Below are 244,999 nucleotides of genomic sequence, written 5' to 3'. Positions count from 1 at the left end.
GGCTCACACCTGTAATTCCAGCACTTTGAGAGGCCAAGGCAAGAGGATCGCTTGAGCTCAGGAATTTCAGATAAACCTGGGAAACATGGTAAAACCCTGTCCGCCTGTAGTCTCAGCTACTTGGGAGGCTGAGGTGGGAGAGTCATTTAAGCCCAGGAGGTTGAGGCTGCAGTGAGCCATGATTGTGCCATTGCACTCCAGCCTGGGTGACAGAGTGAGACACTGTCTCAAAAAAAAGAAAAAAAAAAAAAGAAGACCGGGCACTGTGGCTCACACCTGTAATCCCAGCACTCTGGGAGGCCGAGGCAGGCAGATCACGAGATTAGGAGGTCGAGATCATCATGGTCAACATGGTGAAACCCCGTCTCTACTAAAAATACAAAAATTAGCTGGGCATGGTGGCGCACTCCTGTAATCCCAGCTACTTGGGAGGTTGAGGCAGGAGAACTGCTTGAACCCGGAAGGCGGAGGTTGCAGTGAGCCGGGATCGAGCCACTGCACTCCAGCCTGGGTGACAGAGTGAGACTCTGTCTCAAAAAAAAACAAAAAAAACCCTCATGTTAGTTTAATTTTCATTTCTTTGATGACTCGTTATTTTTCCAAATATTCACTAGTGTTTTTATTTCATCTATTAGAAATGATATATTCATGTCCTACTGACTTCCAAGGCAAAGACAGAAAGTTGTTTGGCCAGCAACTATGAAAGTTGTTGTTTGAATGGAGTCATCATAACCTACAAAAAAGGTGAAATAACAAAGGTAAGATTTTTACTTAGCATTGTTTGTTCCTACAGAAAGAATGCTGGAGCTGATAATTATGAGAATTTATCCTTCCATCCCTTATAACCTAAGAATATTCATTATTTTCCAAGATCTGCACTGAGCCTGTAAACCAAAATGTATCTGAGACAGGTCTCAATCAATTTACAAGTTTATTTTGCCAAAATCAAGGACGCTCACCTGGGAGATAGGCCTGTGCCTTTTTCCAAAGGTGATTTTGAGGGATTTGTTTTGTTTGTTTGTTTGTTTGTTTGTCTGTTTTTGAGACAGAGTCTCACTCTGTTGCCCAGGGTGGAGTGCAGTGGTACAATCTTGGCTCACTGCAACCTCCGCCTCCCAGATTCAAGCAATTCTCATGCCTCAGCTTCCCAAGTAGCTGGGATTAGCAGGCATGTGCCACCACTCCTGGTTAATTTTCATATTTTTAGTAGAGACAGGGTTTCACCATGTTAGCCAGGTTGGTCTCCAACTCCTGACCTCAGGTGATCCGCCTACCTCAGCCTCCCAAAGTGCTAGGATTACAGGTGTGAACCACCGTGCCCAGTCAGAAGGATTTAATATTTTATTTATTTATTTATTTATTTATTTATTTATTTATTTATTTATTTGAGATGGAATCTTGCCCTATCACCCAGGCTGGAGTGCAGTGGCACAATCTTGGCTTACTACAACCTCCGCCTCCTGGGTTCAAGTCATTCTCCTGGCTCAGCCGCACCCGTAGCTGGGATTACAGGTGCACACCACCATGCCCAGCTAATTTTTGTTGTTTTTAGCAGAGACGAGGTTTCACTATGTTGGCCACGCTGGTCTTGAATTCCTGACCTCGTGATCCGCCTGCCTCAGCCTCCCAAAGTGCTGGGGTTACAGGCGTGAGCCACCACGCCCGGCCAGGATTTAATATTTAAAACGGAAAAGCAGGCTGGACGGGAAAGAAGGAGAGTATGCTCACATTACTGAATTCACATGTTGCAAGAGACAAAGAGCAGGTAGAGGAATAGTCAATTATGTATTACTCTCGTGCTTACCATAAGATAAGGTGGACATAGAGTAGTTAGCTGCAGCCAGTCCTGCTTAGGAATGAAAGGAAAGGCAACTTCTTGCATGACTCAGCTTTCAGCTTCATTTTTTTTTCTTTTGGCAGAATGAATTGGGGTCCCAAGTTTTTATTTTCCTTTCACAAGCCTCTGAATAAACAAAGTTCCTGCCCACATGGCATTCGATTGCTAAACAATTATAATCACATGAATACATACACATATACATATATATTTTATATATATTATATATATATTTAATACATATGGCTGGGTGCAGTGGCTCACACCTGTAATCCTAGCACTTCGGGAGGCTGAGTTGGGTAGATTGCTTGAGCCAAGGAGTTCAAGACCAGTCTGGTCAACATGGTGAGATCCCATCTCTACCAAAAATACAAAATACAAAAATTAGCTGGTCATGGTGGTGTGCACCTACCTGTAGCCCCAGCTACTTAGAAGACTGAGATGAGAGGGCTGCTTGAGCCTGGGAGGCAGAGGTTGCAGTGAGGCAAGATAGTGCCACTGCACTCCAGCCTAGGAGACAAAGCAAGACCCTGTCTCAAAAAATGAACAAACAAAATACATACATATAGACAGAGAAAAAGAGGGAGAATTTTATAATGATATGCATGAGGAATATATAGGGGAGAGGCTAAAAATAGGCCTAACTTACTAGTGAATATATTCAGGAGGTAGGACTGTGATTGTTTTTAAGTGATCGAGGGAAAATGGTGTACTGATTTTAAAATGGAAAACTCAACTTATTTTTTAAAAATTAAAACTCTGACAATTAAGAGGGAGGATTAATTGAAATCACAATGGCTGCTCAGGCAAGTTTATAAATCTCAAACTGCAATGACTCAATAAGCATTAATTGCTTATGATAATATTGATTTAAGAGTTATTTTTTCCTTAATTAGAAAACACATGGAAAGGACAAAGTGCTCTTGGGAGAAGCAGAAAGAGAATTTCACTTTGAGAAACCTATTTGGAGAAAGTTCCTCATCTCTGGCTTAGACTTTAAAATTAGTTAATAGTGTAATTAGGATTAGTTGTAGTAATAGTGGTATTGGTATGGTAGTTAGCGTTTAAATGGCACACAGAATACCCAGACCACCTTCCCCCAAGTGCCACTAAACTTACTCTTCTAATCAAACTTCTGCTCAAGGGATGTCTTCTTCCTCTCTTGGAAAGCTGTGTTCCTTACCTCAGAAACAGCCTCCATAAACCTGCCCTTAAGAGAATCCTTGGCCAGGTGCAGTGACTCACGCTTGTAATCCCAGCACTTTGGGAGGCCAAGGTGGGTGGATCTCTTGAGGTCAGGAGTTTGAGAGCTGCCTGGTCATCATGGTGAAACTCTGTCTCTACCAAAAAATAAAAATAAAAAATAAACTAGCCAGGCATGGTCGTGTGTGCCTGTAATCTCAACTACTTGAGAGGCTGAAGCAGGAGAATCACTTGAACCTTGGAGGCAGAGGTTGCAGTGAGCTGAGATTGTCCCACTGCACTCCAGCCTGGGCAACAGAGCAAGACACCATCTCGAGAAAAAAAAAAAAGAGAGAGAGAATCCTTAAGACACACCTTCTTTGATGCCCTCCTGAGAAATGTCAAGAGTAGCCAATATAGTCACCCCAATCAGCTGTGGTGTCTGGGCCTCTAGTGTTTTAAGGTTCTAGACAACTCAGCCCCTCCCAGGAGACGCTGATTTACTTTTCTCAAGATGCATTAAGACTCATCAGAACAATATCTGAAAAATCCCTTTTCAAAGAGATGCAGGCAGCCTTCCAGCCCCATGATGTTAATACACAGGGTTAGGCAGCCTGGCAAGTGCATTGTGGCCCCCACTGAAGGATCATCTGGTTTCCATAGCAACAGTCCTTCCTTTCCACGGAGGATTCTATCATCTGTCCTGCCCACTCAGGCTTTCTAGAATGAATTGATTTTTGTGACTATAGGTGTTTGTCCTTGATCCTGCAAAGAGAAAAGACATATTCATTTAAAACAAACACCCCACCCCACCCCGCAACTGATTGCAGCTAGAATACTGCATTGCATCAGCCAGTCTTCCTTTCATTTTAAAATTCCATGTCCTTTCTCCATTTTGCTCTGTTCTCTAGCTTTATCCATCATTTTAGAAAACAGGTTTCTCTGACAGAAAACAAACAGATGGCAACTCCATCATCCTAAAACTGGCTGTGACAGGGCTGTAAAATCAAGTGTCCATGGGGCTCCCAGAAAGCCTAGGCTTGCATGGCATGTGTGGCTGACCTGTGAGTTACAATTGGAGGGGCAAGAAAAGGCTTTCTATACACAGATGGCTCCCCATACAGTGTCAGTCTCTGAAGTGTTGCCTTTTGAGGTTTGTTTTCTTAGGTTAGTTAGGAGAATACTGACTGCTGTCCTGTCAGTATTCTCCTAAATTGCCACTACTCCTGGGAAGGGTAATACATTAGGTTACTAATACTGAAAGAACTTGAGAAAGAGGGGAGGGGGTGCAGCAGGAAGGGAATAAAAGGGGCTCTGAAGACCGCCTTTGTGTGCTTCACAGTGACACCTTCTGCAAGAGGGGAAGTTCAGGTCTTCATCTCTCTCTGTCTCTCTCTCTCTCTCTCTCTCACACACACACACACACACACACACACTCTGCAGGATGCCTTCTGACAGTTACAATGCAGTGGTGAATTCACCAAACAGGTCTGTTCCCTGAAACACCTACATACAATCCTGCTGGAAGACCTTTGAAACAACTCTGCAGTGACTAAAAACTCTGTACCCAGCACCACTTGTTTGACCCTACAGTTTCCACAGACTAAAGGTAGTTTTCCTTTGGTTAATATGAAAACACCAAATAGATTGCTTTGTTAAATAAAGTGAATTACAGTGAATCTGTTCACTTTTATGTTTCATATTGCCCTCACTCCACAAATCACAGAAGATATTTATTTTTCCCCCAGTTAAATTCTGTTACCACAACCATTACAAACAAACGTCTATATAACCAAAATGTTGTTCAGCCCATTCTGATGGAGCACATATTAAGTGATGTTTAATGGGATATAATTTGAACATAAAATTATATGAGTGCACTGTTTTCAAGTCTTTGAATCAGGCCTCCACCTATAGATGTTGGTTACCTATCAGGGAGCAACAGGTGATATTAAGGGTCACTTTGTAAAAGACAGGAATCTCATCCCTGTAATTGACAGGAAACTGACCATATTCATCAGGGTTCTCCAGAGAAACAGAACTAACAGAATGTATATACATATAGGAAGAAATTTAGTTCGAGGAATTGACTCGTGTGTGATCGTGGAGACTTGGGGAACCCAAAATCTGATGGGAGAAGCTGGCATGCTGGAGGCCCAGGGAAGAGTTACAGTTCTAGTTCACAGGTAACCTGCTAGAGAATTCCTTCTTGTTCTGGATGAGTTTGGCTTTTTGTCTATTCAGGCTTTCAAGTGATTGGATGAGACCCACCTACATTATGGAGGGCAACGTTCTTTACTCAGAGTCTACAGATTTAAATGTAAATCTCATCCAAAAACACCCTCACAGAAACATCCAGAATAATATTTGATCAAGTATCTGGGCAACATGGCCAAGCCAAGTTGATACAAAATTAACCATCACACTGGATCACAAGGGCTAACTGATTTTGGTCAAACCCTGCCCTTGCCCCTATGCCCCACTCTTTTTCATTCTGGGTCCTGCTATTTTCATTTTATCATGTCTTCATCTTCTCCCCCGACCTTTGAGGTACCTTTCCTTTCTGACCCTATCCCTAGTCTCACCTCCTACCTCCCACTCAAAGCCCTTCCTTCCTTAAAAAATGATGTTAGTCATTACACTTTAGAATTTAAATTAATCATTCTGTTAACCGTCTTACTAACTTTCTCACTGTAAAAGAAAAGCATATTAAAAGAATTTCAGGGATCGATGAAGAGCTAAGGGAGATATTTTTTTAGGAAGAGAAAGTGACTAACTCACAGAAATCAAGACAAAGGGGGACAGTCAGATTTTGCAGACGACAGAAAGCAGGTGAACTCTAGAGATCTAGAAAACTAGCAAATGGTCTCTTCAGGGTGTCATCATTGCAATAAATGAGCTCTAGCTATTTCTGTCATTATTCCTCAGGGTACTCAAGATTACAATTACTTAGGGGAGAGAGAGCATCTGATTGATTGAACTTGGGTTCTGTACTCACTCCTGGGCCAGGGGGAGACAGGGTTCCTGGTCTGACAATCCTTCCAAGGCCACATGAACTGGAAGAGCTGTTACCAGAAAAGGGCAGAGTGAATCTGGGGCAGCAAAAACATGTGTTGCTTATCGACTATCGCTGCAAGGATTACTCAGAGGGTGATGCAGAATCAGCACCCCTCTATTTCTAAGATGACCTTGAATGTCAGAGCAAGGCACAAACAGGATGCAGAGACATGTGGAGTATCTGGAGCAATGTCTTACAATCCTTCCCCTCCTGCTGGATGCGAAGGACCTTAAGGACAGGAGCTATGTTTGCCTGCAATTTATTTGGCAGGCCCTGCAGGGCTGTGCAAATGATTCTATTTAATTTTTAATACTTGTGAGAAGGCACAGAGGGCTTTGAGAGGGCACAGAGGGCCTCTTATAATGGGTAGATATGCACGTTAGCTGATACACTGGAAATTTTCCAGCAGGCATATCCTTCCAAGATGATAAATATTCCTCCTTGTTGGAGAAATTGAAGACATTTGTACTTGCAGTCTAGCTTACCTAGTAAAACAAGACAAATTAACCAGTGATATGGAGAAACACGTTTGCATTATTTTCCAACCTTGAAAATAATGTCAGATTATTGGACCGAGAGCCAATGTCATTTTCTCGATCTGGTAATTATTTATTAAAATCTCTTTGATTTCTAGGTTCAAATTCAAGGTGCCAAAAGAAAAAGAAAAAAAAAAAAAAAAAAAAAGGATGGAAACTAGGCCAGGCGTGGTGGCTCACCTCTGTAATCCCAGCAGTTTGGGAGGACAAGGCAGGTGGATCACCTGAGGTCAAGAGTTCGAGACCAGCCTGGACAACATGGCAAAACCCTGTCTCTACTAAAAATACAAAAATTAGCTGGGCGTGGTGGTGGGCATCTGTCATACCAGCGACTTGGGAGGCTAAGACAGGAGAATCACTGGAACCTGGGAGGTGGAGTTTGCAGTGAGCTGAGCTCACGCCATTGCACTCCAGCCTGGGTAACAGAGTGAGATTGCATCTCAAAAACAAACAAACAAAAAAAACAAATAAGGAAACTGGGCTCAGGGATATGAAGGTACACAGGTGACGGGCAGATAGGGACAAAGAGAACCTAACCCTCTGGACTTCCCAAGCCATTCTAATATTTGTTTTTGTACGTTAGTAACTTCTGCAAGTTAGTAGATCAGAACTCAACTAGTTTCCTGTATTTCCTGATAACCTCTCTGACCCACCCATGATTTAGCTAACATCTGATTTGGTCAAGGAAGCAACTTGGTCCTCAGGTTCAGTGTGAGACTTCATGAAATTGACGTGAAATTTTTTTTTTTTTTTGACACAGGGTCTTGCTCTGTTGCCCAGCATGGAGTGCAGTGGCACAGTCTCGGCTTACTGCAACCTCCGCCTCCCGGGTTCAAGCGATTCTCCCACCTCAGCCTCCTAAGTAGCTGGGATTACAGGCACCCGCCACCACACCCGGCTAATTTCTGTATTTTTAGTAGAGATGGGGTTTCACCATATTGGCCAGGCTGGTCTGGAACTCCTGACCTTAGGTGATCCGCCCGCCTTGGCCTCCCAAAGTGCTTGGATTACAGGCATGAGCCACCCCGCCTGGCTGGCGTTAACTTTTTCTTCTGTCCCTAGTTCATCTTCAGGTCACTGTCTGATTTTATTAGTTCTCAAATTTAAATCACTATGCATGCTCAGCTCTTCTAGTTATTTCCCTTCTTTTCTCATGCTGGGGGGAAAAAAAACCCGATTTATTCTAATTAACTGTGAGAAATGAAAGAGAACAAATCCTATCATTCCCTATTGTCTTGCGCAAATATGAAGAGAGAGATGATAGTGGGGTAAATAAAAGCAAAAGGGAATCCATTCGGCAGAATCTGTCTCCTCCCAGGCTGCTTGAAGTTAGATATTCTGAGATTCCAGTGGAGGAATGGTATGGTGAAAACATCGAGGTTCAACAAGGCTGAAATTTAGGTTATATTTTATTCAGATTCTACCATGTATAGTGTCTAAGATGAAACAACGCTGGGGAATGAAAAGGTTGTCGAAGATACAAGTTGCCTTTATTAAAGACAAATATTTAATAAAAATAATCACAATTCGCTTTCAAATCTGAAGAAAATACTGAGTTTTCCAGGCTACACATAAATAAAACTGCCAACGATGACAATTCCAGCAACTAGGAAAACAAGTACGCCTACAAAGAAAAGTGAGAAAATTCATGGAGAATTTGAACTCAGAACCAACTCCTCGGAGCTGATATTTTCTGGGGGAAGCCAGGGAACGCGCCGGGTTTCCTCAACCGCAAGGCCATGTTTAAGAGAGTCTGGAGGCCAGGTGCGGTGGCTCACGCCTGTAATCCCAGCACGTGGGGAGGCCAAGGCGGGCGGATCACGAGGTCAGGAAATCGAGACCATCCTGGCTAACACGGTGAAACCCCGTCTCCACTAAAAAATACAAAAAATTAGCCAGGCGTGGTGGCGGGCCCCTGTGGTCCCAGCTACTTGGGAGGCTGAGGCAGGAGAATGGCGTGAACCCGGGAGGCGGAGCTTGCAGTGAGCCGAGATGGCGCCACTGCACTCCAGCCTGGGCGACACAGCGAGACTCCGTCTAAAAAAAAAAACCAAAAAACAGAGAGTCTGGAAGCACAGAGCAAAATGGACATTCGAGGGCGAACAACTGCTGGCAAAGGGATAAGTGATCCGAAGCATTAAAGCCCTTGCGACAAATTCCGGCGCGAACGGCCAGGGGACACGAGACTCGCAGGAACAGCCCTCGAGCGAGCCGCGGACGGACGCGCACGCTGGAAACACGGTCACCTGCCACCGCCTAGCAGCTCCAGCCAAAATGGCGCCGCCGCTCTGCCCGCCCCGCGCGCGCGCCCTGTGGAGCGAGGACTCCGGGGACGCGCGCGTCCTCACCGCGGCTGCACGCCTGCGCGAGGGCGGGCGGCGGGGGCGCGCGCACGGCGGGGGCGGGCTTTGCCGAACGCAGAGCTGCAGCCGCCTAGCCGGACGTGTCTGCGAAGATGGCGGGCCGGGTGAGTGCCGGTCTGGGAGCCCAGGCTCGAGGCAGGGGCGCCGGGCTCGCGGGCACTCCGGGGTCCAGGAGGCCCCAGGGGAGTGGGAGTGAATCCGAGCAATGGGGCGCGAGGCCAGAGCGGGACTCGAGGGTAGCAGGGGAGCGGTGGCAGAGGATTAGCCCTCCTCAACAACTCCACCCCCCTCGAGGGGAGATGACCCCCTCGTTACCCGCGTCTGCTGCGCCTCAGGTCGTCCTCTCCCATTCCTTGGGGCTTGTTTCCCTTGTCCTCCACATAGCCGCAGGGTCGCGGTCGCCGAAGCCCCTTCTGACTGGCTCTGGGGGTCTTTCCGCACCCCCTTGCGAGGGCTTATTAGGGGGCGCCGGAGTAAGTGCCGGGAGCACGTCTACTGCATTCGGGGCGAGCGGTGTAGGAAGGATCATCAGGAACCCATGTCTGGCTCTTCACAAATTAAAGGTCGTTGGGAAAGAGGAGGGGGTGCCAATGACTTTTAGTGTTAGAGCCCTGCCATCTGGGGGACCTGTCAACTGTCAGGTCAGGCGGGAATTTGCTTTAGCTTGGAGTGAGGATGGATTTGGGCTGTCATGTTTTGTTTTTATGGATGACAGTCGCTTTCAATGCAGCAGGATATGCTGTAGTTTCAGGGTTTTAAATTTACTTCCTCCTTTAGGCTTTAGGGTTGCTGGGTAGGATGGATTTGGCGAGGAGAGATAGAGCTGCTTGAGTGCTGTATTGCAGTCTGCCTTGAGCTAAAAGCTCTAAAGGGATGAGTCCTGCCCAGAGATTACACTGGTTATAAACCTGAGGACATTAACTGCGTCACTGGGGGCGAAAGATGTGCTTGACTGATCTCTTTGTACCAGAATTTTTGAATAAGTTTGCATAGATTTATGCATATATGCAAAAGCCCTATCTAAAGGGACTTGTAGGTCATGAGATTCTAGAGTCAGAAGGGATCTTAAAGGTCATTTAGTTTGGCTTCTTTCTCTTCCTTTTCCCCGTGGTCTCTCCTTTTAAGGCTAGTCCTTCTACCAATACTTCAGACCCTATCTGTATATTCATCTACTCCTTCTTAATCAAGCTTCTTTATCTTAAAACAAACCCTTCCCCCACCCCCACAGCTGTCACCTTTTCCCTTCCCACTTTACAGCAGGAAATTTGATAGAGTTGTCTATATTTATTGTCTTCCATTTGCTTACCACCTACTCACCTCTCAACCTACTGCAGTCTGATTTCTGTCCCATCATCCCACTGAAACCTGTCCCTCAACTTAATTGAACTTTTCAATCCTTATTTGATGTCTCAGCAGCTTTTGACGTTGTTGACCATGGCCTCCTCGATGGAAAGCACTCTTTACATGTGTTCTTGGATGCCTAGCTCCTGGTTTGACTCAGACCTCTCTTTTGCGGACTCACTCTCCTCTACTTTGTTATTCATTGCTGGTATTTCTGCTCAGGCAATCTCTTCTAAGCCCATAGCTACAACTGTCTATATGGCAGTGATTCTCAATATTTTACCCCCAGTCCAGACTTGCCCTTTAAGTTTCAGGTTAATACGTCCAACAGCTTATTAAAATCAAGGCCCCTGAAACTCAGCTTTTTCAATTCCGAACCTAGGATCTTAGCCCACCTAACTTGTGTAGATGCTCCTCAACTTAACGATGGAGTTACCTTCTGATAAACCCATTGTAAGCTGAAAGTATCAGAAGTTGAAAATGCATTTAATACACCCCATCTACCGAATATCATAGCTTAGCCTAGCCTACCTTCCTTACACATCCCCAGAACACTTACATTAGCCTACAGTAGGGCAAAATCATCTAACATAAACCTATATTATAAAATGTTGAATACCTCATGTCATTTATTGCTGTGCTGATAGTGAAAAACAGAATGGTTGTGTAGGTCCTCAAAGTACAGTTTCTGTTGAATGCCTCTCACCTTTGCACTATTGTAAAGTTGAAAAATGTTAAGTGAAACCATTGTAAGTCAGGGACTGTCTGTACCTATTCAGTGAGATAGGAATATCTCACTGAATGATACCGTCATCCACCCAGTTATATAGGCTGGGAATCTGGGGGAGGGAGAGGGTGGGTAACCCTTGATATCTCTCCTCTGCCCTATCCATGTCCTCTGCCCTATACAAAGGTAAAATTTGGTAAAATTTGTCAGTTCTGCTCCTGCCCCCCATAAAGGTGTTTAATTAGGGTCTAAAGACTCTGGTTTGGGAGAATGATTGCTTTAAACTAGATCCAAATCACCCACTGGACTAGCTGGATTGGTCACATGGGTTCTGTCATTTTAACCCAAAAATCTCCTGTCTGTTCACCTTTCCACATCTTCATTTTTACCTCGTTTTCCCAGACTACCACCATTTCTGGTCTGGACTACTGCAGGAAGCTTCCAAGTAGTTTTTTTTGTTTTGTTTTGTTTTGTTTTGTTGTTTTTTTGGTTTTATTTTTGGGACGGAGTTTCGCTCTTGTCACCCAGCGTGGAGTGCAATGGCGCGATCTCGGCTCACTGCAACTTCCGTCTCCCAGGTTCAAGCCATTTTCCTACCTCAGCCTCCTGAGTAACTGGGATTACAGGTGCCCGCCATGACACCCGGCTAATTTTTGTGTTTTTAGTAGAGATGGGGTTTTACCATGTTGGCCAGACTGGTCTCAAACTCCTGACCTCAGGTGATCCACCTGCCTCGGCCTCCCAGAGTGCTGGGATTACAGGCCTGAGCCACCGTGCCCGGCCTCCCAAGTAGTCTTCTTAGAGCGTATGGCCCACCTCCGGTTCATTCTGGACACTGACATTGATTGTTCCTTCCCATGCCCATTACTACTTAAACCCCTCCTCAGCAGCATCCCATTACTTTTTAGAGAAAACCAAATCCTTAATGAGGCCTTCAAGACTCTTTGTGGTTCTGCTCCTGCTTCTTTCCACTCTCTCTCTTTCTTAACTCTCTGTCCTCAGGTTATATGGTAAATGAGCCTTTCAATTCCTTCAGCCTGTAGTTTCTTTTACCGCAAGGTCTTTGCAAGTGGTGTTTCCTTTCTTTGTAACGTTCTTTGCCACGACCATTTACCTCCTACTCAGACATCATTTAGCTACTCAAGGAAGGCCTATTCTGACCCCACATTGTAAGTAAGGATCCTTTGTTATATACCCTTGAAGAACTGTATTCCTCTCCTTAGAGATTTTTTTTGTTGTTGTTACTTTGAGTGTATGTTATTATTTGCTTCTACTACTTCACCTCAGTGAAAAGCAGAGAACATATAAGTTATTTAGTCATTAGCAACTGCACTTTGTGTACCTTCTGGGACTTAGGTACTCAATACATTTTTGTTGAAAATGAATCAATCTCTGAACACTCTGGTGATAGATGGTGTATTACCCTAAAGCTTGCCAGTAATGTCATACAGCTATGTTACGTCTTTGTTATCTGGAGTTCCATGTAACTTTTACACGTAGTTACTATTTCTGCTGTTTAAAGCTATATGGAAGGTGTAAACACAATTTTCCATGTAATAGCTACTCGAGCTATTCGTTTACTTGAATACAGGTTACATATCTCCTCAGATTTTCTATTTTACAAGTTAAACATCCCCCAATTCCTAGCATATTTCATATTCCAAACGCTTAATCATTTAGACTACCTTCCTCTGGAAGTAACCTAATGTTACTGTTTTGTCAACCTTTCTTCTAAAATGTGCCCAGAGTGGAACACAGTGATCAGAGAAGAATGTACTTGAGCTATTATTCTCTTGAGATGGACACTACCATTATTCATGCCAGATAAAATTGTATTAGCGTTTTTTCTACAGTAAATCACGTTCTTGGCTCATAACTGAGCTTGTACTTAATGAAAACTCATGTTCTTTTAAAATCAGCTCCCTAGCTCCATTCTAGGTTTGGAGCCGTTTTACTGAACCTAATTCAAGACCTTATCCTTTTACAATTCATTTTTTTAGGTCATTGCCTGTCTGCTATTTGTTGAGGTAATCTGGATTCTTAGTTTTTCTCGTGTTAGGAAACATAATAGCTGTCTCTTTCAGTTTGGTTAGCTCTGTAGGTTTAATAATCGTGACTTCTGTTTCTACATTTGAGTTATTGGTAAAGGATAGAATAAGACAGGGTCAGAAATAAACCTTGAGCATATGCTGCCAGTGACCTGTCTCTAGACTGATACCCATTAATACACTTGGGTACTGTTGCTTAAGTACAGATATATCTCATTTAATCCCAACAAAACAACCCTGCAAAGTAGGTAGTATTATCTTTGTTTTTTGCAGAGAGAAAGAGAGAGAGAGATTTAGTAACTTGCCAAGTTCACATAGCCAGCAAGAAGCAGGGTCAGGATTTGAACTCAGATCAGCCTGGTACTGTTACCTAGTTCACCAACTTAGTTGCAAGAATGTAATGAAGACTAAGTTTACCTCACCTAGAACTTTTTGGACATAATAATGTTCAGAAACTATCTTCTACCTTTTGGAAAATCTGAACAACTTTGGCCCATCTGATTGTCTATCATTTCTTCTGATAGCCTTTATTTTCTAGTAATTACTGAGTGATGTTTAGCAAATATAGTTCACCTTGTTGCAATACTTTTATTTGTGCATATTTATGGAGTACATGAAAAATTTTTTACATGTGTATAATGTGTAGTGATCAAGTCAGGGTACATGAGTCCAATATATTAAGTATAGTCATCTACTCAGCTTTCAAACATTGAATTTATTCCTCCTATCACTGGATTTTTTTTTTTTTTTTTTTTGAGATGGAGTCTCGCTCCATCGCCCAAGGCTGGAGTGCAGTGGCGTGATCTTGGCTCACTGCAACCTCTGCCTCCCAGGTTCAAGTGATTTTTTTGGTCCCATATGAATGACATTGGTATTTTGATAGGGATTTCATTGAATCTGTAGATTGCTTTGGCAATATGGTCATTTTAATGATATTAATTCTTTCCACAAGCATAGGATTTTTTTTATTTTCTTTCATTAGTGTTTTGTAGTTTTCCTTGTAGAGATCTTTCACTTCCTTAGTTAAATGTATTCCTAGGTTTTTGGTAGTTATTGTAAATGGGATTGCCTTCTTAATTTCTTTCTTGGCTAGATCATTATTGGTGTATAGAAATGCTACTGATTTAAAGGTTTTCTAAACCTACAGATATATAATCAGCAAAGACACAATTTGACTTGCTCTTGTCCAGTTTGGATGCCTTTCATTTCTTTCTCTTGTCTGATTGTTCTGGCTAGGATTTCCAGTACTGTGGTGAATAGGAGTGGTGAAAATGGGCATCCCTGCCTCATTCCAGCTTTTAGAAGAAAGATTTCACCTTTCCTCATTCAGTATGCATTAGCTCTGGGTTTGTTATATATAGACTTTATTATTTTGAGATGTATTCCTTCTATGCCTAATTTGTTGAGAGTTTTTTTAATCATGAAGGGGTGTTGAATTTTATCAGATTTTTGTTGTTGTTGTTGTTGTTGCAATACTCTTTTTTTTAAATTTTTTTGAGACGGAGTCTTGCTCTGTTGCCCAGGCTGTAGTGCAGTGGCGTGATATCTCGGCTCGCTGCAACCTCCACCCACTGGGTTCAAGCAATTCTCCTGCCTTAGCGTCCCTAGTAGCTGAGATTACAGGCCAGCGCTACCACACCCGGCTAATTTTTTTGTTTTTAGTAGAGACGGGGTTTCGCTATGTTGGCCAGGCTGGTCTCGAACTTCTGACCTCAAGTGATTTGCCTGCCTCGACCTCCCACAGTGCTGGGATTACAGGCGTGAGGCACTGTGCCCGGCTGTTGGGATACTCTTAATGGATTTTATATTTCCTTTTTGTGGGGGACAGTTTATTTTGAATTCTTGCACTTTTGATTTGGTTAATTTTGGTATTCTGACATCATCTTGTAAGTGGGATTTATATTCACTATGTAATTGAGGTTTTTTTTTGTTATATCACTGTTGCTATTGATAGCACTAGTAACTTGTATGTCTTGCTCTCTCCTTTCTCTGACCGATGAAGCACCGTATATAGTATATCTGGGAAACTGGCTGAAGAATAAAATGTGTGATGTTACTCAGTGTACATTTATAGGTCATCAGAAGATACCACTACCTTCCCACTACTGGAAAAGAAAAAGAGAAAAGTTTTCCACAGTGCCTGAACTGTTTTGTATGCTTATCTTTTAAAATTGCCAGAAATCTCACTTACTGGAGATTCAGCAGTCCCTTTCTGAAAATATACATACTTTAATGCAAATAAAACCAGTGGATCTCTTTCTTCATAAGTCCTTAAACCCAGTCGAGGTAATCTGTTTTGTAGAGATGGGAGTAAGATAATGTGAAATAGGAACCAACGAGAGAGAACTTTCTTAGGAGTTGAAAGGGGTATGGAAAGATGTTAGAGGTAAAATTTATTGAATCCAGTGTTTTGACTAGGGCAGGCCAGAATATTCAGTATCAGTATCAATATCAGAAGCTTTTGTAGCCTTTGTTTAGAAACCTAGTCATTTGTAACATTTTGTGGGTGAATGACATAGTTACCAAATAAACTTTCAGATGAAACTTTGGAACTCAGGCTGTAAATTGGGGATAGCTCATGTGCAGTACCACAAATCAAAACAAATACTATAAAGTGTTTGGTAATCCATTTCCTAAATGAAAGTTTGACTCTCCAAAGTATATCAGCTTTCTGCAGTCTTATATGCAGTAGTTACTGGTTTTGTATATCGCTTTAGTGGATATTTTCAAAAGTATCTTCAAATGCAATGAATTTTAGGAAACAAAGCAGTTCTTTAAAGCAGCATTAGATAAACCCAGAGAAATTTATGTATAGGATGATTCTTTTTTCAAGTATTTAAGTTAAGGTGCAGAAGTATAAGGTAAAGTATATTAACCATTGAAAATTCTGGAAGTGGCGGAAGAGTGAACCCTTGCAAATACCTGCATTGGGCAGTACACTAAGAACTTGCTGTAATGCTTTTTAAAGCATCTGTCCTCTGACTGTAGTATTTTAAGTGAAAATGGCTCAGTGAGATACTCTTTCATATTTTAGTACTGATACCCTTAATATTGCTCTGAGAGCTACCTACTGACTTCAGTTTCCTAGTGATTTAAACTTCTAATTTCCAACTTTTTTTTTATAGTGAAAACGAAATATTTCTTGTGTAGATGTAACCATTTCTGGAAGCCCTAAGTATTTTTGTATGAGTATAATTCATACACACTTTTAAGAGATTTCAATCATGACAAAAAGTACAGTGAATAATGTATATCCATGTGATTACCACTGAGGTTTAAGAAATGTTAACATATTATGATACCTGCTTCAGATATTTATCTTTTAAAAAATAGAACATTACAACCAGGCGCGGTGGCACACGCCTGTAATCCCAGCACTTTGGGAGACTGAGGCGGGTGGATCACTTGAAGCCAGGAGTTCAAGGCCAGCCTGGACAACATAGCAAAACCCCATCTCCACTAAAAATACAAAAATTAGTGGGCACGGTGGCACATGCCTGTAGTCTCAGCTACTCAGGAGGCTGAGGCACGAGAATCAGCTTGAACCCAAGAGGTGGAGGTTGCAGTGAGTTGAAATCATGCCACTGCACTCCAGCCTGGGCAACAGAGCGAGACTGTTTGTTTGTTTGTTTGTTTAAAGACACTTTTAACCTACCAGTATTGATTTTTGACCTACATTTTTCCTCTTATATTTTATTAGGGCAGCCACAAAGAGCACTTCAATAAAATTCAGCTCAATAACTTTAGGAACCTGATCTCCTTTTCTTTGACTTTAAGCTGAAAGTGTTAATTTCTCACAACTTGTGCCTTGTAGATTTGAAACCAAATGAATTAGCATCAGCTGTTTATGAGTAATGCAGGGTATTTTGGTCTTTTGCTAAATTCAGAAAGAACTGCTAAAGTGCTGATAGATTTGCACTAGCCATATAGATCTTTGGTGGAGGAAGAAATGGGAAAATTATTAATTTCAGGTAAGAAATAAGTTAGTCATTTTTGAAATGCAAGATTCATTTCTTTTTAAAATCACCACATAATAAAGACTTTTAGGGCTGCATTGGTGGGTTTTTTAAAAAGTTGTAAAGTGTTTTCAGTGTTGTGTGCTGATAAACATTTTTGTAGTTGGTTTGACAAGCAATGAAACTAGCAATTATCACTAATTCTGAGTCTTCCAATGAACCTCTGTGTCAAATTTTTAAATTTGATTATCCTGCCTATTTTTCTCCTAGAGAATAATATTGATACAATATTGTGGGATGATAGCAGACAGTTCCCATTGCTGAGAATAGAGCCTGGTATGGGGATATTATGATTCCTGAATGATTGAACAAGACATTTGTTTCTGAACATCTTAGTAAATTGTCACTTCTGACAATGTCTGTAGTTTGAATTTTGATATTCTCTGCCAAGCTATTGAATACTCTAAATAGTGTTGTTTATTGTGTTATTTAAATAATTAGTATTATAGATCTAGCTTTAAACAGCTGCTGCACTGCAGTCCTTTTTCACAAATCTTTCGATAAATCTACTTATCAATCACCAAATTAACTTAAGTATAAGTTAAATGATGAGATGGACCAAGAGTGTTATTGAAATCTCATTTCCACACGTTTCTTCTCTTCTTTTGTAGAAGGTAGTGAAATGAACCTGTCAGTGTGCCTGTTTTATGAAGTTTATTTCTGTTAGTACAGTGATTGTGATGGTGGGTTCTGCAGACCAGCAAATTAGCATTATCTGAGAACTTGTTAGAAAAGCAATTTCTCAGTTCCCACTTCAGGTTGACTAATTTAGAAACCCTGGGGTAGGGCTTAGCATTCTCTATCAATAAATTCTCCAGGTGATTCTGATGTATGTTAAAGTTGAGAAGCATTCACTGAGTATTTTGAGCTCTCCAATTTAGTTCCTTATAAATTGTTGAAGGTATTTTTTCCAGATTTCTTTCCAAATGTATACTCAACCTTGTTATTGATAGGTTTCAAGGTTATCGTCTTCTTCCCATTAATACCTTCATCTATATCCAATTTTCAAACTTTTAAGAAAGCATAGCTATTTTCCTGCAGTATGGTTAATTAGGTACCCTGACTGACCTTCCCAAATAAACAATTTAAAATTCTAGATAAATTTTTTTTGGAGGGGGGACAGGGTCTTGCTCTGTCACACAGACCAGAGCGCAGTAGTGTGAACATGGCTGACTGCAACCTCAACCTGTTGGACTCAAGCAATCCTCCCACCTCAGTCTCCCGAGTAGCTGGGGCCACGGGTGCACACCACCATGTCCAGCAAATTTTTTTATTTTTTGTGGAGATGGGGTCTTGCCATGTTGCCCAGACTGGTCTAACTCCTGGGCTCGAGCAGTTCTTCCACCTGGGCCTCCCAAAGTGCTGGGATTACAGGTGTGAGCAGCTGTGCCTGGCAGATAAAATATTTTTTAAGTAAAAACCTTACATGCATGGAGATAGCTGGCTGAAAAGGAAGGAATAATCAGGCCAAAAACTATGTGAAGGTGAAAACCCAGAAATATAAGCCAAGTACTTTTGCCTTGAGGACATGATTTGCAAATGGCTTTACTTGGAAAACCTAGTTAACTTGTGCTTGTGCCTCAAGAAGCCCAGAGAACAGAATATAAAAGTTGGTAGTTTTCTGGTAGAACGTCCTACCTCTACCGGTAAAGATGGTACCCCAAGGGGCTATACATCATAATAAATGAGAACTAGTAATAAACTTACCTTGTCTAAGGATCAGAAAGGAAAATTTCCTGCCTCAAACTTTTGTGGTGATGGGAAGGGTACAGAAATTCCCTGAGAAGTTTTACCCACAAGCTGACCTTCATGCAGGTTTGAATCCTGATTTTATATTACCTGGATGGTATGAAAATCTTAAGCCAGTAATTAAATATAAAAGTGGTACAAGAGTGACGATGCCTTAAAATGCCTAAGAATGTCTAAAAAGCAGCAAATACAAAGCTTCTTGGGAGAACCCATCTTGATCTTAGGATTTAGAAAATTCCTAAACATAAAGCTGTAAGAAATACGATCTCACATTCACAAAATGCAGAAAGAAATAAGATGCAATGAATGAGAGCAAGCAGAAACAATGAAGAGCAGAATCAGAACCTGCAAAGACTTCACATATTGCAATTAGCAGACACAGATTATAAATACATGTATTTAATATGCTTACAGAAAAAAAAATTTAAATAGGAATAAGGAGCAAGTATACAAAAATGACCAGTGTACAAATTTAATAACAGATTAGACATAGCTAAAGAAAGATTTAGTAAAGTGGATCTGAAAAAATTGCAGTATAGAGGCAAGAAAATGAAAAGTAATAAAAGAGTTAAGAGAATACGGAAGGTAGAGTAAGGAGGTTCAGTCTAGTCAGAATTCCAGGGCCAGGGGAGCAGGGGCATGGAAAAGAATGAAGCAAAGGCAGTATTTGAAGAGATAATGACAGAGAACTGATGAAAAACAACCTACAAATTTAGGAAGCTAAAATATCCTAGAAAGGATAAAAAGAAGAGAAATTCACACCTAAACATTTTTTAAAGAAACTGCATAATACCATAGAGAGGTCTTAAAAGCTGTCAGAGAAAAAAGATATTACCTTCAGGTATTTGGGCTGTCAGCTAATTTCCTGTCTATAATAGTGAAAGCCATAAGACAGGGAATAATATTTTCCATATGCTTAGAGAAAATAATTGTCAACCAAGAATTGTATATCTTGTGAAGAATGGGGGCAAAATTAGACACTTTAAAACAGACAAATACTGAACGTTGTAACCGTCAAACCTTCCCTACTAGTAGAAATTCGGATCAATTTCCTGAAGGCTAAAATAAAAAAGTGACCACTGATGTAAAGTCTGAGATTTAAGAAGGATTGAAGAGTAAAGATAATGATAAATTTGTGGATATATTGAAATAAATGTTGGCTTGGCTTTATAAAATGATGTATGTGGAGATTTTAAAAATAGAACTAAATAGGCTGGGTATGGTGGCTCATGCCTGTAATCCCAGCTCTTTGGGAGGCCGAGGCGGGCGGATCACCTGAGGTCATGAGTTTGAGATCAGCCTGACCAACATGGAGAAACGCCGTGTCTACTAAAAATAAAATAAGAAAAAAATTAGCCAGGCATGGTGGCACATGCCTGTGATCCCAGCAACTTGGGAGTCTCAGGCAGGAGAATCGCTTGAACCCGGGAAGCAGAGGTTGCGGTGAGCTGAGATCACGCCTTTGCACTCCAGCCTGGGCAACAAGAGCGAAATTCCATCTCAAAAAAAAGAAAAACTAAATATTTTATAACAATGGCATCTAAATCAAAAGACTGGTTAAAGTGTTTTATGATCTTTATACTGTTGAAGAGAAAGGTAAAGCTATTCAATTAACTTTAGATTTTGATAAGTGTGTGTATTAGTATTTTCAGAGTAACTACTAAAATAATATAAATATTAGGAATAATTTATAGCGGAAAAACAATTTTTAAAAGGCAAGGAAGAAGTGAAAAACATAGAAAAGGTCAGATAAAGAGGAAGCAAAAATAAAAATGTAAAAATCAAATCAAATATATGGTGGACTAAATACATCATTCAGACAAAGAATGTCAGATTGGATTATTTAAAAACAAGCAGGCTGGGTGCAGTGGCTCATGCCTGTAAACCCAGCACTTTGAGAGCCTGAGACAGGTGGATCACTTGAGATCAGGAGTTCGAGACCAGCCTGGCCAACATGGTGAAACCCTGCCTCTGCTAAGAATACAAAAATTAACTGGGTGTTGTGGTGCTCACCTGTAATGCCAGCTACTTGGGAAGCTGAGGCAGGAGAATCACTTGAACCCAGGATGCGGAGGTTGCAGTAAGCCAAGATCATGCCACTGTACTCCAGCCTGGGCAACAGAGTGAGATTCTGTCTCAAAAAGTAAATAAATAAAAACAAGCAAAAAAACCTTACTGAAACAACATAAAATCTAGCTATAATTTTCAAGAGAGAGAGAGCTAATACATATGAATGTAGAAAGATAGAAAGCAAAAGGATGGAAAAAGTCTATCAGGCAAATTCTAACCAAAAGGGAGGTAAACTAGCTATATTAGCATGAGACAATATGATCTTTCAAACAAGAGATAGCTAGAGATAGGTCCCTCGACAATGAGAAAAGCTTTATTTATCCATAAAGGTAAAAACAATTCCAAACTTGTGTGAACCTAATAATTGCCTCAATGTACAAAGAACAAAATGACATAATTGTAAGATGAAATAGACAAATCTACCATGGTGAGGAGTTTCAAAACTCTGTCAGTAATTGAAAAATTAAAAAGACAAAATGGTTACAGCTGAAAATTAAATTAAAAATTCAGTTTCTCAGTTGCAATAGCCACTTTTAAAGTGCTTACTAGTGACATGTGACAATGGCTGCTATATGGCCGCTGTATTGGACAGCATAGAAAGTACTTTTGCACTGCATTAATTTAGAAGACTTAATATAATTAACAATGTTAATAATTGAGGAGTATTGAACACCACATCCAAGGTGCTGATATCTTTATAATATCTGATCATAATGTAGGCAAGGTGGAAATTAATGACAAGAAAAGGCAGAAACATTGGAGACAGGTAAAGATTTCTTTTTTTTTTGAGACGGAGTCTCGCTCTGTCGCCCAGGCTGAAGTGCAGTGGCCGGATCTCAGCTCACTGCAAGCTCCGCCTCCCGGGTTTACGCCATTCTCCTGCTTCAGCCTCCCAAGTAGCTGGGACTACAGGCGCCCGTTACCTCGCCCGGCTAGTTTTTTGGTATTTTTTAGTAGAGACGGGGTTTCACCGTGTTAGCCAGGATGGTCTCGATCTCCTGACTTCGTGATCCACCCGTCTCAGCCTCCCAAAGTGCTGGGATTACAGGCTTGAGCCATCACACCCGGCCAAGATTTCTTAAACAGAATACAAAAAGCGCTAGATACAAAGGAAAAAAATTGATTAATTGGATTTCATCAAAAGACACCGTCTTAGTCTGCTCAGGCTGCCATAACACAATGCTGTAGACTTGGTGGCTTAAACAAGAGAAATGTATTTTCTCACAGTTCCGGAAACTGGAAGTTTGAGACCAGGGTGCCAGTATGACTGTGTTTTGGTGACCACTGTCTTTGTGGCTTGCACACAGGCTTCTTGCCATGTGTCTGTGCGGCAGATAGACAGCAAGATCTCACCATCTCTCTTCCTTTTCTTATAAAGCCACAGTCCTGTCAGATTAGGGCCCTTCGCTTGTGACCTAATTTAACCTCAATTACCTCCTAAAGTCCCTATCTCCAAAATAGTTGGGGTGGGGGAAGCGCCTCAACTAATAAATTTTGGTGGGGGCAGTGGGGAGTGCACATCTCACTCCATAGTAGACGCCACTGAGGAGAAAGAAGAGAATGGGAGAAGGTATTTGAAATACATATATTTGACAGCCGGGCGCAGTGGCTCACGCCTATAATCCCAGCACTTTGGGAGGCTGAGGCAGGCAGATCATGAGGTTAGGAGATCCAGACCATCCTGGCTAACACGGTGAAACCCTGTCTCTACTAAAAATACAAAAAATTAGCCAGGCGTGGGGTCAGGCGCCTGTAGTCCCAGCTACTCAGGAGGTTGAGGCAGGAGAATGGCGTGAACCTGGGAGGCGGAGCTTGCAGTGAGCCGAGATCGCTCCACTGCACTCCAGCCTGGGCGACAGAGCAAGATTCTGTCTCAAAAAAGAAAAAAGAAATACATGTATTTGACTAGGACTTGTACCTGGAATATATAAAGAACTACAAATCAAGAATAAAAAGAAAGGACAGAAAGCCAATGGAAAAATGAACAAAGGATTCAAACAGGCATTTCACAAAGAACTTACCTGTAACATATGTTAAATGCTCAACCTCATTAGTCATCAGATAAACACAAGTTAAAACCTCAGGGAAATGTTATTCCACACCCACCAGAAAGTTAAATTAAGAACACATTGTCATGACAATTCTGGGTTTGATTTTGTTTTGTTTTGTTTTTTTGAGATGGAGTCTTGCTCTGTTGCCCAGGCTGGAGTGTAGTGGTGCGATCCTGGCTCACTGCAACCTCTGCCTTCTGAGTTCAAGTGATTCTCCTGCCTCAGCCTCCCGAATAGGTGGAATTATGGGCACCTGCCACCACGCCCAGCTAATTTTTGTATTTTAGTAGAGATGGGGTTTTGCCATGTTGGCCAGGCTGGTCTCGAACTCCTGATCTCAAGCGATCCACCTGCGTCGGCCTCCCAAAGTGCTGGGATTACAGGTGTAAGCCTCCGCGCCTGGCCTGTCATGGCAATTCTAAGTGATGATGAGGATGTGCAGCAGCTGGAGCTGATGAAAATACATGAGCACAACCTCTTTGGAAAACTAAAAGAATTCCCTAAAACTGAGAGTAGGCAGGATGCCGTGACCCAGCACTTACACTCCTGGGGGTGGGAGGAGTGAATATATTTCTATTCATGATTTCTATCTCTGATGACAGAAATTAAGCTAGTGGGTATCTGCGGTTGAGTAGAAGGATAATGACTAGGAGCGGGCAGTATGGGATGCTGGTAATGTCCTCTTCACCTAACTGTTGGTTACCCTGGGTGTGTTCACTTTGTAGAAATTCATTGAGCCAAACACATACAATGTATGCACTTTTCTGTATATATGTTTTTCTTCAATAAAAACTTGATTTAAATAATGTTCTTTTTCTTAAACTGGGTAGCAGGTTTATGGTGTTTTATGTGTTACCTATATTTTATACATATTTTATTCCTGTTCAGTGTTCAAAAAAATATAAAAAGTGGTAACTGCTTTGTTGTTAATTTGAGCATCTCCTGCACCTAGCACAGTGCCTGGGACATTATAAATATTTATCAAATATTTGTTCTATGGAACAGAAGTAGGCTAGTAATTTCTTTTTGCTTTCTAACAGCTGATTTTTGACTCAATTATTTGTAAATATGATTTCTACTCAGTTATTTCTAAATAATATGTAAATACTGTGTTTATATTTATTAGCAAGCTGAATTTGTTAAATGAGAAACCTCTCAATATTAAGGACACATCATAAATTATTAGCATGCTGTGTTATAGTGACTAAAAGTAGCATCAACAATTTAGATAAGTATAGTGTGGCCTTATGGATGTAAGTCAATACATCATGCAGCATTGAAGATGTGCAGTTTAGTAGACCTTCTAATAATCTCGGGTGTCTCACTGTTTCTTTTTTCTTTTTCTTTTTTTTTTTTTTTTGAGATAGGTATCACTTTGTCACCCAGTCTAGAGTGCAGTAGCATGATCAGGGCTCACTGTAGCCTTGACCTCCTGGGCTCGAACCTCTCACCTTAGCCCCCTTAATAACTGGGATTACTGGTTTGTGCCACCAAGCCAGGCTAATTTTCTTTTCTTTTCTTTTTTGTTTTTCTTTTCTTTTCTTTCTTTTTTGTAGAGTTTGGGTCTCACTATGTTGCCCAGGCTGGTCTTGAACTCCTGGCCTCAAATGGTTCTCCCTCCTTGGCCTCCCAAAGTGTTGAGATTATAGTTTTGAGCCACCGCACCCAGCCTTACTGTTTTTTTCAGTTGTTTCTGAACAACTGGAATCTCAGCTATCTTTTTCCATTAAATCCCGTGTTCATTCCTCCGTACCATGCTGCTGCTTGCCCGTTTTTGCATTTCTCCTTTCTGCTTTCGTGAACATCCTGAGTCGTACTGGGCTGGCATTCGCTTGTTGGGACAGGGGAGAGGCTCTAGGCCTTGGATCCTTGTTCTGATTCCTTCTCCAAAGAGTTTTCCCTTTTTCTTCCCCTTTCAAAACAACATAAGTGCAAAAGCTTTGTCAGGATGTCAGGAATTTAAAAAGCTTCAGAAACATTTTGATTCATTTAACATTACTCTGAAACTTTTTAGAGTAAGAGTACCAAGTTACTGAATAAGACAATCTTGAAATTAAATGATATTTTACAGTTTTGAAAACACCTTCACAGATCTTTTCTTATTAGATTCTCAGAGCAACCTTATGAGTTGGCACTGTCAAAATTCAGTTCAACAAACAAAATCCAACTAACAGAAAAATTCACAGCTAACATCATATTTAATGGTTGAAGACTGAAAGCTTTCCCCCTTAAGATCAAAACAAGACAAAGATGCTCTCGCCACTCCTATTCAACACTCTATTGGCGGTTCTAGGTGGGGCAGTTAGGCAGGAAAAAGAAAATACATTTATATCAGAAAGAAATAAAACTGTATTTACAGATGACATGATCTTATATGTAGAAAAATCCTACAGAATTTACCAAAAACAAAATTGGAACTAATAAATGAATTCAGCAAAATTGCAAGATACAAGATTATTATCTAATAATCAGTTGCATTCCTATATGCTAGCTATGGATAATCTGAAAATGAAATAGAAAAAAATCTATAATAACATCAGAAAGAATAAAATACTTATGAATAAAGTTAACCAAAGAAGTGTAAGGTTTGTACACTAAAAAACAGAAAACATGTTGAAGGAAAGTAGAGAGCTAAATAAATTGAAAGACGTCCTGTGTTCATGGCTTGGAAGACTTAATATTGTTAAGATGGCAATGCTACCCAGATTTATCTACAAATTTAATGCAATCCCTGTCACAGTTCAACTGCCTTTTTCCCGAAAATAGACAACCTGATCTTATAATTTGTATGGAATTGTAGAGCCATATTTGCCACAACAATCTTGAAAAAAAGAGAACAAAATTGTAGGACTCATACTTCCTGATTTCAAAACTTACTGCAAAACTACAGTAATCCAGATGGCATGTCACTGGCATGAGGAGAGTCATGTAAACCAATGGAATACAATTTAGAGTCCAGAAATAAACCCATACATTTATGGTCAGTTGATTTTGACCAGGGTGCCAAGATCATTAACTGGGGAAAGAATAATCTTTTCAACAAATGTTGCTGGGGCAACTGGATGTCTACATGTAAAAAAATGAATTTGGATCCCTGCCTCACATCACATACGAAAATTAACTCAGAATGGATCAAAGACCTAAACCTGTTAAGTTCTTAGAAGGAAACATAGGTGAAAGTCTGTATGACCTTGGATTAAATGGTGATTTTTGAAGATATAAAACAAAAACACAAGCAGTGAAAGAAAAACGTAGATAAACTGGACTTCGTTAAAAACTTTCATGCATCAAAGGACACTGTAGAATGAAGACAACTCACAGAATGGGGGAAAATATTTGCAAATTATATCTCTGATAAGTATACATATTTTATATATATTGTTTATATCCCGAATATACAAAGAACCCTTTCAACTCAACAAAGATAAGACAGTGCAATTTAAAAATGGGCAAAGCATTTGAATAGAATAGACATTTCTCCAGAGAAGATGTACAAATGACTTAGAAGCACATGACAAGATCTTCAACATCATAGTCTGTAGGGAATTACAAATCAAAACCACAGTGAGAGATAACACTTTACATCCTCTAGGATGGTCATACTATTTTTTTTTTTAAGACAGTAACAAGTTTTGGTAAGGAAGTAGAGAAACTAGAGCCTTCATTGCTGATGGAAATGTAAAATGATGCAGTTACTGCACAAAAGTTTTGCAGTTCCTCAAAAAAACTAAACATAGAATGACTCAGCAATTCTACTCCTGGGTATAGACCCAAGAGAATTGAAAACATATGTTCATACATTAACTTGTACATACATTAACAAGTGGCATTATTTATTCATAGTTGCCAAAAAGTGGAAGCAACCCAAATGTCCATCAGCGGATGAAATGATAAATAAAATGTGGCATATCCATACAATGAAATCTTATCCAGCCATAAAAAGGAATGCAGAAGCCAGGTGCAGTAGCTCTCAAGCGTAATCCTATTGCTTTAGGAGGTCACAATGGGAGGATTGCTTAAGGCCAGGAGTTCAAGACCGGCCTGGGCAACATAGACCCAGTCTCTACAAAATAAATAAATAAAAATAATGAAATAACTATCACATGCTACAACATGAACCTTGAAAACATTATGCTAAGTGAAAATCCAGTCACAAAGATGACAAATTGTGTGATTCTGCTTACATGAAATGTCCACAATAAGCAAATTCATAGAGACAAAGTAGATTAGTGGTTGAGAAGGAATGAAAGAAGGGATGAATTGAGACTAACTGCAAGTAGGGACAGAGTTTCTTTTTGGGGTGATGGGACTGTTCTGGAAGTAGATAGTGGTTATGGTTGTACAACATAGTGAATATACTAAAAACCATTCAAAGGCTGAGTGCAGTGGCTCATGCCTGTAATCCCAACACTTTGGGAGACCCAGGTGGGAAGATTGCTTGAGGCCAGGAAGTCAAGACCAGCCTGGGCAACACAGCAAGACTCTGTTTCTAAAAAAAAAAAGAAAAAAATTTAATTACCTGAGTATGGTGGTGTGTGTCTGTAGTCCCAGCTACTTTGGAGGCTGAGGTGGGAAGATCACTTGAGCCTAGGAATTCGAGGTTACAGTGAGCTGTGATTGTGCCACTGGGCTCCAGCCTGAGTGATAGAGCATGACCCTGTCTCTCAAAACAAAACCCTCCAAAAAACAAAAACCACCCAAATATACGTTTTAAATGATTAATTTTATATTATATGAAATATATCAGCCGGGCGCAGTGGCTCACGCCTGTAATCCCAGCACTTTGGGAGGCCGAGGTGGGCGGATCATGAGGTCAGGAGATTGAGACCATGCTGGCTAATATGGTGAAACCCCGTCTCTACTAAAAAATACAAAAAATTAGCCAGGGCGTGGTGGCACATGCCTGTAGTCTCAGCTACTTGGGAGGTTGATGCAGGAGAATTGCTTGAATCTGGGAGGCGGAGGTTACAGTAAGCCAAGATCGCGCCACTGCACTCCAGCCTGGGCAACAGAGTGAGACTCTGTCTTTAAAAAAAAATTATATATATATATATGTGTGTGTGTGTGTGTGTGTGTGTGTGTGTGTCAAAAATGGCAGTGAGAACTCCATTAACATTTATTGTATAATCCCTGAGTGGTGCAGGAGAATCAGAGCTTAGAATCTTGTGAGGAAGGCATGGTACTTAAATAAGTCTAATGTAAGGCAGCTTGTAATAAGTAGTACAAAGACAGCTGAAAAAGCACAAAGGAGATATTCAATCTTACTAGGAACCAGGGAGTTTCATAAACTTGGCTTTGCAAGGTGGGAAAGATTTTCACAGGTGGAAGGGGTTTGAAATAGGGAATTCAGTCAAAAGGAATAGTGTGAGTGAAGGAATGGAGTTTGGAATGTGAGGTACATGGGGTTGGGGTGGGGTGTTGAGGTAGAGGACGCAGAAAAATAAAGATGAATCTTGCATAGGTGACTGTGAGTAGCATACTAAGGAGTTTGGGCTTTATTACTTAGGAATCACATTTTTAGTCTCAGGTCATGTCTGCTGGCAGAGGGAAGGCTGAGTTGGAGGAGAACAAAAGTTAGAACCAGGAACACCGGTTATTACCATTGCAGTTTTTTAGGAGAGGTGATATAGCTGAACTAGGTTATGGTTGTGAGACTGGAAGGGAGGCACATCCGAGTGAGTGCAGTAGACTGAGTAGACTCTTGGTTGTTTATGTGTGCATTCCGGGGATAGGCAGTGAAGGGAAGAATGACCCTGAAATCTTGAATTTAATGACTTGATAATGATGATATTAACAGAAGAGGAACACAGCAAGACAAACAAATGAAAAAGTGAATACTGAGAAGGAGGTACCACTGTATTTGGCATTTAGTCATTGGTGATTTTGAAGACAGCAATTACAGTAAAGTGGCTGCTGGAAAGGATTTCAGAGAATGGTTGAAGAAGATAGCCATAGGATGAGAACATGGAAGGCAAGGAAGGAGACTTGAAAGGTTTGGTAATAAAGAGAAGAAAGAAAAGGTTGCTAATTTGAGGTGAGTTAAAAGAATTAGAGAGGCCGGGCGCGGTGGCTCAAGCCTGTAATCCCAGCACTTTGGGAGGCCGAGGCGGGTGGATCACGAGGTCAGGAGATCGAGACTATCCTGGCTAACATGGTGAAACCCCGTCTCTACTAAAAATACAAAAAAAAAAAAAAACTAGCCGGGCGTGGTGGCGGGCGCCTGTAGTCTCAGCTACTTGGGAGGCTGAGGCGGGAGAATGGCGTGAACCCGGGAGGCGGAGCTTGCAGTGAGCCGAGATCACGCCACTGCACTCCAGCCTGGGAGACACAGCGAGACTCCGTCTCAAAAAAAAAAAAAAAAAAAAAGAATTAGAGAGTAGAATTAAAATAGAATTATGGGATTTTTACTTTTTTAGTGACCCGTGAGAGGCTTACTGGCAGTGTGCCAAGATTCAAGAGAGCAAAGATTGGGCAGGGTGGTAGTGATGGGATAGCCGGGCGTGGTAGCTTACGCCTGTAATTCCAGCATTTTGGGAGGCTGAGGTGGGCGGATCACTTGAGGTCAGGAATTCGAGACCAGCCTGGCCAACATGGTGAAACCTGTCTCTACAAAAAATACAAAAATTAGCCGGGTGTGGTGGCGGTTGCCTGTAATCCCAGCTACTTTGGAGGCTGAGGCAGGTGAATTGTTTGAACCTGGGAGGTGGAGGTTGCAGTGTGCCAAGATCGAGCCACTGCACTAACTCCAGCGTGGGTGACAGAGTGAGACTCCATCTCAAAGAAAAAGACAGGGGAGGGAGCCTTCTGCCTCTTTAAACATTTGAGATGCATGTCCTGAGATGCTTCTGTGAAGTTAAGAATATTAATTTTTTGATACGAATCTGACAAAACTAGACATCAAAATATGCCATATATGGTAATTAAAACAATGTAATACTAGTACAGAAATCAGATAGTTAATGAAGTAAAACAACCAACCTAGAAATAGAAGCAGATATACCTGAAAACTTCACATACGAGATTTAAAATCAGTGTGGAAAGCTGGAAATCACCCATAGTTTCATTTTACAGTCAGTTGTTTTTCACGTTTTGGTGTGTTTCCATTTAGTTGGTTTGCTATACTTTAAAAAAAAATGATGCTGTAGGCTGAGCGTGGTGGCTAACACTTGTAGTCTCAGCACTTTCGGAGGCTGAAGCAGGCGGATCACATGAGGTCAGGAGTTCGGAACCAGCCTGGCTAACCTGATGAAACCCCATCTCTACAAAAATTACAAAAATTAGCCTGGCGTGGTGGCGCTTGCCTGTAGTCTCAGCTACTCGGGAGACTGAGGTGGGAAGATGGCTTGAGCAAGGGAAGCAATGGTTGCAGTGAGCTGAGATGGCGCCCCTGCACTTCAGCCTGGGTGATAGAGCCAGACCTTGCCTCACACACATACACCAAAAAAAACTGTAAAGTAAAATTTCTATATACAATTCTGTGATATGAACCCTACGTCAGTGTGTTACGAGAATTTTGATCCTTATATGATATATATAATCAAGTGCAGGTATGTTGTAGTTTACAGAACCATTACTTTGAAACAGGACCTTTAGGTTGCTCCTAATTCATCACTGTTAAAATAATGCTGTAGGGAACAAATTATACATAAAAGTTTTCTATATTTGAAATGATTTTTGTGAGACAAACTTTATTTATTGTAAAAACAGTTCCAGCAGTTCAGAATTGTGAAGAGTGAAGGTGTTTCCTTCACATCTTCTTGTCTTTCTCCTTGGTGGTAACCACTGTTAACAGTTTAGTGTGTGTCTTTTTAAGTTTAGTTTTTATTTTTTTGTAGAGACAGGGTCCTGCTTTGTTGCCCAGGCTGGGGTGCTGTGGTGTGATCATAGCTCACTGCAACCTCATACTCCTGGGCTCAAGCAATCCTCGCACTTCAGCCTCCCAAATAGTTGGGACTACCGGCATGTGCCACCATGCCCGGCTAATTTATATACCTTTTGTAGAGACAGGGTCTCACCATGTTGCCCAGGCTGGTCTGGAACTCCTGGACTCAAGCGATGCCCCTGCCTTGGCCTCCCAAAGTGTTGGGATTACAGGCATGAGCCACTGCACCTGGACTAGTTTCTTTTGAATTTCTGAGTAGTATTCAATTGTATGGCTCTCCTATAATTTCTTCATTCATCTTTTGGTAGACATTTGTGTTGTTTCCATTTTTAGGCTATTATGAGTACAGCTGTTGTGAACATTTGTGTGCGTGTCTTTGTGTGGATGTATTTTCATTTCTTTCAACTAAAAACCTAGGGGTGCACTTGTTGGGTCACATTAACTTTGTAGAAACTGTGTTGCATCTTTGCCAGTATTGAATGTTGTCAGCCTTTTATATTTTTCTTTGCATGCTTTTCCCCCCAAAAGACCCAAATGGGAATTGTTTTTCTTTTCATTAGAAACTTGTAAAGGAATTCTAAAGTTCTAAGGGATGCCAGGCAGGAGGTTCATCTACGTGAACAGTTATTAGTTTGAGAGAGAGAATGTCAAGGATATCCCTAAAGGCTCTTCAAGAGATAACTATAGGACATGTAAGTTTAACTTATTTCTACCCCATCACTTCTAGTCCCACATGACTTCAGAATTTTAAGAGAAGTTATTGTTATAGGAATATGTAGCACAGAGGGATTCCATAGGCCTGAAGATTAGTACTGATGGCCTTCCTTGCGCTATTCTAGGCCAGTACTATCCGATGAAACTTTCTGCAGTGATCTAGCCGCGTGTGGCTCTTGAAACGTAGGGCTAGTGCAACTGAAGAATTGAATTTAACTAAATTAATTTTAATAGTGAAATATGTGTAGTGATTTCTTTGCTGAACAGTGTAGTTCTGAAATGTTATTTTTCAGGAAAGATCCTCTAACAAGAAATAGTTGAGTGAGACATGTTAGCTGAGCTGGCCCTGGGGCAGGTTTGTGTTTTCAGTCCTTCCCTTTCCTGTGACAGAAGTGAAACCAAAGCCTAGAGCACCACAGAGGAAGAACCAGTGGATTCATAAGGGTGACAGTTCAGGTAGAGGAAGCTCTTTTGTTCAGATGCCACACTCTTTATTTTTCTTTCTGTTTATTTTGCCCTATTAAATTATTTGGTAAAGAGTAAAGCCTACTTTAATCCAGTTTTTTAAGTGGACCTTTGGACGAAAGTATGTGATTTAAATTCCAAAACTGTGCAGTGTTGTCCAGAAGAGTCCTGATTAAATCCCCCCAGTTTCTTTGATGAAGATAAGCGAATAATCTTTCTGCACATGAAAGGCTTTCAAGTAAGTAATGATGTAATTACCTCACTAAAGTTTCCATTAAAGTTTTGTTGAAATTTTCATTCTTTATAGTAGCAATGAGTTTATAAGTTTTGACATTTTAAGTTGTTATAATGAAGACATTTCTATACCCTTCAGACGCTAAATGTTCTAATAACTCAACATATAAAATGCCTATCAGTTTTATATTTTCATTTCTTTTTTTTTTTTTTTTTGAACAGTCTCGCTCTGTCACCCAGGCTGGAGTGCAGTGGCACAATCTCAGCTCACTGCAACCTCCGCCTCCTGGGTTCAAGCAATTCTCCTGCCTTAGCCTCCCGAATAGCTGGGACTACAGGCACACACTGCCATGCCCGGCTAATTTTTTGTATTTTAGTAGACATGGGGTTTCACTGTGTTACCCATGCTGGTCTTGAACTCCTGAGCTCAGACAGTCCTCCTACCTTGGCCTCCCAAAGTGCTGAGATTATAGGCGTGAGCCACCATGCCTGGCCTTTACTTTCATTTCTTCACAGCTGCATGACTATAGTGGTTGGCTTTCATTATTGTTTCCTAGGGGCAAGGTCAGTGTTAGAAAAATTGTGGAATTTTCCGTTGACATTGCTGTGGTGAGTAGACAGCTACTATTTATAGAGACTTATACTTTGTTGAAAAAATGAGATGCCCTGCTTGGCTTACCATAAAAACACAGATGCTTCTGGATTCCAGTAGGGAGGCCTTTTGTTCACAGCATCTGTTTTGGTTGGCCAGCCAGATGACTTCTGTGGATTTTTTCACTCCTTTTGAAGGACACTTGACAAATAAACAAGTTTATAAATGAGTTAGCATTTTATAAATTTATTTTATTACTTTAGCTATATAGTTCTGTGAAATATTTTGAACTATTAGGTCATTTTAGCTCAATTTTCTCACTTCCTAAATAACCTTGAGACGATCAGTCCTTTGTTAATTGTTTATTCTGCAGTTGAGACAGGTTTGTATTGATCTATAAATTTTTGTGTTCAACAAACGTTTAATAAGTACTCACTGTGTACTAGGCCCTGTACTAACACTGGGAACTACAGATGTGAGCAAGATATAGTCTCAGTCTTTGAGAAGTTTAGTGTCTTATATGCAATGCAAACATGTAGACAGATGATAAAAATGTAGTTGAGTGTTTCCATTTGAAGTTTATTTCATCAGTTTAATGGGGAGGGGCAGGTGTCTAGGAATGCCTTCCAGAAAAAGTAATGTCTAAGTGGAGAATTGTAGAGTGAGTGGGAGTTGTCCAGGGACGGAGCAGGGGTTAGCAGGGGAGATTATATAAAAGAAAGAAGCTTGCAGGTGAAAACGACCCTGGGAAAGTGGAAACTGAAAAAGTTCAGTACATTTCTGTCAGATGGCTGATCAAGCTGTGACTTTGGGCAAAATGCTGTCAACATTTGTTGAACACAGAAATGCTGTCTCTTTCACAAAGCAGACTTGTGACCTAGACTTTATTCATCTCGTGCTCAATTAGTGATTTCCAAACATTTATCATGAATTTCATAACTAAAAAATGTTTTGATTATGTACCCTCATGTATTGATTATATGACAATATTTATTTATAGATGATACGTAGTACTCAAAGTTATGTACATAGTAGAACATGTATAAAAAAAAGGATGAGCTAAAGATGACAGGTACAATATTCTCATAGTATTAATTTTACTAAAAATACAGAAAGTAGGCCAGGTGTAGTGGCTCACGCCTGTAATCCCAGCACTTTGGGAGGCTGAGGCAGGCAGATCACTTGAGTTCAGGAGTTTGAGACAAGCCTGACCAATATAGCGAAACCCTGTCTCTACTAAAAAAATACAAAAAATTAGCCCGGATGTGGTGGCACGTGCCGGTAGTCCCAGCTACTTGGGAGGGTGAGGCAGGAGAATTGCTTGAACCCGTGAGGCAGAGGTTACAGTGAGCCAAGATCATGCCACTGCACTCCAGCCTGGGTGACAGAGCAAGACTCCATCTAAAAAAAAACAAAAAACAAAGAAACCCAGAAAGTAAAGTGGTACATCATTATTCTTTAAAATCTTTGTTTAATATTATGTGATACAGCTGCTCAGAGGGCTGTTTCTAAAATCAGTTTATTTTGATACTTTAATGGCAGTCAAAGCCTGGAACAAAACGGAGGAATTTGGCTGTACTTTCTAAATCATATTCTTTTTTCTCCAGACTTTTTCACCATTTATAGAAGTGCTTTATTGAAATGTGGCTGGTAAATTTCCATCTATTAGTTTTTCTTGCAGATTAATAAAAATATATTATACTTTTATTGTGCTAATAAATGGGTTCCAAAAGTCACTGTAAGTCTTCATTTGGAAGATATTTTAAAAAGTTGTAGAATATTCTGTTTCTGACTTTATAAAGCATGAAGATATGAGATTTTGGTATCTTTAATTTTTAGATTATATATATTGTTTCAACTGCAGAATCACTTAGCAATGGAAATGTTTCCAAATATCCAATTTTGAAATGCTCTATTAGGAAAGAATTTTTCTCTCTCTCTCTCTCTTTTTTTTTTTTAGAGACGAAGTCCAGCTCTTATCCCCCAGGCTGGAGTGCAATGACGCCATCTGGGCTCACTGCAACCTCTGCCTCCTGGGTTCAAGCAATTCTCCTGCCTCAGTCTCCTGAGTAGCTGGGATTACAGGTGTGCATCACCATGCCTGGCTAATTTTTGTATTTAAAGTACAGACGGGGTTTCACCATGTTGGCCAGGCTGGTCTCGAACTCCTGACCTTAGGTGATCTGCCCGCCTCAGCCTCCCAAAGTGCTGGGATTACAGGTGTGAGCCACTGCGCCCGGCCGATTTTTTTCTCTTTTTCTTTTTTCTGGAAAAGCTGAAAAGAATTTTGACATGTCGCTAAATATTTTTATTTTGTAGGGGCAGAATGAGTTTTTTTGTTTTTTAATATCTTCTTGGTAGCATACTACTTATAACCTCTTCAGAAATATTTAGCAAGTTTGGAACTCTAATCTTTTTATTTTTAAAAAATTGTGTAACTCATCTACATTTAACAAATCTTTTAAGTACGTTTCTTGTGGTGACTAGTGAATCTGTATGGATTTAAAAACAAAAAAAAGATTATGAGGCCAAGGCAGGTGGATCACTTGAGGCCAGGAGTTTGAGACCAACCTGGCCAACATGGTGAAACCCCATCTCTACTAAAAATACAAAAATTAGACGTGGTGGTGTACAACTGTAGTCCCAGCTACTCTGAGCTGAGATTGCGCCACTGCACTCCATTCTGGGTGATAGAGCAAGACTCTGTCTCAAAAAAAAAAAAATCGGTGTCTACTTCCTATCTCCCAGAGTAGAGTAGAGGAAGATTTCTATATTGATACAATTAACCTCAGTGACATCTGAGGTACCTTGTTTTAACTTAATTACAGCAATAGTTTACCTGTGAATGAAGCCGTTAAAGGCTTTTGTATCAGATGCTATCACTGTAACTTTATTCTGAGAATAATAATAATAATTATTATTATTATTTGAAATGGAGTCTCACTCTGTCGCCCAGGCTGGAGTGCAGTGGCACGATCTCGGCTCACTGCAAGCTCCGCCTCCTGGGTTCACACCATTCTCCTGCTTCAGCTTCCCGAGTAGCTGGGACTGCAGGCGCCCGCCACCACACCTGGCTAATTTTTTTGTATTTTTAGTGGAGACTAGGTTTCACCGTGTTAGCCAGGATGGTCTCAATCTCCTGACCTCGTGATCCACCCGCCTCAGCCTCCCAAAGTGCTGGGATTACAGGCGTGAGCCACCCCGCCCGGCCAGAATTCTTTTTTAAAATTCCAGTCAAAGCAGTCATTTCATCAGTGGTTACAGTTTTCCTGTAAAATACCTTGTTTCATTTACAGTTAAGAATACCTCCCTTTTAATACATTGTTCCTTGGTATCTTACAAAATTGTATTTCTTGTATATTTCATAATTACCCAACAAATACAAGATGAAAGAATCATCTATATTTTTATCCAATTGTATAGCAAACCCCACACACTGTATTTTGTCCTGATATCTTCAAGTCTTTAGGGTTTTCTAAGAGCTTTTGACTATACTTACCAATAAAAGAATACATTTAGTTTGTCACCATTTTTATTTCTGTGTATAATTTCATCTATGGTCCATGGCTTTTCTTAGGGAAACAGCAGTTTCGACACTAACTTTCATACAGTTTTGTGAAGTGTCACATTAAATAGCCTGTGATTTTAGACATAGGTGGAAAAATTATAGACGTTTAACTCTTGCTGTGAACACTTAAAAGCCTGGTGGATTACGAGGACTTTGTTCGTGCCATCAGATTATATCTTAAGGTAGAGTGGACACGTAGAGTGAGGTTCATCTTTAATAAAAATGGGCTGGGCGCGGTGGCTCATGCCTATCATCTCAGCACTTTTGGGAGACCGAGGCAGGTGGTTAACCAGGTCAGGAGATTGAGACCATCCTGGCTAACATGGTGAAACCCCATCTCTACTAAAAATACAAAAAAATTAGCCGGGTGTGGTGGCGGGCGCCTGTAGTCCCACCTACTCTGGCGGCTGAGGCAGGAGAATGGCGTGAACCCAGAAGGCGGAGCTTGCAGTGAGCCGAGATCGCACCACTGCACTCCAGCCTGGGTGACCGAGTGAGATTCCATCTCAAAAAAATTAAAATACATACATACATACATACATACATACATGGTATGGCTGGATGCGGTGGCTCACGCCTGTAATCCTAGCACTTTGGGAGGCTGAGGCTGGCGGATTGCCTGAGCTCTGGAGTTTGAGACCAGCCTGGGCGACGCGATGAAACCCCCATCTCTACTGAAAATACAAAAATTACTTGGGCGTGGTACGCCTGTAACCCAGCTACTTGGGATGCTGAGGCACGAGAATCACTGGAACCTGGGAGGCAGAGGTTGTGGTGAGCTGAGATCCGCCACTGCACTCCAGTCTGGGCAGCAGAGAGAGACTGTGTCAAAAAACAAAACAAAACAAAAATAAATAAGAAATGGTGTAAAGTCAATATAAATACAAGTGCTAATATTTTATTTTTACACCCCAAAGGATTATCGTATAATACAAACACCCTTCAAGTACACATATCCCACTTTAGAGACTACTGCCCTAAACAACAGGGATAATGATATTGAAACTGGCCTTTTAGTTAAAATAAAACAAAGCCAAAAATAATTCACTTTCCTCTATAAACTTATATCTGGGAGACAAATTTAAGAATAATCAGCTTGGCCGGGCACGGTGGCTTACGCCTGTGATCCCAGCACTTTGGGAATCCAAGGTGGGTGGATCGTGAGGTCAGGAGATCAAGACCACCCTGACTCTACTGAAAATACAAAAAATTAGCCAGGCATGGTGGCAGGCGCCTGTAGTCCCAGCTACTCAGGAGGCTGAGGCAGGAGAATGGCGTGAACCCGGGAGGTGGAACTTGCAGTGAGCCGAGATTGTGCCACTGCACTCCAGCCTGGGTGACAGAGCAAGACTCCATCTCAAAAAAAAAAAAAAAAAAAAATCAGCTTTGGCTTGAGGTTTGGAGAATGAACACTTCTATGACTACCTGTCATAGCTCACTAGGAAACCCTAGTGAACCATGGAAGGGTTATTGGTTAAATATATTGTATAAAGGAACATTTTGCTAGTTGCTGTTGACCAAAAAGGCTGTTTTTAAAAAAATATATAGTCTGTAATTATTTTTGTTGAAAGATATTTGGAAGATGGTTTTTCTCAATCTATAGGAGATACAGTTTGTAGCCACCTGGGATCTCTTATAAAAAGATACTTTTTCATAGTATACTTTTTATAATATACATAAAATTTCATAATATACTTTTGATAATATATATAAAATTTGATACATAAGTTTATCAAATTTATTGAATTTACTTTAGTGCATTTTTATTAGTCAAGATTCTTTGGAAGACATGGAAAACTAATTCAAAAAAGCTTGAGCAAAAAAAAGTGTGTTGGCTCGTAACTAATATTCAGGACTGGTCTCCAGAACTTGGTTGCCAGGTCTGTGTTTCCAGGTTGTCTGTTAGCTTGTCTGTGTCTCTGTGATAGTTTTACCATTTTACAGTGGAAAGTCTTTCTCCGTGGGGTGCTCTGACTTGCAGAAGAATGCCTTTGGTCTAGTGCCAGCATATATAAAATCCTGTGGGTGGGATAGAGTAGACATAGTTGCATGTGTGCTGACTGGCAGTCTCACAAAACCACATGGAATGGGGAAGGAACAGTTTCCCAAAGGAAGGGTTTGCTCTTACTTCAGAGGAAGGGATGCTGGGAGTCAAAAACGATAGATGTTTGTTATAGCAATGAGAGTGATAAAGAAGAGAGGACAGAAAGGCATAAAGTATTCTTTAAGGGAATAGAACATGACTTAATTTGATTTTCCTAATCATTGATTCTTACAGAGCATGCAAGCAGCAAGATGTCCTACAGATGAATTATCTTTAACCAATTGTGCAGTTGTGAATGAAAAGGATTTCCAGTCTGGCCAGTGAGTATCTGACTTTGTTTTCTTTTAACCTGCTAAGTGGCATTTCGGAAACTTCCAGAGAGTCATTTTTAGGAAACGTTGGAAAATATTTTTTTTTAATTTTTCTTGCTGAGTTGGAAAATGGAGAAGATGATGAAAAATTGTGTATTTGAATCATTACTGTGTCAAACTTTGATAAATACTGTATAATGTTTTTAAAATCACATACAGTTTTTATGTATAAAACTTTAGTTTTCATCGGTTGTCTTAGGAGAGCTAAACATACTGGTTGTATGAATCATATATAGCAGAGTTGTTAGATGTTTGATTTTGGCCAACTCAGATTGTTTGAGTTTTCCTTGCTCTACCAATTACAAACTGGGTGACCATTTCTGTACCTCTATGTCCTGATCTGTATAATGGAGATGATCTCTTCTTCAAGGTAGCTATGAAGAGTAAGTTACATAAATAAAGCGCTTAGGACAGTGCCCAACATGTTAACAAGCCCTTAGTAAATATTAGCTGTTATGGTTATTATTACCATGGTAATCCAAGAGACATGAACATTGGAAGATGGGCTGGGTGTGGTGGCTCATGCCTGTAATCCTAGTACTTTGGGAGGCCAAGGTGGGCTGATTGCCTAAGCTCAGGAATTTGGGACCAACCTGGCCAACATGGTGAAACCCCATGTCTACTAAAAATAAAAATTAGCCAGGCATGGTGGTGTGCGCCTGTACTCCCAGTTTCTTAGCAGGCTGAGGCATGAGAATCACTTGAACCCAGGAGGCAGAGACTGTAGTGAGCTGAGATGGCACCACTGCACTCCAGCCTGGGTGACACAGTGAAACTCTGTATCAAAAAAAAAGGAAAGACAAAATTGGAAGATGCAAAGCTAATGTAGAATCCTTAAAGGCATTTTGCATTGTAATTTATTTTAACTGATTCATATCACCCCACTGCCAGGACTTCTAAAGACCCTGCTGCAAGTTCAGTGCCATCCATATGCTTCTGAGATTGGTATACATAAGAAGATGAAGGGGCTGTAGGGAAATAAGAGGCAAGGTGGTAGGGTTTTAACTGAGCATTTTTCTTAAAATGTTGTCTGTGAAATACATGAGTTTCACAGAGTTAGAAATGCTAATCATCTTTGGTTTCCAGCTTCAGAGTAAGAGGCTGTACTATATGGTGATATTAACATTGTTACCAGTGCTAAACATTCTGTGATGCTAAATTGAGCACAGGACTTTCAACAGATAAACTGAAGTGTAGATAATCAATGTGAGAATTTGTAGAATTCTTTTACATATGTTAAATGTTCACTGTGCTCATGGTGGGGTTACTCAAAATGTAGTTGATACAAGGAACGTGTGTTCTAGTGGCAAGAAAATATGTATAGAAACATTAGCCATTGATGTGAAAAATTACAGCATTCTAAGAAGATAATTTTTAAAAAGATAGTGAGCTAGGCATGTTGGGGCATGCCTGTAGTCCCAACTACTTTAGAGACTGAGGCAGGAGAATCCCTTGAGCCCAGGAGTTTGAGGCCCGCCTGGGCAACATAGCAAGACCGCATCTATTAAAAAAAAAAAAAAAAAGATACTGCTGGTGTATAACAGGATTTGAAGCTTCTGTCTTACACATAGTACTTTCTAGTTACCTGGTATAGGAGATTATCATGAGAGGACTATTTTTTTTTTTAAACAGGTAATTTCTGAACAGGGAATTAGCACAAAATTTTTTAAAACAGTAAATATTGATGTCTACATGAAAGCTGATGTATTTGGGAATTTTTTTAATCTTTTTTTTTATTTTGTAGGTTGTTTTAGCCTGTTGACAGAGTCTGCAAATAAATTTAATAAGTAGTCTAAAAACTAACCTTTTTTGATTGCTATATCCTAGCTCTTTTATCTTTGGCTCTCCTTATTTTATTAGGATGTGAAGTAATTCTCAGGAGAGGAAATTCATCTAGTTTTTACTTGATATCAAGGACTCTAAATCACTGGCTTCAGTTTTATGTAAACTGGAAATGTAATGAAGTTGGTATTTTGGATGGTATTTTGGCTGGATTCTACTTGATGAGTGTTTGACCCAAGGTGCTCCTTATATCTGGAACACATTTGGGATTGCTGATAGTTTTGGAAACTAAATTTGTGGTTCTGTTTCTTCAAGACACAGATAATGTAGTTTCCACCTGATACTCATTAAATATCAGTTTGAAAAGAAATACATTTTGAAATTATGTTCTTCATTTCCTTCAAAGTGGAGTACTAACGACGTTTCTGTCCTGTCCTTTAGGCATGTGATTGTGAGGACCTCTCCCAATCACAGGTACACATTTACACTGAAGACACATCCATCAGTGGTTCCAGGGAGCATTGCATTTAGTTTACCTCAGGTAATTCAGATGTTAATTTATTCTCTTCTGTTTTTGAAAGTTATAGAATATAAATAGTCCGTTCATTTTAAGCAAGCATCATCCTATTACTGTATTGATTCATACTGAAGAAAAACATCTAAGTTTTTTTTTTTTTTTTTTTTTTTTTTTTTTTGAGACGGAGTCTCGCTTTGTAGCCTGGGCTGGAGTGCAGTGGCCGGATCTCAGCTCGCTGCAAGCTCCGCCTCCCAGGTTTATGCCATTCTCCTGGCTCAGCCTCCCGAGTAGCTGGGACTACAGGCGCCCGCCACCTCGCCCGGCTAGTTTTTTGTATTTTTTAGTAGAGACGGGGTTTCACGGTGTTCGCCAGGATGGTCTCGATCTCCTGACCTCGTGATCCACCTGTCTCGGCCTCCCAAAGTGCTGGGATTACAGGCTTGAGCCACCGCGCCCGGCCAAACATCTAAGTATTATATAAGGAATTTAAAGATACAGTCTTTTCTTTTTTTTTAAGACAGGGTCTCGTTCTGTCACCCAGGCTGGAGTGGCATGATCACTGCTCCTCATCTCAAGCAATTCTCATACCTCAGTCTCCCAAGTAGCTGAGACTACAGGCTTGTACCACTGTGCCTGACTAATTTTAAAATTGTTTGTAGAGATGGGTCTTAACTGTGTTCCCCAAGCTAGTCTTTAACTCTTAGGCTCAAGTTATCCTCCCACCTTGGCCTCCCAAAGTGCTGGGATTATAGGGTGTGAATCATCACGCCCAACCTAAAGACAGATTCTTAACTGCCAATTTTTGCTATGGCTGCCTTCTTTTGCCTTGATTTTTTTCCCTAATTTTTAAAGATTTTGCAGTAGAATCAGTCAGCTATCACATAAAGGGTCAAGTTATTTTAATGTTAACCCCCAGGGTAACATAAAAGATAAAAAACATTTTATTTGTAAAATTGACATCTAAGAATAGTGATTTTATAATGTGATGGCGTTATACTAAAGAATTTGAAAAGAGTCTCAAATTACAACATAAGTTGCTAGGCTCCCATAGCAACTGGATGGGTTGTGATTACAGTTACAACTGTTGGTGGATTCTCTGGAATCCAGAGGATTAGATTGCTTAGCGCTGCCCCAGGCACATCATACAGAATATAAAGCACCACAAATACTAGTCTGTACCTTCTTCTCCCTTATCATTTTACTCAGGCTGCTGACTGACCCCAGTCCTAAGTAATGTAAATGCAATCCCTACCTCCTCCTAGTATGCTAATGAGCATTGGTAGACTTCCCTGAAGGTTTAGAGAAAGAGATCAAACACTCATTTAAGAACTATTAGGCTGGTTGCAATGACTCATGCTGGTAATCCCAGCACTTTGGGAGGCCAAAGCTGGTGGATCACTTGAGTCCAGCAGTTCAAGACCATGTGGGCAACATGGCGAAACCCCGTCTCTACTAAAAGTACAAAAATTATCTGGGCGTGGTGGTGCCTGCCTGTAGTCCTAATTTCTTGTGGGGCTGAGGCAGGAGGATCACTTGAGCCTGGGAAATCGAGGCTGCAGTGAGGTGAGATACTGCCACTGCACTCTAGCCTAGGTGACAAAGTGAGACCCTGTTTAAAAAAGAAAACAAACAAACAAAATAATTATTAGATGGGCCAGGTGCCTCACACTTATAATCCTAGTGCTTTGGGAGGTGGAGGAGGATCGCTTGAGACCAAGAATTCCAGACCAGTATAGCGAGACCCTTGTCCCCCACACTGTCTCTACAAAAAAAAATTTTTAATTAGCTGGGCATGGTGTCACATGCCTGTAGTCCAGGCTACTTGGGAAGCTGAGGTTAGGAGGATCACTTGAGCCCAGGAAGTCGAGGCTGTAGTGAGCTATGATTGTGCCACCATGCCCCAGCCTGGGCTACAGAGTGAGATTCTGTCTCTTTAAAAAGAGGAAAAAAAGGAACTATTGAAGATCTCTTGAAGCCCTCAAAAATTACAGGAAATTTTCACTTACTATTCCACCTGTCTGTCTGATACCTCTTCATTATCCAGACCACTTTCACATTTATTTCTAAAGATTAAAAATTTGGGATATTCCAGGGTTCGTCAGCTTTTACAGTGTTCCATTTGGGATTCTGATTGTTAGAAATAGCTTGAGACGTGGCCATTTCTCCTTGTCTCTGTTTTATTTAAATAAAAAAAAAAATTTCCCCCAACATTTACTATAGGCCAGGTTCTATTCTCAGTACTTTGGCATGTGTTAGCTTTTTTAATTCTCCAAACAACCTTATAAAATAGCTACTGTTGTTATCCCTAAGGACTGCTGTATCAGTCCATTTTCATACTGCTATGAAGAAATACCGGAGACTGGGTAATTTATAAAGATAAACAAGATTTCATGGACTCATTGTTCCACATGGCTGTGGAGGCCTCACAATCATGGTGGAAGGCGAAGGAGGAGCAAAGTCATGTCTTACATGGTGGCAGACAAGAGAGCGTGTGCAGGGGAACTGCCCTTTATAAAACCGTCAGATCTCGTGAGAGTTATTCACTGTCATGCAGACAGCATGGGAAAACCCACGCCCATGATTCAGTTACCTCCCACTGGGTCTCTCCCATGACACATGGGGATTATGGGAACTAAAGATGAAATTTAGGTGGGGACACAGCCAAACCATATCAGCTGTCTTTGGGATTGAAGTACAGAACCTAAATGTGGCTTCCTTTTGACTTAAAGTCTAAGCTTAACGAGCATGGTGCTAAATTTCAGGTTGGCTGGAAGTGGGGTGGGGTTTTACAGAAGAGGTCTTCTGGGGGAGGTGAAGGGCAGAGAGGAGGGAAACAGGATGTGGTAAGAAAGCTGCAAGGGAGAGCACTTGTTGCACGTATTCACAGTGCAGCATCTTCTAAATTACCCACTACAGAGTCTGCAGTGTTCGGATGAGCAGGCGAACTGTTGATTTTCAACCAAAAATTGTTTTTCTCATTGTTCTTTGGAGTGTTATCAGTAATTACTAATTTTGAATCTATACCAAGCAAGCCCCAAATTCCTGCCTAAACACAATCTGGCCTGCCTTCATACTTCTTGCCATGATAAACAGTAGGGATTTGGGAAAGCCTAAAATCTAGCTGTAAATGTCTAAAAATCTTCTGGCTAGTATACAAAGAGTAGCTATGACTATCTAATGATTTCAGTCCCTGATTGGGTTTCAAAATAGATTTTCTGACCAGTTTTAATTGAGTCTTCATGAATCAAATGAATCTTCCTTTTTGAGATACTGTAACAAACAGTAAAACTAACTGCAGCAGTACATTTAAAACACTGAAGTGTGATCTGATACAGTGAAGACCTTCTGTAGCATCATATTGTGCAAAGGAGCATCCTTCTCAGTGGTGCCAGCTTTACTGCAAAAGGCAAGCTTTGCATGTTTTGGAACAGATGTTCAGATATAAACTATAGCACATGCATTACTTTCCTGGGGTAAGTAACAGAGAACCATTGCTGGTGGCTTAAAACAACAGAGATTTATTCTCACCATTCTGGAGGCTGGAAGTCTGAAATCAAGCTGTCAGTAGAGCTATTCCCTCTCTGAAGGCTCTAGGGAAGAATCTGTTCTGTACTTAGCTTCTGGTGTTGCCGGCAATCCTTTGGTATTCCTTGGCCTGTAGCTGCATCATTTCAGTTTCTGCCTCTGCTATCACATGATGGTGTTCTGTCTATGTGTCTTTGTCTCTTTCTTCTTAGAAGGACACCAGTCATATTGGCTTAGGGTTCACCCTAATTCATTATGGCCTCATGTTAACTTGATTACATTTGCAGAGATCGTATTTTTAAATAAAGTCACATCCACAGGTGTTAGGGGCTAAGACTTCAACATACTTTGGAGGGGGAGAGCACAGTTCAACCATAATAGCATACCATGTTTTGATCTTTGAATGTGTTCTGAAAATTCATTAAAATTGCTCTTTTTTTCTTGTCTACTTTTGATTGCTTTGGTTTTAAGTATCTTTTTTTTCTCTTTTACTTTACAGAGAAAATGGGCTGGGCTTTCTATTGGGCAAGAAATAGAAGGTAGGTATATTTTTTAGCCACCTGATAAAGATTTTTTATATTATTTTCTCACAGATATTGAGAGCTGTACAATTTTTTATTACTAGTGATCAGACCTTAAACATTCATTGTATCAGAATACTGGTTAGATGTATGAGAATGGAAGTAAATAGTTATGGTACCTCTCTTCCTATATCTTTTATGAAGTGTGTGATAAGGTCATCATAGTTCAAGGCAAGGAAAGCAATTTATGACTTCCAGTTTGGGGGGTGGCGGGGTGGAAAGACTAAGCTGCTAATAGATAATAAGCCAAAGAGCTAATAAGCAAAAACTGGCATTGTGTCTTAGGCAATGTGGCAAAGTTAAGAAATGGAGTATGAGTCGTCTTTAGTCAGATGATTTTATGTCAACTTCATGGATACAGTAGGGGAAGGAAAGAAAACGCAAGTGTAAATTAAACCAGCTTTTCTTCTGCTTGTCTTTAAAACTTAAAAAATTATAGAAAGGTTGCAAAAATAATGCGAAGAATTTCTGTATACTACCTTTACCCAGCTTTACCAGTTGTCATATTTTCTTTATCTTTCTGGCTCCCTGTCTTCCTCTCTGGGTCTCTGTCTCTCTCTGTACACACACACACACACACACACACACACACACACACTTCTTTTATCCTACTTGTTTAGGAACCTGACAACTTATCATTTTTTCTAAGTTAGATGGAATTTAAACATTGGGGCTATTTTATTTTATTTTATTTTTGAGATGGAGACTCGCTCTGTTACCAGGCTGGAGTGCAGTGGCGCAATCTCAGCTCACTGCAACCTCCGCCTGCAGGGTTCCAGCAATTCTCCTGCCTCAGCCTTGCAAGCAGCTGGGACTACAGGCACGCGCCACCACACCTGGCTAATTTTTGTATTTTTAGTAGAGATGGGGTTTCACCATGTTGGCCAGGATGGTCTCAATCTCTTGATCTCGGGATCCGCCTGCCTCAGCCTCCCGAAATGCTGGGATTACAGGCATGAGCCACTGCACCCGGCTAACATTGGAGTTATTTTTAGTTGGCTTTTTCTCTGTGGAAGTATGAACACTTGTTAAATTTAATGAGAAAATGGGGTAGTATGTAACGTAGGTTTCTAATTTTCATAAATTTTCTAAATATGAGGCTAAGAGTACTTAAAACTTTGAATCTAGATATTTCCTATTGTGACAAGATACAGAAATTCAAGGTTATAAATTTTGATGAGTTGAGAAATGTGTTTTGTGGTTTAAGTTGTAAAAGCATTCTTCTGCTAACAGAAATGCTTATCTTGATTGTAAAGTCAGATCTTTAAAGAAGTGGCTCAAACAGACTTAATAAGCAAAATTGTAAAACCCAGTAATCAGGTGGGAGTAAAGTGGAGTAAGCTTGAGGGAAGGTAGAGTTTTGGGGCCCAAGTGATGTGGATGATGTGGCCATAAAGGTAGAAAACTGGTTCGGTTTAAGTAGACATGTAGACCAAGATGGGATAGGAGGTGTGGTTTGAAGGAGGAGTGCTCAAGCATTCTGGAATGGGAGTTCCGTAAGGTGAAACATTTTAGTCAAGTCAAGTGATTTTAGTCTGAGGGAATCTTCTGGAGGAATCATTTAGTCTGTCTTCTTTCCATCTGGCAGTGCCATATTTTAAGTGTTACAGGCTAATGTTTTGACTACTATATATACATCTATCATTGTAAAGTCCAAGTTTATTCAAAGAATTGGATAAACTTATTTTTTGCTTATAAAATCTTTATTAGTCTTTTATATTAAATTATTATTAGCCATAAAATAAGAAAACATTCTCAATCTTCTGCTTTGATCCTGGATGAAATCTTCAGGACTCAAGAGTCCCTGACTCAAGAGTCCCTTTGGGACTGACCATGGTGCTGACTTGGCGCTGCCTGGGATACTGTCCATGGTGCTGCCCATAGCACTTGAAATTGTAACAGCTTGGTCTTTTCTATTTGGGAACATTGGCCTTAAACTAAAATGCATTTGAAAACTACAGTCAGCACATTACTACAGTCAGTAGTAATTATATATTTATATATTTATTTATTTATTTTTGAGATGGAATCTTGCTCTGTCGCTGAGGCTGGGGTGCAGTGGCATGATCTCAGTTCACTGCAACCTTCTCCCCAGTTCAAGCAGTTCTCCTGCCTCAGCCTCCCAAGTAGCTGGGATTAGAGGCATGTGCCACCACACCTGGCTAATTCTTGTATTTTTAGTAGAGAAGGGGTTTTGCCATGTTGGCCAGGCTGGTCTCAAACTCCTGACCTCAAATGATCCACCCACTGGATTATAGGTGTGAGCCACCGCGCCTGGCCAATATTTTAAATACACTGATTCAAATTTCTCAGTATGGAGATGACATGAATATATGTATACACACACATATGTATGCATTATGACATTATGATATTGTTTTGGTATCTTTAATGCACAAAATGGTATTATACTATACAAACCTTTCTGCTGTAGACTTGTCACTCAATATTACGTTTCCAAGGGCCATCCATCTTTTTTTGAGATGGAGATTTGCTCTTGTTGCCCAGGCTGAAGTGCAATGGTATGATCTCGACTCACTACAGCCTCTCCTCCCAGGTTCAAGCGATTCTCCTGCCTCAGCCACCTGAGTAGCTGGGACTTACAGGCATGCACCACCACTCTGGCAAATACTTTCTATTTTTAGTAGAGATGGAGTTTCACCATGTTGACCAGGCTGGTCTCGAACTCCTGGCCTCTGGTGATCCACCCACCTCAGCCTCCCAAAGTACTGGGATTACAGGTGTGAGCCACCACGCCTGGCCAGGCCATCCATCTTTATTAAGTATACATAAAGTTTTTTTTTTTTTTTTTTTTGACAGGGTCTCACTTGGCTGGAGTGCAGTGATGCAGTCATGGCTCACTGCAGCCTCAGTACCTGGCTAATTTTTTTATTTTGTGTAGAGACAGGGTCTCACTGTGTTGCCCAGTCTGGTCTCTAAATTCTGGACTTAAGTGATCCTCCCGCCGTAGCCTCCCAAAGTTCTGGGATTACAGATGTGAGCCACCGTGCCTGGCCAAGTTTTAATTTTAATAAAAATTGCTGTATAGTATTCTACATTATGAATATACAAACATTTTTCAATGTTTAAGTACTATAAATAATGCTGCAGTGAACCTCCCTGTAGATGTTTAGACAAATGTTCTAGCATCTTTCTGGGACAAACACCTAGAAATGGAATTGCTGAATCAATATATTCATTTTTACATTAAGATTTCAACCTACAAATATTTTCACTACATGAGGGAAATAACTAAGCTCTCTTGCCTATCAAAGTTACTCAGCATATAGCCTGTACTTTATAGGAAATGTTAAGAAGGAGCAAGCCATCCAGAATTGGAGACAGGAGAGTGTTCTGAAACTTTTAGCCAAAATTTGAACTTATTTGATCTTCGGTGTGTTTTATGTTCCTTCCTCAGGCTTTGTTATTTTGCTTTTGAAGTAGTTAAAATATGTTTATGTCCCCCCTTTAAATACAGAAATCTGATTATACAAACAATTTCATTTAAATAGTTTACAGAAAATCAGCCGTTTGCAGTGACTCACGCCTGTAATCCCAGCACTTTGGGAGGCCAGGGCGGGCGGATCACGAGGTCAGGAGATCGAGACCATCCTAGCCAACATAGTGAAACCCTGTCTCTACTAAAAATACAAGAATTAGCTGGGCATGGTGGCATGCGCCTGTAATCCCAGCTACTTGGGAAGCTGAGGCATGAGAATCACTTGAACTCAGGAGGTGGAGGTTGCAGTGAGTTGAGATTGTGCCATTGCACTTCAGCCTGGGTGACAGAGCAAGACTCTGTTTCAAACATAAAATAAGAGTTTACAGAAAATCCTTGTATATAACTCAAGTGGCTAGAATATAAGAAATAAGTTTAGAACAGAATTTAGAGTATGAAATGACCATAAAGACTTATCTAGTTCAGTATTGATTTATAGATGTGACAAATCAAGGCACAGAGAACTTAAATTATTTACTTGGATTCTTCTGATTGCTAGCAGAATCTGTTGAAACATACATACTCAAAGTCCCTTTGAGGAGAGCAGCTTTGTTTGTAATTCACTAGAATCTTTGCAACAGACATTTAATACTGCACAGTGACTTTTTTTGCTTACCCCTTGCCATTTGACCTCAGTAGCTCACAAAAGTTCCATGCCTGTTGTTCAAAGCAAGTGTGAAAAAAGTCTTTTTTATTACCTGCTTTTGTGGTGAGAACTGCAGAAGCTCACTTACCCCATGTGACTTGGACTGGTAGTTAAGTGAAAAGTTGGTTAAAGGCCTTTTCTTGGAGGTTTGGTCCATGGATTGGAGTGCTGTATTATCTTTTGTGCATACACTTCACCCGTAATTTCCAGGTGGATTTCTTTGAAATGGCTGGAGAACTTAGACTTTGTAGAGCATCCGAGAGTGCCAAAACCTCTTGGATTTTTGTAGAGTTCACTCCCAACCTTTTCTGATTTTAATGCTCATACCTAGTTAGCAGTATTTTTTTTCTAGAAGAAACTCTTCATTTAAAAAAATTTCCCAAAGCTTTCAACTTAGATTTATAATATCTATTCTAGAATGTCAAAGTCATTGTAATAACAGTTCAACAACCAGACCTTCAGAAGTTTTTATACTATTTAATTATATATCATAATTAACTGTAACAAGCGTAACTAGCACAGACAGATTCCAGAATGAACTTGGCTGACCCATGATGTGTAGCAGCTCCGTCTACAAGCTCTGAGCATTAGGCAAACCATAGGCTGATGGGTATATATTGGAGGGATAAAAGTTGGTCAGCTTTCTGATGAGTCAGCTCAGTGGAAGTTGCTTAAGAGAGCTGCTACTGTATCCTTAAGGGGACACTGGCAAATTTTAGGACAATTATCTTCAGGGAACCTAAAGGGAAAATAAATGTGTGTGTGTGTGTGTGTGTGTGTGTGTGTGTGTGTGTGTGTGTGTGTGTGTGTCAAGCCTTATTGAAGAGTAGCGATAGACTCTTTCTTACGGCACATAATCAAGTTGCCCTATTTGGGGAAACTCAAATGCAAAAATCCTCTTGAACTTTTCTGGGTAGCTTACTCTACTCTTTCCTAATAGTACCACTACAGTATATAGCACTGTAATATATTTTGCTTTAAAAGGTTGTTTATAAACTGGCATTTATAAGTATACTTTTGAGCTGATTTAAGAATCAAGTCTTTTTCCTAGGGAAATGCTTCTTTGTAATTATCTGTAACTAGCAAAATTTGTTTTAACACATATTTTTCTAAAAATATGATACGTAAACTCTGTTGTAGTTGTACAATTCAAGGTTTTTGGTTGAACAGTTATTACATGATATAAAATCATGTGTAACACTTTAATATTTAAATTTATTACACTGTAACCTAAAAGTCATTTTAGAACTTTTTATGTGGCTTGAACAGGAATTTTCTTACCCAAGGCTTTGTATGTGTGGTTTATTGCCTCCTTCATTATTAGCATGGAGACCATGGGTTTTCTGTTATTGTTGTTTCATTTAAACAGTTCATGAATATATTAAGCACCTGAAAGAAACTATGAGATGCTGTTAATATGAAGAGGAGTTAAAAACCTGGTCCTTGCCCTTATCTACATGCCACGCATGTGGAACTTATTATAGTTCCCTAGATGTAGCAGGTGCTCAGGCAACATTTTGTAGTAGTAAAAAAGAAATAAAAAAATGTCAAAGTCTAACTTGCTCTAGAGCAAATTCCCCTAGTAAACATTGTTTTTCAAGCTTCTTTTTTTGCCTTGCATCCTACTTTCCTAGGCCAGAGGAATTCGTCCACATTCCACCTTAGCTGTTTTCTTGTGTCAAACAAAAATCTTATTTGGAAATAGCATGTTATGGCACCTGTGTCAGGGCATGCCATACTGTACTGCATTGAATGAGGAGAAAGATGCGGAGGCCATGTAGGGAGGATTGTGATCCTAACGAGAGTGGGATGAGGGATAACAACAGACTGCGTTCAGTATTTCTTTTGTTGTTGTTGTTGTTGTTGTTGTTGAGACGGAGTCTCGCTCTGTCACCCAGGCTGGAGTGCAGTGGCGTGATCTCGGCTCACTGCAAGCTCCGCCTCCTGGGTTCACGCCATTCTCCTGCCTCAGCCTCCCGAGTAGCTGGGACTACAGGCGCCCACCACCACGCCCGGCTAATTTTTTTGTATTTTTAGTAGAGAGAGGGTTTCACCATGTTAGCCACGATGGTCTCGATCTCCTGATCTCATGATCCGCCTTCCCAAAGTGCTGGGATTACAGGCGTGAGCCACCATGCCCGGCCTGCCATTCAATATTTCTAATTCATTCAGATGGGGAAGAAAATCTCTAGTGGTTATTATTTTTTAAATCTGTACCTGTGTGTCCCTCCGGTGAAGGCCGTTTAAGTCCCATTTTTGGTGAAGTAGTTTTATTATGATTCATTTATGTGAAACTTTTAGTTACTAGAAACACAACAGGTATTTGGTACTCCTGTGATTTTTTTAAAAATGCTTCTTTTTTTCCCCTAGTCTCCTTGTATACATTTGACAAAGCCAAACAGTGTATTGGCACAATGACCATCGAGATTGATTTCCTGCAGAAAAAAAGCATTGATTCCAACCCTTATGACACTGACAAGATGGCAGCAGAATTTATTCAGCAATTCAACAACCAGGCCTTCTCAGTGGGACAACAGGTAGTTTTAAATTTTCTTCCATTCCTTTAACTTTATAGGTATTCTAATTTCTGCAGTTGTCCAAAATTAATTCTACCTTTTAAAAAGTGAGAGGAGCTTTGCGTATCAACTGGTATATCCAAGGTGAGTGATAAAAAGTGAGGGAAATGTATTTACTGAACTTCAAGGAGTCTGTTCAGAAAAATTCTAAAGTAGCTTTTAGATTATAATGTCATGTATAATTACAGCAGCTTTTCCCTCAGCAAATTTGGGAACCCTGCAGACATATATATCTGAAATTTCTTTTTATATCATAGGACATTTGTTTTGCCTCTGAAATGTCTGTCTCTTTCACTAATATAGTTCTGTAGAAAACATAGCTCTTGGCCAGACATAGTGGCTCACGACTGGAATCCCAACACTTTGGGAGACTGAGGTGGGAGGATCACTTGAGCCCAGGAGCTCAAGACCAGCTTGGGCAACATAGTGAGACCCTGTCTCTACAAAAATTTTTTACAAAAATAGCTGGGTGTAGTGGTCTCAGCTACTCAAGAGGCTGAGGTGGGAGGATTGCTTGAGTCTGGGAGGTTGAGGCTGCAGTGAGCCATGATTGTGCGATGGCACTCCAGCCTAGGTGACAGATCGAGACCTTGTCTCAAAAAAAAAAAAAAGTTCTTATTTTGGTTATGGGCTTATTTGAGAATCTTAAGAAAATTGAATTCCTGCTAGGTAGGAAAAGAATATAGTGCATTATTTTAAAAAGAGTACTAGAATTGGAATGAACCTCAAGAGATTACCTTATCTAACTCCACATTTACAAATGAGGAATTTTATTTTTTTATTTTTTAAAATTTATTTATTCATTTATTTTTTGAGATAGTGTGTTACCCTGTCACCCAGGCTGGAGTGCAGTGGCGCCATCTCAGCTCACTGCAACCTCTGTTTCCTGGTTCAAGTGATTTTCCTGCCTCTGCCTTGTGAGTAGCTGGGATAACAGGTGTGCGCCACCACGCCCAGCAAATATATGTATTTTTTGAGACAGAGTTTTGCTCTTGTTGCCCAGGCTGGAGTGCAATGGCGTGATCTCGGCTCACTGCAACCTCTGCCACCTGGGTTTAAGTGATTCTCCTGTCTCAGCCTCCCGAGTAGCTGGGATTACAGGCATGCACCACCACACCTGGCTAATTTTGTTCTTTTAGTAGAGATGGGGTTTCATCATGTTAGTCAGGCTGGTCTCAAACTCCTGACCTCAGGTGATCCACCCGCTTTGACCTCCCAAAGTGCTGGGATTACAGGCATAAGCCACCATGCCTGGCCTTTTTTTTTTTTATTTTTTTTTATTTTTAGTAGAGATAGAGTTTTGCCATGTTGGCCAGGCTGGTTTCAAACTCCTGACCTCAAGTGATCCTCCCACCTTGGCCTCCCAAAGTGCTGGGATTACAGGTGTGAGCCACCACACCTGGCCAAATGAGGAATTTAAGATCTAAAGAAGGTAAATGGTATGCCCATGGCTACACAGCTAAGGAACATAGTTGAGATAAGAATTAATAAACACATATTTGATAGTACCTAGTACTAGCCACTGTTTTAGACACTGCAGATCGGCAGTGAACAAAATAGATGTAAACCCTACTGTCATAGAACTTACTTTCTAGTTGAGGAAAACAGAAACTAAGACAGGAATACCATGTACAGTTAAGTCTCTGATGATAGTAGACCAGGACACTTCACCAGAGAGCCATTGCAGTACTGTTGTGTATTGGATGACTAAAATTGTGCTCAGATTGCCTAGCTAAAATTGATGGTTTTTACCTTTGTTTTTAGCTTTAGTATCCTAATGGAAAATGTTTAGGAGAATGTTTAATAGGAAATGCTTTGGTATTTATAATAATTTAAAACTCAGTAGCATGTAGAAGTCGGTAAATCCGTGAACGAGAATCTTTCATAATTCAGAGAAGAAGTAAATATCTTACTCCAGATCACTGTCCTTACTGTTTCTTCTCATTTGTGGTATCTGGTAGTATAGCAGGATTGACGGACAGCCCAACCTGTAATATTTACCGCTATACCCCAGCACATAGAAGAAGACCAGACTTTTAGAAGGGACTCAGCAAATATTTGGTGAATGAGTAATTGAGCACTCAGAAGCTGTCTCTGCACTTGTAGGGCAAGCATTTTGTGCTGGTGATAGGAAAGCATGAATTGCAGAGTCACAGACCCAGGTTTGACTCCTGGTGTTCTCATTTACTGTGACTCTGAGCCTTGTTGCGTAGCCTCTTTCTGTATCTCAGCTTCCTCACTAGTAAAACGGAGTCATAGTTTCTGCTTCCAAGAGTGTTTGTGAATATTATATAACTGCCTGTAGCATTTGAATTAAATACTAAGATACTTTATTCTTTGTTAGAAATAGTAAATGTGGTACTCTTGAATTACTTTAGGTGGCACTCTGACATTTAAATTAGATATTTTTTATCCACATGAAATAAATTTTAAACTTGAGTTTTGTAGTCATTTTGTAAACACTGATCGTAAGTGCTAATTCCGTTTTCTTCATTGGCTATGAGTGTGCTTGAGGAGCAGATTGGAGAGGAGTATATAAGAGAAAACTGGTTTTCTGCATTTGAAAAACATTGGTGATGATCTAAGAAACCATTATATTATGAAGTGATTTTTCTCCCCTTAACTCTTTTCTACATAGCTTGTCTTTAGCTTCAATGAAAAGCTTTTTGGCTTACTGGTGAAGGATATTGAAGCCATGGATCCTAGCATCCTGAAGGGAGAGCCTGCAACAGGGAAAAGGCAGAAGGTAGGTTTTATTTCTGATCATCTTTACTAGATCATCCTATAATGTAATTTGTGCAGATTGATTATAATTTTCCTATCTGTTGCTTAGTGATTTTTTTCATATTGTGTACCCTTTTGAGATAGTAGGGGGGAAATTGCTTTCATAGCCAGCATTGTTATTAAAATATAACTTAAAATGTACTTATTTGCAGACCTAATAGTAATGTAAAATGTAGACATATATGTACATATAATTTGCATGAATGCAGATATTTATTGTAAATAGTAAGAAACGCATTATTGGAAAGATACAGGCATGGAAATGAGGCATATAAGAATTGTAGAAGAAAGTTATGAGTAAAGTAAAAGTAGCTCAGATGATAGTCTGGAAGGTTTGCTTTGCCCAGAGAGACCTCATTTCCCCCTCACTTTTGGCCTTGCTTTGAGAAGTCCGAAAGTTTACTATTAGACACCTAATTATTGTCTTTCTATACAGATTGAAGTAGGATTGGTTGTTGGAAACAGTCAAGTTGCATTTGAAAAAGCAGAAAATTCATCGCTCAATCTTATTGGTAAGATTTACAGTTTTTAGAAGATTTGAAATGAAGTGGGCCTGTTTCTATATGTAACTCAACTACAGTGATTTCCAAATGGGGAAAGGAAGGAGGAGCATCTGTCTTGAGAGAGTTTATCACAGAAGCATGGGATATTTCCTGTAGGTCAGGTTTGCTGATGAAAAAGTTTAAAACATTCATCTGGATCAGCTTTGTCCAATAGAAACAGAATGTGAGCCACATGGGTAATTTTTAATTTCCTAGAAATAGCACTAAAATAAGAAACAAATTAATTTTTTAACTTTTAATTTTGAGATAATTTTAGGCTTACAGAAAATTTGCAGAAATAGCTTAGAGAATTTCTGTATGCCCTTTACCAGCTTATACCCTGATGTTAATGTCTTATTTGACATTATCAAAAATACAGTGGTAAGAAATGAATATGGTTTCATTTCCGCTAACTAAATTACAGATTTTATTGAGATTTCACCAGTTTTTCCATTGTGTCCTTTTCTGTTCCAAGATCCAGTTTAGGATCCCATATTGCATTTAGTTGTTCTGTGTTTTGAGTTTTCTTCAGTCACTGACAGTTCCTCAGACTTTGTCTTTTATGACTTTGAGAACTGGTCAGTTATTTTGTAGAACACCCCTCACTTGGTTTTGTGTTAAATGAGATAGCATCATCATTTCTTTTAGTGATTCAGTGATGAATGTGCAGGTCAAGTCTTCCCAGCAGATTCATGGTTCAGTCCTACTCTTGTACTGTAGCCCAACTTTTGTCATATTAAAACAATGCAGCTTGTTCTCTGAGAATAGTAACTCACCAGAATAAAGTGCCATTAACTGGGCAGTAATTCTTATTTTTGGTTGATTTAACTATGTTGATATCTACCCCACTAGAGAGGAGAGGGTTTTCATTGGTTACACACCATCATGTCTAGGGTCACTTAAGAGTCTTCGAGTGTGTGGCCTTTATTTCCTGGTCTGCACATTACCATTCCCCCTTACGGTTTTTTGTTAATATAAAATATTTTATTTATAAAATATGGTTAGGCACTCGAAAACAATTTACACGCTCTAAAGTTTGTTTCTGTTTTCATAGTTTTGTAATTTGCTTTTTTGTAGTTTTGTAATTTGCTTATTTTGTTTCAAACATCTTAAATACACATCTATAACATGATTTTTAATGCCTGTATGTCATTTTATGGATGTAGGATGTATTTTCCTATTATTTATCTAGTACATTTATGAAGTGATTTCTTTGTATTTTATTTTTGTGTACCTTTTATTAAGCTATCCCAAGGAAGCTGCGTAACTTTGATACAAAATAGGTATTTCTAAATAATCCGTGGGAAAAAATTGTGTAATTGGCATGCAGTAAATTTTGCCCACAAGAGGGCAGTAGAGTGTAAGAAAAAATATTTTCAATCACTTTCCAAAGGAAATATTAAGACCTCAAATCTCTAACCATAGAATTATCATCTAGTACAAACTTTTTAAAAGTGTTACTTTATTTTTAATTGACAAATAATAATTGTATATATTTATAGGGTACAATTTAATGTTTTAATACATGTATACATTGTAGAATTATCAAATCAGGCTAATTAACATATCACCTCAAATATTTAGCATTTCTTAGGATAAACTTTAATGTGACATTTTCTTCCCTGGTTTTATAAAAACTATATTATTACTTTACTTTTTGTTTATAATAGAGCATACTAAGGTACTTAATTTATTCTTTGTTTGAAATAGTAAATGTGGTTCTCTTAAGTTACTTTAGGTGGCACTCTGACATTTAAGTTAGATAATTTTTGTCCTGTGAGAGAATTTTTAAACATGAGTTTTGTAATCACTGAAGTCTTTAGGATGATTTCAGACTTTTGTGTGCAAGTGAAGAGAAAGCAAGGAAGACATCAAACTTGTTTAGTGCATCTCGTTAGGCTGAGGGATTATATATATGCCCAATTACCTGTATAAGCATAATCTGGATAAATATATGTATTTTAAAATACACTTGAGTTAGGAGACTTCAGTGACTGCAAAATTTCAGTTGCATTTCTGCCAGCTAGTGTTGTCTTCTTCAGATATGCACATGGTGTTTCTTCTGATCAACCAAGTTAGTTAATTTGGTTAGATTGAAGGTTAATAAAACCAAATTTTGTGGACTGATAGAAATAGACTATAGCATAAGTTTAGCTAGTCATTTTGACAGCGTGTTACCATATATGGAGATCAGACAAAGTAGATAGCATAGCAAAACTTACCTTTCTGTCTGTAAAATCAGCTAAGATTATATTGTTCATTTTTGTATATGTAATGGTAGCTTTTCTTTACTCATTTAGGATGTTCAGGGAGTTCTGTCTTTTTAAACTTAGTGATAAAGTCCTTGTTTCACATTATATAATATTCGTTTGACATAGGCAAAGCTAAAACCAAGGAAAATCGCCAATCAATTATCAATCCTGACTGGAACTTTGAAAAGATGGGAATAGGAGGTCTAGACAAGGAATTTTCCGATATTTTCCGACGAGCATTTGCTTCCCGAGTATTTCCTCCAGAGATTGTGGAGCAGATGGGTAAGTTTAAAAAGGAAAATGTTATAAAGTCTTGTATTATTAAAAAAATTAATGCAATGAAGAATCTCTTTTCAATAGTTTTGAAATTATTTTTCAGACCCATGAAAGTATTTTTGTCTTTTTCTTTAAAAATGAACAGATAAATTTTCTGAAAAACTTTTGTAATACTAAAACTTTTAAAATTACATTTTAATTTTATGGGGAAATCATTGAAGTAAGACTTGTGGTGGCTCCATTTTGTTATTTATTTATTGAAAAATGCTTTTCTATGGGGCATATTTAGAAATTTCCCCTGACAGTAGTAATACTAGTAGTGACCCCATTTTGTTTATTTATTTCTGTAAGAATGTTTTTCTATAGGGCATGTTTAGAAAGTTCACCTGACTCTAAAGATCACTATGGGTCAGATTTACCCTGCTGAATAATAATGATCTATTAGATTGTGTGTATTGTTCTAACATTAGCTGGCGTTCCTTTTTATTGTGCTGTCACATTACCCAGTTAGTACATCTTCATACCTAATAAATGGATGCCTGGCATGTTTTTAAATTAAATAAGTTTGATCCAAAAAGACAAATGCAGGTTATACATTGGAGTTTCTATATTGCATACAAAGAAGTGCACTGTTCATTTATCACTTTCTTCTTGAAGATTGATTTAATTTATCTGTGTGAAGTGACTTTATTTGCCCAGTGGAAATGCTGTCATGAGTGTTTTCATATCCATATCATTTGTTGGATTGGAATGTGAGCAACAGAATATCTGAGAAAGGAATGTATAACATACCAGCTTCTGGCAGACTATTAGTGTAAAAATAGCATCCAAAAAAAAAAAAGTGGAATATGAATATATTACTCCCCTCATCCCCATCATTCTTTATCTTTAAATTGCTACTGGAAGATAAAAGTGCATTTATTATGGTGGGGATAAGAACTGCTTTCTAGGCACTAAGTGCTTGGATTGTATTAGCCTTCTATTGTTGGTAGCCTTTCTGCCTGGTCAGTCACTCTGATAAATTACAGGCACGGCACACACCTGTTCACTGGGTAAAGGTCGAGTTTGGAATTGGATTAAGAGAAAATGACAGAGACCCTCATCACCTGAGTTTTATACACCTTGAAATGGCAATAGCATACTTTTTATCTCAAAGATACAAAGGCCATGTCCATTAAAAGCAGAATTTTAATTGGGAAAATATTTTAAAATGTGGTAGTTCACTATCTTGTTAATTTGTATTTTTTCATCAAGACATGAAAATATTGTTAAGTGTATTTTGGGTAAAAGCAGGGATAAAGAGATGATTCCAAATGTTCTAAGTTATTCTTGTAGAATGTTTTTACTAGTTTTCAGAACTGAGATCTAGTGCAGAAAGAGTCTAATGATTCTGTTTCTTTGAACATTTATACTGTGTAGCCAACAAGTAGAAAAATAACTGCATTGATAGTGAGCCATCTCTTTTAATTATAAATGTTTTCTCACCGTTTGGAAGCTAGTGAAGATACAGTTATTCAGATACTAGTTTGCTATTTGTGAATTATCTAGATCCTGCACTTGAAGCTACGCGCAACGTCAGTATGCGTTGGGTAGATAATGCGTAAAGGAATTGGACTCACATTGGTCAGTTTGTGACCTTGCCAGCTGTTGGAGAGTTTTAAATTAAATCAGAACAGATTTGGAATTTATTAGTGAATTTCATCTGTTTCTGATATCCGTATTGAAATGAATTGAATTACAGTAGTGTGCTTTTTGTTGTTTTTGATGTGCTTTTTGACTAAGCACTATGGTTTTGAATTTTGTGAGTGCCGCTGTCCAGAACCTTTTTTATGGATTTATTTTTCTAATATTTTTACACTAATCAGACAAAAAATGAGTTCTATCCTTTTAGAAAAGTAATTTTTTTTCTCTTTATGGCTTTTTGCCATCAGGAAGCATGTGTTATCAATTTCATTCAAAAGACAAACTAGTATAAAGCTGCCCTGGCTTTTGAGCTGAATTGAAAAACTTATTTTCTTTATTCTGAATAAAGTTTCTGGGTATCTTAAAAAAAAAAAAAAAGTAAAGCTCCCTCTTTTTTTTTTTTTTTTTAAATGGTTAAATGGCTGAGAAATAATTCTCTTGTAATGCATGTATCATTCCCTGTCTTCCAATAGAGGCTTCTATTTTCCTTTGAATTTTGGGGGAATTATATAGTAAAATCCTTTCTTGCACTCCAATTACAGTATGGTTATAAGGCTCTCATTAGACTTTGGTAAAGGTACATAAATAAAAATGGTTACATTTTGACAGAATATAAATAAAATTATACAAATTCTTTTTATGCGTATTCTGTGTTTTTTTAACATGTCAGATGGGAACAAATTGATTTTTTCCCCTTTTTGTTAACTAAATAGACAGATCTATATGGTTCAGAGATTCAACTGGACACTGAGTATGACTGGTTAAATCAGTTCTAATTTTTAAAAAAGATTAGGAAAGAATAATTTATGTAGGTTATGGGGCTTTCATGTTTCAAGCAGAAAACTTTACTTTTGGCTTAAGACCAAATTATTGTCTTTCCATGGAGTCTAAAGTTATGTCTACTTTGTAAACAGGAATCTTAACTAATGGACTTTTTGACTATATATCAATTTTCAAATTTACAAAGTGATAAATTTAGAATATTCTCTTCTGTCATTATGTTCATTAGACTGATAATTATGCTTCTAGATAACAGAGTTCTTTCTTTTTGTTTATAAAACTTCATGTTGCCTTTTCAAAATTGAAAATATAGTTTAACTACGAGCAGAATGTTGCTGATGAGATATAGGAGGACTAAAGAACTTAACCAGAGGCACACAATTATGCAGTAAAATTAAGGAACTGATGAGGTAATATACATGAAAATAACTGTCATGGAGTTTCCAATCTGTTAGTTTCTCTCTTGAAAGTCTTTCAAATAGATAGTGTATACCTTTCTGCTTTTGTACTTTTGTTATATTTTTGTAGAATTAAAATCAAGGAAACCCTTAAAGTAGAAAGGAAGTCACATAAAGCTCTCTAGACTGAGGGATAAAGGAAAAGGGATTATTTAGGGGAATATCAATTTAGACTTTTGTTTTTGTTACTGTTTTAATCAGAGTAACTGTTGAGTTTCCCCCTTGTCTGAAGTAGTTGAGCTCACCCAAACCCAAGTGGGGCAGCCCTTCCTTGGAAGTATATGAGAGCAACCAGCAAAGAAAACTAAACCTATACCTTGCACTTAGTAAATACCAAATAGGTATTTAGTTAGAATGCCCTCCAACCCCCCACGAAACAGATTTTTAATTAAGAATTACCTTAAATCCATAACTTTATGGGCTAATAGAAGCCGCATTTGAGTCCCAGGGTAGAGATGTGAACATCAAAGCTGGTATCTGGAAGTATGGGTGAATAAATTCAACAGCTGATTGCTGTCTTTCAGCATATTCAGGTGTTAACTGAATAGATACTAAATACTCGTGTTCGGACATTTACCACACTTATTCCCCTGTATGCAGTTTTGTGGACAGTGTTCAGGATAAATAAATGATCGATTACCTCAGTTCTCACTGTAGCTTTTTTGTTAGCAAAGATAGAGTTTCTGCAAAGAAACTTCATTTTTCAGCATCCCTGGCATGGGATTCTCTCTAAATTATAAATGTCAAAGCAAAAAAACACATCGTTTTCAGTGAACAGTGGAATGATTGTTAAAGAATTAGTCAGCGTCTCTTAATGTAATCCTGGGAATAGGTTCACATCTACCCAAGGAAAGACCTAGAAGGAAAAGGATGTAAAAAGGGAAGACCTCAGTCTCACACTGTCTTTCAGTGGATCTGTGGGGTGTAGATGTTCAGGCCACCTAGTGGGGAGGAAAGCCACTTGTTATGGTCTTGTGCCCCCATTCTTTGAAACTGACACTGTGTTCTTTTTGGTCTCCTTTCCCCAGTGTCTCCCTCTGTAAGCCCATTTTCAATAGTATTTTTAAGGTTTCTTTTGAAATTCAAGAGAAAAGCAACTCTTTTCTGATATCGTAAGTGAAATTGCAGTTACTCTATGAAATAGAACTGCTGAGAAGATAAGGAACCTTTCGATCACACAGACATCTTTCACATGCTAAAAACAGTGCAAATAAAACATAGTGGAAGAAAGGGCACTAAGGTTTTGTGCATGCCATATTTGGGAGAGAGGGAGTTCTTGCTAAGATTAACATAAACACTGACACTCTTAAAATGCATTTTCACACCCCCACTCATGAGGAGAGATTGCATTTTAAATGGGGGTTAAGACATCTAGCCGAACTCCAGGGCTCTGTAAAAGGAACCCTAAGGCTAAAGAGCTTATCTGAAATTTGAAAAAAAGAAAAAAAAAAAATGAAGCTTTCTGACATTCATCTTTTTTTCTTGTATTAGTCATAACTTGCTTTTCAGCTATATTTTAGGTTTTGAATGCCAACCTGACATCTGTTCAAGTCTGCCTGTAATTTATTAGCAGAGGAAAAGACAGCAGTTGCTCACTAGTTAGAGATGCAAAATTTCTCCCTTCCTGTTCTCCACTAAGTATTTATAGATGATACCTGGATGTGAGGAATGTAATAATTTACTAAAAACTTCAGGTCAGGAAATTTATAAAGATTTTTTTTTGATTGGAAGAATAAAATGGCTTAAGACCATGTAATTTCCGAAATCTCTAGAGCAGGATTGAGAGACAAAGCATATACCCTAAAAAATACTTTAGCTAACTTTCTATAAATTGTAGTTTTTTTAACCTTGAATTAATTTTTCCATTGGTTTTCAATTTTTTAGTTAAATGTATATTTGAACAGTAGTTGTGCTTATATCTGAAAGTCAAACTATATGTAAATTCACCTGGCATTTGCATTTATAGGCAGACTTTCAGAAACAAATCTTTTGGAGAGGCAGTGCTGTCTACAGAGTCGCCAAATGGATTAGATTTCCTGGCAACTACAGTTGAGTTACTTACAGATCAACAGTTGGGTCACTGCAAAGTTGAGGTCTGAGTGTTAACCTGAGTGCCCACCGGTAAGAAACTGGTTAGAGCCAATCTTAAAATGTTATAGCTCCAAATGTAGAGACATGTTTGTGTTAATAAAAAAAATATAAAAGCAAATGCATTCTAAAAATCTCTAAGGACACACATTACATTGAAAAAAATGTTTACGGCTGAATGTGGTGGCTCACACCTGTAATCCTAGCGCGTTGGGAGGCTGAGATGGGAGGATCACTTGAGCTCAGGAGTTCAAGACCAGTCTGGGCAGCATAGTGAGACCTTGTCTCATTTATTTTTTTTTTAATTTAAAAATTTAATTAAAAAAATTTTTTTAAGTGTTTACTTCCGTGGAAGGGAAGCTATGATGGGGAATACAGGGAAAGTTTTGTTGTTTTACTCGATTTTACCTTTATGTCTGAATCTTTTATTATGATATTGTATTTCTAATGTGTGGTTTTAAAAGCCAACAAACAAAAGATAATATCACAGTATGTTTCTTGGGGTGGCTCTACTGTCAGCACGGAAAGTCAGCAGCAAGCAGGTACATCCTTCCCCCTTCATGAAGTTTTCTCTGGAGGAGGAGAGTGCAGGGTAAAAGGCCCGGATTCCAAGGGCTTTGCTGGCAGCCCCTTAGAGGGTAGGCAGAACACCTATCCTATTTGGTCAAGAAGAGAAAAACAGTTTCTCCATATATAACAAACTGCTTTCCCCCAGAATATTCTGCATTATAGTAATGGTGTAAGTAGTCTGCCCTTCAAACATGAGAACATTTGCATCCAGGCCTTTAGGCAGCCAAGACAGCATTAAAGAAGAAAGAGTGGGAGCAGAGTGAGCTGAGGGAGAGCAGAGCTTCTGACATTTGAGGAACTGGGCGTGAATTTGTTTTCAGCCTTCAAAAACCATTCTCTTGAGGAATCTAATTCACGTGACCCTGGAAGTGAAAAGGTTGGTGTTTTCTCCTGCTTTACTCCCATACGTAGGTTGGTGATTATAATGAGGGTGTTGGCTAATACTAGCCAGACTCTGTTCTATGTGCTTTATTTATTATTGTGTTTATTAATCCTCACAACAACCTTCAGAAGTAGACACTGTATTGTCTCCGTATTATAGAGCAGGAATCTGTGTCTCAAAAAGGTGAAGTAACGGGGCCAAGACGCACAGCTAGTAAGTGGTAGAGTCAGATTTGAACCCAGGCAGTGGAGTCCCAGACTTCATTTCCTTAACCATTACATATTATTCTCCCACGAAAGCCCATCGTGTAAAACCATTTAAATGGGCTTTCTAGCTTCACTTTTTGGGGGGCCTTTGAAGCAATCATTGAGGCAGCCTTTGTTCTAGCCACGGGCCAGCCATGGCACCATTAAGATTTTGGGCTGGATAATTATTTGGTCTGGGGACTGGGTGTCCTTTGCATTGTAAATAACTAACTTTTCTAGTAATCTGATGTGTTCAAATTGTCATGAGCTCAAGAGACATGAAGATTTGGTGGTGGGCTGTAATGCTTAATACCTCAATGCCACTTTTTTCATGTGTTTTTTGCCACGTGTTGTAGCAGAATACAGGAAGGAAGGAACTGGTATGGGTGTGTCAGAGAAGTTGTCTTAAACTGTCAATCTGGAGATGGAACATAAATATTAAAATTAAATAATCATTTAAAAATTAAGCAATATAACAAGTGATATCAAAGGCCAATATTTGATTAAGTGCCAGATGAGCAGTACAGTTGATAAGCCCTATAGGAATTGAAAGAGAATCACATCAAGAAGACTTCATGGAAGAGGCAGAGCTTGAGTAAGGCCTTACATGCTGAGCGGTTTTGGATAGGAGGAGAGAAGAAGATGGTTGTCCATATCCTGGGAAGAGTGACAGACTAAACACAGTATAGACTTCATGACTTAGACCAGTCTAGCAGAGCTGTTGTTTGGAAGAAACAGGAAATAAGATTAAAAAGTTCATTTGGGGTTGGGTTGTGGAAATCTGTGAGGAGATGAGGACTCTTTTAAGTACTGTCCCTGTTTAACCTTCCAGACTCAGGTGCTTCTCCTGTGTTTCCCTGTACCTTGTATATACTTAGATCCAGCTGTGTTCTTAATGTAATTATTCATTTGCATTAGACTCCTGAGGCAGAGTTTCTCAACCTTGGCACTATTGACATTTTAGGCTGGATAATTCTTTGTTGTAGGGCGCCTGACCTGTGCATCATAGGATGTTAAGTGGCATCTCTGGCCTCTGCTTGATGTCAGTACTTCCTTTCCTCACCACTCCGAGCCCCAATGATGATTTTAAAAAATGTGATGAAACTGTCCTGTGTTGAGAACCATTGCTCAAAGGCCTTTGAAGGCACAACTGTAATGTCTTCTTATCCATGTATTATCAACATCAGGGGTGTTGGGATGTAGGTTGCAGGTCATTGTTGGACCATGAACCACTGTTACCAGTCCACAATAAGATAAATATTGGAAATTAAGAGTAAGCAATTGAAATGTTTATAGCAATTTGACATTACCACAATTTTTTAAAAATTATATTTTACAAAAATGTTGGTCTGCAATGGATTGGAAATTTAAAAGGAAAAAAAAAATACAACTGGACCTTAGCATAAATAGTTTGAGAAGCACTGGCCTATGTAAATATTTGCAAAATGAATGAAATTTTTGAACAAATGCCTTGGAGAAGAGGTGAGGCGAGTAGTCTTAGAGACTAGTGGACTATTGCTGTCCAGTGCGTGGTACTTAGAATCTGGATTGGGGTGAAGGCAGCAGGAATGGAATAGGAAGAAAATACATGAAAAAATTGCAGACATGAAACTGGCAGAATTTGGCGATAGTTATTGCGGGTGACAGAATTGGAGGTGAGACTCACATCTTGTGAGAAAATGTTGGAAATAAGGAAATCAGGAGAACGTAGTTTTGGGAAAGTAGAGAATATCATTGCACATATTTTCAGTATCGTGAAAGAAAACTGGAAGCTGAACTGAAGAGAGGAAGAATTACTGGCATTTCAATTTATTGAAGCCTAGCTTCAATCAGTCTGCACATGTTTAGGAAACACACTGTTGACCACTCTTGCTTGAAATACCCTCTTTACTTGGCTGTTCTCACTCCAAGCGTTTCTGGTTTTCCTTTTTTATCTCTCTGGCTGTCCCTTTTCAACCTCTTTTGTGTCCCTTAAAATGTTGGGATTCCTCAGAAGTCTGTCTTTGACCTATTATTTTTCTCTAATTATTCTCCCCCAAATTGATCACATCTGTTTCATAGCTTCAATTAGTATCTTTATGCTGCTAACTCTCAAATACGCATATGCCACCTCTGTCTCAGTTGAGAACTCTGGATTTGTACCAGCATAACGTGTTGAGTATTTCATGATCACATAGTTAGCTTGAAATTAAACACATTCAGTTGCCCCTCAGTCCTCTCTAAACATGCATCTATATCTGTGTTTTCTATCTCTGACAATACTCTAGCCAAAAATCTGAACACCTTTAACTCCTCTCTTTCCCTCACCCCCCACTTCCAGTAAGCCACAGAATAGACCATCAGTTCTGCAATCGCCTCAATCTATCTCAAATCCCTCCAGTTCTCTCTACCTCCCCCTGCCACTCTTCCTTCAGGACACCATTATCTCTTGCCTGAATTGCTCCATAAGCCCTCAGCCTTGCCCTTCTCTAATCCATTCTCCACACTGTAACTGGAGTGATTTTTATAAAAAGGCAAGTCTGATCCTGTCACTGCACTGGTTCAAACTCTTTAGCAGCCCGCCTTAACTCCTTACATGGTTTACAAGCCCTGTGTGATCTGGCCCCTGCCAAACTTTCCTGCCTCGCCTCTCAGCCTGTGCCCTTCCCCCGTACTCTGGGTTCCAGCTAGCCTGTGCTATTTTCAGTTCTTCTAATTTGCCATGCTACTTTCTCTTACCTCTATATCCTAGGGATCCTAGGGTTATTTTTTTTTTCCCCAACCATCTTTTCATCCAATTCCTGTTCACTCTTCAGGCCAAAGCTTTGATCTCACTGTTTCTAGAATGAGTAGGCTTTAGTCTTCCTCCTGTGTGTTCCAATAGCTCCATATTATTTTATGCATTATTACATAATGCATATTATTATATTTGTATGCTTATTTGTATGTAATAAGCATATTATAATTGCTTATTACATGTCTGTATTCCAAATTCTCCCTCCATGTCCCTGCCCTCACAAACATGATATACTTTTAGTAAAGAATAGGCCTTGTGGCCGGGCACGGTGGCTCAAGCCTGTAATCCCAGCACTTTGGGAGGCCGAGACGGGCGGATCACTAGGTCAGGAGATCGAGACCATCCTGGCTAACACGGTGAAACCCCGTGTCTACTAAAAAAATACAAAAAACTAGCCGGGCGAGGTGGCAGGCGCCTGTAGTCCCAGCTACTCAGGAGGCTGAGACAGGAGAATGGCCCGAACCCGGGAGGCGGAGCTTGCAGTGAGCTGAGATCCGGCCACTGCACTCCAGCCTGGGCGACAGAGCGAGACTCCGTCTCAAAAAAAAAAAAAAAAAAAAAAGAATAGGCCTTGTTTATTTTGGTCACTGATGTATTTTCTCCTCCCGGCATGGTGTCTGGCTTGTAAGTTTTCAGGAAATGAATAAATGCCAGGAACTTGATTAATCTTGTTTAATTAAATAGCACACTTAGTTTGACCCAAGCCCTGCCCTCATGACGCTTACAGTCTATTTGGGAATAACACTGTATTTGCACATCCTAAAGCGGTACTATGTAAAACATAAGGCACATTGTGAACCAGATTAGCAAAGTAGGCCACATGGAGAAGCAGCAGATGCATTTAAAGAGCAAGACTGAACCATGTCTTTTAAAAGTCAAAGCAGATATGATGTTTATAATTCATTACTAAATCCATGTAAATCCTCTTAGATTCTGAGTTTAGGAAAGACCTCTTGGATTGGTCCCAAATGGAACTAGGCTCCAGAAATAAGAAGGGGAAGAGTATTTTTTTGGGTACTTGTGAGCTACCATTTGCTTCATTGGGAACTGCCATTCTTATGTAAGGGCACTGTAATAGGAGTATTCACATTTAAGGGCATCAGGTCAATATTGTGTCTGTGTGAGTTTGTGTGCACTTGAATGCACGCGTGTATTTTCTATTTTTAAGTAGAAACACATTATAAAAATAATGCGTCCTCATAAAACAGCACAGATAGAGTAAAAAATGAAATCTCCCTTCATTCTACCCACTCCAGTTTTACTCCCTCTCTTAGAGGTAGTCACTGTGAAGAGATTGGTATGAATCTTTCAAACCCTTTCCTAAGTATTTATATAATAATGTATAATCAATTCATTCATTCATTTATTGAGATAGGATCTTGCTCTGTTGCCCAGGCTGGAGTGCAGTGGTGCAATCATACCCCATTGCAGCCTCGCACTCCTGGGCTCAAGCAGTCCTCCTACCTCAGCCTGCCAAGTAGTGGGGACTACACCCAGCTAATTTGTGTGTGTGTGTGTGTGTGCGCGCGTGTGTAGAATAGGGGTCTCACTATTATCCAGGCTGTTCTCGAACTCCTGGCCTCAAGCAATCCTCCCTCCTCAGCCTCCCAAAATGCTGGGATAATAGGCATCAGACACAGTGCTTGAGTTTGTTTTTTGTTTTTTTTTTTTTCCAACCTAATAGTGTGTCTTGGGTTTTTTTTCTGTGATAAAACACACAGATAACATTTTATTTTTTAAAAAGTTAAATAGTATTAGCAAATCTGCATCCACACAAGTCCTGTCATGGTAAGTTAGTATCTCTTCCTCAGCAGGAAGAAGGCTCCTAGGCATACACCAGAACAAGGTTGGCGTTGCGTCTCCTGTCTACTCATTTGTATGGCCCTAGGCCTCTCAATGCAGCAGGGCCCTGGGCACTAAGCTTCCTGAGCCTTGGTACCCTTGCCTGAAAAAGTATTTATTGGTAGGTAACATTAATGTGTGTATAAGTTTTCTAACACAGTACCTGGCTGACTGTCAAACACTCCATGGATGATAGTTATTTGGTATGATTATATTGCCAAGAGGCACTTTTGGAGCTCTGTAAAAGGTAGAAATTTATAACCCAATCCTTTTAATCTAATGTGAAGATGTGTTTTCTTCTTATCTTAAATTTTGTTGCTGTTGAAAATAGTTGACACCTGAGATTTTCCTCCTATGCTGTTTTATAATTACCCATTTTGAACAGTGTTTGTTGATAAGGTAGTCAAGGGGACACTTAGAAGTATTTTTTCTTTATTTGTGAAGTCATACTTTGGCTGATTTATATTTACTTTTTATCACATTCCATCGGAGAGGAGCTGATAAATTTCTATCACCTCTATAAATCTTGTCAGTTCCTTATATGTGATACACTAACTTGGAAAAACCGCAGCTGTCTTGATAGACACAATAGAGAATGGGATGTCAGAGGAAGGGAAGAATTAGAATCTTAATAATAATACTAGTAAAAAGCTACCCAGGACTTAAAAGTTACTATTTGAGAGTACTTCTGCCATGATTCAAATAAGACTAGCCTTAGAATTCCATATGATTTGTTACTTGGAGCAGTCTACCTTTAATATGTTTAGTATGTTCATACTTTTTAAAAAAAAGAACCTGCAAGAAACTTGGGCTTCACTTTTTTGCTTTTTAAAGAATTAACATAGTGTTATTTCAGGTTTGTAAAGGAAGTTACAGAAGACAGCAGTAAATCCCTTCCATGTACCATTTTACTCGTAGTGCAAAATTAGACATTGAAAATTATTATGGGTACTGTATTAGATATTCAAAGATTTATTTGTGGCTTTGACTTCTTCACCAACACCTCTGGCTTTAATACAGTATCTTTTACTGTATTACCAGAGCAAGTACCGGTTTGAATCCTTTTCTTACAAATCCTATTTTTACTTGAGTGACTGCAAACTTATAAAGATGTACACGTCTGTAGCTTGAATGTCTGTGCTATTTGCTCAGGTATTTGCTTGAATTTATCCTCGATGATATGAGTTTTTTAAAGTGCTTTGGTTTTAAAATATATCTAGAAACCCATCATGAGGGAGAAATCTTAGCAAGACTTAAGCACCTTTTCGTAATGACTAGTTACTGTAGGATAAACCTATAAAATAGTATGCTGCTAATCCACACATTAGATATATCCAGTCAAATTTCAAATATACATAGGAGAATTATTTACATTGAAGGTTATTAGTGCATTCCAGGGACATTTCCATGTTGGTTCACAACTACCCCTTTGCCTTACACTTTCCTGTGTTACTATTCTTCTCTTTCTGTAAAACTTCTCTTTGTTGTTACTTTTTACTTTTGTATCTGTTACCTGATTACTTTGGCTTCCTCTGTGACTATTGAGGGAGCCAATTGTGGCTGTGATCAGCCTAGAGAAAGGGAGATAGGGAAGACTCACTTAAATGAGTTACAAATTCTCTGTGGTCTGATCTTTATCTGGCTATTGCAGTATGACCATAGGTGATACTAAATGAAATAGAACTCAGCTTTTCAAAATTTGGATTTGTCTTATAAGTAGTAATGGCTCCAGGTGGGAGACTGTGTCAGCCCAAGGATAGGCAGATAATAGTTTATTGCCACAGTCAAAAGATTGAACCCTTTTTTTTTTCATGTTATCTAGAAATGAATCTTTTTTTTTTTAAAAAAAGGAATGAGTTGAACTTATAATATTTTAGCAACGCATAAAAGAATTTGAAGAAAAAGATCATTTGGAAGGAGAGACAAAACAGACTGAAAGACATTGTTTAAATTTGTGACTTTTATTATCTTACTTGAATGCTATTTTTGCCCCTCTTGCTATTATTAAACCCTTTGCTTTCTGTTTTCAGTTGCTCCTGTCAAGGCATGAATTTTTCTTAGGATGATTGTCATCTATTTCATATTATCTAGTATTCCTCTCTATTATGAGCAAATCAAAAGTAGACAGTGTATCTGTAGATATAGATTTAAATGCACTAAGGTAACTATATATTTGTATCAGAGACCTAAGGAATAATCTAGTGTAACATTTACCAAATTTACTTAAACTTAACATACTTACATAAAGACAGACCTGTTTATGTTTCCAAGGAACACCAGTTTGAGAAATGCTGATCTTACCTGTGTCATTCTTATTTTGTAGATGAGGACGTTGGGACCTCAGAAGAATAAGGCAACTTACTTAGGCTAAAGTCACTACTTGTCTCCTGGGGCTGGAATCCAGGTTGCCTAGTCTGGTGCCCTTTAGGCTTCATGATTCAGCCCCTTAAAAAATTTTGATTTATTGTTGGGCTTTTAAATTCTGGATTTCATAACTTGGATATGAAACTATACTTCCCAGTCTCCAAAATAAGCTTCACTGTTTTCTGGAGCGTGAATTAGATTCAGAAAGCCCCTTACTGCCTTTAAATTATTGCAGCCTCCCCAGTGGGCCCCAGGGATCCAGGAAAAATATCTTCGTTTTTCACCTGGTCATCTCCACAGCTTTTAGAGGGACTCTTAGACCTATGTTTATGAAAAAAACTTTTATTAGTTCTTATAGTCGTAGTAATGCATGTTTATTATAGAAAATTTCAAAAGTGTAGATGAATAAAAAGAAGAAAACAATCAGTGAAAAAAAAAAACCCTGAAAAAGTGCCATTAATATTCTGGAATATATCATCCAGCTAGTTTTTGCTGTATATACGTAGAGCCAAAAAAAAAAAAAAAGAGCGTTTTGTTGTTTTATAACTGGTTTTCTCCCCACTCAGTGAGTTAACAGTTTTTCTTAAATATTCTTCTATAACATTATTTTGTAGAATGATAATGCTGTGGTTTATTTCATCAATCCCCTCTAGTTAGACATGTAAATTGTATTCAGTTTTTTACTGTTATATACTATGTATAACAAGCACCTTAGAAACTAAATATTTCTACACATTCATATTTCTTTAAGATAAATTCCTGGAAGTAGAATTGCTGAATCAAAAAGCATTCACAAGTGTAAACGTTTTTGACATGCACTGCCAAATTTAGACTTCCTTTTTGAAAAGTCAAATGTTAGGGAGATCAAAGCGATCACTAAGCAGGTACTCTGGAAGAGAAATAGAAATATAAAAAATATAATGGTTTCATGAGAAACTAATAGACAAGGTTTCAAGAGACGTGGAGTCTAGTTTTGGATTTGTCATTGAATGACTGTGACTTTTGGGTCTTAGTTTCCTCATTATAAAAATGGGAAGATAGACTAGAAATAGAAACGTGTTCAGAATAGTCACCTTATGAGTGTTGTTTCAGTGAAATATAAAGGTCTGTACATAGGTTCTGCAGGGAAGATGCCATGTATCTGCTTCAAGTTTCAGCTTGATTACCTTTGGAAGATCTGTCACACTTACATCCTCCTAGAAGAAGTAATTGTTTTACTTTTTGGCTTCTCATAGCCCTTTTTAAATGTTGGTTCTGTATAGTTGTATCTTTGATTTTTAATATTGAGCTGTTTGTAACAGAGGTTATCTTACTCATCTCCTGAAAGAACTTGGCTTAGCGTAGTTCTTAGGTATATAATAGAGACTCAGTACATATTTGTGGAAGTTGAGAGTGATACCTGGTTCCAGTATGTAACAGCAGAGCCTAGCCTTCTCCTGTTGAGCATTGTTTGTTCTCACTTTGAAGAGCTCACCACATTTCTTCAGTTTGTTTGTTTTTGTTTTTGTTTTGGCGGGGTGGGGTCTTTCCTATTCAGTAACACAGTGGTTCTCAGTCTTTGGTGTGTATCAGAATTTTTTTTTTTTTTAGAGTTTTGCTCTGTTACCCAGGCTGGAGTGCAGTGGTGCGATCTTGGCTGTCTGCAACCTCTGCCTCCTGGGGTCAAGCAATTCTTGTGCCTCAGCCTCCCGAGTAGTTGGTATTACAGGCACACGCCACCATGCCTAGCTAATTTTTATATTTTTAGTAGAGACAGGGTTTCACCATGTTAGCCAAGCTGGTCTTGAACTCCTGACCTCAAGTGATCCACCCACCTCGGCCTCCCAAAGTGCTGGTATTACAGGCGTGAGCCACTGCGCCCGGCCCAGAATTTTTAATGTTAAAAAAATACAGATTTCCAGGCTGTCTCTCAAGTACACTGAATTTGAGTGTCAGGCACAAAGCCGAGACACAGCACTGTCAATAGCTGAGCTCTCTTGGGGTTTTAGTTTTGTCAGGCAAATTGATATTCAAGTTCCAGGTCTGCCACTTACCAGATGTGTCTTCCCCTTGCCAGGGGAAGGTCACTTTACCACTGTAAGCCTCAGTACCTCTTCCCTAAAAAGAGGGTAAAAATAATACCCTAGTTCATAGTTTTAAAATCGATTACATAAGAGAACATATTAAAACATGTAGTACAGCCCTTCCCATATCTGCAATTCTGGCCTTGATCTGTAACTTCTTGGATCTTATATTCATTTTTTATTTATTTGTTTCTTTTTAATATAACATTTATATTTTTCAACCTTTAGAGGTTAATATGTTCATTATAGAAAACTGAAAAACACAATAGGCAAGTAACTAAAAAATCATCCATAGCAGAAACAATTTATATTCTGATGTATCTTTCCAGTCCTTGTGTGTGTATACATATATACATAGCTGAGTATACCTTTTTACATGGTTACACTTATATATGTGCCATGCTTTCTTGCATATCATGAGTACTTAAGTATCAAAATACTCAGGGCTTTGGGACTCAGACGTTGGTAAATACTCATGATACATTTTCTTATCTTTTGTGGGGACAAAAATATCTTAAAAGACAAAATGGCAACAGATCTCTGGAAATGCATATTGGCAGGTTTATAGTTAAATACTGTGTTCACTTAATGCCCAATATAAAATGAGACACAAAGCAGTCAAGTAAGTATAATGCTTCTTAGACAGTTCAGTATGAGATCTGCACTGTATTAGCAGAAGTGATGTTTCTACTTAATTATTTAACAATTCATGTCATATTCACAAAGTATACCAAGAAAAAAGCATACATATTCAGTGATTATAATCAGATCATAAATATGGACTTATCTATATATATATATCTCTTCCCTTACCTTTCTGCCCCTTCCTTAGCAATCCAGTACGTACTGATGTATACAGCTCATAGGTGGTTTAACATTGCCATTTCCAAGATGCTTTTTTTCTAATGAAATTAATTTACTAATTAGTTAATTTACTAGCTCTACTTTTATGCATTGTCACCTCATAACGTCTAGAAAGTAAGGACTGATAAAACACAAGCACTTTACTAAAAAATCACTTCTAGAACTGTGGCTACACTATGAAACTATCTTTTAGATACGAACATACTTGCAAAGATCCTTCCTTTTGCCTTTCTTCTTCCTTCTCCAGCTCAATGAATAAGTACAGAAATGTGTATAGCTCTACGAGATGGGTTAACAAGTCACTCCCAGACAATGAGCCTTCCTGAAAACTCTAACAAAAGGACATTTATCAAAGAATCATTTTACTGCTTCAACTTTCAGCATACTTTGGGCACCTCTCAGCATTAGGGCCTTGTTTGTCCTTTACATACACAACAATACTAAGTACATGCACTTGCAGAACAACAAGTAGATAATCTGCATTTACCTCAAAACACACTGGCACAGAACTCTTCCCTGTCACTTCCTGTCTCTCCCACCTCCTTTACCACCCAGTGAGCAAACAATATGTAGCTCAAAGAGATAAAGTTTAACAGTTCCATTCTAAAGACAGTCATTCCTGTTAATTGACATAAACTTATTTAAAATATGTTATTTTGTGAAGACTACATGTTTCAAATGTCTACTGTGTAATGCTAGCATTGATTAAATTGTGTGCATATAACAAAGGCTATAATCTGAAAGTATCTTCTAAATATGAACATTATAGCCAAGTACACTTCCCCTTCTCACTTCCTTCTTATCATTATCAGCCCAGTGGACAACATCAGCATTCCAAAAGTTGTTTTTAGAAGATAGTCTTACCTATGAAGTTTTCGGGCATACAAGAAAAGTATGTAAGATGTTTTAGTTCATCATCTCTTCTTTTGTCAAACATTAGCAACCTCTTTATCATCTAGACAACAAGATGTAAAATTAGAACTTGCTTATCCATTGTACAGATAACCCTCAATGGGTTATGTCTCAGCAAACCCATCATAAGTTGAAAATATCCTAAGTTGAGAGTGCATTTTTGACTTAAAATATTTTCAGTTGACTATGGGTTTATCTTGTTGTAACTGATTGTAAATCGAAGAGCATTACCAAATGCATATTGCTTTTATACCATCAGAAAGTAAAATAAATTGTTAAGTCAAACCAGTCTAAGTTGGGGACCATGTGTATACACTGTGTGCACAGTAAAGTAAAATAAAATGCACAAACATGCAGGTGATCTTGCCTAACTACAAACACATGGCATAGAACCCTTTATTCCTTCCTACACTTCCTTTGCCTTCCTCCTCCCTCAGTCCACAAGCACAGATCTGTAAAAGGAGGAGGTCTAATAATCCCATTTCCGAAAGACAGTATTTCGTTAAATTTATTAATTTCTTTTATCCAAGCATTTAGTGGTCATTTTTAGATGACCTTTACCATATATCTTCAGATGCTTTCACCATCCCCCATAAGAATTTTTACTGAAATGAATTCTTGAAATGTTTAAAACTTTGTTACATTCTTTCTTGTTCCACAAGTAGTTATCCCTTCCCAGTTACCTTTCTTTTTTAGGTCTGTGGAGTCATGATTCATCTGTCCCCCTTTTTCTTTGTTTTTCATGCATTTGTCAAATTTATTATTGAATACTCCTAAATTTTTTTCTGCTTTTTAAAAATCATTTGCTTTTTTCTTTTTCATTGCTTTAGTCAGTTACCCTTGCACTACAGCAGTAACCTGTTTATTATTTTCCTTGCCTTTACTCTTCTTCTTTTCCATCCTGGAATATTTATTTAAAAGCTTACTCTACAAAACTACCAGATTCTATCAGAGAAAATCAAAGGAATCACAGAATCTCAGTATTGCAAGGCATCTTAGCCATCTAGCTCACATACCTGTTTTTTATTTGAATCTCTTCTACATTTCTTTTTATTTATTATTATTACTGAGATGGAGTCTCACTCTGTTGCCCAGGCTGGAGTGCAGTGGTGCGATCTTGGCTCACCGCAACCTCTGCCCCCCTGGTTCAAGAGATTCTCCTGCCTCAGCCTCCCAAGTAGCTGGGATTACAGGCATGCGCCACCACGCCCAGCTAATTTTGTATTTTTAATAGAGACGAGGTTTCACCATGTTGCCCAGGCTGGTCTCGAACTCCTGATGTCAGGTGATCCACCCGCCTCGGCCTCCCAAAGTGCTGGGATTACTCATGCCTGGCCCTTTTCTATATTTCTGCTGAGTAACCTCTGCCAGATTCCTTAGGCTAAGCTTAAGTTCATCCAGTGACAGGAATCTCACTCTCTCCTAAGGCTACATTCGTCTTTTGGACAACTATAGGTTTAAGTTTAGTCTTCCTTATGTTAAGGTAAGATGCATTTGCTTTTATCTTCTCCTACAAGCTCTGGTTCTTCCCCTGAAACTACACAGAACGAGCATGATCCTACTTCTTTATGAAAACTCTATAGGTATGAAGAAAGCTATTGTCCAGACCTCCCTGCAGATTCCTCTTTTCTCTAAGCTAATTCTCCTAAGCTTGGTTGGTTTTTTCCAGCCAGTCTTTTTAGCCCTTTACCATCCTATTCATGTTTTCTGTGAACTTTAACATTTGTGTATATTAACGTTAAGCCGTGAAACCTAGAATTTAGTGGAGTACTGCAAATGTGGTCTCTGTTGTAAAATAGATCAGAACTATTTATTCTTTATTTAAAACATTCATCTTTTAATGTAGGCCGAAATTGTGCTAACATTTTTGACATCCACATTCTATCTTAATGCTTATTTAATTTATTAATGAATGAAATTTCAAGTCATCTCTCACAAAACTGTATCTCCCCTAGCTGTACTCAAGTACGGAAAACATCTATTCTTGATAACTTTTATCTTGTTAGAATAGCTCTTTTCTATAGCTACAACTTGTCAGTGTGTCATTATCAGCTTATGATTTAATTGAGGCTATAGAACATATGCACTAAAATAAGCTAAGAACTCTTAGAAAACAATGTAATGTAGTGTCAGTTGTAACTGTGAATGATATTTTTCAAAGTATGTCCTCTGGCCTACGTTAGAGTTACCTAGGGCCCTTGTTAAATATTAAGTTTCACTCCAGACTTAATTAATTCAAATTTCTAGGAGTGATGTCTGGAAATCTGCATTTTAACAAGCTCCATTGGACACTGGTGCATATTAAAGTTTGACAGCTGCTACTCTAAGTACTGAAGGATTGAACCCAAAGATATGATCAGAATTAGGTGGCATTAATAAAGGAGGTGATTTCTGGGGACAGAAGAACATGAACTGTTAAGAATAAGTAGAAATTCCAGGTGTAGGTAAAGAAGAAATAGTCTGCTAGGGAAGATATTTGCTAGGCTGAAGTAGGGGCCCAATAGAACAGCACAGAAAAGGAGTTAAAAGCTATAAGGGACAGAAGGAAAAAAACAAAGAATGGAAAAACTATAAAATTCTGAAACCGGTAAGCATACATGCTGCCAGTTGGCAGCAATGCAGACCTGCTATAGAAGAAGCATGATCTTTGTCATCAAGAATTCATGAAATACCAGGCAACACCCTATGAGGGAGTGTAAAAGGGTGGGGGTGTCAGCAAAGATTAGTTTGGAGCATTGCTACGCACATCTCATCTTTAGTTCTAGGCTATCTAATAAGAAAATCTATATTAAATCTAAGTTGACTGATTTGGATATAGACCAGTCAGATGGTAGACAGCTTGCACAACTGCTTGGTGCTCAGGAAATAGGCTGTTTTCACTATCATAGCAAAACTCAGAGTGCTCTTGGCATTTTGAAGTTGGTGTCAACAGCAAGTCTCTACCAGACAGAACAGTGCCGCGAAAATGGATGGTCAAAGACCTGACTGCCCAGATGGTATCAGGAGTAGTAGTCTTGGTCTTAAGTATTTCCATTTCTTAATGATTTGTTAAGTGCACAGATAAACAAATGTAGATGATAACCTATTTTAGATGTTGATTGACAGTCTTTTTTTTTTTTTTTTTTTTTTTTTGAGACGGAGTCTCGCTCTGTCGCTGAGGCTGGAGTGCAGTGGCCGGATCTCGGCTCACTGCAAGCTCCGCCTTCCAGGTTTACGCCATTCTCCTGCCTCAGCCTCCCGAGTAGCTGGGACTACAGGCACCCGCCACCTCGCCCGGCTAGTTTTTTGTATTTTTTTTAGTAGAGACGGGGTTTCACCGTGTTAGCCAGGATGGTCTCGATCTCCTGACCTCGTGATCCGCCTGTCTCGGCCTCCCAAAGTGCTGGGATTACAGGCTTGAGCCACCACGCCCGGCCGATTGACAGTCTTAAGGCCGGGCATAGTGGCTCACACCTCTAATCCCAGCACTTTGGAGGTCAAGGAGGCTGATCACTTGAGCCCAGGAGTTTGAGACCAGCCTGGGCAACATGGTGAAACCCCATCTCTACAAAAAATACAAACTTAGCTGGGCATGGTGGCGTGCACCTGTGATCCCAGCTACTCGGGAGGCTGAGGCGGCAGAATGGCTTGAGCCTGGGAAGTGGAGATTGCAGCGAGCCGAGATAGTGCCACTGTCCTCCAGAGCCTGGGCAACAGAGTGAGACCCTGTCTCAAAAAAAAAAAAAAAAGGTTTTTGAAGCAAACAAAAGGCCCTCCTATATAATGAGTTGATGAAAGTCATGCTCTTAGATTAAATAATCGTATTGTACTACTGAAATGGTAAGTCAAGTAGAACTAAGAAAATACTCATGACTCTAGTTCCAATTTACAATTTTCAACAGAACCATAAGAGAAGTGGAAATTATGGAAACTTAAATGATCAAATATTAATTTGTGGGCAGGCACAGTGGTTCACGCCTGTAATCCCAGCACTTTGGGAGGCTGAGACGGGTGGATCATCTGAGGTCAGGAGTTCAAGACTAGTCTGGCCAACATGGTGAAACCCCATCTCTACTAAAAATACAAAAATTAGCTGGGCGTGGTGGCACGCACCTGTAATCCCAGCTACTCAGGAGGCTCAGGCAGGAGAATTGCTAGAACCTGGGAGATAGAGGTTTCAGTGAGCCGAGATTACGCCATTGCACTCCAGCCTGAGCAAGACTCTATCTCAAAATGATAATAATAATAATAATTGTGATTATATTTAAAAGATCAAATATTAATTTGTGATTATATTTTCTACAAGGGCATGCACTATTTAAAATTGAGCACTCAAATCTGGTTTGCACAACTGCACAGAGAAGCTTGTAAGACTATCGAATATGTCCTGACTTGCCACTAGTCTTTTTTTTTTTTTTTTTAAATTTATTTATTATTATTATACTTTAAGTTGTAGGGTACATGTGCATAACGTGCAGGTTTGTTACATATGTATACTTGTGCCATGTTGGTGTGCTGCACCCATCAACTCGTCATTTACATCAGTTATAACTCCCAATGCAATCCCTCCCCCCTCCCCATGATAGGCCCCGGTGTGTGATGTTCCCCTTCCTGAGTCCAAGTGATCTCATTGTTCAGTTCCCACCTATGAGTGAGAACATGCGGTGTTTGGTTTTCTGTTCTTGTGATAGTTTGCTAAGAATGATGGTTTCCAGCTGCATCCATGTCCCTACAAAGGACACAAACTCATCCTTTTTTATGGCTGCATAGTATTCCATGGTGTATATGTGCCACATTTTCTTAATCCAATCTGTCACTGATGGACATTTGGGTTGGCCACTAGTCTTTTGATAGCCTCCCTCTTTGGCAAACATGGCTAATCTGTCTGCATTTGTACTGGAAGCCACTTGGGATTCCTCTTTAAACATCAGTCATTGTTCAAAACCCACTTCACACTTCTTTCTCTCTTTATAGATCATGTTGCCCCCAAAATGAACTAAACACTCTTAATGCTAATTTGACAGAGACCACTTCTAATTTATTATCATCCTGCTTACTCTTGTATAAAATTAGTGTTTGCTATAGTTTTTTCTCCCTTTGAATACCTCAAAGCTGACTTAACAGTTTTTCCTCAACGCAGCTTACCTCTGATAACATCCAGAAAAAATGAAGAAAATGTACTGCTTTGTAAAATAGAAGAGCTTAACAAGTACAAATTTGTCACTTTTTTCAGATGTTTCGAAAGACTGTAAACAGTAAACATTGCTGTTTATTTCTCGTGTTTCAGAAGTAAGGCTATGTATTTTTATTGAGCTTTTACAATTTATGTATAAGATATAAGTATTTTTATGAATCATTTTCATCAGTGGGGCTAGATATACCTATCATAGTGGATACAGCCCTATTCTGACTTTTAGATCAGAAATCACTTTCAGCTATTTGTAGCACACAACTTAAAGCCTACTGAAGTTCTCCCCACCAAAATTTGTACTATTATAATCACTGGATGTCAACACCTGTGGCTCAAACAGTATCCAAATTTTGTATATTGTTGGAGGATTGCTGATTTAACTGAGAGTTGTAGCTAGAAATAAGGTAAGAAAGAATATATGGGTAATACTAATCCACCTCAAACTAAGAGGCAAAGGATGGAGGATGGGCTATGTTAATCTAGCATTGCCAAAACACTTTTGGATGAAGTACCCAGAAATAGCCCCAGTTCCTTTCACTAAAATCAGCTCATCCCAGGTGAATGCCCACAGAACAGGGTGTGTGCTCCCCAAGAAAGGGCAGCGACCGCTTTCCAATGTCTGGCAGTTAGGGACGATGAGAGTAGTTGCAATTGGGGAGATAAAGGGGAACTTTGGAAAATAAATATACTTATCATGATAGAGGAGGCGGGAGAAAAGGTCAAGGGCTGTACACATGTGGAACTGATAATCATGGTAGTTTGGCTTCTATGGATGGGTACATGTTGACCCTTAAGTGAGCTTAGAAAGCTTGAGAAATCAGTGTGAATGAACTGTTTGAGGCATAAGAAAGGAAGGCAGGATTTAAAAACTTTTTTTTAATTTTGTGCAAATTTATGGGATACATGAGAATTTTTTACATGTATATAATATGTAGTGATCAAGTCATGGTATTCAAGGGACCTGTCACCCAAGTACAATATATTCTTATTAAATATAGTTATCCTACCCTGCTATCAAACATTGAATTTATTCCTCCTATCTTACTGTACGTTTGTACCTTTAGCCTACTTCTCCTTAGCCTCCCCTCCTTCCCAGTCACCCTCCCCAGTCTCTGTTGTCTACTTTGCCACTCTCTACCTCCATGTGTTCAAATTTTTTACCTCCTACATATAAGTGAGAACATCTGATTTTTGTATTTTTGTGTCTGGCTTATTTCATGTAAGATAATGACCTCCACTTCCATCCATGTAGCTGCAAATAACATGATTTCATTGTTTTTATGGATGAATCATATTCCATTGTGTAGAAGCAGGCGAGATTGACTCTGATAGTCGTCTAGCTAGAAGAGAGGCTATAGCTACAAATAATCTTGACTTACCAAAACACTAGTAATGTTTGTGAAACTGCTATAGTCCAACTCATTTACTACTATGTTAATTTGGAGCTTGAAGTTCATCAATGGAATGGGTACTATAATTTGCAAAGTTCAAGTGACAATTATGGTAGATAAAGTTTTAAGGAGCAGATGGTCACAATTTTCAGTCACAGAAGTAAATTGGTAAGTAAAATAGTCATTTATTTGGAAGTTTTTTGGTTACCTAATTGTGATCTAATTGTCACCAGTTGGGAGTCTAATTCCATTTCATCACTCATCTGTAGCAAGGTGAGAGAAATAAGCTATTATTAATTAATAGCCAATATTTATGAGCTCTTACTATCCACCATAACATATGCTAAGTGCTTTATGTGCATGATAATTATAATAACTTTCTGAGGTAGTTACTATTATTATTTCCAGCTAGTTAGTGGAAGAACCAGGATTTGAATCCAGGCAAACTGACTGCAGAGCCCTCACTTTTAACACTACGCATAAAACTGAGTTTATTTAACACAAAACACTGTCCTTTAGTCTGAGATTGTGTCTGTTCTGCCTTTCAGTATTAAAATGTACTTTTTATATTAAATGGTGGTGATAGACGATGTCAGGTTTGATTTTCTTTTTCTTTTTTTTAAGAAATCTTTACCTTGCAAAACTAAAACTAAAACAACCCAATGACAGCACTGCTCTCCAGTTTAAAAAAAAAAAAAAAAAGTTCTTTTGCTATTTGTGAAATCTAAGTTTGAGAACCACTGACTAGAAAAGTGGGACTCTTAGCAAATTTTAAAGCTCTTTAGAGACTTTTCACCTGATTTATTTTCTGATTTCAACCTCCTTGTTTTCATTAACTTTTCCCTTAAGTCCACCTCAGCCACTCACTCTTCGGTTATACACAAGACTTTGTTTGCATTTCCTAGCATTTCTCCTGTTCCCAACTCCAGCAACTTGGACCCCACTGGAACCTCCAGTATAATTTACTCTATCACTTCCCAATCTTTTTGTCCTCTCTTTCCTCTTTCCCCAGTTTAACCTCCATGGTCTATCACATATATCCTCTTTGCATACACCCTTAGCAGCCTTGCTCCTTGTCTTCTGTATGGGTCAAAGTCCCAAGTGTTTCTCACCTACCTGCCTACTCTATGCCAGTACTCTCGCTGTTAAGCATGACTTTAGAAAAACACCAAACCATGGTGTCTGATCTCATTTTAAATTTATGAACCAAATCTCAAGTGAACCCTCAGTATTTCTTGGAACAGGTATTCCTGGTATTCCGTCTATATTTCCCTAGTTCAATCCATTTATTCTCCTATTCTCTGAGATGACTAGTTCTTCTTCTCTATTCAGCTCAACCCCCAAGCACCACTTCTTCCATCCTTATCAGCAGCTGATGACCTGGAATCTTTATTTCATGGAGAAAATAGAGGCAAACAGAAGAGAACTTCTTCATCTTCCTCATCTTCCCACCACAAGATGTATCATTGGTTGAATGAGAGAAAGACTATGATGTCCTAGAACTTCAGTTACTCCTATATTCAATATAATTAGCAACTTAAATTACAAAACCATATATATAAATCGATTTTTGGCCATTTGAGATTATGCTCTTTACTACCACCTTCTTTTCTCTTATTATAACCAAGAGTTGTTACTACGTTTGTGCCTCATCCAAATAAAAAGTAGGTATTTTTTAGAAAATGATTAACAGGAGCAATTAGTAAAACAAGCAGTAAAATACCCGGATACAGGAAATTGAGCCAGGCTTGCTGGCATGCGCTTGTCCCAGCTACCCAGGAGGCTGAGTTGGAAGCCCGGGAGTTCTAGGTTATAGTGAGCTGTGTCACACCACTGAACTCCAGCTTCAGTGACAGAGCGAAACCCTGTCTCTAAAAAAGTACTTGGACATAGGATATTAAGAGAAGAAATGCTTTGGAACTGTGTTTGCTTATACCCTTAGCCCACCTTAGTTCTTACTTAAGTTATAGACGAAGAAGAAAAGATGGGAATCACTTAGAAATGAGATTAAGGCCTCAAACTTTGTGGAAAAGGGAGGAAAAAAATGTTGAAAACAGTCATGTGATAGTTTTTACCTTATACTTTTGCTGGGAAAATTAGATAATAGAGTTGAGCTATAAACATGTTGACTGCACATTACATTCATTTAATCCTTTTATTTACCTCATATTGCTAACCTTTAAAATTCAGATTTGAAAAAAAGAGATTGGTGAAACCAAAAGGTCAACATTTATGTGCCAGCTTAGATGAAATTGTATTTATAGAACTGAGTAAGAATCTATACCCTACCTAATACTGTGAATTGCTTATGTAAATACAATAAAGGATGGTCCCTTGATGACCTGAATCTCATATGCTGAGTTCACTTATGTAACAGCATTCGTCTGCTCAGACACATTTTCCCAACTTCCCATGTACTTTCCAAACCTTTACCATGTTTCCCAGTATCCTCTCTTCATCCCTCATTTTGTTGATGATCTAGGTCCTGCTTCACATAGTCAACAGAACCCAACAGAAATAACCTCAGCTTTCTTCTTCCTCTTCCCTTTATTTAACTGTTCTCAGAAGGAGAGGTGTCTTTACAAGCTCCCCGTCTCCATTCCTCCCCTGTTGCCAAAGTTCCTGAAAGTGTGGTCTCCATACCTGCTTACACTACTTAGTTTTCTTCTGAGTGAAAGGAAGGGACCTCAACCCTAAATGCTCTGACCCTGATTGAAGACCCTGTGGCCTGGATCGGCATGTATTTCCTGAATTCTAAACCTAGTGGTCTCTTTCCAGGCCTCATCCTCTATCGCTGCAGCATTTATCTCTGTTGTCACATTCTTCTGCTTAAAACTTTTCACAGCTTTTCATGTACCCAGGGCAGGCATTCAAAAATATTGAAGCAGTAGTTTTGATGTCTTTTCTGAGCTTTCACCAGGATTTTTAATGGGCGTTACTGCCTAAATCTCAAATGCCTTATAGCCAAAACCAAGTAATGATTTCCTGTGCTCTCCAAACTGATTCCTCTTCCTCTTGCTATTTCTTGGTATCGCTGAGGTTACCATCATTTTATCCATGTACCCATGCTAGATGCCTTAACGTCATCCTTGACTCCTCTTCATTCTCTGGTTTCCATTCGGTGTGTAAGCTTTGATGAGTATTTCCCGCATCTTCTTTTCTTTTCCTACTATTTCCTGTGACTCTTGCCTCTTTCTGTTTATTGTCTTTTGTCTGGATTATTTCAGTAATACGTTCAGGAGTTTCTAATTTGGATTCCATGGATGGACCTCAAAGGATTAAAGAACACTCTCAAATTTGTATGCAAATTTTTTGTACATATGCATTTTCCTGGGGAGATCCATTAGTCTGTTCTATGGGAAAGAGAGGAATAGAATGAAAGACAATGACAATTTAAATCAGGTCCACTGATTTCTCTTTCTATACCTGCCCTTTGCTATTTAGGTCACTAACCTAGGGCACTTATCTCTGAGTAGTGAGATGGCATGTAAGACATTGAGAATAAAGCAGCAGCATTAGTCAGTCCAGCTGGGTAGTCAGTTCAGCAGCCAGAGATCAGAGGCTCCTCAATATCAGATCCAGGCTTTAATATCCCAGAGAAGCTCAGAAGAAAGCTGGGGTGTCAGCAGGAGCAGAGGGTGTCCTCCTGAGGCCCCTGGACCCATTTGTTCCTGTGCTTCCAAAGGACTTAGAGGGGTATGAAAACTTAACTGGCAAGAATCCAAAGTCAGCTAGTGAGTTGGAGTCCCCAGAAAAAAGTTCAGAACATTCCCCCAGCTAGCCCTCCTCTCCTTTGCCTGTTTGGTCTCTAGTTCTTTCTCCACTCTACCAACAGAGTTAGCTTTTAAACACATACCTCCTGGTGCGCCTTCCATGGTTATCACTTACACCTGAGGGTGATTACATAAATCACCCAAAAATGTGGGGTTTTAACCACCTATGAAACAGGTTAAAAACTCATGGTCATGGTTTCAAGGCCTGCCAGTTAGGACTCTGCCAGCCTCGTCTTCAGCCACTGCCCGCTCCTCCCCTCCAAGGCTCTGGCTACAGCAGGTTACTACTGGCTGTTTCGAGAGAACAGCGTCTGTGTCCGTACCCCTATGCCTTTGATCATGCTGGTCTCTCTCTTTGGGGTGGCATTTCCTCTCCATTGCCTGTGAACCTCCTACTCATTCTTCCAGGCCCACATTAGATGTTAGCTCTTCCCCTGAGTCCATTCTTAATTTTCTGCCATCACTCTGGCAGAATCAGTATCTCTTGGCTAGAGTCCAAAAACATTTCATACATATCTCTGATAATGTCATATTATATTGTAGATAGCCTATTTTTATTTCTGTCTTTCCTACTAAGCCAGGAATGCCCTACAGGTAGGGACTGTCTTTTGCATGTTTGTATCCCTAACACCTACCTTTGCATCTAGTCTAAACATGAGCTTAGTACCCTTTTGTTGAATGGAATTAGTTATAAAGAGTTTTTATGACTCATTTAAAATTAGAGACCAATGCTTATTTAATAAGTCAGAATAGTCTGTAATAATAATAGTAATAATAAAGTCCCATTTCCACCGCTTATTCAAGTAACAGCTTCCTTTGTGGAAGTAGATTTTGAAAGACTTTACATGTCAGTGTATATTTTTGATGTGCTTATTTGAGATCCTAAAAGAATTATAGTTCTAATGCAGACTAGAGCTTCTATGACATTCCTGTTGATGTTATATTAAATATATTCTATCATTTCACATATCTATATTATATATTTAATAAGTTGCATGGATATGCATTCTGTCTCTTTTTCTTTTAACCTTCATGGTATATTTTGTGAATTATTTTATAATATCTGAGTAAATTTAGTTCAAAACACATTAATTTGAGCATTTTCCTTGTACAGAAGCATAGTTGCAAAGTTAAGATTCTTGTCTTTATGTTATTTTGTTTTGTTAAATTTGCAAAGTCTCAGTCATTGCAAATGTGTTTTTTTTTAGGTATTTAAATTAGCTCAGCTCTGAAAGTAAGCACAGTCCATAAATTAAGAGCTTCAAATAATTTTTAAAAATCATCTTCTGTCCTTCATATTCTTTCAGTTTTGTAGGAAAAGAATCATCAGTTTACTTATTCAACCTTTCCTGAAGTCCATAGTAGGTGCTGGGCATTATGCTGGGTGAATGAAATCGTACTTGGACTTGAATAGTTTACAGTCTTGATAGCGAATGAGCCATGTAAACAGAGAATTGCAATATAAAAACTTGGAGGAGAGGAAGGAAGACTACTTTGAGAACCGAGATTAGGTTGAGAATGGATGAGTCTGCTGATCAATTTATAGATAAAGAAGCAGAGAGGTGAAGTGTTTTTTTTCTTTTTTTTATATGTGAAGTAGGAACCTAGGGTATCTCTAAGAATTCATAGCAGGGGGTAGCTCTTGAGAAGAACGTGAAGATCTGGATAATTAATAAGGAGAATTAGAGATGAGCTAACAAAGACAAGTAAAGAGTGGCATGCACAACTGAGAAAGCAGTGAGCATAGGACTGAAACTGGATAGCATGAAATTCTGGAGATAACTGTCAGTAGCACAGAGGTGTAATTTTCTCCAGCTGTGCTCTGTGGCCAACGTGTAGTGCAATAAAACCATATTGTATTCAGGGACTGTGGGGTGGTTATAACATAAATTTACAAAGGCCAAATAGTTAAAAGTCCTTCAAAGAAAGCATAGCTTACTAGGGAAGGCAGTATGGTTAAGAGGAAGTTTATAAACTTGGAGAAAATGTAGACGTCAAGAAGTTGGAGATCAGAAGGCTAGTGCTTTGTAGGTACTCAGAAAATCTTCATTTTCTCCTTTCTGGATGTCCTCTCTCTATGCATGTTTCACCACCACCACCTGCCTCAGCTATGGTTTATACATATGAATAGTTTCAAATCATAATGGTAACAGTTGGCTCAGAGGGCAAGATTAGGAGCCAGACTTCTACGTCCTCATCCAGTGTGTCCCTGTAACTTAGATACTGGTAGTGCTTGGTGGTATTGGCCTCTAGGAGAAGCTCAAGACTTCTCCTGTTATCTCCCTACCACTCATACTTGAAGGGTGAGTCAAAGGCCAAAAGCATTTTATTGGGCAGTGATTCTTAGGGAAGGGATTTACTCTGTGGTGCGAAGGGTTAAGACTGTAAGCCATCAAGTGTTTCCCCTCCCTCTCCATGCTCAACCAAAGGCACAGATCTTATTACTTTCAAGGATTTAAAAAGGAGTCTTTTCTCGGCATAAAGAAAGAAGTAAAGACCAATTCTGACAGCCCAAAGGGTCTTCCTCCTCAGAATCTAAAATTTCTAATAGAGTTGTTTGCATCTTGTGATTTTATGTGAGTCATCAAATGTATTGTGCTTTTTTTCTTAAAGATATACTTTTTAATGCTTCTATTTCAAATAAGGACAAACCATTTTCCATAGAGACACACTATATTGCATTTTCAGAAATTTCCCTTTTTACCCATACTTAGGAGGTGACACTGAAATCTAATAATTTATTATTTAACAGAGTGCTTTTTTGGGTATAGTATAAAGATATATAATTTTAATAACTTTTGGGGTACAAGTGGTTTTTGGTTACATGGATGAATTATATAGTAGTGAAGTCTGGTATTTTAGTGCATCTCATTGTCCAAGTAGTGTACATTGTACCCAATATTAGGTTTTTATTCCTCACTCCCCTCTCACTTTCCCCACTTCTGAGTCTCCAAAGTCCATTACTCTGTATGCCTTTGTGTACCCATAATTTAGCTCCCTCTTATAAGTGAAAACGTACGGTATTTGATTTTCCATTCTTGAGTTACTTCGCTTAGAAAAATGGCCTCTAGCTCCATCCATGTTGTAGCAAAAGATATTATTTTGTTCTTTTTAATGGCTGAATAGTATTCCATGGTGTGTGTGTGTGTGTGTGTGTACACATATATGATATATAATAATAAATTATATATAATTTATCATTATACATAAAACGAGGCAGATGTTTTATTTTTGTAGGGACAGGGTCAACAATGTGTTTCCCAGGCTGGTTTCATGCTTCTGGGCTCAAGTGAGCCACCATACCCAGCCAAAAATAAGTAATATTTTCAGAGTAAGAAGTATTTGTCCAAAATGGTAGCATGAATGTGCTCTCCCAGAGACCTTTAACTGGCAGCATTGCCCCTCAAGCATTCGCAGTTGGGGGAATTGTTGCTGGATTTTTGGTTGTATATTCTTGTTCATGGCTTATGGACATTAACATATGTAAATGGCATCACTGTGTTTTTCCTAAAGTGCATATGAAGCAGGAAGAAAACTTTGCTTTAGAGTCTTACTTGGATTCTAGTTAGCTGATATAAGACTGTTTTCTTTTCCTTTTCAGGTTGTAAACATGTTAAAGGCATCCTGTTATATGGACCCCCAGGTTGTGGTAAGACTCTCTTGGCTCGACAGATTGGCAAGATGTTGAATGCAAGAGAGCCCAAAGTGGTCAATGGGCCAGAAATCCTTAACAAATATGTGGGAGAATCAGAGGCTAACATTCGCAAACTTTTTGCTGATGCTGAAGAGGAGCAAAGGAGGGTAATGTGAACATCGTCGCTATATGATGAATGAGACCCAGAGTTATGGAGGCAAACTTGTTACTTTGATTTATATTTTGAAGCAACTTACAGATAAATTTACCTAGTACCTAGGTTATATATGGCACTGCACCAGGGACTGTGGGAGATTTACATGATGAGCAGATGTTGTTACCCACATATTCCTATAAACAAAGGTAGGTGATTGTGTAAGCCAGAGGTTTTGCAAAAACAGGTCATGAATATATTTTCAGGTGACGCTTGTATTCCATATTGCTTCCAGAGACTTGTGCTCATTTATCCTTTGGAAGAAAAGAGGAAATTAAATCCATAAATAGACTTACGGAATCGTATTGTGTAAGGTTCGCATGCAGAAAGCTATCTTACTTAATGCTGAATCTTGCTCAGTTATGGAGTGACAGGATTGAGTTGTCAGAGCTCAGAGGAAAGCTTGATTTGAGTCTCAGAAATGAAATTATTTAAAAATTAAACTAGAGTTTACTAATTCTGTTAGTTTTACATGTTAACTTGACTAGGACATAAAGTGCCTAAATATTTGGTAAAACATTTTGGTTGTGTCTGTGAGGATGTTTCTGGATGAAATTAGCATTTGAGTTGATAGACTAAATAAAGCAGATTGCCCTCCCTAATGTGGGCAGGCCCCATTCAATCAGTTTAAGGCCTGAACAGAACAAAAATGCTTACTTTCCTGCAAGTAAGAGGGAATTTCGACTTGCCTGGTTGCCCTGAGTTGGGACATTGGTTTGGATGCAAACTGAACCATCAGCTCTTGCTGGCTTGGAGGCCTTTGGACTGAAACTAAATAATGCGTGTTAGTTCTTCTGGGTCTCCAGATTGCTGACTCCAGATCTTGGGACTTGTCAGCCTCTGAAATTGTAGATTTTTCCCAGGGAATTGGCTAAAACGATTATGTAGGCTGACATGTATATGTGGGTGTGTATGCATACATACATATTCATAGAGATTTATCATAAGGAATGCACACACTCGCACGAACATTCTATTGGTTCTGTTTGTCTGTTCTGATTAATATCCTAATACTAACATATTTTTTTAATTGACAGAAAGTTTAAGAACAATGCCATGAGCGTTCTGGTTCTAGTACTACAGTAGACTAGGTAACCAGAAAACCTTCCTTCTATAAACACCTTCAAATGCTAGGTATACCCTGTACCCCTTAAATATGTACAATTATGTGCCAATTAAACACAAAATAAAACTTTAAAAAGTTCTGGGTAAAATATAAGTAAAATTATTTTAAATGCATAATTGAACTCTTCAGAAAGAAAACTGAATCTCCAGGAAATTAGAGTCGTAAGATATGGGCTGTAGCTTTTGGTTTCATAATGTATGGGTTTGGGTTTTAGTACCCACTAGGGAACAGAAAGTGAGTTCTTGAATCTATTTACAGTGTGGACTAGGAACTGGTACCTTCAAACAGGTTGTGTCTCTATGAAAAGCATGGACTAGAAAATATCTGCCACCACCAAAGGGAAATTAACAAAAAATATTTAACTGCTTGGGTTCTGGAATGGAAGCTGGGAAATCTCCTACGGGAATACTTTTTTTTTTTTTTTTTTTTGAGGTGGAGTTTTGCTCTTGTTGCCCAGGCTGGAGTGCAATGGCGTGACCTTGACTCACCACAACCTCCGCCTCCCAAGTTCAAACAATTCTCCTGCCTCAGCCTCCCGAGTAGCTGGGATTATAGGCATGTGCCACCATGCCCGGCTAATTTTGCATTTTTAGAAGAGATGGGGTTTCTCCATGTTGGTCAGGCTGGTCTCGAATTCCCAACCTCAGGTGATCTGCCCGCCTTGGCCTCCCAAAGTGCTGAGATTACAGGTGTGAGCCACCGTGCCTGGCCTCCCATGGGAATTGTAAACCATGGCTCCTTGTTCGTGCTGGTTTAGAATTTGAATAAATATATGCTACCTATGTGGCCTGAAACCCCAAGCTGAGAAATTAGTTTAAAAAGTTATTTGGGGCCGGGCGCGGTGGCTCAAGCCTGTAATCCCAGCACTCTGGGAGGCCGAGGCGGGCGGATCACGAGGTCAGGAGATCGAGACCATCCTGGCTAACACGGTGAAACCCCGTCTCTACTAAAAAAAAATACAAAAAACTAGCCGGGCGAGGTGGCAGGCGCCTGTAGTCCCAGCTATTCGGGAGGCTGAGGCAGGAGAATGGCGTAAACCCGGGAGGCGGAGCTTGCAGTGAGCTGAGATCCGGCCACTGCACTCCAGCCTGGGCGACAGAGTGAGACTCCGTCTCAAAAAAAAAAAAAAAAGTTATTCGGGTGCTGTGGCTCATGCCTGTAGTACCAGCTACTTGGAAGACTGAGATGGAAGGGTCACTAGAACCCAGGAGTTCTAGGCTGCAGTGAGCTATCATTGTGCCATTGCACTCTATCCTGGGTGACAGTGCAAGACCCTATGTTAAGGAAAAAAAAAAAAAAAATTAGTCCTGGCCTAGTGATAGCATAAGTTGTCAGATATAAGCAAACCCCAAGGGGTACTCCAACAACCTAGGCTGAAAGGAATAGAAAAAGTAGTCATCAAAATTTAAAACTCAGCAACCAAATTTAACATAAGACAACAAATTTCAGCTGAAGAGAGAAGTGGTAAACAGAAGAATAAACCTAAAGAAATCACCCGGAATGTAGCACAGAGAGATAAAGGGATGGAAGAGATGAAAGTTGAGATGACAGAGTTAAAACGAGAAGTCCAGATAGAATAGTGTAGAGGCATTATTCAAAAAGAGAATGACTGCAAATGTTCTAAAATTAATAAAAGACACAAGTACTCAGATTCAGGTAGCACCATGAGTCCATATGGGATAAATGAAAATTAACTTATTTCTAGACTTGTTATAGGAGAATGTCAAAGACAAATAGTAACAAAAGAAAGACATGGAGATGATTTACAAAGGGGTGTCCATTATGCTGATAGCAAACTTTTCCATGACAGAGAGAACAAAAAACAGTAGAATTATATCTTCAGAAAGCTAAGTGAAAATAACTGTCTACTTAAAAGTTAATACCCAGCTTAATTCTCATTCAGGAATGAGGGTGAAATAAAGACTTTTTTCTTCAGGCAAAGGATAATAGAATTAACTAGTTGCAGAAGCTTGTTGGAAGATTATGAAGTAGGATATACTGAGACTGAAGGAAGTTGAACCCATAAGGAAACAGTAGATCCAAGAAACAATGATGAGCAATAAAATTGGTGAAAATATAGATAAAGTCTGGGAGTTCTACTTCTAGTAGTGGCAAATTAGGTCATTTGAATCATGCTTTCCACTGAAGACTACCAGAAAAGCTCAACACAATATTTAAACATGTTTTGCTTGAAGGTATCAAAGAAGAAAAATGGAGGCCTAGAACAAAGGTCCTCCTGGTGTGCTGGGTCACTATTCCTCTCGAGGTATTAGCCAGTTCTGCATGAAGCTGCTAAAACCTAAGCAGCCCTTTTGACATGCTAGTGGGAGTAATGGGGGCAGAGATTAGAGCCCATGGCCCCTGAGGGAGGGGACATCTGATGAACATAACTCATTTTGAGTCAGGACCCTGAAGGGCTACACCATAGGAGCAAGGGTTAACCAGGAATAGACATACTATCACCAAGGCTGAAGATCAGCTTTGAATCATGTCAGTCCCTAAAATTAGATTGAGGGTTCCTAAACTGTTAGTGCCCCTAGGCATCTGGCAGAATTGTAAATCCTTCCTGGAGGAAAGTAGTATCATGTAAGGTCACAAATTATTTCTAGTTTGCAAATGCAATGTCTGACTTATAATCAAAAGCAACTGGAAACAGATAAACAACATCAAGAAAAAGAAAAGATGGTTGAAACAGCCTCTAGATATTGGAATTCTCAGATACAGACTTTTGAAATAATTATACTTACCACATTCAAGGAGATAGAAGACAAGACAGATTTTTGGCAGAGTACTGGAAACTGTAAAAACAAATATAAATTCTAGAACTGAGAAAATAAGTAAAATTAACTCAAGTGAATGAGTTTAAATAGCAGGTTAGACACATCTGAAGAGAGAATTAGTGTACTGAAAGATATAAGATGAAAATAACCAGAGACAAAGAATGAAAGGAATTAAGAGAGAATAAGAGAGAGAGAGAGAAAATACCATTTAAAGATCTGGTGCGTGTATTTAAAGTTCCAGAAGAGGAAGAGAAAGAGGATGGATCAAAACCAGGATTTGAAGAGAAAATGGTTTAGAACTTTCTAAAACTGATGGAAAACATTAGTCCATAAATTACAGAAATGATATGAACCCTGAGCGGGAGAAGTACCAAAGAACTCTACATATATAGGCATCATTGTTAAATTGCTGAAAACCAAAAGCAAAAGAAAAATCTTAAAAGGAGCTAGAGAGCAAAGGAAAATTACCTTCAATTAAGCAACAACTAGCTGGTAGCTGTCTTCTCAATAGAAATGATGGAATCAAAAAGTCAATCAAAGGCCATTTTTAAAGAGCTGAAAGAAAATAACTGTCAACTTAGAATTTTATATCCAGTAAATGGATGGATGATCATAGAAATATGCAATGGAATACAAGACAGTAATGAAAATAAATAGCCTACAGCTATACAGTTGTGAAACAAATACATTATTGAGCAAAAGAAACCAGATTTTAAAAAGAACACATACTGTATGATTCCATTTATAGAAAGCTCACCTAAAGTATAGTGTTTAACAATGCATGCTTGGGTGGTAAAACTATAAAGGAAAATGAATAATTACCATAAAAATCAGATTGTGGTTACCTATGGGGAAAGGTCAGGGAGGAGTGCTTGGGAAGGGTTGCGAGGAGGTGCTCCTAGGATGCTGGCCGTGTTCTGTTTCTTATGATTACATAGGCGTTCATTTTGTGACAGTTCATTGAGGCATATATTCACATTTTGTAACTTTCTCTATGTGCGATATATTTTGCAATAAAATGTTTTAAAAATAAATTTTAACAGCATTCACTGAGTAAAACAATAATGATATGGATACTTTTAAAGGATAGAACTAAAATATGGAACAAAACGTTTGGGAAGTTTAACTTCATGTAAGCTCCTTGTATTATCGGGGAAGAAGATAGGGAGTTCAAGACCAGCCTGGTCAACATGGTGAAACCCCATCTCTACTAAAAAAATACAAAAATTAGTGGGCATGGTGTCGTGCACCTGTAATCTCAGCTACTCAGGAGGCTGAGGCAGGAGAATTGCTTGAACCTGGGAAGCGGAGGTTGCAGTGAGCCAACATCGTGCCACTGCACTCCAGCCTGGGCAACAAAAGTGAAACTCTGTGTCAAAAAAAAAAAGAAGATAATAATGTTAGTTAACATGAAACTTTAAGTCAAAAGTATGCATGTGAAAGTTGTACATTGTGCCCATACTTTTCCGAAGCATAGGGAGGAGCTGGGAAAGAAACAGTGGAAACTCAAATACTTTAGAAGGCAATAAAGAAATAACAAGACTCGAAGACAATGTGTTGATACTAAAAAGGTAATTTTAAAAACAATTTCATTTATAGCAGAAATCAGAATGTAAAGTACCTAGGATTCTATCTAACAGGAAATGTGCAAGACCTTTAAGGAGGAAATGCTAAACATTTTTGAAAATCTTTTTTTAAGGAGCTAATAAATGGTAAGATATAACATGTTCATGTATGGGAGCACTGACAATGTCATAAAAATGACAGTTCTGCCCATCTTGATCTGTAAGTTGAGTGTATTTCCAGTGAAGCCTAATAGGAATTTTTTTTGACATTTGACAGCTTGATTCTAATTTTTTTTTGAGGCTTGAAGAGTTATGAGAATTTTGAAGAATAATGAAGATTTACTTTTATCACATATCAAGACTTACTAGAAAGCAATAGTAATTGAAACAGTGTTATATATTCATGTAAAAACAGACCAAGGAAACAATAGAACACAGGAAGGAAGAGCCTGCTCTATGACAAGTGATGATACAGATCTGAGGGGAATAATAGGCTGGCCGTGCCATAAACAGAGCTAAGATAATTGGCTGCCTGTTTGGAAAAAGATAAAATGCAATTCCTACCTCACAGCATACAAAATTGCGAATGGATTTACAAAAACAAAACAAAACAAAACAAAAAAACCTACTAAGACTTATAGGCAGAAAACTTATTTAGAAGAAAAATAGGCAAAAATGTTTTAAGATTTGAGGCTAGGGAAGAATTGATACAGAAAGCAAATCTATTAGAAATGTTAATTTGGCTACATTAATATAAAAATTTTCTATATGACAAATTACACTAAATACAAATGTCTCAAACTGGGAGAAGATATTTGCAATGTATGTAATCTACAAAGAATTGGCATCCTCTATAATAAATTCTCTATAAAAAGTCTTGTATAATAAGAAAAATATAAACACCACAATTTAAAAAAAATAACTGTCAAAGGATTTAACACATAGTTCTCAGAGAAAGAACCCAATTGAAGAAAAGCAAATGAAAAGATATTCAGGAAAATGTATAATAAAAGAGGGATTCTTTCCTAAACAACCTGGCAACATTTACAACAGCTGGTAAAACCAAGAGTTTGTGGGATTATGGAGAAACAGGGTCTCATATACATTGCTAGTTGGAGTATAAACTAGAAGAATATACCAAGTGGGTAGTATCTTGCAAATAAATTTGACATCTTACAAAAATGAAGATGCACAAGCCCCAGGAGTTCTACTTCAAGACCACTACCTATGATAAACATCATGACATGTACCAGGATGTTGATGGCCGTGCTATTTGTAACAGAGGGAAAAGAAACATCATTACTCTTCCTTAGTAGGAAATGGGATAGCATACAGATATTAAAATGAAGATGCTGAGCACCTTCATTTGAGTGGCCCACGCCTGTAATCCCAGCACTTCAGGATGCCGAGGCAGAGGATCATTTGAGCCCAGGAGTTGAAGACCAGCCTGGGCAACATAGTGAAACCCCACCTCTACTAAAATAAAAAATTATCCAGGCATGGTGTCACACGCCTGTGGTCCCAGCCACTTAGGAGGCTGAGGTGAGAAGGTCACTTGAGCCTGGGAGGTCAGGGCTGCAGTGAGCTGTGACAGTGCCACTGCACTCCAGCTTAGGCAACAGAATGAGACCCTGTCTCAAAAAAATAAAATGAATAATAGATTTGTGTAGATCAACATGAATAACACTCAGAAATATAACATCTTTTAAAAAAATCTAGTAAGCTCTACTAAATTTATCCTGCCATTTCCTGCCTTTTAAAATTTTTGTTGAGGGTAAAATAATATTAAATATTCCCTTTATAATATAAGCAGACTTAAGGCTTTAAGTCTGCTTGTTGGGTCCTTAATTGTTTCAGTTTTATACAAGGTCGTTTCCTTTCCTGCTTCCCAGCATTTCATTAAGTTCTTGTTCAGGTCTCCAGCTAGATCAGTCTCATTGGTTCTAGAAGGTGTGGGTCTTGGTGGGTTGGGGCAAGTCCAGTCACTATTTCAACTCTTCAGAAAGTCCCGGAACCAATCAGTTTTGTAGTTCTTCCCTAATACTAAGACTGTTTCTGCTTCACATATCTTTTTAACCTTCCTACCAAGAAAAACAGTCATCAACATATGCTATCTAGGTTGAATAAACTCCATTTAGAAAATTATTTTAGATTATTTTCCAAATAACTTACAAAACACAAGAATAAAGAGATAAAAAACTATTAAAAATTAAATAAATATAGCGTATAAAATTTTTATTCCATGTTTTCCTGGTCTTGAGGTGTTTCGGATTTTGTTTTTTGGAATATTTGCATATACATAATAAAATATCTTCTTGACATTGGGACTCAGGTCTCAACATGAAATCTATTTATGTTTTGTATACACCTTGTACACACAGCTGGAAGGTAATTCTGTACAATATTTTAAATAATTTTGTTACTGAAACAAAGTCTGTGTATGTTGAACCATCAGAAAGCTAAGGCGTCACTATCTGAGCCACTAGATTTGGACAGTGTGGTTAGTTGGCATCACCATTGTTTCTGACTATAAATGTATATGCTTGATAAATAATTGTTTTCATACACATATTGAGACACAAGTACTTAACAGTAAAAATATGACACACCATTAAAAAAAATTACAGTGAAAAAATAGTGAGTTTAGGGTAACTAAGCAGCACAATGGCATCACCAGAATACCTGGATAAGCTGTTAAACACCAGCAACACCAAACAGCAGCAGTTTCAGTCACCACCTACGATGTTGTGGGGGTTTTTTGTTTTGGTTTGGTCTTTTGAGATGGAGTCTCACTCTATCGCCCAGGCTGGAATGCAGTGGCACCATTGTGGCTCACCACAGCCTCAACCTCCTGGGCTCAAGCCGTCCTCCTACCTCAGCCTCCCAAGTAGCTGGGACTACAGGTGTGCACCCCCATACCTGGCTAATTTTAAAAATCTTTTTGTAGAGACAAGGTCTCCCTAGGTTGCCCAGGCTGGTCTAAAACTCCTGCGCTAAAGCGATCCTCCTACCTCAGCTTCCCGAAGTGCGGAAATGACAGGTGTGAGCTACCATGCCCAGCTGACGTTGTGTTTTGATTAAAAGATTACCATACAGTAACCCCCTGTGTGTGGTGCACCTTTCAAATTTTGGAACATTTGGGATTTTGAATTTTTGGATTAGGGATACTCAACCTGTATACCCCAAATGGGCAGGAGCCTCTGAATGCAACTAACTGTTCATCAGCTGTCCTGCATGAACTTACAAATACTGATTCTTGGTTTCAAATACATCTTTGTTGGCTTTTAAATTATTATTACTTCTGGTTCTTCTTGCATGTACAGCATCAAAACATAATGCTTTAAGAAATTTTTTGAGATCTTTGGCTCCTAATTTTGTTGAAGAGAGGATGACCATTGTATGTTCCACAATTGCAAAACATTTTTATCTTTAGATTTGTAGGTTTCTTTCAGAATGATCAATTCAGTTTTTTATGGTCAAACCAATTTTTTAATGTCTACTTCATCTATTTCTTCTGGCTGTCTCTCTCTAATACGTGCCTTCAGCATCTGTCTACTTTTAAACTATGTCAAGAAAATTTGGTGCACAAATGAAATAAAAGATAAAAGAATACTGTCATGTGTCCTTTAAGCAAAATGGGATGGCCTCGTTTCTTGTTACAAAATATTCCACAATGAAGACTTTCTATTGAATAAGTAACTGAAATGAAAATGCTTTGTCCTTAGATTAAAAGTATATTATTCACTCATTGATTCATGAGTTTGAGAAAATGTATGTAGGGCGTCATCATCTGAAGGCACATAGACTGAGATTTTACTTATAATCATCAATTTCAGCATCTTTATTAGAGTCCTGAGTGCTGCTATCTTATTCTTTGTGTATGACTTCAGACTCATCTAATAATTCTAAAACAGTTTCCTCAGATTTTCTTCATCATTCTGGCCAGAGAACTTAAAAATGTTAATGCTTAATCGTATTCAATAAAACGTAGAATCAGGTCACAGAAGATGTTAGCTTCAGACTTCTTGAGTGCCTTCTTGAAAGATAACACATACCTTGCACAACACAGTAAGAAAACTGAAGAATGATGTCATAGTGATATTTGTTTCACTGTTGTATCATTTTTCTAAGTAGTTTCGTCTTTTTTTTAATTATACTTTAAGTTCTGGGATACATGTGCAGAACGTGCAGGTTTGTTACATAGGTATACACGTGCCATGATGGTTGGCTGCACCCATCAACCCGTCATCTACATTAGGTATTTCTCCTAATGCTATCCCTCCCCTAGCCTCCCATCCCTGATAGGCCCCAGTGTATGATGTTCCCCTCCTTGTGACCTTGTGTTCTCATTGTTCAGTTCCCACTTATGAGTGAGAACATGTGGTGTTTGGTTTTCTGTTCCTGTGTTGGTTTGCTGAGAATGATGGTTTCCAACTTCATCCATGTCCCTGCCAAGGACAGGAACTCATCCGTTTTTATGGCTGCATAGTATTCCATGGCATATATGTACCACATTTTCTTTATCTAGTCTATCGTTGATGGGCATTTGGGTTGGTTCCAAGTCTGTGCTATTGTGAACAGTGCCTCAATAAACATATGTGTGCATGTGTCTTTATAGTAGAATGATTGTAATGGGATTGCTGGGTCAAATGGTATTTCTGGTTCTGGATCCTTCAGGAATCACCACACTGTCGAAACAGCATGGTACTGGTACCAAAACAGATATATAGACCAAAGGAATAGAACAGAGGCCTCAGAAATAATGCCGCATATCTACAACCATCTGATCTTTGACAAAGCTGACAGAAACAAGCAATGGGGAAAGGATTCCCTGTTTAATAAATGGTGTTGGGAAAACTGGCTAACCATATGCAGAAAAGTGAAACTGGACCCCTTCCTGACACTTTATACAAAAATTAACTCAAGATGGATTAAAGACTTAAATGTAAGACCTAAAACCATAAAAACCCTAGAAGAAAAAAAACCTAGGCAGTACCATTCAGGACATAGGCATGGGCAAAGACTTCATTCTTCTATTTTCTTATTTTAATCCTTTTTAAGCATAGTTGAGAATAATTGATGAGTAATGATGTAATCTCTAGTATGATGAAATAGCATAATGTGTCTTAGATTTGCAAAAAGATCTAGTAGATACAAATGGCAATTGTAAGATAGAATGAGTTTTGTTCTTTTTTTTTTTTTTTTTTTTTTTTTTTGAGACGGAGTCTCGCTCTGTCTCCCAGGCTGGAGTGCAGTGGCGCAATCTCGACTCACTGCAAGCTCCGCCTCCCAGGTTCCTGCCATTCTCCTGCCTCAGCCTCCCCAGTAGCTGGGACTACAGGCGCCCGCCACCTCGCCCAGCTAATTTTTTTGTATTTTTTAGTAGAGACGGGGTTTCGCCATGTTACCCAGGATGGTCTCGATTTCCTGACCTCGTGATCCACCCGTCTCCGCCTCCCAAAGTGCTGGGATTACAGGCGTGAGCCACCGCGCCCGGCCTTGTTCTATTTTTTAAATATGCGTTTTGTTTTGTTTTGTTTTGTTTGCTCACTCTTTGGAAGCCAAAAAGGAAAAAAAGTCATGAGATACCAATTTTTGTAAATAGTACTGCTGAAAACAGAAACCCAGAAACTGAGATTGGGTCTAACGGACCCAAATGAGATACTGAGGATTAAACACTAGGCAGAAGTGAGTTAAAATGCCATATGAAGAAGCATTTTTATAAAATCTCGGTTGTGAGTTACCACATGGCTACATAGGTAACTTTGGTGCTGTTTTTTAAGTTGTAAGCAGTTTAAATATTAAACTACTAATGATAAAATTGAGTTGGCAAATGATTTCTAGATCGATATTAATTATAGCCAGTCTTTTCAGTTATACCTTTCTCACATCCAGAAATGACTTGATGTACTCAGCTAATGACCCCATGAAGGATATATGTGTGTTACATAATAAAGAAAAACATTGCCTCTGTAATTTTGGACAGTTCACATTGACGGAGATGAACACTTGCATATAGGTCAAACTAGTTAAATATAGAACAGCCGCTTTTGAAAGCTGTCGCCAGGGCTCAACAGCGTCAGCTCTGTTTCTATGGAGAAAGACTTTGCAGATATTAAAAACAGAGCTAGAAGCCAATGAATGGAAGAGGATTGCGTTGTGGAAATTTAAATTTTTTGGTAAAGGGTTTATTGATGAATCAGCTGTATTAGTCTGTGAACATTAATCTTGACATCTTCTTTACCCAATTCCCAATTTCTTGTAATAAGAACTTGCTTTTATTTAAGTAACACACAATGTAAAACTTGATGTTATTGTACTGACTAGGTGGGGGAAGGGACCTGATGACAGGTAATAAGATTAGTAAGGTTCTGAAAAGGTCAGAATTGTACAGAATTATGTTTAGAACAGATTGCCCCGGTGATCATTTAATCAAACAGTGTTTGTATTGTCTTTGTCCCTGTCCACATAGTGATTTTTGGGGTTGGGCTGAGAAGGAAATCATGATTCCATCAGCAACATAAGGCATATTGACAGTAAAACTAGTGTATTATAGCATCTTTTTGTTTCATACTGTATTGGGCAGACAACCTTGAAGAAAAAAAAATCTTTTAAAAATAATGTAAAATCTCACAGTTTTTCAGTCACAAACAGAAGTATCCTTGTTGTCACTAAAGATGGCAAGAATTAATATCCTACTATATAGAAGTACTTTGGCAAAGCTAAGATTGTGGTTCCAATTCCTCATTCCCAATTTTTTCTCCAGATGGAAAGATGAACAGTTTTTGGTATTGAATTTTTTTTTAGGAAGCAAGTTGTTTATCATTAGATACCTATTCAGTAAATGCAATGATACTGAAAAGTGAAGTTTTTTCCCTCAGATTTGAAATTAGGTTTTAAAATATGGAGGGAGAACAATTTTTAAGTAATGTTCAGGGACACAAATAAAACCTAGTGAAACTTTAGAAACTTCGATGGACATCTGTCATCGTACATACAATTGCATTAAATAATGGAATTTATTATTAATTATTTTATCTGGTTTATTGTGCAGTAAATTGAATTTTTCTCTTTTTGTGTGTAGTTTTATGAAATTTCATACTTGCATAGATTAATGGAACCACTGTAAAAATCAGGATATAGAACATTTACATCACCCCCAAAAATTCCTTCATGCTGTCCCTTACTGGTCACCCTCTGTTTTTAGTAACCCCGGTAACTACCAATGTGTTCTCCATCCCTGTAGTTTTATCTTTTTGAGAATGTCGTATAAATGGGGTCATACACTATGTAACCTTTTGGGACTGGCTGTCTTCAGCATAATGCCTTTGAAATTCACCCAAGTTGTTGCATGTGTCAAACATCCCATTTTATTGTTGAATAATATTTCATTGTGTGGGTATACTATCATTAGTTTATCTGTTGACCCAATGAATGACAATTGGGTTGTTTTCTAGTTTGGGGCAATTATAAGCAGAGCTGATAAACCAAGTAGTGGAATTTTTAGGTCGTACAGCATTTTATTTTTGATTTAAAAATACTTTATATATTCAGGGTTTGTTTTTGACCCAGTTGAATTTCCTTCAGATCATTTTTGGAACTCTTTCCTCATATGTCTGATGTAACATTTCTTCTTTCATCTTTGTCATTTTTTTTATTCCCCCTTTTCTTCAGATGACTGTAGGTATCTTCTGGTATTGTAGCCCAGAATCTGTCCTGCTTTTATATTCCTCCAGCTTAATTATATGCTCCGTCTTCTTACAGTATCTACAGCTTGCTACTAGACTATTCTTCACTATTTGCAGAAGATGTTCAGATGTATCTTGCTATCCTCTTTTATTCAGTTGTGTATATCTTGTTCTCTGGAGGCCTTTCCAATTAGATGTCTTGTTAACACTTTAATCTTACCATGCTAGAAAAAAAAAAAATTCCCTTGTACGTTTTCCCTTCTACAGCTTCCTTATACTGCAAGGTAACTTCTTTTCTTCACTGTCACTCTTCCACCCCACATGCAAGCAGTAAGCAAATCTAGCATTTGCTGTTTTGTCATCACCACTCCCATCACCAAAATTCTCATTCTGTTTAGATTCTGTTTGCCTCATTTATCTACCATTGTATGTTTCTCACTGACCTTCCAAGTGCATACTTCTTTTCATCCTAAAGCCAAGAATAAAATCATTTTATATAAAGAGCATTCTGCTTTTGTAGTTCATTTACTGATGTCCTCTGTTTCAGTAGGAAGGCCTAATTCTAGATTTCAGTCTGTCATGATAGTACTATAGCTTCTGCCTCTCACATTAGGTAAATTTTATTATCCCCTTCTATAGGACCTTGACTGCCTCTGGGCCTTCTGTTCAGGTGACCCCGCATGCTTCTAAGTTCTTAGCTATCAGACCGTCTCTTTCCCCTTTTTATATGTCTTTGTTTTGGTACAGCTTCTCATACCCAAAAGCAGGTATACCTGTTACTAAGGAGGATACAAGTTGTATTTGTAGGTGATATGATTGTCTACCTAGGAAATTCAAGAGTCAGATTTTTTAAAAAACTTAGATATTATAAATAAGAGAGTAAAGTAGCCAGATATAAAGTAAATATATAAAAATATATTTCCTCCATACTTCCATACTGTTTCTGAAATATAATAGAAAAATCCCATCACAATTGCAACCAAAAAATATAGCTAGGAATCTTTATGAAGGAATGAAGGAATTTAAACAACAAAAACTATACAACTTTATTGGGAAGCTGGGCCCAATGGCACACGCCTGTAATCCTAGCACTTTGGGAAGCCAAGGTGGGAGGATCACTTAAGTCCAGGAGTTCAAGACCAGCCTGGGCAACATAGTGAGACCTTATCTCTAAAAATAAAAATAAAAACAAATTTTAAAACTTTACTGAGAGACATAAAAGTGTTGAATAATTGGAGAGGCATTATTATTCTAAAAAACCACATATGCTATAAAGATTTTAGTATTTCCTAAACTTAGATATTTAACCTAATTTCAATCAGGGCTTAAGTTTTTGTCTGTTTCTTTGTCTATTTTTAATTGGTGGAGGTTATTCCCCCTCATAAGAATGATTATGATGTTCATTTGGAAATAGACATGGTTGGAAATAGCCAAGATAGTTATAAAAAAGAAGAATGTATACAGGAGAAGAGCTTCTTCAATGCACTACTGTAAAGTTACAGAGATAAAAACATGTATGTAGTAGACAGGCTGGTAATAACCTAGCATACATCAGAGTCCAAAACCTGGTAGAGATGGCAGCTCAGTCAACGAAGAAAGGAGGGATTATTTAGGGAACAATGCTGGGTCGGTTATTTGAAGAAGAATTAGTTGGCTTCTCACTTTACTTGTACCACACACAAAAATAAAAAACCAGATAAAGAATTACATGTAAAGCAAAAGTTTAAGAGAAGAAAATGTGTGACCATCAGCGTCTGTAATGGGGAACAATTTTAAGGATAAAACTAACAAAAATATCACAAAAATAAAAATTGATGCTGGCTGTTTAGTAGAAACAGAAAACCCCTTCCACTTATCGAAAATATACCATAAATAGGCTGGGCACAGTGGCTCTCACCTGTAATCCCAGCACTTTGGGAGGCCGAGGTGGGCAGATCACCTGAGTTCGGGAGTTCGAGACCAGCCTAGCCAACGTGGTGAAACCCTGTCTCTACTAAAAATACAAAATTAGCCAGACTTGCTGGTGCATGTCTGTAATCCCACATGTGGGAGGCTGAGGCACAAGAATCGCTTGAACCTGGGAGACGGAAGTTGCAGTGAGCAGAGATCACACCACTGCACTCCAGCCTGGATGACAGAGCGAGACTCTATCTCAAAAAATATATATATGCACACACGCCGTAAATAAAAGACAAATGGCAAACTAAGATAAAGTAGTTACAAGTATAATAATGGCCCTAATATATAAATCATTTTTTAATAAATCAGTAGGAAAAGCTCTTGAATTTCAACAGAAAAGGGTACAGAAGACATATGAAATACTAATAAAATTACCAATGGTAAAAACATGATTTTTTAACAGCACCAGCCTCTTTAGTAATTCAATAAATGTGATTTAAAGACAACAGAAAGATACCATTGTCCATCTACCAAATCGAGAATTACTTTTAATGTGTTTCTAATATTCATTACGTGTGGGAATATACCAAGATAGGCACTGTCATGTACTGTGCTGAGATTATAGATTGATAAAACCTTTCTGGAAAAGTGTTTCCACTTTTTCAAGTGTTCCTATTTCAAGGGCCTTAAAATACTTAACATACCTTTTAACCTAACAATTTGCCTTTAGCAAGTAATCATCTATATTTGTCAAGCATTTAAGTATAAAAATGTTCATTGTAGGCCAGGTACAGTAACTCATATTTGTAATCCCAGCACTTTGGGAGGTTGAGGCAGGAGGATCACTTGAGTCCTGGAGTTCAAGACCAAAGTAACATGACAAAACCCCATCTCTACAAAAAAAATAAAATATTTGCCAGGCATGGTGGCACACATCTGTAGTCCCAGCCACTCAGGAGGCTGAGGTGGGGGATTGCTTGAGCCCAGGAGTTTGAGGCTGCAGTGAGCTTTGATCGTACCACTGCACTCCAGCCTGGGCAACAGAGTGAGATCCTGTCTCTACAAAGAATGAAAAGAGAAAATGTTTATTGCAGCAACATATATAATACTAAAGACTTAGAAATAATTAAATATCTAACAGTAAGGAGTTAATATGGAATAGGAGAGTTAAACTGTGAAACCATTCATATGATTAAATATTATAGAGCTATTAAAAATCATATTGTCAGCCGGGCACGGTGGCTCACTCCTGTAATTCCAGCACTTTGGGAGGCTGAGGCAGGCAGATCACAAGGTCAGGAGATCGAGACCATCCTGGCTAACATGGTGAAACACTATCTCTACTAAAAAAAAAAATACAAAAGGCCGGGCGCGGTGGCTCAAGCCTGTAATCCCAGCACTTTGGGAGGCCGAGACGGGCGGATCACGAGGTCAGGAGATCGAGACCATCCTGACTAACACCCGTGAAACCCCATCTCTACTAAAAAATACAAAAAAAAAAACTAGCCGGGTGTGGTGGCAGGCGCCTGTAGTCCCAGCTACTCGGGAGGCTGAGGCAGGAGAAGGGTGTGAACCCAGGAGGCGGAGCTTGCAGTGAGCCGAGATTGCACCACTGCACTCCAGCCTGGGCGACAAGTCATATTGTATAGGGATGGGAAAGGGTTTAAAATAATACCTGGATGAAAAACAGGATGCAAGGTATTACATAGCTCCATTTTGGCTGAGTTTGAGATGATTGTGAATTCTTTATTTTTTGCCATTTTCCCATATTTTCTATAATTATGTATTTTGCAGTTGGAAGCAAAAATAACCATTGAAAATTGTTTTCAAAGAATAATATTCAAGAGAATACAAGGTGCAGTGAGTTCTCAATATTTAGTTAAAATATAGAAATCTGTGGACCATTAACAGCAGTTATCTTTAGGTGATTTAATGTTGTTTTATAGATGGGTCTTTATTGATGGGATGTCACTATGTTGCCCAGGCTGGTCTTGAACTCCTGGCCTGAAGCAATCCTCCCACCTCTGCCTTCCAAGTAGCTGGGATTACAGGCACAAGCCATGGCAAATGTAGTATATTTTTATTTATTTTTTAGTGATGGGATCTCACTGTGTTGCCCAGGCTGGACTCCAACTCCTGGGCTCAAGCGATCCTCCAGCCTCAGCCTCCAGAGTAGCTGGGACTATAGGCACATACCACTCTGCCCAGCTTTATTTTTAAACTTTATTTCTTTTTTTTTTTTTTTTTTTTTTTTTTTTTTTTGAGGCGGAGTCTTGCTCTGTCGCCCAGGCTGGAGTGCAGTGGCCGGATCTCAGCTCACTGCAAGCTCCGCCTCCCGGGTTCCCGCCATTCTCCTGCCTCAGCCTCCCGTGTAGCTGGGACTACAGGCGCCGCCACCACGCCCGGCTAATTTTTTTTTGTATTTTTAGTAGAGACGGGGTTTCACTGTGTTAGCCAGGATGGTCTCGATCTCCTGACCTCGTGATCCGCCCGTCTCGGCCTCCCAAAGTGCTGGGATTACAGGCTTGAGCCACCGCGCCCGGCCTTTAAACTTTATTTCTATTTGTTTTGCAACTTTTGCTCTGTTAACAAATCTACTACTCTTATAAAAAGTTAAAAAAACATTCTTTTATTAAAACAAAGATTAGGCGGGGCATGGTGGCTCACGCCTGTAATCCCAGCACTTTGGGAGGCTGAGCTGAGTGGATCACCTGAGGTCAGGAGTTTGAGACCAACCTGGCCAACATGGTGAAACCCCATCTCTACTAAAAATACGAAAATTAGCCAGGAGTGCCGGCACATGCCTGTAATCCCAGCTACTCAGAAAGCTGAGACAGGAGAATCACTTGAACCCGGGAGGCAGAGGTTGCAGTGAGCTGAGATTGCGTCATTGCACTCCAGCCTGGGCGGCAGAGCGAGACTTCGTCTCAAAAAAAAAAAAAAAGATTATATCCTTATCAGAGATTTAATGGATACTAACCATATTTAATCCTCAGTCTCATTATGCTGATTTAATTTTTATTATCCATATATTGTCATATTTAGGTTATGTTCATTTTTCACCAATTTTGTTAATCCCTAGTGTTTTCGTTTGTTTTTGAGACGGAGTCTCGCTCTGTTGCCCAGACTGGAGTGCAGTGGTGCAGTCTCAGCTCACTGCAACCTCTGCCTCCTGGGTTCAGGTGATTTTCCTGCCTCAGCCTCCAGAGTAGCTGGGATTACAGGCGCCTGCCACCACACCCAGCTCATTTTTGTATTTTTAGTAGAGACAGGGTTTCACCATGTTGGCCAGGCTGGTCTTGAACTCCTGACCTCAGTTGATCCATCCTCCTCTGCCTCCCAAAGTACTGGGATTACAGGCAGGAGCCACCGCGCCTGGCCATGTTTTTTGTTTATAAAAGAAAAAGAAAATTCCTAGAGTGCACTTTACTCCCTGATAGGAGACTAAATTATTTAAATATAAATTTTAGAAGGTACATGTTAAATTAACCTAATGAATTAGTAGCGTTCAGAAGTGTTTGTATCTGTTAAAGGTTGGAAATGTACAAACTGCTTTCTTTCAGTGGTGATTTTATTTCTAGTAAACTAAGACAGAAATCATTATGCAGAAGAAACAGCACCCCCTTAACGAGTATAAAAATGTTCTTTTTATAAACTGTCTCTGTTCTCACTTTATTGTTAGGAAGGAGTAATCTGTTTTCATGTGATATAAGTACTTGTGAGTCATGTTGAGTTTCTTCACTCATTTGTCCAATTCCCAGGCAATCTGTAGGTGGAGTTAACCTTTAGTTACATAATATAACAAAACAAACATTAACCCTACTGCTTCTGGGACAGTCTTCTCACCAAAACTCAGGGAAAATGGGAGGGTGTTGCCACTGACTGACTTAATGAAAGTATCTGACAAATGTAAGAGTTCTTTCAAATAGTGAAATAAGAAATGTATATCAAGTATTTGATGGACTACTTACTTTCTATCTATACACACACACACTATGTATCAGTGTATGTGTACTTTCGTTTTATAGCTATTAAATATGAGGTCCTAGAATGAGTTTCCAGTTTGCAGAATTCTGAGAATGTAGTGCCATCACCTTTGTGAGGACAACAACCACAATTGCACTTGCCATATTTATTAGTCAAAATGAAGCAAAGTCAATCTGTTGAAAGCTTCGTTTTGTTTTTCTGATTAGTTTGTTTAATAAGACATTCAAATTATGATCTTTAATATTGTTTCTTCCCTTAATAGCTTGGTGCTAACAGTGGTTTGCACATCATCATCTTTGATGAAATTGATGCCATCTGCAAGCAGAGAGGGAGCATGGCTGGTAGCACGGGAGTTCATGACACTGTTGTCAACCAGTTGCTGTCCAAAATTGATGGCGTGGAGCAGCTAAACAACATCCTAGTCATTGGTATGTTTACTTTCTTAAAAAGTATGGTTCATTCAAAAACATTAGCCATAAGTTCTGAATTAAGATATGTGTAGGTTGTGATTAAACTGTTTTGCCAGTGTTTCCAAATTAGAATCCAGTGATATTAAAGAATCTTTTGTAATGCCTAGGCTTAATAGGAAAAATAAAAGATGCATTTCAGTCACTTGTAGGTTTAAGCTTATAGCTCACCTGCAGATGAAAAAGATGTAGGTTGAAGCTTATAGCTCACCCAAAAATGAAAAATACACATGAAACAGTGGAATGCAGTGGCTTTCAAACTGGGTCTTGCAGGCCTTCAGGGGTCCTCAGAGGTGCTTTCAGGGTCAGTGAGGGCCAGGGAGTGCATTTCAGATCCTACATCACGATTATGACTTCCTCTTTTAGCTGTTTTAAGTACTGAGGTGCTTCTGAAGATGACGTCTAGGGGGAAAAAAGAAAAACACCCTGCTGTTGTATGAAGTCTGAAAACCACTGGCCTATAAAAAAGAGAAGCAACTTTGGAGTCAGAGAGATCGTGTCACATTGCCCCTCTGTCACTTGGACAGATTATTTACCCTTTGAACCTTAAATTTTCTTTTTAAATACAGGAAGTTTTCATAACATTTATATTTCATTGGCTTATACAATAGTGAAATAGTAAAGCAAAGTCTCCTTAGTTTGTTAGGGAAATTACTATTCTTACATATACTAAAAGGACATTTGATTTTATTTTTGAACTCTGATCATTTGTTGTTTTAACATCGGTGTTCAGGAATGACCAACAGACCAGATCTGATAGATGAGGCTCTTCTTAGACCTGGAAGACTGGAAGTTAAAATGGAGATAGGTAAGGAGATCTGTCACTGATTGGTGAGTGGTAGGGGGAGTGGAGGCATTTCGAGTTCATTAACAGGAACAATGTCATGTGGCTTAGTACTTTTTAGAAAAGTTTTATATCATGAGAAGTAGATGTTTACATGCTTGAGTACCTATAAGGAAAATATTAGGATTATAACAATCTCCTCTAGGCTGGCACAGTGGCTCACGCCTGTAATCCCAGCACTTTGGGAGGCTGAGGCAGGTGGATCACTTGAGGCCAGTAGTTCGAGACCAGCCTGGCCAACATGGTGAAACCCTGTCTCTACTAAAAATACAAGAAAATCAGCCGGGCGTAGTGGTGTGCACCTGTAATCCCCGCTACTTGGAAGGCTGAGATGGGAGAATCGCTTGAATCCAGGAAGCGAAGGTTACAGTGAGCTGAGATCGTACCACTGCACTCCAGCCTGGGAAACAGAGCGAGACTCTGTCTCAAAATAATAATAAATAATAATAATAATCTCCTCTGATGGTGCTTTCGAGACTAGGAAAATGCCTATTTTATTTTTAATTTCATCAGGCTTGCCAGATGAGAAAGGCCGACTACAGATTCTTCATATCCACACAGCAAGAATGAGAGGGCATCAGTTACTCTCTGCTGATGTGGACATTAAAGAGCTGGCCATGGAGACCAAGAATTTCAGTGGTGCTGAATTGGAGGGTCTGGTGCGAGCAGCGCAGTCCACCGCTATGAATAGACACATAAAGGTGAGGAAAATCAGCTAAACAGATTATAAACATTATGCCAGAATTCTTTGTCTTTTCTGTCAAGCATATCAAGGAGTAGGGAAATACTGACTTTTGGTGGAGAAGACATGGTAAAAGGAATAAGAATTAATTGTCAACTGCTAAATCTTCAGAGTAGCAGGAAGTGATCTTCCTATAGTATCTGCCCTATAGTAACTGCTGACTCATCTACCTTAGGTCATCACTATCTGACACAGACACGTGAAGTGAAAATTTTGAAGGAGTGTTTTTTAATCTTTGTACTGTATTAAAAGTTGTGGCTGGTCGCGGTGGCTCAAGCCTGTAATCCCAGCACTTTGGGAGGCCGAGACGGGTGGATCACGAGGTTAGGAGATCGAGACCATCCTTGCTAACACGGTGAAACCCCCCCCCGTCTCTACTAAAAAATACAAAAAACTAGCCGGGCGATGTGGCGGGCGCCTGTAGTCCCAGCTACTCGGGAGGCTGAGGCAAGAGAATGGCGTGAACCCGGGAGGCGGAGCTTGCAGTGAGCTGAGATCTGGCCACTGCACTCCAGCCTGGGTGACAGAGCGAGACTCTGTCTCAAAAAAAAAAAAAAAAAAAAAAAGTTGTAATATGGCTGGGTGCGGTGGCTCATGCCTGTATTCCCAGCACTTTAGGAGGCCGAGGCAGGCAGATCACAAGGTCAGGAGATTGAGACTATCCTGGCTAACACAGTGAAACCCCATCTCTACTAAAAATACAAAAAATTAGCTGAGCGTGCTGGCGGGTACCTGTAGTCCCAGCTACTCGGGAGGCTGAGGCAAAAGAATTGCGTGAACCCAGGAGGCAGAGCTTGCAGTGAGCCAAGATCGTGCCACTGCATTCCATCCTGGGCAACAGAGCGAGACTCCATCTCAAAAAAAAAAAAGAAAAAAGAAGTTGTAAGAGGAAGTGGGAGTTTCCACATACTAGAATGTGGGGGGCTGCTTTATTCAGCAAATATATGAATACTTGATGTGCTCACAGTATTGGGCTGAAGACATAAAGATAATTGAACTCTTCCCTCGAGTTCAGAGTCAGGAAAATGGACATATTTTCAAATTAGTACCATAATATTGTAGTTACCATGGTAGAAATACGTACTAGGATACTTTTATTTTGATAAATAAAGTGCTCTTGATCTTCCATCTCTTCTCTCCTTCAGGTTTTAGTTACCACCTGTAGACAGATTTACTGAACATATCTGTCTCCTACTTTCAGATTTGTACTAAATACCCTCACCTAGATGTTTTATCAGGTTTCAGATTTAATATTCCAAAACCAAATTTCCTGTCTTTTTTACTACTTTCCTTTCTGCTCCCATTTCCCTGTTTATCCCAATTTCCCAGGCTTAAAACATCAGGATTACCTTTGATTCCAGACACTCTACTGTGCCCTACATCAAGTCACTTGCCAAATTTTTTCAGTTCTGTCTTGGCAGTGTCTTTAGTTCTCACTGCCACTACCTACCTTCTCTTTGATTAACCTTCTTGTTTCATATCATTCAACCATTCAGACATTTTCAATGATTCCCCATCATTTACAAAACAAAGTACAGGCTTTTTTTGGGTCTTCTGAGTCCTCTAGATCTGTCCCTAACTGGTCTTTTGCGTCCTCTAGATCTGACCCTAACTGGCCTTTCCAAATGTGCTCCTGATTGTTCTCCAGATGCTTCAGCCAAACATAAATAATCACTGGTCATCAGACATTAATTTATTTTTCAACCTCTCTGCTTTGATTTTGTTTTTTTGCATCACTGAGGATCTTCATCCTCTACATTTACCTGTCTTTTCATTACCTGGCTCATATGCTACCACTGTCCTCACACCTTTTCACATTTTCCCTTTCAAGAATGTTATACTCGTTTCCTTCTTGAAATCGTAATGTATCATTTATGGTACTGTCAGTTGACTTTGGTTCACAGTAGATTTATTTGGCATCTACTGCATTGCTAGCCCCTGTTCTAGGAGTTAATACTCCAATTGCAAACAAGTAAAGTACCTACCATTAAGCCGCCCACAGTCTAACCCTCCACGTGCAGAAACAGAAAGTACATGCAAGGCCAGGAAGTGAACGCATGTCAGATATGGTCAACTTGTGGGGTGAGAAAAACCTTCATATGCATGTCTGTTGGTAGAACAGGGCCTTTTAGGTAGAGGGAACAACATATGCAAAGGAGCAGAGGCACAGAATAACATAGTAATTGGAGTAATTTAGTATTGCTTCAGCATGGAAGTTAGGGGAGGGATGGTAGAGAGAGATTGTGGGGGATAAGTCAGGAGACTAAAGCAGGGATGGAGCACAAAAAGCCTTTTATACTCTGCTAAGAAGTATGGACTTTTTTTCTGTGAGTAGCGCTAAGCCACTGAGTTTTAAGAATAGCAGTGACATAGTGTTAAAACATAAGATCACTCTGGCAGCTGTGTTGAGTGGAGTAGTTAGAGGAGTGAAGTTGGCGACACAGGACAAGAGGGGGAACTTTATAACAGTTCAGGCAAGAAATAAAAGCCTGAACAGTTAGGCTGAGTATGTTGTAGATATTTGGGTATATCCTATCACTGGTTCTAGACCAGGAGTCCAGCCAACTACCAGTTTTTATGAACAGAGGGCTTTTTTGGAACACAACCACACCCATTAATTGGTGTACTGTCTGTGGTTGCTTGCATGCTACAGTGGCAGAGTTGAGTATTTACAACAGGGACTGCATGGCCCACAAAGCCTATTTTTGTGCTTTTATTTTAGGTACTATCTGCCACTTTACAGAAGTTTGCTGGCCCTCATTCTAGACTTTAAATCCCTATCTTATTCACCTCAGAGTCTCCCACAGTACCCCAAATAGGTCTAAGTAATGAGCACATGGTAGGTGTCCAGTAAATTTTTATTCTTTTTTTGAAAAAGAGTCTTGCTCTGTCCCCCAGGCTGGAGGGCAGTGGCACTGTCTTGGCTCACTGCAACCTCCGCCTGCCGGGTTCAAGCGATTCTTCTGCCTCAGCCTCCTGAGTAGCTGGGGCTACAGGCATGTGCCACCACGCCCAGCTAATTTTTTGTATCTTTAGTAGAGTTGGGGTTTCACCATGTTGGCCAAGCTGGTCTCGAACTCCTGACCTCGTGATCCACCCGCCTTGGCCTCCCAAAATGCTGGGATTACAGGTGTGAGCCACCACGCCCAGCTAATATTTTTTAAATGAGTAAACTTATATAAGTATTCTGGAATCAAACTCTATCCATAAGTCATAATTTCCCTATGTAATAGAAGTGGCTTTGTTCTAGCTCAAGAATGCCAAAGGTTTAGATGGTGTGGAAATATTGTATTGGGTCTTTATAGAATGGATCCATTCAGGGACTATGTTTTTATTCTTCTTGCTATACTGTTTTTTGTTTGTTCGTTTGTTAGTTTGTTTTGAGACAGAGTCTCACTCTTTCGCCCAGGCTGGAGTGCAGAAGCGCAATCTTGGCTCACTACAAGCTCTGCCTCCCAGGTTCAGCCATTCTCTTGCCTCAGCCTCCCGAGCAGCTGGGACTACAAGCGCCTGCGACTACGCCTGGCTAATATTTTGTATTTTTAGTTGAGATGGGGTTTCACCGTGTTAGCCAAGATGGTCTCAATCTCCTGACCTCGTGATCCTTCCGCCTTGGCCTCCCAAAGTGCTGGGATTACAGGCATGAGCCACCATGCTGTACTGTTTTAATAAGAAGAGATGGTGACTTCAAGAAAAATGATGTAAACTGTGTGAAAATTGCTCCCTACCATACTATTCTTTCATCTCAGACCACATGGGTGCATCCTGACATAATCCACAGTCACTAGTTTACTAGTTGTTGTATTTTTCACATGCGTTGGCCGTGGAATTTTTCTCTTATTTAGTTGTCATTTTAACTACAATAATCCCATCCCAAAATTTCACTTTAAGCCATTGTCTCAGTAAGAAACATGCTTTCTTCAAGCATATATTGGGTTTATCTACATATGAGGCAGTGAGGAATGGTGGGAAGATCGCAGATACCGTAGTCAGAAGGTGTGGTTATGCATTACGTTTCTTTCACTTTTTTGTTTCTGACCTGTCAAGGGGAAATACTACCTATCTAATCAGATTTTTATGAGAATGAAAACAAATACTTTATATAAAAGTGCCTTGTAAACTCTGTACATGCTAGTTATCTCCATTTTTTATTATTAGCTGATTTGAGAGGATATCAGTACATCCTTTTTAATAGATGAATTTCTGATTTTTATTGACTCTGTAGTTACACTTTTTCTAATTGTAAAGCTAAAATGTTTGTCACCCTTGTACAGAATATATTATCCTTCTGATTTGCAAGTAACCAGTAGTGCAAATACTTCACATTGTTTTCATCACTTTTTTCCATGTGATAGAAATAGCTGTAAGCTTCAGGTGATATATATTGACTTGTGACCATTACTCCTTGTACCAAACAGCTCCTAATTTTTCACCATGTCAGTGGAATAACTATGTAGGCACTTTGGGGATGAGAAAGCTATGTAAGACACTAATCTTACCCCCAAAAAGAAATATTACTGATGTTTCATTTTCTGCATTTTTAAAAATCTGCATTGTCAGAGGTCTTTAAAGACTATTTTTCCAGTGACTTGTCCTTGGCTAAAGAAAAGAAATACAGTTTTAGTCTTCCATTGCTATAGATGTTTAGAGCTTTACTAATCATGATTGATGAATAAATATTTAAATTGAAACATAATTTAAAGTTGTTACTGAACTTTAAAAACATTTAAAACGTATAAGTGTTATGATGTTCTTTCTTTGTATTTTAAAAAGTCATTATTAGTGTTATTTTGCTTCCTTTTCAGAAGATTGAGGCCTAAACAAAGATTTAGTCAGGTAGACTAAACAAGTCTTTCCTGTTAAACTGTTTTTTCAGGTTTTCTGAAACAAGTGGAAAATCTGGTCATAAACACCTGTTGTTCATGTCATTTGTACTTGAACCTATGATTGCGGTCAACTAAAATTCATGTGACATTTGGTGGTTTTTATCCTGAAAGGAATTTCTGCTTCAGGTAGAGAAGATTCATAACCCAAATTTTTTCTCTAATCTGTTGTGAGGAAATAAACTGAGGACACACACACATACACTCACACACTTTCCCCCTGAGTCAAAGCTCTAAGTTATGTTTACAGAATTTCATAAAATTTCTTATTTTTTTGCAGAATTTTTGATTGATTAAGGTCATTCTACCCTTAATTTAAGAGGAATGATAAGAACTTTGAAAGGTCAGATTTAAAAGGTTATGAAATTTAAGGGTGACCACTTGATATTTGCTAGTGTTGAAATACAAGTTTATTAGTTTCTGCAGGTATAAGCTGAAAGATGCTGCCTCTTCTATATTGATTAGCTGTTACAAATAAAATGCAGGAAAAATGTTGCTAATTCAAACAAATGAGAAAAGATTTTCTGAATGAGTAAAAATTCAGAATTATAGACTTTTTAAAATAAGATTTTACAAATTTTGATAAAATGCTAAAAGTCAACTAAGAGCAGTCCTTAGAAAATTTATTTTAATGAGCAGGTAGGAATAATTTGCAATTGGAATATTCATTGCTTACAATTGTGTAATTTATAGAATTCCTTGTGTGGCTGAAAACAGCTTGTTCTGAAATACTTCTTCCCCACACCCATCTTAATTCACTTTTAAGAAAAGGCTTAGCAATTAATTGGGTGAGTCTTTTCTTAATAATTAGCAAAATGACAAGTTTTATACCAGCTTCAGTCCTGAAATCTATCTTATTTTTTGGCAAATGTTGAAAGATGGGAAAGATTTTTCTTTCATACTGCTGTATGTATCTGTCATTTGAATTCGGTTTTACTATAAGAGAATCAGAATGCAAAATATTATGGTAAAAACCTAGACCTGTATAGGAAAGAGGTGTTTAAAGTGAGGCTGGTAGCTTTGTTGAGATTTTAATGTTTTGGTCAGAGCTCCTGTCTTCACTTTGGCTTAAGAGTTTGTGTCTTGTAGAATCCTTTCAGATGTATCAAAAAGTTTGAATCAGAGTTAAAACTTCTATATAAGGGTACCTAGGAAGGAAATCCTGTATCTGCCTTTTATAATTTATGAAAACCTCCAGGTTTGTATAAGTATGAAATGAGATAATGTGATATGATGAAATTAGATAGTGTATATGAGCATACTTTATAAACTATGAAGAACTATAGACAGTTATTATTAATTATCATAGTTCTTTCACGGATATGCTTGGTTCCTGTGACACCATTTTTCTTTTTTTCTGTTTTTTTTTTTTTTTTTTTTTTTTTTTTTGGAGATGGAGTTTCCCTCTTGTTGCCTAGGCTGAAGTGCAATGGCACAATCTCAGCTCACCACAACCTCTGCCTCCCAGGTTCAAGCAATTCGCCTGCCTCAGCCTCCAGAGTAGCTGGGATTACAGGTGCCCACCACCATGCCCAGCTAATTTTGTATTTTTAGTAGAGAGAGGGTTTTGCCATGTTGGTCAGGCTGGTCTTGAACTCCTGACCTCAGGTGATCTGCCTGCCTCGGCCTTCCAAAGTGCTGGGATTACAGGTGTGAGCCACTGTGCCGGGCCCATTTTTCTTTATTTAAACTTAGAAATGCCAAATAAATGCAATTAATATTTATCAAATGCCTCATATGTGCCAATATAAGCCCTATTAATAATTTAAATGTTTATGTTTGATTTGTTTGTTTTTGTTTTTGTTTTTGAGAGGGAGTCTCGCTCTGTCGCCTGGGCTGGAGTGCAGTAGCGCAATCTCAGCTCACTACAAGCTCTGCCTCCCGGGTTCACGCCGTTCTCCTGCCTCAGTCTCCCAAGCAGCTGGGACTACAGGTGCCCGCCACCACGCCCAGCTAATTTTTTGTATTTTCAGTAGAGACGGGGTTTCACCGTGTTAGCCAGGGTGGTCTGAATCTCCTGACCTCATGATCCACCCATCTTGGCCTCCCAAAGTGCTGGAATTACAGGCGTGAGTCACCGTGCCCAGCCCAATAATTTAAATGTTAATTGTTCTATTGAAGTAAAATATTTGTCTCTTTGTTACTTCTTACTTTCTTTACAAAAGTATAGAAGTTATAGATGATGGCATTCTTTTAGTAAAAGGTTCAAGAATGTCAAAGCATATAGGGAAAAATGAGAAAGGCCATCTCTAACACTGTTTTCCTTTCACTCTCCAGAGTTAGCCAGAATTTGGGATATATCTTTGAAGTTTGTTTTCTTTATATAATATTTACATTCATATACATGTGTGCTTTTTTAAAAAAATGAACATTAATAGAATTATACTGCAGTATACATTTTTCACTTACAAATATTCCTTGGATAGCTTTCTGTGTCAATATATGTAAGTCTCCTTCATTATCTTGGACAAATGCAGAGTATTCTAGAATATTGCCACATAATGGAAAATATAAGATCCATGAACCCAGGGACCTTTTCCGTTTTATTTACTGCTATGACTCCAGTTCCTCGAACAGGCTTGGTGTCTGGTAGGTACTCAGTAAATAGACTTAATGAATAATTCATTTAACATATGGATTATTTCTGATTGTGGCTGTTGAAAATAGTACTGTTGTGAAAATGCTTAGTCTCCCTGTGCACACAATGAATCATTTTCTAGGGTAGCCATCCAAATATCTTTTCAAAGACATGGTTTCATTGTCTTGTAGTTTCTGGTGTTGCCAGTGAGAGTTATCATACCAATCTCATTCTGGTTTCTTTGCAGGAAACCTATTTTTGTCCCTCAGAAAAGTTCTAGGACTTTCTCTTCACCTTTGGTGCTCTGAAAGTTTACAACAGTGGGTCTGGACATCGTGTGCTGCTTTTCATTTATCCCAGTCATCACTCACTGAACCCTTTAAACTGCAGAGGCACGCCTTTCTTCAGCTATAGGAAATTTTTTTCTCCTCTGTCTTTTATTGTTTCTTCTCTGTGACTCTTTCTGTTCTCTCCTTCTGAGAATCCTGTTAGATCACAGTTAAAACTTCTGGATATTTCTTTCATGCTTTGTAGCCTTTCTGTCTCACTTTCTGTCATTTTGTGGGATTTGGGGCGGAGAGGAAGATAAATAACTGTGTTCTGTTTGCCATCTTCACCCAGCTTCCTGACATAGTTCTTTTTAATCCCACAAGGGTGACTTTTTTTTTAATCTGTCATTTCATTTGTCTCGCAGTCTCTTCCTAAAAAAAAAAAAAATGACTCATATTTCATAATAATTGATGGGAGGTTGATATTTATTTAACATGCTTTTGTTTCATAGTCAGCTTTTTTTTAAGATGCTTTTTTTTTTCAAAGCCATAATACCAATTTAAAAATTAGGTTGTGTTGCTTTGTGCTATTGGTAGTGAGCCCAGTCGCTTTAAAACACGTGTTGGTATCTTAATCACTCATCAGGTCCAGGCAGCTCCAAGTGCTGATAAAGGCCTTGATGCTTCTCCAGATGTCTAAATGCTGGGTCCAGGTGCAGTAAGCAGACTATTTGGAGCTGGCACATAGATTCTGAAGCACAACGTATTATTACAAATCAGAGTTTTAGGTTCTTGGTCTCCTAGAGTAATGGTTCTTAAGCCTGGTTCAGTACCAGAATCACCTGTGGTACTTGATAAAACTATAAAGACCCTCTATTAGACCTGTTAAATCAAAATGCTATGGGGAATGGAACTGAGTGCCTGTATATCTCTGAAGGCTCTGGAGGTTATTCTGATACGCAGCCAAGTATGACTGTGTTTTCATGTCTGTATATATTTTCTTTTTGTATGGGTTTTCACTGTTCTTACTCTCCGTATGTAGTTTTTCTTACTCATTCCTCATGAGTAAAATGGCTATACAGTGTCCCTTGGTACAGATGTGTTCTAATTTACATAACATCCCCTCTTGGTAGACATTATTAATATGCTTCTAGTCTTTTTTCATAACAAGTTACTTTAGTACACTTGTACTTGTATACTTGTACGTGTAACTTTGTACACATTTGTGAATATATGGGATAAATTACTAGAAGTGGACTTGTTCAGAGGGTATATATATTTGTGAATTTGAGAGATGTGTTTTCTTTGATTCCAATTTTTAAAATTGTTTTAAAATACCCATAAAATTGACTGGGTGCAGTGGCTCATGCCTGTAATCCCAGCACTTTGAGTGGCCGAGGCGGGTGGATCTCAAGGTCAGGAGATCAAGACCATCCTAGCTAGCGTGGTGAAACCCTGTCTGTAGTAAAAATACAAAAAATTAGCCAGGCGTGGTGGCAGGTGCCTGTAGTCCCAGCTACTCGGGAGGCTGAGGCAGGAGAATGGCGTGAACCTGGGAGGTGGAGCTTGCAAGTGTGCCGAGATCGCGCCACTGCACTCCAGCGTGGACAACAGAGCAAGACTCCGTCTCAAAAACAAACAAACAAAAAAAACCATAAAATTTACCGTGTAACCATTTTAAATGTACAATTCAGTGGCATTAAACCTTTCGTCTCCAGACCTCTTTTCATCTTGTAAAACTGACTGAAACTCCATACCCATAAACAGTAACTCCCCATTCCTTCCTCTCCCTATCCCTGGCAACTACCATTTTACTTTCTGTCTCTTGGATATCAGCTACTCCAGGAACCTCATATAAGTGGATTGTACGGTATTTGCTTATTTAACTTAGCATAATGTCCTCAAGGTTCATCAAGTTGTAGCATGTCAGAATTGTCTTTCTTTTTAAGGCTGAATAATATTCCATTGTGTGTACATAACACATTTTGTTTTTCCGTTCCTCTGTCAATGGACATATGGATTTCTTCCACATTTTAGCTATTGTGAGTAATGCTGTCATGAACAAGGCTGTACAGATCTCTCTTCAAGACCCTGTTTTCAGTTGTTTGGGGTATAGACCCAGAAGTGGAATTGCTGGATCATATGATAATTCTATTTTTAATTTTATTAGGAACCACCATATTTTTGTTTCCCACGGTGACTGAACCATTTTACTTACGTTCCCACCAGCAGTTCATAAAGGTTCTGATTTCTCCGCATCCTCACCAACACTTCTTATTTTCTGCGTTTTTGTGGTAGTAGCCTTCCTAATGAGTATGAAGTGAAATCTCTTCGTAGTTTGGATTTGCATTTCCCTAGTGATTAGTGAGGTTGAACATCTTTTCATGTGCATATTTAAGGCCATTTGTGTATCTTTTTTGGAGAAATGTTTGTTTAAGTTCTTTGCCCATTTTTGATTTGGTTTTTTCTTGTTCAATTTTGGCAGTTCTCTATGTATTCTGGATATTAATCCCTTATATATGTGATTTGCAAATATTTCAGATTTTTTAATGTATGAAAATATGCGTTTTAATCCTCAAGAGTTAACGTTCTTAAACTGAAAATATTCTTAGCTATTCTAAAATCTTGGAAGTCCTTACATGTTGTTTTTATCTATTCTTAGGCCAGTACTAAAGTGGAAGTGGACATGGAGAAGGCAGAAAGCCTGCAGGTGACGAGAGGAGACTTCCTTGCTTCTTTGGAGAATGATATCAAACCAGTGAGTATGCCCACTGAGTATATATATAGGCCAAAAAGTAATGATAATAACTCAGGAGAAAAATAAGTGCCGTTTACCCAGTATTATGGAAGGTTATAGCATATGCAGTTTCATAAAATGAGAAAATCTTAATATTGGAAATGTTCAATATGCAAAACATCTGTATAATAATCCCAGTGGCTGGTGATATTACTTACCTAAATATTTTCGTGATAGGAAGCTTACCATCTTGTAAGGCAGGCCATTCAGTTTTGAGACTTTCCAATTATTGTTTTACTTTATATTGAACTAGAGCTAATTTTCTGATTGGTTCTTATACAATCCCAAACTACAGAAACCTAAATTCAGTCCAACTTCCATGTCAGTCATTAGGATATTTAAAATTGACGCTCATATCCTCCTTCTCCTCTTTCTCTCTCTTTTCTCCTCAGCCTCCTCCAAGGCATCCCTTTTTCTTGCTCAGTACATTTAGTTTCTCTGACTACTGTAGTTTCTAAGACTTAAAAAAAGTGTCAGTTTTCTTAAAAGGCATTCAAAATAGTCATAGTTGAGCTTTAGAATGCAGTATAAGGTTATTAACCCATTTTCCTATAAAACAACTACTAACATTTGAGTAACTTTTGTTTAGAGTCCTGTGTTAATACAAAAACAAATTGTAGAAAGTCCTCGTTCTTAAAGCATGTGTGTTTGGTTTTCTTTCTTAAATGGACCTCAGGTCCATTAAGATTACTCTTAATCTTTATGACACACTGTTATTAGTCTATATTTTCATGGTGTGTAAAATAAGATATGGTATATGTAGTTTTCTGGGACTTGCTATTTATTAAATATTTTATTGCCAAGAGTCATCTATGTCAGGAATTCCCAACCACCAGTACTGGTCCGTGACCTGTTAGGAACTGGGCCACACAGCAGGAGGTGAGCAGCAAGCAAGTGAGCCTCATCTGTATTTACAGCCACTCCCCATTGTTCGCGTTACCACCTGAGCTCTACCTCCTGTCAGATCTTTGGTGACATTAGATTCTCATAGGAGTATGAACTCTGTTGTGAACTGCATATCTGAGGGATCTAGATTGCACACTCCTTATGAGAATCTAATGCCTGATAATCTGTCACTGTCTCCCATCACCCCCAGATGGGACCATATAGTTGCAGGAAAACAAGCTCAGGCTCCCACTGATTCTACATTATGGTGATTTGTATAATTATTTCATTATATATTACAATTTAATAATAATAGAAAGAAAGTGCACAATAAATGTAGTGATGTAGTGTGCTTGGGCCGGGCACGGTGGCTCATGCCTGTAATCCTAGCACTTTGGGAGGCCGAGGCGGGCAGATCATGAGGTCGGGAGTTCAAGACCAGCCTAACCAATATGGTGAAACCCTATCTCTACTAAAAATACAAAAATTAGCTGGGCATAGTGGTGCGTGTCTGTAATCCCAACTACTCAGGAGGCTGAGGCAGGAGAATCACTTGAACCCAGGAGGCAGAGGTTGCAGTGAGCCAAGATCGCACAACTGCACTCCAGCCTGGGTGACAGAGCGAGACTCTGTCTCAAACAAACAAAAAAAAAGTAATGCACTTGAAACATCCCGAAACCACCGCCTTCCCCTGCATGGAAAAATTGTCTTCTATGAAACTGGTCCCTGATGCCACAAAGGTTGGGGACTGCTGATCTATATGATTTCTTATAACTAGACATCATTCATTTTCATGCTGAATAGCATTCCATTGTGTGACTACCACAGTTCATCTATTTTCCTGTTGATTGTGAATGTTGTCAGTTTTTTATTAAAAACAGATTTGTTATAAGCATTCTTGAATGAATTTCTCTTATTTAGGAATAAAATTATTGGGTTGTTGGATATATGAATGTCCAGCTTTAAAAAAACATTTCCCAGTGGTTGAACCAATTAACACTGCCCCCAATACTGTGAAAAATATCCATTTGTTCTGTATCCTCTCTGACACTTGGTATTATCAGATTTATTTTTTATTTATTTTTGAGATGAAGTCTCACTCTGGTCGCCCAGACTGGAGTGCAATGGCGCAATCTCAGCTCACTGCAACCTTCATCTCCCAGATTCAAGCAGTTCTCCTGCCTCAGCCTCCCGAGTAGCTGGGATTACAGGTGCCTGCCACCATGCTTGGCTAATTTTTGTATTTTTAGTAGAGACGGGGTTTTGCCATGTTGGCCAGGCTGGTCTCGAACTCCTGACCTCAGGTTGTCTGTCTGCTTCGGCTTTCCAAAGTACTGGGATTACAGGTGTGAGCCACTGCACCCAGCCTCAGATTTAATTTTTGCCATTCAGTTGGGTGTAAAATGAGATCTCATTTCAGTCTTGATTTGCATTTTGGTTATTACTTAAGAACTTAAGCATTTCTCCATATGTTAATTAACCACACGCATGTGTTGTGTGAAATACTGTTCAAGTCTTTTGCCTGTTTTTCTGTTGTACTGCTTATTTGACTAATACAAGTTCTTTGTATTCTTTTTTCTCAATTTTGTATTGTGTTAAAATACATATGAAGTTTACCATTGTAATCATTTTTAAATGTATAGTTCAGTGGTATTAAGCACATTCATAATGTTGTGTAATCATCACCACCATCCATCTCCAAAACTCTTTTCTTCTTGAACTGAAATTCTATACCCATTAAACAATAATTCTTTTTTCCTTCCTCTACAACACCGGACAGCCACCATTCTACTGTCCATCTTTATGAATTTCACTAATCTTAAGTACCTCATATAAGTGAAATCATAGTATTTGTCTTTTTGTAACTGGCTTATTTAATGTAGCATAATGTCCTCAAGGTTCACCCATCTTGCAGCAAGGGTCTGGAGGATAAAACAAAAAAAATGAAGTTATGGGATATGTAAGGAAGATATACACGTTATGTATCTTGGGAGAGTCACTGTTTTATGGTTCAGGTATCTTAAAGCTTCTGCTGTGAGGCTTGGAGTATATAACTGGAAAAATTAAAGACAAAAGCCAGCCTATAATTTTTTTTTTTTTTTTAAATGAGATGGAGTCTCTCTCTATCTCCCAGGCTGGAGTGCAATGGCGTGATCTCAGCTCACTGCAACCTCCGCCTCCCGGGTTCAAGAGATTCTCCTACCTCAGCCTCCCAAGTAGCTAGGATTACAGGCACACACCACCACAGCCAGCTAATTTTTGTATTTTTAGTATAGATGGGGTTTCACCATGTTGGCTAGGTTGGTCTGGAACTCCTGACCTCAGGTGATCTGCCTGCCTCAGCCTCCCAAAGTGCTGGGATTACAGGCTTGAGTCACTGCGCCCAGCTGTAAAAATTTCTTAGAACAGCCATTCGGCCGGTATGAATTAGGCTCATCATTACTTTTTACACTACTACAGAATTTGCCATATCCAGGCCAAAGAATGAGGACCTTCCTCTGTATGCAGGAATCGAAGGACCAGCATATGCAAGGAGACTACCTAAAAAGTGGTCTGAAAAATTATTTTGTGGCAAAGTAATAGAGATATGAGATCGCTGGATACTGTTTCAGAGACAGTGTTACAAAACAGCTTTGTGTGAGGTGCATGTTCTAAAGAACTGTTAAAACTATTCCATACATCAGGTAGTCAAAAGTTGACTTTTTGAGGGATGTGATGATATTTTGAAAGTTGAAATTCTCAAGATACATGATCTTTACATGTACGTGATCTTTACATATGGTAGGTTATGTTTTCCTATTCTGTTAACCTCATGAAAATCCAATTCAATTGTAAATACTAAAGTTATTGACTACTTTTGGCAGCTGTTTTGATGGGAGGTATAACCTTTGAGATTAAAAGTTGAAAATGAAGAAGGGTGCAATTTAAGCTCCAATATATAGTGAACACAAATAGAATTATTATCTGTATTAATTGCTTTTATATCCTTTTCATTACAGCTGCTCATTTCTATCTCATCCTAAATCTTGTATTTACACATATAAACTTACATTGGTGCCATTTAACTATGTCCGCTACCACAAAGTTGATGTGAACATGATCTTCTCATTACCATTTCGTATTCTCATGTTAATCCATAGCACCTGCAATCAGTGTTAAGGTAGTATATTTGTCAACTGCGCTGTTTCTAATTTCTAAATCCATAATCTCTTTTTTCCTTTGTTCTTAACAGAACAGCCTCAAACTGCATAGTGTTGATAAAAATAAGCACATTGGAACATACTCTTTCTCTCAGGAATTATGAGGGTTTGAGCTCTGGTAGATTCTGAGCCTAAAATCCATTGTTTTTATTCCATGAGGTCATTCAAAGCAGCCTTTTTTTTCCTATTGGGAAAAAAGTTAAATGATAAATTATACAAGTTGTTTTGCTTTCCAGGCTTTTTATATTAATATGGGATAGTGATCAATATCTTTAGCATGTACGAATTATAACTCATCTTTTATACTGTTAAATATTTTAGTTTTTAACACTAATGCTCAAAATGCTTTAAACTGTCCTTTTTCTTAATAGGCATTTGGCACAAACCAAGAGGATTATGCAAGTTACATTATGAACGGTATCATCAAATGGGGCGACCCAGTTACTCGAGTTCTAGATGATGGGGAGCTGCTAGTGCAGCAGACTAAGAACAGTGACCGCACACCATTGGTCAGCGTGCTTCTGGAAGGTGAGGACGAATGAGGAGATGGGATTAAAAGTTAAAGGAAAAACAGCATTTTTTAAAAGCCCTTAAGCACATTCTAGAAAATTGAATTCTTTCCCATTTTTAACCTTGTTCTTGATCTGAAAATAGTAATCCAGTCTATGTACCAATATTGTGTACAAATTAAAATTCTCTTGGGGTAGAATGTTACTGAGGAATGATAGTAACTAGTTTTCTTGTAGGATTATATCTGTATTTCTGTGGCACTTAATACACTGAATGATGCCACATAGCTTCAATTCAATTAAATAAATATTTACTGAGTACTTGCATTTTAGTCATTCAACTAGTTGCTGGGGATACAAAGACATTCAAGTATTCATTCAGTCTGGTCATGAACAAAGGCAGCGTAAAGAAATTCCTGACTACAGTGTGTGTGTGTAAAGTTGTGTGAATACAAGTCATTTTGCATAGGGGTGGTCGAGAAAACTAGAGATGATATTTAATCTAGGCCTTGAAAGACCAGTTAGGATTTTACTGAGTAGACAGACAAAAGGGGAAGAACATTCCATTCACAAATAATTAATTTACAGTTATAATTAGTATGACAGCAGAAAAGTTCAGTGAGGCCCCATGACAAGGGAGCCTAACTACCTTTAAAGGTCTGGGGGGTGAGAGCTCCCTGAGAGAAACATATTAAGCCATAACTTGACCAGTGAGGAGACTCTGGCCAGGCAAAGTCATTGGGGAAGATGTTTGAAGCAGAGCATGTAAGTCCTGGGCAGAAAGGAGCTTGAAACAGAAAGGGAGATTGTCCTGACATGAGACTGTAGAAGCAGACAGAATCCAGTTCATATAAAACCTTGTAGGCCATGTTAAAGATTTAGACTATCTTAGGGGCAATGGAAAGCCATTTGTAGGATTTTAAGCAGTGAAGCCACATCATCATGACTGCTTTATGATGGAGAATGGATTGGAGGGGCAAAAAGATACAGGAGAGACTATTTTGGTTAGAAGCAGTTGGATTAGCCTTAATGAGAGTCGATTGTGGTTTGAAGCGTGTGGAGTAGTGTAAATGGAGATAAGTAGACTAATTAGAAATATTTAGGAGATAGAATAAAAATGACCACATTATTATTGTCAATCATAATTAAGCTAACATTTTTTGAGACCTTGCTATTTGCCAGTCACTCTACTAGCACCGTGCACATACTATCTATTTAAACCCCACTTAAGTCCTCCAAGGGTCGAGGCTGCTGTTGTCTCTATTTTGTAGGTGGAGAAGCGGAAACTTAGATTTGTTAGGTTGGATGTGGGCAGAGGTATCAAACATGACCCCCTGGGTTCTGGCATACACAGCCCGGTAAATGATGCTGTTTACTAAGATTGGGAACACTAATGGAAAGCAGATTTCTGGAAGAAAGTTGATGAGTTCAGTTTTGAACATGTTAAATTCAAGGGTCATATAGGAGAAGTAAATCGGAAATGTTGATCTGCCTGCCTGTTGGATATGTGGGTCTGGCTGGCAGTAGACTCATGAGTTGTCAGTATATAAGACTGTGGTTGAAGCCATGGGAGTGGATGAAATCACTTACAGTGAGGGTATCGGTTGAGATGAAAAGGAGGACTAGAACTTGTCTCTGAGGCATGTTAACACTTAAGGACTAAACAGAGCAGAAAAATTGACAAAAGAGACTGAGCAAGAGTAACCAGAGAGGAAAGAGGGGAAAGAGAGAATGTGTATTACAGAAGCCAAGAAAAGAAACATATTTTAAGAAAGAAGGAAATTATGAATTGTATCAAATGCTCCTAAGAGGCTGAAAAAGATACCAAAGTGTTTGTTGAGTTTGATGACATGGAGATCATTTGTGACCTTGATGGGAGCCTGTTCAGTGTAATGGGGCTGGGAGCCATAAGATTTAGTGAGGATGGGTGGGAGGTGAGGAACAAAAGCAGCCAGTGTAAATAATTACATAGGCAAGTTCCATTTTGAAGGGAGAAGAAGGTGTAGTGTTGAGGGGTATGATATCCAGAAAGTTTTTTGTTGTTATTTAATAAACTATCAGATAGACTAGAACATGCTAAAACACTTTTGGAAAGGCTTCAGGGAAGAAGAAGAAGTTGAACATATGGGAGAAAGGAACAATCAGTAATGTCAGGTTCCTGAGAAGATGGGAAGGAAGGTTTGATTGGTTTGTGGTTGAATGAGGGACACAGCTTCCAAAACAGGGAAGGGAAGGCAGGGATGTCTAAGTGTAGGTAAGTTTGTAGATTTGCTTGCCTTTATGAGAAAGCCTGAGTCTTTAGAATTCTAGCTTTTTACATCACATTTGCTTCTAATAAGGCAGTTTTCCCCTGCCCCCAATATCAGCTCCTAAGAAGATTGTATTTTTTTGTTAGACAAATGATTTGATAGAACTAATAATGTAAGTACTGATATGCATTTGAATGCATTCTCTTAAGAAGCAAAACCCTTATACTCTGTATATTTTGCCAAAAGTTTGAAAGATTAAGGGTATGTGAGAATGTCAGGAGGCATGTATTTCACCATACTTTTGAGAAATGCTAATTAGTTCGTTAAGTTTAGTTGCTAATAAATAAGAGAAAACATGTCTGCTGTGAAATTGTGTCAGGAAATGTTAATGAGCAACTAGTCAAGACCTCAGTATGTTCTGGATAAAAGTTTAAACTTGTTTTATTTCCCTTTGCTTAGGTTGGCTTTTTTCCCCTGACTTGCTCATGTCTTTATGCAGGCCCTCCTCACAGTGGGAAGACTGCTTTAGCTGCAAAAATTGCAGAGGAATCCAACTTCCCATTCATCAAGATCTGTTCTCCTGATAAAATGATTGGCTTTTCTGAAACAGCCAAATGTCAGGCCATGAAGAAGGTATCAAGATTTTACTTTCATTTTAATTTCCTATCTCTTAAATGTGTGTGTGTGTGCACATATATATGCCTTTGTACATGTATACATATAAACCGATAGCAACTGTGTCCTTCTCAATTGGAACCAAATTATCAGAATTTGGGGGGAAACAGTGACTGTTTTAGATTTTTTAACTTTGTAATGTATTTTATTGAGTACCTTTACCTTCTAAATTATGCTTTGTTTAATACATATTAAGATTGTTTCATTTCCTAGTTTTGTATCAATTTTATTAAAAGAGTCGTAGTTGAAAATGTTTGAATAAAGTGGGACAAATTCATTTAGGATTTTTTAAAGTTCTTTCATTATGGTACAAAGTTGAACTGTTTGGGGTCAATTAAGTTGAGGAAGACAGAGATGTATTAATGGGAAAATAGTCCCAGGAATCCCTACAAAAGGATAGTTTTATATTAGGCAATAATCAGAATCTGCTTGGTAACTTGATGCAGTTCTCATCCATCTTCCTTTCTCCAAGTGCCACTCGTCACCTTCTTAATTAACATGGCCACTTTATACCATCAGTGAAGTTAGAACAGCATAGAATAGAATCCTAGAGCTGAAAAGTCTGTAGGACCATCTGGTCCATCTCTCTCACATTCAAGCAAGCGCCATGCATCAACAACAAAAATCAATGATGAAGACTCTAAATGGCTGTTCCATCTTACTTGTTAGATCATGTTTCCATTGCTCTTCTAATTTTGCATACTGCCAGTCAAGAAATTATTTCTTATATCCATCTGAAGTATTTCTTTTATTTAAATTCTTTTTTTCATGCTTGATCTTTTATAGATATGAACTGACTGTGTAAGTCCAAGAAATGCGGGAAAATCAGAATGAGGTGAAAGAATCTTGAGAATTGAAGTGCTACCTAGTAAAGACAGCTCAGGGTTTTCTTTTAAGTTGCTCTTAGGTATTCGCTCTGTAAGGATATAGGGTAGAATTCTTCGGTGTTTCTTTGGGAAAGAGACTGAGGAGGAGAAATAGATTTAAAAGGAAGATGACTCCCAAAAAATGTAAGCTTGAAAAGCTAGTCTCTTGTTTGTGCAGGTGGCAGAAAATTGCACAGGGTACTTCAGATGGATGGAGGAAGCAGAACTTGTAGCAGGATTCCAGGCATAAACACTGAAGAGTCCAGAGAAATACATAAAAATCTTTGAAATTGAGTGTGAAAGAGAAATATTGCCAGACTCAAAAAGAACTTATAATATCATATTCTGTCTCTGAGGTGAAACCAGTAGTATCTGTCCTTCCCAGGAAAATCTGAATAGAATAATGGGGACCAGTAATTTCCCTAGAGTAGGTAGGGCTGTTTTTCTTTGTTTTTTTGTTTTCCCTTTGATGGGAACCCTTAACCCACTTCTTCTGGTAAAAATTTAAATAGCAGCCCTTGAAATCTGTAGCTGTTGAATGTCCCATTTATTTATTGAATAGCTAATTCTATTTGCATTTTCCTAAATCATCTATTCCTGTGCTTTTTCAGAAGTAGTAGTCAGCTTTGCAGATGGTAAATTACTCCATTGCTTTCCACCAGCTGCCAGCTTCTACCTCAGATGTACTCTGAGATGTGGGTGGATGGTCCTAGTTTTTCTATAAAGTTTTTTAAAAGTACTTTAGGCTTCTGCAGATCAAAGCTACTTTGTAAGTGTGAGATATTATCATTTTTATTATTTTAATCTCTTGCAAATTGACTTGAAGGGGGAAGGTAATATGTGCTGATTTTAGAGGCTTAAATGGTTAAATTAATGGCTTAATAACTTATGATTTAATCTTCAAATTGTTGAAGCCTTTCAAGGTAGAGTTTTAGATGAGTGGAAGGCTAGGGAGTATAAAAATAAGTGTCCATACAAGCTTATTCAAAATTGTTTTAATTCGTGATTCACTGCCCGGATCATCCATGCACTCTTAAACTTATAAAAACTATTTCTGCTTCAGCAGTATAATAAATTTATATTAGAATTTTTGGTTTTCCTTGGGGGAAAAATACTATTCTTTGTAATTAAAGTTCAGAAAAGAGAAAAGAATGAAGCATAGGTGTCTTGGAAATATATTAGGAATATTACAAAATCTTTCTCTGCAAATAGTTTTCACATTGTTACCTAATGATAGGTTGACAAAAGCCTAAGGGCTCAAACCAGTCTAAAGATGCTCAGTCTTCCAGGTTGTTTTTGAAAATGAAATGTAAATGTCATTCTTTAGTATAAGTTCTAGTCTACCTCCCACTACTGTTCTTGCCCCTCCGTTTTTAGTGTGAGGATGGGAAGATGTTTTAATTTTTTTTCAGAGCACAAATAATTTATAAAGTTTTGTATTTCTGGAGAAAACCTTTCTTTTGTTGTAAGTGCAAAAAATAAGGTAGCTTTTTCTAATTACAGAAATAATTTAGAAAATACAAGAAAGAACAGAAGAAAATAAAAATAAATTTGTATTTGTCCTTCAATTCTCTTTACCACTCAGACACGCATATACACATGAACACATTTACCCCTCCCTTATATATTGGGAATGACATTGAAACATACTGGTGTAAACTTGTTTTTTTCACTTAAAATATTATGAACTTTTTTCAGTGTAACTAAAGCTTATCTGAGTATTATTTTAAATTAATAGCTGTCTAATATCTGAACAGTCCCTTTTTTGTTGGACCATTAGGTTGTTTCCAGTTTTTTTTTCATAATTATAAATAATATGTGTGTCAAAGAGTTATCTAAACTCCCAAGGTCATTGCAGCAGTATTCACAGTAGTGGAATGGAATCAACCTGAATGTCCCTCAGGATGAATGTCCCTCAGGATGAATGGATAAAGAAAATGTGGTACATATACACTGTGGACTATAACACAGCCATTTAAAAAGAATGAAATCCTTGTCATTTGCAACAACATGGATGAAGGAGCTGGAAGACATTATGTTAAGTGAAAGAAGCCAGGCACAAAAAGTCAAATATCACATGTCCTCATTCATATATGGGAACTAAACAATTGAACTCACGGAGGTAGAGTTAGAGTGATGGTTATCAGAGGCTGGGAAGGGTAGTGGGGATGGGAGAATAAGGAGGAGATAGTCAATGGGTATAAAAATACCGTTAAATAGAAGTAATAAGATATAGTGTTCAACAGCACAATAAATTAACTATACTTAAAGGCGTGGTGGTTCACGCCTGTAATCCCAGCATTTTGGGAGGCTGAGGTGGGGGGATCACGAGGTCAGGAGTTCGAGACCAGCCTGACCAGCATGGTGAAACCCCGTCTCTACTAAAAATACAAAAATTAGCCAGGTGTGGTGGCACACGCCTGTAATCCCAGCTACTCAGGAGGCTGAGGCAGGAGAATTGCTTGAACCCGGGAGGGGGAGGTTGCAGTGAGCCGAGATCACACCCCTGCACTCTAGCCTGGGCGACAGAGCGAGACTCTGTCTAAAAAATAAAATTATGTATAGTTCAGGGAGAGGGTGTGGTGGCGGTGGCAATGGCAGGGAAAGAGTTGGAGCAGTGCCAGTGGCAGGTGAACAAGGTGTGACGGAAATCATGCTTAACAATTTCAACAAGATCCTGGAGCATGATGGGAAACTGGCCAAACTGGAGCAGTGTTCAGACCAACTCCTGGATATGTGCTCAGCCTTCAGCAAGACGACAAAGACCCCGGTCCACACAAAGTGCTGGGAGAACATCCGTTGCTGGATCTGCTTGGGGCTAGTGGTGGGTGGTGGCCTGTTCATCATCCTGATTGAGTGGCTGGCCGTCTTCTTCCCTCGGAGCAGTGACACCAGTAATGCCCCATGGACCAGGATGCAGATACCACCTCAGGGCCTGGGGACTGACTCAGCTGGTCCTGAGGGAGAAGGTGGCTGCTCTGGCCAGTTCTGATCTCCAGAGAACCTTGGTGTTTGCTCTACCCTGACCCACCCCAATGAGTGCCAAAAGGCAGCCCCAATGTGTGCACCCCTGCATTTCCTGTCACGTCACAGACTGGCCTTAGAGGGCACGCTGCTGTACTGGCCATGCGGGGCCAGCCCCACCTGAAGCTCAGTAAAAGCTGTTGTTTGATTTTTTAAAAAAATTATATATAGTTCAAAATAACTACAAGAGTGGAAATTGAATATTCCTAACAAAAATAAATGATACATGCTTAATGAGTTTCACAACTACCCTTATTTGATCATTACATGTTTTATACTTGTATCAAAATAGTGCATGTACTCCATAAATATGTATAGTTATGTAGCCATAATAACTAAATCTTAAAAATTTATATAAAAACAGTATTCCATAGGACTACCAAACTAGGGAAATTACTGCCCCCGTTTATTAGATTTTTCTTCACTAGAGTAGCATAACATGACAGAGAATTTGGGCTTGCTCAGCTCTCCACACTGACCAGCTGAATGACCTTGGATACGTCATTTAACCTATAAGCCACTGTTTTCTCTTCTGTCAAATGAAGATAATAACTGCATTGTAGGGTTATTGTGAGAATTTGATGGTAATTTCTGTAAAGTATCACACAGTGCCTGGGATATAATATGAAATCAATGAAGTGTACTGGTTATTTTTACTTATTCTTACACATACGTTTTTTATTTCCTTACGACAAATTCTCAGAAGTGTGATTGCTAAGGTAAAAATATTAGTATTGTAAAGATATTTGATACATAGTGCTATCAAAACTCTTAGGTAAAAAATACTCTTGGTTTTATAAAGCCTACCCCTTCAGAAATTTGTGATAGTTAACACCTGTAGCCGCGTCATATAAGAGTATGAGTTTCTTGGGATTCTCACCTGTTTTTGATATTATTAAAATATTTTTGCCAGTTTGATAGGCAGAAGGTTAGCATTTAATTATTTCTTTAGCTACATTTCAATGACTGAATGCTCACATTTAAAGATTTTTCAAAATGTTTTGCAATGACAATAGTCTGTGAAACTCAGAAATATGTAACACATTAATTTTTGTTAAAGACTTGTGGTCTGAATTAGTTAATTCATAGAGCATCTTTACATACCATTTGATTACTTAAACCAACAGGTAAGAGTTTTTGTTAGAGAGGGCTGTTAGGCTTGCTTTAATGAGTACATGAGATTTTATTATAATTATACTATTGCCTCTTTTTCACAAATGGATGGTGCTAAAATACATGAAAGTAGTTTATTCTCAATTAATTTAAAATTCACCTTGTACTTCTCTTAATTTGCTTATTAGTGAATCCTTTCTCCATGGATAAACTCCTCAACACTGCTGAAGTATGTATGAGGTATTGTCCTCACATTCTGGGGGGTATACCATATGTTCCATTAAGATATTTGAAGTATTCACAGACCTTCCCCTTCTCCCCTATTTTATGTTTGCTTCCCAAACTTCATTCTATTTTAAAATTTTAATTCCTTTGTCCATTTTTGCATCAATACTTTTTTAAAAATCTATTTTACTAGTTCTATTCGTGCCATTAAATGAACAAAAGAAGAAAGCAGAATTTGATTTTAGCTAATTACCTAATCTTGATGCTTTCTGAGTATACAATCAGTAGAGACGAAATAGAACAATCAGATAGAACTAAATTGTTTGAACAAAACTAAGTAAAACTACCAGTGATTTATAAAACTGTACCCATTAATAACATGATATAGTCTTATTTTCAAAGGATTGAAAATTAATGGAAGAAATTTTCCTTTCCACTAGCTTTGCAAGAAAGAAATAATCTTCTTTGAATATCCTCCTGTAAATCCCACTGCAAATTGTAGTCTGCACAGAACAGAATCATGATGCCTAATCCTCCTCTTTTCATGGTTTAGTCTATACAAAGAGCAGAGCTGGAAATGGGATCTTTTGACAGCAGTTACTAAGCAACAGAATTTGGGTGTTTTTGGTTAACATCCTAATATATAATGTAGCTGATTTGTTGAAGTTTGTGCATGTATTAACTGAGAGAAGTGGGCACTCCAGAAGTGACTACAGGTCCCTGTATGGTGGGGGGGTGGGTATTTGTTGTTGTTTTGTTCAATACACTGTGTCTTTTGGCACTTTTATCTCTTTGGCATAGAAAGGAGGCTGGTGCAGAACTTTCAGACCTTGTGACTTTTTATATTATTAAGCATACCCTTCTCTGTGGCTCACAATATGTGAAAATGTAAGATTTTTTTCCTGAAAAGCAGGGAGAACAAATAAAGGATTTTAAGGTCATTCCAGGAAGCTTTAGAGCTTTGCCAAAAGTTTAGGTCCACTTCCTGAGGCAGTTTCATTAGCAGACAGCTAATGTTTGCTTGGTCTACTCCCAAGTTATTTTTAGAAACTAGAGATTATTACTGATAGGGCCCATTTGAATTTGCTCATTTACGTTTTTATATGCTACCAAATATGATTAGAGTATGCTTTTAACTAATCACTGACAGATTTACTGCATTAGGGATTTTCTAAGCCATCAGATTCCTACAGTCATCAGATTTCCACTAACTAGTTACTTCACGCCAAGCTCTTCAGAATTGAGATGAACTCTTTCAGCCCCCAGAAGAACCAGAGTGTTTGGCTTTGCTTACCTAGGAGCACTAAGGAGGTCCCAGAGGATGGAGGGCTGAATCTCCTGAGAGCATGCTTGTCGTGGCTTGTGATCCTGAAAGGCTGGGATTAATGGAACGAATGCTGGCGTGCTCCCATTTGCACTTGTGTAGACTCTGGAGCCCATAGCTGCTGCCTCTCTCCCACACACAGGTGGCTCCCCACTTGTCTGAAGATCCCAGGAGTGGGCTCTGGGTCTTAAGAGCTTGCCATGTCCTTGAGCACCATATTCAGACCTGCCCCTAATCCCTGTGTGGCAAGAGCCCTGCTTCTTCTGTCCCTGAGTCTCACGGAGTGCGTGTGGCATACTCTTGCCTTAAGCCCAGGCTCCCCACACTCCCGGTTGTCTCTCGTGCCCTTCCAGCCTGTGTCATACCTCCACCTTTGCATGCAGGAGAGGTTACAGTTTAATATGATGATCTCATTACATGCACAGGTGGACATAATGGGCTTCTGTGTTTTCTAGAGCTGCTCTTCTTCCTTTAGAATAGACCTCTCGTTATTTCATGAGATACAGGCTGACTGATGCCACTCTTTCCCACATTGTTTCCTTCTTCAGTTCTTCCTGTTTTTGTTTTTTTTTTTTAATTTAGCCTTCTCTTTCAGACTTCCCACCTAACTCTAAGACCCTATAATACGTTGATGATTTTATCTGTTCTACAGGAAACTTCCTAATAAAACTAGGCTGACTATGCATTCTTAAGACTAATTTTCGGGGGGAATCTGTAAGATACGGTCCTTACCTTCTTACCTCCAGCCTCAGCCCTCCTGGCATCTTCTGTGTTGGGGCATCTTTGGATCTAGCGCAGGCACTGTGTTACCTGCTGTGTGCTATAACTGATGGTGAGTTTGGCACTTCAGTTGTACTAGTCTGACTAGGGCAGTTTGTACAATTGTACTTTTCTTGCATCTTTCTTTCCCGTACCTCTCCTCCTTTTGGGGTTATCTAGCTAAAGTTGTGGTGCAGCTTCCCGGCTCAGTATGTAAATATCTCACTTAGATTTTACTATGGCAGCTAACCTCATGTACTTGCTAACCAACTCTGAGTATCTTAGAATTCTGCTAGGGCCTGGGCCAGAAAGGGTGAAAGGGACTAAGGGACCTAGGAGACTAGGCAGAAATTGTGGATCCTGGGAAGAGTTATGAGCACAGGTTACACTAGTGACTAGATAAGGAAGAAAATGGACGTGTGAGAAGAGAAAGGGGTGTGTGCATGTGTATTTAAGTTAGAGCACAGTAGCTACCCAGAGGAGTTTCAGTTGACTGGTTACCTGAAACTAGTCAGGTTACAACTGGAATTGCACAGCCTTCGTCATGGTCAGTGTGTTAATAGAGCTTGCTGTGAGTGCACCTCTCCCTCTTGATAGTAGTTAGTACAGAGACCAACTGCAAAAAACAAAAACAAACGTCACTACTTGATGTTAAGTGACTGCTGTATTTTTCCTCTCAAGTGTTATGTGTAGGCCATGCAGTCAACTGTGAAGTGATTTGAAATGCTTTGTGAATTACAATATCTGAGATAAGTTGGTGAGACCACATATTATGTAGGAAGTCATCATCAGTTTAGACCTAAGCAATGTCCTGAGTAAGGTCCTTGCAGCCATATAAGCTGTACCTTGTTTTGAGAAGGAAAAACATAGAACTACTGCAACCAGCCAGGCTGTGGTGTCCCAGGTGCCTGTAACTCTAATTCATGATCTCACAGCCTGGTGGTCAGAGTTACATGCTTACATCAGAGCTTTTAGTAGAATTCTGAAATATGTTTTGAAAAGCAAAGCATTATTCTCAGTGATTCCTTAAAATTACCTGAGTTTATAAGATACCACATTGACTACCCTGTTGGTTCTGTCTTCAAAAAAATAGCAAAGAACCAGCCAGACGCGGTGGCTCAAGCCTATAATCCCAGCACTTTGGGAGGCTGAGATGGGCGGATCACAAGGTCAGGAGATCGAGACCATCCTGGCTAACCCGGTGAAACCCTGTCTCTACTAAAAAATATAAAAAACTAGCCGGGCGAGGTGGCGGGCGCCTGTAGTCCCAGCTACTCGGGAGGCTGAGGCAGGAGAGTGGCATAAACCTGGGAGGCGGAGCTTGCAGTGAGCTGAGATCTGGCCACTGCACTCCAGCCTGGGTGACAGAGAGAGACTCCATCTCAAAAAAAAAAAAAAAAAAAAAAGCAAAGAACCGCTGTAGAACTGCTTCTGAGCTTTTCAGTTGTCTTGAATGTAGCAACTCAAAACCAAAAGGAGCCATCATTATGTATCAAGAGACAGAAATAAATACCCTATTCTCATTTTCTCTTTTTCTGTGTTTGGGGAGGAGGAGATAAAACGCCCTTCTCTTCTTGCTCTTTAAATGTACTCATGATCCATTCTCAAACCAGCTTCACCTCTGTGTTTTATTTCAGTTGCCAAATCAGGAAGGATCCTTGACTACAGTTTTCTTTTTCATCACCACACCCATTCATTCACCAAATTCTTTCAGTTCTTCCTCCTAAACATCTCTAGATTCTATCCACTTACCAGCGCACCCACTCCCTGGCCACCATCATTTCTCACCTGGAATTCCACAGTCTCAATTAACTTTTATTCCTCTCTAATGCTTTTCTATACAATCAAAAAAATATTTCTAAAACATAAGCCTGACATGTCAGTCCATTGCTTATAACCCTTTAGTGGCTTTTTATTACCTTTACAATAAAATTTTAACTCATGAAATTTGTAAGACTCTTTACATCCAAGTTCCTTCATCACCTCTTCTAATTCATCTCGCCTACCACTCCACTGACATTGACACCAACACCACTTTATTTTAATTCTTATTGACCGTTCCTGCAGTGTCCCTGAATGTTCACATCTCTGTGTCTCCTAATTTTCAGTATACTCTCCTTAGAACACTTTCTTCCACCCTTTCCACTGGTTAACTGTTGTTCATGCTTCAAGTCTCAGGTTAAGTGTCACTTCCTAAATTTAGGAGACTGTCCTGTCTCCCTAGGTCCATTTAAGAGTCAAGATAGGCTGAGTTATGCTGCATTAAAGAACAACCCGAAAATCTCAGTGGCTTAACACAACAAAGTTTATTTTTTATTCACCTACTATATCTCCATCATGGCTGAGACAGTGCATTCTGTTCATTATATTTTCTCAGAGACTCAAGCTAATAGTTAATGGAGACCCCATCTTACATGTGATTCCATGATAGCCAAGGCAGGAAAAGGAATGTGGTGAATCATGCAGTGACTCCTAAGGCTTCTTTCAGAAAGGGGTATATTTCCCTCGTATTTCATTAAGTAAAGCAAGCCCCATAGTTATGCCTAACTTCCAAGGCACTGGGGAAATACTGCCTACCCTGTGCCCCCATATCATGTATTTCCCCTAGCCTAATAATGTCATGCTTTATTATAATTACATGTGACTTGCTTCCCCAACTCTAACTTTTGTGAAAGTAGGATCATTTTTGTCTTATTTATTATCCTCTGTAGTGCCTTCGTTAATGTAAGAATTCAAAAATATTTGTTGAGTGAATGAATGAATAGGCAGCACTCCAAGACTCAGTCCTTAGGCCTTTTTTCTTCTTCTACCATTTCTCCTTGAAGATCGCATCCTTTGTCATGGTTTCAGCAGTCCTGAGAGTGATTTCCATTCCCTGACTTCAATCAGATATCTCCAACTTCTCACTCAATATTTCTACTTGAATTTAAAATGCATAAACTTATTCTTTTAGTAAATACCTCTTAATTACTCTCTAATAAGGCATTATATTAAATGATATGAGGATACAGAGGTAATTAAGACAGTACTTGCCATCTGAGGGCTTGCAATCTAGTATAATACAAGAACAGTACAATGCATCAATAATATATACACGTAATATACAAAATCCTGTGCCAAAGGAGAAGACAAGTGATTTATGGCAAGATTGAATTGAAACTTGTATTCAACCATTGAACCTATAGAGCAGACATCATTACTGAATTCTGTTCTGTGCTGGGCACTAGACGTAACACGAACAGAGTAAAGCTTTTATCCACCTCACGGTCCAGTGGGGAGACAGATAGCTTAGGATGAAAGGATAGATGGGGTTTAGACAGAGTGTAGCAGGGTGATTAGGGGGTAAAGGGATGGTGCATAGGAAAGCATTTTCACCAGAGGGGTTGACCTGATTAAATATCTGAAGAAATTGTCCGTATTTATGCCAGGAAAGATGTAAGGAAGGAACTGAATCAAGATGGTCACAGTGAGACTCTATTATGGTAACATTTCTTAATTGTTAGGAATACTTTAAAAACCAAGTATACACAGGTTGATTTTAAACCTAACATGAAAAATAATATCGTGAGTTTGATTTTATTTCTGTACCTAATTATAAATCTTCAATGGTTAAAAGATACCCAGAAAGGAATATATGCCATTCCAAGCAAGATGTTGGTGTGGATGGGGATAGGGTTTACTATCTTGATGTACTGAGCTTGGTTATCAACCAGAGAGACTGGGCTGGGATGCAGAAACTAATTCTTACTCATGACACCAATGAGATTTCCTGAGCCCCACCTATAGTCTCTGGAATAGGACCTTCATTTCCAAAAAGGCTAGTCTCAAGGCCTTGAGTACTTCTATTCAACTTGCAGTTAAGCTAATTCTTCTATCTGATTTGAAATTACTACATCCTTGCCAGGCTAAAACAGTTCCTTCACTGCTTAATTTCATTCTCATTTCCTTGTCCATCTTAAGACAGTGCATTCATATCTTTTGTCTGGTTTTATACGTACATCTATCTGATCCTTCATACTCAACCTTTAATTCTTTTGTAAACTCTTTTACCATTACGGTCTGATTTGAGTTGACAGAATTCTGATCTTTTGGTGTTATTTCTGCTTAACAGAGCCACAATTCCTACAGACAGTAAAATGACATCCAGTTTTATTTTACACCTTTCTTATGGCTCCATCTAGCTCTTGCGTCCTGCAGGACACTAAAGTCCTGCTCCTGACACAGATACCAGAGACCAGTGTGATAGAAGTGATGGGACGTGTCAGTTGATTAATGATCAGCTAGTCCCCAGCATGCCCAGGTGTGACACACACAGCTGTTAGTGCTGAAAACGGCCTTAGCCTGCTCTCTCTCCAGCTGTGATCCAGTTGTGTCAATTCTAATTTATTATAGTCCAAAGTGTTGCTGCTTTCCTGTGCTTTGTTTAGTATTGCTCAAGAAATAACTAAACTTCTTGGAAATTGTCATGACTATGGAGGACAGTGAGATAATAAATGACTTTGTTTTCTTTCAGATCTTTGATGATGCATACAAATCCCAGCTCAGTTGTGTGGTTGTGGATGACATTGAGAGATTGCTTGGTGAGTCCTAACTTCTGCTGTTGTATTATCTTTGCCACATTACAGCTAATATCTCAAAAGTTACAAGAGAAAATTAACAGGTATTTATAAACTGTAGAGCAATAGAAATACCTTTCTTTGTCTTATAAGGAAATATAACATCTCTTAAATAGCTGACATCAGTGATAGTATTCGTTTTAATATGCCCTGTGACTATTAACAACATTATAAACTGCTTTCTTGTAAGGGCCCACGTCTCATTTTGTATCCTCCAGTGTGCGCTTGCCATAGTAAATGATTAATAATTTTCATTGATGGGTATATCTGTTATTTAGGACCTCTGAGCTGCCTATAGCTCAGAAATCCACTTGTGAACTTTGACAGAGCTAATGAAAGAAGGGTTTAGGATCACAGTGAAATCCGCAAATTCACTAAAACACTAAGGGCAGAAGTTGTAAGCTCTCTGCACCTCAGTTTCTGCTCTTACAAAACAGAGACTATAATCCCTCTCTTGCTTATCCCACAGAGTAATTGTGAAGACAAAAATGGGATAATAAATCTTGAAAAAATTTTGTAAGTTAAAAGTGCTCTATAGTAATTTTTAAAATATGTATTAAATATCTCCTGTGTTGAAGTGCACTCCTACAGGATACAAACATGAAAAAGACTTGGTCCTGGCACTTAACTCATAAGAAATAAACGGCAAGGAAGTGCCAGAAAGTTGTTGCTAATTTAATTTCACTGTAAAATTAAATCAGTCTGACATAAATTCATTACAACAATGGCTCAGGAAGGGGTAATAAACTCTATTGAAATAGAAACCCACCTGGTGACTTAATAACATCTGAAAATACTACCCAGTGTCTGAATAATCCCTTCTTCCTTAAGCTGTCCATAATGCTGTAGTCATGATTTCAAGCTAACTCTTCTTACTGCATTTTTCCCATCATTTTCAGACTTGCTTTTGGTCCTCTGTTATTTATTTTTTTAAGTTTTGGCAGTGTTTGTTATAAAGCAAAGCTGGTGTATCTGTGAGGTCTCCATAAATTGATAGTGGGTTTTGGGTCTCCTAGGTTTGATACATCTCAGCCCAGTTTATGGGATGATTTCTTTAAAAGCTTTTAGGCACAAACTTATAGCTCTGTGTAAATTCCTTTATCTTGACACAATTGAGGTGTGTGGTCATAGCAACACTACCATGTCAGGAATGTGTGCCCTCTGAGTATGTTTCACCGGTATGAATGGTTATCATCTGTACATGCTTGCTCATTTATTCAACAAGCACTTGCTGAGCCCTTCCTCCTCTGGTAGAAGTGTTAGAGTCTCAGAAAAAGAAGATGCTGCATGTCTTTATAACGTATGTTGGCAAATGTTAATGCAAAGTAGAATGTGCCATGTATTTTGGATATTCTGGTTTTTATTTATTTATTTTTATTTTCCTTCCCACTGTTCTCATCTGGTAGACAGTCTGAAACTGGAGGGATCAGTTTTGCCCTCAGGGGCCTGAAAGTAGCTCTAAGCACAGGGCAGGGGTGCATATGCAGTATGCAGAGAAAACTAAGCAGGTGGCATTTACGCTGAATCTTGAATTATTGGTAAATGTTTAACAGGTAGGATGTTCTCTTAGAAAGTTATCTGTTCCTTAACATCTGAGGGCCAATCTCAGTGGTTCTGCCATTGTTTCAGTTTTATTGAAATTCCTTATTTTCCCCTTTGCCCATTTTCTAACGTCATGTTTTAATATCAGTGTACTGAACTGCCATGGTTTGCAGTAACTTCTTAGAAATGCTTGGTAAATACACCTGGGATTTTTTTTTCCTCTAAAATAATCCCAGGAAAAAAGTCTACATGAACTCAAAGTGAATATTTAGAAGTCTTTTCAAAAAATTTATAGAGCCGAGTACAGTGGGATTATGGTAACCTATAATCCCAGCTAACTGGGAGGCTGAGGCAGGAAGGTTGCTTGAGCCCAGGAGTTCAAGACAGGCCTGGGCAACATAGCAAGACCCTGTCTCAAAAAAAAAATTACAGATAAGTGTTCTTATATTTTAAGCATTTAGGTTATTAGAGATATTTTTTCTTATTATAAATAGTTGTATGACTGTTATTTGAGACTGTTTACTCTTTAAAAATTTTTTTCTTTTTCTATATGTATTCTGCTTATGTAGGGACTGTTTACTTTTGATTCAAAAAAGAAACTGAATGTTTGGAATATGTACATGTGAATCAAATCCCTAAACATAATAATATTTCTTTTCCAGATTATGTCCCTATTGGCCCTCGATTTTCAAATCTTGTATTACAGGCTCTTCTCGTTTTACTGAAAAAGGCACCTCCTCAGGTAAAATAATACTACTGATATGGAATATTTTAACAAAGGGTTTTTCAGTAAATTGCATATAATGATGCAGTCTCTAAATAAGCCGGTTATCATAAACATAAAATTCTGTTGTTGAAAGGATTTTGAAAGGTCATCTGGTCTTGACTTCTGCTTAAGGTAAATTATTTTCTCAACATAATTTTTCCATTCCTTTTCTGAAGAAATCAAAATCCCACAGTTTCTGTGTGGGATACAACAATTAGCATTGTATTTTGTTGTTTTGTAAGTTTTCCACCATATTACATATCCCTACCACCTCCAACTCCCAAGGGAGATTATGCTATTAATAGAGAAGGCATTGAATATGTTCCCATTTGTTTCATTTATAATTTCATGGGTTTTCCTAAAAATTTGTTTATGGGGATATTTAAGTTTATTTTCTTTGGGCAGTTAAAAAAAAAAAAAAACTATTTTTAACAGATGATCTGGAGTTATTTTTCTTGGGTCATGTGGCACTTTTGAGGAGTGAATTTATAGCCAGGATCTTGGTTCCTGTGGTTGCATTTTTACTGATGTGGCTATTAGAGACTTGTGATTTTGGTAGGTTAACAAATTTAAAACCAACCTATGAAGGTTGGTTAAATATGTTAATTATGTAGAGGCTGCCAGAGCTGTGTGTTTGGCTGTGTCACAAGACATGAGTTCTCTTGATTGATTCTGCATGCTGTAACCTTGAAAAATGCCAATCAAAGGCAGGTACAAAGCAGTTAAACACTGACTTGAAAAGCATCTTAATGTCTGTATGAGAATCTCATATTTAAAGTCAGAAATAGAAACTAATCTGTAAGGAAAACATTTACTCTTAAACTGGTGAATCTAATTTTTAATTTAACAGTTACATACGTGCGTGTATTTTGCACTTAAAAGTAAAGGACTTGTCTTGGTTTTCCTAGAGTTTTTTTTAACTTCTAAAATAGTGAGAAGAAACATAACCTATAACAGTCTTGAAAATTTACAACATATATGTATTGTGGAAGGATTTTTAAATCAGCTTTGCATAAACCATCATTCCTAATAATTGAGTCTTAGCTTATACTAAGGGTGAAGTTAGAGAAATGAGTGTTTTTTCTCTTTCTCTGATTCCTGCAGTATTTTCATAAATAAGTAAACGTATATATCTAAAGTTGCTGAAACAGAAATAATTACCCCCAATATCTACATATATCATGATTCCTCCAGTATTTTCATAAATAAGTAAAACATATATAATCTAAAGTTGCTGAAACAGAAATAATTACCTCCCAATATCTACATATATCATGATTCCTCCAGTATTTTCATAAATAAGTAAAACATATATATCTAAAGTTGCTGAAACAGAAATAATTACCCCCCAGTGTCTACATATATCATGCATACACAAAAAAACTTTATCATATCAGCATATTAATTTTAAAACCTATTAGAATGTGGGACTTTTTCTAGGCATTTAAATTTATTTCTTAAAATATTTCTTTTTTTAGCTGAAAATAATTTATGCTAAAAGTCACTTGGGAGAAGGAAGAATAACTTCAATGCTGTCTTGTACTTATTGTTCTTTACATTGTTAAATACTATACACATTGATTTAAACAGAGGTACACCCCCTTGGCTAAGAAGCATTTGTGATCCAAAGTGGATGCTAACAGAAATAAACAGAAACTATTAACGAATGACCTGCCACACTAAGATTTAAGAATAATTTTTTCTGTGTTGTAAAACTTATTGTAAGATTTTTGAGGGAAGGAACATTATCTTGTGCTTTTAAATCTCACAGCCTATGGCATAGAGGTTTATACATACGTGATTCACCAATACCTTATCAACAAAAAAATTTTTTTAGTTGTCTTTTCATTTTAGTGGGCTTAATTAAGGGTTTTCGTATTGCTGGAGTTTATATTTAGACAGGGCATGATAAGAGTGAAAACATTCAAAAATAAGTAAAGTTCAAATGGCCAATAAGTATAAGAAGAGATACTCAATATCATTAGTTATCAGAGAAATGCAAGTCAGAACCAATAGTGAGATACCACTCACTGCATACCTGCTAGAATGGCTATCATCAAAAAGTCAGATAATGACAAGTGCTGGTGAAGATGTGGAGAAATTGGAACCTGTATGCACTGCCAGTGAGAATGTTCCTCAAGAGGTTAAGCATAGAGTTACCATATAACCCAGCTATTCCACTGAGTATACACCTACAAGCAATGAAAACATATGTCCACATGAAAGCTTGTATGTGAGTATTCATAGCACCATTATTCATAACTAAATGTTTATCTTATAAAATCTGGTATATCCATATAATGGAATATTACTCAGCAATAAAAAAGGTAGTACCATACATGCTACAACATGAATGAACTTTGAAAACATGCTAAGCAAAAGGAGCCAGTCAAAAAGACCACGTATTGGATGATTCCAGTTATGTGAAATGTCCAGGATTGGCAGATCTATCAAGACAGAAAGTATATTTGGGATGGCCTAGGGCTGGGAGGGGAGAATGAGAAGAATGAGAGGTCACTGCTAATGGGGATGGAGTTTCTTTCTGGAGTGACAGAAATGCTGGAAAATTGATTTTGATGGTGTTGTGTCTATCTGTGAATATACTAAAACACTGAATTGTACACTTTAAATGGGTAAACTGTGTGCTCTGTGAATCATATCTCAAGCAGTTATGTTTTTTAGACGTGATTTAGAAGCTACTTAAATGATGAAAGGATACATAGAGTTAGAAGTGAGGGGTGAGCATCCAAGTTACATGGCCCAGCTTGGGAGAAAAAGGAATTGGATCATTTAAAAAGAACATGGAATGAATGTATCTGAGGACTGAAGAGGAAGAATATAGAAATATGTAAGTAAGAGATGTTGTTGCCTTAGTGATTGGAAATGGCAGGGGTTCTCTCTGAAGGGAACACCATCTGGTCATTAATCAGAATTTGGTGACTCTGACCTGGACTGCCAGATTACCTGCAGTATACATGAATCAGTGGCAGGATAAATTAATATTTGTAGTATTTCTAGTTGGCATATATTTAACAAAATAAAAATGTGCTTTGTCATACCACCTTGCTTTTTAAAATGTTTATATTCTCTCAAGAAAATAAGGGGAAATTTTCAGGCTGATCCAAGTGTCAAGAATATTAGTCATTGTAAAGTGGAAGGATTCACTTTATCAAACCATTAGCATATAGGTTTTTCAGATGTTTTAATTAAATATTAAAGGTATATTCAGCTAAATATTATAGAAATGCTTAGAGTGGTAGAAAAATATTTATTACTGGTAAGAAAACAGAAGTCGTGAGCATTTTTCTTTAAAAGGAGGAACTACACTTTACACACAATACAGTAATCATATCAGTCACTGAATCCTCAGTTTTGCATTTGTTGAATTTCCAGCTTTCACACAGAAAAATTGTGTGTGCATGTGTGCACATACTCAAATAAAAGAATCCCTTCAGGGGCACTATGTTGTTATGTATCCAGATATTCTCTTTTCTCCTTCCTCCCCTCCCCCACCACCCCTTCCTTCTTGTAAATTGGCTTATTAAAACTGGTTCCCAAGCCCTCCTTTTTTCCCTTTGTGATTGCCTTAGTCTTGGATTTTCAGTGTAGAACTAAAAATTCAAGGCAGATTTCAGTTACTAGGATAATTTTGTTTGAATTTTAAATTTTTCTAAGTAAATGCATAGATTTTTAATGAACCTGGTATTCAGTGGATTTGCTTTAAATTTAGCTGCAGAGTTAATTTCATGATTGATTTATTAGCCCTTTGAAAGTATAAAAAGTGGTATCTGTAGTTCGTGAAGACTGAAAAACATCATCACATTTTGTTTAGCATCTTTTTAAAACCAATTAAAAGCTTTTCTAAAATGGATTGAACAGGAGAAAATAAAACATGTTCCCTAGGTCTTTATTTCAATCAAGTTTCCCTGTGTTCTGCAGGAGAAGAGATCGAGAGGGGATAGAAAAATTGAAAAGGGCTGTCCCAGCAGGGAGCCAAGCCGGAGAAAAGGGCTTCTCTGAGAACTCAGCAGCAGCAGCTAAGAAAGCTCCCAGCCTGCTTCATCTACATGCAGAGTCACACAAGGCATGGGGGTGCTCACCGTCACACAGAGGTTTCACATGTGCTTCCCTGCTGATTCCTGTGAAAAGCTAACAATTGGCTTGGAGGGTAAAAGACCACTGCAGTTCACCCTCCCTGAGCTGGACGTACAATTTGTCCAGTGTTAGGAAATGTCCGGCTTAGCAGTGAGAGGCTTGAAGACACCCCTCCTTCCAGTGAGATTCCTAACGCCGTCTCTTTTACTTGATGACACTGGGGCTCTTTTCAAGTTTTGCAGATTTATGGAAGTTGAGGGGAATGTGCTTTTCAAGATCAGGAGGATGAAAGCCTTGGTCTTAATGTCAAGGAGGAAGCAGTAGTGAGTGGTAAGGCCAGGTAACTCTTCCTGCAGCCTGCAGCACCAGTGGCTTGATTATTTTCCTCATAGATCTCTTCTGCCACCTTTTTTTTCTTTTTGGGAGACAAAGTGTCTGAAAAGGAGCTCCTTGGGCTGTAAAATGACATGATTTCCCAGTTTCCTCAACAAGTGTGAGAGTAGTTAAGCCCATTAACCTCACTGTTTAATGCTGGGTTTGACACTTTTGTGCATCAAACTGGAAAACCTCATCTGTATGTAACAGGGTGACCTTGTAATTTATGGAGGAGCAATCCTTCCTCAGTTCAGTGCTTCCCAACCTTTTTAGATCATGGTGCATATGAAATGGTAACATCTGATGATACACTTGGGTAAGTGGATGAGGCCACTCACAACTGGCCGAGGGTCTGGCCCTCCCGACAGCTGGCAGGAGTTGATATATTAGTCCATGTATAACTCATGTGAAGCTCAACAGTTGGAAAACTCTTTGGAAACGTTAAACTTTTACAAAAAAAGAATTAACCACTCTAACTTCATAGCAGTATTACTGAAGTAGAACTCAGACCTAACAGTTATTAGTGTTTTGGCTAAATTTTATGATGTTGTTGAGAATAGTAACTTCCTCGCTCCTCTGACACCTAGGAATATTACCTAGTAAGAGAAATACAGCTTAAAGCTTGGAGGACCTAAGGTGTGAACCAACAAGAAACTGTCAGCATTCTCGGGATGGGGACTTGGGCAGACACACTTGTTTCTGCATGAGTTTTGTTTTTAACATCAGCAGTCTCTAGACAACATTGCTTTTCGTGTAGTCCTTACATGACATCTTAGCAGTCTTACTTCAGATATGGTTATTAGGACGTCTTGGTATCTTGATAATATTAAGCAGCTCTTCAGGCTTTGGGTTGCTTTAGTGAAATAAGCAGAAAATGGAAGAGACTCCACATAATGCAGGCCTAAACATGAGTATCTCTCCATCTATTTGTTCGAAATTAACTCTGGCTAATGACTATGATATGACTCAGTAAGATATATAACCACTTTAGGAAAGAGGCTTAGTCATTTTGCCAGACACATTAATTTTAATCCACTGATGTGGTGACTTTTGCATTGGGCTTCATTTCTTTTATTTAAAAAAAAAAAAGAAAACTATGACGATTGACAGCTTAGTGGCCTGCTTATTAAGTCACTGATATTAGATGGCTACTATATTTGTAATATTCTCTTTAGGTATACTTTGCTTAGTATAGTAGATTTTCTTGGAAAGTCCTATGTAAATTGAATATGTGTATGTATATATATACATATCTCTGAGGACAAAAGGAAATCTCCAAAGATGTGTGTTCTTGTTTTCTGGACAGAAAGATAGTGAATGTATAGTGATCAACTAAGATGATGCCTAGTGAAGCCCTTTGTAAACCTGTGGACTACACAGATATACGGTATTAAAGAAAATACATATACATAGAGAGAGTATATATATATGTAGATTAATTTCAGATGTATCAAAAACAGTGAAATAGGCCAAACATTGTGGCTCACACCTGTAATCCTAACACTTTGGGAGGCCAAGACAGGAAAATTGCTGAAGACAGGAGTTCAAGACCAGCCTAGGCAACATAGTGAGACCAATCCTTACAAAAAAAAAAAAAAAAAAAAAAAGTTAGTCGAATGTTGTGGTGAGCATCTGTAGACCCAGCTATTCAGGAGGCTGAGGCAGGAGGATCTTGAGCCCATGAGTTCAAGACTGCAGTAAGCTGATTCCCGCCACCACACTCTAACCTGGGTGATAGAGCAAGACTCTGTCTCTAAAAACCAAACAACAAAAAACAGTGAAATAAATTCTATTATAAAACATTGCTACAGATATCTGCTGAATAAAATCAAATTTTCAAAATAGGGTTTTGTTTTGGTTTTGGTAGAGCACATCTATAGCAGATATTGATACCAGAATAAATTATATATATGCCATTTTCTGATAACTCAAAATTAAATATTTAAATTTTAATCATCAGAAAAATGCTAATAGTGTTGAGACAAAATATTTTTTCATTGCTAGAATGTATTCTTCCAGCTCCATTGCCTTAAATAAGTTACCGTGGCATTCCATTAGCTTTGAAAGGTGTGGATCATAGCATTGTAGTATTCCATGGGTGCCATGACTGTAGTTAAGAGCACCCTTTCTGTAGAACTTACTCTTTGTATTGAACTTGAGGTTTAAAAAAAAAAAAACAAAACCTAAGTCTTAGCTCATGTATCATCTGGCTTTATAGCCTTGAACATCCCTTAATTTCTTGGTGTCTATTTCTTCATCTGTAAAATAGAGATAATTCCTCCTGTGTTACCTACTCTGTTGAGGGTCAACTAAGATAATGTATAGTGAAGCCCTTTGTAAACTGGTGTACTACGTGAGCTGTCCAGGCACAGTGGCTTATGCCTGTAATCCCAGCACTTTGGGAGGCTGAGATGAGTGGATCATTTGAGGTCAAGAGTTCGAAACCAGCCTGGCCAACATAGTGAAACCCCATCTCTACTAAAAATACAAAAATTAGCTGGATGTGGTGGTGTGCACCTGTAATCCCAGCTACTCGGGAAGCTGAGGCAGGAGAATTGCTTGAACCCAGGAGATGGAGTTTGCAGTGAGCTGAGATTGTACCACTGCACTCTAGCCTGGGTGGATGGAGTGATACTCTATCTCAAAAAACAAAACAAACAAACAAAAAAGAATTGCCTTTGGATAGTCCACAGAACCTTTTCAGCTTGTAAGATAGGAAAACTGAAGAACGTATAATAACTGCTATATAGAGGAAGTTACCATAGGAAATGAGTTCAGAGCTCCCACTTTGGAATGCCCGAACTCAACTTCCTCATTTGCAGTACTGAGAAAGGAAACCTGCTTCCCTACCTCTTGTTCACTGAAATTTAGAAGCTTCCTACAATCTAAGACAAATACTCTGGTCTGGGGATTGGGATTCCTGTTGTAAAAAGAAGTAGGAAGTGGAGACAGGAATTGCCAAGATCAGTAGGCCACCACCGTGTCACACTTGTCCTCAGCCTCCAGGGACTGGCCCACCTTCTTCCTTTCCCTGCCACCACCTGTTGGCTTGTGGCCGAAGTCCCCCTTTTCTCTTAACTCATGGTGCAACAAAGTGGTACTTCACCGTTTCTTTCCTACCTTTCTGTCCCAGAAACAAGAATGCAGATCTTTGGAGATTTCCTGTGTCCTTGGGGCTCTCACAATGGCCAGAAGCCCTGGCCCTCACCCTGTTGATCTTGGATGGTAGGATTATAGGTGATTTCTTTTTTATTTTGCTTTATTGTTTCCTGTGCTTTACAGATTTTCTACAATAAGCATATATTACTTTGACAATCAGGAAAAAAAAATGTATATACAATTATTTTTAACTTAGCAGTATAACTGTCAAAATTCCTTAATTCCATTTCTTTGGTACTAATTTACTGTTAACCACTAGAGTTAAATGAGACTACCTTTATATCTAAACTCGTCTATGTATAATATATTTTTAACCTTGTTCTTTTTATGACTTAAGGTTTAATTGACTATATGAAATATGCTGTGGGTTTTGGAGTAAAAGTGTGCAAGTGCCTCCTAACTCTCACAGTTGCCCTGGGAAGCCCACCTGGCACTTGGCTCAGTGCCATGCTCCCCATCTAAACTTACGATGGTTGAATGCCAATGTGACTAAAGTTAACCAAGATAAATGGTGACGTTGTCTTAAGCTTCATTGAAAGGAGATCGGAAGTTTCTTTTTCACCAAAAATATTTCTTTTGACATAAAAGTTTAAAACATTTCTTTAAGGAACATCTGCTTTTATTAGGATGTACATTTAAGAAATCCTTCTCAGTATAGAGATAAAAAGATGAATAAGACATTGTACCTGCCCTCAGACAGCTCATAGTCCAAGAACACTGTTCAATTGTGAAGTTTGTGCACAAGGTGGGCACAGGTCAAGTAGCAAATGAAGGTTAACATCCAGCCCACATGCTGCCCCCAACGAGTCCACCCTGGTTTGGGACTGAATCTGCCCTGAGTAAGATTACCAGATTTAGCAGATAGGAATATAGGATACTCAGTTAAATTTAAATTTTGGAAAAAATCACGTAATTTTTTAGCATCAGCATATCCCATATTTTGGTCAGACTTACATTGAGGGATTTCTCTAGCAAACCTAGTCCTGAACAAGAGGAAGGGGGTGCCTTTAGCTCATACAAGGTGCTGGGGCTTGGGGAAGGAAGCAAGGGTGGCCACACTCACCCAGATGATTGCTTTTTTCTAATTTGTTCACCTGGGGGGGTGATGTGTGTGGTGTGTGTGTGTGTTTCTGATCCATGCAGAAGGTAACTGGTGTTCCTGTCACAATCCAGTGTGGGAGAAAGATGTGAAAACATGATGCATGTAGTTAGGTTTTATATGTTATGTGGTTCCAGTGGAACATAAAGGAAAGTGTGGTCCATTTTATCTGAGAAGACGTGCAAATCATTCACAAATAGTAGTTCTTGATCCTGGTCTTGAAAGATGAGTAAAAGGGAGATTTAGTCAGGGCCATTGTGCCATGCTAAGGAATTTGAGTGCTGCAGCAATGGAGAGAGAAGGTGAAGGATTTACCTATGCCAAAAATAGCATATTATTATTGTTATTATTATTATTAGAGACAGGGTCTTGCTTTGTTGCCCAGGGTGGAGTGCAGTGACGCAGTCTCAGTCACTGCAGCCTTTACCTCCTGGGCTCAATTGATCTTCCCGCCTCAGCCTCTGGTGTAGCTGGGACAACAGGTGCACACCACCACCCCAGCTAATCTTTGTATTTTTTGTATAGACAGGGTTTTGCCATGTTACTCAGGCTGGTCTCAAACTCCTGGGCTCAAGCAGTCCACCCACCTCAGCTTCCCAGAGTGCTGGGATTACAGGTGTGAGCCACCACACCCAGCCTAAATTTTTTTAATTAACGTACAAAATGATACTTGAGAATTTGAGGATATGTTCTGTGTACTTATCTTAGGCTTCATATGGCATAGTTTCACTGGAGGGAAGAATAGGAATTCATAAGAAATTATAGGCTTCATTTTTTCTAAATGACTGAAGCTTAACCTCTTTAAATACCAATTGTTATACTTTAGCCTTTTTTAAGAGGAAAAAAATTGCTATGTACATTCTTAGTGTCTGAAGCAAAGTATAATAAATGCTATGTTAATGAATAAGGACCATCATAACAAACCATAATTGGTGGGTCAGTATTTTCATGAGTGGGACTCAGCAGAAACTGTTGGAATATACAGGACTCTGTCCTGGTGCCTGTTAGGTAGCTACAGTTGTGCCCTGTTTGTTGAGTTTTGTGTACCTTTTCTTTTTTTAGTGGTTTTGCTATCAGCTGTTACTTGCAGGATCCAAGTGAATTGTGTCAGCTGGCCTGCCTCTGATGACTCCTTTTTCCAGTTTGCTGCTTTCATCTGCTATAAATTAAGGCAGGCAACCACCAGGATTCATGAGCTGTTCATACAGTAAGAGAACTAGGCTGTGGTCGGGTGCAGTGGCTCACGCTTATGATCCCAGCACTTCGGGAGGCCAAGGCAGGAGGATCGCTTGAGTCCAGGACTTCTAGACCAGCCTGGGCAATATGGCGAAACCCCGTCTCTACTAAAAATACAAAAAAGACCGGGCATGGTGGCTCACGCCTGTAATCCCAGCACTTTGGGGGGCCAAAGTGAGTGGATCATTCAAGGTCAGGAGTTCGAGACCAGTTGGCCAATATGGTGAAACCCCGCCTCTACTAAAAATACAAAAATTAGCCAGGCATGGTGACAGGCATCTGTAGTCCCAGCTACTCAGGAGGCTGAGGCAGGAGAATCTCTTGAACCTGGAGTTGGAGGTTGCAGTGAGCCGAGATCGCGCCACTGCACTCCAGCCTGGGCAATAGAGCGAGACTCTGTCTCAAAAAAAAAAAAAAAAAAAAAAAAAAAAGCCAGGCGTGATGGTGCATACCTGTAATCCCCAACTGCTTGGGAGACTGAAGTGAGAGAATCACCTGAGCGCAGGAGGTCGAGGCTGCAGTGAGTGGAGATCGTGCCACTGCACTCCAGCCTGGCAAACAGAGTGAGACTTTGTCTCGAAAAAACACAAAAACATAAAACTGGGCTGCAATGAGAGCTGGAGAGGCCTTCCAAAGAGCAAGGCCCCATTTTGACTCCTATGGGCACCTTCCACTACTGAAAAAAAAAAAAAAAAAAGACATTTTCCATCTCTTGTACAAAGCTGAATATATTACTCTTATTAATATTGTCTTCCACCAAAAAGTTCTTTTTTTCTGATTTTTTTTTTTTTTTCCTGGAGTGCAGTGGTGCGATCTCAGCTCACTGCAACCCCTGCCTCCCGGGTTCAAGCAATTCTTGTGCCTCAGCCTCCCAAATAGCTGGGACTACAGGCACGTACCACCACACCCAGATAATTTTTTGTATTTTTAGTAGAGATGAGGTTTCACCATATTGGCCAGACTGGTCTCAAACTCCTGGCCTCAAGTGATCCGCCCTCCTCAGCCTCCCCAAGTGCTGGGATTACAGGCCTGGCCTGATTTTAAAAGAAATTAGAATAATACTTTCATGGGTTCCTCAAAGTTTCATAGGCCCTGGGCACTGTGCCTAGTGGGTAAGTTGTCCTTGCCTATGAGTTTTAAAGTTACTTGAACCTCACATTGTTTTTTCAGTCCTAGGAGTGAGAGGATTGTTGCTTATTTCTGGTTCTTGGCTGTGCTCTGGATAGTTGAAATTGTTTAGCAGATTGGCCTCCAGATAAGTAAGGCATTATTATTGGACATAGTGAATTCATGTTCTGGAAGGTTGGGGCCTAAGGGAGCAAAGTGGGCTCTGTAGAGTTAAATGAGGGCAGAGTATGGTGAGAAGGCAAATTTTGAAACATTGTGAACATGAGATAATTGCAAATTGGCAGAAAACTGGGAAAAGCATTTTAATAAACAGAAATGCTATGGATAAAAATCACAGAGGTAGAAATTAAGTCAGAAAGGAGAATATTGACCTAATTTAGAACACAGGGGTCAATTTAGGGTATATCAAGCTAAAAGCTCAGACAGGTAGGGAAAATCTGTGGATACAAAAGTGGGGAGTTTGGATTTGCTGATTAATGTGTGGTCATCTTAGTTAAGTTTGTAATGAGAGAGCCTGCACAGAACCCTTCCTTTTTTTTTTTTTTTTTTTTGAGACGGAGTCTCGCTCTGTCACCCAGGCTGGAGTGTAGTGGCGCAACCTCGGTTTACTGCAAGCTCCACCTCCCGGGTTCACACCATTCTCCTGCCTCAGCCTCCCGAGTAGCTGGGATTACAGGCACCCACCACCATGCCCGGCTAATTTTTTTCGTATTTTTTTTAGTAGAGACAGGGTTTCACTGTGTTAGCCAGGATGGTCTCGATCTCCTGACCTCGTGATCCGCCTGCCTTGGCCTCCCAAAGTGCTGGGATTACAGGTGTGAGCCACCGCCCCTGGCCAGAACCCTTCCTTTAAGGTGTTAAGAATACTGTGGCATGGTGGGTGCAACTTTATCTTTTTTTTTTTTTTTTTTTTTTTGACACCAGGTTTTGCTCTTGTTGCCTGGGCTGGAGTACAATGGCATGATCTCGGCTCACTGCAACCTCTGCCTCCCGGACTCAAGTGATTCTCCTACCTCAGCCCCACAAGTAGCTGGGATTACAGGCATGCACCACCACGCCCAGCTAATTTTTATATTTTTAGTAGAGATGGGGTTTTACCATCTTGGCCAGGCTGGTCTTGAATTCCTGACCATAGGTGATCTGCCCACCTCAGTATCTTCTTAATTTATTTAACCTTTTCTCCTAAGAGCACAGAGGTCATTATTTCTAGGTAATAAATCTCCCTAACTCAAATTAAGAGATCAACCATTGCTGATATGGGGCTTGGAGGGGCAAGGGCAAGAGTGGACCCCAAATCTAGTTTAAAATTACACAAATAAAAACAGTAGACAGCAAAGCATAGTGAAAATAGTAATGAGGCCTGAACTGTAGTTTCAGCTCCCTCACTGGACATGAGAGCCTCAGACAGATCACTTTACCTCTCACCCCCGGTTTCTCATCTGCAAAATGAGACAGAGAATGAGGGAGTTTGGGGGAATGAGATAATCTTTAAGAGCTGCTCCCAATGTAAAATCTGATGATTCAGTGTCTTTTTCATAAATTGGAATTAAATATTCTTTAATATCATGAAGTCTGCTTTTGCCTATAGTGTTTTAAATTATTAAGGATTGAGTTTCTCATTTCATATTCAATCTGTATCATGAATTCCCCCTCTTGTTGTCTTCTGTCCTGCTTGGAGCACCGTGAGGATGGTTACAAAGAAGTAGACTAAGAATTTGCTTCAGGGTAAAATCTAATGGAGAGTTTAAGTATAGTTGTCTGCCTAGTTGTGGCATGATTTATTTGAAACATCCTTCCTTTGGTATTCAGCTTAAACACTTAACTGCAAAAAAAAAAAAAAAAAAAAGTTACAGACATTTGAACAAGAGAAATCAGAAATGCATGCAAAGAGGCCCCATTCCTCTCCCTTCACTGTCCCTGATTGCTTTTAATGGTAGTTGATCTTTTCCCTTGGTTTGGGGAAACCAAGAGTTGTAGGAGATGTTAATAGTACTTGGTTTTTGTTGTTGTTGTTGTTACTGTTTTGAGACGGAGTTTTGCTCTTGTTGCCCAGGCTGGAGTGCAGTGGTGCCATCTTGGCTCACTGCAACCTCTGCCTCCCAGGTTCAAGCGATTCTTCTGCCTCAGCCTCCTTAGTAGCTGGGATTACAGGCATGTGCCAACACGCCTGGCTAATTTTTGTATTTTTAGTAGAGACAGGGTTTCACCATGTTGGTCAGGCTGTTCTCGAACTCCTGACCTCGTGATCCACCCGCCTCAGCCTCCCAAAGTGTTGAGATTACAGGCATGAACCACTGCACTGGCCAGTAGTACTTGTTATCTCACTAGTTGAGGTTTATGGCAGCTAATGAATCTTATCTTTCCTCTGCTGGAGAAGTCTGTATTATCCAGTCAATAGCTAATCAATTGATTAAAAGAGATAAGCCAACCTTTGGCACGAAGCATACATGCCTTTCATTCTGGATTATTTTCTTTAAAATTTGTTGCTATCAACACTTGGGGCTCAGAGGTATAGACTCTGAAATGATAGTTATTTTCCTTTTGTATACTTAATATAATGTGCATTTCTCTAGGAGCAGAAAGTAATAATGAAGGAGTGATCTGCTACCCTTGAAACCTGTACTGGGATTATCATTCATTCAATGTGTGTTTAACTTCGCATTTTGTACAAGGCACAATGCTAGTGCTGGAAACATCAGTAAAGCCAAACCGACTTAAGTCCTGTCCTAATGAAGGAGAACTAGCAAGAAATACAGTAAATATAGTAAATGAATAAAGTATATAGGATGTAAAAGGTGATCCAAACTGGAGGAGGGAAAGGGCAGGATAAGGGTTGGGGAGTTGCAGTTTTAAATGGAGGTACATGGGGATTGAGTTGGCCTGTGGAAAAGCTGACATTCAAGCAGGTCCTTGACTTGGAGGGAAAGGCCTGTGTGGCTATGGAAGGGAAGCACATTCCAGGCAGAGGAATCCTCTCTGTGTGCCAGGTACATCATGCTGAGTACTGCAGGGGCACAGATGGATGATACGTGGTTTCTACCACTGGGGGTTGACAGGCTAGAAACAAAATTCAGGCTTGAAGATAAATGCAGAGAAGCCTTATGGCAAGGTAGAATTTTTCTAAGGTCCTCTGTTGAATAATACAAGCTAAGAAAATATGAAAAATTATTCCCATTTCAAGAATGAAGCCTGGTTAAGTGATAGACCAAAGGACCTCTATCAGGAAAGCTTCTCACTCTTGGCTCTGAGCCGTCTTCCTCCTCAGAAGTTGCTGCCTCTCCCTGAGGCCACACGCTGCCGTGAGTCCTTCTGACTCTCTGTGAGTCACCCCACTGCCATGACTCCTTCGGAGGGGGTGTCTGACCTTTTGCTTCAGGCCTCTTCTGGGCCTCACAGTAACCCTTGTGAAGCTGAAGATGGGAGCTCTCATCTTCCCTAACCCAGAGCCAACCTTGGCCTCTCTGAGTCATTTGCTGCCAGTGCCCTGTGTTCGTTGTTGGGAAGAGAGGGATTTTCAGGCATCCCGCCCCTCACCCACCTGACCTAACCATGTGGATTCCTGACACCACAGGCAGAGGACTGTTCTTCAGGTTCCTCTGAAGACCACCTATTCAGATGCTTGCTTCTTTTCCTTCTGGCCTGTGATGGCAGAGACCCCGCCCCAGCAATTTCCACCTCACACTCCATTCTCATAAGTAGGTAGAATTTTCTCATCCCATATTTATGGTTGAGGAGGAGACAGATGCTGAGAAGTTAAATAATCTACCCCAAATCACACAGCTGTGAGTGATGGGGCCTGTACTTCTGTTGCATCAAGCTACTGTCCATCAGGGACTTGCCTCACCCTTGCTTTCTGCCAGCCCTGGGCTTGCCTTAGAAAGGACATCATATGCATAAGACACTGGTTAAAAGGTACAGCATGGTCCCTGGAGATGCTCACTCTTACAACTGGCCTGTCCTTGGGGCAGCAGCTCCTCACAGGCCCCTAGGAGGTGGACCTTCTGCCTGTGGCTGTCAGGACCCTCCTCTCCATCACAGGTCTTCCTCCTCAAGAACCTTTCTGGTTTCCTGTTGCTTTTTATATTAAATATTTCCCTTAGGTTAGCATCCTGAGTGTCCCTTTTACTGGTCGTCCACTCCCCGTGTCTGCAAACAACTTTGTTTTCAGCCTTGGTGCTCTGGCTCAGCTGCTTCTACCATGCACATAGGATTTAGGTGCATTCAGGACCTGTCCCTTCTTTTCAAGGGCCTTGCCAGTGCCTACTTGTTGTCATTATCTTTGCACAGATAACCTTCCTAGATAACCCCACCCCAGGAAACTGTCCCCATATTCCGGGTTCCCTCCGCCATGATTAGTTTGTATTTGTGAATATGTTACTTAGTTGTGTTCCCTGAATATTTATTTGGTTTTCCAAGCTAAATTGTAATTTATTTGAAGGCACAAACCAAGTCTCATAATTCTATTAAGTACCTAGAAGTAGTAAATTATTGTTAATGCTCCAATTGGCTAACGTCTATTTCATCTTTTACTTACCAGATTTACAAATGCTTAATATTCTGAAATATTTCACTCTCATTTACAAAAACATCAGATTCTAATAAGCAGAAGATAAAGTTCAATGCCCCCAGCACATAGCAGTTTTGAGTTGCACTTTTAAACTCACTTCTTAATCCATTTCAGGGTTTTCAATTGTTCACAGTTAATTCTTCTTACCAAGGGTGTATTACACTTGCTCAGCATTGAATGATATGGAAAGAACGGCCTTTCTTTCCTGCATAACTGACTTTACTTTTGTTCATAGGTTGAAATCAGCCCTTCCATTTCACTGCAGTATTATATTAGTGGCATTTTTATTTAGGAAAAAAAAGCTTTCTTCCACATGAACTTTTGTTACAAATCAGTTTATTGGGGCCAATCAATGGGCAAGACCTATGAAAGGGTGTGGATTATCTGGTTGGTCCTTTGTGTGGCAAAAGGCTTAGATGCTGCTTAGTACTCGCTCATTCTTCATCATGTAAAGAAGTGTTTTTTTGAAGGATCAACACCTGACTGAGCCCTGCCTTTTTCATGGAAATGTTTTCACCTGAGTTGCTGCTTATGGTACTAAGAATTAGTTAACTAATACTTATTTAACCTTGGAACAATGTTTATCATAATCCGATTGGCAGATAGTCATTTTACTTAGGCTCTTTCTTTGTAGCATCAGGACTAGCAAATCTCAGCAAAGAGTATGCTGGGAGCAATTTCTTTTTTCCCAAATAGGTTATCACTCTGCTTTTTTTGCTTTCCGTCAAGGGGCATGTTTGGGCACTGTGGACATTAAGGCTGGTGGCCACACATTAGCAAGGTGGAGGTCCCCTCTTGGGATGAGCACCACTTTTATTTTTAAAGCTGCATCCCCATTTCATGCTGCTGGCAGCGTTTCCCTTCAGACGAATCCCTTGCAATTTATCACATTAATACATTTGGAGCTGCTTTTCATGATAAAGCTTCCTTACGAGCATTACCACTAATTAATACACAAAATGGACCGGCACAACTTAATAATTTGGTAATTTTTTCAATGTTTTCTTAAAGATGACGCTTTCCAAGTCAAGACCCGAACTTGCCTGGGTCATGACCTCTTTGCAGTGTTTGGAGTCTTGTTAAACAAGAAGAAAAGCAAAACATAAATTAGCGTCTCCATTATAAGTTGCTGTACATTTCCCAATCTCTCAACACTTTGAAGCGCATAGTCACTGTTAATGTAAGAACATCTCATGAGGAAACTGGCAGTGATTTTAGAAGTCCAGCTTTCTGGAATGAGTAAGAAGCTTCTTCCTCAGTGCCACTCTTCTAGGGCCAGCATTGTCCTTTGTGAGAGAGGAGCAAGATGAGGAAGTTTGCATTATGGACTATGGGGCATTAAAAAGCTAAGGAAAAAGAGAAGTAACAGTTACCTTTAATCATACTGAGGTATCGGCATGTGTGGCCTTTGGCATCTCTTAGCCTTTAGGACTGTGTTCCCAAGTTTGCAATTGGAATTTAGTGTTAAAAAAATACTTTAAGTATAAAAGCACCACTTTTTGTTATAGTAAAAATGTATGTCTTTACTCCATTGCAATTACTGCAACACCCCAGCTTTTGTTGTTATTTTGCCCTTGGACTTATTTATTTCTGTTCCTCTGGCTTAGAATGTCCTTCCCCTTCATCTTCCTAATCAACCTACTCATTCCTTAAGACTCAACTCATGTATCATCTCCTCCAGAAAAAGCTTTCTCTGCCACGTGTTTCTTCCCTCTACCTGACATCCTTGTGCATAATACTTCCACCTTGCCATATTGTATTATAATTATCTCTTTTGTATCTGTCTTTCTGTGGAAGGTCTGTTGCATATTCATCTAGGAACTTGGTAAATGTCTGATAATAAGCATTTGATTTTTGCCTAGTTGGTTCCTCAAATAATAATAATGATTACCCTTTAATCTGAATACTAACAGGTGTACTTCTATCTTATATTCTTTGCGCACTTATCTGTTAAGCTAATGGCTAATTGTACCAGAGGGTCTCAGCTTTGTTTCTTTGATCTGCATTGGCTTGTGGTGGTACATTGCCCATTCTTGGCACAGCAGGTGGATAAAAACAATGAGTAACATTGAGAAAGGCTGATGTGTCTTATTGACAGTAGTGGTATAATGTTTACCAAACCCAAATTGAAATTGTTTTGGTTTCTTAAAATCTTTTCCTGATAGCACATTTATTTTAATGTTCTGAATTTCTAAGATCTGTGTATAAGTTCAATGATTAGTCTTTACTGAAGACTTATCTATGGACTGAGTGTATATTATAAATCTAGTGACATAAGTTTAAAACTTATTCCTCTTCCATTTTCCAAGTAAACTTTTTTAGTAATGTGTTTTTCTTTGTAAAGAGAGGCAGTATATGATTTGGGTCTGGATCCGGTTTCCAGTCTTGGCTCCATCATGTATTGGTTATTTGACCTCGAACACAAATGACTTATATCTGTGAGACTCAATAGCTTCATCAGTAAAATGGGGATAGTACTAGTACTGCATTTTCATGAGTATAATGAACATTAATTGAGAGACTGATCTGGAGAGGTGCCATACTGCAAAAGAGGATTAAGCGGAGGTCTCCCTATTAAATGGTGAGATACCCAGAAGCATTACCCTGTTGACTCCAGTATGCTGGCAACGAGGCTTTATAGTCTTTGGGAAGGAGACTGGAAGATTCTTCTCTGGGAAGAATGTACGCATACTGACCTTTGAGGGACCCCCAGTAGTCAGCCAAGTCTTACCTAATTATCCTATAGTGAAGCTCCTGGACACAGAATTTCCCGTCATAGTTTAGCTCTTTTTTTTTTTTTGAGACAGAGTCTCGCTCTGTCGCCCAAGCTGGAGTGCAGTGGCACGATCTCGGCTCACTGGGTTCATGCCATTTTCCTGCCTCAGCCTCTCGAGTAGCTGGGAGTATAGGCGCCTGCCACCATGCCTGGCTAATTTTTTTTGTATTTTTAGTAGAGACGGGGTTTCACCCTGTTAGCCAGGACGGTCTCGATCTCCTGACCTTGTGATCTGCCCGCCTTGGCCTCCCAAAGTGCTGGGATTACAGGTGTGAGCCACCACGCCCAGCCCATAGTTTAGCTCTTAAATATGAATAGCTATCCAGCAATCACCACTTTCAGGAAAGCCTCCTGTAAACAAATTGGAAAAAGGGGCAAGTCATAGGAAACAGACAAAACAAAGAACAGAAGAAAACATCATTTTTGCATTCTATAATATTCACAGGTTTGTTTTTTGAGATGGAGTCTCACTTTGTCTATCACCCAGGCAGGAGTGCAGTGGTGCCATCTCGGCTCACTCCAGCCTCAGCCTCCTGGGCTCAAGCAATCTTCTCACCTCAGGCTCCCAAGTAGCTGGGACTACAGGCATTTGCCACCACACCCAGCTAATTTTGGTATTTTTGTCAAGATGAGGTTTCACCATGTTACCCATACAGGTCTCAAACTCCTGGGCTCAAGCGATCTGTCCATCTGGGCCTCCCAAAGTGCTGGGATTACAGGTGTGAGCCACTGGCCTCAGAGATCTAAAACAAGATATTGTATTTTAATTGCACAGGATGCAATTTAAAAAGAAAACATTCAGAAAACAAGAATAGCTCTTAGAACTGAAAAATAAGTTAGTTTAAAGGTTGGAAGACAAAGTTGATACTAACCTGAAAAGTATTAGAAAGAGAAAGAAATAAAAACTAAGAGTAAAAAAATAAGAAAATTAGAAGATTAGTCCTAGAGGATCAATATCCAACTAAGAGGTTCCCAGTGGGTGATACAGAGAAAATGAATGGGAGGAAGTCTCCAGGAAACATAGTTCCTAGAATTGAATGATTGAAATTTCCAGTTTAGAAAGAAGGTATCTAGTGCCAGCAAAATGAGTCTAGAAAGAACCATCTTAGGATATGTAGTTTTCAAATTGCAGAACATAGGGATGAAGAAAAGATTCTGAAAGTTTTGTATTAAAAAGGTTAGAAACAAAAGATCAAAGATCAGATAGCATTTGTCTTTTAGCCTTCAGTGCCTTCAAAATTGCAAGAAAAAATTATTTCTAACCTTTTTATTTATTTATTTTTTGAGACAGTTTCGTTCTTGTTGCCCAGGCTGGAGTGCAATGGTGTGATCTCGGCTCACTGCAACCTCTGATTCTTGAGTTCAAGCATTCTCCTACCTCAGCCTCCCAAGTAGCTGGGATTACAGGACATGCCACCATGCCCAGCTAATTTTGTATTTTTAGTAGAGATGGGATTTCACCATGTTGGTCAGGCCGGTCTCAAACTCCTGACCTCAGGTGATCACCTGCCGCGGCCTCCCACAGCATTGGAATCACAGGCATGAGCCAGCGCACCCAGCCTCTAACCTTATTTTTTACAACTAGACAAACTATTAAGACAAAGGATACAATATTAAGGCTAGAATAAAGGTATTTCCAGACATGCAAGGTCTTTAAAATTTTACCGGCTGGGCGCAGTGACTCAAGCCTGTAATCCCAGCACTTTGGGAGGCCGAGATGGGTGGATCATGAGGTCAGGAGATGGAGACCATCCTGGCTAACACGGTGAAACCCCGTTTCTACTAAAAAATCCAAAAAGTAGCAGGGCGAGGTGGCGGGCGCCTGTAGTCCCAGCTACTTGGGAGGCTGAGGCAGGAGAATGGTGTAAACCCGGGAGGCGGAGCTTGCAGTGAGCTGAGATCCGGCCACTGCACTCCAGCCTGGGCGACAGAGCGAGACTCCATCTCAAAAAAAAAATTTTACCTCCCTCTCACTCTTTCTCAGGAAGCTTTTGGGTATATGCAGCACAGACAAGGGGATAGATGAGGAAAAGGAAGGCTAGGATACAGGGAATCTAACAGAGGAGAGAGGAACGCTCCAGAACTTCAGCTGTGCCCCAGGCCTAGAGAGTCACCACTTCAGATTGAACTGTGAACACAGAGGACTCCTGGAGGGGAATTTCTTCAAGAACGCAACTTTAAACTATGTAATATGTTTGAATATACTGAAAGGAGACTTGTGATTGTGTTTAGAGACAAACTTGTGGTAAGTACCTGGTAAACTAAGCGAAGGGGAAAAAGGCAATTAACTCCAGTAAAACAAAATGTTGTCCAAGAAAGGAAATTTAATAGTACTCTGTGTGGCCTAACTGTAAACCACATTTGTATAAACATAATAAATACTGAATATAGATTTAACTAAGGACTGTGAAATAACTATATTGGAAGGATATAAAAAGGGGCATGTGGTGGGGGAAGGGGGGTAGTACAAAATTAATAACAAATCCTCATCTTCTATGGTAGGAATTTAAAGCGGAAAACAGGCCGGGTGCGGTGGCTCACGCCTGTAATCCCAGCACTTTGGGAGGCTGAGGTGGGCAGATCATGAGGTCAGGAGATGGAGACCATCCTGGCTGACATGGTGAAACCCTGTCTCTACAAAAAAAAATACAAAAAATTAGCTGGGCATGGTGGCGGGCGCCTGTGGTCCCAGCTACTTGGGAGGCTGAGGTGGGAGAATGGCGTGAACCCAGGAGGTGGAGCTTGCAGTGAGCCAAGATCGCACCACTGCACTCCAGCCTGGGCAGCACAGCAAGACTCCGTCTCAAAAAAACATAAAGCTGAAAACAGAAATCTAAAACTAGTAATGTAACCTTATTATTTAAAGATAAGGAAGTAAATATAAGAAGAAAAGCTAAGAGAATTGAAAATGGTTGCCTTTGAAGAAAGGGAACTGAGAATGGTAGCATAAGCCTGGCATAGTTTTTAAACTTTTTTTTTTTTAATATTTCAGCGTTAAAAGTAAAAATGAAAAATATTAAATGTGACAATTATGGAAAGCACTTTAGCCCATGCCTTTTACTGTTCAGTGTTGCATAAATGTAAACTATTATTACCCTGCTCTGTACTAAAGCCTTGTAAAGCCAGCGCCACATACTATCTATTCATTTCATCTTTTTTCCCCAATTCCCACCATACATGTGCCATGTTGGCTCTAAGGAAGGAATTACATACATACATGTCAGTATCTTTCCATTTGGTTTGTGTATATTCCTGATTTACTAATCCATTGTTTTATTGATGTGAATGAGAAGGAGCTGTTCACATGTTGCCACTTTCTGAATCATGTTGGTACCTTTCTTCAGGATTTTCAGGAAAATCCTGAATTGTTTTCTTCTCTTTTGCCAATCATTTGCATTTGCAAGATTAAATAAATGGCTTTTGCAAATTGTGTTCAAGCTTACTGTAGTTTCCTAATTAGTCTTATGTACATTTTCTCCCTATGATCAGGGCCGCAAGCTTCTTATCATTGGGACCACTAGCCGCAAAGATGTCCTTCAGGAGATGGAAATGCTTAATGCTTTCAGCACCACCATCCACGTGCCCAACATTGCCACAGGAGAGCAGCTGTTGGAAGCTTTGGAGGTGAAAATGAGTCAATGGATTGCACACTGTTTATAAGAAAGGAATTGAGGCTGAAATAAGTGGTACCACATTATACCTGGTGTTTGGTTTTTATGCTAATCCAGGACATGGGGCCCGAGGATATTACAGGTTGTGTATCCCTTATCCAAAATGCCTGGGACTAGGCCAGGCACGGTGGCTCACGCCTGTAATCCCAGCACTTTGGGAGGCCAGGGCAGGTGGATCACTTGAGGTCAGAAGTTCGAGACCAGCCTGGCCAACATGGTGAAACTCTGTCTCTACTAAAAATACAAAAATAAGCCAGGCATGGTGGCAGGCACCTGTAGTCCCAGCTACTCAGGAGGCTGAAGTAGGAGAATTGCTTCAACCTGGGAGGTGGAGGTTGCAGCGAGCCAAGATTGTGCTACTGCACTCCAGTCTGGGCGAGAGAGCAAGACTCTGTCTAACAACAAAAAATGCCTAGGACCAGAAGTGTTTCAGATTTCAGATTTTTTCAGATTTTGGAATACTGCATTATATTTAGGTTGAGCATCTCTAATCTGGAAATCTGAATTGCTTTAGTGAGCATTTCCTTTGAATGTCATGTTGGCACTCAAAAAGTTTCCGATTTTGGAGCATTTTAGATTTCAGATTTTTGGATTAGGGATACTCAACCTGTACCTCCAGTTGTTTTCAGGAATTAGAGGAGAAAGATGAGTATACATGACAGTGAATTAATTTCCCATTCCTCAATGTAGGCAGCTACAAACTGCCAGGAATTAATTGCTCTGTATCCAGCATGAGTGATGTATATAGATTACTTGGACCAGAAACTTGAATGGGTGGCAGTGTGGCGGTAAGGTAATCACTGTATAGAAAAATTAACCATTCATAATGGCTTTTAGCACATTTCCTTGCATTTAATAAATTGGAACGATGATTAAAGCCTTAGAAGTGTCAAAAACTACAGAAGTAAAAGGAACTTTATTAACAAGTTTAGAAATAGAAATGTTTTCTTAATTTTTTGAAAATGACAAAGTCATTTTTAAAGAACGTTCTTCATTTAACTTTTAATATCAATATTCACAAGTGACTTGGTGAGCTCTATTGGAAAATGTTACCTACTGTTCAGCAGTGGTAGAGTCAGTAAAGCTTCTTAAAGTCCTCAAGGCCCCCAACAAAATAGAAACGTATCTATATGATAAGTGTTTCAGTTTACCCACGTAGGCAGGTTTTGTGCAGGAACTGGGTAAGAGAATTAAAGGTAGTTTGCTTTGACACATACAGATTGTTCCTAGAAAAGAATGTTAAAATTTTTAATTTATATTTATTATGGATTGGAGCTATTTTTTTTCCCAGCAAATACAAGTTACATGGAGGTCCATAAGAAAATGGGGTTTAGGATACCAGTTTTCACTTTCATGATTGCACCTAATGGGTTTAGGAAGATCAGACTGGATTTTAAAGTAGAAGACAATTCTATCAACCTGAACAGTTAGGTAGTTCTTATCACTCTTCTTTTAAAGGTAAATAGAATTAACCAATGTTGATGTGTTCACTGTAAAAGTGCTTTGATTATTGTTTATTGTTTTTGTAGCTTTTGGGCAACTTCAAGGATAAGGAACGCACCACAATTTCTCAGCAAGTCAAAGGGAAGAAGGTCTGGATAGGAATCAAGAAGTTACTCATGTTGATCGAGATGTCCCTACAGGTAAGGGACTTCCTTCTCCACATGACTCAGACAGAACAAAGCTTCAGGACACACCAAGAGGGTTCAGTATTTCCTTTGCCAAGGGTTTTAATTAAAGTTTTGATTTTCTTATATTATTTCCAAACTTAATTTGGTAGCCTGCTTCTGAGATTGACCACTTACCAATACTTTTCAACTTCTTAAAATTCAAAAATGGAAGGAAAGATTATAAAGTTAGTTTTAATTTAGGGAGCCACTAGATCTTAGAACTAGAAAAGACTTCAAAGAGCAATTGTTCTGCTGCCCCCTCATTTTGGAGATGAGGATACTGTGTGTGCCACAGGCTGTCAGTGAATTATCCAAGATCACTTCGCCAGGTTATTGATGGAGAAGGGATGGTGTTGCACCTCAAGTCAGTAGGCGACCGCACATATACCAAATGGTGTCTGGGAGACTGTTTTAAGGGACAAGTTAATTAAGTGGTGCAGTCTAGACCTGGGATCTGTATATTTGTCCCTGGCTGGGCTCCTAGAAATTTCATGCAAACTACTGTAGAGTTGAAGCATCCAGAATCATGAAGAAAACTAAGCCCCAGGCTGCTGCCTGCGCAAAGACAGATGAAACTTCTTTGGGACTTTCTCATATCTCCTGGCAACTTACCTTTCCTCTTTTTAGAACTCCACCCTTCCATATTCCCATCCTGTGTCTTCTTGTCCTTATCTGACATACTAGTTAGCTGATAAATATCTCCCTATCAAGCCCTATGAATTCAGAGACCTTGGCTCTTACTGTTGAGTCCAAAGTCCCTGGAACAGAGCTAACACATAGGAGGGTGCTTAGTAAACTTTTATTACTATTATTATTATTATTATTATTATTATTATTCTTCTAAGACAGTGTCTCGCTCTGTCTCCCAGGCTGGAATGCAGTGCCATGATCACGGCTTACTGCAGTTTTGACCTCCCAGGCTCAAGCGATCCTCCTATCTCAGCCTCCCAAGCTGGGACTACCAGCATGTGCTACCGTACTCAACTAATTTTTGTATTTTTTGTAGAGACGTGGTTCACTATGTTGCCCATGCTGGTCTTGAACTCCTGAGCTCAAGTGATCTATCTGCCTCAGCCTCCCAGAGTGCTGGGATTACAGGCATGCACCACCATGCCTGGCCCTCAGTAACTTCTTTTTTTTTTTTCTTTTGAGACAGTCTCATTCTGTTGCCCAGGCTTGAGTGCAGTGGCATGATCTCGGCTCACTGCAACTTCCACCTCCCAGGTTCAAGGGATTCTCCTGCCTCAGCCTCCTGAGTAGCAGGGATTACAGGCGCCCATCCATCACGCCCGGCTAATTTTTTGTATTTTTAGTAGAGATGGGGTTTCACCATGTTGGCCAAGCTGGTCTTGATCTCCTGACCTCAGGTGATCTGCCCACCTCGGCTTCCCAAAGTGCTGGGATCACAGGCGTGAGCCACTGCACCCGGCCAGTAAACTTTTGTTGGATGAATAACTATAAATTCATTCTGGTCCTAGGTGGACAGAGTGATTGTATTCTAGGCATCATGTGTTACTTACTGATGGTCCTGCCATTCTGCTAGTATGGGCAGTGAGTGGCAGAGGTGAAGTTTCTGTTTCAGTTACATCTGAAATAGGCTCTTGGACCAATAACACATTGGAAACATGAAGTGAATGCTTTTTAATCTTTTCTGGTAAATTTATCTGAAAATAAAATTTTTGTGGCTTTCAGAAATCTAATTTAATCTAAGCTTTCAGATGGACTATTTTTAAGTCAATTAATTTATTTTCCACTATGAGCCATAAATTAAAGTTACAGACTAACCACTTTGTTTAGACTTATTCTTGGTAAAGGTGCAAATACAGGTGTATTGGCTCTTTCCTTGAAAAAAAGATAAATCTGTCAGATTGTCAGCTCTTTTTTTTTTTTTTAAGTTTCAGTTTAATTTTTTTTTTCAATAATTGCATAGAAGAAACTATGTGGATTTTTTTCCCCAACCCTCATCCCTTTCCCTTCCTTTGATGCCTGCAGGTCAGTGATCGAGTTAATGCTTCTTATGCATGTGGGGTAGAGAGTGAGAGTGGGGCACTCAGGCCTAATCTGCAGCGACTGACATTTCATAGGCCTCTGAGTTTGAACCCCTTCATGTCAAATGGATTTCGTGCAGCTGAGTGAATTCTCTTTAGATCTGCCTTAGAGAGGCTGAGCCTAAGTGAAGAGGCATGTAGTTTTGCAGAATATAAGTCATGTTACCTCTCTGTTCACTACACGCGATTCTGTTAAAACTTGCACAGAGCTGAGGATCTGCTCTGACTGGATGTCACCTGAGGGAATAAAGTCATTTATCTAGATTACTTTTTTCCTCCCTTTCTCCTGACTTTTAATTCCATAGCTACAGGCAAGTCAGTAAGTTGTTGCTCACATATATTAAATATATTTAATGGGCAAAGAACTGCAAGTACCAACTACAACTATGCTTCAGCCAGTTCCTCTTTTTTTTTTTTTTAAGAACTTGACAATTGATTCATATGTAATTCTATTCCCAAAGAGGAAAAATGTTTCTTTTGTTAGCTGTTCACACTTTTTCTTAGTCCTTTGTAGTCTGACCTCTTACCTTTGATACATTTGAAACTTCTGTTCAGTGTTTTTCTGAGATAGAAGAAATCTTAAAAAAAAAAAAAAAGGAAAAAACTCCGTGGTTGGAGGGGGGTCCGATTGCACATCTACCCACAGCTGCACTGAGCATTTGAAAGTTACTCCTGGAGGGCAGGGAGTTCCCTCTTGGGAAACAGACTCCTGCTCTGAAACATATTTTAAAAGTTACGTGTGTTTCTTACAATAAAAATTCATCTTCAGGAATTAAAGATGTTTTTAATGATTGTTTTCTAGATAACTTCGTATCTCCTGTGGGCCTACGAGAATAAAGTATATTTAGCAAGTTAGTATAAATATGAATAGAAAATGAAAACCAGTCTAGATAGTTAGTAATAACCACCTGAACCAAGCACCTGAAACAAAAGTTGCACCATTTTTTCTTAGACTCATGACAGGAGACCCAGATTCATCTAGAGATTATTTCAGGAATCAGCAGTACTCTTCATTTTTTTAGTTTTAGCACAACTTTGTTACTACAAAGAAGAAACTATATGACGGATGCTGAAGCTAAGAAAAGCTATATTGTTGATTATGTAGAATTAAGCTATTTTTTAGTTGTTGAATTAACCTCAACTTGGTATCTTCTACTTTGCTGCGACTTTAGTAGACTTTTATACCTTCAACAGATGAATTGGGTGTCATTTGAACCCTGATGAATGGCCCTGTCCAGTCTCACAGCGATGCTTCACAGGTACCAGCACAGGGCACGCCTGGCCCAAGTGCCTATGATGGCCAGTGGGCTTGGGTCTTTTGGAACCCAGTGTACATGGTTCTGGAAAACCCCATTCACTTCCTCCAAATGATGTGATCTGCTTTGTGTGAGAATGCTGGTCAAGGAGCAGGTAATTCAGTGACGTAGCGGAGCATTGATGAAGTGTGAAACCGAACATTGCCTTGGCATGAAGCAAGTGCAGAGTTGTTATAAGGTACCATTAACCCATCTTCATTTCTTCTGATGTATTTAGATGGATCCTGAATACCGTGTGAGAAAATTCTTAGCCCTCTTAAGAGAAGAAGGAGCGTAAGTACACACAACATTTAATGACCATCAACCAAACTTACCACCCTGTTAAATCCCTGTGCCTATTCTAAGAGTTGCTTTCCTAGATAAGTTTGTTTCCATTTATTTGAATTCTTCGCTGTGTTGTAGGTCCGAGAGACCAAGCAAGGAAGTTGGTTGTACTGTTGGTTTGCTCTCCCTGTCCTGCTTCGCAAAACTTCCTTGTCACAATGCAGGAAAAACTTAATGGTACATATTTATCGGAACCTGCTTTTACATGCATGGAGATGTGACCATTTTCTTTTGTGAAGTGCTCATCTAATAGCAAATGCATAGTGGGAAATGTAGGATAACCATTAAGAAGCTTTTAGTGACTTTTTTTTTTTTTAATAGTTTTTTACAGACCCTCATCTGGTTTTTTGTGTTTTGGTATTTCTTTTGCAGTAGCCCCCTTGATTTTGATTGAAAATGAACTATTTGAAACCCACAGTGACCAAGGGAAGTGACCAAGGTGAAGACGGCCTGGGATCTTCACTGTCTTACTCAAGATACCGGACTAAGTGGAACGTTCTCTACCTTCAACACGTGCTCACTCTGCATGATTAGTGCAATAAAACCCCCTTCCTTATGTGTACTGAGATAGCTTAGTGTCTTGTGGAAGGTGTAAATTTGGTTTAGAATGCTGCGCTTACCTTCCCATGCAGGCTAAAGTGATTCCTTCTTGCTCAGTCCCTCTGTGTGGGAACCATCCAGTACTTGTGGACACTACACGTTTCAGGCTCTCTACTAGCACATCACCCCTGAAAACTCTCAGTCAGTGTAATGAATGTTGCATGACAACAATTAGCCAATTAGAAGGCAGACTTTCTACATCCAAACCTGGCTTAGTAAATCGAGGCGTGGGCCAGAGATCCTCTGACAGCTGTCCTGAGCTAACACTAAAGGTCACTGGGTATTTGGTTAAAGGTCTCCCACAAGACTGGTTATTCTCTTTGCCTGAAGAAACAAGGCATTGAATGTCTAAAATGCTGTTCTCAATCATTGTCAGAGATGTTTTCAAGTTGCAGTCAGAAGATCTTTCTTAATAGAAAGTCAGATGACTACCGTGTTGGTTGTGACTTCCCCTTAGTATAACTAATTTGCTCTGTGGTAAGAGATACGCTAATTATTACCACTTAGTAGATGTTGTTAAAAACATGTGAAAGATAGGTATGGAAAAAGCATACACCCCCAAACAGAAAGGAGTTATTAAAGTAATTTACAAACCTCTCGGCACTAATTAGTGTCCAACTCCAAGTGGGTCAATTCCTTAGTATAATATTAAGGCTTATTAGTATCACTGCTTTTTCCTTAGCTTAATGACTTACTTAGAATTTATCCTTTATTTTAATTCATCTGTACTATCTAGTGTCTAAATAAAACACTATTCTCCAGAAAAATCGTTTTCTAGCCCTCTCCCTCAGTGCTTTATTGTCCATTCCAATACATTGAACACATTTCCTTTACCCTCCACACACTTCTTCCAAAAGGAAGCACCCATTGAGTCCTTTTGAGGGCAATCTGTCTTATAACTGACTGACTTAGCAGGAATTTAATTAGGTCATATTTGGTGATGAGACTTATGGAGCGTGCCTCTCTCTCCCCATTGCTGCTTAAAATGCAAGGACAAGCAATTAGAAGCCATCCTAAGGTGCTTACACCACACGCCACCCATGAGGCTTGTGGCCACAGTGGCACTTGGGTGTGGCTCTTCTGTCATTTGTCCCCATGTGAGAAAGCAAATCATCTCCAAATCTTGCTATTTGTATACTTTTCTTGGAGACTTGTATGTTATATCTTCTTTGTTTTGGGTTTTCTTCCCTAGCTTATTTTGTGGCTTTTAAAGAAGTAGATTGTATTGTGAGCTCCTGTGATTCCTGGTGGCCAGTATCCTGGATTCCTCTAAGAGCTTGCCTGTTGCCTCCTCATGAAAGCAGCACACATTGTGTTAACTTATGTCTCTTGTTAAATGAGCTTAATGTCTTTGTGTTTTGTCCAAAACTATATTGAAAAATATAAATATTGTTTAATGCAAATGAAGGAATGCAATAAAGAGTAAATATACTTGAAAATGTTCTGTAGACCAGTGTTTTCATATAGAACCGCATGGACAGCTGACAGGAATGGAGGAAGAAGGAGGGGGCTCAGGAAAGAAACCTCTCCTTGTTTTGTTACAAGTAGCATAATATGAGGGATGATTTTTATGTTAAAAATCTCTTAATTATTTAGAAAGTATAGTTATTTAAAAACAGATCATTACAGTATCAGAAAAATTTAATATATGACAATCTTTATACTTTATACTTATTTTAACTTACTAAAAAAAAAGTGCGGGAGGCTGAGGCAGGAGAATGGCGTAAACCCGGGAGGCCGAGCTTGCAGTGAGCCAAGGTGGCGCCACTGCACTCCAGGCTGGGTGACAGAGCGAGACTCCGTCTCAAAAAAAAAAAAAAAATGCCTGGCACGGTGGCTTATACCTGTAATCCAAGAACTTTGGGAGGCTGAGGCGGGCGGATCACTTGAGGTCGGGAGTTCAAGACCAGCCTGGCCAACATGGTGAAACCCCATCTCTACTAAAAATGCAAAAAATAGTCGGGTGTGGTGGCACATGCCTGTAATCCCAGCTACTCAGGAGGCTGAGGCAGGAGAATCACTTGAACCTGGAGGCAGAACCAGAGTAGCTGGGATTACAGGCATGTGCCACCACACTCGGCTGTTTTTTGCATTTTTAGTAGAGACGGGTTTTCACCATGTTGGCCAGACTGGTCTTGAACTCCCGACCTCAAGTGATCCGCCCGCCTCAGCCTCCCAAAGTTCTTGGATTACAGGTATGAGCCACCGTGCCAGGCATTTTTTTTTTTTTTAGTAAGATAAAATAAGTATAAAGCATAAAGATGGTTATATATTAACTTTTTCTGATACTGTAGGTTGCAGTGAGCCGAGATCACGCCACTTGCACTCAGCCTGGGCAACAGAGCAATACTTTGTCTCAGAAAAAAGAAAAAACTCAGGTACCTAAGCCACAAACAAGGTTAGTAATAAGAGTTGTCGCTCAATTAGAACTACTCCTTTCTGTGAAATGTACAAACCAAGGAACTTAAAGGCTTTCAGTAAGATTGCTTCACATGGTTCATTTTTGTATCCTCCATAGTTTTTTACATTTTTCTGAGCTATCAGATCTCTTAGCCTCCTAAACCTTGATCCTTAGCATTGGCTCAGGTTAGGACAGGAGGCAGCTCAGAAAATCCACAAGGCCCTGTGGGGAAGAGGCCAGCTTCAAGAACTTCCACAACGGGAGTTCCTGGGAGGAGGACCCTGAGGCCGACCTGGTCCCTGCATAGCCTTGAGACGGCGGGTTCTTGAAGCTGCCCAAATATTCTTCAAAGCCAATGCTGTACAGCAGAGCGTATGAAATTACAGAATGGCCTGTGAAGAAGCAAAGGAGACTCCAGCTAGCTGCTGCCTTAGGTTTCTTCATCTATGGGCGAATTGTTAACTGGCTATTTTTTTGTCAGAAGATGTTTTTGAGATCAAAACCTCAAAAGAGGAGGTTATTTTATCCTTTCTAAATTTGTACATCTTCACTGGGACATTTTTTTTTTCATGTCACACAGAAAAATTGCATAATTGTGGTTAAAGTAGGAAATGTGTTTTTACTTTAAGGCTGTCTTTTTATATCCTAAAAATTGCAGCCTCCCCTTTAAAAGTTTCAGCAACAAGTCATAAAATCATGGAGTAGAGTGAAGTGTGTACAATAATCAAATCCTGATCAACAGACTTGTTGAAACAGTGAGTCAGCTGTAAACAACCACCCCAGCCCAAACACAGAAGGTGAAAGCAGGATTTCATTTTCCTTGCCTGACAACTTGGTCCATAGCCTCTTTAAAGAAGTGACTGGGGGCAGCCGGGCGCGGTGTCTCACACCTGTAATCCCAGCGCTTTGGGAGGCCGAGGCAGGCAGATGACCTGAGGTCAGGAGTTCAATGCCAGCCTGACCAACATGGTGAAACTCCATCTCTATTAAAAATACACAATTAGCCAGGCGTGGTGGCTCATGCCTGTAATCTCAGCTACTTGGGAGGCTGAGGCAGGAGAATTGCTTGAACCTGGGAGGTAGAGGTTGCAGTGAGCCAAGCTCACACCACTGCACTCCAGCCTGGGCAACAAGAGCAAAACTGTCTAAGTGACTGGGGAAGGGTGTGTATGAGAGTTCAAGAAAGCATGTAAATTGCAGAATTTATTACAAAACGATCTGGAGTTTCTCATCAGCTGGCAAGCCGTACTGAGACTGGGTCCTGGAGATGAGCCCACAAGGGTGTGTGCTGGACGGGCACCATGGCATTAAGATGCAGCAGATAGCGCCTGTGATGGGCAAGCATCCCAAGTGGGTGAAGACAAAATATCCAAGGAAGGATCATGTTTGAAATTTTCCCAGCATATACTCCACACAACTTCTGTCTTACTATTTTGGGAGTAATAGTGGCAGTGTAGCAGCAATGCTTAGCTGCACTGACTTCACTTGAGTGTGCAGACCAGCCACACACACGAGAACATGTCCCTACGTCCAGAGCCACCACAGGAGACAGCATTAGATAACACCGAGAATCATCTCGCCATCATGTTTCCTTGCTTCTCTGCTTTTTCCCTACCTTCTTTCCTTCGACCTTTCTTTGTACTTCATTCCCTCATCCTTGAACTGTCTCACATGCTTTCCTTCTCTTCTTTCTTCATAAAGTAATATTGCTTTGAAAGATATCTTCTCATTATGTTGTCTCTCTCAGATTTTTAAACAACGTCCTCTTGTGTTTAGATGTTTATAAGTATTTATACGTAGGGGAAAACTACAGGTTCAAGCACAGCTATAAACTGTATTCTCCTTAACCATCAAATAAGATTGGGCGGGGCATGGTGGCTCACCCAGTAATCCCAACACTTTGGGAGGCTGAGGTGGGAAGACCCCCTGAACCCAGGAGTTTGAGACCAGTGGGCAACACAGCAAGAACCCATCTCTACAAAAGATTTGAATTACCGTGGTGGAGTGCGCCTGAGTCCTAGTTACTTGGGAGGCTGAGGAGGATCATTTGAGCCCAGGGGTCAAGGCTGTTAAGCCATGATCATGCCACTGTACTCCTGAGTGACATAGACACTTGTCTCTTAAAAATGAAAAACTATGGCCGGGCGCGGTGGCTCAAGCCTGTAATCCCAGCACTTTGGGAGGCCGAGACAGGCGGATCATGAGGTCAGGAGATCGAGACCATCCTGGCTAACACGGTGAAACCCCGTCTCTACTAAAAAATACAAAAAAACTAGCCAGGCGAGGTGGCAGGCGCCTGTAGTCCCAGCTACTCGGGAGGCTGAGGCAGGACAATGGCGTAAACCCGGGAGGCGGAGCTTGCAGTGAGCTGAGATCGCGCCACTGCACTCCAGCCTGGGCGGCAGAGTGAGACTCCGTCTCAAAAATTAAAAAAAAAATTAAAAATAAAATAAAAACTATGATTAATTATAGGATTACAAATGGTCTTCATTAGTATGAATACGGGCCATTTAAATATTTGGCAATCTTCATTGATTGAAAAAGGACTGGCCAGACGGGGTGGCTCATGCCTGTAATCCCAACAGTTTGAGAGGCCGAGGTGGGAGGATCACTTGAGGCTAGGAGTTCAAGACCAGCCTGAGCAACATAGCAAGACCTCGTCTCTAAAAAAAAAATCTAAAAATTAGCTGGGCATGGTGACACATGGCCTATGGTCCCAGCTACATGGGAGCCTGAGGTAGGAGGTCACTTGAGCCCAGGAGGTTGAGGCTGCAGTGAGCCATGATCACACCACTGCACTCCAGTCTGGGCAACAGAGCAAGATCCTATCTCAAAAAAAAAAAAAAAAAAAAGGAAAAAGTACCCAGAATGCTGGGATAGATAAGTTCAGGTTGAGCATCCCTAATCTAAAAATCCAAAATCTGAAGTGCTGTAAAATCTAAAACTTTGCAGCACCGACAGGATGCCACAAGTGAAAAATTCCACACCTGACCTTATGTGACAGGTAGCAATCAAAATTCAAAATGCAGTCAAAACTGATTCATGCACAACATTATTAAAAATATTTTATAAAATTACCTTCAGGCTATGTGTGTAAGGTGCATATGAAACAAACGAATTTCGTGTTTAGACTTGGGTCCCATCCTCAAGATATCTCATTGTATATATGCAAATCTTCCAAAGTCTGAAACATTTCTGGTCCCAAGCATTTCAGAAAAGGTGTAGTCAACCTTCATTAGCTTTATGCAAAAGTAAAATAAAAAGTCAAAATGAAAAAAAAATGACCAGACTGTAAGATGTAGAGGGGATCTGTATCCTGTACGTGTCCAATTCGTTGTACAGCTGAAGCGTAACAGTTTTTGTGGTTTCAGCTTTTCAGGGGCTAAAGACACATCATGGGCAAAACAAGAGTGCATGAACAGAGTGCATGGTGGCTATTCCTAACCTCAGGTTAGAGGTCTGAATGCAGCACAGAGCAGCCCGCCTCCACCACAGGTGGCTCATGGCTTGATTTTCCTGGTGGTTTTTTTTTTTTTTTTTTTTTTTTGAGATGGAGTCTCGCCTTGTTGCCCAGGCTGGAGTAGAGTGGTGCGATCTCAGCTCATTGCAACCTCCGCCTCCCAGGTTCAAGTGATTCTCCTGCTTCAGCCTCCCGAGTAGCTGGGATATAGGCATGGACCACCACGCCCAGCTGCTAATCTTTGTATTTTTAATAAAAACGGGCTTTCACCATGTTGGCCAGGCTGGTCTCGAACTCCTGACCTCAAGTGATCCCCCCCCCACCCAACCTCGGCCTCCCAAAGTGCTGGGATTACAGGCATGAGCCACCCCACCCAGCCTGTTCTCATTATTTCTCTTTGTAGTGAGGTAAGATTTGTTCCTAATTGAGATAGATCAGGAGAAAGAGAAAGAAAAAATATTTTTGTCATTCTCTGAAATAATGTGCCAAATAAACCAAAGGTGACATTTTATGGGTAGGTCTGAAAACTAAAGGAGTGTCTGTTGTCATAAAACCAACTTGTGGTATCTCATTGTTGAGAAGGCATAACCTGTGAGCTTCCACTGGGTCCTGTGAAGCGGCGGTCTGAGAGGGTGCCCGTCCCCAGAGCATGCCCACTGGCAGGCCCTTTCTACCTAAACCCAAACCAACTTCAAATGACACTTGCTCCAGACAGCCCACAGCCCAGGGCACACCCTTTCTTCTTATCGACCAACCTACCTCTTCTACGGCTTAGCTCTCACAGTGGAGCTAGCAGGGGACAGACCATTTTCAGTCAAGTTTCATTTTCAATAGAGAAAATCCTATTTTCCCATTAAATGGAGTTGAAAACATGGTGAGGAGGGGATTAAGGCAGTGGCCACCCCTGCGGTCTGCTGGCCTTGGGCCACATCTTTTAGGAGTGCCTGTGACATTAATTTGTACATGGAAAATACTTGAGTCTGTGAAATGAATTAGTACCCACATTGTTGTTTTCTAAAACTGGAAATTCATTGTTAGTTAACTTAGAACAAAAGAAGCCTTTAAGAATGTCCTATGGTATATCAGACCCACTGTCCAGGACATGTCTGACGATCTTGCTTAGAGAAAAGAGGAAATGACCTTCACTTGGTCATTTAATTAGCTGAGGCCACTATGTTCAGAATCTCATATCCTTGACCTCCTGAGCATTAATCTGGAAACTCCACACAGTGTACAATGTATCCATTTTAGGTTTGTTTACCTTCTCTTTAATGACTTAACAGAAAAAAACTGCATGATGAAATATATTTTCTCCAAATATATATATATTTATATAATATATAATCTTAGTTAACTCAAAGGTATATACATTGTATAATAAATAATATTTATAAAAAGAGACTTTTTGAATATAAAATCAAAAAGATCAACAACTTCTACAACTTTTTACAAAACTTTGGATACAGCAGGTTGGTAGGAAATTTCGGTTGGATACTATTACCTGACTACGGCGAGAATCATTACAATGCACTCATGTACTATTATTAAATAATTACTTGTCAGCTACTTGAATACGCCCCAGAAACATGACTTTATCACTTTTAATATAGAATACATAGATATGAAAAGATTGTTTTGAAAATTCGTATCCATTCTGCTGAAGTATTCTCACATAAAGCAAGCATTATCCAGTTGACATGATTTAAAACTTTTCAGTCTAAGGTGAGATGGGGAGGGGCATTTCAGACTCGGCGGAGGGGGGAGATGTGTATCTTTAGCAGGGCTTGTGGCCAGCAGATTTAGGAGTGAAGGCGGGCTCCTGGACGGCCGCCTTGGCAAGCCCGCCTGCACCAGCTGGGAGATCGCTGACCCGGTATTTTAGGTCAGGCTCAGGTAGACCCCAGAGGGAAGGGGGAGAAAGAAAAACCTTTGTTCTGCTCATTCCCCTGCTGCATCTGTTCTTTCTGATTCTCCCTAAGACAGTTGTTGAACTGATTTGTACTGTGAAATCCATGTGCCTCCCTTTTGCTAGCTTTCTCTAGGACCCTCGGCTGGACCAGTATGCCTCAGGGAGAACTCAGCCGTGAAATGCTTCACCAGAGGGAGTACGTGACTGCTGGTTCCCCTTTGAACTTCTAATCCAGATCCTTGGGAACTGCATGGGTGGAAGCTATCTCAGCATGCAGGTGAGGGAGGAGGAGCTGGGGGAAAGAACTCTGTCCGTGTTTACTCACATTGGCCCCAGAGAGGAAAGCACACAGTAAGATGGGTCCGTACTGGAGAGGAAGCAAAGGGATGCTTTTCATCCTTCCCATCTGCTAGTCACGAAGTTGGAATTTCAGGAATCGATTGCTACTCCCTCATGGATTCTTTGTCTAACTTACACTAAGGTGACCTGGAGTCCAGCTGCTCTACCTGGCGTATCTGTACACAGAATCTGCAGGTGAGCATGGCTGGGAAGGACTGAATGGCCCCTTCCGAAGATACTGCTTCTTTATTTAGGAAGCCATTTGAGCTGGAGAAGACTTGCCCCCTTACATAACCTATTTACAATGTCCACTACCACAAAAAAAAAAAAAAAAAAAAAAAAAAAAAAAAAAAAAAAAAAAAAAAAACTGCATTGACGGTGGAAACTGCAGAATGGTAGAAAAAGATTTTGAGATCTGACTGCCTCTCGTGCAGAACAGGGTTATAGAGAAAATGAGACAGAAGAACACACAGCTGCTCTTCAAATGGCTGACCAGGCCACCCTGAGCTGCCAGTTCTTCCAAACTCCAAATCCTACTCTAATAACTGACGCGGACCTCCCTACCACTTCATCCTAGCTAAACCTATGGCTTTTATCAGAATGAGAAATTAGCTCAAATTTGAATGGGAGTAGACCAAGAAAAGGAGACTGCAGGGGTACACCCTACTTCCTGACTCCCACCTCACAGGCGTCTTGGAATGTCACCAGAAGCAGCAGTTTGGAAACAGAACCTTGCCCATGCTGATATCTTGACTGCCAGGCCGAGAGCTCACATTAGCCCAGCCTGTTCTGTTGGAGTCGAATTTTTTTTTCATTTTTATTTTCTTTAACATGTGCAAAGATAAGCCTCAGGTCTGTTCCTATCAGACCCTAGAGAACTAAAAAGAAAGCCCCCTTCTTTAAAAACCACACACCATCCAGAGTAGGGTGAGAAATGTAAGATGAGAGAGAGGGAGAGCCTCCCCGTCCACAGGCGAGTTGGGTCTGGGTCATTTACCACGCGTGCGGCTGGTGACAGTTCCTTGCTGTCTGACGCTGAGGGCTGCGCCCGGCTCTAGGTCCTGCTTCCCATGAGACTTCGCTGAATCTGCCCAGCCACACACTTCACCCCTTCCCAGCGCCCTTGGGGAAAATAAAGAGGAAGAATTAGAAACATAATTCTGTTCCCAGAGACCACCCATTGGGGTTCAAAGATCAAAGGCTGCTGATGAAGCTGAACATGTCCCTGGTGCTCAGAGGCGATGAGGACTTGGGTGGCTTCTCCAAGCTGTCCTCTGTGCTTTGGGCCTACTGTTGAGGGAGGTTGTATGATTCACAGGAGAAGCAGGGCTTTTGAGTTCACAGAATGGGATCAAAATTCTACCTCCCCCACCTCTAGCTGAGGGCCTTGGACAACAGGAAGCCCAGGAGCAGGTCACTCAGGACGGGAGAAACAGTGCCCGGCCGAGGGCCCAGTCCCCAACTCCGAGTCAGCTGCTGTGCTGGGCTCTCGCCAGGCATGCACTGTGTTTTTGTACCGCACCAAATAGCTTGATAATGAGCTGTCCAAATGGGAGAAAGCCTACTTAATTACGAACAATTCCTTCCCATTGGAGCAGCAGTGTGCTCATTTTATTCATTTGCATAGTCATATCTCACAAAGGGTTTGAAGCATTCCCAGTCAACACCCAGCTCCTCTGGGGGCTGACGAGGCCAAGGTAAGACTACTTTACAGAGGCAGAAACAGGCTCAGCCAGATTGAAGGGACACATCCAAGGTCTCTCAGCAAGGCAGTAACAGATCCAGGACTGGGCGCAGCCAGGCCACTTGACTCTTGCCGGAACCTTTCCAGCTCACTATGCTCACAACAGCAGAGTGACGAGGAATAAATCTGGCACTTGTAAGGCGCCAAATCAATGGTTAGCCAGAGACACTGGGTAAAAGCTACAAAAAGCTACAGAAAAGGTGTTTTCCCCACAAAGGAAGGACACAAGCCATTTGACAGGGGCTCTCTCCTCGCCGTGTGGAGGGGCCGGGGCCTGCTCTGGGACTCGCTTCTCTCTCCTGCCTGCACTGCCAAGACTGTCGGGGAAGCGAAGAGAACAGCTAAAGACTCTGTTCCCTGCCATCCCTGCCAGTGCATCCCGCAGGCTCCCGTCTTGCCTACAGCGTCGGCAGGGAGTAGCAGAGTCTCGGCCGGCCTGGGCCCATTGCTCTAGAGCAGGCAGCTCGCCTGCAGAGGTGGCTCTGGGAGGTCAGCTCTGCTTGGCCCAGAGGCCTCTGTGGTTATCCTCTGAGCACCTGGGCCCCGGGCCAGGCCCTTCATATGCCAGGTCTCCAGTCCACAGGACAACCCTACACAGAATACAGTTCTCATCCCCAGTTCACAAATGAAGAAGCCAGGGTTCAGTGAGGTGGAAGAGCTGGCCTGGGAGTGTTCATCAGAAGGGCACCATGTCAGAAGAGTGTCCTCCACTGGTCACAGAGTGAGGCCTCCAGAGCTTCCACAGAGAAGGCATTCAGGGTAGGAACCACTTGGACCACAGCATCTTGAAACCATAGCTATGTAGCATTTTACATAAGATTGAGGGAAAAAAAACCATTCATTGTCCATTTCAGAAATGAGGAGAAAGAGGGCTGATGAAGAGTACTGATTCTGGCTGGGCGCGGTGGCTCACGCCTGTAATCCCAGCACTTTGGGCGGCCAAGACAGGTGGATCACGTGAGGTCAGGAGTTCAAGACCAGCCTGGCCAGCATGGCGAAACCCGTCTCTACTAAAAATACAAAAATTAGCCAATCATGGTGGCAGGCGCCTATAATAATCCCAGCTACTTGGGAGGCTGAGGCAGGAGAATCGCTTGAACCCAGGCGGCGGAGGTCACAGTGAGCCGAGATCGCACACTTCACTCCAGCCTGGGTGACAAAGCGAGACTCAGTCTCAAAAAAAAAAAAAAAATTTCTGCTGGGCTGCCGTTGTCACCACCACTGAACTGAGGAGGAAACTGGCACTGGCACTCGCAGGCCAGACAGCTGAGCAGACGAGGGGAGCCACTGGGCTCACCTTCATCCTCTCCCACTCCCCACGCTGCTTTCGTTCAGACACCAAGAAAGGCAGTGCCACCTGCGGCCTTTCCGAACTGCCCCCACCAGGACAGAACTTGAGCTGCACCGAGGGGCTTCCTAGAGGGGCTGAGTGAGTCGCCCCTCAGCCAGAGCTCTTCTCCATGATGTCAGGTACCTCCCATATCTCAAGAGAGGCCCGTCCACTTCCCTCCCCTACTCCCTATGGCACAGACATGTGCCAGTAGCTCAGAGGCGCCCTGCGGAACTGCATCACCAAGGGGGGACTCTACCTTTTCACAGACTGCTGTCCCCTAGCACCACCCCAGCCAACAATGACCCAGCAGGGAAGTGCTTCCCAATTAACTAAGCCCTGTCCCCAGGGTCCTTTCATTTGTCCCTCACAGCACCTCTGGGGAGCACGACAGATGAGGAACCAGGTCTATGAAGAATTTCTTGCTTGGGTCACACGGTTGCCAAGTGGTAGGAGCTGGAGCAGGGCAGGGCCTAATTCCAACACCCCTACTCATGCCTCGACATAGTAGGCTCCTTCTCAGGGAAGAGAAAAGGAGGAAAGGGCACCCCAGCCTTAAAAACCTTCCACCCCTGGGGTCCAGGACCAATCCTCATCCATGCTGACCTATCCCGGGGTGCTGTGAAACCCAGGGCCACTGCATAGCGCCTCCCAGGCGGGCCAGTGCATAGCGCCTCCCAGGCAGGCCACCTCTGGGAAGCTTGGGAACAAAATCCACCAGCCTTTGATCCTTTGATTACTCATCCCAGCCACTCTGAACTTGAATCCCTCCTGCTCCCCATCATCATCCATAAACTTGGTGAGAGTGCTCCCCACTCCACCCAAGCTTCAGATCTGTCAGGATATGGGTTTATATGCCGCTTCCCCCCACCCACCTCCCTGAGGTCGGTAAGATTGATGCTTGTGCAAGAACTTGCCCTCTAAGTTCAAGGTGTACAGACACTGACTCTGCCTCAGGGGTAGAGGAGACATTTCGGCTCTCCGCTTGAGGTATTTAAACTGTCCCCACCCCCCAACACCATCACCACTTTATAGTAAGAAAGCTGAGGCCCAGAAAAGTGAAAGAACAGGAAGTTACTGACAAAGTTAGGACCAGACGTCAGGTCTCCCAGCTTCCAACCCCACAGCTCCACAGAATGCTCAAGAATGACAGCTAGTGGCTATGCAAAAATTTGATCTGGCTCATAACTTACTAACTTGTGTCAAAATGTTAATCAATTGCTGGTAGCTAATGTGCACACACTGGATTTTGTTTTTTTGTTGTTGTTGTTTTGTTTTTTTGTTTTTTGAGATGGAGTCTCACTCTGTCGCCCAGGCTAGAGTCCAGTGGTGCAATCTCAGTTCATTGCAACCTCCGTCGCCCAGGTTCAAGCACTCCTCCTGCCTCAGCCTCCTGAGTAGCTGGGATTACAGGCACCTGCCACGACACCCGGCTAATTTTTGTATTTTTAGTAGAGACAGGGTTTCATCATATTGGCCAGGCTGGTCTCAAACTCCTGACCTCAGGTGATCCATCCACCTCAGCCTCCCAAAGTGCTGGGATTACAGGCGTGAGTCACTGCACCCAGCCAACACTGGGTTTTTATCTGTGCTTTGTGCAATCCACCAAGTCTCTGCCCAAGGACCATTCTCATGGAAGCTTGAAAAAATCCTGGCTTCCTATTTTGACTGTGGGAACTTGTGTGTCTTGGATAGCTCAGAAACAGAAGGGGGTCGTCAAGAAGAAGAGATGGGCAAACAACCCCATTCCCTGCGCCCAGGCTCCCAGCCTCCCCCACCTTCCCAGAGCCCTACCTGGTGCCCTACTTGCAGGTGTGCACATCGTAGATGCGAATACACTCCTGGCAGCTGACGTAGCAGCACCAGTGGAAGATGCAGTGGCATTTTTCCTTCCGCTTCTCCGTCCTCGTGTTGTGGCCACGGCCACAGCAGAGCAGATCGCAGCCATCAATGCCATGGGAGGTGACGTTGCAAGTCCGGTCCCTTGTGCCAAAAGAACCCGTCTCCGGGTTGGGCTCACAAAAGTTGGGTGAGTTCTCGTAGTAGACCAGGTCCCTCTCAGTGGGCGGCTTGAAGAGCGAGTACTTGGCCCGGAGGGTCTCCACCCAGCCTCGGGACTCACGGTGCTTCTCTACTACCATCTCCGAGGCGCTGTCATACTTGTCCTTGAGGAAGTCGCCAATGGCACGGAAGTCAGGCTGCGCCCACCAGCAGGTCTTCACCTCACAGCTGCCCGACAGCCCGTGACACTTGCATTTGAGGTGCATGTGGTCCAGGATAGTCTGGGGGAGAGGAGTGGCAGCTGGCCCCCAGACTGACCTCATGAGGGGGCACATCTGGGCCTTCCCTCTCTGCCCCTGCCCACCCCCTTCCCTCCAGCCTTCTCTACTCCTCTGTGCCAGGAAGAGAACTGATGGGGACTGAGGCAAGACCTAAAGAATAGGACCATGTTTCCCTCCCCCTTCACACCCCAAGCATGGGCAGACAGCACGTCCACTTCTCACAGCATATGAAATAGGAGTTGTTGCCTGGGCGCGGTGGTAATCCCAGCACTTTGGGAGGCTGAGGCGGGAGGATCACCTGAGGTCGGGAGTTCAAGACCAGCCTGGCCAACATGGCGTCTCTATCAAAAATACAAACCCCGTCTCTATCAAAAATACAAAAATTAGCTGGTGTGATGGCGGAGAATCGTTTGAACTCGGGAGGTGGAGGTCGCAGGGAGCTAAGATCGAGCCACTGCACTCCAGCCTGAGCGACAGAGCGAGACTCCGTCTCAAAAAATAAAAATAAAAAAGAAATAGGAGTTATCTCCATTTAACACATGGGGAAACTGAGGCTGGGAACTTAATGTGACTCACCCTACATCATACAAACACAGTAAGGGAGTGGAGGCTGAATTCAGAGCCAGGTTCCCAGGACTTGACAGCCCTACACCGCGTGACAAGGTGCACAGGATGGGTGGGTGGTACCTGATCCCACGGGGTGGCCATGCTCCCAGGCCGACTCACCCGGGTGGGGTGGAGTCCAGGAACTGCCCAAAGAGGAAGGAGGGTGGACAGACGAAGTGGCTGTGGGGTGGGGAGGGGGCCAAGCCTGGCCAAGGGGAAAAGGAGTCCACGACCCACAGGGCTGCCAGAAGGGGTGGGGGTGGGGGCCAGGCCAGCTCCGGAGGGGAAGGGCGGGGGGAGGGGTGGAGGAAAGGGGGGCTCCCTGCAGGGTTGGGGGAGGGCAGCCTGGCTCACCGTGCGGCCCGCCTCGTTGTTGTGCTTGTTCATGGCCGAGCGTGCGTCCGGCCTGTTCTCACGCGCGTCCGCGAACTCCCTGGACACTAACACCCCGAAGTCAGCGTCTTCGCTGCAGCCGCCCCACTTCCAGCCTTCGCCAGGCGGCCCTTTATGATGCGAGTCACAGCCGCAAATGGTGGAGGTGCCCTCGGCGCAGGAGCGGGTGACGGCGAAGGCCACGCCGGCCGAGGCGATGGCGTGCACGAAGGCCGACTCGCGGGTGGCTGCAGGGAGGCCGTGGGGAGGCAGCACTCAGGACCCGGCCTGGGAGCACCTGCCCTGCCTCCACCTCCCAGGCCAGGACGTTAGGGGAACGAGACCAGGAAGAGTTGAAGAGCTCACCAGCCCTGAGGCAAGACGGAGGCAGCTTCGCCACCCTCTTTGGCTGGTTTAGACCCAGTTGGGTATCCCCACTTCACAGATGAAGGCCCCAGGCTGCTGAGGCCCCAGGCTGCTAACTGATTAGCCCAGGGCCTCAAATGCCACAGGGCAGAGCAGTGCCTGTTAGAAATAGGGGCCAACACCAAAGCTCTGGCAGGCTGCTGCCGAGATAAGGCAGCAACCTTAACAGAAGCCACTTCTGAGCTGGGCACACACCTCCTGCCCTCCACCTTCCCAAAGTCCAGAGACCACCCAGGACAGGCCTGAGCCCTCCCACGCCTGAGTGAGCTCCAGGTCTGTGAGGAGGGAGGCCTGGGAATCTACAGCCTAAACCTGCCCAGGCCCACCCCTTCCGCACCCGGATGCATAGGGGCGACCCCTCTCATTTTCTCGGTCTCTGTCGCCCTTTTTGTAAAATGGACACAGCTTCCCTCTGCCCCTAGAGCCTCTCACCAGGAGGGTAATGGCCCGTGCCTCAGTCTCCCCATCCCCATTCTCCTGCCCTCACTCCCAGACACGGCCAAGCCCTGCCCAGAAGGGTAGAGACACGGGGCAATTCCCCTGGTTCTATCCCAGGGTCCAGCACAGGGCAAGGGGAGACTGTCAGGGGTGTGCTCCACCCTCCTCACAACGGTCATCATCTCTGCATGTGCTTCATTCACATAGAAAGTTTTACTCATCTTATAGATGTGGACATTGACGATCAGGGAGGCCAAGCCTGCAAGACCTGCAGCCCAACCCTCTCTCTCCTCACGGCAGGACCCCGGAGCCGGAGGTGACCCGCCACCTGGCACAGGCTGCGAAACACCGGGCCGGCCTAGTCGGCAAAATTGGTCATAAATGTGACCAAATTTATTTAGAAGCCAGGCGCCCTCCTCCTCTCCTGGGCTGTGGGCCGAGTGCTGCAAGAAGGAAACCCGGGACCCCTCGTGGCTCCCGCGGCCGCTCTCCGCGGCCCCCACGCCCTCCTGCGCCACCTACAGAGGGGCCCGTCCCAGTTCCACCGACGGGAGGGCGGAGAGTGCGGAGCCGGTGCCGCCCGCGCCCCGCGCCTGCGCTGCGAAGGCCGACCTAGGGCTGCGGCAACGGGGCCCGAGGTCCCGAGTCCAATTGTGCTCCCGGCCCCGGGGTCACCGCCGCGCCGCTCACTCGCCCCAATCCCAGCCGCCCCAGCCCTCGGGGCGCCCCGGGGAAGAGGGGCCGAGGGCATGCGCCCCTCGTTTCCGGTCGGCCCGCGGCGGCAGCGGCGCCCGGGCCCCGGGCCGCGCTGGGTTCCCAGCCCCGGGAACGCGGGGGCAGCGGGGGCGGGGCGGGGATTAGCCTGGGAGCGGCGCTGACAGCCCTGCTGTGCCTTCCCCGTCCGGCGGGGCCCGCTGGGCCGCTCAATCCGCCTTTGTTCGCGCGGTGTCACACCGCATTACCCGCATAATGCGGCCGCCGGGCCCGGGCCGCCGGGCCGGCCGCCACCGCGTAGCAACGGGCGGCTCCCGCGGCCGGGCCGCGCCCCCGGCCCCGGCGCCGGGCCGCGAAATCCCCATTGAAGCGGCGCCCCCCGCCCCCGCGCCGCGCCGAATGGCCAGAGGGCGTGTGAATGGCGCGGCGACCGCAGCGGGCGCGGGGCCCGGGCCGCGCGGTGGGGGGCGGCGCTCGGGCGCTTTTCAGGCCGCCCCGACCCCTCCGGCGCCCGCCCCCGCCCCTGCCCCGCCCCTCCCCGCCCCGCCCCGCCCGGGGAAGCGCCTAGGGCCAGCCGCGCCGCCGCCGCGCCTCGCCCCTTCCGGCCGCCGACCCCGCCGCCCCCAGACTCGCGGAAGACGCGCGCCCCGGGCTGCGCGAGCCCCTGCTTCCCGGGTCTCAAAGCGGGGGGCAGAGATTAACCCTTGGCCGTCCACGCGGCTGGGGTGTACGGACTCGCTGGGGGCGGGGTGCAAACATGGAGCCGGAGCTGGGCGCGAACCTGGGTTCAAGGCCCGGGCTCTGGGCACCGACTGGGGCGCGTATGCGCTCGCGGCGTCTTCCGGGATGCTCTCCTCGCCGCCGCCAGCCAATTCCCAAACTCTCGGGCACACATCGCCCCTCCCGCCGCAACCCAAACCTGTCCTCGGGCCCTCTAGGGACCGGGGCATGTGCCAGAACCTACGGCGGTGACTTAAAACGTTCAACGCGGAGTGAATGGGCAGCGCACCCAGACTCGCTTTCCCCTGGCTTTTGGCCGGAGACTGGAAGAGCGATCAGAGGTGACTCGCTTTTGGGGAGCGCGTCTAGACGCAAGGCTGTTTGATTCAGCGCTACCTGGCCCGAGGAGGGGCACCGGAAAGCGCTGAGACCAACACACCGACAAGATCGAGTTTGAAATGCAAACCGCCGCCACTTGGCCCCAATTAAGAGGCCAAATCTTTTATGTCAACACGGAATAATTAGTTTTGGTAATAGAAGCGTAAACAGAATCATCATCCATTGATTTGCTAATTACCCTCCTGTCCCATGACAATAGCCCGGACTTTGCCTGTAGGTGGGAAAGACCCTGTGCACCTGAGGCACCGGTAAAAGGGAACTGCACTCTAAAATGGGGGTGGTCAGTTTCCCCCCACCCCACCCAGCACCCCACCCCTTCACCCGAACGTCAGATCCCTTTTCTTTCTGGCTGTACAGGCAGCTCCCATTCATTCCCTAGCTTCTAATAGGAGGGAGGGCTAGGCTCAGCAGTTTGGGTGGCAGAGCAACTCTGGCGGTGGCCAGCCCAGCCGGGATCGTTAAATTCCTGGACACTGCCGTTCCACAAAGAGCTGCCCATCTTCCACCCAGTCCGTGAGCCCCCAAGGCCCCTTCTTGGGAGCAGTTGTCCCACTTAGCATCCCTCCCAGGGCCTCCAGGTTCAGTCAAATCACGTGGTTCCCTGTCCACTTGAGGTACAGCCAGTTAGGCTCCCAGGCGGCAAGATGGCTGGAAAGTTACCCAGAGGCCAGTGCACCCTCTAGCCCCACCATGATTCCTGGCCTATCCAGCTGACAGTGCATGAGGATGAACAGAAAGAGGGGCTCTTGGGGGCAATGCAATGCTATGACAGCACCAGGCAGCTTCCTCGGCTCCTGAGGACTTTCTAGATGGGAGGGACCTGGGGGTGGCAATGCTCTCAGTCCCACCCCAAAGCGGTATTTGCATAGCACTTAACACAGCACTGGGAAAATGTCACAAATGTCCACAGCAGGAGCCTGAGGCTCCCACTGTGCAAAAGCCAGGAAGGAAGTCTGTGGCCTTCTTGGTGTCAGCCCTCAAACCTCAGGATCCTGGAGCATCTCAAGGCGGCCCAGCCCCCAGCAGTGCCTGGGAAGGTGTGGCAGTTATGCAACCAAATTTATCACCCTCCCAGAGGGACCCTGGCTTCAGAGAAGAGGCACCCTTACTGGGGTGGAAGGGCATACAGTCCTGATCCCTCCCCCCACCCACCCCCTTACCCCCCTGCCCCTCAGCCCTGAGGCAGTACCTTTGTCGAGGACGGGCCCAAAGATGGCCAGGCTGTCATCTATGGTGGTGCAGTTCCAGCGGCGGCCCCGGAACTGGTGCTGGCACTCCTGGATGCCCAGCTTCACGCCCTCGGCCACGCTGGGCATGATCTCGATGTAATTGCGGCAGAAGCGCAGTTGCTTGGGGACCAGGCCTGGGATGGAGCCGCAGAGCAGGGGCTGTGAGCCCAGAGATGTGTACTGCTGGCCCAGGGCCAGGGACCTGCAGGCAGACAGAGGGTAGTGACACTGCGGGCACAAAGCACAGAGCCCATCCTGGGCTCCATGGATGCTTTGTGAACCCCCCAGCGTAGGTGGAGAGGCAGAGGGCCTGTGCCCTGGCACCTGAATGTGCTACCTTTGACCTCAGGAGCGTGCCACCCCTCAAAGTGCAGAGCTCTGACCCAGGCAAGTCAGCCCTCTGGCTGTATCCAGCTTGCAGGGGATGGGACCAGCAGAAACCGCTTGTGGGGGCCCTTGGGGGCAATGCAAAGCCATGAAAAGAGGTTTGGACTAGAAAGATGGTATTTGGGGCCCAGATCCAGTCCTTTCCAGGTTCTGGGTCCAGCTTCGCTTATGGGCATTGAAGAGATCAGGCTGGGCAATTTCCAAGGCAGTCCAGGATACTGGGGCCACATGGACACTTCCAGTGACTCATGGGACACGCACGTGTGCGTGAGCGCGCGCACACACACACACACCCCCCACCCTTGGCAATACCCTCAGCCTCTTCCCCACGATGCTGCCAGCCCAGCCCAGAGCCTCCCAGTGTCTGCCCAAGGAATCGCTGGCTTGCATCAAGCCCTTTGTCTACCAGGGCCTCCATGACCATCTTTCCAGTTCCCTAAAAGTTTCTAGAGCTCCACCTCTTTTCTCATGAGAGACTGGAGCTTGGCTTTGTTTCAAAACAAGTTTAGCACCAAGTCAGAAGGGAGATCTCAGATCTCACTGCCCACACCCAACACCAGGTGACTGGTCAATTCACTCCATTCCTCTGCCCCTCAATTTTCAATCAATATTCCATCAACTCTCTCAGGTTTTATAAAGAGTCAGCGACAGAAAGAATGACCTTATGGGGTGGGGTAGAAGAGTTTAAAATACTAGAAAACCAAGGTTGGAATTGATACTTTTCCGTTCCCTCCCTTCAGCACAGGAACAGCAGAAATGACATTTTGTGGGAGAACCTGAGAAAATGACCCGTGAGTGTCAGTGGCCTTTAAGGACAATTGCAATCTGCTGTATGACCAGGGGCAGTGTGAGCTGGAAGAAGGAGCCCATCTCCTCTCCCAGTGTGTCCAGCACTGACCAAGGCTTTGGTCCAGCATTGGCCTAAGTCAAGTTTCCCACAAAAAGTGATGAGCAAAAGCCTCGGAAAGAGGGGCCGGGAGAAGACCCCATGGAGCAGGGTCCAGCTTTTCTGTGTACTTTTTAGTACACAAAAGCTTGTGGGCTAGAGGCAGGGCCGAGTCAAACATCTGCCATTTAGCAACTGTTACTGCGTGCCAGGCACTTTATATGCAAGATTTCTGATCAATTCCCGAACGTGAAGAGCATCACTATCTCCTGGATGAGGAAACTGAGGTTTAGAGAGTACATTTGCTTGCTTAAGGCTTTTTGGTACCCTGCCCTGTCTGCAGGGCTGCAAATGTCCCCATTGAGCCTCCCTCCGGGCTCAGGCTGCCCCTCCTGTCCTCTTGAGCAGCACATCCAGCCCAGCCCTGCTGTGCCAGCTGCCCCCACAGCCCTGCAATCACTGGAGGAGAAACTGAGGGAGGGTTCAGTGCAGACAACTCGGCCTTGCACCATCCTAGATGGGCGGCTCAGGAGCAAGATACAGGGAAGAAGCCCGGACTGTCCCCGCTCCTTCCTCTGGTGTTTGGGACCCAAAGCCCTGTGCAGAACCGCTGCAGTGAGGAGCTGAGGCAGGAGTGAGAGGCACTCAGAGACCCTTCCTCTGCCCTCCTCCTCCCCTTCCCGTTGCCTTTCTGCCTCCTCCTTCCTCCCCCTCTCCCAGCCCTTGCTTTATACCTTCTGCAGGCCTGGGCACCCTCAAGCTAAACTGGAAGCTGAGCCCTGGTCCAACAGCAGAACCCACAGGAGGAGCCCTAAGGGAGCACTAAGCCCATCATACAGATGAAAAACAGAGGCCGACCAGGCCAGGTGGCTCACGCCTGTAATCCCAGCTACCCAGGAGGCTGAGGCAGGAGAATCGCTTGAACCTGGGAGGTGGAGGTTTCCGTGAGCCAAGATCACGCCACTGCACTCCAGCTTGGGTGACAGAGGAGACTTCATTTCAAAAAAAAAAAAAAAATAAAGAAATAAAGAAAAAGAAAGCCGGGCGCGGTGGCTCACGCCTGTAATCCCAGCACTTTGGGAGGCGGAGGCGGGTGGATCACCTGAGGTCGGGAGTTCGAGACCAGCCTGACCAACATGGAGAAACCCCGTCTCTACTAAAAATACAAAATTGGCCAGGCATGGTGGCACATGCCTATAATCCCAGCTACTAGGGAGGCTGAGGCAGGAGAATTGCTTGAACCTGGGAGGTGGAGGCTGCGGTGAGCTGTGATGGTGCCATTGCACTCCAGCCTGGGCAAACAAGAGTGAAACTCCATCTAAAAAAGAAAAAAGAAAAAAGAAAAAGCACAGAGCACACACCGTCAAAGAGGAGCAACTTGTGCAAGGCCACACAGCCATATCCACAGAGCCAGGCTGGCTGGCTCAGGGGACTGAGGAGTCGGGGGGCCCACGCTGGCAAGGCGGCTCCTCACCCACCTCTCCAAGGGCCTCCCTGCTTCCTCCCAGGTGGGTCTTCACAGCCCAGCAGAGCACCTGAGCTCTGGCACACTGCCTGGCATGGCTTGATTGGCCGCAAAGGCCAGAGTGCTCCCCAGACATCTCCAGGAAGGAGATGCCACTGAGCCCTTCCTGCTGTGCAGACGCAGTCTCTCCTCTGCCCCACAGGGATTTCCTTCTGTCCCCGCAGTTACATGGACACTGGCAATACTAATGACAACTATTTATGTAGTACCTGCTCTGTGCCAACACTTCAAATACATGATCTCACTGAATCCTCACAGCAACTCTGAGAGGTCAGCATTGTCATCCCCGTTTTACAGATGAGGAAACAGGCATGGAGAAGTTGGGTGACTTATGCAAGGAAGTGGCTGAGCCAGAATTCAAGCCCTGGATTTGTCTGACTCCCAGTGTGATGTCCTCTGAGAACAATTCCTGAGCCTCAGACATGATGAGCTGTTTTCCCTCTTTCCACCAAACCCTGTCTCCTTGCTGTTGCCCAGGTCCCACCAACTGTGGACCTGGGAGCCATGGTGCCAGGGTCCCATCCAGTTCTACCACTTCCTAGCTGCTGATCTCAGCAATTTTCTTAACTTCTCTATACCTCAGTTTCTTTATCAGTAAAATAGACACGACAGGAGGAATAAGTGACACAATCCAGTGTGTGGCAAGTGGGAGGCCCTTGCTAGATGGTTGTTGCTATGGTTACGGTGTGTTTGGAGCTGTCCCCAGCACTTTGTTCCCTGCCTTGTCACCAACCTCATTTCTTCCATCCTTGCATCCCTGACTTGGTAGAACACATCAGAAATCTCAGCCCCTTCCCATCCAACACTGAGAAGGATGCCTGGATCAGACCTCAGTCCTCACAGGGGTGGCAGAACAAAGACAGTTGTGATCTGGCTGAGGGTTCAAGGTCACTCAAAGAGTGCAGGCAAAAGGACATTTTCAGGATGCTCCATTCAAAGGCTTCAGTTCAGATGGGGACATCCTGCGAGTAATTAGCAAGGCCTCTGGCAATGGGGCTTAGCTCCTGGGCCAGTGTCGGAGACTAATGAGGCAGTGGCCATGGGATTGATTTCTGCAGGATGGCTGCCCTCCCCCGAACATGCCCGGCCACCCCCACCCTGAGCCTCCTGCCCCCACACTGCTGAAATTCCACCATTGCGGACACATTACTTTAACTCGCCACTCCTATTCTCCATTATTGAAGTACACGTTCCACCGAGGGAGGCGGCACAGTGAGTCTCATGCTCCTGGATTCTTTGTGCCAAAGTGCGTGTGGCTTTGACGGATTTGCCTAGCCAGCTGAACAACTTCAGCGGGGCTGTTTCACACTTCCACACCTTTGCACACGCTGAGCCCTCGGCTCATAGCACCTCTCCGCTGCCAGGCCCCCAGGAAATATCCTGCCCTTCCTTCGAAACCTGATTCCTAGGTCGCCACCATTCTAAAGGCTTCTGTGAGCTCCCAGACAGAAGTCACCTCTCCTCCGCCTGAGTCTTTCCTATACCTAATTCAAACCTTCTTATCCCAAAGTGCTGAACTGATTTGTTTCCAATTCCATCTGGCTGTGCCGGTCTCCGTGTCCAAGAAGAGAGGTAGTATGTTCTCCAGTTATTCCCCAATCCCTCCCCCATCACACACACACACACACACACACACACACACACACCCCAGCCCACTCCGCCTTCCAAAGGGCCGGGCACATGCTAGGTATTCGCTGATTCTGGAGGAAAGGAATGAAGAACTCTTCCAAAGGACCAGCCTGATGCCCCTCACTCGCCAGACCTCCCGGCATCCGGAGCTTCCACCTACACACAGGACAAGACTCCTTGGTTCCGCTGAGGAAGTTCCTACGTTTAGGATCTGAAATGATGGCCAGGCTCCCAAGAGGGATAGAGACCTGCCTGGCACTGGCAGCTGGTGAGGGGGAGGGCGGAGGACCCTGCCAGGCCTTCGCAGCTGGGTCAGGGGCTATTTATACCCAACTCCTGGCCTGGTCCTTCCCTTCCCTAGGGCCCTGCCACCCTCCTCCTGAAGCTGGCTCATCCTCCACTCTGACCACCCACTGCCCAGCTGGGCTGAGGACAGACACGGGCAGCCAGGCGGATGGGCTGGGGTGCACTGCACAACAGGCTGCCTGTGGAAACTTTGGTACTGACCCCTTGGAGTGAAATATTCCTCTCCAAATAAGCCAGACCTAAACCTCGTGCGTGGCCTCATCTAACTCCCACCCCCTACCCCAGTTCTGTGCCTCTACCCTGAGGATGCCTGCTGTGGCCAGAGGGCTGCAGGGGGCCTGCATGGTGAGCACAAGGCAGAGAGGACATTTTTTTTTCTATTTTTGAGACAGAGTCTTGCTCTGTTGCCCAGGCTGGAGTGCAAAAGCGTGATCTAGGCTCACTGCAACCTCCACCTCCTGAGTTCAAGTGATTCTCCTGCCTCAGCCTCTCAAGTAGCTGGAATAAGAGGCATGTGCCACCACGCCTGGCTAATTTTTGTATTTTCAGTAGATTTTTGCAATATTGGCCAGGCTGGTCTCAAACTCCTGACCAAGTGATCCACCTGCCTCTGCCTCCCAAAGTGCTGGGATTACAGGTGTGAGCCACCGCGCCCGGCCATAGAGAGCATTTCTAATCAGTGAATTCAGGTCAGCCTGGATCCTGCATTGACTTACGCACCTAACATATGGTGAGACACCTAAAGGCACCCTGTGCAGGGCATCCCGCGTGGTCTGACACTGGGATTGCTGGCCTCAGATGCTGCCATCCACCCAGCGACGGCCAATCCCCTGCTGATGGGGGTCCGGCTGCTGCCAGGAACCCCCACTGTGCTGCCAGCGCCCACTCCCCTGAGTGATCTATTAGGGTATGCAGCCCTGCACCCATCCAGGTGGCCTCCCAGATGGAATCACACACAATCTCCCTCCTCTACCCTACATACAGAACATATGAAAAGGAGCCCTGTCCCTCAAAAAGTTAAACAGAGAATCACCCTATAATCCGGCAATGCCATACCTGGTATATGCCCAAAAGAGTTGAAAATGAGGACTCCAACAGACACCTGTACACCAGTGTTCACAGCAGTGCTACTCACAGCAGCCAAAAGGTAGAAACAATCCAAGAGTCCTCAGCAGACGAATGGATAAACAACAGGTGGCCCATCCATACAACGGGACCTTATTCAGCCAGAAAAAGGAAGGAAGCGGGTGTGGTAGTGGTAATCCCAGCACTCTGGGAGGTCGAGGTGGGTGGATCACCTGAGGTCAGGAGCTCAAGACCAGCCTGGACAACATGATGAAACCCCATCTCTACTAAAAATACAAAAATTAGCTGGGCCTGGTGGCGCATGCCTGTAATCCCAGCTACTCAGGAGGCTGAGACAGAATTGCTGGAACCTGGGAGGCAGAGGTTACAGTGAGCCAATTGCGCCACTGCTCTCTAGCCTGGGCAACAGAGCAAGACTCTGTCCCCCCGCCCCCAAAATAAGGAATGAAATTCTGATGCTTCTGATGCAAGCTGCAATGTAGAGGAAACTTGAAAACAAGCTAAGTGACAGCAGCCACACACAGAAGGACAAATGCTATATGATTTCACTTACATGAGGTTCTAGATAAAGACACTCCAGCTTGGGCAACAAAAAAAAAAAAAAAAAAAAAAAAAGGAATGAAATTCTGATGCAAGCTACAACGTAGAAGAATCTTGAAAACAAGCTAAGCGACAGCAGCCAGACACAGATGGACAAACACTGTATTATTCCACTTACATGAGGTGTCTAGGTAAATTCATAGGGACAGAAAGTAAAACAGAGGTTGCCAGGGGCTCTGGAAGGGAGAGAGTGGGAAGTTACTGCTTAATAAGTACAGTGTTGGGGTGATGAAAACAGACGGTGGTGATGGCCGCACAGCATTGGAATGTACTTAATGCCACTGAATAGTACACTTTAAAATAGTTAAATAGCAAAATGTAAAAAAATAAAAGGAGGGGAGGTGTTTGCATCCCCAACCTCCAACTCCCCCCCTACAGCCCCTCTGCAGGATGAAATTCCAGAGCCCCGGGTCTAGTCTAATTCCCTCTTCCTCTGTATGGGAAGATTGAGACCCAGAGAGGGTTTGTCATTTTCCGGGGTCACACAGCTGGCTGCCCGGGAGGTGGGAGGAGAACCCAGGGCTCACGATTCTTTTACCCACCAGGCTCCTAACCTGGGGGTGATGAATGCACATTCTCAGAGGCTTCTCTGGGGCTGGGCACAAAAGGGACCCACCTGGCTCCACATGGGTGGGGCTGTAGAAGGTGGACCCAGGGGCTGCGGCCCAGGGAAAGGCTCCCCTCCTCCCTCTGGTCTCAGGATGCCCTCCAGGGCCAAGCCTCCCCTAGTCATGCCTTCTTTGCAGAAGCGGGCCCTTTGCCCTCACCTTTCTCCATGCGGAAACCTAACCATCTCTGCCGGCCTCAAAGGGGAGGCATCTGAAGACTCTGGTCTGAAGATCTAGTGTCTCTTAAAACGACTGACATGGCTGCTGAGAGTGAGAGGAGGAGGGAAGGTGAGGAGAGGGAGTCAGAAACTACCTCTCCTGTGGTCATTTTTCTCTCCCTGCAGTGGGGGCTACAGTGCTCCTGTCAACCCCACAACAGCCCAGGGCCAGGTGCTCCACCTGCTGGCTCCTGGGCAGTACTGGAAAAAGGCCCAACCTGTTCCTGGGCCCAGAGGGGCTCCACCCTCCACGGAAACTTCTAGAAGGGAAAGGAAAGGTTTGAGGAAAGAGCAGGAAGTAAGGAACCAAGCGTTGGCTTTGGAACTCAGGCCACTACCTTTCCACTTAGGTCAAGAAGCCGTTCAGGATTGGCAGATGTCAGGACAGGGAGCCCAGCCAGTTCAGGGGCACGTGTGCATGCCATGGGGCTGGGCCTGGTGGGCTCTGACACACCCACCTCCTGGAGCTTCCAAGAAGCTTACACCCATAGTGACGAGGCAATCACTGCTGAGGAGGAGGCAGGCCACAGGCCTGGACTGGAGGCGCTCACCTGGCTGCTTGGCAGGGGGCTTGTGACAAAGCCAGAGAAACCTAGCTCAGGATTCCAGCTGCCACTGTTCCTTGCCCTCCTGGAACACAAGTGCACCCTGCGGGTACTGAGCACAGGTCTGGACCTTGTCAACATTTCAGTACAGGGCCAAGGGTAGGGGGTTTCCTCTGAGCCCAAAGGGGCTCAGGTGGGGCTGTGTCCTGTGGCTCTGGGAGAGTGCCGAGGTGCCTCAGGGGGTGCCTTTCATCGAAGAAGTGGGAGATGTCTCCGGGCCTTGCCATTAGGGGCTAGTTCATTCTCTCAACAGGGGGCAGGGGCCCTCTGGCTCGCCTGCATCTCCAGCAGGGGTGGGAGCACCCTTGCCTATGTCTAGGACAGGAAGGGAAGGGTGAGGGTGGAGTGGGTGCAGGCCCTGAGCTGGGACCCATGATCTTGAAATGAAACCTTGAAGGAGCAGCTGCCCGGGCTCTAAGCCCAGTGGGCTCCTATCTTGATTTAGCCCCAGCTGTCAAGACTGGGGCCTGGTGATTTGTGGAGTCAGAGGAAGTTCCTGTCCTTCAGAGAGCAGCTTAAAGCCTGGCTTTGGTAAACAAAGTCATTCACCGCCTATTCACTCAACACACATGAACTGAGTGATGACTCTCAGCCTGGCAGAGTTCCAGGTCTGGGAACATGGAGATGAATGAATCCACACCTGAGGAGCACCCAGCCCAGGAGGCTGCTGTCAGTAACAGACCAACAAGCATTTCTTGAGCACCTACTAGGTCTGGGCACTTAACTGAGTGAGACATGGTCCCAAGGCACTTGTAACTTTCAGCTCCAGTAACCTCTGGGCCAGAGGGTGCATGGTCAGGGCGAGTGATCTCCAGGAACGGGGGCAAGTGGGTCCTCACTACCTCTGGAGGGCTCCGTGTGGAACAGTGACTGAGCTGGAGAAGGATGGCTAGGGGCACTCAGGTGGTGCCAGGTGGCAAGGGGACAGCTCCAGACAAGGGGGCATGTCCCCCCACGCCAGGGTCTAGGAGCCACACAGAGGAGCAGAGGAAGGGAAGCAGCTAGAGAGGGGCCCTGAGTGCCAGGCATTATCGGACAAACTAGCACCTTCCTTAGCTGGGCTTTGGAATATTGTCCTGTCAGTCATGTGCAAAACGAGACAAGAGGTGGGTGCTGGGAAAGCGGCTGGGAAGCGGGGTTGCATGGATGCTAAGGAGACTCTGGGGCCTGGGGATCCAATGCAACCTCCCAGGGCCCAGCTCTCATTGTGCAACTGGGCCAAGACCCATGCGCCTAGGTCACCGGGGTCTGTGGCAGGGGATGGGCCCCCTGGCCAGCTCAGGACAGTGGCTTCAGGAACAGACAGGAAGCTGTGAATAAGGACTAGTAGCCATTTGATCCCATGAGAAACAGGAGGAAGGAGGAAAGTATGGCCAAGGTTTTGAGCCAGGATGACCAGGAAGATGGAGATGGTGTCCGCCAAGATGGGAAGGTAAGAAGCAAAGCAGCTTTGGGAACAAGACGAGGAAGTGTGTGGGGGAAGAGAGACTTCCAGGCACCACATAGAGACAGAGCTGGGCCCAAGAGGGAAACAGAAGCTAGAAATCCATCTGGGGATGCTTGTCTAGGAGCAAAAAGTTGAATTATACTTTAGGCCCGATCTTGGCTGTGGGCACACAGGTGGGGAGACACTGAGCCTCACGGTGGGGGCAGTGATGCCATATGCCAAGGGGTGGGGTCACCAGGGAGGGGCTAGGGGCCGAGGTGCACCGTGAGTGCAGCAGGAACAGAAAGGTGAGGTCTGGGGGTGACTCTGAGTGGAAAGGGATATCCCAGGCAGTGATCCACACCACAGGAGAAAAACCCACGCACGTGGAGAAAAGATAACCAAGTAAAAAGCTATTCCTTCCCCTCAGGCAGGAGCCCCTGAGGACAGGCCCCAGGAGCCTGGGAAACACACTAGCCCTGCTGGCCAAATGACCACTTCTACATTCTGTGAGCGACTTTAGCAGCTCGCTTCTAAAGGTTCCCTTTCAGGACCACGAGGGGCCATCCGAGGAGGTGGCACAGCTCCGCTGCCAGGGACCACCTGAGAGTCCACGGTTCTGGGCAGCCATGGGGAGAAGGAAAAGGTGCAGGCAGAAGCTCAAAGCCAAGGGTTTGGCCACAGACTATACCCCAGTCAGAGGGAAGAGGCTGTGGGCCCTGCGCTCCATCCCAGGGAGCCCTGTGGGATGTTTCTTTGGGGAGAAAAGGGAAGGGAGGGAAGGGGTGTGGAGGGCGGGGCAGTGCCTGGGCTGGAATGTTGCAGCTTCTGTTCTCCAAAGCAACTCCCGGAGCGCCTGCCTGCGGCTCTGGCTGATCTGATAAGATGTGACAAGACGGCCTGAAAAATGTTGAAACCTGTAAAATGTTTAAACCTGTTTTTTGTTGTGTTGTGAGCATGAAGTGCTTTTTCTTTCTTTCTTACCTCCACCCCCCCACCCCTACCCCACCCCTTCATTTCACAGGAAAGTGAAGTTGATAAGACTGGAAAAAGGGAGGAGGGTGCAAGAGAGGGACTGTTGCCTTCAGCCAAATTGTGGGCTGGGGCATGGAGCAGTCTGGTGGGACCTGGGGAGGAGGAAAGAGAGTGGGAACAGGAGGGAAGAGGCGGCAAGAGGTGGGAGGAGTCTAGGGTGGAAAAAGGAGGAGGACAGGAGAAGAGGGGGAGGGAAGGGTCCTGCACCCCTGGCCTGCTCAGGAGCCGCAGCCCATCCTCCCCAGGACCAAACACAGTCCCCCACTTGGCACCCCAGAAGAACCCAGGGCTGTGGGTCTCTTCCTTCAAGCAGGGGATTCACAGGGAAGGGCCTAGGCCCAGAGGGGTATCCAGAGACGGGTAAAAGGCAGGGAGCTCACTCTTCAGACCCCAGAGAGTCTCCCTGAGAGGCACCAAGCCCACAGGTTGGCACATGCTGCCTGGTGACCACAGAGGGAAGTAGCTCCCAAGGACACATGCTGAGAGCTGGGTCAGTTTCTCCACTTTGCTGCGCAGTTCAGGACTCACAGGTGAGCCCAGACGCCCTGTGCTTGCTCAGGCAGAGTCCCAGCCCTCTGCATTCAGACACGCAAAGGGGTGCCATGCTGTCTATGTTACTGAGGATGCCATCAAGGCCCAGAGGCCTATTTGGGGTCACAGCATTTCTGCCCATCAGTTTTGGGTGATTGTCATACAGCTCCCCCTAAATGTCTAGTCTTGCCAACTCAGGGGATCCTGAACATTCTAGAACATTCTAGAAACCTTGGTGGGCCCAGGTGTCTCTGGGGTGCTCATCAGTACAAAGATAGATGTTCAATAAAGACCATTTTTCTTTTCTTTTTTCTTTCTTTTTTTTTTTTGAGACAGGGTCTCTGTCACACAGGCTGCAGTGCAGTGGCACAATCACAGCTCACTGCAGCCTCAAACTACTTGGCTCAGCTGATCCTCCCACCTCAGCCTCCTGAGTAGCTGAGACTACAGGCACATGCCACTATGCTCTGCTAAGTTTTTAAAATTTTTTGTGGAGATGGAGTCTTGCTATATTGCCCAGGCTGGGTTTCGAACTCCTGGGCCCAAGCACTCCTCCCACCTCAGCCTCCCCAAGTGCTGGGATTGCAGGCTTGAGCCACCATGCCCAGCCAATAAAGGCCTGTTGAAGAAAAGTCTCTACCTGTGAATGTTTTCTTGCTATTGGAGTAGGGTGGAGGCGGTGGGTGGGGGCGAGGTAGGGGGAACAATAGGAGTTTCCTGGAAAGTCCTTAGGAGCATTCTGTAAATGGCCATGCATGTTAGTGATTCCATTACAGTGTTAGGTCATAAAATGTCAAAGCTAAGCGGGGCCTTTGACATCACCTAGTTCAGCTCCTTGGGGGAATTAAGGCCCAGGGAAGCGATGTGCCTTCCCCCCTGTTCCTCCACTGGTTGAAAGCAGTGCAGAGTGCACAGCCCGGGCATGCTGACTTCCAGCCAGAGCTTGTGTCCCTTATAGCACGCAGATCCTTCTTGAAGCCTCCCAGACCTAACCATCTGAGGGCTGGGCCTCATGCAGTACCTGCATACTATGTGCCCAAGATGTATATATAAGCTGTAGCCTCGGCTGGGCGCGGTGGCTCATGCCTGTATTCCCAGCACTTTGGGAGGCTTAGGCGGGCGGATCAGTTGAAGTCAGGAGTTTGAGACCAGCCTGGCCAACATGGCGAAACGCCCGCCTCTACTAAAAATAGAAAAAATTAACCAGATGTGGTGGCAGGCACCTGTCATCACAGCTACCCTGGAGGCTGAGATAGGAGAATCGCTTGAACCCGAGAGGTGGAGGTTGCAGTGAGCCGAGATTGTGCCACTGCACTCCAGCCTGGGCAACAGAGTGAGACTCTGCCTCGAAAGAAAAAGAAAAGATGTAGCCTCCACCCTCCTCAGTGACCCCACCTCAGTGCAGGTGACCAGTCAGCTGCAGAGTGTGAGAAGTCCCACTTGGAATTTCCAGGAATAGGGTGCTGAGGGGAAGGAAGTGGCAGAAGGCAAAGAAGACCACTTCAAAGAGGTGACATTCAAGCTGGGCCTTGAAGTTGAGCTCAGCTTGGCCAACTTTTCCTCCTGGAGCTTGGCCATCTGTTTCTTTGCCTCCCACTCCACTAAGCGGAATTCTAATTCAAACTTTTCCTAAGCCATGTTTGCATCTTTAGTTCATTTTCGCCTTGTAACATTTCTCCCCCTTCCTGAGCCCTCCACACCCGAAGTCAGTTTCCCATTTTACAGATTGGGAAATGAGAACCTTACAGAGTTAGGCTGCTGTTCTGAGAAGCCAAGTCTGCTAATTCCTACACCAGGATTTTCCCGGGTCCCCGCATTGCTATACCCTTCAAGCCAGTTCTGGTAAAAGATAAGGCATAGCCTGCCCAGCCCTCTTGTTCACGTCTGACTCCAGACTCCTATTCATCCCTCAAGGTCCCATGTTTAAATCCCCTTTTAATGTCTCCAATTTGAATTGTTCCCTCTGGCCATTTCCCTAGCTCTTATACATCCCTCAGGAGTAACCTTCAACACACTCAAGTGAATTGTCCACCGACTCCATTGATGGTGAGTTTTTTGAGAGGAGGGATTCTTTCACTCGTTTACACATGGAATCTAGCCCCTGCTTCAGCAGGCACAGCGGCCCTGTGAGGACCTCCCTGCCTCCTTTCGCTGCACTCAGCAGCCCCACTGAGTGCCCCGTCCTTTCCTTCGTCTCTCCCAGATCCCACAGGCTGTCTCCACGGTGAGCTGAGGGCAGGTGATGGCCATGGCCCCGCTGACTCTGGGCCTTTTAACACAGCTGCTAGCTCCACAGTTTTGGAGTCCTTTGTTTGAATCTTAGAAGCAGCCCAGTGGGGAACACACAAAGCTGTGCTGCTTGGCTGGGAGCTCACTCTTAGAGCAGCTCCCTAGGGCTCCTCAGAGAGCCACCAGCCTGGTGTGTGTCTTTATTCAATAAACATTCATGCTGGGTCAGGCCTTATGCTGGACGCTGGGAGCACAGTGTGTGGGGCACTCCTGGTCTTGCAAGGACTCCCAGCTGAACCTGGAGCTGCCCCGAGGGAGCCCATCCTCCTCTTTATGGTAGCCCAGAGGCCACCCACCCTGCCTTACACCTGACAGCACTGGCCACCAGGGCTGGCACCTATCTGGACTGTCCCACCCACTCCCTTATTCTATGCCCTTCAGAAAACCAAGGACAGTCCCTGACCAGCTGGCTACTGGGGTCAGGGATGCAGGTGATGCACTATGGCAGATCACTTGGGGTGGTTTTGAAAAATACAGACACCTGGGCTCCAACATCAGCATGGCAGGATCAGAGCCTCTGGGGGAGGAGACCAGGAAACTGGATCATTAAAAACCTCCACCAGAAGTGTGACAGTAGAATGGTGTGAGATGACGCAGCAGGAAGACCCCAACCTTCCCTGTGACGTTCTTTGGCCAAAGACGTTTCATCTGATCTAACCAAGCTTTGAGAGGTAACTTCTGGTTATCAGGAAACACAAGGGACAGAGGAACAAACCAAATGACACCATGGGGAAGCAACAGGACAAATTCAGAGCAGGGTTTGAACCCAGGGCCTTGCCAGCTGGAGTACTAAACCATGGCTCAGCACTTTGAGGCCACAGTGCACTGGACCCTGCCCAGGGTTCCAGCTTGGACCTCCAGCTGGGCCTGGCCCTGGCCCTGGAGCCAGCAGTGGCAGGTGCACACGCAGGAGCCAGCTGCAGGTCGGGAGGCCTCACAGGAGGTGCTGCGACCACACCCGGGTGCTCAGGGCAACGATCCCACTCTGCCTTTCAAGGTGGGTATTTCCACCACATTCCCAGGAGGGCTTCTTTGCACCGTGTCCCCCCACGGCGCTGAGGACGGGCAGGTGAAGACAGCCCTGCCCAGCACCTGGACTTCCCCCGCTCTATTTAGGGAGGCCCCACCCAAGTTCAAAGCGTTGGCTCCCCCTCCCTCGCAGCCCTGTTCCCCATCCCCAGGCGAGGCAGTCCAGAGCGAGCCTCAACATTTTCCTCTGCACCTCCTTCCCCCAACGTCATCAGTCCCTGCCGCCCATTCCTCCGCAGGGTCCTTGCTTTAGCTCCGTCCTCTCCTTATAACAGGCGCCTGGGTTTGCAAACATGCACTCAGCACCTGTTAGGAGCCGAATCTGAGTTCATTACAGACCCACACAGGACTTCATTACATATTCCAGCACCCAGCAGGGTGGGCCATTGGTTCTCATCCCTGGCTGCATAGTAAGTGGCCCTGCTGAGCTTAGAAACAAGGCTGCCTGGGCCCCCTGCAGAGAAAGGGATTTAAGCGGTCTAGATGCCCCCTCCCCTCTGTGGTAGCCTCCCTCCCTCCCTCAAGGTTGAGAAGCACTGCCCTAGGTTGCAGACAGAGCTGGGGACCTGCCCATGGCCACACCCTGGTTCCACAGCTGAGGCTCCTGGGTCCTCTGCCCTCCCCTTGGGCCCTACCTCCTACTCCCAGTACCAGTCCCTCCTTTCCAAGTTGTTAGGATCAACCCATCCCCTGTTTTCCAACCTCTGGTCTTGTCCACTTCCTCTCCCGAAGTAGCCCTCCCCCATCATCTCTCCTGGCCTCTCAGCAAATCTCCATCTTCACGGCCACAGAAGCAAAACTTTCCTGATCCAGCAGCCATGAAGAAGAAGTGTTTGGGCATGCCCCTCCGTTTCTGTGCACCTTGGCAGAAATCAGACGCCAGCTACTGTGCTCGCATTTTATGTGCGTTCCAAAACACACGCTCACCTACGTCGGAAAAGGACAAGATAAAAGATGCGTTTCAAAAGAAACCTTTCCTCCTGCAGCCTCATGTGTCATCTGGAGACCCCTGCCCAGGCCTGACTCCTCGTCTCCTCTGGGGTTTTCCTCTTTTCTTTTCCCTCTTCCTGATTTCCCCTCTTAGTTTTCTTAGCCGTGCCGTGGGGTGTATCTGTTTGTGAGTAGGTGGAAGTTCTCTCTGCGAAGGTACAGGATGCTGACACTCTTGGGGTTCAAGGTAGCAAGCCTTTCCCCTACTGGGTTAGGGGCTCCACACCTTCCTTGGTTCTTGCCTGCAGCTACATTTCCCCCTACCCCAGGACTTCGCTTACCTTACTCTTGTTTTTTTTTCTTTTCTGAGACAGAGTCTCGCCCTGTCACCCAGACTGGAGCGCAGTGGTGCGATCTCAGCTCACTGCAACCTCCGTCTTCCAGGTTCAAGCGATTCTCCTCCTGAGTAGCTGGGATTACAGAGGACCACCACGCCTGGCTAATTTTTCTGTATTTTTAATGGAGACAGGGTTTCAACATGTTGGCCAGGCTGGTCTCAAACTCCTGACCCCAAGTGATCCGCCTGACTCAGCCTCCCAAAGTTCTGGGTTTACAGACGTGAGCCACTGTGCCTGGCCTCCTCACTGTTTTCTGACCAGGAATGGCCCACTCTGCTCTGCAGAGCCTCACCTCCTCTCCTACTCCCTTCCCTCCTCTCACTGTACACAACACCCTGTCACCCCACCAGGCCAGGCATGTCCTGGTAAGGTGCTGGGGCACAGGGAATTTCTGTAATTTCTGTCTTCTGCATTCTATTCACATTCATCACAAAAGTAGGAAGGCATTTCTTCTGGGGGAAACACACTTTGTGTAGAAAAGATAAAATCTCTCTCTGGCTGGCATGGTGGCTCACGCCTGTAATCTCAGCACTTCAGAATTTTGAGGCAGGGGGATCACCTGAGGCCAGGAGTTTGAGACCAGCCTGGGCAACACAGCGAGACCCTGTCTCTACAAAATACAGAAAAACTAGCTGGGCGTGGTGGTGCACACTTGTAGTCCCAGCTACTGGGGAGACTGAGGCAGGAGGATCACTTGAGCCGAGGAGTTCGAGGCTGTAGTAAGACATGCTTGCACCACTGCACTCCAGCCTGGGCAACAGAGTGAGATCCTGTCTCTTCACAAAACAAAACAACTCTCTCTTACACACACACACACAGAAACAGCGAACATTTAAAGTCAAAAAATTCTAATTCTCTACAAATGGGATGTGTGTTCAACACAAAAGGCAAAATGCCAATGCACATTAGCTCCAGCTAAGGTTCCCCCAGGAATCACCCTGGCTAAGAGAAGGCCCAAATCACCATGGGTGGGAGGAGCTGTCCTCCACACAGAGGGGGTGATGACATCATGGAGCACCTTTATGGGGACACTCAGGCTGTGACTGAAATAAAGAACGCTTTTATAGGTGCGTACCCATGATGAATAAGATAAGGTGGCGTACATTTATTTGGGTAGAGAGTGGCTAATCAGGTAGTGAAGAACTCCACTAATTTCCTCAACTCTGTTCTAAGTAAGGTAGTAAGGGACCCTATTTACTGGGGCACTCAGAGTGGCCATTATTATTACTTTTTGAGACAGAGTCTTGCTCTGTCACCCAGGCTGGAGTGCAATGGTGCCGTCTCGGCTCACCGCAACCTCTGCCTCCCGGGTTCAAGCGATTCTCCTGCCTCAGCCTCCCGAGTAGCTGGGACTATAGGTGCATGCCACCACACCTGGCTAATTTTTGTATTTTTAGTAGAGACAGAGTTTCACTATGTTGGCCAGGCTAGTCTCGAATTCCTGACCACGTGATTTGCCCGCCTCTACCTCCCAAAGTGCTGAGATTACAGGCGGGAGCCACTGCGCCCGGCCAGTGGCCATTATTAATAATAATAATTAACATTTATTGAGCCCTGACTATGTGCCAGTTGCCATGTAAAGCACTTTACATAGAATACATCCTTTAATTTGCCAAAGAACCCAATTTGACGGATGATGACATGGGCTCAGAGAGGCTAAGTGACTTGTCTAAAGTCACACAGCTAGGAAATGGTGGCACTGAGATGGCAAATAAAGCAGTGAGGGCTGAGGGAGGTGGCTCACACCTGCAAATCCAGCATTTTGAGAGGCCGAGGCAGGAGGATCACTTGAGCTCAGATGTTCAAGACCAGCCTGACCAAGAGAGCAAGACCTTGTTTCTACTAAAATTAAAAAAAAAAAAAAAATTAGCTGGGCATGGTGGTGCCCACCTGTAGTCCCAGTTACTTGAGAGGCTGAGTTGGGAGGATTGCTTGAGCCCAGGAGGTCGAGGCTGCAGTGAGCCAAGATCGAGCCATTTTACTCCAGCCTGGGCAACAGAGCGAGACCCTGTCTAAAATAAAAATAAAAATAAATGAGGGGAGACATTTACCAGGACAGGGTTTGTAGGGAGCATGTTCACGGAGGGCTAAGGAGGAAGGGAAGGAAGCACTCAGGTCCTGCTATGCTGCTCTGGTTGCTGTCGGGGTTAACAACCCTGCAAATTCAAATGCTGGGCGCCCGCCTATCATTCTTTTTACTTTTGAATGTTGGTGCGGATATTCCTCGCTGACGGTCCATTTCTTGGGCCAGACAAGGCTGGACCCACGCCCAAGGTATTGTGGGAGGAGAGGAGACCCCTGATCTGAGGGCTGGAGGCATTTGTATGTGAGACAGGACACAGAATTTCTGGGACCAGAGAATTCAAGGTGGCAGAGGGTTAACGAGACCTCTCCCAAGACAACACGCCTAGCAGATGTTGACAAATGTGGGCAAGAGTTCCCAAGCGAGAGGCCAGGGTAGATGACACACATTCCCAGCACCTTCCAGTCTGCAAAGCATTTCCCCACACAGCTTCGCTACAAATCCTCTCAACAGCCCTCAGAGTAGAGATGCCGGCTCCACGTTACCAATGACAGACTGCCATCAGCATCCCATGCTATCGCTACTTTGCCGCTCCGTCCAGACCCCACCCTCTGGAGATAACCAGTTTATTCCAGCAGAGTGCATTTATGCGGCACCTGCTGTGTGTTCTTCACTGAACTAGGCACGACGGGGAGATAACCAAGGCAGTGTCACGCGATGAAATCTAACAGGCAGGCCATGTTCGTAGGGAACAGCAGGAGGTTAGCAAGGGGACAGCCAGCTTATAAACTCTCTGGTGGGAGGGGCGCAGGGGAGAGCAAGTGAAGGAGGACATAGAACAGGAGTGGGGGTGGATAAACCACAAGACCTCAGGGAACTGTGCCCTGAGAGAAAAGGAAGAAGATGGGCATTTCTGGGACATTGATGTCACATAAAACTCTAAAACCCAAGGGACCAAGAAGGAAGGAGGCCAGGGCCTGAGGTCCTGCTGATGAGCTTCGATCTTACCAGCGGTGAAGAGGGGTCACCATCTGTGGGGCTGAAAGAAGCCCAGTCCCTATGTGCAGGCTGGACCCCCCGACAGGACCTATCAGAGCTGGAAGGAGCCTTGGGGGTCTTCTGACCCAGCCTGCATATTGTACAGGGCTCAGAACTAAGGCCGTCTCACTGGGCTAAGGAGCCAAAGAATGTAGCGAGCTCTGAGAAGGGCTCTTCAAGGCTCAGGCTCTCCTTTGTTTGCAGAACACACTGTACCACCGTGGAGAGGATAAAAGTCTAAAATTCAGCACCTTAACCCATTCTCACACCAAACTTTCAACAGTCCTATTGGTCTGTAGATGCCTGGGAATTCCCTCCTTTTCCCAGGTCAGGAAGATCTCAACCTCCTTCTACCAGCTTCCCAGGACTTTTTTCTTTTCTCTTTCTTTCCTTTCCTTTTTTTTTTTTTTTTTTTTCTTTTTTGACAGATTCTTGCTCTGTCGCCCAGGCTGGAGTGCAGAGGTGTGATTTCAGCTCACTGCAACCTCCACCTCCCAGGTTCAAGTGATTCTTGTGCCTCAGCCTCCCGAGTAGCTGGAATTATAAGCACCTACAACCATGCCTGGCTAATTTTTGTATTTTTAGTAGAGACAGGGTTTCACCATGTTGGCCAGGCTGGTCTTGAACTCCTGACCTTAGGTGATCTGCCTGCCTCAGCCTCCCAAAGTGCTGGAATTACAGGTGTAAGCCACCATGCCAGGCCATTCCCAGGACATTTCTGAGACACCTGGTGGGAATTCTTCCCTGCTTACCTCACCTGTGTCCCTCTGAGCCACCATTTTGGCCCTCATTTCCTGCCCTCGGGGGCTGGAGCTGTTCCCTGCCAGGAATGAAGCTCCAGCCTTGTCTGTTCCCCCATAAACACCCTCTGGAATGTGTATCCGAAAACTCCTACCCCACACCAGCGCGTTTGGCCCCTCTACCAACACCCGATGTCTCACTTCCCTGGTGTGGCCAGCAGTGTGGAAAGCAGACAGCTGACTCTGTGACTTCTGGGGCTCCCATCCGAGGTGGGGAAGAACAGAAGAGCCGGCCTCTGAGGTCTGAGAAGACCTGCCGGCACGTGGGCAAAGGGATGACAGCAAATTCTTCTCCAGTGACCCTGAGTCCCTGATGCCCTGTCTAATCCTCTCAGATGTGAAGCTATGAGCCCTCAGGAACATGTGGCTACCTCTAACCCAGCTCACTTGCCTGGTTAAAAGCAACCGCGGGTGTCCAGCCTGCAAACATTTCCCAGTGCACAGGGCCCTGTGCAAGGGGCAGTGGGTGACGACACCAAGCCCAGTTCCAGGAGTGCCCTGCTGTTCTGCGGCACTGTTGACTCACAAGCAATTCTGTGGCTGTGCAGCCTCAAAGCCAGCCCCACCCGGGGATCTTTGTCTTCCTGGGTCTATCATGAAGGTGGTGGTAACCCCCAGGCCTCTCAGATAACTCCTTCTCCTTCACTTGTGCACTCTTGCTCTCTGTCTCTGTCTCTCTCTCTCTCACACACACATGCACACACACACACACACGTGCGCATACATGTTAAATCCAACCCTGCAGTCCCATGGATTTCCATTTTGTTGAGATGAATAGAGGATTAAAAAAAAGGAACTGATCAGGTTGTCGGCAGGGTAATTATCAGTAAAAAGAAACAGAGGAGCTGTCCCCTCCGCAGGTGGTAGGTGGCAGGGGGTAGGTCGCACCCTCCACGCCTGCAGGCCAGGGCTTTGTGATCTGGCTGACCTGAATCCTCATCTTATTGCTACCACCCATTACCACATCTCCTTAGGAGGACTAACAACTTCCTAATGAGGAAAATTCACCCACTTCAAAGAGGCTGTGGGGAGGAATAATGGAAATGATGTAGCTAAAGCTCTTATCACAGTCCCTGGCATGTAGTAGGTGCACAATAAATAGTGGTTGCCATTGTCATAGTGTTAATAAAGACCAATGACACCCTCTGTGCCAGGCACTGTTTGTGTGCTTGCCGCATATTAACTCCGTAATAATTCCTTTAGGAAGGTATGTTATCATCACCCCTCTCTCGGTGGGGAAACTGAGGCAGAGATTGGCCCACATTACCCAGCTAATTAGGGGTACATCTGGTCTGGCTCCAGAGGCTGAAGACTTAACCACAGTGTTCTCCTGCCCCTCTCAGAAGGAATCGGATGAGAGATCCCATCTGTATGTCCCACTCGGGGCACACAGAGAGGCAAGTGCAACTTGGTTCCTGCCCCGCAGGGGCTCCCAGCCTCAATGGGTGACAGATCCTAAAAAATGCAACTACAGGGGGGCCTAAGACGGGAGAGTGATTCGCCGGCCAGACAGCCCGGTGTCCCCTGGTGCAAGATGAGCGGTGCCTGATCAGTCCCTGGTTCCTGACTGCTGCATAGGAGAGGGGCTCAGCTGGATGGCTGACTGAGCGGTTGACTGCTTCATTCATTCATTCCTGAGTGCATTGGTTCATTCCTTCAACGCAAGCCCCTCCAGAAAGGATGGTCTGGACGGAACGGGTTCACACAGGATGATTACAACAGAAGTCAGAGGACTCTCAGCTCGGTTACCGAGGAAAGTAAGACCACAAAACCAAACTGACTGAAATAGGCAGAAGACTCTTCTCGATCCCATCTTCCAAGTGGGTAATCGTTGTTACTTGTTGGGGGAAAAGGGCTCCGGGGTTAAATACTTTTGGAAAACAAGTTAAACAAATAAAAACGGGTCACACGGGCAGGGCCTCTCAGTGCTGCGACTATGCTAATGAGCTGCTAATATTCAAATGAGCACGGTAAACACCAAGAGGCTCCAAGTTGCCTGTGGCGATTGCTAAGTTTATTTGACTCCAGAAGCCTTTCTCAACAGGATTATGTGGGGCTGATGTTATAAGAAACATACTATCTGATGTCCTGCTCTGGCCCAAAAGCTGTCTGGAAAAGCTGTTCCAAAAAGCTGGGAGAGAGTGGAAGTGAGGCTGGGAGGACACCCAGGAAGATGGCAGCTCCAGGCTGGGTTTTGAAAAATCCTGGGAAGTTCAGGGCCAGGTGGAGGAGGGAAAGGAAAGAGTTTTCCAGTAGGGAACAGGGTCCTGAGAGAAAGATGGTAAAGGCCCAAGGCAGTGGAGTCCTCAGGAGTGGGCTTGCCCCAGGTGGGAAGGAGGGCCTTGGGCTATGGGAAGAGCAGTCGCAAAGGTGAGAGCACAGATGGGCACAAGCTCTTTGGAAAACAGTTTGGCATCATCTTGTGAAGCCGAACATTCACGCATCCTGCAACCTAAAGTTCCACGCCTAGGCAGGTACCTCCATGAACACCTTTCCCTGCTGTGCACAGCGAGACGCACATCCATGGCCAGGAGACAAAATAGATAAACTGCATATTCTAATGATGGACTATTACGCCGCTGTGAGCATGTGAGAACTACAGCAAGATCCAGGAACAGTCTGAAACTTAGAAACACAATGCCGACAGAGAAGAGCTCAACATAGAGGACCACATACAGTATAACACCATTTTTATAATGCTAAAAATATGCAAAATAAAACATTTCATTTAGGCATTATTACCTGGGAAAATCAGTTTTTTTGCTTGTTTTTTTGTTGTTGTTTTTTTGAGACGGGGTCTTGCTCTGTCGCCCAGGCTGGAGTGCAGTGGAGTGATCCCGGCTCTCGGCAACCTCTGCCTCCTGGATTCAAGCGATTCTCCTGACTCAGCCTCCCAAGTAGCTGGGACCACAGCCGTGTGCCACCACGCCCAGCTCATTTTTGTATTTTTAGTAGAGACAGGGTTTCACCATGTTGGCCAGGCTGGTCTCAAACTCCTGACCTCAGGTGATCCTCCCGCCTCGGCCTCCCAAAGTGCTGGGATCACAGGCATGAGCCACCATGCCCAGCCAAAAACCAGTATTTTTAAGTAATGGAATAAATATGTAAAATTCAGGATGTGGTCACATCTGGAGGGAGACGGGGAATTGGCTGAGGAGGACCTACAGATAGACACAATGGCCTAGTCACGGTCTGGTCCTTCAGGGATATGGTGAGGCTCAGGTTTTCATTCTGTTATCATATCTAATACATATGATTGCTCTCTTGTATATGTCAAGTATTATGTAATAAAAATATTTTTTATCAGCTTGCAGGAGAACGGCTGGTATCTGCTTAGGCTTGTGCCAGCCGTACCATTGGCACATCAGCCGTTCTTCACCATGAATTCCTTCTCAGAGTTTAGCAGCCCTCTCTCACCTAAAGGTTGGATGCACATAGTGACTGCCAACCCTGGATCAGCCTGCATCCCACCCAGGCCTCCAGCACTTCCAGCCACACTTACTCACTGTGCTTAGCAGGGCTTACACAGTCAGTGCCTCAACCATTAACTAGGGTGATACTAAACCTACACAGACCACTCCTTGGAACCCCCATAAAAACCCCTGATAGGCCGGGCGCAGTGGCTCACGCCTGTAATCCCAGCACTTTGGGAGGCCGAGGCGGGTGGATCACAAGGTCAGGAGATCGACACCATCCTGGCTAACATGGTGAAACCCCGTCTCTACTAAAAATACAAAAAATTAGCCAGGCATGGTGGTGCGCGCCTACAGTCCCAGCTACTCAGGAGGCTGAGACAGGAGAATAGCTTGAACCCGGGAGGCGGAGGTTGCAGTGAGTCAAGATCACACCACTGCACTCCAGCCTGGCAACAGAGTGAGACTCCAAAAACAAAAAAAATCCCTGATAACTAACCACATTTAATTCACCCTTCCTCTTCCTGAGAACTGGAGGCCTTTGTGAGTATTCTGGCCAAAGAGGATACCAGAACACAAGGTCATGCCAGAGTCTGTGTTGCCTTTTGTCCACCGAGTCACTGACTTCTGCCACATGCCTCCTCACCTGCTTCTTTCTTCAGATAGGCTTACTGGTTGGGACAAACCAGCGTAAAGTGTGTGGGATTCCCTGAAGCCAGCCTTTTCTGTTTTGGAAGGAATTCAGATCTTTCTGCCCTAAAGAAGCCTGGCCTGGGATAGAATATTTTTATAACTCTGCTACATTAAATGACCTGTAGAACATCCTTAATTGCTCACCTTCATCTCAGTTTCTATTATTTCTACTTTTTTTTTTTTTTTGAGATGGAGTCTCACTCTGCTGCCCAGGCTGGAGTGCAGTGGTGTGATCTTGGCTCACTGCAACCTCCGCCTCCCAGGTTCAAGCAATTCTCCCACCTCAGCCTCCTGAGTAGCTGGGATTAGAGGTGCCCGCCACCATGCCTGGCTAATTTTTGTATTTTTAGTAGAGACAGCGTTTCACCATGTTGGCCAGGCTGGTCTCGAACTCCTGACCTCAAATTATCTGTCTGCCTTGGCCTCCCAAAAGGTAGTGATTACAGGCATGAACCACTGCGCCTGACCAGTTTCTGTCTATTATTTCATTTCAACCTCACAACTACCTTGAGATCATATTTTTTATCCCCATTATACAGAGGAAGAGACCGAGACTCAGATTTTTAAAAAACCACCCAAAGCAAAGTTCTAGAGCTATGAGGTGGACATCTGGGATTTACACCACAGGTGCTTCTGTCACAGAGCCTACCCTCTTTCTGGAGTGCTATGTTGCCTCCCCTCACCAAGGTGAGATGCCCAGAGCTGGACTTCCTGGGAGACCACAGAGCGAGGGGAGTGCCCTCCCAGAGGGTGGGGACCAGCTGAGCCTGGACTACAACCTGCTTGGGAAGGAGTCTGATTCCTGGGCCAAGTGCTAACAGAATTCCTATTTATTTATTTATTTATTGGAGATGGAGTCTCACTCTGTCACCCAGGCTGGAGTGCAGTGGCACAATCTCGGCTCACTGCAACCTCCGCCTTCCAGGTTCAAGCGATTCTCCTGCCTTAGTCTCCCGAGTAGCTGGGATTACAGGCACATGCCACCACACCCAGCTCATTTTTGTATTTTTAGTAGAGATGGGATTTTGCCGTGTTGGCCAGGCTGGTCTCGAACTCCTGACCTCAGGTGATCCACCCACCTTGGCCTCCCAAAGTGCTGGGATTACAAGTGTGAGCCACCATGTCTGGTCTGATAACAGAATTCCTAACCGTGCTCCTGCAACAATCAGGATGATGTGTGAGGCTCGCTAGTGATGCAGAGGCCTACAGAGCAGAATCCCTGCCCTCAGGGGCTGACTCTTGCACTGGGAAGACAAGACAGATGCACATGAAGAGGTATCTGAGAATACAGGAAAATACACAACAAGTATCAGCTGGTCTTCCTGGCAGAGCATCACAGAGGCAATGAGAATCCAGCTGGAGCAGGGAGAAAAGAGTCTGGGACCAGCAGGTGACTCTCAACAGTATCCTTTCATCCCACAACCTGTCTTTGAGGATCCACTGTGTGCCCTGTGCTATGTTTGGTGGTGTGGGTTGAAAGATGATGGAGACCTGGTCCTGCCCACAGGTGACTTACAGTCTAGTCCATGAAATAGATGTGCTCAGAAGGGGCTTTGCTGGGGCCGTGGTGCTGAGGGAAGGCTGCACAGAGGAAGTGATGCCTGAACTATGATTTCGAGACTGAACAGGGGTTTGTAGTCATCCCAAGAGAAGGCAGGGGGTAGCGCAGAGGCACGGAGAAGTGAGATGCACACAAGAACAACACAGACTGTAACACAAAATTAATGTCAGCAAAACGTGTGGCTAACTCACTGAGTACACACCTGACCCTGTGCTAGTCTCACATGTGTTATATCCTTTCATCCTCACACTAGCCCTCATTATCCCCATTTTACAGAGAGAAAACCGAGGCTCGGAGAGGTTAAGTCCATCCAGATAAAAAGGCAGAACCATCTAGAGTCCAGGACTGCTGTACGCAGGCCCACGTGCTTACCCATGTTGGGGCTGGGAGAGGAGCGGGTGCAGGGCGGCAGGGGCCAGGCTGAGGAGTGTACAACGATACAGTCATATCTGCTGCTGCTGCACTCCTAATTAGACTGTTTAAAAATGACCAAAGTGGCCGGGCGCGGTGGCTCACGCCTGTAATCTCAGCACTTTGGGAGGTTGAGGTAGGCATATCACCTAAGGTCAGGAGCTGGAGACCAGCCTGGCCAACATGGTGAAAGCCCGTCTCTACTAAAAATACAAAAATTAGTCGGGCATGGTGGCGGGTGCCTGTAATTCCAGCTACTTGGGAGGCTGAGGCAGGAGAATTGCTTGAACCTGGGATGTGGAGGCTGCAGTGAGCCATGATTGCGCCGTTGCACTCCAGCCTGGGCAACAGAGCGAGACTCCATCTTGAAAAACAAATTAGGCCGGGCGCGGTGGCTCAAGCCTGTAATCCCAGCACTTTGGGAGGCTGAGGCGGGTGGATCACGAGGTCAGGAGATCGAGACCATCCTGGCTAACATGGTGAAACCCCGTCTCTACTAAAAATACGAAAAACTAGCCGGGCGTGGTGGCGGGCGCCTGTAGTCCCAGCTACTCGGAGGCTGAGGCAGGAGAATGGCGTAAACCCGGGAGGCGGAGCTTGCAGTGAGCCGAGATCGCACCACTGCACTCCAAGCCTGGGCGACAGAGCGAGACTCCGTCTCAAAAAAAAAAAAAAAAAAAAAAAAAAAAAAAAAAAAGAGAAACAAATTAAATTAAATTAAATTAAAATAAGACTGACTAAACTGATCAGAAAAGAAGATCCTTTGGGGCTGAGAAAGGCTAAAACATGGTCCAAGTTTAACAAAAAGGGACTTGGAGGTAAGTGACCACAGCTGTGAGGGAGGGCAGTGCCACTGTGGGTCTGCCGAGGGAGGGATGGAGACGATGCAGCCACATTAGAGGAGGCAAGCTTTCTTCCCGATACTGTGCCGGTTGGACCCTGGTGGAACCATTTCCCCGCCACGCCCTAGGGACTCACTGCAGCACGGATCCTGCCTGGAGTGAGACCACGCAATGGAGCCTCATCCACCATGTGCCCAGTATTAAAAAGTTTCATGCCAGGTTCACAAACTGTTAAACGTAAGATATTCTATCCAGCTCATTAAGCTGTACACTGACAAGTTGTGTGCTCGCCTGTACGCATGTTTGTGATATTGTAAAATATATATTTGGTCTTCGACCTAGTTTCCCAGCGTACAACTCCTAAAATCCTTAGAATCTCCAAAGTGATGTCTTTTTGTATGCTAATGAGCTGACGGAGAGCTGGCAGCCCCTAGGGAGCTTCAGGATGGGGGCTGGTTACCCCAAAATACCCAGGCAGGATTAAAGGGTTGGACTTTTTTCTTTTCTTTTTTTTTTTTTAACGGAGTTTGACTCTGTCTCCCTGGCTGGAGTGCAGTGGTGTGATCTCAGCTCACTGCAACCTCCGCCTCCTGGGTTCAAGTGATTCTCCTGCCTCAGCCTCCCCAGTAACTGGGATTACAGGCGCCTGCCACCACGCCCAGCTAATTTTTTTTGTATTTTTAGTAGAGACGGGGTTTCACCATGTTGGTCAGGCTGGTCTCAAACTCCTGACCTCAGGTGATCCACCTGCCTCGGCCTCCCAAAGTGCTGCGATTACAGGTGTGAGCCACCACGCCCGGCCAAGATTAGAGGGTTGGACTTTCAACCCCAACCCCGACCCCATCCTTCGGGAAGGGGAGAGGGGCTGAAGGTTAAGTTGATCACTAGTGGCCAAATAGTTTAATCAATGATACCTATGGAATAAAGCCCCCATACAAACCCAAAAGGACAGGGTTCAAGTGCTTCCGGATAGTTGAACACGTGCAGGTTCCTGGAAGGTGGCGTGCCTGAGGAAGGCATGGAAGCTCAGTGCAGCTTCTCCCAGACCTCGCCCTATGCACCTCTTCATCTGTATCCTTTATAATAAACCAGTAAACCAGTAATATCCTTTATAATAAACCAGTAAACGTGTGTTCCTGTGTTCTGCGAGCCACTCTAGCAAATTAATGGAACCCAAGGAGGGAGTCATGGGAACTCTGATTTATAGCAAGTCAGTCAGGACCACACGTAAAGCAGCCTGGGGCGTGGGATTGACACTGGAAGTGGGGGGCTGTCCTGGGGACTAAGACCTCAACCTGTGGGATTAGATACTATGTCCAGGTGGAGAGCGTCAGAATTGAATTAGATTGGAGGACGCTGACTGACGTCGGCCACAGAATTGACGGCTTGCTTGGTGTGTGCACGCATTTGGTCACAGAAGTCTTCTGTACTGATTATTGCAGGGTGAAAGCGGAGAAAAGACAGTTTTCATCTTTTCCTATACTTTCATTAAAAAGTTAATCATTCGGCCAGGCGCAGCGGCTCACACCTGTAATCCCAGCACTTTGGGAGGCCCAGGCAGGCGGATCATCTGAGCTCAGGAGTTTGAGACCAGCCTTGCCAACATGGCAAAACCTTGTCTCTACTAAAAATACAAAAATTAGCCAGGTGTGGCGGCACACGCCTGTGATTCCAGCTACTCAGGAGGCTGAGGCAGGAGAATTGCTTGAACCTGGGAGGCAAGGTTATAGTGAGCCGAGATCAGGTCACTGCAATCCAGCCTGGGCAACAGTGCAAGACCATGTCTTTAAAAAAAAAAAAAAAAAAAAGTTAAACAATCATTTTATCTTCCTATCTTGGCAAAAACCGTATTTGCTACCTAGAGGACTAGATTGTCCCATAAAGTTCACACTAGACAGTGGTGACCTGGGAGATCCAGCCCTGAGCCTGCAGCCTGCCCATCCCTTCTGCATCCCACACTGGATGCCCCAGCCACACCCTCAAACTCCAGCCACAGTCCTTGCAAATGAATCTCCCTGGACCAGCCCTTCGCCACCAGCAGTGTGGCCTGCCCTGGCAAGATGAGCCCCAGGCAGAGGCCTGCAGGGCCTGGAAGCAGGCTCACAGCTGTCTGGGCCAGAAACCCCAGGAGCCTAAATTCTCATGATGCAGCTGAAGAGGGTGGGCATGGGCTGTAGGTGGGCATTTCTCCCTGAGGACCCAGCATGCCTTCTCCTTTCAGGTAAAGCGTGTTTTCCCTTATGTCCTGGCTGTGAGGAAACGCAGGGGAAGCTCCATTCTTAAAGCTCCATCCTTGCACCCGCATTGACCTTGACTTGCATATTTGTCTTCTCCTTGACCTTGATCCTGCTCTTCTGTTTTTGTTATTTATTTTTATTTTTTGAGATGGAGTCTCACTCTGTTGCCCAGGCTGGAGTGCAGTGGTGTGATCTCGGCTCACTGCAACTTCCACCTCCTGAGTTCAAGCAATTCTTCTGCCTCAGCCTCCTGAGTAGCTGGGATTACAGGCATGCATCACTATGCCCAGCTAATTTTTGTTTTTTTAGTAGAGACGGGGTTTCACCATGTTGGCCAGGCTGGTCTCGAACTCCTGACCTCAAGTAATCTGCCTGCCTCGGCCTCCCAAAGTGCTGGGATTACAGGCGCAACCCACCGCAACTAGCCTGTTTTTATTTTGTTATTTAATTTGATGTGTTTTCCGTCATAAGCCTCTTGAGGGCAGGCATGCTGGATTCCAGACTCCCTGCCCTATGGGGAAGGGAAACGCTGTAAGACACCAGAGGGAAGCCTCTAAATCAGAGAACTGGGGGCAGGCCTCCTCTTTCCCTGATTTAAAGGCAATTATGTGGCTATAGGACTTGCAGGAAGTTGTAGAAAAGCAGGTGAGAGATCAGAAGAGGGAGAACAAGTAAAGGTGAGTAGAGGATGGGTTGCCTGGGAGAAATTGTTCTAGGGAAGGAATGAGAGTTGAAGCCAGCTGGACTTCCTGGGTCAACTGGGGACTTAAGAGAACTTTTCTTACAAGAGGTTTGCAAAATGCACCAATCAGTGCTCTGTAAGAATGCACGAATCAGTGCTCTGTAGCTAGCTAGAGGTTTGTAAAATGGACCAATCAGCACTTTGTAAAATGGACCAATCAGCACTCTGTAAAATGGACCAATCAGCAGGACGGGGTGGGGGGACAAAAAGGGAATAAAAGCTGCACCCCACCCCACCCCCTAGCAGCAGCAACCTGCTTGTGTCTCCTTCCATGCTGTGGAAGTTTTGTTCTTCTGCTCTTCACAATAACTCTTGCTGTTGCTCACCCTTGGGGTCCTTAAGAGCTGTAACACTCACTGCGAGACCACAAACCCACCGGAAGGAACCAACTCCAGACAGGAAAATTCAGAGATGAGACAAACCCTGGTCCTCAAGTGAAAACTGGAACCATAACCCTGGAATCCCAGCACTTTGGGTGGTTGAGGCAGGAGGATTGTTTGAGCCCAGGAATTCAAGCAAAAGTAATGTAAGGAGATGCCATCTCTACAAAAAAAAAAAAAAAAAAAAAAAAAAAAAAAAAAGCCAGGCACCGTGGCTCACGCCTGTAATCCCAGTACTTTGGGAGGTCGAGGTGGGCGGGTCACCTGAGGTCAGGAGTTCAGGACCAGCCTGGCCAACATGGTGAAACTCCATCTCTATTAAAAATACAAAAATTAGCCAGGCGTGGTGGCAGGCGCCTATAATCCCAGATACTTGGGAGGCTGAGGCAGGAGAATTGTTTGAACCCGGGAGGTGGAGGTTGCAGTGAGCCAAGATCTTGCCATTGCACTCCATACTGGGTGATAAGAGTGAAAACTGTCTCAAAAATAAATAAAAATTAAAATTAAAAAAATTAGCCACATACAGTGCTTGCCTGTAGTCTTAGCAATTTGGCAAGCTAAGGCAGGAGGATCGCTTGACCCCAGGAGGTTGAGGCTACAGTGGGCTGTGATTGTACCACTGTACTCCAGCCTGGGCAACAGAGCAAGATCCTGTCGCAAACCAAACCAAACTGAAACTTGACAGTGATATTCACATCCCCAGGAAGAAAACCTGGGTCTGGATTAAGGAAAGACTGAAGCCAGATCTAAGGAGGAACTTCCTGGTTGTGGTGTGGTGTCACTGAAGGGCCTGGCTTTAGGCAGTTTGTCTCTTGTTTAGTGCTCTGGGGTTTACCACTCATGGAGCCTTGGGCAACGGAGTGGTGCCTCAGGGCCTCAGTTTCTCATCTGTAGAATGGGGATAACTAGAGTCTCTGCCTCCTGGGGTTGTCGGGAGGATGAGCTAATGTGTGTGCTTTGTTTCCTCAATGTATGTGATACCTGGGACATCATAAGCGAGGAATTACTAGCTACCACTGGAGCCTGCCCACTTGCTTCTGAGCTCCTTACAGCTCCCGGTTGGGTCCCGTGAGTCTCAGTTTTCTTTTTTTCTTTTTTGTTTTTTGAGATGGAGTTTCACTTTTATTGCCCAGGCTGGAGTGCAATGGCCAGATCTCAGCTCACCGCAACTTCCGCCTCTCAGTTGAAGCGATTCTCCTGTCTCAGCCTCTGCAGTAGCTGGGATTACAGGCACATGCACCACGTCCAGCTAATTTTGTATTTTTAGTAGAGATGGTGTTTCTCCATGTTGGCCAGGCTGGTCTCGAACTCCTGACCTCAGGTGATCCGCCTGCCTTGACTTCCCAAAGTGCTGGGATTACAGGCATGAGCTACCGAGCCCAGCTGAGCCTCAGTTTTCTCACAGGTAACTTGGGGATGAAGAGGCTGCTTTCCTGAGGCTGCTTTAGCTTCCAGGACAGTGCAGAGGTCACAGACTCCATCCTTACTGGTAGCAGAGAAAGGCTCCGGAATCCCCTAGAGAAGCTGCAGTTAAGATGGAGGACCACCCAGCCTGAGGCTAGACATTCTCTCCCCTGAAGTCAGGGGCTGGGTGGGGTGACGTGCAGATGTGCTGCCCAAGGGCAGAAGCGGAGGGGAGGGGAGAGCCAGTCTGAGTTGTGAGGACACCTCGCTGGATGAATGGGGAGATCCCTGGCCAGTCACTCCCCTCTGCTTCTCCTTGGGGTTCCATCTGCAGAGTGGGGCTTGGCCCTCACGAAGGCTGCTGGGGACGGGAGCAGCTCCGTTGGAGAGAGGGCAGGTGCCACCTGGGCACTCCATCACCTGTGGAAAGGTGGCAATAGCACTGTGGGCTTTCAAGGCAAGGGAGGGTGGGAGGAACCAGACGTGAAGGGAGCCAGGAGAAGGGGTGGACACAGTCATTGGCCAGGAACAAGAGACAGTCCCTAGAGGAAGATTAGGAACCAACCTCAGCTTTAGAATGGAGAAGATCATGAAGGAAAGAAAAGAGGCGACTTCTCTGAAGACAAGCTTTTTGTAAACTTGGGGAAAAGCTGACAGTAAAGAAACAGCAAGAAGGCCGGGCATGGTGGCTTACACCTGTCATCCCAGCACTTTGGGAGGCCGAGGCAGGGGGATCACTTGAGGTCAGGAGTTTGATACCAGCCTGACCAACATGGTGAAACCCTATCTCTACTGAAAATACAAAATTAGCTGGGAGTGGTGGCGCGTGCCTGTAATCCCAGGTACTTGGGAGGCTGAGGCAGGAGAATTGCTTGAACCCGGGAGGCGGAGTTTGCAGTGAGCCGAGGTCACACTACTGCACTCCAGCCTGGGCAACAAGAGCGAAACTCTGTCTCTAAATAAATAAATAAATAGAAAAAAAAAGAAACAGAAGTGGACTGGAATTCTCACAACTCAAAACTATCCAGTCAGGACCAACTCCCTCCCAGAGCAATGTTTATTTTGCTTTTTAATTCGCATGTGCCTTGCTTCCTTCCAGAAAGGATTTGAAGAGGTTGACAGCAAATGTGTATCCTAAAGACAAGTCTTTATTGAGGATCCACTATGCCCAGGCCAGGTACAAAGACTCCAACATGCCTGCCCTCAAGAGGCTGATGACGGAAAACACATCAGATTCAATAACAAAATGAAAACGGAAGAGCAGGATCAGGGTCAAGGTCCACCCGGGTGCAAGGATGGGGCTTCAGGTGGACCTCTAAGTTTTCTCACAGCCAGGACATAAAGGGAAGCGTGCTTTATCGGAAAGGACAAAGCATGCTGGCTCCTCGGGGAGAAATAAAGCTGAAGGTCGAATTGTAAAAGTGAAATGAACAATTGGCTATGTCAGAGATACCAACACAAGAATTGGACTAGGGTAAGAAAGAAGATTCTGCCCGACTGCTTTCTGGCACTTATATGATGGAGACCAGATGCAAAGCAGCAAAAAGGACTAAGTAGAAGGAAAGAGCTTAGTGCTGGAAGGAATCTGAGAGGTCATTTACGCTATCCTTTCAGTTTCACAGATGAGGAAACTGAGGCCCAGGAGGCAGTGATTTGATCAAGGTCGCCCCTTACCCATCCCAGGGGCAACAAAATGCTCACATGGCCACTGCTGTCAGCAACTGTGCAGTCCCAGCTTACGGACAGTCTGATGACTTGTGGAAAGGTGGCCAGTGAGGAGGGCACATCCCCAAATAAGAGACTTCCCAGACGTTCACAAATAGTATCTATAAGCCCAAAGTATCAGCCTTTGAGTGGAAGGTCAAGTGTAAACCTGCCTCAAAACCATCCTTTGGGGAACAAAGTAGAATATGAACAAGCACATTTTTATGCCAGTAACAAGTCCACAACCGAGCTTGAATGGTGGTAGAAGGAAAAAGGGCTTTAGGTCCACCAGGATGTGGGCTCGGCTTCCCACGCCATACCCAGGCTGCACTATAGGACTCCCTATCGATAAACTGGCAAGAATTAGACTCAGATAGATCATGGCGTCTGTATGGGGACCAGCATGTAGCACACAGTCAACAAACATATTAACCTCTTCCTGGATAGAGAAACAACTTCCGCCAATTGCAATCTTAAAATTAACGACTTAGACACTTAAGCATCATGTGAGCTGGTGAGCGTGGAGGGGGAAATAGTACACGAATAGGAAACGTTTGCAAATGGAACTGGGATTTTAAAAAAATGAAAAGAAACCCAGGGGAATTGACACTGGGAGAAAAGGCTCATCTCCGCTTCTGGGGCAGCAGCCTGCTCTGGTCGAGGGGCCCGTCCATCTTGGGAGACCCTCTAAGGACCCTTCATAGTTCAGGGCTACATGACCTAAGCCAAGTGGGGTCCAAGCTGAGCAGCGCAGAGCAGACTGACCCCTGCTCAACAGGCCCCGGGTTGGGCTGCCTTTTAAAGTCAGAGAGAAGAGGTGGAAGTATTTCAATGAACAAGCAAAAACGTGAGTACTCCAGTTGAAGAGGGATGTTGGGGGGAGGTTTGTGAAAGGTACAACTGTGCAGGTGGACAGAAGCAAAATCATAGGGAGCCTCAGTGCCAGATAGGAAGAGGGGAGCCATGGGAGGTTTTAGAGCAGGGGAGTGGCACCCTCAGCAATCCGCCTTGTGAAGATGATTGGTGGGAGCTGGAGAGGAGGCGGGACGCCTGCTCACTCACGGCACAAGCCCCTATTTGCATTACTAATGAGATTGGTTTTCCTTGCTGGCCCAGCTGGCTCTGGCAGATAAGTGGGACTCTGTGCCCAGGGGCAGGTTTTCCAGAAAGGTCTTCCAGACAGACCTGGGTGCTTGGTCCTTTTCCTCCCATCCCCCTCCCCAACACACATGTTCACACACTCAGTCCTCCCAGTTTTTCCAGCTGAGCTGGAGGGAAAGGCTTGTGCCCATCTCCTAGTTTGCTAGGCCTTACCCAGGCCATTAGGATTCCCTGATGACTACAGGCCTCAGCAGAGCCCCTTCCAGCTGGCGGCCCTTTGCCCTTGCCCCCCTCACCTCCACCTACATCTTCCCATGTGTCCCTGGTTGGAAATCTCACTCTGGGTCTGGCGGGTGGTTTTTGCATTAGGCCAGGAGGATAACCAAGCCCCATGCCCTGAGCTGTGAACCTGGGCATGCCCCGTGACCAGTTGGCCTCAGACCTGAGGCCTCTGTGCCCTCTCCCGGGGGCTGTCCATTGAGCATCAGGACCCCTACAGGAAGGAGCTGAGGACTCCGCTGTCCAGCCCCGCTTCTTCCTCTGCTAGAAATATCAACTCCTCAAGCTCAGAGGCTCAGCGTTCATTCTTAGCACTGTCTGAGCAGGGTGTAGCTCTTATTCCTCTTTTCTTTCTTTCTTTCTTTCTTTCTTTCTTTTTTTTTTTTTTGAGACAGAATCTCGGTCTTGTTGCCCAGGCTGGAGTGCAGTGGTGCAATCTCGGCTCACTGCAACCTCCGCCTCCCAGGTTCAAGTGATTCTCCTGCCTCAGCCTCCCGAGTAGCTGGGATTACAGGCGCCCACCACCATGCCCAGCTAATCTTTTGTATTTTTAGTAGAGACGGGGTTTCACCATGTTGGCCAGGCTAGTCTCAAACTCCTGACCTCAGGTGATCCACCCCCCCTCAGCCTCCCAAAGTGCTGGGATTACAGCCACCGCACCCAGCCTTCTTATTCCTCTTTTCTAGGACTCACAATGATAGTTAACTTCTCTGGAAAGAACCTGACACTTCCCAAAGTGCTTTCCCAAAGAGTATTCCACCTGAAGTTCTTCACGGCCCTGCAAGCAGGCAGGGCAGGTGGTTGTGTTATGATCATCATCCAATTTGCAGATGAGAAAACTGAAGGAGGGAGGAGACTCATCGACGGTATCACAGCTCTTTGTGTGTAGAGTTCAGGGCTCTGCACGCCCGACCCTTCCCTGAGATTGGCTTTCAGTGACCACCCTCTCCACCAGGCACAGATGGAATAGCTGGGCCACCGGAACGTGGAACACAGCCTGCAGGACTGCAATCTCGGAGCTGGAAGTCCTTGGCCGGCAGCTTACCCAACTCTCCTATTTACTGAGACTCAGAACAGTTAAGGGAGTTGCCTAATATCAAGATGGTGGCAGAGCCAGGTCTCAGGTGCCCTAACTCCCTGCCCGGAAGCCGACCACCTCCTCACACTGGCCCCTCTCACCCCAGAGCCCGCTCCGGCGTCTCCTTCATTCCCTAGATGTATGGGTGTGCCTGACATTTCTGGAATTCACTCCACACACATAATGAGGCCATTTTGAGAAGGCCCGCCTCGGGGGGAACCAGAGAGCTGTCTAGTGTCCCCATCCTGACCCCTGCCAACTCCTCCCGGCTGTACAAGCCAGGCTGCAAACAGATAAATCGACACTACTGGCTTCGGCAAGCCTACCCCTGCTCGCCCTACACCTTTCCAGCCTGAAGAACTAGCAGTGAGGGATTTGGGATTCACCGCTGCCATGCAGGGAACGAAGCGGCCTCAGGTGTCATCAGGCGGGTTGCTGCATGGGTCAGTATTAATGTGGCAAATGCTGATGTCAACTTAGCAGGTATGGAAACAGAATGGGGGCTCCTATCAATGGCGTGGAAGTGATTGTAGCTGCACCCAGTGGCATTGGTGTGACTCTCTGAGATATTAGTTTGACATGAGGGTATGGGGCTGTGCCTGCTGGCAGAACTGTTGTGCACTTGGGGTAGCCGCTGTGCTCACGAGAGATAGGCTGCCTAACGCTGAAGAACCGGGTTTCAGCCTCTGAGCGCAGGACCTTCTCTCCAGCCGCCGTGGCCCACTGAGACCCGAGCGACAGAAAAGGAGCAAACGGGCAGGCAGGCCCTCCCAGGCAGCAGCAGGACAGGGTGCCCGAAGGAGAGTGTGGAGTTGCCACTCAAAAGATTCTAGAAACTCTGGTCGGGTGCGGTGGCTCACGCCTGTAATCCCAGCAGTTTGGGAAGCCGAGGCAGGTGGATTACCTGAGGTCAGGAGTTCGAGACCAGCCTGGCCAACATGGTGAAACCCCCATCTCTGCTAAAAAATACAAAAATTAGCCAGGCATCGTGGCGCACACCTGTAATCCCAGCTACTTGGGAGGCTGAGGCAGGAGAATCGCTTGAACTCAGGAGGCAGAGGTTGCAGTGAGCCAAGGTTGTGCCACTGCACTCCAGCCTGGGCAACAGAGCAAGACTCTGTCTCAAACAAAAAGAAACTCAATAAACTCAACTCTGCCCAGGTGCCTTAGCTATTTCCCTGCCCAGAAGCAGGCAAGAGACCGAGTGCTCCTTCCCAGAAGGCCCGTTTTCCAGCACGTCACCGTCCAGTCTCCCTTGCAGAAGTCCTGGGAGATGGGATCCGGCCTCCTCCCTCTCTTCCCACCTTCTCCATTCCCAGAAGCTATTCCTGCACTCCTGGCGTAGCCTCTCATTGAGAGCAGGGAATTCCCTCTCTGGCAGCAGGATAAAGAAGGACCCTGCTTGGAGCTGGGACAGCCAAAGGGACAGGGCCTGGACGGGGAGGAGGTAGAAGTCTGGCCCCTGCTGCCCCCCGCCCACATACCTCCACCCCCTTACCCCCGCCCCAAGAATGTAATTAAGCAGCAGCTTCTGCCAGGAGCCAAGCTTTCTGCCTTCCGACTATAAATCACCTTCTGAATCATCTCTCAGCTCCTAGAGAAGGAACTTCTGCTCAGGCTGCTCCAGGCGGCCCTGGTGCCACTCCCCCTGGGAAGCCTGCCTCCCCCACCCCTCCTGTGCCCAGCCCCCTGGCTCTAGGTCCTAGCAAGAGTCTGGCAGACTCTGGGGGTCAGGGAAGGATGAGGGGACACTCCAGTAACCTTCTCTACCCTGCCCGCCCCTTCCTGGGCAGGCAAAGAGCTGCAGTGAGGTTAGCCTAGCCCAGCGCCCTCAACTTAAGAATAAAGCTACAGCACTGTGGGGCAAACAGGCAAAAAGAAGAAAAGGAGAAAACAGAGCCAGGTGTGGCAAATCTGGGAGGGCTTCTTGGAAAAGGCAAGTTTGGCTCCAGGGCTTCAGTGAGCCAATAGCTTGCAGATAGGAGGTGAAAACAGCTAACATCGATATATTTCCTGTACGCAAGGTATCATTCTAAGAAGTATTCACTGAATCATTTTTGAAACCCTATGAAATAGAGGCAATCATTACACTCATTTTACAGATGAGGAAACTGAGGCTTGTAGAGGTTAACTTGCCCTAGGTTACCCAGGTAGTACATGAAAAAGCCAGATGTGAATGCAGACGGCCTGGCTCCAGAAGAGTGGGAGGGTTTGGGGCGAGGTTTGGAAGTGCAAGCAGGTTGGCTTGGCGGGAGTGGGGCAGCCAGCTCTTTGGGATTTAGGTCAGATGGAGTCACAGAAAGAAAGGGGTGGACTGTCTAATACAGGCCCGGAATGTGTGCCATGGAGTGTCATGCTTCACAGCAATGAAGCCAGAACCTGTCATAGCCCTGTGACTCTGAGAGGCAGAAGGGACCCCTCCATATGGTTGACGAAAATGAAGCCCAGAAGGAGGCAGGGACTTGAATGAAGCCCAGAGAAGGGAAGGGACTCATCCTAGGCCAAGGGTCCATTGGTATTGAACTTGGAATTCAGACCTAGGTCTCTCCAACACCCCACTCCCACCATTTTCCAGCATACAGGATAACATGGATGTACAGATGTAACCTCAGGATGGCTCTTTGCAGGGGTGTGGGTGGGGCTAGGCTTGCCTCCTCCCTGCATTAGGAATGAGGGGTGGAGGATGTCTGGCCCTCCTTGGCAGCTGGAGAAGGTTTCTGCGCTCACATCAGGGTGGGTGGAAAAGGTTCTGCTCAACTCCTGGCTCATCACATTCTGAGACCAAAAAAATTTCCTTTTTCCCACTTCTTTTTCCCTTGAAGGGTCTGTTAGCTGCATCCTCCTGTGAGATAAGTCACCTTTCCTGTGCCATCCCCTGGTTTCTTGTCTCCTGCCCAGACTGAGGAGAGACTTCCTCCAATTCTACATCTGCCCAAGTACCATTCATGTTTATTAGCATTAAGTTCTGTAGTGAATAGGATGAGATGCTTGCTGGGCTGAGTCCATTCTTTGGAGATTGCTAATCAGAGCCCTCTCTGCCTCAGTTTCTCCACCTTTGTCAGTGACTGAGCATGTACCCAGATGGTAGGGCTTGGCTGGGTTTGCCACTGGTGAAGCTGCAGCAAGTACCTCCTAAAGAACTTGGCACCAAAGTCCAGCTCCTGACTCTTTTGACCTCCTCGCCAAAGGTCTTCCCACCAGGCCAGGATTAATTGCAGGGCAGACATCATAGACCCAAGCCCTCAGATTCCCTGGGGTGGAGGTGGGGGTGATACTCAGACTCCACCCATCACTCACCTCCTGGCCCCGGAGCTGTGGATAAAATGCTCTGAGAGTCTAGAACTTTCCCTGAGAGCGTCCCCTTCCCCCATGCCGTCCCCACACATATTAAAGCAGGTTCTTCTAAGGACATAACTCAGCTCAGGCTCTTGGTATTATTACAACGTTTGACCTGTTTTTTTCTTTTTAAGCCAAATGTGATCCTATCAGAAGAATACCAACGGATCAGCCACCAATTTTGCTCCCTCTGGACTCCGAAGCCCCACCCATGATGGGGGCGGGGTGAGCAGGGGGGCTGTTAACTCACTTCCAAGAGACCTGGACTAATTTCCCCGCCATATCCCCCCAGGGAAAGGTCTGCCCTGGAAGGGAGACCACCCGGTTAAAGCCTGGCCATCCAATCTGGTATCTGCCCATCTGTCTGTCTGTCTGTCTGTGGGATCAACAGCCTCCAGCTAGCTCAGCTCCTCACCAGCCCCAGCCAGCCCAGCCCCAGTGAGCTGTAATTCCTGCCTGTTACAAGTGTTAACACCTGGCCTGGGGCCTTCCTCCCCCGCAGTCTCCAGGTGCCTCCCTGAGCCCAGCCCACTGACCCCCACGGGGTTTGACTGAACATGTTCACAGGCCTCTGAAAGGCGGGTGGAGGTGGGAGTGGGTGGGAGAGGCAGCAGGACATGTGACAGATGGGGAAACTAAGGTAGGTCCTAGGCAGGTGCTCGAGTGGAAGGATGGGTCCCAGGACGACGAGAACGCAGGTGTCCTATTTCCCAGGTCACTGCCCTTGTCCTCTGCAAAACACTTTCACCCAAGCTGTGAGGCAGGGCAGTCTGGGGACCCCTGGGTGAAGTGTAAGGAAGCAGACCCAGATGGGTGGCCACTGGTCCTCAGTCACACAGCGGCAGGGTGATCTCCAGCAGGCCCCCTCCATCTGCATGTCCACCGCTGGAATGTAGCAGGTGCTGGGCTAGGCCCTAATAATATAGGTTCATCCCCCCACCCCACACCCCCAAGAAGGAGAAGAAAGACAAGTTTCTCCAGCAGGAGCTAACTGGGACTGACAAGGGGAATTTGAGAAATCAGTGCTGCTGTTTCCTGTCCCGGCTCTGTCACTACCTGGAGAACATCTCTTCCTCCCAGGGATGTCAGTTTGAGGCCCCTTAGAGCTGTCCCTTCTGGTCAACCTTCTCTCAGGACTGGGGTCTGAGCAGTGCGGGCTCAGGGTGTTGTGCTTGAGGGTCCACATGGACGGAAATCCCAGCTACCTGACTTCCCCTGTAAATCCTTCCTGGGGAATGAGTGAGCTGGGTGGTCCAAAGAGGGCAGGCCAAGATGGGCTTAGATGCTCAAAGTGCTGGAATCTGACTGCCTGGCGGGGGCTAGGTTGGGAAGTGGGGGCAGAAATGGAATCAGGAAGCAGAGGCCCATCTACCCTACAGCCCCAGCCCTAGCCCTGAGAAGGTGACTCACCCTCCACCCCAGCTCCAAGACCAAAGGAAAACAACCTCAGAGAGAAGGGCCAGTGACTCTAGCGCCTGGACAGACAGGACAAGCTGGTGTCAAGGAATCCTGTGCCCCTGCCTCTCTAGCGTGCCATCCCTGGCCAGCTGTGCCCCCTGAAGCCACCTTGTGAGACTTTTGCTTCCTATTGGACCTTCCCTCCGGGCCCATGGCTGCCCACCAGACACCCAAGCTCAGGTGTCATTCATACCCACAGGTAGATGTCTGCAAACATATTCACAGCCATTCAGCCCCAGGCCCAGCACCTGGGGACAGGATCACAGGCAGACTCAGACACAGCCCTCACACAGCTATGGACTTGAGTATCGCTCTCCTCCTTACAAGCACAATCAGGTCATGGCCATGAGCACTGATATTCACGCACAAAGACATCTGTGGGGCTTTCCCCACACTGTCATGAAGGCATGCGCACGCACGTATACACACACACACACACACACACACACACTCACTCACATGCCCAGTCATGAACACAGTCAAGCCCAGCGTCACAAGCAGACACAGGCTCTGACCTTTACATGGGCAAAGATACTTCTAGACTTCTCTCTGTCTCTTACACACGTACATACACACATCACAGCATCAGCCACTTGCTAACACTTGTGTTCAGAGACACAGCACAACCTGTCATGGGCCATGGATTCCCCAACACACCCACACGATTTCACATCCACAGTAGCCCAGTTGCAGGCACAAACACTTTTGCACATAGAGACACACTAGTGTATAGAAAACACTTCTCGGGGTCATAGACCCAGAACACATACACACACACAACACACACCCATACATCTCTCTCCTCGGCTTAGACAAAGCAGCATTCCTGTCCCCCACCAAATTCCCAAACAAGCCATGTGTCTAGCATTATGTTAGGGCCAATGTCTTGACCTTCCAGGTTTCCCCAGCGTTTCCTCCTATTGGGTCCCTATCTAGATGGTCCCCAAGACACCATTTAACACCAGAATCTCCACTGACTGGAAGAGTGCCATCTTCTAGCTCATAGGGCTGGAGAGCCTGGGCTCTCTTCCTCAGTCCCTGCCACCTATGGGCTGCCAAGCCTTTCCTTCCTGCCCTCCCCCAACCCGCCAGAGTCCCTGCGAAGGCAAGGCAAAAAACGGCATGGCCTTGGCCGGAGAATGGGAAGAGGGGCAGGAATGGCCGGGTGAGGCTAGACTGGTGTCGGCAGCAGTCTTTCCCCAGACTGGCCGAACCTCCTTCCTGAGGTCCCTGGCTGCCCTGGCCACCCCATGGACTTCTTTATGTGCTGGAAGCCTCAGGTGAGCCCAGCCCCACGGAAAAGTGTGGGTTGGGCAGAAGAAAGACTTCCCCTTGGCTGGCTGTCCTGGGAGCAACTCCTAGTACCCTCTAAACAGAGACCGTTGGCCATGTCCCCACCCTCTCTCCCAGGGGCCCCAAACACCCAGACACAAATGCTACCACCCCAAACAACTGGAAGACTCGGGGTGTGGCCCCCAAATCTCGCTGTCTCTGCTCCTCCTACCCTAGGCTCTGGGTTGGTGAAAGGCAGGGAGTCTGGGGACCTGCAGACAGTACCGCACCATGGTGGCACTTCTCTCTGACTTTCACCCCGGGGGCCACAGCCCATTTCTCACTCACAGATCCCAAATTCTTCCTCCTCACCTCCCACCCCCAGGCCGAGGCTCTCCTGCATCCAGGAGGGGAAGATTCTTTAATTAAAGTTTTCCGGAATGCAGGGGGCTGGAGACTGGGGAGAGGCGGGGTGTAATTTAGAGAACTGGTTTCAGTGTCTTCCCCTCTGGCCCCTGGGACCTGCAGAGGGTGGGAGAGCGGCGATGGGGCCGCTCGGAAAACAAGGGGACTCCTGGAGCTGGGGCTCCCAAAGGGATGTTTATTCCTCACCCCGGCCCCCCAGACACGCACAGCCCCCCAAGCACTGCGCCCGGCTTCCCAGCCTTATTTACTAAAATGTCTTTTGTATCCGCATTTCTCAGGGACGGAATTCTCCTTTCCCTCTCCCTTTCTCCTCGGTCCTCGGTTTTCCAAAAGGAACAAATGTGACATGGAGAATTGGATTTTTGGTCAAAGAATAACAAGCCTACCCCTCCCAGACAACCCATTTTCAAGGAACCCCCCTTTTGCCAGGGTGGACAAGCAAGAAATGAATAAAATCCGAATTCAATGGCATCCCGGATCAGCAAATACCATATTCACTTCAGAGGCTCAAGATGAATCTAGAGCAGTGGGGAGAATCTGATGAAATACCCCCACCCACTCCCCTGCCCCGGGAGGAGCCCTGAAGCCTTTGGGGTCTGAAATAGGAAGGCAAAGGGGGGTTATTGTGGGGGAATCTCTTGATGGAGGCGCCGGCAGAGGTGGGGTGGCAGTGAAGGAACAGGATGGTTTTGCCCATGAAGACCCCAAAATGGAGAAGAGGAGTGGCTGGGCCCCAGGGACAGTGCTGGATTTCCAGAAACCCAACTGCAAGCAAATGGGGGGTCTTCGGGGGCCTCTAGATTGGGACGGGCAGAGGGTTAGGATCTAAGAATAAGAAACCTTCTGAGATGGGAAAGTCCTCCAGCCCCTGCAGCGGGGAGCAGGGAAAATGGTGATTATCAGAGGAGCCAGGAGTTGGATTCTGAAGGCGACACCAGCAGAAAATCCAGGAGGGGTAGGTGGGTGGGGGGCTGGAGGGAGGCGAGGAGAGGAGCCCCAGCCCTGCCGCGGCCCACCCCCGGCCGGCGCCCCCACCTTCCCCGGACGCGGCGGAGAAACCGGGCCGCGGGTAGACAAGAGGCGAGTCTTACCACCAAATTGGGTAGCCAGCGAGGACCCTGGTGCCACCGAGCAGGAGGCCGAGGAGCAGCCCGAGCAGGTGGGGCTCCATTAGAAGCGGCGCCGAGGAGGAAGTTTGCCCGCGACCATGAAGAGGGGGAGCGACGCCCCCAATAGTTGGAACAAAGTCCACTTGAGATTGGAAATGACTTTCGGGCTTGTCAGAAGCGCACCTCCACCCGCAGCCGCCCCCCTCCCGAGCCCAGCGCGGAGCAGCCGGGTTTGAGGATGTCAGCGAGCAGCCAATCAGCGCCCGCGGCCTAAGGTAAGAGATGAGTCTGTAGTTCAGCCTGTCAATCACGCGCCCCTCCCGCCCGGCCCACAACTCGGGCTCCGGGAAGGGCATCGCCCAGCAAACTTGGGCAAAGCCCGCGCCCCGGACGCCGCGGGGCTTCGGGAGGATGCGGTGGGCCGGACCCTCTGCTACCGCCGCGGCCCCCCGCTGGCCAGGGTTAGGGCGCGGGGGTTCTGACCCGGGCGTTCACATGGCGAGGGCTTGGCGTGGGCATGAACGGGTGGCTCCTCTGCTGGCGGGGACTGTGACCCGTTGGGACGTGGGCCCGCGAGGAATCGAGGGTAGAAAGCACAGGGATGTTTCCAGAAGCCCCTCTCGGGCAGGCCAGGATCAGGGGGTGGGGGAACGCACCCCCTCCCAGCTTCCAGCCTCCCGAGTCCGCCTGCCCGCCGGCCTCTAGTCGTGGCCGCGGGAGGTCGCTTCCCGGGTGTCCGAGGAACGTGCGGAAAAGTCCGCTGAGGCTCGAAGGTCTGGCTGCGGGCGGCGCCGGGGGACGGAGCCGAGTGTCATTTGAGTCTTTTGTCAGGGATCAGATCGGTATCGGGACCTCCTGCTGCCTTTGCATTTCCTGCAACTGACACCAGCGGCCAGTCGCATTTCCTGCTCTCGGAGTCGGGTCACTTTCTCCTCCTTGAGGGGTTCAGGCCCGACCTCTGGCCAGGGTCGGAGGCACGACCCACAGCCTCACTGGGATTCTTGGTTGGACCATCAGGGACCGGTGAAACGCGCAGCTCTGGCCGAGGGCGGCCCAGGTCCTTGGAGGACCTTGTTGCCTTCCGGAGCGCCCCTCACTGCCTGACTGTCCCGCCTGAGGCCCCGGTTCTGCTGATAGGGAGCTCCAGACTGGGGTTTGACGATAGAGGCTCTAGCCCTGTGCGGACACCAAATGCTTCCAGATACCCACCCCTCCCCACAGGAAAGGAGTCCTTCTAGGCCCCCTCCGGGCTTGCTTCCTCTCCTCTCCCTTTCCAGAGCGAGGAATTAGGTCTCAGCCCTGGGTGGTATTGACATCGTGGTCAGGCTTTGGGGACTCACGCCCGGTCACCTGGGTGCCTTCCCCTAGGCCCCCTCCCAGACCACCTGAGGCACCAGGGCTCTGCGCAGCCCGCGTCTGGGGTGAAGGAAGCACTGCCGGTGGGGAGCGGGGACCCCTGTGTAGGGAACTGTGGCATAAAGAGCAGAGAATGAGCCGACCCGAGTCCCACAGAGGCCTGGAACGGCGGGCGTTCCACGAGGTGGGGGCCACGGCTGGAGGAAGTCTCACGCCAGGAGGCCAGACATTCCTGGCCTTTGATCTGAGCCCCCGTACCCACAGCTCGAACCTGCTGCCTCTTCTGGTCGCCGAGCCCTCTCCGCACGCGGCTGCTGCCGGCACAGGGAGCGCGGGGAAATGGCCCCGGGGGCACCAAGGGTCGGGAGAGCCGCCTGGGCTTGTCACGGCTTCTGCTGCGTTCCCAGCCCAGTGCTGGACTGGAGGGAGTGGGAGGGGTGGTTGAAAGAGAGGAGGGAAGGGGAGGAAAAGGAGAGACCGAGAGGAGGAGGAGAGAGAGAGGCGCTCAGAGATGAGAGAGATGCTGAGACAGAAACCAAGAAAAGGGTGGCGGGGGAGGCTGAGCCACCGGCCTGAGGAAGAAAGGGGCAGGGGTGAGGCGGAGAGGACCAAGGAGCTGCAAGGCGAAGAAAAATCGTGAACCTGCCCAGGAGTGGTGAACCTGGTGGGGGCTGAAGAGATGGGGATCCCTAGAGATGCTCCTCATGGCAGGGCTGATTCTGGGGCACCCTGTTTCTGATTCACCTGGAAAGGGGATTGCCATTGTCATGAATGCAGAGCCTCAGGAACAAGGCTCTGGAAGTGGAGAGCTTTCCACATACATCCCTCTTGGATGGAGGCCTGCTAGGTCCTACCTGGAGTCCTGTCCCACCCACAGGGCTCCCAGGTGGCTTTCTAATCAGAGGTGCCTGCTGGAGTCCTGCCCAAGTGCTCGGGAGTTCCAGAGCCCCATGACAGTCATGCTGAGAGCTGGAGAGGGCTACCTTCCCTGGCCAGTCAGACACCACTGTGGATGCAGTGTGGTGGGGCGACAGGGCCTGGACTTGATGGCCTCTTGGGGTCATTGCTGGGCCGCAAGACTCCACAGGTGCCAATGCTGTGAGGTGGGGGCAAAAGATCCGGGGCTGTCGGTGGGGGTGTGTGTTGGCTGAGATATGCCCAGCCAGCATCCTGGGTGCTGTGAGCAAGACAATCATTCCCTGAGGGGCCCTGTGTACCTGAATGCCTCCTCCAGGCAGCCTGGAGCACTCAGAGACCCAGGTCATGTGCATCAGGTGGGAAACAAGTGGGTTGTAGGGTGGAATCCAGGAGCTGGCCATGTGCACCTGGGAAGTGACAGAGGAGAGGACTGGAGCCTATCAGTGGCCCTGCGAGGTGCCCTAGAGAATGGAGGTGTGTGTGGGGATTTCCCCCACCTGAAAGCTCATCAGAGGAGAGGAGTCTGAGCCCTTTCCTTTTCGCCAGGTGTCCTTCCTTCAACACAGGTTTAATTTCCTTCCTCCTGCAAGCCTTGCGCTGCCGCCGGTGGAAACGCAGGAATGGTTTCTGTCAGAGGAGGGCGGGTGCCCCTGACCACACGTCACAGATAGAAACACCCTCTCTCTAACAGGTACCCAAAGCTCCAGGGTGGTTTCACTTGGTGGAGAAAGGGTTAAATTCACTCCAAGACCAGGGAGGGTGGCCGGGGTGGAGGCAACAGCCAGTGGACTAGGAGGCCATCGCCCTGAATGGAAGGGTGGTCTCTTGGAAGAGGGCAGAAGAGGCAACAAGGGCCAGGGACGTGGGGACATGGGGTGGCACATGGGAAGCACTTTTTGTTGTGTGTGTGAATGTGTGGGACATTAGACCTGGGAAGGGGACCCCAGCCCCAGCCCAACCCCTCTCTCTAGTTGGCCCTGAGGTTCCTTTTGATGTGTACTCCCCTGGGCTCAGAGTCCTCCGCTGTGTATTCAGCGAGGCTCCACTGGACCCCCTGCAGAGGCACCGTGTAGACAAAGACTCCAGCTGCCAGGCCCCTGCCCGCCCTCATGCGGCTACCCATCTGTCACGGGGAGGGAGGAGGAAATCTCTGATCCAGGCACTGTGCAATTCATTTTTGCTTGAAACAGGTATTGGGGCTGCCAGGCGGAGTCAGGAGCCAGACCAACCTGGGGGGATAAAGGGAGAGGAGAAGTCATTGCAGCAGGGAAGCAGGCGGGGAAGTGCCAAGGGCCAAAGGCCTGACACCACAGGGCTTATGGAGGAACAGTGCGAAGGGAGCACATAGGGGGCTCCAAGGCCTCTGACCTGGAGAGGAGGGCGTTTAACTTTCTCCTAGGAGCTGTAGGAACCGCAGAGTGGTTTTTAGGCGAGCTCCCTAGAGGCCACTGGAAGGCTGGACAGCAGAGCCTGGAAGCAGGAAGGCCCTAGCCGGGGTGGCGGGCGCAGGAGTAAATCGGATTTCTTTCTACTGCCCAGCTCAGTTTGCTGGCATAGAGGCTGCATCCTGGAAATGCAGGAAGCCCCTGACCTGCACCGGGTAAGCGCAGAGTAGGTAAGCACCAGGTGTTAATCTAACACACAAAGGAGCGCAGGTGCACGCGGAGGTCGGCTCAGAGACCAGCGGCGCGGGCGCGCCCCCTGGCGGCAGTGCTGATAGCAAGGCGGGAGGTCAGCAGGCGAGGAAGGGGTCCCGCCTGGTCCCACTCCGCTTCCTGCGGGCCCAGCATACTCAGTCGTTGCTGGTGAGCAGCCCGGATTTCGGAGGATCTTGGTTAAGTAGGTGTCCTCCTGAGTGAATGCCCTTAATCTACCTCGCAATCCCGGAGCTTTGCTGGGGATAAAGGGTGCATGGCTTCAGACAGGCGGAGGGCGAGCGGGCCCAGGTGATGCCGGTCCAGGGCTCACTGGGGCACCGCCAGATCCACCCTGCGGATGCCTCCCCCTTTTGCTGACATATGGGAGGCTGCCACCAGCAGGTCTTCCTGGACCCCGAGATCACAGGGGCCGCTGTGGGCCCGTGAGAGGTTCTCCCTGTGGCAGTAGTTCCTCCTGTCTTAGCTCTAGCTCCCCAGAGCATTTAATTTTATGTATTTGTATGTATGTATGTATGTATGTATGTGTGTGTGTATGTGTATATATATACACATATATGTATATATACACATACATATATATACGTGTGTGTTTATATATATACACACATAGAGAGAGAGAGAGAGAGGTGGAGTTTCGTTCTTGTTGCCCAGGCTGTAGTGCAATGGCACCGTCTCAACTCACTGCAACCCCCGCCTCCCAGGTTCAAGCGATTCTCCTGCCTCAGCCTCCCAAGCAGCTGGGATTACATGTGCCTGCCACCACGCCTGACTAATTTTTTGTATTTTTAGTAGAGACGGGGTTTCACCATGTTGGCCAGGCTGGTCTCAAACTCCTGACCTATATTTTTAAGACAGAGTCTCACTGTGTCACCCAGGCTGGAGTGCAGTGGTGCAATCTCGGCTCACTGCACCCTCCACCTCCCCATATTCAAGTGATTCTCCTGCCTCAGTCACTCAAGTTGCTGGGATTACAAGCACGCACCACCCTATCCAGCTAATTTGTGTTTTTTTGGTAGAGACGGGGTTTCACCATGTTAGCCAAGCTGGTCTTGAACTCCCGACCTCAAGTGACCCTCCCGTCTTGGTCTCCCAAAGTGCTGGGATTACAGGTGCAAGCCACCATGCCCGGCCTCCCCAGAGCATTTTGGAAAGCGATTTGGGGTGAAAGTCCTTTAGGAGGGAGGGAATGGGGTGGGGTGGGGCACTGGTCAGTTGCCTGTCATCTCTGAGCCCCCTGCTTCAGTTGTGGCTTGGAAATAACACTTTCCACCTCGTAGGGAGCTGTCAGCGTTAAATGAGAATGGTGCTGATGGAATGCCAGACCGCGGATGATGAATACGAAATACTGGGTTTCTTTCTTCTCTTGAGGCATGGAATAAGCCTCTCCCTCAGGTCTCTCCTCCTGCCCCGGTCAGTGTCCGCTAAGCAGTCCCCTTTCAGGAGCTCAGGAGCCCTCTCCAGAAGGATTTATCCAGGAAAATGTTGTCTGATGTCCCCTTCCGAGACCCACTTCAAAATATCCACTTCGGAGAGGTCCCTCCAGACCCCTCGCCACTCCCCAGCCCTGTCCTGTTAGGCTTCTTATTCAGCTTTATTTTCCAGCATAGCCCTGACACTGATGTGATTAATATGTGATTACACATATTATTATTTTTTTGAGACGGTGTCTTGCTCTATCACCCAGGCTGGAGTGCAGTGGCGCAATCTCGGCTCACTGCAACATCCACCTCCTGGGTTCAAGTGATTATCTTGCCTCAGCCTCCCAAGCAGCTGGGGTTACAGGCTCCCACCACCATGCCTGGCTAATTTTTGTATTTTTAGTAGAGACATGTTGGCCAGGCTGGTCTCGAACTCCTGACCTCAGGTGGTCCGCCCACCTCGGCCTCTCAAAGTGCTGGGATTACAGGCATAAGCCCCCATGCCCGGCTGATTATACATATCACATCTTCAGTTGCTTGCATATGTTGTCCGTCTCCAACTGTAAAATCTCCACAAAGAAACTCCCTCCATGAGACTGCGGAACCCCCAGTGGTGTGGGGTCCAGCACTTAGCAGCCCCTCAAAAACACTGTTGATGATGGGCCCAGAAGAGAGGGAACAGGCAGGGCTGAGGTCTCAGATGGAAAGGCCACTGACTCAAGTCTGGGCTCCCTCAGGGTCCTCAGTGCCCCTATCTTGAGTGGCCCTAGCTCCTACAACTCCAGCCCACCCCAGCTACCCAGGTCTGTTGCTTGATTCCTGTGTCCCTTTCATAGGACCCTGTGCTGCCTCCAGTGGGATGAGATTAAGGGTGGGCAGCCTGTTGGGAAATCACTGCCACATGGGGGCATCTGGGGCTTGGTGGCCCCTCGTGCTGCCTCTCCAGCTGTGTGCCACACCTCTCTCTCCTTCCCTTTCTTTCTCCTCTTCAGCCTCCCTCCATGCCCCTTTATTCTGCCTTTGCCTCAGAACCCTGAGCCCCATCCCTGGACATGGCTAGCCTGCCTGAGCCTTTTGGGGCTTTAACCCAAGGCCAGCTCCTGGCATGGGTGTGATCCTGCCTGAGGAGTTAGAGCCAGACCTCTGTGTGTGGCTGCCATGGTTTCTCTCAGTCACCTGGAACTAGAGCTCCTGGGTTTTCCCTCCACTCCCCTGTGTATGGGACATAAGCAGGCAGGGAAGGGGAGAGAGTCCTGGTCGCAACCCAAGAGGGGCTTGGAGCCATCTTTGGTCTCTTCTGTCTCCACCCTTAGTCACGATGGGCCCCCACCTTCCACCTGGGCTCTGAGGGTGGAAAGTGTCTGTATTTTTCATCGCAGACGTTGACTGCATGCCTGCTGTGGACAAGGCTCCACAAGGAATGGGACTACCCTCAAGGAGCCTGCCTTCTTCCTTATAACCCAGCGCCGGCTGATGAACACAGTAGGTGCTCTGTGAATTTGACCTGGTCCATTTTTTCAATGCATCTTCATGGAGCAACTCTGTGTGCAGCTGCCCCTTGGCAGCTGAGCACTGATGGGCAAAAGCAGCCCAGGTTTTGGCCTGCAAGGAATTTGCCATCTGCTGGGGACAGTCATTCATCAGAGGACCAAATACGTAAATGTTTGCTTAAAAAACAAAACCAGGCCGGGCGTGGTGGCTCATGCCTATAATCCCAGCATTTTGGGAGGCCAAGGCGGGTGGATCACCTGAGGTCAGGGGTTTGAAACCAGCCTGGTCAACATTGCAAAACCCTGTCTCTACTAAAAATACAAAATCAGCCGGGCCTCGTGGTGCGCGCCTGAAATCCCAGCTACTTGGGAGGCTGAGGCAGGAGAATCACTGGAACCTGTGAGGCAGAGGTTGCAGTGAGCCGAGATCATGCCATTATACTCCAGCTTTGGCAACAAGAGCGAAACTCTGTTTCAAGAAAACAAAACAAAACAGAGGTGTGGAAGTTCTTTCCATCTCAGGGGTCTTGCGGGGAAGACTTTTGTGGGGGCACATTAGGGAGACAGAATAGAACAAGCCTGATAATATTCTTGGAGATGGTGAAGAAATTTCTAGTGAAGTCCTGGCTTGCACCTTCCAGAACTCTGCCAACTAACAACCTTCTCCACAGACTAATATGACCAGTAGCGGTCATTGCTGGGACCTCAGGGTGGCCAGCTATGAGCCCTGAGTCCTGGGAGCCTAATCACATGGATGGAGGCCCAGTGGGCTGGGAATGGGGTCACAGCTGCCTCACTGGCAGGGGCCTAGGCACAGCTGGCACAGATGTGGGAGGGCCCTTGGGCAAACCAGGGCCATCTGCCTGGCATTGCCCACATCCCAGCAGGACCCACCTCCTATGCACCTTTGTCTTGGCTTCCAGGTAAGGCCTGAATGGGGATTCACACGTCTGGCTGGGAAATCCTCTCTGAGTGGTTGCCTTAGAGCCCAGGTCTACCACAACCCCAGTGAATCCCAGCTCTGCCTCTTACTATGTGACACTGAGCATATTATGTAACCTCTCTGTACCTGCTTCAACTGCAAAATGGGTATAATAACACTTGTCTCAAAAGACGATTGCCTGTTCAGCAGAGTGATAGCTGCTGTGTTTGAAATGGCACCTGGGACATGTAAAATGACCGGTGAGCATCCACTCCTCCCTCTGTGGCAATCAGCTGCTTTTTTTTTTTTTTGAGACGGAGTCTTGCTCTATCACCCAGGCTGGAGTGATCCCAGCTCACTGCAACCTTTGCCTCCTGGGTTCAAGTGATTCTTCTGCCTCAGTCCTCCTAGCTGGGACTACAGATGCAAGCTACCACGCCTGACTAATTTTGGTATTTTTAGTAGAGACGGAATTTCACCATGTTGGCCAGGCTGGTCTTGAACTGCTGACCTCAAATGATCCGCCCACCTCAGCCTCCCAGAGTGTTGGGATTACAGGCATGAGCCACCGTGCCCAGCCTCAGCTGCTGTTTTTGAACTTCTGGAAGACAAAGGCTTCTGTTTAGCTTTGGTGTAGCTCACACTGCTGGTGGTCCCTTCCTCCAGGATGGCAGAGGCCCCCAGTTTGTTCTGGTCTTCACCCCTCTCCTACCTTACTCAGAGATAAATCGTGACTGATCTAAGCCAGTCTTGGGGACCCATTCTGCTTGCCAGGGACTGGCCTAAACTGGGTGACATGAGCCTGAGGGAGGTCTGCTGAAGGGTGCAAGAGGGTTTCTGGGAAGAGTTTTTGGGGCTCTTAAAATGACACACAGTAAGAAATATCTTTTCCCTGCTTTTGGACATTGTTGTTTTGGGTTGGGATACCTGGAACTGCGGCAACCATTCTGTGACTATGAGGAAAGCTGCCTAAAGATGAAGCTGACCGGCAGAGGAAGACAGAGCAAAGAGAGAGAAACAAACTCCATTTCTGACATCATTGCTGAGACATTAACTGCCTTCAGAGGAGTCCTGCTTTGGAACTTCTTGTGATATGAAATAATACATTTTCCTTGTTGGTTAGCCCACTTGAGGCTGTTGCTTGTAGTCAAAGGCCTCCTAACTGATATCTGTATCCTCCTCACCCATTATGTCCAGTGTAGGGGGTAGTTACATTAAATGTTGAGATTGACTTACAAGGTGAGTTACTTTTACTTAAAGTTAGGTGAGTGTTAGGATTTCTTTTTCTTTTCTCTTTTTTGAGACAGAAATTTCTTTTTCTTTTCTTTTCTCTCTTTTTTTTTTCTTTTCCTTTCTTTTTTTTTTAGGATTTCTTTTTCTTTTCTCTTTTTTTGAGACAGAGTCTCACTCTGTCACTCAGGCTGGAATGCAGCGGCACAATTTTGGCTCACGGCAACCTCCATCTCCCAGGGTCTAACAATCCTCTCACCTCAGCTTCCCGAGGAGCTGGGACTACAGGCATATACCACCACACCAAGCTAATTTTTAAAAATTTTTGGTAGAGATGGGGTTTCATCATGTTGCCCATCCAGGGTGGTCTTGAACTGAGCTCAAGTGATCCATCCACCTCAGCCTCCCACAGTGCTGGGATTACAGGCATGAGTCACCATACCTTGCCAGGGCTTCTTTTTCTTGATTTCAGGGTTTAGTCTAGGTGGGGGTGAGATTGCAACTGGAGCCTGGAGCTGGGAGCCTCATTCTGAGATGACTTCTCGGGAAAAAGGAAACAACAAAAGTCAGGGTGTAGGGCTAAAGTGAGGTTTAAGATGCATCCAGAATATAGTTCTGCCCAGGTTGGACGTGGTGGCTCATGCCTGTATTTCCAGCACTTTGGGAGGCCAAGGCAGGCAGATCGCTTTGAGCTCAGGAGTTCGAGACCAGACTGGGCAACTTGGTGAAACCCCATCTCTACAAAAAAAAAAAAAAAAAAAAAAAAAAAAAAGCCAGGTGTTGGTGGCTTGTGCCTGTAGTCCCAGCTTACACAGGATGCTGAGGCTGAAGAATTGCTTGAGCCCAAGAGGCAGAGGCTGCAGTGAGCCACTGCACTCCAACCTGTGTAACAGAGTGAGACCCCATCTCAAAAAGAAAACAAACAAACAAAAAGAATGCAGTTCTGCCCAGCGCTGCCTCTGCATTTTCCTTAAGAGGCTGCAACTTGGCTGCTGATGGGTTTGAGGTTCATGAAAATGTTTTGGAATTAGTGGTGAAGGTTCCACAACTTATGCTACTGAATTGTCCACTTTAAAATGGTGATTTTTTTATGGTGTGCAAATTTTATTTCTTTCTTTCTTTCTTTCTTTTTTTTTTTTTTTTGAGGTAGAGTTTCACTCTTGTCACCCAGGCTGGAGTGCAATGGAGCAATCTTGGCCCACTGTAACCTCAGCCTCCTGGATTCAAGCAATTTTCCTGCCTCAGCCTCCCTAGTAGCTGGGACTACAGACATGAGTCACTATGCCTGGCTCTTTTTTGTTGTTGTTGTTGAGATGGAGATTTACTCTTGTTGCCAGGCTGGAGTGCAATGGTGCGATCTCGGCTCACCGCATCCTCTGCCTCCCAGGTTCAGGTGATTCTCCTGCCTCAGCCACCCGAGTAGCTGGGATTACAGGCATGTGCCACCACACCCGGCTAATTTTGTATTTTTAGTAGAGATGGAGTTTTACCATGTTGCCAAGGTTGATCTCAAACTCCTGACCTCAGGTCATCCACCCACCTGGGCCTCCTAAAGTGCTGGGATTATTGTGGAAGCCACCGCGCCTGGCCTCGATTTTTTAAAAAGCGAAAAGCAGCAGCCCAGCCACCTGCCTCCTGCAGTCTTCCCTCTGCCTGTCATTCTCAGGGTGTCTGGGAGCCATTCTCGGGCTCCCTGGGTGTGTGTTGGGGGTGGAGGGGCGCAGCCCCACCAGCCGTGCCACACGGGGGCACTTCCTAAAGTCTCTGCTGGGAGGGGCTGGTGGAAGGCTTGCCTGGGGACACTGGGACTCACTCTTTCACCTGAGGGGACGGTTAGCTCCTAAGGTCTGGTCCTCACTGGCCAATAGCCTCAGGTTGGGGTGGGAGTCGGGGGTGGGGGCAAAGTAATGCTGTGGTGGGGCTGGGGGAGCATGGACTCTGTCATCAGACAGAACAAGTTCACATCCTGGCTCCCTGCTGCTGAGCTGTGACTTAGGGCAAGTTATCTAGATCTCTCTGTGGCCGCTTCTTATCTGGCAAATGGGTATACTAATTCCACCCTTGGCAGGTTTAAATGGCATAATTTACCAAAAAGCTCAGGGCATCTAGTAGATAACACAGGCTGACTTCCTAAGACCTGTTATTATCATGAGACCCAACATAATGGCAGAATCCTGACCAGGCTGTCTTAGTGATTGAGGACTGATGGTGACGAGATGTTCCCAGCTCTCCTGCTTTTCTCAGACTGCTCAAAAGCCTTCATCCCCTCATCCTCATCACCCACCCCTGCCTTGGCCTACCACAGCCTCCCCACCCCCACCCCCAGCCTTTTGCTATGCACATCAGAAGGTGTGGTAATGTGGGAAATCATATTTCCTTTCTTTTTTTTGAGACAAGGTCTCGCTCTGTCACCCAGGCTACAGTGCCATGGCACAAACATGGCTCACTGCAGCCTCGACCTCCTGGGCTCAAGCGATCCTCCCACCTCAGCCCCCTGAGTGGCTGGGACCACAGACATGCACCACTGCACCTGCTAACTTTTTTTTTTTTTTTTTTTTACCTGCTAACTTTTTATTATTTGTAGAGATAGTGTCTTCTTCCTACGTTGCCCAGGCTGATCTCCAACTCCTGGGCTCAGGAGATCCTCCCCTCTCAAAGTGCTGGAATTACAGGCATGAGCCACCACGCCTGGCCAGAAATCATATTTTCTGAATCCCAAATCAGAGTACATGGCATAACCAAAATATTTGTTCTTTTACTTTATTTTACTTTTTCTCTAGAATTTAAGAAAATCCGAAATGTAGTTTGGTCAAAGGTTGGACTTTTGGGAACATTTTGATGGCTAGTGTTGATATTTATCACAGCTAGAGAGGGCCGGAGGTGCTCCAGAAGGTGAGGCATGGGTTAAATCACTTTGAATCACACGGGGAGAAAGCTCATGTATTCACACCCCCTGTTCCATTCTCCTTCACTCCTCCTGAGTATCCTCAAAGAGAAAGTCTGTTTGGTCCTAATATGACTTCAGCACCTCTCCAACACTTGCTAAGATCCTTTTCTAATAAAGAGAGAAAGTCACACATTCAGAGCCTTTGCAGGGCCATAATGTCTGGTTAGAATGAAATCTCATTGTTGAAAATGAGTAAATCTAAAGTCTCCTCCTCAGTTGATGTTATTAAGAACAATGCACATCAGTGTAAAGAAAAGTGTTCAGAAAATGGCAGAACAGGTCGCATGCAGCTACAGAGTGGAGGTGGCATGGAAATCCCTGGAGTCTGGAAAACACTGGAACACGGGACAGCAGAGCTGAGGGCTTGCAGTCAGGGTGCCCTGCAAGTGCCAGTCTGTGTGGTCAGAGCATCTTGGTTGGCCGGAGACCCTGTGGGTGAGCGAGGCTAGAGCTGGCAGAACCCCAGAGCTGCACCTGGAAGCCACCTGGCTATGAGCTGAGATGACCCCCAGTGTCTGCTCTGCCTCAAGGTACCAGATAGGCGATCTGGGGTGGCCCATTCAGCCTTAAGAGTGGGTTGGATGACAGAGGAGCCCAGCACTAGGCCCCTGTGACTCAGATACTGACGTTGGAGGTAGAGGTGGAGGAGGAAGCGTAACTGTCTTCCAGTTGTCCAGAAAGACTGGGCAAGGTCCTGGGTCACCTCTCTGTTCTAGGCCCGTCAGAGGCTTTCTTCAGGGTCTGGGAGAAGACGGGGGAGCCCCGGAGTGGTGGGATCAAGTTCAGACACCCCTGAGCACTGCTCTTGAGTCAGGCAGGTCAGGCCCAAAAGGTGCGTGGGCCTCAGGGAGCCACTTGTTCCCCTCTGGTTCCCGTCCAGTGAAGAGCAACAGAGGAGGGGACTGGGAAACCAGGGTTCCAGCTTCAGCTTTCTCCTGACTGACTGTGTGTCCCTGGACAAGGCACTCACCCCCTCTGGGTCTCAGTGTCCCTCCAGGTTGAAACTGCCAAATGAGTTCTTTGGGTTCTGTAGGCATTGATTGGATGCTCTGCCTCCCTGTGATCCCTGAGGCCAACACCGTTTCTGTTCCTGTCCCCTTTCAGGGCAGAGCAGGACACGTGTGCCGGAGCTGGCTGCAGGCCTCTGGCTACCCCAGCCTTCAGCAGAGGCTTGTCCTCCTAGGTGAGGGGCTGTCCATGCCCAGCCTCGTGAGGCCTGCATGGTTTTGGGCAGTTCCCAGTGGCACTATTGGCAGGCTCCAGGCACTAAAGGAAGAGGCCAAGACCCTGAAAGATGGGGGAGGAAGACAGGGAAGGAAGAGGTGCCTGCAGAGAGGGTGCCGGTGGCTGTCCCTCACGAATGTGCCAAAGGTTGCCAACTTGAGTTTAAGCCTTGGTTCCAGAACACAAAGGCCCC

General features: G+C 43.2%; 2 protein-coding genes, 2 long non-coding RNA genes and 1 pseudogene across 21 annotated transcripts; 4 read left to right on the top strand and 1 right to left on the bottom strand.

The window, feature by feature from the left end:
* Positions 1–9,026: 9,026 nt before the first annotated feature.
* NSF (N-ethylmaleimide sensitive factor, vesicle fusing ATPase) lies at positions 9,027–171,918 on the top strand. Of its 13 annotated transcripts, none has more exons than XM_015119961.3 (22): positions 9,027–9,080; positions 38,712–38,797; positions 41,072–41,171; positions 45,172–45,211; positions 51,769–51,935; positions 54,613–54,720; positions 55,195–55,270; positions 57,679–57,834; positions 88,791–88,990; positions 108,345–108,510; positions 109,283–109,357; positions 109,907–110,094; positions 120,528–120,623; positions 125,119–125,275; positions 128,005–128,138; positions 140,005–140,071; positions 142,312–142,391; positions 164,340–164,474; positions 166,051–166,164; positions 169,773–169,828; positions 169,958–170,056; positions 170,252–171,918. In XM_015119961.3, the coding sequence occupies exons 1-21, from the start codon at positions 9,069–9,071 to the stop codon at positions 170,052–170,054; spliced, it is 2,310 nt and encodes a 769-aa protein (XP_014975447.1). In that variant the 5' UTR covers positions 9,027–9,068; the 3' UTR covers positions 170,055–170,056; positions 170,252–171,918. The 13 variants fall into 13 exon arrangements, with proteins under 13 accessions (XP_014975447.1, XP_077828405.1, XP_077828406.1 ...); XM_077972279.1 differs by having other exon boundaries at positions 41,072–41,343; positions 45,054–45,211; XM_077972280.1 differs by lacking the exon at positions 41,072–41,171.
* Positions 65,966–71,456, top strand: LOC144335836 (uncharacterized). Its single transcript, XR_013407030.1, has 2 exons — positions 65,966–67,065; positions 67,379–71,456. It is a non-coding gene; the product is annotated as an uncharacterized LOC144335836 (long non-coding RNA).
* Positions 94,977–101,116, top strand: LOC144335830 (uncharacterized). Its single transcript, XR_013407023.1, has 3 exons — positions 94,977–95,200; positions 97,482–99,518; positions 99,972–101,116. It is a non-coding gene; the product is annotated as an uncharacterized LOC144335830 (long non-coding RNA).
* LOC144335813 (vesicle-associated membrane protein 5 pseudogene) lies at positions 131,496–132,132 on the top strand (annotated as a pseudogene).
* Positions 171,919–177,927: 6,009 nt separating the features above from the next.
* Positions 177,928–232,381, bottom strand: WNT3 (Wnt family member 3). 6 transcript variants are annotated; one of them, XM_028836978.2, is made up of 5 exons: positions 231,626–232,381; positions 188,809–189,050; positions 184,905–185,170; positions 183,457–183,944; positions 177,928–179,710 (listed from the first exon to the last, which is right to left on the bottom strand). In XM_028836978.2, exons 1-4 carry the CDS (start codon positions 231,997–231,999, stop codon positions 183,465–183,467), a joined length of 1,362 nt encoding a protein of 453 aa, XP_028692811.2. In that variant the 5' UTR covers positions 232,000–232,381; the 3' UTR covers positions 177,928–179,710; positions 183,457–183,464. The 6 variants fall into 6 exon arrangements, 1 of the variants encoding a protein (XP_028692811.2); XR_013406985.1 differs by having other exon boundaries at positions 179,391–181,247; positions 183,222–183,944; XR_013406984.1 differs by having other exon boundaries at positions 179,391–181,261; positions 183,227–183,944.
* Positions 232,382–244,999: the final 12,618 nt, after the last annotated feature.

Source organism: Macaca mulatta, chromosome 16 (genome assembly GCF_049350105.2).
Source record: "Macaca mulatta isolate MMU2019108-1 chromosome 16, T2T-MMU8v2.0, whole genome shotgun sequence".
NCBI classification, from domain to species: Eukaryota; Metazoa; Chordata; class Mammalia; order Primates; family Cercopithecidae; genus Macaca; species Macaca mulatta.
The sequence above is the reverse complement of the archived record's forward strand: the minus strand, read 5'-3'. Positions and strand labels throughout refer to the sequence as shown.

Bases quoted from the DNA above. Each gene is read 5' to 3' on its own strand.
- WNT3 (XM_028836978.2), bottom strand. From the start codon at position 231,999: ATGCCCTTCCCGGAGCCCGAGTTGTGGGCCGGGCGGGAGGGGCGCGTG. The intron at 185,171-188,808 runs GTACTGCCTCAG...GCCTCCCTGCAG, and splicing joins TGGGCCCGTCCTCGACAAAG to CCACCCGCGAGTCGGCCTTC. The intron at 183,945-184,904 runs GTGAGCCAGGCT...CCTCTCCCCCAG, and splicing joins ACAACGAGGCGGGCCGCACG to ACTATCCTGGACCACATGCA.
- NSF (XM_015119961.3), top strand. The intron at 109,358-109,906 runs GTAAGGAGATCT...TAATTTCATCAG, and splicing joins GGAAGTTAAAATGGAGATAG to GCTTGCCAGATGAGAAAGGC. The intron at 120,624-125,118 runs GTGAGTATGCCC...TTTTCTTAATAG, and splicing joins TGGAGAATGATATCAAACCA to GCATTTGGCACAAACCAAGA.